General features: G+C 40.1%; 1 protein-coding gene and 1 non-coding gene across 9 annotated transcripts; one reads left to right on the top strand and one right to left on the bottom strand.

Moving 5' to 3' along the window:
- Nucleotides 1–75,294: 75,294 nt before the first annotated feature.
- Nucleotides 75,295–286,510, top strand: TPD52 (tumor protein D52). Of its 8 annotated transcripts, XM_045514146.2 has the most exons (8): nucleotides 75,295–75,440; nucleotides 82,251–82,378; nucleotides 182,935–183,050; nucleotides 189,802–189,950; nucleotides 191,565–191,666; nucleotides 199,509–199,550; nucleotides 201,166–201,214; nucleotides 204,919–206,551. In XM_045514146.2, the coding sequence occupies exons 3-8, from the start codon at nucleotides 182,985–182,987 to the stop codon at nucleotides 205,036–205,038; spliced, it is 528 nt and encodes a 175-aa protein (XP_045370102.1). In that variant the 5' UTR covers nucleotides 75,295–75,440; nucleotides 82,251–82,378; nucleotides 182,935–182,984; the 3' UTR covers nucleotides 205,039–206,551. The 8 variants fall into 8 exon arrangements, with proteins under 8 accessions (XP_045370102.1, XP_074211053.1, XP_045370099.1 ...); XM_074354952.1 differs by lacking the exons at nucleotides 75,295–75,440; nucleotides 82,251–82,378 and adding an exon at nucleotides 127,496–127,725; XM_045514143.2 differs by lacking the exons at nucleotides 75,295–75,440; nucleotides 82,251–82,378 and adding an exon at nucleotides 127,851–128,207.
- Nucleotides 77,274–77,346, bottom strand: TRNAV-AAC (transfer RNA valine (anticodon AAC)). Its single transcript has one exon. It is a non-coding gene; the product is annotated as a tRNA-Val (tRNA).
- Nucleotides 286,511–288,358: the final 1,848 nt, after the last annotated feature.

Below are 288,358 nucleotides of genomic sequence, written 5' to 3'. Positions count from 1 at the left end.
CTAAACCATCATTCCAAGGGAATGAGAAAGGGAAAATTTAGAATTAGAAATTTTGGTATAGCTTTTCCGTCCTTCCCAGGACAGAAGAGCCCAACTCCCACCTCCCCAGAGGAAGTGGAAAGATAGTAACCCGGCTTCCCTCCAGAGGTGTTTGCAGATGAGCTCAGACACTGCTTGACGCCGCTTGGCTGGCCCTGCTCTTCTACCCAAACTTGTCTTCAGCACCTGGCATGGCTCAGCCCTGGAGGATTGTAGATGTTTTCATCACTGAAAAATAGTTGGACTCCAAAGGGTTTAAAGGAACAGATAATGCAACATTCACAACTGCACATACATTTTCTAATACATTCAGTTCCAGGTGTATATTCCAAGGCAAACCTTTTTTTTTTTTTTCATGAGAGCTCATAATCACATCATTGGATGCAATGGGAACAAAGGAATTTTTGAATTTTGACTATACTGAGAAACACATGAATATAGTTATTCTTTTAAACCATATGGATAATTGTCTTATAAAAACTTCAAATGGGGTATAATCTATGAAAATATTGAATCACTATATTGTATGTATAAAACTAATATAATATTGTAAATCAACTATACTTCAATAAAAAGATAAAATAATTCATATAGATAAACAGAGAATTTGGAAGGAAAGAGATCCTTATGTTATGAGTGGTTGTCTCTGACTGTTGAGTTTATGGGTGATTTTTCCTTGAGATTTTGCTTATTTCTGTGATTGTTTTCAATGAATACATAATCAGGAGGAAAAAATTTAAATCATGTTTCTTAATCTGTCAAGAGCATACAGATGTAGAGACAAGAATATAGATGTTCTTTGTGCAGTGTTTATAATTAGGACAAAGACAAAATAAACAAGCAAACTAAATGGTTAAAAAGGGTTGAAGACAATGGAATGGAATACTAATGCCTATTGATAGAGATTAGTTAAAACCAGTGGAAGCCTTTGAGCCTGTGAAAAAGGATATTGTGTATTTGTACATATTTCATGGGGAAATGTGATAAATGTTATATAACTGGATTTATACTATGAACCCATCTATACTAGAAAGCACTGAAAGGATATACAGTTGACCCTTGAACAATGTGGGTGTTAGGGTGCCCACCCGCAACACACAAAAATAACTAATAGTGTAAGTATAACTTATAGTCAGCCCTCTTGCATCCTTGGCTCCTCTGCTTCTGCTGATTCAACCAACCTCCAATCCTGAAGTACTACAGTATTTCCTATTGAAAACAAATCCGTGTATAAGTGGATCCATGCAATGCAAATCCATGCTGTTCGAGAGTCAAGTGTACTAAACTCTTAAAAGTATTGTTTTAGTCCAAGGGAGAGATTATAAGGAAAATATACATTTCTTATGTATATGCTGTATTAGTATTAGCATTGCCATAACAAAAATACCGAAGATTGGGTGGCTTAAACAACAGAATTATATTTCTCACAATTCTGGAGGCTAGAAAGGTGTCAGCAGATTTGGTGTCTTCTGAGTCCTCTCTCCCTGCCTCACAGATGGCTGCCTTCTTCCTCTGGGTCTTCACACAGGAGTCCTTGGTCTGGGTGGTATCTGTGTCCCAGTCTCCTTTCTTATAAAGACACCAGTCCAACTGGACTAGGACCCACCCTGAAGACTTTATTTTAACTTAATCATCTCTTCTTTAAAGATGTTATCTCCAAATACAGTTCCATCCTGAGGTACTAGTGTTAGGTCTTCAATGTATGAATTTGGGGAATTGAGGTAGATAGAGGCAAGGTGCAGTTCAGTTCATAACATATACTTTAGTATTTTCTTAAATTTTTTTCTATAAAAATGTATGAATTTTACAACCAGAAAACAACATTACTCAAAGAAATAAACATTGTATTCCTGCCTTCCAAGAGGAGATGGGATCCGGATGATGGTTCTTACCTGGGCTAATATTTTCTTATGACTGGGCTTGTGATTTTATTATTTACTTAATTTTACAATCGTTATCATTTTACATGTTCTTTAAATATGGGTCCACCAAGATTCTATTTTTTCTAAATATTAAAGTCCTGTGTCACTGTGGAAGGTGAAAGTAGATAAAATGGCATCAGTTGAATGAACTTAGAGAATGTGACTTCTTATCCTTGAGCACATGAGGATGATAAACTCACATGTACTCTGGATTACTTTGAGTGAATCTGTTTTGATGCCACTGAGGAACAGGAGGAAGAGAGGTAAAATATTTGAGTTTGAGTATTAGACCTGTAATTTACAGTCTTCATCAAGTTTTACTATTGATCTGTTCACTGCATAATGTTTATGTATTCTGTTGCATTTGCTGTATTATGTTGCATAAATAGAAAAACTATTTCCATGAGTAGAGAAAGCAAAGAATAATTTCTTTTAAAATCCTAGGAAAAGCTACAGTAATAGAATTTGAACATTAAATTTTGCTATATGCAATCTCTGTCTCCTATTGAATAAATTGAGTATTTATGTATGTATTTATACAAATTTAACCCTAAATACTAGATGAGAAAAGACCCAGCTATAGATTTTATCTTCAATGAGTCTGCAATGAAGTTGAAAAGGAACAGATAAAAATAAAACCGTGACTAATATAAGGTAGTGAGTAAGTAATGGTAAATTATGGCTGGTGTAGTAGGTCTAAGAATACATGAATCAATGTGGACTTCTAGAGGGACATACTGGGAAGGAGCTGCAACTAGGCCCCAGCCTTGGTGGACTGACAAAGCTGTTTAGCATAGGGAACTATATTCAATATCTTACAATAACTTATAATGATAAAGAATATGGAAAAGAATATATGTATATGTATAACTGAATCACTATGGTATACACCAGAAACTAACACAACATTGTAAATCAACTATACTTCAATTTAAAAAAAAAGTTCTTTTAAGATAATAAATAGAAGGAAGAAAGTAGGACATCCCAGACAAGCCCATAATATGGGGATGAGGTAGGGACAATGGTAAGGAGAAAGCTGCACTTTTAGAACAACTGGTACATCAACCTGATTGGAGTGAGAGAGAATGAATATGACATAAAAAAAACAATGCTGAATAAATGGGTTAGTGCTAAGTTACAGAGAACCATGAAAGCAACACACGGAAGTTTGGAACTGACCCAATTTGACAACTGGAGCCATTTTTTATTTCCTCTTAGTGGAAAGATAACATTAAAATAGCAGTTGAAGGAGACTCATCTGGCGGACAGAAGATTCTCAGAGAAGACAACCAGGCTGCTTTAGGTGAGTTGAGAGGAAGGATGGTTTTAAGAGATATTTCAAAGGAAGAAATGCCCATGATATAATAAAAAAAGACACTTGTTTGACCCAACCTGGTTCCTGATCTTTGTAGCCCTCCCCTTCCCCAAAGATGGGGCCATTTAAATCTCAACCTGATCCCAGTTTCCAGAACCTATCCTAAGCTAAGAAATCAAACACTTCTTAGCTTCCAGACCCACACTCAGTGATTCAGGTTCTATTCCTCAGGGTGTCCAAGTTTGATTACTAGGCTTCTTACTTCTTAAAATTGAGCTTTTGACTTGAGCCTTTCTTAGAATTTTTTACCTACTAGGATTGGTTCCTGCCTTATTATTGTCAGTTGTGTTTTTCTTGAAATTAAAAAAAAAAAAAAAAAAAGAAAATCTGAAAAGACATAAGCCAAAATGATAAATACGATTTTCTGAATAGTAAAATTATCCTTTCTTTTTATTTCATTTTGCTTTTCCAAGTTATTCAAATGATGAAGCATGTAGACCTTTTTTAATGCAAAAGTAAATAAAGAAAAGAAAATTAAAATCCATATCTTAAAAAGAAAAATAATTGGCTAATATGAGTTGCCTGTGGTACCAAAGTTGATGTCATTGTCCTGATAAGAAACACATCGTGTCACAGGAAATAAAAAAGAAACTCATTTCCAGCTTATGGGGGGAAAGGGTGTGGTCATTGCTTCATTCTTTCAAATTCGGGGAATCCATCCACATTCTCAGTTCTCACCCTAAAGTGGAAATAATGATTTCTGTGTAAGTGCAGCCACACGGAGCCATAGAATAAGGCTGTGTGCCCTGGGAAGACAGGGTGGCATATAATACTCACTTCTCCACAGGCAGCACAAAACTGTTTGGACCAGATCTGACAACCAACTCCTGATGGTTACATCTAGGCCAGGCACAGAATGGGAACCGGTCCTTAGAAGACTTCTGTTAAGATCTGGCCTAAAAATATTTTTCTTCTCTGGTTTCAGAGGATGTCCAGGTCTCCAATGAGGAGAACTCTGATGACATATACAGGTCTTCACGTTTGAACTCTGACCACTGAGCTGAGGGGAGTCAATGACCTGAGAAGACATGGATTGTACATTATTAGCCCCCATTCCAATTAACCCTACATCCTCCCAGAGAGAATGGCACCCCAGTTCGGCAGTGATGGGATTGGCTCCTGGGTGTAGGAAGGCAATCTCTCATCCCCCAGAAGAAGTCCAGTCAGAGAGGGCTCCTCATCCCCTAAGCTAGCAGTTCTTAACCCAAGGCACAGCTCAAAATCACTTAAGGAGCATGAAAAATATACCCCTGTCTTGGCTTCGCTTGTTTCAATTAAGTCAAAAGTCTCTGATGGGGGAGGGTATAGCTTAGTGGTAGAGCACATGCTTAGCACACACAAGGTCCTGGGTTCAATCCTCAGTTCCTCTATTTAAAAACACAAAAACAAAAACAAAACCCTCTGAGAATCTGGCCCAAGCATCAGTGTTGGTTTTTGTTTGTTTTTAACATCCCATGATCAAGAATCACCAGCGTAAGCAATCAAGATCTTTCAAGGAACAGAATAAAACCAATGTAGTAACTGAGCTAATATTGCATCTAAAAATCTCCAGTGTTCAAGAGAATGCTGCCAGAGTAACAACTCCCTGGAAGCTCTCCTTGGTACCCCATGAGACTTGTTTGCCCTGGGGCCATAACTCCTGCTGACTGCTGTATCCATGAAGGATGCTAGCCCATATGCCCTGAGACCACAGTTCCACCACTCTAACTTGTGCTAATCTGCTCGTCACCATCTGTGACTGGATGTAGTGCACACAGACACACTTCCATCTGAGTTCCTCAGGAAACCTCTGAACTAAATGTTGTTATAGGGGAGGGTACAGCTCAGTGGTACAGTGCATGCCTGGCATGCATGAGGTCCTGGGTTCAATCCCCAGTACCTCCGTTTAAAAAATAAATAAACCTAATTACCCCAAAAAGAGAAAAGAATTTTAATAAAAAGATGTTGGGTTTGTTTTTTTCCCCCAGATACAAACTTTTCCTTTCTACAACCTCATCTTTTCAATCTGATGTTTTCTGTATATAATTATATTTTGTCATGTTTGTTCGGCCCAGAATCATTGCTCCGTGAAGATCTTTGCTCCGCTTTACTGGCTCCAAAATGAATCTAACTTGTCTGGACGCTTAGCCGTTGTCATCACTCTGTCACCTTTAAAATCACCAATATTAATGTCACTGCGACACAACATTGAGGAGTATAAAATAAAATCTTTGTAGAGCTCATTTAAATTCTTTCAAAGCAAATTCTTAGTTATCTTACCCATTGAGATCTCTCGCATCTTCTCTGTAAAGTGTCGGCTAATTCTCTTTATAAAGTTCCAGACAGTGAATACAGGCTTTTCTTTTTTTTCTTTTTTTTGGGGGGGTGGGGGTGGGGGAGGTGATAATTAGGTTTACTTATTTACTTATTTTTAGAGGAGTAACTGGGGATTGAACCCAGGACTTTGTGCATGCTAAGCATGCGCTCTCTCTCTATATCTTAATCTCTGTAGACCTTATTTTCCTCATCTTTAAAATGAGGAGGTTGGACAAGATAATCAAGTCCCATCTAGTTCTTTGACTTTGTGACTCATTTCTACAACTTATTTATTCCCTGATCGATGACTGCCAACCCCAAACAATACACATTTGGTATTGTGTTTAACAAAACATATGTACCCATCAGACATGATACATTCTTTTGAAAACCAAAAGGGGAGGGGCTGCTTCTTTCTAATAAAATTAAAGAGCTTGTTTCAAGTTCTCATTCTATTAATAAGTCATGTAACCTTGGGCAAGGTGCCAGGGTGACTCAGTTTCCATATTTGTCAGTGTTTAAAACCACGACCATTTATCTCAAAAAGTGTTTCAACTTTTGAAGTATCTATGACTGAAATGGTTAAAAAAAAAAAAAGTCTGGGAGTCATTTCAAAATAACGTGGGGGGCTAGAGAGGATAAAAGCAGTTTGAATCTAGAAGGAACAGGACAGTCCATGTGCTGAAATTGCTCACGTTGGTGGTTTATTTTCTATTAAGTGATTATAAAGATAAAATGTTCAAAACCTCTGAAAAGTTAAAAAAGAAAACTTTAAAATCTTTACCAGTGCAAGATCTTTGTACTTATGTGTGAGCTAATCCAGGTATTTTTATCTTCCATGACTTCCTGACATTGGAAACTGGCTAAATAATGTGGGTTTTTTTTTTTTCTAATGCAAACCATTCTAAATTGAAAAACAGACCTTAACTGAAGTGTAACAGTACTTCACTTCTGAAGAATAACATATAGCTTTTAAGTAAACTCACCTAGATCATCTAATTTAATCTTCATAAACAAATCTTTGACAGGAAACGCAGCTCTTGCAATTCCATTTTTAATTCAGTTTTTTTCTTTTTTTTTTTTTGGTGAGGGGGTGATAATGAGGTTGATTTTTTAATTAATTCGTGCTAAGTACTTGAGCTATACCCTCCCCCGGGCGATTCTATTTTTCAGATAAGAAAGCCGATTCAGTTTTTTTTTTTAACTTGTCTTTTGTAACCTAGAAGCTCAGCATCATTAATCTGACTTACATGTGGATAATATTAGGGTATATTTTTTTCCACACCTGTTGTCGTCGTCAGCTGCATCATGAATGTGTTTAAGAAACATGCCCACAGGCTTTCTTGCTGCTGGAGAAGTAGGTCTCAATCCACACCAAACTGGAAAATCATGTTATAACCGTACCAACTTGTGTGCAATCTAACTTGAGAAAAGGCTAATTGTAAATATCTCCAAAGGAATTTGGTTCTGAAAGAATGTGGAAAAATGGACAGGAGCAGCGGACCAGGGCTTCTTTAGGGAGGCATTCTGTGGCTGGTTTCTGTGTGGAGAGACCAGGGAGAGTCGTAAGGCCCCAGGGAGTTTCCAGGGGTGATGACCGACCATCTCCTCCTCCTCTTCCCACAAAATAGAAGTGGGGATTTCTTCCATTGCTGAATAGTCATGAGGACTTCCCCCAGGCTCCTTAAGAGAAGGCACCGAAGTGGGGATCCCCACTCTTGGGGGCTCCTGAAACTTCCTTTAGGCTGAGCTTCTCGACTCAGGCTGCATTTGAAAAACACTGACAGAGTGAATACAATACTGATCTTTGGGACCTATCCCAGGTCAATTAAATCAGCCTGGCTGGAGGTGAGGGTGGGGCCTGGGCTTAGGTAGTTTTTGAGCCTTCTGGGTGATGTTAACACCAGTAGCAGTAGATCAAGTGTCTGCTTGATCACCACAAAGGCCTCTGCACCCCACTTCCATAATTCAGACAAACTGGAAAGTATGAAGATTCGGGGTTTGACAGCTTTTTTCTATCCTATCTTTCAATAGCCCTCCATCCCCTCTCATGTACCCAGTGGTCTGATGTTCTACTTGGTTCTGCCTCCCCCCTGTATCTTCTTTCTTACGGACGTCAGTTCATGAGAACTGACTGGGAACCTGTTCACATTTAAACATATGAAACTGATCATCTAAAATAATTATTCTCTTAGGGGCATCGACAGAACACGTAATGAGACTTATCCACATGGTAGTATAAAGCCAAAGGAATGAAGCTTTAATTCACCAAGGACAACGGGCGTTGGTGGGGGGCCCCCAATGTCACCTCCTCCACTCCTCCCATGCTTAGGAAACATAGCGTCTGTTTGGCCAGAAGAAGCCTGCTTCATTGCCCTGCTGGTCATAAATCCCAGGGCTTCTCTTGACATGACTGTGTCTTGGTTGGGTCCCCGCAGGAGCAGCCTCCTTGTAAAACCTAAAAGAAGTGGAGAAATGAGGGGGAAAGAAGACCGCACAACACATTGACACCCAAAGACATTCTGTACGACTTGCAAGGTGATCAGAAAGCAGAATACTTCTGTTATGACAGGAACCAGCTTTCCTATCCCTGAAAAATAATAATGCACCCTGAGAAAACATGGGGAGATAGACTATAATTCAAGAGTAAGGAAGCAAATAAATGTTTAGCTAAATCCTACTTAACACTGTGATGAACAGTCAAAACCAAACTGTGTGCAGCTTGTGTGGTTTGAATTGAAGCTGATAGATCAGTGAGAGTGTGAAGTATGAGTCATTTCGGGCTCTCAGGATGTTTCACTGCCGAGTGGGCACTGCTGTGCGAGCAATAAAGGTTTAAAGCAACCCAAACAGCAAAAGCCCCTCGGTCATCACAACCTATTTACATCAAAATCAGTTGTACTGTGTTTGTATCCTCCGGGAAAGTCATGGCAGAACAAATAATGAGACTTCTGTGCATATGGCTTAGCAGTTATCAGAAGAAACCCAAAAGTCATCCTTTTTGAGTGGCTGGTTTAAAATATTTATTTATTAAATGCAACCAATGTCTGAGCCCAGATTGCTTATTAAATATTTAGTCCAAGATTTTAAATATTGACAAGGCGACCTAATTATAAATGACATACAAATAATGAGGGAAATCTAGCTACGTTGCCAACTTGCCCGAAATCTGAATCATGTTTCTGTTAACATGTTATCAGAGAAGGTGAGTGGGAAAAAGATATTGCAGGTAAATGATACTCTGTCCTAAGACCTAGCATGTGACCGATGAGTGGTTGTCATGGTAAAGGATGAAAAGAGAACAAACAAGAAATTGCTACAAATACATTAAACTTACAAAAACTTTTCCAGACCTGACTTTATGAAACAGAAGCAGCACCAGCCAAGACATTTTTAGATGGTCCTTTTGTGGTGAAAATAATTTGAGGTTATTCTATTCTTAGAACTTTGGAAAGAATCTGTTGACATATGGCTCTAACAAATTACAAACACCCCCAAATTTTTGTTAGGAAAACATACTGCCAACTGTGAAATGTGTGGCTTATTATACTTGGGAAATGTTCATATAGTAATTTAATAATAATCATAGCAATACTTCTAACTTCTGACTATTCTATAAATACTATTTATCCTAACTTGTTGGATAATTCTCACTGGAGGCTTCAGATTTACTTTAATAATAATGATGATGATGATGGCATCTAAAGTCATACAACTGCATCCATGTGCCCAGGATCATGTGCAGTATCTCATAAAATCATCATTCTTTCCATTTTGCCTTTGAGGAATCAAGAGGCCCTGAGAAGTTAAGTGACTTGCGCAATCAAGGCCACTGTACTCAGGCAGCAGATTTCAGTTCCAGACTGGTCTCTTTTGCATGCCTTTACCCTTAACCACTATGCTCTGTGGTGTCTGCCTACAGAACTTCATCAGCAAAGCAAGACAATACAGACTAGGTAGGCTGTACATTGGAAAGTATAGACGTGAACATTTATGTCAAATGTGCAAATATTTCTCCAGCAGTTTCTACCATTTAGTAGCATTTTTTATTTTGTGGAAGACACATTAAAATGAGCAAAATACACTTTATGTTACAAAAGAAAATCTTTACAACTTCAAGGAGAGCAAAGATGTCTTAGGACACAAAAGGCTCAGATAATAAAAGAAAAAGTTCATAAGTTGGACTTTATCAAAATTTTTAAAGGATTGTATCTTTTCTTCAAAAGACACCATTAAGAAAATGAAAAGTACTCTGTGTGCTGGGAGAAAATACATGTAGTACAAGTAGCTGATAAGGGTCCTGTGTCCAGAACAGGGAACTTTTACAACTCACTAAGAAAACAATAACCCAGTTAGAAACATGAGCAAGTGATTTCCGCAGATACTTTCCCAAAGAAGATATATGGATGGCTGATAAGCAAATGAAAAGACATTTAACACCGTGAGTCATAGAGAAATGCAAATTAAAACCACAAGGAGATACCACCACACACCCACCAGAATAGCTAAAAGTAAAAAGACTGAAAATATCAAGTGTTACCAAGGATGTAGAGTACCTAGAACTCTCATACACTGCTGGTGGAAATGTAAAATGGTACCATAATTTTGGAAAACAATTTAGCAGTTTCTTATAAAGTTAAATAAATAGATACTGATCATAGGATCCAGGAATTCTGAGTATTTACCCAAGGAAACTGAAAATATATCCATGCGCAGTTTTATACACAAATGTTTTATTAGTATTTATTCAACTTTACTCATAAGAGTCCCAACTTGGAAATAATTCAAACAGCTATTAACTAGCGAATTAAGAACAAGTTGTGGTACATCCTTAAAATGAAATACTAATCAAAAATAAAAAGGAATGAATTACTGATACATGCAACAGGATGAATTAATCTCAAAAAATTTATGTTGAGTGAAAGACAACAGATACAAAAGGGTACATACTGTAGCAATTCCATTTACATGAAATTCTAGAAAAGGCAACTACAATCTACGGTGATCTGCATCATCTGTTTTTCTCCTCTACTGGATCTTTCCCATTAGAATTAAACATGTTGTTCTTTCTCTCACTTCCTCCCACCCCGTCTTTAAAAAAAAGCACATCAGCTGTTGCCTGGGGCCAGGATTGGGGAGATAAGTTTACTGCGAAGAAAGGGGAAAAGGAAAATTTTGACCTGATGGAAATGTTTTCCATCTTGATTGTGGTAGTAGTTATATGGGTATAAATTTGTCAGACTCATCAAATGCACAATTAAAATAATGAGTATTTTGAATTATATCATATATACGTTCATATACATATATAAATGTTAGAAAATAGTATAGAGAAAAACAAAGTAATGGAGGATGGAGAGTGCATGAGAATGTAGTGTTGGTGGTATTTTTAAATAAGTAGAAGCAAGAAGACCAATTAGGGGGTTACAGTAATAATCCAGGGGAGAGATGATGGTGATTTAGGTAGACCATAATGTCAGCAATGGGGACAGTGAGAAGTGGTCAGATTTGCATAGATCTTGAAGGCAGAGACAACAGAATTTGTTCATGACTTGTATCGGGGGTATGAGTAAAAGCGGGGAGTCAAACATGTGTCCTAGACCTTAAACTTGAGCAATTCTCAGATAGCACTGAAATGAGAGGGATCTTCATGGAGAGGTTTTCAGGGAAAGACCAGGGATTCACTTGGAGACATGTTAAGTTTGAGATGCATGTTAGACATCCAAGTAGAGATGAATCTAGGGCAGACAGGAGAATTCTAGACTGAAAATATAGCTTTGGAAGTCATTAGCATGTAAATGGTGTTTAAAGCACAAGACTGGATGAACTCTTAATGAAAGTAGAGAGAAAAGAAAAGAGTTCAAAAGACTGAGTATGTAGCATTTCAATGTCAGGAAGCCAAAGAGGTGAAGAGGAATCAGCACAGAGACTGACAAGGAGGGACCAGTGAGCTAGGAGGAAAGCCAGGAGCGTGCGTTTTCCTAGAGGCCCAGGGGAGAAGGGTTTTTGAAGAGGACATGAACGACTGTGCTAAATGCTGCTGAACGGTCAGGTAGGTTGAGGACTGAGAACTGACCATTGGCTTTGACAATGTGATGGTCAACGGTTACCTTGACAAGTGCAGTTTTGGTAAAGTAAGAGGGTGAACGCCTCACTGGAGAGGGTTTAACTGAGAATGTGAGGAAAGTAACTGGAGGCAGTAGTAGAGAAAACTTTCAAAGAACTTCTGTTAGAGTGGGGAGAAGTGAAACAGCACAAGAGCCATTGTGAAAAGGGAGGAAAAAGAACAGATTTGGGAGACATAGAAGAAATAACAGGGTTGATGCTGACGGGAATGGTCCAGGAGAAAGGAAAGACTGATGATGTGGGAAAGAGAAGGGATAACTGCTGGAACGACATCCTTGAACAGGCAAGAGGGGATGGGGGTGTAGCAGGGAAAAACAAATCTGCCTCCATATTAGATCTGTTCCTTTGGCTCTAACCCTGTGCTCTGTTTCCTGTGCTTAATCATGCTAGTTCTGCACCTTTTGTATAAGAATGTTGCCTAGAGCCTGAAATAGACAGGAAAGCCCATTTTCAAAGCTCTGACCTTTAAGGGTATAACACTTTCCCATCCATATAAAGATAAAAAGTTGCAGAATGGAAAATAACCTTTGTCTTGTTAAAGGTTTACAGGGACACCATGACCCGACCAATGTGGACAGCTCCAAGAAAAAAGGATTCTGACACCAAGAATTTTGCAACAACCAACCACACCCCTTCCCCTTTATAGTATAAAAGAGCCTCAATTCTGACTTGGGTAAGATGGTTCTCCAGGGTGTCAGTCCCCCATCTTCTCGGTCTGCTGGCTTTCCAAATGAAGTCTTTATTCCTTGCCCCAATACTTCATCTCCCAATTTATTGGCCTGTCATGCAGCAAGCAGAGTGAGTTTGGACTCGGTAATAAGAGTGAGTGGCAGGTAGACCATAATCTGAGGAACATAAGACAGGAAAGGACCCTGGTCCTCAGACTTTTGATGGCAGAAATGTTGTGACTCTCTGGGTGCCCCAGTGCAGCTCTGGCTCAAGATCTTCCAGATGTGGACCATTTGTAGATTTAAAAAAAAACCTCCCCTTGCCCAAGTGAATGCCTGTGGACCATATTTGCTGTGACCTCTCACCTCACTACGACCCTGGCTCTCAATGCTACAAATCCTCTTGCCAAGTTTCTAAAGGTTGCAAACACTCTTCTCCAGTTTATGGGATGTGACTTTTCCTTAAAAGTAGCAAATACATTTCTTTTTCACCGAATTTTGACATTTGCACATTTGATGGATGTTGCATTATTCTTCCGAATAGTTTCTGGCAGGATGAAACTGAGTGAGCTTATTTTAGCTCTCTCTCTTGTTTTTCCTGTGGCATTTTCACTTATGCCAGCCCCGCTAAGAAATGAGGCATAGTGGTGAGCGGCTGCTGTGGAACTGGTAGGCTGTGTTCCTAATCCAGGAGTGAGGTCAGGGAGCAGTCCTGCAGAGTCCACAAAAACCACAAAGTTAAAAAAAATTTTTTTTGTAAACAAAGCCACTCAAAAAACAACAAGAGTTACATAAAGGCTCAAACCAGTCAGTTATATAATCCGAGATGGAGTAAAACAATTTTGAGCAAAAGAGTCCAAGGTATATATTGTAGGATGAAGCCCTAAGACCTATACCTAATCAGTTTAACCCCTGTAGTTATGCCTTGACTGCCAGAAACATAAATATTTTGAAAGTCTTTGACAGTTTTATTATTCTAAGAGTGTGCTTCTAGTTTCCATGTGATAGAATTGAATTGACACACCTACTGCTATAATTACCTTTCTATCTCTGGTTACTCTGCATGAAAAAATGGTTATGTGAATCCATTCAAAAACTTTGATGACCACCTTCTATGTGTTAGGCATGGCGCTAGCCAGTGGGGATTTTAAAATGGTGAAGGCAAGCTCCCTGCTTTTAAGGATATCGCTGTCAAGTTGGGTAGACAAACAGGAGAGTTGCAACATAGTGTGGTCAATGCCAACACATTTGAAAGTGATTGGATAGGTTGTTAGAAGAGTAGAAAAGCCATCTAGGGGAGATGTGGGAGCTGAGGGGCTGCTGGGAGTTTCCCAGATAATGGGGACACGAGAAACCAAGCAGGCGACAAGGAGATGAATGGGGAAACCAAAGCTGTTCAACACCAGTGCCCCATGCGTTAGGATGCTGGGATAGTGAGACTTGGTCGACCAAGGCCAACAGCAGCCGGCCTTGAATGCCACGTGAAGGCACCAAGCGGGTGACGAGCACCTGCTGAAGCTTTCAGCGGGAGAGTCACTTGGCTGGATCTTTATTTTAGATGAATTTCCCGTGAAGGAATTTTCTCCCAAAAGCTGACTCTAAATCAAGGATTTGAGTTCAAGTGATTTTTTTTTTTAAGGAAACAATTCCAGAAGGAACTAGTAAGAAAGTAGGTGAAACGAGATAAAGAAAAGTAAGAAGTCAAGCCCAGGAGCAGTTTCAAGTCAAGGCCTAGGCCCAGCCTGATTCTACTCAGAGCTCTGGAGTATAAATTGTGCCTCAGCATTCGCCCCACCTCGAGGCAAGAAGCTGGGCTTTTGCACTCCCACCCCCGTGCACTGTCCCCTGGACCACGCTGGGGGAAATGAGGGCTCTTGGGCAGTTCCTGTTCTCGCTGTGGGCTAGGCCGTTCCATTACTAAAGGACAGCCTTCCTTCCTTTACAGTACCAGCAAAACACACAGGACCTGGGGACAAACAAACAGAACTGGTGAAACTGATGAGAGCAATTTGAGCAGGGCACCAGGAGTGTCCACAGGGGATGACACTGGCATAAAGTGGGACTTCAGGGTTTTTTTTTTTTTCTTACTATTTTTAAAATAAGTAATATATTCAATAGCTAGCACTCACCCTTAACCCCATTCCTAAATCTTCCCCCATCCCTGACTGCCATTTGACTTCTCAATGAGTGGTGACATCATTTCCATCCTTGGGCTAACTAAAGGGATAAAGGACAAGGTGATAATCAGGGATGAGGGGAGGCTGACTAGAGTACACATTAACTGGCGATGAAGAACAGTGATTCTTTTAAAATAGAGTCAAACCTCTCCAACTTGCAATATTCCCAAATAAAAGAGTATGTGATAAAAATAACCCTTATCTGGCTTGAGATAGGAAGTCAGGTAGGAGGGTGTTGCAGTTTCCAGCTGAGAGAGGACGAGAGCCTGAACCAGGGTTGAAGAGGAGCCAATGGATTCAGGAAAGATCTAGCCCCTTAAAGAAGCTGAACTGATTAAATGTTAGCCATGAATCAAGGAAGATCCTCTGGTTTTTATCCTGTGTGTCAGGGTGGGTAGAAATGTCATTAAACGAAACAGAAAAACAGAATAAAAAGAACCAGTTTGCGATGAGGAGACGATGATGATCTCACAGCATCTTTTTTTTTCTTTTTTGTTTGTTTTTGTTTTGGGGGATAATTAGGTTTATTTATTTACTTATTTATTTCTAAATTCTTATTATTTTTTAATGAAGGTATTGGAGATTGAATCCAGGACCTCGTGCATACTAAGCAGGCACTCCACCACTGAGCTATACCCTCCCCCTCATCACATCTTATTCTTACACATTTTGGTATTCTCACATTGAGACCCAAGCCATCTATACCCACATAGTTTGCCGTCTCCATTAACATGACACGACTGTTCAACCATCTGCATCAGTAGAACTTGACTATTCCAAGAAACCCTTGCCCATGAAAATGAAGTTCCAAATAGCTTCTTCATTACAGGAATTTCCCTCAAATCTGTCTATCTGAACCATAAACTGCTCAGCTAGTCCTCAGTGGAGTAAATCACCCCTTCTTGGTAAATAGATATTTACAGAGTTTCCTTTTGAAGGGGTGCTAACCTGTTATCCTGTCTCAGTTTGGCCCTAGTGTTTTGTGATGTGTATGTGATGAGATTATCTGCAGTGACATTGAAGGTTTCTTTTCTAAACTATGTTAGGGTTTTGAAGTAATCTCTGACTTTTAAGGGCCGAAGAATATTAACTTATCTTCTTAGTTTTATTGTAACCAGGATCTCAGAAGTGACAAGTTATTTGGTTGACATGGTCAGAACAGAGTTGCCTTTTAAATAACCAGAGCTTTTAAATGATTCTGAACCTCTTAGAATTACAGTGTTTACATATTACAGTACAAGAGGAGTGTGTGGGATATACAAACACACTAGCTTTCTAAAAAAAAGAACAAAACCCACTCTAATTTTGGTGGGGCTTTAGTATAAAATGCATATATTTTATGATGAGTCTGGTGTTGAGAAATTGGAATTAGAATATATATTTTAGTACCTTAGGTCCTCTTCTTACAACATAGTCAAAATAAAATGAAGAGACTCTGAGTTAATAAAGTGTGTGCTATTCATGTTTTTGGTGCTTGAATGGAATTGAGAAAGTTAATGCATATGAGATCTCATCCCCAAAGAACCATTTTATACCCTTTAAAGGACGGAAAATAATTCAAAAGCAAAGCTAAACTTTACTCTAATTTCGCAGCAGAGAAGATGCACGATTCAGTTATATAAAACAACAGAGTTTGAATGCAGGCATTTAAATGTAAGATCAGCTAACATAAATTCAAGCCCTCCTCCTGGTTTCTCTAAGAAAAATCGATTACATCAGGTAGGTAAAGCAATCCAGTGGGGACTAAAAAAGTTCCAAAATATCAGTTTTCTTCCTCCCAATGGCAGTTCCAGGGGTGACCTAGGGCAGGGAAGGGGAGGACTTTAGTTCCTCACGATCTCCCCTTCTCCAAAGTCATTTATCAAAACCAAACAAATCTACAAGCCCAGGCTATGCTTGTTGGGCCACACAGCTTCAAGACAAGCTCTCCAGTCCGTCTTGCCCAGTCCACTGCTGTCCCTAAACCGTGCTTTACAGGAATTCTGGAATCTTCACTGCTTCTCACGCAACTAGCTTTGGTAGGCAGGGCCCTCTGTTCTTGCGGCACCTCATTAACATCTTGTTGTAAAGAGTCATCTCTTTGACCTTGATGTTTTCCCAGAAAAGTGAATTATTTATTTCCCCTTATATCCACATATGCTGCGCAGAAGCCACTCATTTATCTGCCATGTTTTATTAAGGATACCAGATGTTCCTGCAGTAATTTTTAGGTATCACACCATCTGACAACAGAGGAAAAACAGACCTTCAACTAAATGTACACAGAGAATTCATATGTCTTCGTGAATTAGATTTATTTTCTGAGACATTGGCATACAGAGGCTGAGAAGTACCCAATTATACCTCCTAAAATGTAAATAACATTTATTTATTCACATACCTTCCCTCCCCTCCCTGCCCCCCCCAACCCAGCATTCCCCCTTGCCTACTGTTCCCCCGACCCAGGAGTTACTGAAAGCTATTAAAACTTACAGTTTTACTGTCTATGTATCTGTTAAGTCAGGCTTTTGGACAATAGTTTGCTTTGATTCTCCCGATGTCTGCACAGGCCAAGCTAATTAGTCATTAGCATTTATGTGCTGCTAATTACCACCCGTGAGAAGACGCCAGCACCGCGCGCTGTTGCAATTTGTTTTGTGGGTTGGAGAGGTGGTTTGACTCCCTTTCCTATTATATCCTCAGAACAGACTCGTCCAAGTGGCGTCATAGATTTGAAGTGGCATTTCACTTTCAGCAAAGGATATTCTTCCTCCCACTTGGACATTTTCATGCTAAAACAGCCCACTTGTCAAAACGCTTCGCTATTGTGGTGACAGATGTTACGTGATACGCGGCGAGGTAGAAAGCTGGCATCTGACATCTTTTAGCTGCACGGGCACACATGTCAATATGCCGTAAAACGCAGACACTTTCCCATAGACTCTGGATAAACACTTCTTGCTGAGCCTTTGCTGTATCAATTTGGAACAGATGGGTTGCTGTTTTTTCTGATGTATTATGACAAGCAGCAGCAACTACTAATCATAGCACCGAGATCTAATGCTGTTCTTTTTCGATGTCACCAGTTAAGTCACTGTTCTGCTCTTGAACAGAGAGCTAAAAAAAAAAAAAGAAAAAAAAAAAAAAAAAAGAAAGAAGGAAAAAGAAAGAAGAGGAAAAGGAAGATTAGTTGATGGTCCTTGAGGAGAATGAGTCTTTGGCCTTTGGACTTAGGATTTTTTTCTCCTTTTCTCATGCTTTCAGAGCTGGGTCTGCACACTGCCATCTGTAACAGAATTCTGGAAATTTCCTAGGCCCCTACCTTTGAATCCAGGTATCTGGGTAGTGTCTTAAGAGGGCAGGGAGGGTTCAAGACCTGGTTTAGCCACAGCCAAATAGGACCTGATGTTCCCATCAGCACCGTCAGCCTTTAAAATCCTTCACTCTTGGCACAGAAGCTACAGTTGTCCTTTTCTGCCTCCACATGCTGCCATCCAAAGGCCTGTGGATTCGTTTTAACCTGATTTTATTTATACAAAAATGTTGGCGTTGTGGGGAGGGGGATAGACTGAGCTCTCCTGTGTGGGTGAGCCCACAGCTCGACCCCATGTGGCAGGCCTGGGTCACACGTGCCACCTAGGGATCCCTGGCACCTCGGATCAAGCGTATCGAATTTCCAGAGAGTTCCATCATCTGACTGGGTAGTGGAGGGTGGTTTCGGGAACCAGGGTGCCAGAAAAAGGGATCAAAGTTAGCTTAGAATGTCCCCGTGAACTTCCAAAAGCAACACTGCCTGGCCTTCTCACAAAGTCCACTTTCATAGCAAGGGGGCCCCCTTCACCCCCGGGCTCAGTGCGAGGTTCATGGGGATGTCCAGGTTTGTTTGCTTTTGAAAGAGAGTGTAAAATGACTTCATTTCTTTAGTGATAGTCACACCGCTTCCAAGCTGGCTGAGAGATATGGAATTCACGGAGTGTGAAATGGGCCTCTGTGGGTCCAAGGGGGTGAAGGAAAACCACAGAGCCATTCAGTGCCCTGAAGGCTCTATTCACAGATAGTGGAAAGGAAGGAGCGTGTTCCAGACCCAGGAGGGGCGGCCTCTCGCCTCACGACTAAGTCGCAGGAAACAGAAACAGCTAACCTGGGAATTCCACGACCTTAACATTCCTTATTAATATCTAGCATGCAAAAATTCCACTTGGGATTTAGAAATCATGTCCTAGCAGAAAATGTGAAATATAAGTGCAGTGTTCATCGTGTGGCATCTGAAGTCAAACACTCACACTCCAGCTGCCTCTGTCACTTGCTTGCTGTGTGACTTTGGAAAGTTACTTAAATTTGGCTTCCTCATCTATAAAATGAGGATAATGATAGTATCCATGATACAGGGTTATTGTGAGAATCAAATGAAATATGATATGTAAAAAATACTCAGCAGCGTCAGACACAGCACAAATGATGCACAAATATAAATATTATTATTCTTTAGCTCAATAGATCTGGGTATGGGGAAGAAATGGTAAAGACAGAAAGGAGTAGGATTTATGTATGACCATGGTTCCCTTTAAAGACTTTTCCCTAAAGGTATTATCTTGAGGATTCAGAAAATTCAACCTATCCCAAAAGGGTATTGAGAATTTCTTTGCATTCTTTCTGCCCGATGAAATCTGACATTTACTTTTACGTTATCAATTCAAGTTTATAGGGACTTTTATATATCCCTATTCATTTTACCCAGAAGCAGGCTACATTGTCCCCAGATAATGCCTTAGGACAGCGGTCTAGAAGAAGTAATACTGTAGCTGGGAGTACTGACAGAGAGGTTAGTTCTTTTTCTCCTTTAGTTAGTTTTTTTTTTTCTTCAATAAATGGTGTAACTATCTAGTAAAGCAGTCATGTATAAATATTAAGTAATATTGGTAAAGCTGTATGTTTAAATAAATATAGAAAAAAGCCATTCTCAGTTTCTTAAATGTAATAAAATCCAGTTTGATTTAATCTTAGTTTTGTCTCCAGGCTTAGGGAGAACCTTTCTTTCTGCTCACTGTAAATCCTTATCTTTAGATAATAAAGGATCAGCAGTTTTATTCTGATAAATATCCAGTAATAGTAGGTAGCCCAGAAAATAGTCTTACAACAGGTTCCTTAAGCAAGGGGGGAAAGATTTGATAATCAGATATATTTTCTTTTAGAGTCAAATATTCAAATTTTATCCTGAGTACAAATCTTTTCAATTTCAAAAAGAAACAACTTGACACAACATTATAAAATGACTATAACTCAATAAAAAAAAGTTAAAAAAAAGAAGCAAAAATGGGGGAAAAATACAGAAAATTCAGAAGCAACTTAAAAATCCCTTGCCTTTATTTACCATCCTTGTAAAACAATTAGTTATCTGTTCACACTCAACGGAAAAACAAGAAGTAGGCTTACTAATGCTCTTTTTGTTTTTAGAATACCTGGCAGCAGTTTTGTCTTTCCTAGTGTCTCCTCTGCTTTTTCAGTTTTCTAACTCCTCATTCTATTTTAAAAGAGGAGAGATTTTTTTTTTAATTTTCAAATTTTTATCTATAATTTTTAAAATTTTTATTGAAGTATAGCTGATTTACAAAGTTGTGTTAGCTTCAGATGTACAGCAAAGTGATTCAGTTATACATATACATATATATTCTTTTTCAGATTCTTTTCCATTATGGGTAATTACATATTGAATATACTTCCCTGTGCTATTCAGCAGGTCCTTGCTGTTTACCTATTTTATATGTAGTAGTGTGTGTATGTTAACCCCAAACTCCTAATTTATCCTTCTCTTCTCCTTTCCCCTTTGGTAATCGTAGTTTGTTTCCTGTGTCTGTGAATTTGCTTCTGTTTTGTAAATAAGTTTACTTTTAGATACCACATATAAGTAGTGTTATATCAAATTTGTCTTTCTGTCTGACTTACTTCAATTTAATAATCTCCAGGTCCATCTATGTTGCTGCAAATGGTATTATTTCATTCTTTTTTATGGCTGAGTAGTATTCTGGGTGTGTGGGTGTGTGGGTGTGTGTGTGCATATATATATATATACGCACACACACACACATATATTATACATATGTGTATATATATACACCACATCTTCTTTATTCATCTATTGATGGACATTTGGGTGTTTCCATGTCTTGGCTATTGTTTATAGTGCTGCTCTGAACACTGGGGTGCATGTATCTTTTCGAGTTAGAGTTTCCTCTGGATATATGCCCAGGAGTGGGATTGTTGGATCATATGGTAGTTCTGTTTTTAGTTTTTAAGGAACCTGCATACTGTTCACTGTAGTGATTGCACCAACTTATATTCCCACCAACCCAACAAGGAGGGGCCCCTTTTCTCCACACCAAAAAAGAGAGGAGACTTAACAACAAAACAAAACCAAACCAAACCAAGTAGTACCTCTTCATACAATGGTAGAAGAGAGCAGACCATATTTTATTTTCTAATGAAATATCTTTCCACCTCAGTGCATGTAGGCCTCTACTTTTATATCCAGTTCATGTCTGGGCATTTCTGTAAATGTGTTTGAAGATCAGATTGTGAAAATGGAAAATCAGATTCACTTGTTGTGATGTTGAATAGTGGCCCCCAAGGGTGTCCACATCCTAATGTCCAGAACCTGCAAATACGTTACTTAACACGGCAGAAGGAATGTTGTGACTATGATTAAATTAAGGATCTTGAGCTGGGGAGATTATTCTGGATTATCCTGGTGGACCCAATGTAATCATAAGGGTCCTAATGAGAAGGAGGCAGGATATCAGAGAAGAAAGGAGACGCCACTGGCTTTGAAGATGGAAGAAGGGGCCTCTAGAAGCTGAAAAAGTTAAGGAAACCGATTGTCCCCGAGAGCGTCCAGAAAGAACGCAGCCCAGCAAACCCATTAGACTTCTGACCTACAGAACTGTGAGCTAATGTATTTGTCATGTTTAAGTGATTACATGTGTAGTAATTTGTTACAGTAGTAATAGGAAATTAATACACGTGTTATATGGGGGCAGTGGGTTCTAGAGGAATAAAATATGATATGAAATTCCTTAATGATAATTCCCACTTTTGCTGCCACTTTCAGAAACAGAACAGTTCTGGACAGGTAAGAATCTTCACAGGTTCCTCGGTCCCACGATGGGAGGTGGAGGGACATGTGTAATGACAGGGACCCAGTCAGCTGTCCCCTGTCACCCCAGGGCTTCAGGAAGTTAAGGTTACCAAAGCAACCCCCAGTTCTCTCTGCCCTCTCGTGCCCACTGGCTCTCATCCTGCAGTCTTTAGACCACAGGTAATTCTGATTGCTAACCTGCCCCATGCAGATGTCAGGGGGATGGATGTGAAAGGAGTCTGTCTTACTCTGCCACCTCAGCCAAGCAGGGCTCTGGTCCACTGTCCCCCAAGTGCATATAGCTGTCAGCTGACAAACACTTAGCTGATGGTCAAGCAACCCTGCCCCTGCTCCATGCTCACCGTTGAGAACGGTTAGGAGGGAGAGAGGGGCAGGACAAGGGGATGCTACCTGCTACCTGCGTGTGTTCCTTGGTGAGCCAACAAGTGGGAGGACCCAGAGATGCGGGTGGCAAGCAGGGTGGTGGTGAAGGGGAGGGCAGAGGCAAGACCAGAGTCCTGCCCATCAAGGACTTTAAAACAAAGTTACATACTTGTTTCCACACTCACCCTGAATTTCTGCTCAAAGAGTAATAAAAAGTGATCTAAAGAACCAGTTTGGAAAGTCCAGGGAACAAAGGCACGATTCACTTCATGTAGTTTGGAGTTACCCCAATCTGCTTCCTACCTGACGAACTTAATATCTAACATGGACTTCATCACTTTCAATATAGAGATGAACTTGATAACCTTTAATAAAGATAGGGTGTTGGAGTAGATAGGCCAAATGCTTTCTACTGTGAACCAGTTAAAACTGAAGTCAAACCTTCTTTTCCCCTAAATTTAATGATCTAGAAAGTCAGTCTCCCACAAATGAACTTATCTACAAAACAGAGGCAGACTTACAAAGAGAACAAACTTATGGTTACCAGGGGAGGAAGTGGGTGGGAAGGGCTAACTGAGAGTTTGAGATTTGTAGATACTAACAACTATATATATAAAATTTAAAAGTTTCTACTATATAGCACAGGGAATTATATTCTATATTCAATATCTTGTAGCAGTCCATAGTGAAAAGGACTATGAAGGGGAATGTGTGTGTGTGTGTGTGTATATATATATGACTGAAACATTATGCTGTATACCAGAAACTGACACAACATTGTAAAATGACTATACTTTAATTAAAAATACAAAAAAAATTATGAAGGAAGCAGGAAAAGAAAAGTCAGTCTCCAAATCAGACTAATATTCTATTGGCCTAAAATCTTTCTGTGTTTGGGTTGCTGACTTTTGTACTAAATAGTTCACCCTTTCTACTAGGCAGAGAGGTTTTATTATATGTTTTAGACTCCTTAGATTTTATTTTAAGGAGCCCAGATTTTTTCCCCCCAATTAGGCAAAAAGAGGATTCTAAATATTGAGACAAAATTTGGTGTTATGAAAGACGAAAGAAGAAAATGGAAAAATCCCTGATTTTATTATCAGAAGACCTCAGTTCTCTCAGCTCTGCAGCTTCTCAGACAGACACTGACCAAACCATTGAACCTTTCCCAGGCTCCATCCCCACCATAAACTAAAATATTCATAGTACTTACCCCTTGGGGGTACTCCATGGAGTAAATGAGATACTCAACATGAAGTGCTTGGCATAATGCTTGGCACAGAGGATGGCACTCAATAAATGTTAGTGATTCTTGTTACTTTGTTTTTATCATTATTATCTTTATTTGATTGTCTCAAGGAGTTATTTGGAAGCGAAATGAGGTCACTGCCTCCAGACCTTTATTGAGTTTTTTCTATGTACCAAGCTTTACCACGGGTGCAGAATAAAAATGTGAGTACCTTTATACCAGAAAGCACTGATTTGATGAAAACAAAGCTCTGTAGCTCTAAATACAGATCTAAATATAAAATATAATTCTATTGTTATAATAAGGAATGAGAATCAACCTACTATCTGTTTATCAAGCACAAGTCGATGCATGATCGTTGGCATCTTCCCAGGCTGCCTCACAGGGAAATCTCATGGAAATTGGAAACCTATACTGTTGCCACATCACCTACGTAGTCTCAAAGAGTTATTGTGAACTCTCAGCCTTTTTTCTTGACAATCACTGAATATTTTCCTCTATTTCTGTTATAAAATAATTTAAAATTTTTAAAGCTTTTTTTTTTGAGGGGGAGAGGTAATTAGGTTTGATTGATTGATTGATTGATTGATGGAGGTATCAAGGATTGAACCCAGGACCTCAAGCATGCTAAGCACGCACTCTACCACTGAGCTACACCCTCCTCCAAGTACTGGAAAATTTTAAAAATTAAACACAAAGTCAGTTATATCTATTAGGTACCCCAGGAGAATGATCAGAAATATAAGACATGACAAGTTTATAGACAAGTTGATAACCTAGTTAGCGAGATAATATTTAAGCACATGAAACAACTAGACCACAACTCAAGGAAGTGTATAACTGGTGTAGTTGGAGTGGAAAGTCAGAAGAGGGAGGTGTCGATGGGTAGAAATAGTTGTTCACCCTGGGTGCTTGGTTCCAAAATTACAGCAAAACACATAAAGTGAGAACCATGATAATTATGGTTGAAGATGAAACACAGAGACTTATTTATCATGACCTTTTTGGATACCACCAAGCAAGTGGACTTGAAAAGCTTTACTTGATCCTGCTCTTCACCCAAGCATTCTTCCTACTTCTCTTTTTTCACTAACAAACTTTTCTAATAAAATAAACTTATGCTCATCATAGGAAACTCAGGAAACACAGAAAGTATAAGAAAAGAACATCATTTGTAATTCAATACTGCAGAGATAAGCACTAGTAATATTTTGTCTTTTTTCTAGGAATTTCTAAAAAAGGTTAAGATTTCACATATGTTACTGAGATGTCACCTGAAATTACCCTGAACTTTCAGATAATTGAATAGGTTGGCTCAAGGCCCCTCCCACATCTCAACGGAGTTGCAATTCATTGTCTAAGATTGCCTCAAATTCCCAGGGGTTTACATAAATTTACATAATCACTCCTTGTCTTGGTTCCGATTCCACTGAATTTAACCATAAATTCACCTTCTCAAGCTGTTCTTTTTCTCTGCTCCCCATCAGTCTAAAGATGGATCTCCACCTCTTTCGTTTGGATTTTCTCCCCTGCAACAGCCATAAAAGACATTTCTGTATTTAGCAGATTTTACTTAATGTCTAGGAAAATGGAAGGGGGTTATACTGAATATATGAGACAAAATTGAATATTAACATCCCTTATCTAAACTCTTTTGTTACCCCACTAAGAAGAATTTCTTACTGACCACCTCTCTTTGTGGGATCCAGCCTTCTATCCTTAATGGTATTTCGAATTGATTTATCAAGTGACCCCCATGACCGCACTGGAATTTTCAATGGAGTTGTACTAAACACTTAAGTTAACCTGAGGATAATTGACACATATACAATGTTGGATAGCTTAGGTCTTTCTACTGACTGAGTCCTTCTTTTTAGTCACTTTGGGTTCCTCCTATAAACTGGATTTTTTTTTAATTAACCAGTGGCCGTATATTTACTTTGTAATTAGTCACCTTGTGAGCCAATGTATTAGCCTTAATAAGTCCTTTTTAAGTTTACTAGTTTTTTTAATGTGGATCTTTGAGGCACCATAGGTAAAATGTAATACAACCTACAGATAGTGAATGTGTTTTGCTAACTTATTTTCAATTATTATCTCTCTTTCTTTCTCTTGCAATAAATGCATTGGGTTAGAAGTTTCAAATCAATGTGAAATAATAGCAATAACAGCGGGCATCTTTGTCTCGCATCCAAATTTGTAAAAAGCCATTGCACACTAGCTGTCTCCAAGTACTTACCCACAGTCAGTCCGGGACTCCCTGCATTGGATGTCTGCCTCCACCCTCCAGCTAGAAATACACATCTTAAGTTGTTGTCTGTGTTCAGTGATCTCTGTAACAGCTCTAATCCCCTTTGGCCTCTTTGCAGTATTTGGCATGACTGACAACTCCTCCTTCAAATTAAATTCTCTCCTCCCCGAGCTTCCATGATGCACATCGTCCTGATTTTATTCTTTTCTCTCTTTATTCACATACTCATCTCTTTTCTTTTTCCCTTCCCATTTTCCCTTTCTCTTTATTTTTTTCCTTCCTTCCAACAAACATTTCTTTTCTTTTTTCTTCTTCTCTCAGTGCTTTACATCAAGGAACAGTTCTTTCTTGTGTATATATATATATCTCTTTCTTGTGTAGATATATATATATCTTAGCTCTCACCTGAATTTGAATCCTGCCTGTCACCCTGACTATGCTCTGAGCAACTCCGCTTAGATCTTCAACAGGAAGTGCTCATTTGTGTGTCCAGAATGAAACTCCTCCTTGTTCCTCAAGTCAGCTTCATCTTCTCATGTCCCACTTCCCACACGTACAATTCCACGCCTTGGCACATGCTTTTTCTCCACCTAGAATACCTTCCTCTTTTCTCTTTACCCCATTTTTTTTTTCATCCTAAAAGATCTAGGTTCCTTCTCCTTCCCTCATGTGGCCTCCTTTCTGCCTTTCCCTGGCACTGACAGGCTCCTCTTGTGGAAGGAACCGTGGCAGTGGCTGTGGCCGTGGACACCCAACCCATAGGCAGAGATAGGACCTGAATTCAAAGCCAGGTGTGCTTGATTTCAGAGCCAATGCTTCTGACTGCTAGATCTTGTCCATGGATGTGTTTTAACTCCTGACCAGAACAATTTCCTGATAAAGAGAAATAAATCTCAGATGAGACACTAGCCTTTGAGAAAAAGCTTAGTACAGTGGAGGAAATGTATAAGACCTATGAGTCGTGCTTGATAAATTGCTTTGCAGAATAATGATACATTGCAGCCTCAGACACTCCGCTCCATGGCCCTTCCATGGGTTCACGATATTTTACAAGGAAGTAATGGGAGGGGGAGTTTCTAGTGCTGCTTATGGGAATCTGTTTTGGGCAGTACTGGCTCTTGACTCACGTACCTCCCATGGATCATCTTTCTCTGGCCCCTCTCTGCCTGGATACCTCCTGCCCATCCATTAGGTGTCATCCAATACCTCACTTCTTTGAGAGAACCTTTGACACCCCACTTGACCCTTCCCCCGACCATGGTTGATTGGGGTTTCTCAACATTAACACCATTGACATTTTGTACTAGAGAGTTCTTTGTTGTGGAGGGCTGTCCTATACATTGTAGGAAGTTTATCAGCCTCTCAACATCCTATCTGTTTCCACTAGATACCAACAGCATCCTCTCCACCCCACTAGTCATGACAGTGGACTATACCTCTACACGTTGCCTAATATCCCTTCAGGGGCAAAACCACTTACAGTTGAGAGTCCCTGATCTACAGGTAGGCATGTGACCCAAACTGAGTCGATTTGAGTCCTTCTCTAAGGTTTTTTAGAGTATAACTGAAAAACAAGAACCAGTTCCCTATGAGTCAGACCCTGAGTTCATATGAGGCTTAGAATGGATGGAGACCTTGCTTCTTGACCTGTGAGAAGAGCAGGTCTGCAGCAAGAGAAGAAACAGCCTACATGTGGAGCAGGAGGAGCGAGGTTCCCGGGGACGTTCAAGTGCCTGGGTCTAGTTGGATCTGAGCCCTTGCCGCAGCCCTGCCCTTCTCAGAGTTTCATTATTCCAGTGCTTTTCCTTAAACCTATAAATGTTAACACTTCCCCCAATCAATTTTTAAATTGGGTTTATGGCTCTCACCACCACAAGCACTAACCTTACGACACACCTTTATTATGCTCCTTCAATAGTATGTGCTATATTCACGTATCTGTTTTGGCAACTAGATTATAAGCTCCTTGAAGATAGAAATCTCTCCTTCACTGTGACATCCCCAGTACCTAATACGCAACTTGGCACATGGCAGAAAAGCCTTAAATATTTGTGGAACAGATTTAATGACTAAATGGATGGATGGATGAATGAATGAAGTGAGATACGTTACTCTCCAGCTCCCCTTTCACCCTCACTGCTTCCCATCCCTACCTTTCCAGATGACTCTTTGGATAGGAGCCAAGCTGCCCCCCTGTCCCTCCCTCCAGCAGAATTCCCTTTTCTGAACACTGTTTAGGAACCACAGTGTTTAAAAACATCACAAGGGCTAGCTACTGTGGCCTCAAGGGCAATGCATGACTAGATAGATTCCTCTGGCAGTAAGGAGAGAGGATGGAGCCAAATCCACCGGGGAAGAATCTGTGGTGCAAGAGGCAACACATGACAGGGAGGCAGTCCTCTGGCAGCGTGGCCCGCGATCTTTCTGCGGCAGCCAGGAAAGAATCCTGGTCATTATCAGAATCTAGTGTAACTGTAAAATATGACCTAATTAAGAGGAGTGTCAGCAACAGATGGAAAGTGTTCCTTCATGCTTCCCTCTGAGCAATAGACAAAGTGATGCCATCACGCTCCAACGCAAGAGTGAAAATAGTAACCATCTCATCAAGTAGTTTTAAGTTAATTAATACACTCTGCCCTGAGGACCATCCCTGAAAAGCAGCACATATGTGATCAGTGACAGTTACCGGTATTATCAGTTCCATGATGATGCCCAAAGTAGAAGGTTTTCTCATTTTGGAAATGCTTTTCCTTCTTCGCAGATGAAACCTTCTCCACATAAAGATAGAAAGAACTAGGGGAAAAGAATGGATTTTTTTTCTTAAGCCTTCAATTTATTTACACATTGTTTTTCAGAAGTTATTGGTTTAATCTTCATACTTCCAATTATTGCAGTCTGAAGAGTGAAAGAAGTTGCTCAGATCTATTGCTATAAATAAATCTTAAATAAGTCAACAGCAAGAAGTAAAGGATTTCTGAAAAATAAATTATTCCTTCATCAAATATTTCTTTTATAGTTACTATGGGTCAGGCACATTGCAAGTTCACTGCCCTCATGTAAGGTACAGATTAGCAGCTGGAAAGACATGGAAAACTTACGCAAATGTAATTACGACAATGTTGAAAAAGAGGACAAACTTATGTAAGGGTCTGGAGGGTTCACAAAGACTTTTTTGAAGATGGGATATTTATACCAAGACCCAAAGAATAGGATAAGTATATTCAAGTTGGGGTTGGGGGAGTTCTGGAGACTTGTTGTGGGTGACAGAGGAGGGAGAGCAGTAGGGGGCCTGAAAATTAGGCTAATGTATTCCAGGCAAAGTCCCAGGGGAAGAAGTGGTACGGATCCTCATTGCAAAAAAACTCAAGAGGCCAGTTTGGGAATGGAAAGAGTGAGAAACAGAATGACACACGATGAACATCTACAACTAGGTGGAAGGAAGATCACACAGAGTCTTGTAAGCCTTAAGGATTTGGACTTTTATCCTAAAGGCAATAGGAAACCATTAGAGAGTGTCAAGAGAGTGACACAATCACGTGTGCTTTGGGGAAGGTAAGAGATTGTCACAGAATCCAGTTGAAAGATGATGGTCCCTTGGACTTCGTGTGATGACAGTGACAATTTAGGGAGGTAAATGGATTAAAGAAGTGTGTAGGAGAGACAATGGACAAGTCTTGGTGATTAATTGATGGGGAGAAGGGAGCATGGTAAGGAAGAGGTAAATCAAGGATAAATTAACAATGACTCCTAAGTTTCCGGCCTAAGCAACTGAGTGGATGGTGGTGGCTTTTACTAGGTTAGAGAATACAGGGGAAGATAAAAATTTGGCAGTAGAAAGATGAATTCTGTTTTAGAAAATAGTAAGTTTGGCATGGCTATTATGAAACATCTTGTGGACATATCAGTTGACCACTAGAAAGACAGACACGAAATTCTGGGGAAGATCTTACTGGAGAAATGAATTTGAGAATCCCCAGTGTGAAGATGGTAATGGGAGTCTCGAGAGTGAGTGAGATCACCTAGGAGAGTTTGTAGAGTGACAAGAGCAGAGGAACTCAGCAGGGAGCCCTTAGGAGCCCATGGCAGAGTGAACAGTAGAAGAAGCCACCAGGAAAACTGAGAAGGAACAGCCAAGGTGGACAGGTCATCAGGAGGACAGACCATCACACAACCAAGGAAAGAGAAGGTGTCACGAAGGGGTGATCAGCTGCATCGAACACCACTCGGAAGTTGAGATTCAAGTCTAGATTTAAGAGTGCATTGGATTTACACAGGGGACTATATTCACTATCTTGCAATAACCTTTAATGAAAAAGAATATGAAAATGAATATATGTATATGTATGACGGGGACATTGTGCTGTACACCAGAGACTGACACATTGTAACTGACTAGACTTCAATTAAAAAAAAATACATTGGATTTAGCAACACAGAAGTCTTCATCTGTCTTCCTAAGAATATACTCAGATAAGTGAAGGCAATAAACTCTCAGGGAGAAAGTGAAAGGCTTCTGGATCCCAGACCAGTTATTTTTGTAGCCGGCTCTGCTTTATTCCCAGAGTAGATCAAAGAGTCAGTGTGCTGCTATGACAGCAAGAAACCTCCTCATGTGCAAAAAAGGTCACATAAGGGGAGGGGGGAGGGTATAGCTCAGTGGTAGAGTGTGTGCTTAGCCTGCACGAGGTCCTGGGTTCAATCCCTAGTACCTCCATTAAAATAAATAAATAATAAATAACCTCCTTACAAAATAAAAATGAATTAAAATTTTGTTTTAAATTTTAAAAAGTCACACAAGGGGAAATGGGAGCATGTAGACAATCTATGCAGCACTACAATTTATCTGGCACTACAGCAAGATTATATTGATTTATTTTATCACTCTGCTTATATAATAGTATAAAAATTCCTGTGGATTAAACTTTGGGGGAAAAACACTATTCTTAGAGAAAAAGGGACTATGGGGAGGTAAGGAATGCCAAAGGGGACAGTAGGACATGAGGGAGAGAGTTAGCTGTGCACATCTGATGTAAGGGGCAGAGAGTCAAAGCAGAGCTGCGTGGGAACCTGTGGACAGAGGAAGGGCTGAAAGTGTTTAATGCTGTTGAGAAAAAGCTGCAGCGAGGAAGAGGGAAGAGTCACAGAGAGAGCAGAAGGCACAGACAGCACAAGGTTCCTATGAGGAATAGGATGCTTCAGACCCAGAGAGGAAGTTCAGGGAGAACAGGAAGACCGTGTTGCTGTGGAGGTTTGGGGACAGGAAATTGACTGTGGTCCAGTCAGATCCCTCTGGTTTCTTTATGGGGCTGAAGGCAAGGTCACCAGTGAGCAACGGAGGGGACAGCAGGTGGTCAAGGAAGTGAAGAGAGTGGAAAAGGGTTGGAATCCAATTTCGAAGAGCTTTTTATTAAAGTCAGCATGGTTTGAGTCTGGGGAGCTCGTAGTCTTGAAGATTCCTATACTTTGCAATTAAGTAATAAGTATTCAAGAGCCTTGAGATGGTTTACGTTATGCTCTAGAGATCAAGTAAGGAAATTATATTAGTCTTAGAAAGTTAATAATTGCAATGGATTATAGAAAACATTAATTACTGTTAAGATATCTTTTATTCATTATATATATGACTAAGTTTTGACACTTGAAGTTATATTTTTAAAGCTTCACATAAACTTGCCACAATTTCCTGTTAGGCGTGTATTAAGAATCTCTTAATTGTCTCTTGCAGCAACAGATGATCATACTAAGTGAAGTAAGTCAGACAGAGACAAATATCATATGTTGTCACTTATTTGTGGAATCTAAAAAATAATACAAATGAACTTATTTACTAAATAGAAACAAACTCACAGACATAGAAGACACACTTATGGTTACCAAAGGGGAAAGGCAGGGAGGGAGGGATAAATTAGGAATTTGGGGTTAGCAGATACAAATTACTATATATAAGATAGATAAATAATAAGGTCCTACTATATAGCACAAGGAATTATATTCAATAGCTTATAATAACCTATAATGAAAAAGGATATGAAAAATTATATATAAATATACATATATATAACTGAATCACTATGCTGTATACCAGAAACTAACACATTGTAAATCAACTCTACTCCAATTTTTTAAAATTGAGTTATAATATACAGCTAAAAAGTTATTTTTATCAAAGTGAATTTAAGTGGATTTTGCCCCTGTCCTTCTGCAGTATTTTTGTTAACTTTTTTGCCATTTTCAGCCCATCTAATACTACATTGTTCTATAGCCATTCTTTAAAACGTTGATGTTTCATACATCCCCCGACTCTTCTGAATAAATTGTCCACTACTGAAACAGTACCACTTTCTTCTCCCAACACATGAGTTTTCCCTTTAACAATAACTAATAATGGACATTGAGTCAAATTTTTCAAAGTGCTATCACATACCTGATCCTGTTTATCACAACATTGTGAATTATATATCGTGGTTATCATTCCATAAGCAAAGTGAAACCAATTGCTCAAAATTACATGACCAACAAAGAGCAAAGCTAGAATTTGAACCCAAGTCTTCTGATCCTTCAACTCAATGCATCTCACCATAATCAGTGTTGCCTAAGTCATATATGAACAAACCTTTTTATTTAAATATTTTAATATAACTATACATCAGTTATTTAAATTAAAAGTTAGTCAATTTAAATAAAAACAATAAGTAAATAATAATAGAGGTGGTATGTAGATTTGGCAAAATTCATGAAGACCTGTATGCATGGATGAAATGTTCATAATCATTGCAGTCACTGAAAGATGGACAAAAGCCAGGGATAAGTCTCCCATTTTAATATAAAGGGTGAGTTAACAAGTGGCTGAGTCATTCATTAGGGTAATAGAGAAGTGTGCCTTCCTTTAATAAAACCTGATTTTTGAATCCAACTGCCTCTTCCCTAAAAAAAATCAGGACTAAAGGGGAAATCATATTACAAAATGACCTTTCATTGTGAAGATCTTTAAGTAACGGTCATAGGTAACATTTATGTGTCTGGGGCTTTCTGTAAACTCTACAGGCATCTCATGTAGTCCTTCAACCACCTTGTAAGGTAAGTAGGTTTATTCATCTGATTTTTCAGAGGAGGAAGTGAAGTAAAATACAAACCATAATAACCCACATGAATGTAGTTTCATGGAGCGGCAAGTTCCAGTTAATGACAGCCTATAATGAACGCTCTGTAAAGGTTCTGTTTCTCCTTTTTCTCTCTAGAATAAGAGTCAGGAGACCCAGATTACAACCCCAGTTCTACCTATCAATCCCCAGATGAGTCACAATCTGTAGACAGATATCTTAAATCCAAGGCCTCGGTTTTCCACATCTATAAAATAAAAAGTGTGACTTTTGTCATCCCCAATGTCCTCTTTATTTCTAAAACTCTATGCTTTTACCTTTCAAACTGATATATACATATATATAATGTCAGGAATGCATAGTTTGCATACGTTAGATGTATCATTGAGGACCTAATGCCCAAATAAGAATTGTTCTCAACTGTTCTGATAGAGCACAAGCATTGTAATTCTTATCATTTGTCCTAAAAGAAAGAAACTGGGTTAACTGACCTATTTCCAGTAATGGGACTGGTGCAATTATTAATGCACAGCACTTTAAGCAGTAACCCAGAAAATCAAATCAACCATTTCTGGAGCAACTACTCTAGCAGGACATTTTTGGGGATACTGTAAAAAGAGATTGTCTTGTCCTTAAAGAGCTTATAGACGATTGAGGAAACAAGACCAAAGCCTTGACAACTTAAATTGCTGATCAAAGTGTAGACTTGGAAAGGCCCTTTGACCTCATCCAGTCACAGATTCACAGAACATGAGAGCTGAAAAGAACCTTAGAAATGGGTCCATCCCCTTCCCCTCCCTGCACCACCCCTAATTCAGGGAGGAGAAGACCAAGGGCCAGGAGAGTGAGATCACTCGTCTGTAGCCAGACAGTGAGTTAATGAGAGAGCAGGGATTAGAAGTCCATTCAGGAACCACGGGAGATCAGTCTAATTGGAATGGAGAACACAGGTTAAAGAATAGTTGCCAACTGAGATGGTTGTGGAGGCCTTTCTGGGTCACACCTGAGCACTGAGAAGCCACAAAAGGTCTTCATGGTAGAGAAGGGTTCACTGGGCACTCAAAAAATTATTGCATGAAAAAGTTATTAACAGTGAAACTAGGCCCATCTCTATGTATTGACTTGGAGAAATTAGCATATACTATAAAAAGAAGAAAGCAAAATGTACAGCAGTGTGTGTGTGTGTGTATACATGATCAAATGCATAAGACATCTCTGGACAGATAAATAAAAACCTGGTTACTATATTTGTCGGCAGGGAAGCAACTTGGGTGACTGAAGTACAGATGTAGGAGTAGGATTTGTCATTTGAACAAATGTCATTTGTTATTTGAACATTTTGACTTTGAGAACTTTTGCCCATATTACTTACATAAAATCATCATTTTCTAAGAAGCTATTTTTGTCTAACCTGGAGAGCTTTTTTTTTTAATTAAATAAAATGTGTTGATGTTAGAGATAGTATCTTTCACCAAAGTAGTCATCTGACTGCAGAGCAGTAAGATCAAGTATGTAGTTACTGCCTCATTCATATCCAAAAAAATGTTAGAGAAGGTGTGATGTCCTGACATTAAACGTTGATTGATTTCCCTTTGTGCTGACTCTCAAGTAATGACTGCAGCTGTTGAATGGGTGCCAGAGACTGTCACATACGACTTGGATGGGAATCTAAACACAGTCACATCCTCCCACAGCTGGCTGAGGACTCAGTGGGCGCTATAAATAGCACGGACAAACAAATTCAATCCTGCTTTCCAAATGCAATTCACAAGAGAGCTGCAGAAAAGCAGACTTGACAACGCATTGGACTCTTCCTATAATGGAGCTGGAAGAGGAGGGCAATGCTCAGTTTGATGAGGCTTTGCCTTTCCTAGTGGTCTAGTTTCTGGAACAACACGACTGGACTTAGAGCATATCCACATCCACTTAACAGGCTCTGATATAACAGGATTAAGTGGAATCTCCAAACATGAAGGTCAGAGAAACACATTCCCAGCTGAGTTTTTGTTGGGCAGGAACCATCTGCTTCGTCTAAGACAACATTTCAGAGCTTTTGTGAATGCATCCTCAGTCTCAGAATTGCATATTTCAGCTAGGTTTAGGTTTTCTAGAAAGTGAAAAAGCATCTACCCAGTGGATTGTGTGGAACTCACTTTTTAAACCCTTTTGGGGTAGCAGAAGCAACAGTGGTGACCTCCTCTTAAGTCAGCCTAGTGACTTACCACTTTCAGAATTTTCCTGGCCTGCTGTGTAAACCCCAGTCAAACCCTCATGCTAACAGGTACAAACTTATCATGATGCAAGTTTCCAGTTGGCTCCATCTTTAGTCTAGTTGCTTTCAACCACAGTAGTAGTTCAGAACCACCCAAGGAGCTTTGGGGAAATTCAGGTACCTGGATCTTCCCTGTCTCCAAATCTCCTGAGCTGTGAGGAGCCCCGAGGAGGTCAGGGCAGTGGAGAGAATGGGGGAATAGTGAAGTGAGGTACAGGAGGAGACAAGGCTTAGAAAGGGCAGCCCATTCACGGCCTCTAAGCCCTGATGTGGGCTTTGATCATCAATCTAAGAGCAAAAGGGAAGCCCACAGAAACTGTTTGTTTAATTTATTTTTAGAAGAGGAAACTGTTAAGGAAAGAAAGGACCGATGAAGTATAGGCTTGTTTTTTTTAAATCCACCTGGCCATAGTGTAGGGATTTGATTAGAAGGGGACAAAAGGGGATGGATTTAGCCCACTTGGAAAGATTTTGTAATAATCTAGCCAGTTTGGCCAGGAAAGAGGCAGTGGAGTTAAAGAAGAGTGGACAGACTGGAGAGGCATTTAGGAGGTGAAACCAATTGAGAGATGTTGGCAGGTGATTGGATATAGGAGAAAGGAAAACGGGAGGTATCGAGAGTAATTCCCAGACTCCTAGGATTCTGACAGAGGCAGGCATTTATACTTTTGATGAGTCCTTCCTGGCCTGGATGATTCCCTGTGGCTGGCTGAACTTGCCCCAGGGTCTGGAAAAAGGCCATTTCTGGCAGTGTTTCATGAGCCAATGGTTCACCAGCTCGCTGGGTCCTAAAGGGCTGCGTGCCCACATGACCACAACTCAGACCCCAAAGAATTATGCAGTCACCGAATCTTCTGTGCCTCTTCTAGGTAGAAAGTACACCTTAGAAGCATTAGGAAGATACTTAATATTTAGAGACCTAAACACCGAATGATATTTGAATTTTGTACTATGCAGAAATAAAATTGAGAAGAGCTAACATTTATGTATAGAAAATTTTTGCTAATGCTTACGAAAGTAAAAGCTATTTAGAAGTAAACCTTAATTTAGTTATTTCACCTTATGTACGTGTAGGTGTGTGTGTGTCAGGCACTTCTGAGAATCTGACCAATCTTTCATATTTTTCCTTCTGAATTAACCCCTTAAATGTAGCATGATATCACCATGATGTGTATGGTTATGAAAATAACTCCATCTTTACAGAATAAGTTTGATTTTTAATGTGCAAATCAATCAACAGTTGTCTAGACAGATTGGTTCTGGACCTCTGCTCTCTTTTTTTTTTAATTTAATTTTTTAAAATTGAAACATAGTTGACGCACAACATTATGCTAGTTTCAAGTGTAATACATAGTGATTTGACATTTGCATTCATTATGAAATGATCACTGTGGTAAGTCTAATAACCATCTGTCCCCATACAAAGTTATTACAATATTATTGGCCATGTTCCTGATACTGTATATTACATCCCTGTAGTTTATTTATTTTATGACTAGAAATTTGTATCTCTAAATCCCCTTCACCTATTTTACCCCTCTCACCCCCACCCCCTCTTCCCTGGCAACCATTTATTTGTTCTCCATATCTATATGTCTATTTTCATTTTTTGTTTGTTTTTTTACTTTGTTTTTTAGACTCTACAAATAAGTGAGCTCATATGGTATTTGTATTTTTCTGTCTGGCTTATTTCACTTAGCATAATACTGTCTAGGATACGTCCATTTTGTCACAAATTGCAAGATTTCATTTATTTTTATGGCTGAGTGATATTCCATTACACACACACCACACACACACACACACACCCAGAGACACACACACACACCATATCTTCTTTATCCAGTCATCTGTCGGTGGACACTTAGGTTGCTTTTACACCTTGGCTATTGTAAACAGTGCTGCAGTGAACACTGGAGTGCATGTGTGGACTTCTACTTTCTTGATTCCATGGCTTATAAAAAGGTTCTGAGAAGTTGAGCAGCTCAGTGGTGATCATTTGTAGCATGAGGGTGAGAGGGCTCCAAATTCTGGGGACTCCCCTCTGAGTTGCTACTTACTTTCAGTGAGTATTGGACAAATGCACTTACGCCCTCTCAGCCAAGACAGGACCCCTGAAAAAAATGTTCCCTTTGCATAGGAGGCTACTTGAAAGAACTTGACACAGGCCCTTGGAGTTCTCCATCTTAGCTCTCCTTGTGGGAATGGCTTTGCCCATAAATTACTGTTAAATAGGTGGTTTATCTGGTTTTATTGCCCTTAATTTTATTACCTACCCAATATAATCTTGGCCCAAGCTTCCCCTGCTTAGAAATGGTAAAAGCTTTATGTCTAGGCAAACCTCACATTTTGCTTTCTTGGGTGCAGGCTCTGAGCCAGGCCCATAAGCTGAGGCACTGGCCCCTCTAACAGCCTACTTTAGAAGCTCTAAACCTTTCTATACCCTTATTTTCTAGCCCAGGTAGAGGTAGAAATAATTCAGAGAACTGAGATTAAATGAGAAGCAAAAAGAAAGAGATCTATTTCTACATTCCCCCAAGATGATCAGAATTTCTACTGCAGATTTGATTTGATTTAGCATCAAACCACTGAGAAACATTTGTGGTCAGGGGGAGACATCAATCATCCAGAGTCTTGGCTGGGGGTTGAGGCCTAGCAAAGCCCCTCACAGAAGTGAAGTGAAGTAATGGGGCTAAGAGCAGTGAGCAGGGAGAGGGAATAGGCAGGTGGGAAGTGGAAGAAGTGAAGTTGAGTTTTCAGTGAGGAGGGTGGAGAGTTCCCTGTCCTTCGCTGGGCACTGGGCCCAATTTTGCTATCTTGCTGTTTCACTTCTCTGAAGAGATCTCTCTCTCTCTCTCTCTCTCCTACACTTCTAGGGAACTGGTTTGCCCACAGGGACCCCAAGTCCTTTCTCACCACCCCATCACAGATTATGCAGCTGTTGCTACTGTTTTAAGATCCTGGTGTTCATCTATCTACCCATTGAATTTTAAACCCTTCTAGAATATTCTTCATGATACCTTTCTTTAAATACATGTAATGAAACACTTTGGGGTGCTGGTGCCTTAAGACGATTTGATTTTACGTCTGTGCTTTTTCTCGACTACTCATGGAAAATTTGTTTTCTCTTCCTTCTTTGCTACCCGCACCCCCACCCCCACTCTCTGCTGCCAGTTTGACCACAGCCAGCCACAGGCCAAGAAAGTGTGGGTGGGCAGGTGCCAGTCTCTGACTGTGAGAAGCTACTGGGGCTGAGACTGGGGAGTGTGGGGGTGGAGAAGGAAGGGGGTGTAACCCACAGACTTTTTCAGAAAGCTTAAAAGAGCTCTTTTTCTGAAAAATTTTTGTTGAGAATAGTAAGAAATACTCACTCTGAATAAGAACACTATATGCTGCTCCTGGAAAACTCTCCTGGACCCACTATGAAGTAAGAGTGCTTAATGAGAACCAATTGTAGTATCTGATTCCACTTACTGTTTGTTTTCTAAGAATGTGTATATATGTGCTTTTACAGGCATGAGATTTTTCTGGAAGGGGAAACAAAGAATTGTTCACAGTGATTACCTCTGAGGAATGGGTTGTGTGTGTGTGGAAGGGGAGGTTCTGCTTTTCATTGTATACACTTCTACATTATTTGAATGTGTTTTCTACTCTACTGCATGTATTGCCTTTATAACAAATAAGTTCAAATGTTTTCAAAAAGAAATATTAATTTTCTGTCCCTTGATGGTGCATCATCCCATGGTAGGGAGAGCCATTAATAATATACTAAATGGAAGCTGAGACTCAGTAATACAGAATAATTCTGTCCTAACTGATAGGCTGAACAACTGAATTATAAAACTCTCTTGAACACTTGTGGTGTGCCAGAGGAGTTGTTGGGCTTTATAGAGTGACTTAACACTTGTCAAAATCGAATAAGGTAGCTTCTTTACAATCCTTAATTTATAAACGAGGAAACAGGCTCAGAGACATTAACGTGATACTCATATAAGTTCACACGCTAGTTAGTAAGTGCTTGGGAGGTGACCACTTCATAAGGGCAGGTTGAGCACCTGCTTTGTCTACCATGGCATCCCCAAATCCTAGCAGAATGCCTGGTACATGGCCAGGGACACAAATATACTTGTTGAATAAATGAATAATATCCAATATAAAGCTTATGCCTTTAAGGACAACATTAAATGCCCCTCAAAAGCCATACTTGGGGGTGGGGAGAGCAGAAGGCACTTTGTTGGCACATTCACAGCTGTGGGCATGGGTCTGGATCAGAGCAGACTTGAAGGAAACCCAAAACCTAAGGGAAGTCCTCGCCTCCTAGTCCGGTGCTCACTGCCTGCTGGTTCCTGCTCTAGAATCTTCACTCCATACTCCTCCTCCAACTACTGGGGCAATAAAAGTCGTTTTTGTTTTTTCTGACTGATTGACGACCTTAGCCTTTCACTCATTCATTTACTCAGTCATCAGGTATTTATTGAGTACCTAACACTTGCAAGGCATTAACGATATAGCAGTGGAAAACACAGATAAAGCCACTTTTTGTCTCTAGCAATTGTCCTAAAGGAGGAGACAGATAAAAGAGAAATAAAAAATAAATAAATGTGAAAATATCAGGTAGTCTTAAGTATGTTAAAGAAAAAAAGTCACAAATCACAACTATATTATGAAGAAAAATGTAATGTTTATTTTTCTAAATTCTTTTCTTTAAAAGTAATTGGATGCAAAAAGATGAATTTAGGCCCTTACCTCACACCATAACCAAAAAAATTAGCAAATAGAGATTAGAGACCTAAATGTAAGTGTGAAGACTATAAAACTTTTAGAGGAAAACATGAGAAAATATCTTTGTGAACATGGGCGAAGATTTCTTAGATACAACACCAAAAGCCCAGTACATTAAAGAAAACACAGATAAACTGGACTTCATCCAAATTAAAAACTTTGGTGCTTTAAAAGACACTATTAAGAAAATGGAAAGATAAGTGAGAAAATACATGCAATCATATATCTGATAAAGAATCTGCATCAAGCATGTATAAATAACTCTTACAGTTCAATAGTAAGAAGGCAAACAATCCAATTTTAAAATGGGCAAAATACTTGAATATGTTTTACTGAAAAAAGACACATGAATAACTAATAAGTTCATGAAAAAATGCTTAACATCACTAATCATTGGGGTAATGTGAATTAAAACCACATGAAATATCACTTCTCACCCACCAGAAAGGCTGTAATTTAAAAGATAGATAGCCACATTGAGACACATTTTAACTTTTTAAAATGTAATTATAGACAAGGAGAGAATCTTAAAAGCAACAAGATAAAACAACGTTACATACAAGGGAACCCCTATAAAACTACCAGCAGATTTTTCAGCAGAAATTTTGCAGGCAAGAAGCAAGAGACATGACATATTCAAAATAGTGAAAGAAAACACTGCCAGCCAAGAATACTTATCCAACAGTTTTCCTTCAAAGATGAAGGATAAAGGATTTTCCAGACAAGCAAAAGCTGAAGGAGTGGTAAAGGGTTCAATCCAACGGGAGGATATAATATTTGTAAATATTTGTGCACTCAACATAGTAGCACCTAAGTATATAAAGCAAATGCTAACAAACCTAAAGGGAGAAAGACAGCAACATAATAGTAGAGAACTTCAATGCCCCACTTCAACAATGAATAGATCATCCAGATAGAAGATTAAGAAGGGGGAGGGTATAGCTCAGTGGTAGAGTACATGTTTAGCATGCACGGGGGCTTGCTTTCAATCCCCAGTACTTCCATTAAAATAAACAAACAAATAAACCAAATCCCCCCCCCGCCAAAAAAAAAAAACAACAAAAGAAAATTAAAAAGGAAACATTAGGCTTAAACTACATGTGAGGCCAGATGGACTTAATGGAAATTTATAGAACATTCCATCCATCAGCAGCGGAATATACATTCTTCTCAAATTGACATGGAACATTCCCCAGGATAGATCTTATGTTAAGCCACAAAAAAAGTTTTAATAAATTTAAGGTTGAAATTATATCAAGTATCTTTTCTAACCACAATAATATGAAACTAGAACTCAATTACGAGAAGAAAACTAGAAAATTCACAAATACATGGGGATTAAACAACATGCTACTGAACAACCAATGGGTCAGCAAAAAAACCCAAAGAGAAATTAGAAAAATATCTTGAGACAAATGAAAATGGGAATACAAAAATTATTAGATGCAACAAAAGCAGCTCTAAGAGGGATGTTCTTAGCAATAAATGCCTACATTAATTTAAAAAGAAAGAAAGAAAAATCTCAAATAAATAACCTAATTTTATATCTCAAAGAATAGAAAAAGAACTAAGACCAAAATTAATAGAAGAAAGAAAATAGATGAAATAGAGAATAAAAAGACAATAGAAAAGATCAATAAAACTAAGAACTAGTTTTTTGTGAAGTTAAATAAAATAGACAAACCTTTAGCTAAACTTACCAAGAAAAAGAGAGAGGACTCAAATAAATCCACTATGATCAGTGGGATTTATTCCAAGAATACAAGGTTGGTTCAAACACACAAATCAATCAATGTGATATACCACATTAATAAAATGAAGGATAATCAAAAAGATCACACGTTTATTGGAGCACTATTTACAGTATGCCAAGATTTGGAAGCAACCTAAGTGTCCATCAACAGATGAATGGATAAAGATGTGTATACACACACACACACACACACACACACACAAAATGGAATACTACTACTCAGTCATAAAAAATAATGAAATTTTGCCATTTACAACAACATGGATGGACTTGGAGGGTATTATGCTAAGTGAAATAAGTCAGAAAGACAAACACTGTATGATAATCACTTATATGTGAAATCTAAAAAATAAAACAAATGAGTGAAAATAACAAAAAAACAGAATCACAGATATAGAGAACCAACTAGTAGTTACCAATGGGAGGGGAAAGGGCTTCCCTAGGGGATTAAGAAGTATAAATTGTTGTATAAAATAAGTTACAAGGATATATTGTACAACATAGGGAATACAACCAACATTTTATAATAACTATAAATAAAATATAACTTAAAAAAAAAAGCATATGATCACACAAAGACTTGCACAGGATCATGTATGACTAAAGCACTGTGCTGTACACCAGAAATTGACACAACATTGTAGACTGACTATATTTCAATAAAAAAATTTATGTATACAAAAGAAAACAAACAAACAAACAAAAAAAGACTTGCACTGGAATGTTCTCAGCAGCATTATTCATAATGATCAAGAAGTGGAAATAATCCAAATGTCCATCAGCTGGGGAATAAGTGAACAAAATGTGATACAGCCATACAATAAAATACTAGTCAGCAATAAAAAGATGAAATACACAACATGGATGAACCTCAAAAACACTGCAAAGTAAAGAAGCCAGTCACAAAAGACCATATATTGGATAATTCCATTTATATGAAATGTCCAGAATAGACAAATTTATTGAAACATGAAGTAGATCAGTGGTTGTCTGGGACCTGGGGTAGAAATAGAAATTAACTGCCAATGGGGACCTGAGATCTTACTGGTGTGGATGGCCAAGTTCTAAAACCGGATTTTGGTGATGGTTGAACAACCAGGTACATTAATAAAAGATCATTGAATTGTACGTTTAAAACTGGTGAATGTTATAGTATGTTGAAAGTTGTTGAGAAGAAAGTTTTGGGAACACTGGGGCAAGTTATCACAGTGAGTTCACTCTCTCAAAGCCAACCCCCTCACTCAAGAGCAAATTAAAACCAAAAGTTCAAAGTAAAAAGTTATTGAAAAAAGAAGTTTTGGGGGGAAGGTATAGCTCAAGTGGTAGAGTGCATGCTTAGCATACATAAGGTCCTAGGTTCAATCCCCAGTAACTCCTTTAAAAATAAATCAGTAAACTTAATTACCTCCCCTCCAAAAACAATAAAAAAAAATAAAAATTAAAAAAAAATTTAATTCATTACAGAATCCTGTCTTAATTTTAAAGAATTGCCTAAGTAAATCCCAGTAAGAATTTCAAGATTTAGTTTTTAAGTTTCCATTGAATCATCCACTATCCAGATAAATGAAGATGTCTTCCTTTTGCATTTCCAACTATATTTTCTTATAAGAGAGGGAGGGAGGGAGATCCTCACTGAATGAACAATGTTTACCTTCTGAAATGAGTTCCTCCCCCCTGCCTGGGATTCCCAGGCTTTGGCCTTCCTGATGGATCTCGGATCTGCTTTTCTGCCATCCTCCCTGAGTTATGTTAATGGGCCTCACGCTTGGAGATTGTCTCTGTTCTATTCGCCCCTTCCTTCTCCACATTGACCCACTGTCCTCCCCGCTCCCTCCCCGATTAATGTGCCCTTAGCTGTCCAGCCTCATTTCCTTTTCTACTGTGCCTCCTTCCAGTCCTTCCTAGGCCTTTCTAGGAGCAGAAATAAAGATTCTCATCCATTTCCCTCGGATTCCAGTGTGGTTCTCCTGGCTGTGGAAGGTGATGGAATGTGACTTCAGCACATTCCAGTCAACCTGAACCCTGTGAGGGAAGAATGAGGCCTTGCACAATTAGGGGGAGTGTTTTATGGCCTGTTATTGTTACTGTAACATTGTCAGACTTTTTGAAGAAAGAGAGGATTAATTATTGACAAAGTTGCGACGAAACTTTCACTAAAATGCTTTCACACTTAGGGAGGAAAAGGAGGCCTAGAAACCAAGCATTCAAAGGAATTAAAAACAAAAATCTATCTCTCATTTTAATTTTCATTTCTCTCAAACATCCTAAAATTGAAGGAAAAAAGGCTCTGTGTGAGATGGAACAATTTGGAACTTTTTAAAGGGCACTAAATTATTTTTATCATTTTTTTTCTGGTTGCAAATAGAGACATAAATGCGTAATAAATTTATTTTAAAGTCTGATAATTTTTTACAGCCTGTAGAGAGACTTTCATGAATAATCATAAATTCCCTTCACTTCCAGAGTGCCTGTGTGAAAAAGAACATTCCATAAGAGAGAGATTCTAATCATTGGTGGTAATTACACAAAACCTTGAGTCATTAGACACTATTAATTGTCTGAAATATAACCAGAAGAAAAATAAACATTGGGGAAGAAACCTAGCATGACTGTAATTGAGTTTAATTACAATCCCCTCCAGTCTATAGGAAGAATCTCAAAGCTGGTATTTCAAAATTGATTTAATTAACTTCTAAGTAACTTTTTAGCAATGTTTAAGGAGCTATTTAGTTATTTAACCAGCTAGCAATCTTGGTTCCTTATTTAACTGGCTATGACTCCAAAACTCTTTCTATCCAGTGTTTTCTGATACCACTTTTTTTTTTTTTTAAATCAATGGTGTTCATGCAGTTAACGTTTAATAGGAATCCACTCAAGTAGAACACTTCTACAGGAGCCAGGTACTCCAGCCATCACGCCCGGGCAGATGGCGGCTCAGTCTGACCTGGAGGCCAGGACCTCTGATCCCCTCTCAGCAACTTCTGAGTCATCATCTGCTTTATGGGCCTCTCTGTCTCCTCCCTGCACCTTGAGCTCCACACACCCAAACCCCAGGTCCTCAGGTCTCCTTGTGTGAAGTAAACACACCCGCCCCCTGTTTTGAGTCCCAAATTTGAAACAATCTTCTTGATCACACCTTTCCTCTCCTCCAGGCCACTGCCCTGCAACATCGACTCAACTCCTTTGGGCCTCACCCCTGAAATGTCTCTGCTTCTCCTCTCTGCCCATTCTGACTTCATTTCATCTCTCTGCCACCACCCTTTACGTGGCCCTCATTAACCACAGTTGCTTCCTAACTAGTCATCTGGCCTCCAGTCTCTACTGGTTTCATTCCACCACATCATCTGATGCTTGGCCTTCCGATCCCCGTGAGGCTCTTTTGCCCAGTGAGCAGGTTAACTCCTGAGCCTGTCATCCAGAACTTCCAGTTTCTGGACATACTGTATTGTTCTGGGGTTACTTCATAAAACTCCAACAGAGCACTTTCTGCTCCAAAGTAGACCACGTACCACGTCCTGAAGAAATCCCTGTTGTCCCTATGCCCTGTCTTTGCCTTCCCTACTGGGCATAGACTCTGTCAAATATCTCCATCTGCCAACTTTTGGCCACTCTGAATGTCCTTCACCAGGAAGCATGGGATGGCTGTGTTCCAGTGGGTCCTCATTCCCACCCACCTTAGTGATTTTCAAACTCTCTCGGAGTTTCTGATTTACGTGGTCTGGGATGAGGCCAATGAAAAGCTCCCCCAAGAGGACTATTATGTAGCTAAAATGGACCATTACCAGACAACCGCTCAGTTAGATGACTTGAGAAAAAGAATTCTGCCCAGTTTCGGTTTTGGTTTTGGTTTCATTTGGTTCTTTTTTCTCTGTTGCTTTCAGCCTAACCCACCGCAAGGCTCTATGCAGGCCCTGCCCGCGCCTCAGCTGGGGTCTGAGCTCTAGGAGATAATATCATCAGTGAGAAACGTCTATCAAAACCCAGAGGGTATCTATCAATCAGTAAGCAATGTGTTTCTTATTTATTACTGGAATTTTAACCAGCAGGCTTCATAGCCATTGTCTGCAGCCACAGAAGAAACACCCGGCTCTAAACTGACTGCCCTGGATGATTTACCTTGATATGTGTGTCCTTTTCTCTACACTCAGTTTTCCTTTTTTTTGGAAAAAAAAACCTTCTTTATTATTACATTATTTTATTTTGGTAGGGGAAGAGGTAATTAGGTTTATTTATTTTTGCAGGAGGTAGTGGGGATTGAACCCAGGACCTCATACATGCTAAGCATGTGCTCTACCACTTGAGCTACATCCTCCCTACCCAGTTTTCCTTTTGAATCAGATGGGATTTGGAGGGAAAGAAGGGGACCAAGAAAATTATCAGTTAAGCTGCTCTTGAACTTCAGAGTCCAGAAGAATTACCTGGAGCCTTTGCTGATCACACAGAGGACTCAGTATAAACTTTGGAAACACTTGAGTATTAAAATAAAAATAGAACAACAGTTAAAAGTCATAGTTGAAATTATGGGTGGAAAATCTCCAAAGTGATTAAGGAAAATGTAATCAATGAAATATAGAGAAGAGAAAGGATCTATAAAAAGCAGAGGAGGACAGGAAATAAAACAGAGTGGCATCCATGAAGCCACGGACAGGAGTTTCCAGATAAGTGGTCAGCCTTGCTGAACGTGCAAATGCCTGGGCCCCGCCCCCAGAAATTCAAATTCAGTTAACTTGAGTCAAAATCAGTTAATTTGAAATCTATATTTCTCACAATGTACCTGAATTTGGTATAAAGCCTCTTTGAGAAACACTGGTACATCTTTTTTTTTTTTTTTTTTTTTTAATGAAATTATAGTCAACTTACAATGTTGTATTAATAACACTGGGACACCTTGTTTTATAAATAAATGAAACCCTCCAAAAACAAAATGCTTTATCTGAGTTCGTTTGATATCCAATTTCTCTTTTGTATTTCTAATATCAACCTTATCACATAGGAGACAAGACTTAATCTTTGGTTGTCCAAAGACTTGACTAGCACTAGAAGAAACTTGCATTAATTAAATTAAATTCAAGTTAGCCTCAGGAGTAATTTTCTTTGACTGAGTACAAGATTCAGAAGTTTAGCAAACAAAAGCATGGATGTGACACCCATCAAAGTACCAACTACCTTCGCCCTCCTAGAAATCAAGTCTGAGATAGTAAATACCGTAGGAAAGAGGGGATCGGGGAGCTACTTTCATTTATTCATTCACTCATGCCTTCGTTCAACAAATATTTATTCATTACCTACTATGTGACAGGTACGGTTAGACAAGTGAATCAAACAATGTTCTTGCCTCTCATTAGCCCTACAGTGGCAGTCACATAACAAATATATAAAGGTATTAGATTAAACATGCTGTATACCTTAAATTTATACAGGGTTATATGCCAAATATATTTCAATTAAAAATAAATAAAGTTCCTGCTTTCAGGAGGTTTGTGTTCCAAAATCAGCCCACAATTCCTTCAGATCTTTGTTGAAGGCATTCTGCATATCAGACGCTGAGCTAGATGTCCCATTAGGAGGATTAAGTGAGATGCTCCCTTCGGAAGTGACCATAGTCAATTATTCAAAAAACACTCAGTTCTTAGGTACTCTGCTAGGCTGTTCAGTTACACAGATTAGTAAGGGCCAGTCCTGTCACCAGGGTGTTGAGAGTACAGAGAGACAGTTCAACATCTAATTCTAATACAGTGTAGGGATGTACACGGAGTTCTTTTGAATCTCATGCTAGTAAGAGATGACGCAAGAAAAACATGTGAGGGCCAGATTGTGAAGACAGTGAACACCATGGTCGTGGGTTTGGACTTCAAGCTGTAGGCTGTGTGGCCTTGGAAGATCTCAGTGAAAAAGTGACATGATCAGACTTGTATTTTAGAAAATTACCTGGAGACAGACAGGCCAGTTAGGAAGCTATTGTAATATTCTAGGCAACAGATCATGAAAGCCAGAGCTGGACTGTGACAGTGAAAATGAAATGAGAAGTCAAACTGAAGACCTCCAGAATCAGAAATGACAAGGTCTAGAAGAGGAAGGACGTGGGGAAAGAGGGAGGAGGAACCGAAACTCATCAGACTTGGTTTGGGTGACTGTGCATGGAAACCCTGTTAACCAAGCTAGGAAGGAGTGGAGGAGAGGTCAGTTTGAGGCCCGGGAATGAAGGTAGAAATAATAACCTGTTCCACTTAGCCAGCTGTGAAAGGTCCAGTTGGAGTATTTATGAGCAGTTGGAAATACAGGTCAGGAGTTCAGGAGCAAAGTTGAAGCTGGATGTGGAGATCAAAATCAATAAGAGATGGTTGAATTTGTGGGGGGAAAATAGGTGAGTGGGTAAAAGAAACCAAGAAAAGAAACTAGAAAAGGTCTAGCATAAAGTAGCCAAAGAAGTAGAATAGGATGGTAGCCTTGGAGTTGTGGAGAAGAGTTTCCAGAAGGAAAATAAGTGATGTAAAGGGGAGAGAAGGAGTATGAGGAAGGTTCACCTCCGATAATCTCATCTCTCTCCTGATTTACACAAGCGCCCTGTGCTGATGAGCCCTAATCTCTATCTCCCATCCCGATCTCGCCTCCAAATTCCAACTCATTTATTCATCCAGCTAAACAAAATGTATAAACTGTCCTTCGAGGGGCTGGCACTCTGCTTGGAAGACAATGTCCCACAGGATAGTCTGGTCTTGCCTTCTAGGAGCTCCCAGCAACAGACCTTTACAGACACATACCAGTGTGACAAAGGCAGGGAGAAAACATAGGAGGGGCTCCTCACCCAGCCCAGGCTTGGGGAGTTAAGGAAAACTTCCTAGAGGGAGTGACTTTTTAGCTGAGACATGAAGGAGGAACAAAGATGAAACAGAAAAAAAAAAAAAAAAAAAAAAAAAAAGAGGAGAGCGGGGAGAGCAGAATTCTCAAGTCTAGGAGTGAGAGACGGTCAGTGTTTTCAATGAACTGGAGAAAATTTAACGCAAGCAAGAGGAATGCGGATGGGGGAGTCTGGGAAATGAACAGAGGACAGACAGAGGGCTTTGAAAGATGTGTTAGTTATTTATAGAGTCATAATTATAGTAGCAAACACACGGTACTAACTATTTGCACTTACTGTATTTGAAGTGTTTGATGTGCACTGACTAATCTTTACAGTAATCCTAGGAGGTAAGTGGTACTACAGTTCCCGTTCATCCAATAGCAGTGGGGGTTCACTGACAAGTTTTGAGCAGAGAATCAGTGTGCACGAGCGGATGTTCCTACAGGAAATACACACGTCCTCCCCACGTCCAAGCTGGCCTCTCCTTCTGCAGTCTACACCTCAGCCCGGGCAACACCAGCCTCCCAGGCACTAAACTAGAAACTGGATGGGTCCATCTTTGCCACCAACCTCTAACAGCTCACTGAAACCTCCAGTTCTTCCCGCTCGTCACTCCCACCTCTTGGGTTCAGGATTTCCCGTGTCTCACGTAGACTCTACTACTGACTCCTGGCCTCCTCTAGGCTTGTCTCCCTCCTTTCAGTCCGCCTCTAAAATGCAACCACAGGCACAGAAGGCCTCTACCTGAAACACACCGAGGCTTGAGTGTCACCCGGGAGCATGGCTGCCGCTCTCACTGCTGACAGGACTCACTTCCAGGACAGTGACATGCCGTCCGGGTGCCAGGTTAACAGCTAGAGTGGAAGCAGCACTTAACTACATGCCGGCTCTGCTCTCCGCCCTTTCCATGAATTAATTCAATTCTTACAAACACGCATGTGTCACAGTTGGGGAAACTGAGGCACGGGGAAATTAACTTGTCAAAGGACACAGAGTACATGGGCCTGGGATGGGTACCCTGGCTCCATGCCCCTAACCGCCTACTCTAACCAGGGGGACTAGGGAAAAGCAGCCCCAGTGAGGTTTGTGAGAGATAAATAAAATAAAGCCTCACACAGACTCACAGACATAGAAAACAAACTCACAGTTATGGGGGGAGTGGGGAAGGGGTGGGAAGGGATACATTGGGGGACCAATATTTGCAGATACTAATGACTATATATAAAATAGATAAACAACAAGTTTCTACTGTATAGCACAGGGAACTGTATTCAATATCTTGTAGTCACCTATAATGAAAAAGAATATAAAAATGAATACATGTATGTATATGCATGACTGAAACATGATGTACATCAGAAACTGACACAACATCGTAAACTGACTATACTTCAATAAAAAAATTAAAATTAAAAAAGATATACAAGTTTATATTGGATAGCATAGGGAACTATATTCAATGTCTTGTAGTAATCCATAATGAAAATGAATATATGTATGCATGTGTATGTCTGAAACATTATGCTGTACACCAGAAATTAATACATTGTAAACTGGCTATACTTCAAAAAAAAAGTAAATTTCATTAAAGATATAAGTAAAAAAAAAAAATTTAAGATTTGCATATACTGATGATTATATATAAAATAGATAAACAACAAGGACCTACTGTATAGCACAGGGAGCTATATTCAATATGTTGTAGTAACCCATTATGAAAAAGAATATGAAAAGGAATATATGTATGTCTATATATGACTGAAACTTTACGCTGTACACCAGAAATTGACACAACATTGTAAACCAACTATACTTCAATAAAAAAAATTAATTTAATTAAAAAAAGAAGCCTTTCAAAGCTTTGAGATGCTTCTGCTAAGACAGCTGCTACCGTCTACCCTCATGCACTTGGAGAATCAAAAAAGTTCAAAGTCCAGCTCCTCAGCGTGGCCCTGACCCCCCTTTCCAAGTCCTCTCTGCACTCAGCCTGCCATGGGGTCCCTCAGTTTCCCTGTCCTGCCTCCAGCCACCCCCACCTCCACTGCCTTCCCACCTGTGTTGACCTTGGGGTAAGGATGTCCTGTCTCCTGTTCTCCCCCAGGCTCTCAGCCATGTTTCCTCTTCTTCTGCCCAGTATCTAGGACACGATGTCACCCACGAAATAGTGTTGTGTATAGTCCACTTGGTTGGATCTGCTTTTTCTAACCCATCTTAGATTCCGCCCCCCCCATTCAGTTCTACAATATTATATCAATATTGTAACTCAGTTTTTTTTTTTCTTGAAACAGACCGAGGTAGTCTAAATTAGTTCCATTCATTCCACAAGTATGTTTTTCAACTCCTTCTGTTAGCAGGCAGGGTGCTAGGTGCTGAAACAAACACATAGTGTAGACAGCCTCAAAGGATGGCCCTCTTGCTAGTCACACTAAGTCAGACCACAGGGAAATACTGCTGACGTCCCCAACCGGTTCCCACAGCCCCTGTGCACACCCTGTCTATTGTGTAACACACAGAATTAGAAATATCTGTTTCTATGTCTGTCTTCACCTCTAGACCAAGTTCCCTAAAGCCTGGGACGTTTTCTTCCTCCTTACATCCCAAAGCCTAGTGCTGTATCTATGAAATGGAAATGAAATCAAGCACTTTTCAGTAATACCGCATTCATGATACCAAAATTCTAATGCGTGCAAATACTGGGCCAAGTATTCTCCCAAATGCTTTCCACACATTATACCTTACTTAATTCTCACAAGCGAAATGAGGTAGGAACTGTTACCATCTCCACTTTTCAAATGAGGAAACTGAGGCATAGAGACATTAAAGTGACTTTAATATGAAACACGGTATGTTGTTTAGTTTCAACTGTTGGTCTTCTTTTTAGTCTTAATTTAGCTGTCCTCTGAAACTCCCTAAAACCTACTCAACTGTCCAAGTCTGTGTATCTCGGGCATTCAGTGGGATTGTTGGGAAAAAAGGTTCCAAGCATGTTGTCATGAGAGTTCCCACTCCCAACAGAAGTCAGAAATAGAAGAGCATAATCCTATTTCGTGCTCACATATAGTTTTAACGGAGACTCATTTGAGAGGATGTGGTCTAGAGTCACGAAATACTACTCAGACATAATAATGAAATTTTGCCATTTGCAACAATGTGGATGGACCTGGAGGGTTTCATGCTTAGTGAAACAGTCAGAGCAAGACAAATACTGTATGTTATCACTTAGATGTAGAATCTAAAAAATAAAACAAATGAAAAAATTTAACAAAAAAATTTAAAAAATAAAGGAGACCCATTTGTGTGTTTACTATGAATGGGGGTAGTCGGAAAGATGCAGTTTTCAAAGCAAAGGTCTCCCTTACTTTTTGTAGGTAGTGTTTTATTGGGTTTTTTTTTTTTTGAAGTGTTTAAATTCCAGCCATTAAAAAAAAAAAGCTTTTGTTATGTGAGCTGTCCCCTTTGTCCTCCCATTTTAAAGGAAAAAAACCCCACACCCTTCCCCCCAAGACTGGATTTAGATAAGCCTAGAGCCAAAACCGCTCTGTAGATTGCAGAACAATTGGCCTTCAGGTGGGGTTTAATGAAAGACTTGAATTCTTAGGGTCACCTGAGTGCTGGTTTTGCAGAACCTCCCTCTGTTCTCCCTGGGGGAGTTGCTGGCTGTCCCTCTCTCCCCACCCTCATTTATCTATGTAAAGGTACTTCAGAGACCAGCCGACTCCCCGAGGATATCCTGGCCCTCCTCCAGGCCCCACCCCCCACCCCCACCCCCAGCACCCAGGACTAGGCCCCCACTGGGCCTGTTCCCCTCCATTCCACTCCCAGGACCAAGGTCGAACAGGGCCAGGTGACTGCTACCTCCTTCCAGGAAAACCCAGGTGTCCTTCACCATAGAACTGCCTCTCTGTCCCCAGTCTTCTTGCAATAAACAGGCAGCATACCTTTTTCAGCCTTGGACTTTGCTTTCTGATGTCCCGCCCCCAGTTCCTCCCTGTCCCCTAAAAACCCTCCACGCTGGGCCACCAAGTACAAAGTATACCTTATATTCCATGTGCCTGCCTTCCTTTAACAGTCCTCTAGGACATAAAGTTGAAACAAATCTTCATTCACTAAAAATTCTCTATTTCCCAAAGACAATCATCAGTAACTTTATTGGTATTGACCTGAAATGTAATCCATCACGTTTGTTTATATTTGTTCATTCACCTAATATTTTTATTGAGCATCTATTATATGCCTGCCTGATGTGGTGACAAGCACAGAGAAATGTCATAGGACAGGCTTTTTGCTCAAGGAGCAAAAGTCCCTCTGGGGAGATGAACGAATGCCAGCCTGAAAATCCTCAGTGTGACATTAGCGGCACCGTGGGGGACTGGCGCAGAGGGTGAAGGCGGCCTGGGACGGCTGCCCAGGAGCCCTCTCTGGGTTCCTCCCCTTCACTCCTCTCTCCTGAGTGGCTATTAAGACAAAGGATGCAAATCTTGACTTTCCCTGGGGTCCTCAAGTGTTTCTTCCTGAGACATTTTTTTAAATTTAATTTAATTGTTTACAAATTGAAGTACAGTTGATTTACAGTGTTGTGTTATTCCTGGGACATTTCTTATTTCATTGACTCATGCATTCATTCATTCATTCTTTCATTCAACAAATGTTCTCTGAGGCCCGCCTGGGTCAGGCCCAATTCTAGGCACTGGGAAACAGCGTGACAGAATGGCGCTTGCTGGCATGCTGTGGGAGTCAGACAGCAGATATGCAGACAAGCGAACCTAAAGCAAGGTCACAGAGGGATGCGTACTGAGAAGCAAATGTAAAAGGGGCAGGAGCTAGAGAGCTGGAGGGGCTGTGGGGCTGAGCCTGAGTGACAGGGAAATCTCCTGGGTGAAACTCAGGCTGGAAAAACGGGCCAGGATGAAGCCAGAAGATGGGAACCAATCGAGCCTGCTTGCAGGGCAGAAGTTAGGCCAGTGTGGCTGGAGCCCGGCTCCCAGGGAGGATAGAAGTGGGCAGTGGTGAGACTGCAGACAGGACAGGTCAGCTCACGCAGGCCTGGCAGGGATCAGAGACACTGGTTCGATTCTAATGGCAATAACTTTGGGGGAGTGAGCAAAGCTGGACACTTTCAGTTCATTGTTGTGTAAGCAAAATATAAAGCTCACTCTGCCGGGCCCCCATCTAACTACAGGACCCAGGGAGTCAGGTATTATTATCATCCATTTTGGGGGGAAGAAACTGAGGTCTAAACCGGTCAAGTAGCTGCCGCTCCCCCATGACTCAGCGAAGGGTGTAAGGGTTTGAAATGCAGCCTTCTGGCTGAGTCCTCACACTTCCCAGGCCTCAGAGTACCAGGAAGAATTAGATGTTAAATACTGTCTTTAAAAATAGAAGAAGGCAAAAAAAAACAAAAAACAAAAAACAAAAAAAACCCCACTCCTTCCCCTTTTGTTTGTACTCCAACAAGAGTTTTTCAAATTCTCAGGAAGCATTTCTTTGTCCAAAAGCCCGGGCAACTCTTAAAATCATTCACACATTCTTTCAATGGGTTTATCTGCGAGGCAGAGAGGTTTGGAGGCCCGCGGGCCTGCGGCAGGGGCACGTGCTTCTCCAGGAGGGTTGTGTTTTGTTTTAAATACCATCAATTAAAGGCTCTTAAGACCATAAACCCTTCTTTTGTCCTACTTTGGGCTTTGTAGAAATGTAATTCAGTGGCCGGGTATCTCTCTCCTTTGAAATTCTGATCAACCCTACAGCAATTAATCAGTATTCATGGTTTTCCCGCAGAATTTCGGACTGAATCTCCGGTCCGCAGCGGGCTAGCCCTGGGCTCCTCAAACTTTAATGTGCACACAATCACCTGGCGGGGTCTTGTTTAAAATGCAGATTCTGATTCAGAAGGTCTAGGGTGGGGCCCGATTGTCTGCTTCTCTTTTTTCAAAAAAAAAAAAAAAAAAATTTGGGGTGGGTTGTTAATTAGGTTTATTTCTTTTTTTTTTTTTTTTTAATGGAGGTACTGGGGACTGAACCCAGGACCTCTACAGACTAAACATGCACTCTACCACTGAGTTATACCCTCCCCGCTGTCCGCCTTTCTAACCGATTCTGGTTCGGGGGTGGGTACCGCGGGACCACACGAAGAATCGCAAATCTGTACCTTATCACCTGGCAGGCTTTTCTGGGTCGGCAGAAAAATAAACCTAAGGCAGGATTGTACCAAAGTGCAAAGAGCCTCACTTCGTGCTTTTCAACTGAGAGTGGCCCAAACATTAAACAATTTCACCATAAACTCTGAACACACTGGGGAAACTAGATAAGATCACAACATCGGGGCCTGACGCAGTCCTGGCTTACACGTGGTTAGAGGACCGTCTCGGAATCTTTAAACCCTCAGGCCAGAAGCAGGGCTGGGCGAACTGCTCTTAAATTCCTTCCCCCGCAGCACGAACCAGCGATGCCGGCGCATCCAGTGACTGAGGGCTCTAAGGAGCCCCCTTGTGGGTGGAGACGCCGCTTCACCCCCTCCTCCAGCACAGGGGCGGGAGGCAGAGGAATGGGAGGAGGTGGGAGGGTCAGTCCTACCCTCCACTTCCTCTCCGCACACCTGAGACCTAGCTCTTTCCCCTGGAGTAGCAGCTGGCAGGCAGCACGGCCAGCCAGTAATCTCTCCACATCATCTGATGATGACAAGTAGCGTAGGAAATACACGGTATAGAAGCACCACCAAGTGAGCCCGCCCAAAGTTGAATAGAGACTGAATCGAAAATAAAGACTGTCGTTTAGAAGATGTAGGAATTCATTATACCTTAAATACTCAATCGGATGAACTGTCTTACAGGTAAAACATACTGATTGTCGATCTGTCTCATCCTGTTAACTAGTCTATGCTTTTGTCCATATTTGACTTGAATTCTGTCTGTGACAGTAGAATATTAAATATTTTTATTTTACAAGCTACAAAATGTAGCAGCCTAAATTAAGCCTCGGGGTAGATACATGTTCATTTGTTACATCATTCTGTGCACTTCGGAGTTTTTCAAAATAAAGTATGAATTCTTGGGGGTGGGTGGGTATATATAGCTCAGTGGTAGAGCACATACTTAGCATGCACAGAGTCCTGGATTCAATCCCCAGTACCTCCATTAAAAAAAAAGAGAGAGATTCTGCAAGTTCAGTTCAGTTCCAGTACTGCCCTCACTAGCTGTGTGAACCTGGGCACGTGGAATCTGCCCTGCCTTGGAATCCTCATTTGCAAGTTGGGCACAATAATGGTATCTACCCGCCACGTGGTTATCCTTAGAATACAATGAAACATTCCATAGAAAACTGTTAGTACTTGGAAGAAAAAATCAATAAGTATTAGATATATTTTTTAACATATAAATTCTTGTCACTACCTCTTACCCCCTACCCCCTACCCCCATCTCCCAGGGTTTTCCTCACACACAGGTACAGTGTTCCTCACCTCTGGTCTACGCTTGTGCAATAGCTTCCTCACTGATCTCACCAAATCTTTCCTCTCCTACCTCAGATAAAGCCTCAAGCCACGCCCCAGCGCAGAAGCGTTTGCTCACTGTCAACCAAATAAAGCCCGAATTTCCAAGCCTGGCATAGAGGATCTCTTCCTGATCCCTCCTACTTTTCCAGGTTGGTGCAAATTCCTTGACCTCTCTGCACCTCTACTGGTCATTTAAAAACCATGGTTCATAGGATCAACCTCTCAAGGGTGTTTTAAGGACTGCGTACGATATAAGCAAAGACCCCCTCACCAGACAGCCTGGGGACATGGAGAGCTCTCAGAAAATGTGATTTCTGCTTCTGCCTAATGAGCAGATATTGCCCCCAGATTGGATTTTCTGAGCTCTTTCCTGACATTGGGCGTGTGCTGAAGTCCATAGCAGTGCTCAGCATTCTCACCCCACACCTCCTGCATTTCTATTCCTTGCTTCTTCCGTTTATCCGTGTGACTGATGAATGGCCATCTCCCACACTAGACTAGAAATTCCATGTGTGCAGTCGTCACAGTGTCCTTGTCAGCCAGGTGTGTCCCCAGCCTCCAGCACACAGCCTGACACACACACACACACACACACACACCCTCTGACAGTTCAAAAATACTACTCAGAGAACACAAGCCCAGTTGACATATCACTTTTTCCTGCTCTTTTCCATTTTTTCCAACCTACCTCAGCAGCTGGTCTCTTGACACAACTCACTTGGTCTTGTTCTGTGGTTATTTGTGAATAAATATTACTCTCTTAAAATGGCACCACGGAGGAGGGGGGAGGGTATAGCTCAGTGGTAGAGTGCGGGTTTAGCATACCTGAGGTCCTGGGTTCAGTCCCCGATACCTCCACTAAAAATAGTAAGTAAATAAACCTAATTTCTCCCCCTTTCAAAAAATAAAAATAAAATAAATAAATAAAACTAATTTCCTCCCCCCTCAGACAACAACAATAATGGCACCACATATGAGCAGTGTGGACATATGTAGATTATAAGGACCAAAGAAGTAGGAGAGAAAGAATAAAAGAAAAATAACAAGGTAATGAGCGCTGATGCTCCCAGGCAGTGAAGCATCATCCCACAGGAGGCTCTGAATGATGATGAGTGACTTAAAGGCTCACAGAGCCAGGAAGGTGGGGAGTCGTGGCGTCTCCGAGAAGCTAAAGAATTCATTGTGGACCCCAGAAGACCAAGATAAAGTTAGTAAAATTCTACTCTGTCATAAATGCAATTTCAGGGTACACACTGTATTTGGGAGATGATTTAAGTATTTTCAGGGGCCATTGTGACTTGGCACAATTTTTACCTTCAAAGTCTAACCCCATATTGACCTCATAAAATTAAACTCCTCTAAATTATAAGCACTTAAATCGGGGTCTTTTAATCTTGGTGTGGTCATATGTCATAAAGATAGGGAGTAACAGAAATCACTGTATCTTCAGGTAATAATCAGCCAACACTTATCTAAGCAATTCCCTTTGGCTGTATAACAACACTTATCAAATTAACATTCATTTGTCAAAAATCGGTATTTCTTAGCCTCACTAATGAATCTGAAATTTTAAACATGGACTTGCAGAAAAGACTCCATTGTACCCTAAGTATGCTAGATTTTGCCAAGTGCTGATAACGTTTCTGGCAATGTTTCAGTATTAAGTGGAATTATATATTTATTACCTAAATTATACAAGCTATCCATACTTACTGTAAAATAGAAAGTAGATACTTAAGAAAAAGGAGGAAAAAAAATATGATCCAACTATTCAAAATGGCGATTATTAACATTTTGGTTTGTGATTGTCCGTACTTGTTTTCAGTATGTGTATGTGGGTGTGTCAGTGTCCTTTTAAACTTTTTTGGGGGTGGGGAGGGCAGTTGGACGTAATTAGGATTATTTATTTATTTTTAGAGGAGGAACTGGGGATTGAACCCAGGACCTCGTGCATACAAAGCATGAGCTCTACCACTTGAGCAAATACCCTCCCTTTTGTCTGTGTCCTTTTAATGAATACTTTAAAATTACACTGATGGTTATAAAAACGAATCATAGAATGTTAGCACTGAGTGATTGTAGCCTAAGCCTTTCATTTGACAGTTGCAAAAACTGCAAGATTCTTTCCTAAGGGTAGAACGTGGCCGGACTATAATTACAGCGACTTTGAAAATATGAGGCCTTTGGGTCCCAGAATATAATTCATGTTCTTGCTTGTTTGAATCGCAGTGGCAGAAGACTCCAAACACTATGTTCTAGAACCAAACACACACACACACACACACACACCAGGAAAGGAAAGGTGAAATTAGATCTATGAAGGTTCAAAACAGTCCGAAAATGTTCTTATCTGATTGACAATCAAGTCACTTTTTCATGCTAGAAAAGTATTTTTAACTAAGAGGCAGAAAAACTGCACTGTAATTCCCACTCTGCTGTTCACTAACTTGTGACACGGTAAGCTCTCTACCTGTTTCTTCCCCTCTCGAATAGAAATGATCCCATTTTCCACTCCTATTTTTATTAAATGAAATAAAACTCAGAATGTGAAATTACTTTTGACTTTCTGTAAGTGGCAGGTGAGGGGTTGTTGACAGCAAGAGAAGCCCTAGAGGCACAGACCCCTGGTCTAAGAACCAGAAATCCCGTGTCTGCCCTCAGGCTGCAGGGCTCTTCTCAACTTGAATTGATGTTTTGTGTGAGTGTTTCCATATCACTGTGCGCATCGCTCCTTCACACAACTATCACGTGTATGGTCATTCTGCGTTTCTATGTCTGTCTCCCCCATTAGGTAGTAAACTCTCCTTTATTTTTTAAGTTTTCTTTCTTTCTTTCCTTTTTTCTTTCTACCTTCCTTTTTTCTTTTTGGGTTTATTCATTTATTTCTATTTGGAGGAGGTGCTGGGGATTGAATCTGGGACCTCGTGCAAGTCAAGCATGTGCTCTGCCATTTGAGCTATACCCTCCCCCCTCTTTCTTTCTTTCTTCCTTCCTTTCTTTTTTTAAAATTTGATTTTTTTATGGGAGGTGTAATTAGGTGTTTGTATGTATGTATGTATTTATAATGGAGGTACTGGGGATTGAACCCAGGGCTTCATGCATGCTAAGCACGCACTCTCCCGCTGAGCTATACCCTCCCCCTTCTTTAATGATGAGGATTACATCTTTCAGCAGAAGGTTCCCCATTTCCATCAGCCCTCCCCAAGACAAGCTACCTCCCCTGCTTCACTCAGGCTTTGCCAACCAGATTATCACCTTCGACTTGCCCCACCCACCACACAACACCCCTTCTCCCTCAAGAAGTTTTAGAAGCACCATTAACCTTCTTCATTTTGATATCTCCAGTATCTAAAATAATGCCTAGCATCTAACACTGTAGACAGTGAAAGTTGATTGAAGGATGAATGAATGAGATGGCAGAATTACTGTATCCGTCTTTTAGAATGCTCTTTTCCTGTCCTTCAAGACCTCCTCTATTCAAATCTCTGAAATGCACTCCTGGACAATTTTGGCTTGATTATTCAAGAAGGGTCATGACTTGTAACAGCTTGTGATTTCCTGAAGGAAGTATATGAATGAGGTACGGGGCCAGCCAGGGTCAGAATCCATGCTCTTAGCTCATGGGTGAACCTTTCCAACCACCCAACTCCTCTATGTGGCTTTGCTATCACAGACTCTGTCAGGTATTCTGTGTTGTGAGAAACCCATCTCTTTTGACTCTGAAGCTCAAGTTCTTTCTTCTATAGCTCTCACAAAGTTAGCGTTTTCAAAGCATTTTGTATCTCTTTTGACTCCCACAACAACCCAGTGAAAGTAGGTATGACCGTCATCCTCCTTTATAAATTAGGCAAGAGGCTCAGAGAGGTTAAATAAAAGTTGATGGTCACCCAGCTGATAAGTGACAAAGAGGACCTGGAAATCAAGATTGCTGATTCAAATAAATATTCATTTCTCTATACCATAGAAGTACAATCATGTTGGACAAAGAAACCACACAATGCATTTATAAACTCTATGAAGAAGAAATAAAAATTAGTAGAAGGGCAGAGGGAGCATTGGGTCAATTATGTGTGTAAAGTTTGTTCTGTACAGAGACTTTTCAAGATTTAATAATCGTAGTTGATGACAGTATTTATAAGCCCTTGGAGAGCATCCTATTATATCTTATATGTATGTTCTCATAGACTTTAATACAGTGTTCTCATAGAGTTTAATACAAATGTCCATTTGAGTACTGCCTGGAGGAGACCATTGGATGAGTTTACTAGGTGACTCTATGGCCGGGACAGGTGGTTGAGAGTAGGCCTTATTAATGACCTGGCGAGCAGTGCAGAGAGGCTGAAGAATGGGATGCAGTTCTCTGGAAGCACACAGTGCTACATCCTGGGGACCCCAAGATCTGGAGATGCCAAAAGGTGGTGAAGTCCAAACCAAGAAGTCCCCAAGTCCGAGAAGGCAGCGTGGATGAAGGGAAAGTCCTCGGGCTTCCAAGGCTAAGGCCTGGTTCTGCTCCCGGCTTAGTTCTCTTTGGACTTCAGTTTTGTCACTGGGAAAATGCTTTCTAAGATCCCTTACAGCTCCACTTAATAGCAAAATATTAACTTAGAAATAATACAAATTGTGTGTAACTGAAACAGAGCAGGACCCTCTGGGGTCCTCCCTGGTACAAATCCTTCCTGTGTCCCCCATTTCTTGTTTGTAGTGAATAGGCTTCATTTGGCCTCCTTGACTCTCCCTGAGTTCCAAAGGGCAGATTCAAATAGTTGCTAATCAGGGAAGGAAGGGAATGCAGAGACTGGGAGAAACAGGCAAGAAACAATAGTGCAGCCTTGGGGCAGAGTCCTGGTTCCTCCTCAAGAAACATACATAACAATATCTTTTGAGTTCCTCTGGAAGAATTAAAGCCTCCCGCCCAGGTGGAGATGGCAACGTCAGAAGATCCCTTGAACACTGCCCCTGTTGCCTCCTCACCAACAATCAGAAGAAAGCCACACACCCTGCAGCCCTCACCCCAAATTTCACCTTTAAAATGGTTTCCAAAAACCACCAGAGAGTTTGGGGGTTTTGAGCATGAGCCGCCCATTCTTCTTGCTGGGCCTTGCAATAAACCTTTCTCTGATCCAAACTCTGACATTTTGGTTTGTTTGCCCTCAGTGTGTGTTGCACACATGAACTGTTGTTCAGTAACATCGTCTACAAATAAAGTCATTTGGTGGGTAATTCAGCAATTTAGCATTCTGGTGAAGCAGACAGGCTCTGGTGACAGACTGGGTGTGTACCCCAGTTCAACTCCTTACTGTGTGTAAGAACAAACTTGGGCAAACCACATAGCCCCTCAGGGTTTCAGATTCCTCTTCTGTAAATAGGGATAAGAATTTATACTTCATAAGGTTGTTGGGACAATTAAATAACTTTTGAAGTGGTTAGATCAGTGACAAGACATGACAGAAGCGTTAGCTATTGTTACTAACATTGAAGCCTGTGGACTTTTCATTATCTGTTAAGGATTAGAAAAGTATGGAAGTGAGAACCTCGGGTAAGTTGATTTTTTAATTATTTTAAAGCCATAGAAGCTGACATGGATGTCTGAAGTGTTGAGAGGACAAGAGAAAGAAAGCAGAGACAGGAGAGAAGATCAAATGCCTGACCCTTCCTATTGCCATAGATGGTGACCAGGATGAGGAAATATTTATCAGAGATGCAAGAATAAATATGAACAAATGACCTATAATGAAAAATAATATATATGAAACTGAATCACTATGCTCTACACCAGAAACTAACATTGTAAATCAACTTTTCAGTTAAAAAAAAAAAGAATAAATATGAACAGATAGTTCTTTAAGTTGTATAATTTCAAAATGCTGGCAAGAAAAAGAATCTGTATTTGGAACAGAATATAGTTTCAAAAAATAGACCCAATATGATCAATTAATTTTCAATGAAGGTGCCAAGTTAGAGAATTCAATAGGGAAAACAGAGTCAATAGGAGGTACTGGCAACACTGGACATTCTATATGGAAAAAAAAATTAACCTTGACCCTCACTTCAAAATATCCAAAAGTTAACTCCAAATGGATCATAGACCTAAATGTAAGGGCTAAAACTAATTAAACTTTTAGAAGAAAACAGAAGAAAATCGTTGTGACATTACTTTAGACAAAGGCTACTTAAGCAGGACACAAGAGCACAAAATGTAAAATTTAAAAAATGATGAATGGGCTTCATCAAGATTAAAAATTATTGCTCTTAAAGATAAGCCACAAGACTGGAAATATTTTAGTAAAACATATACTTGGCCCAATTTATAAAGAACACTTATGACTTAAGAATAAGATGAACAATGCCACTTAAAAAATAAACAATAAATTTTACAAATATTTCCAAAAAAAGATATGAGAATAACAAATAAATACATGAAAAGATGTTCAACATCTAGTTATCAGAGACAACAAATTAAAACCATAATGAGATTTTGAAGCTACATTCTTAGATACATAAGAGTTTAGAACTGTTATAAAGATTTATTTAATGACACCATTCTTTAAATTTGCTTTGTTGCATACCAAACGTGAGTATACTTTTAGGATAATACTTATTAGATTTTCTTGAATGCCTTTCCTCTAAATATATATAAACATATTTCAAATATATTTGCTATATATAATCTTGCTTGTGTTTTTAAAGTTTGTTTTAGCTGATACGCTATTAGTGAAAAAAATCAATGTGATACGCACCCACAAGAATGACTAAAAATTCAAAAGACTGACAATAGTAAATGTTGACAGGAATGTAAAGCCATTGGAACTCATTCACTGCTAGTCAGAATGCAAAAGGATACAGCCACTTTAGAAAACAGTATGGTAGTGCCCTATACAGTTAAATATACATTTAACATGTGACCTGCATTCCTACTCCTGCGTAACTACCCAAGCAAACTGAAAACATACTTATATAGCATTATTCATAACAGCCAAAAATGAGAAACAAGCCAGGTGTCTATAAGTAGGAAAATGGATAAATAAATTGTGGTATATTCATAAAATGAAACATTATGCAGCAATAAAAAGGAATGAACTATGTCCATGCAACAGTGCGAGTGCTTCTCAAAAACCTTATGCTGAATGAAAAAAGCATAACACAAAAGAGCACATACCATATGATTCTATTTTCATGAAGCTCTAGAACAGGCAAATTTAACCAAGGGTGGAAATATTTGAAATATTGGTTGCTTCAGCAGGGCTGAGGAAGAGAAAAAAAAAAAACTCCAGGAGACTGAGATCAAAAATGGTATGAAGAAGTTCACTGTCCTCCCCCCTCTTTTTAATTTATACTTAAAGGGCTTAGTTTCCTCTTTAGCTGGTTTCTTTAAGTAGCTCTTGTTCCTTGTCTTAGCAAGTTTTACCTTCTGGACTGGCATTTTGGTCTCAGGAAGTTGACAGTTTGATGAATAAGATGAAGAATCTGTCAGAGAGACACAATCTGGGATAGTCCATCTTGTTATCCTTCCAAATGCATCCAGGGGTCAGAGATCCAACTGGTCACTCTTTTGGGAAGAGTCCTAGTAAACTAGATCTATAGCTAATAACATTGACAGACCTCAAAGAAATTGTGAAAACTAGGATAAAATATAATGCTATGTAATACCATTTTTGCAAAATTTAAAAACATATGTACAATGTTGTACTTCAGTTGTAGAATCAAAGTATAAATGCATAGACAGGAAGTATATGTAGCAACTTTAGTATGATGGTTACTTCTGGGGAGAGAGAAGAATGGGGCTGGGGAACAGTATCAAGGGGTCATCAATTTCATCTAAATCTATTTACTATCTATCCATATTAAATAGATGCAAATAAGGAAAATTGTTGAAATCTGTTGTTCCGGTGGGGTGGGTATTTGTAACATTACTCTCTGTGCTTCTCTGTGTGTTTGACACATTTCATAGTTAAACACAACAAGAAGACTGAAACAGACGTCAGGCCTGGTCCTGGTAGCTTCGCTCCCTGCATCTTCCTGCCTTGGGATGTTTAACAGAAAAAAATAAAAACTATGTCTCACCAAGAATATCCTTAGTAGCATCTTGGGGAGGGAAAATCTTTCCATCTTAGCAAGTGCTCTCAAGAAAATCTATTGATAAGCATATCTTCCCTTTTCTCAATATCTACTTCTATCAACCTGTAATTAAGGAAATGGAGCACCAGTCCAATACAAATCAAGTTAATCCAGTCCTATCTGAGCCACATCAGGGGAATTTGAGCATAACCCCAAAGGTCCCTTCCAACCTGAAATTTCTATGGTTGATTTTTTTCCCCAGAACGTTTTTCAAGTTGCGAGATGCTTTTCTCCACAACCATCAATAGAAAAATACCATCAGTTACACCTGTAGCTTCGAATATTTGTTTTTGTTTTTTAGTAATGCAGACAGCAACTTGCCATTGGATACCACTCTTGTTGTAAACAAAACAACAATTGAAAATAAACCATTTATCTGGAAACACCATCTAGAATTTTCAAGGGAGTCTGTTAACTCTCAGTGGGAGAGGAAACTGCTTTATCTGGGACACTGACATGACTAGAAAAAACACAATATACTGTTACCATAAAAAAAAAAAAAAAAAAAGGAAATTAGGCTCCAGCATTAGTTTTCAGCCCATCGACTCCCAGCGTTAGCACTCACTGATGGTGGTTCAGATTAGATGAGTCTCAGTGTATGACTTGGATGGTCATCTAAACTCTGATTTCTATTTTTCCCAGAACCCGTATCACATTTCGGTATATCGTGTCACTTACTTCCTGGCTTGGCTTCCTGCCTGTCCCCCTACTCCAGACCACAGCTCCAGGACAGCAGGCAGCTCAGCCGTTGCCTGAATGAAGGCATTTCTGCATTTCATAACTCGTATCTGCCAAATGATGATCTTAACGCTAAAACAAATATGGCTCCCCTTTAGTGAGGGCTTACTACATGCCAGGCCCTGGGCTAAATGCTTTACACACACTTCACTGAATGCTTTAACAGCCCAGGAAAGACTTCTCTGTGCTCCAGTTCCCAGCGTCCAGCAACGCCGTTGCCCTTTACCAGTGCCTGCCTTTGTTACACGGCATGCTCACAGGAAGAAAAACTGGGGTCCCGCACCCCACCAGCCTTGTCCTCATCCCCACCCCCCAACACAGGACCTTGCCACAACTTGTCATGCTTGTTAATAATGATGCTGGCTTGTCAGGTGCAGTCACTTCTTGAAGTCGAGAGGCAATCATGATGTTCTCAGAAGTGCACTTTAGGGAAAAGAGCTTGAGCTTTGGAATCATACAGTCCTGGGTTGAAATCGTCTTTCTCTATTTGTCACCCGGGTGACAGTTGAGAGTTATTGGATGCTTCGGGGATTGGTTTTCTCCCACTGGTAAAGTGGGAATGCTGACATTGACCTCTCAAAGTTGTTGAGAAGTGAAAAGAAGATTCTTGTAATAAATATTAAGGCCCTTTCTCTTTCACACGGAGACAGCGGGACAAATCCTCTGCCCCCAGCATGTGAGCTTCTGTTGTGAGTGGTAGAGATGGATAAGGAGTGAGGAGAGGGCGCAGGAAGGGGAAAGCTGGCGAGGATTTGTCCAGATCTGTAGTTGGCACAGAACAACCAGAATGGGGAATCTTTTTTCCCCATTGATTTCTTGAGTTATTTACATATTCTGAATGCTAATTCTTTTATCTGCTATAAGCATGCAAATAGACTTTACAGTTTATGGCTATCTTTTTCTTGTTTTCCTGGTGTTACTTGTTGTTTAGTTGTATGAGTATTTATTGCTTTAAAAGTTTAAAATGGTAGATAAAGAACCATGTTACATTAAAAAAAAAAAGCCTAAGGTAAATGCATATTTAACTGGTAAATGTGTGTGTGGTAGGCTACTAGTTACAGTATACTATACGCTCTATACTTTGTGCCATCTCATAAAACAAAAATAAAAACCAAACACCAAAGAACATTTGGACCCTTGTCCCCCTCACTTTAAGCCCTCAAAGAGCTAAGTACACAAACCCTTTTCTTTCCCCCGATCTTAAACATATTTTATGGAAGGTTATTGAACACAGGATAAGAAAACTGCATCTAAAAATGACTTGGAATTCTGGGGACATTCTTGGCTGAGACAACCAATCGCAGGAACAGCCCCAGGCCAAGTTGTGAAAGAGTTACGTGTCTCTGGGCGCCTCCATTCCTGAACCCCCACCCTGTCCTTTCAACATCTTCTCCTCCCCCTAGGCACTTGGAAGTCTCCTTGGAGTCCCAAAGTCACCTCTCCCAACACCAGACACACACAGTCACACAAAAGTAAGAGACTGACTAAAAGTGCTCTCAACTTCAGAAGCATTTACATTTTGAAAGTCTTTAGAGAGTGGCAAAGACAGACGAATGAAGCAGTCAGAATTCCTCAGTGGGGTTTCTCAAAAGCAGGCACAAAACACCCAGGAGACCTCAGAAGTCCTAACACTTCCACACCAGCTACTGCTGGAGTGTGGAGGCGCCATCTGGTTCCACGTCAGGGCCCAGTGGCCACCCAGCACCCAGAGCTTCTCCTGTCTTGCCGTGCCCAGCTCCGTGGGAGACACGCGGGATTTGTCTGTGGAAAGAACACAAAAATCCTCTCCTCGGGAAGCTTTCAGTCTATGTATGTGGTGGGGAGGGGAGAGGGCTGGAGTCTTAAGAAGGTCTATAAATAAAATAAATAAATTTATATTATTTTTGACAACAAGTACTTTGGAGAAAAACCAAACAGGAAAGGGGACCAGCCATCCAGGGGGAGGGGCTGGTGCACTTTGACCTAGGAAGGTCGGGGTGTCATTTGAGCAATGACTTAAAGAAGGGGAAGGGTGAGTCACGAGGCTCTGTAGGGAAAAGAGGGCAGTCGGTGAGGGAGGCGCCCCACCCCCAGCTCTCCAACATTCTCTGTCCTTTAAGACTGAAACCTCTCAAGTTCTAAGAAGACATTATGTGATGTCTTGCTTCACTGGTTTGTATACACTGTTCCCTTTGCCTGAGATCCACCCGCCTGTCTTTTCTGCCTGGCCGATTCCTGCTTGTCCTTGAAGACCCAGATCAGATGCCACCTGCCCGCGAAACCTTCCTCAGTGCCTGTGGGCAGATGCAACTGTGACTTCATTTGCACTCTCACATTACTGTGTCCCTTCTTACCAGAAGCTCTTAGAACGTTTCCTGGGGTGAGTTTTGCAGAATTCTCACCACAAGGGGTAAGCTATTACTACCATCATCCCTGTTAGACCTACGAGAAAACAGGTTCTAACAGGTTGAGTAACTTGTCCCGGGTCATCAGCTAGATTTGGAAGGCGGGACGTTAAAGTCAACAACCCATGCTCCAAAACAAGGCTCTTCCTGCAAATCTAGGCGCCTCACCTGGCACTGGGTAAATTATATTTGCTTCAGAATTTTCTGCTACTTCTTGATCAACTTGAGGACAGACACCGTTTCTGTTTGACTGGGGGAGGGGTTGTCTGGGGAGGACCAGGTAAATATTTGTTCAGTGAATAAAGGGATGAATTAATCACCAACAGTGCAGGCATTCATGTGGAATTTATTTTTGAGCAGGGGCCTTCCGGTGCTACCTAATTCATACCTCAGGGGTGACTATTCACTCCATCTGACCTCACCAGAATCAGGTAATGCTAGGCAAAGAGATTCTTTTGGTGTTTGACTAGGGTCTTTCCACTTTGGGCACCCGAAATCAATGGGTTTGCAACAGCTAGGGGAGGTAACAGGTCGGCAGTGGATCCACAGGGCATATGAGTGGCGAGGCAGCCGCAGCTGGGATCAGAGGTCACTGAGCAGCTAGACCTGGGGACTAAGCCATTCTCTCCTCTGCATCCTAACTGTCTCTGTGTTTCTCTCCCAAACTCCTAGGCAAACTTCAGACAGGGGTCTCCAAGCAGGACGTGAAGAGACTGTAGTTTCCCCAGTCTTTCTGAAAAAGTGGAGAGTAGAGTTTTCCATTGACTGGTCCCCTAAGTTAATAAATGAGATGCTGTGTTCATACTCTGATAGGAGAGAAAAGGAAAGGAAGAAGGTCTAAGAGTGATTAAGAACGAGGGGAGAGATGGTCTTGTTGGTGACTTGCTAATGAAGGCTTACTTCCTGTGCCAGGTAGGCACCCCTGAAATTTTTACTGAATAAATTAGTTGGAATCGAGGGTGGGGGGTATAATTCAGTAGTAGAGTGCAAGCTTAGCATGCACAAGGTCCTGGGTTCCATCCCCCGTACCTCCTTAAAACACACACACACACACACACACACACACACACACACACACACACACACAAATCTAGGGGAGGAAAACATTTTTGCTTCTGGTAATTGGAGACGGCATTTTTCTTCCAAATCAGGGTGAGGAAACATTTACGTCACCGATTTCAGTTTCTTAAGAGTTTTCCGCACGCAGCATCTCAATATGGAACTCAGGGTTGTTAATTGCTTCTCCTCCATCCAACAGTGTTCATCCAGCATGTGGATACACCAGGGATGTGCAGTGAGCCTCAGAGACCTAGAAACCATGGCCTGTCTACAAAGAGCCCCTGTCCTGACGGGGAGGCTCGTAGGTGAGCGGGGAAGCAGGCACGGGAGTCGTGAGAGTTCTCTGCTAGGTCACTGCATCTGCCCAGAACAGGGGAGAAAGCTTCCAATGACGAATGCTCCGTGAGCAAAGTCTAGGAAATCTGTTTAGTTGTTTTTCTTTGGGGATGGGTGGATGGGAGAAGAATCATCATTCTCTTTTAACTGAATTATCTTATTGTTCAAACCTGAAAGCCACTCCTGATGTTTCTACAGGGGATGGAAGGACTGAGACAAAAGCTCTGAAGAGTCCCACTTGCATGGAGCCTCCCCTCCCCTCCTGGGGTGGCTGGGGAGGTGGGAAGAAGAGGACCCCCTCCACAACCTCTCTCCAGCCTAGAACACCAAAATCTAAACTCTACTCTTATCTAAATTCTTTGTTGTCTGTTAAAAACGTAAAACAGTGGTGGAAGCAATGCATGACCCTGGGTGCCTCTCTGCAAGACAGAGGTTGTCTCCAAGGCTGGGTCCAGGGCTCTCCTCTTTCAGCTCCCAGCCCTATCAACTATTTTCATCTCACATGCTTTTATGGTATGTTATCTTGAGAACTGAGGGTTTGTGATCGGAGAGCAGGGAGTCAGGGTGGGGTAGGGAAGAGTTTGGGAGGCCAAGAATGAGGGAGCAGCCTGGGTGGGGCAGGAAAAACGTTCTAAAAGGTGGGGGGGGGGACTCCTCCCCATCCTTATCCTTCCCTCTATGGAGGGCATTTTCTTTTCTTTGTTGGAGTCCAGCGTTCCTTCACTGGAGATGATAAATTATCTTCCCTGGAGATAATGATAAATAATCAGCATCCCCGAGGTCTCCGTTTCATGCTTTGGCCCCAGTAGGAGTCACAGTCTTGATTTATTAAGCCCACTCTGGGCTGGGCACTGCATGCTTTCAAACATGATGCTTGGAGGGTGTTTCTTGTTTTTTTGCTTGTAATTTTTTTAAAGAAATAGGTACTGGGGATTGAACCTGGGACCTTGTGCACTGTAAGCATGCGTGAGCTGTGCCACTGAGCTATACCATCCTCCCCAACCCCAGGGTGTTTTGAAGCAGAAGCCTTCAAAAAAGAATAAACAAATAAAGTAAAAACAGTGAACATTTTCTTTGGGGGGGGATTAGGTTTATATATTTAATGATTTATTTGAATTGAAGTGTAGTTGATTTACAATGTTAGTTTCAGGTGTACAGCACAGTGATTCAGTTATATACATATATACATACATATATATTTTCTTTTCAGATTCTTTTCCATTACAGATTATTACAAGAAATTGAATATAGTTCCCTGTGCTATACAGTAAGTCCCTGTTGTTTATCTCTTTTAAGTATAGTAATGTGTGTCTATTAATCTCCAGCCCTTAATTTATTCTTCCCCACTCTTTCCCCTTTGGTAACCATAGTTTGTTTTCTATGCTGTGAATTTGTTTTTGGTTTGTAAGGAAGTTCTGTGTCATCTTTTTTAGATTCCACATGTAAGCGATACCATGTGACATTTGTCTTTCCCTGTCTGACTTAGGTCACTCAAGATGGTAACAGAGAGCAGCTTCCCTGCCCCACCCCCTTGTGGGGGGTGGGTTGTGACTCAACAGACACCTGGGGGGTGTGGAGAGCCCCACCGTGTGGCCAGGGTTAGTTTGAGGTCCCAGGTCCCCTCCATGCGGAGCAGTGGACCGAGGCTTCAGCTGTGGCCTCGTGTCCTTTCCCGGCTCCAAAGGGGCTTCTATAAAGACCTCAGGCTTGGACAGAACCCTAACTATAAAAATATAACAATTAAAAATAGAAAAACAAATATAAATGCAACTGCCCCTCTCATAAGAACAGTAGCACGTTATATAGGGTCCCTACTCTAATTTCTTGCTCAAAGATTTTTTTTGGTATTAACATCTTCCCAAGTCTACTGCAAGGTGAATTCCCAGAGCCTAGAGAGGTGCCTGCTGTTCAGTAAGTATTTACTGACTCAATGACCCTCCGAACCCCCACCCAGACACACCTAGGGCAAAAAAGATGTGTCGAGAGATGGAGCAAGCCCTAGGGTCTGCCATGGAGGGCTAAGGTCTTCTCTGGTCTGTGTAAGTGAGGGTTTTAAAGTTTAACGAAGGCTGCTTCGGTTTGGGGTTGATCAGGACCCACGCTGCAGCTTTATGTTAGACTGAAACTTCAGAGAGAAAGGACGAGGTGAGAAGGAGGTGCCTGGAAACCGAGGGCAGGCTCCTGGAGGGCGGGCATCACCATCTAGCTTACCTTTTGTCAATCAAGGGATCTCCTGGCTTGGCCATTGCCTTGGAGGAAGGCTTTTAACCCCTCCTCTCCTCAGTTCTACATCTGTGAACTATGAATAGGAGATGCCCTTCTCAGTGGCTGCTTAGAGGCTTAGATCACACAATGTGTGTGAAGGGCTCCTGGGAGCTGGTAGGAGACTAACTGAACATCCCCAGAGCAGGGACTGGTCTTATTCAGTTTGTGTGCCCAGCATTGAGCAGAGGGACTTCATAAGCACTGTGAAACAGAATAAAGGAAACCTCAGTTCAAGTGGAGTTTGGAGACCAGAAGGGGGAGCCCTTAAGCACTACCCATTGAAGTCAATTACAAATCCCAACAGAAACAAGGCGATTACAATTCTGGACCCCAAAGGAAGACTGTCACTTACAGACTTCCACAGGAAGGTTTCTCTTTGCCCAGCAACAAGGCCAGCCGATGGGAAACACCTGATGTCCTGAACACTTGCTTTCAGCCAACAGACTTTCATCCGAAACAACCCCTCCCGACTTCTTCCTTTTTCTCTATAAAGTAACATTTCTCTCCTTTGCTGTTGGACTAAGCCTATGTTTTTGCTATTACTTGCTTGTCCCAAACTGCAATTCCTCTGCTATTTCCAAATCAGCACATTAGGCTGGTAAAATAATTGGCTTTTTTATTTTTTAGGACAATACACTCAATGAAGGAATAACTAAAAGATGGTGAAGCTCTGTTTGCCGATTCTGGGTGGGCAGAACTTTGGGAGAGTATTTAGGGGTAAAAATGGGGTTGACTAGGAGGAGGTGCTTAAATGAATGGGTAGAGGGGTGTGAGAAGTACCACAGGCCCACGTGGGATGTCTTAGGAGCACTGGAAGTCAAAGAAGAGGGATCATCTGGGTGTCTTGAAGTGCCTGTAAGCATCTGCGAATAGAGTCAAATGAAAGGGAGAGCCAGGGGAACTTTATGGGGGAGGCGTGGCTTTGTGTAAGATGGATAGATTCCACAGAATAAAGAATTTAAGTTGAAGGCAGAAAAAAATCACCCAAAATACTGAAATGCTGCATCCATCCAGCACTCCCTGTGAGCTGATGACCACATGGAACTCGAGAATGCTATTTGCAGAGAGACCTCTTCCAGGCGATAACTTTGGCCAGTTCTGTTGGTGCCAGGCCCAAGTCTCTCTGATTGTGACTTTCAGCCCAAGACTTGAGAAGACTCTTTCCTGGAAGGCCATTCTGCTTTCAATCCAAGCCCAGGCTTTTCCAGGACACAATCACGGGATTAACCCCAAGCTTCATTTTATTTTTTTTAATTTTTAAAAATTAATTTGTTTTATTTTCAGGATTTTGGAGGGGGGAGGTAATTAGATTTATTTATTCATTTTTAATGGAGATACTGGGGATTGAACCCAGGACCTCATGCATGCTAAGTTTACACTCTACCACTGAGCTATACCCACCCCCACCAAGCTTCATTTTAGAAGGCTCCTTCCTTCCCTCATGTCCTCACTGGTGAGGCTCTCAGTGAGGGAGTATGTGCCATTTCTAGGTGAGACAGGGATGGAAACAGACTGAGACCCACTCTCCTGAGGCCTTCAAGCTCTACTCAAACCCTCTAGGGGGACCTTGTCCCCTTTTTCCATCCCAGGCTGGGCTCTGCATAGGTGCAAGCGATGCTTTAAGAAGAGAGAGAAGAGAGGCAGGGCCAGAAACTCTTCTTTTTCTTTCTTTTTTAATTGGGAAAATTCAAGCACATGTGCAACCTGAGTGGAAGGGACCAGCCAAAAGGGAGAGATGCTGTTTATAATTGCCATAGTCCATCAAACCCAACATGCTATCAATTTTTAAATTAATTAACTATTTTGTATATCTCTAAGAAGAAAAAAAATGTTTCCAAATTATGACATCCCATCCTGGTTTCTGAGATTTTTAAATGGAGGAAAATATGCACTATATTTCATATTTTAAAAAAGCATTACTGTGTCCATTTGAGAAAGTTAAGCAAGTCACTAGCCAAGTAATTGCTACTATTTATTGAACAAACCCTTATTTAATGTCCCTGTGTTCCAGGCACTGTTCTTAGGACTTTATAAATGATACTTAATTTAATCATTGGAATAATGCTATAAGTATTATTGTCACCCCCATTTTACAGATCAGAAAACTGAGGCATTGAGAGGTTAATAAATTCTCCCAAAGTCAGTGAGTAGCAGATGCAAACTTCAAATCCAGGTCATTGCCCTCAGAGTCTATTCTTCTTACCACCAAGATATGTGTCGGCTCACAGTAAAAGTCTGGTGAGTAGATGGATGATTGAATGAAAGAATGAAAAAAAAATCATCAAAACTGGACCTCAAGCCCAGAACTTAGCATAAATATCTTCTTTTTATTCCCTACTCCTCTTAGGAAAAGAGCCAGCATGTCTTCCCTAAGGTCAAGGCCATAGAACACTAGGTAAAAGTACTAAAGGAACAGAGAAAACACGACCAGGGGGTGGGATGTGGTGAGTGGAAAGAAAAGTTGCAAAGCAATTGGCATGACAATTCTGTGGCCGTGACTCTGCTATCCGTCCACCCTCACCCTAGTCTAATGATTTATCAGTCATCGCATCTGGGCTGTGAAGGACAGTGTCTGGGAGAGAGTGCCACCTACTGAATGAGCACCACCGCACCCGGAGCATTTCCTCCAGGACAGCCCAGACAACACCTGGAGAGGGGACAAAACAGCTTCAGAAAAGGGCTTAGGATGAGAAAGCCAATTTACCAGCAAATGACCTTGAACCCACAGCTAAATTCTTCTCCTGGCCACGCAGATGGCAATAGCTCAGAAAGTCTTCTCTGTAAGAACTTAAAGAATCCAGAAACAATCTGCTTGGCCTGAACAGTGAGGACTTGGATGAATTCCACGGCCTGTACTCCAGCTTGTATCCGCGCTACACACAGCTACAATGAACGCAGAGGGAAACCTAAACTCTTAAGGAGGAAAAAAAACACAACAACAAAAAAACCCTAACAATTATTCAGTCTCTATTATGTACTTGACAAATGCAATCATTTCACCTTCGTTCATTCAGTAAATATTTATTGAGCAGTTACTATGTGCCGAGCACCGTCCCCAGACAATGGGAAAACAGCCCTGAACAAAGGCAGTGGTCCAGAATCCTGCTCTTCAGGAAGGTGCTTGGGGGAGGAGGAGCAGTGGACAGAAAAGAAACAGGTATTCTGGTAATTTCCGACAATGAGATTCGCTGTCAAGAAAATAAAACCAGAAAATGGGGTAAGAGTGATCACACCATTTAAAACTACCAATCATCTTGTGAGATAATATTATTACTCCCATCCTACAGGCTCTGAGAGGTAAAGTATTTAGCTCGAGGTCAGTTGAATTCATCTATTAGGGAGGGAGTGAGACATCCTGCTAGGTGGTGAGACAGGCTTGGACCTGGGCTGCAATGCATGCACTGAGACCCCCCAACAGAATACAAAGAAACTATAAGGGACTAAAAATAACTGCGTGTCTGCAACAGCTGGAGTGAGTTAGAAACAAAAAGATACAAAAAGACCAAATACCCAACTGCCACTTCTGAAGTGTCAGGAGCAAAGGCGCTGTGCCTGGCCCCTGCACACAGCACCACCAAGGACCACTTAAACCACCCCCCCCGGCCACACCCCTGAATCTGCCTATTCTTACCCCATTTAAGGGACCAGGTCCCCCTACCCCCTCAGGGAGCAAGTAAAGGAACATGTTGTTTTTGCTCCCTTGTGCTGCAGCATGAGTCCCAGTAAAGCCTTGCCTGAATTTCTCCTCTGGCCTCTTATCAATTTCTATTCATTAAGGGGGCCAAGAAGCCAGGTCGGTAACAGTGGGATTTAATTCTCTGCCTTTCTGAATCCGAAGCCTGTCTCTCAGCACTCATGAGGCTGCCCAGGAAAAGAGGCAAGATGGACAATCAGCACAGGATGTCCTGGTTAGCAGGTTATGTCAATCAGCAGCTCTGGTTCATCACAAGAGTTGTTTACAATACCCAAGTTGCTCTAGCAGGGCCACAGGTAAAGAGGTGACAGTGTGTGGGTATTCACCTGGCTTCCCAGAACCTGATGGTCCTTGATCTTTAAGAGTAAGTACCCTTAAGAGGGACAAAGCAAGCAAAGACCCTTCAGTTCTTACCCTGTGAGGCGTATTTGCCTGTGAGGCTTATACTGCTTCTGTACATTCAAGAAGTTTTTATAGTTTGTTTTATTATATGGATCTCATCACGTTGGAGGATGTGTGGACTTCCTTGTGCTTTCACAGTAAATCGTCATTTCCAAGAAGATGGGAAGAGAAACTCGGGAGAGAGTTCTGTGCTGTGGGTCTTGCCAAGTCATCGTAGGACGAGGATATTGGATTACCTCCCTAGAGGAAGAGGCTGCCCTTTGTGTTTGAGGTCGGAAGGATGTTGCCGTCTCCTCTGCATGTCCAAGGCACGGTTGTCACATTGTTAGAGCCCTCCTCGGACAGCTTGTCACTTCCTCACTCCCCTCGGAAGCCGGAAAGGACATGTGTTTCCTCGCTCCTGCTGCTTTCCTCCTCCAAAGGCAGGGGCGGTGAGCCCCAGTGGCTGAAACCACTTCAATTCCCATTACATCTTGAAGAATTTATGGTAGTTTCCAACCACCAAAGATGACTGCATCCTACAATTGGGCTTCATCAGAAAGGAGCTGCTCAGTTTGACGAGCCCAGCTGCCAGCTGTCTTAAAAATCTTGCACTCCCAGGGCTCACAGATAACAGGTAGGAACTGCATGGTTAATACGCAGGCTCAGGGGCACCGGTGTCATTAGGGACAGCAGTGACCAGTGCAGACCTGACCACTGCCTCTGTCCTCCCAGCCTCCCCCTCATTATCCCCGCAGGCTGCCTTCCTTCCCCAAAGCATGATGTGATTTAATGTGCTTTTATTGAATTTGAAAATGGCTGCAAGCATTTTGAAGATACAACCCATCAGGAAAGATAAAATAACCAGAGCCGACTCTAAAGTGCTTTTAAAAAATGACATGGGCTGGTAATGCCAACACTTCCCTGTCTTAGCCTTCCCCGGATCATTCAGGGTTATCTGTTTGGGTCCTGCTATTACCCTTAAGGAAACAGGTTCATAAAGTGTCACTGGGACAAAACCCAGTCACAGCCTGACTACTCACGGGGCTCCCCTGATAAGATCTTTCCTGCGCAAAGCTTGGCGATTTCCTCGATTTCCCCCTCTCGCTATGACTCCTCAACCCCAGGACTGAGAATTCCCTCCTGTTTTCAAGTAATTTATTTCATTTATTTTTAATGTTTTATTTTATTGAAGTATAGTCAGTTACAATGTGTCAATTTCTGGTGTACAGCTCAATGTCCCAGTCATGCATATATATACATATATTCATTTTTATATTCTTTTTCATTGAAGGCTATTACAAGATTTTGAATATAGTTCCTTGTGTTTAAGTAACTTCTTTATTACTGGGTTTTGCACTGGATACAGTAAGCAGTCTAGGGTATTCATGAATGTAACCCCTGGGAAATGTCACTTTCCCTTTTCTCGTAAGGTCCTCCCAGTGTCCTGACAGTGTTTCCAAATGACTGTAGCTTTGTTTTTCTTCTGTCATTTTATCATCATGAGTCTTTTAATGTAAGTCTCTAAGGAACTTAGCACCTTGTTAGCTCAGTGTCCTGATCGACAGAAATGTATCGCTAATGTCAATGCCAATGCCAATAGGTCTTCCCTGAGACATTTCATTTATTCAGCCAGTGTTTTGGGGGAGGACTGGCAGCCCTAAGCCGGTGGCAGTTCAGAAACCCATGGTAAGTAGGCCAGGTGAATACGATTGAGGGAAAGGACAGTTTGAGAAAGTCTGGGAGGCGTGCCCAGTTTGGAGTCACGAAAGTACTATTTTGCATTTTGAACAGAGGGAGCAGTTAAAGACAGGTCTTGGAGGCCTATCAAGTTTGGAGAAATGTAAGCAATGTAAGTCAGTAAGGCAGGGGTGGGAGGTGCACCAGAGGGATGGTAAAAAGTGAGGTGAGGGGATCCAGGACATTGGTAAACTTGCTTTAATACACCAGGAAGTCAACATAATGCCTCATCCATTTGATTACTAACCACAAGTCCTGTTAGACCGTTTGGAATTTTAGACACACATACATACAACACACGTCTTTTTATTTTGGGGGGGCTGGAGTAGGGGTTAAAAAAAGTTTTTTTAATTTTTAAAAATTTTACTTTTATTTAATTTCTTGACATACAAAAAGCTGTATATAATTAATGTATGCAACTTGATGCACTTGGAAATAAGTATACACCTGTGAGACCATCACTATAATCTATGTCATAAGCTTTTCCATCACCTCCAAAGGTTTCCTCCTGCCCTCTTTGTATGTAGGCAAGTATGTGTGTATTTGGAGAACGAGGAATCTCTTTATTTTATTTTATTATTTTTTTCAAAACAAACAACTTTTTATTGAAGTATAGTTGATATCCTACTGCCTTCTTCTTTATTATTATTAGTTTTACTTTTTATTCCTGACTTTTTTTGGGGGGTAATTATATTTTTTTAAATTTGTTTAAATTTTTATTTTTTTTAAATGGAGGTACTGGGAATTGAACCTAGGACCTCGTGCATGTTAAGCACACGCTCTACCACTGAGCTATACCCTCCCCCCATTTTTCATTTTTAATTTAAAAATAATATGCCCTGTCATTACTAGGAATGTGATTGTGGGACAGGAGATTTATATTATAATTGGTGCTTCTTCTATTGCCTCCGTATATCCATGAATTCATTACCTGTGCATTTTCATACACTTTGTTTACATGTTCCTTTTCAAAATCATCTTTCCACCCTAAACAGAAGAACATATAAAGCATAGGAATATATACGTATAATCTGAGTTGATATTTAAGTTTATTCGGTATAAGCAGCTACGTGGATTTTAGGATATTCTGAGGAAATTGAAAAATTAGATGTACAATGAAACAGACATTTAATTCACTGTTAATTAGAGAAACCAAAATACAATAGTCTGTAAAAATTGTTCACTGTTTAAATCCCCAGTGTGGAAGGCTGCGTTTGCATGCCAGCCCCTCGCACAGCAGTGGTTTTGAACAATTCTCCTCTCACTGATGCCCGTGGCTCTCCATCTGTCGATACATTACTGTCTGAATTTTCTACAGCAAAGGCATATTTTTAAAATCCCTTTTGCACTTCACTCTGGTTTTCTACTGAAGTGATGTTAATTTCAGCTCAGGCAAATAGTTGTCCCCAGCCCCGCGTTAGGAATTGGGACACTTCTGCAGGTCTTTTTTTATTTTTCCCCTGATTATCATAAATTATGAGGTGACATGGACTGGGGTGAAGTCAGATCAGTGTGATCCAAGAGAGTCAGGGAGAGAATCAAATGGTTTTTAAATGGAAGGAAAAGCTGGCATCTTGGGTTTCCAAGTTTTAAGGGTAAAAAATGTCGTGAAAACAATTTAGATCACACACATTATTTTCTCAATGAGCTTATCCCATAATGACCAACATTTTGTTGGAAATTCAGAGATAAGCAAAGCTGATGAAGAGTTTGGGGTACTGATTTGCAAATACAGATGAGACGGAACAAATCCAAAGATGAAGAACACAACTAAGTGAAGGAAAAATGGAAAGAGGTCAAAATATAATTTGAAGAACCTCTAGGTTCTAGGCGAGAGAGGTATTCTTTAACAAGGAAATAGAAATCGCAGTAAGCACGGAAAAGTAGAAAATGAAAAAAAAATCTGTAATTGAAAAAGGGAAAAGTTCTTGGGGAAAATATAATCATGAAAGAATAGTAATTTTTGTACATCCATATGCAAACTTACAGTATGATTTTCAATCTAAGCCCAGTCAGGTGTTTCATGGTTTTTGGACAGGATGGACAGACATAAAACAATCCTATATGCAAAGAATTGGTATTTAATCCTCACGCAATTTCCCTCTTTGATTCCCCCCATCTGTCCAACTCCCATTACTGCCCCTAGCCTTGCTTTGCAACAAGCACGAGCCTTCGAAGGAATCGTTACCATCTCATGAAGAGGTGCTGTTTAATGTTGATTTTTAATGGCAGATGGTTCTTTTCCTGCCCCTCTGCGTTTTGCTTTATTTTCTCCCTATCCCTGTCTGCAGCGTCTTTGACTGGACTTAGTAAGGTCATTAAGACTCACTCCCACCTAAAAGTCTTGATGGAGGTAAAAGGGACGAGAACCAGAAGGCATCTGAGACCACAGCTCAGCACTACAGGTCTCCGCAAAGAGCAAAGCTGGAGAAGCTCCAGATTGCCTGACTCCACGCCACGGCCGGGGCAGAGCGCAGCCCGGAGCGCGATGGAGCAGAAGGGCCGGGCGGGCGGGCGGGCGGGCGGCGGGAGGTGGGACGCGCGGGCGGAGACCCCAAGGCCACCGCGGGCGAGCGGCCGGGAGCGCGGGCGGCTTCGGCGGCTGTGCGGCCCGGCCTTCCGCCGAGGGCCACAGGGGGGCGCTGCGGGGCCGCCGCCTTTCCCGACATGCGCCCCTTGGTGCCTGGAACCCAGAAGCGCCTAAGGGCGTCCAGCCCCGCGGTGGCCGAGGACTGGAAGCTGGAGGCCAGGTACCGAGAGGAACGAGACTGTTCGGCTGAATGGAGACCTGGGCACAGGGCAGATTCATCATTAGGCCCCTGACACTGGCGCTGGGTGATGGGAGGAACCGAGAAGGCGCCTTCCTGGGGGCAGGGACCAGACTCTCCTTTGAAGGCAAACTTTCATAATCCTCCCAGGAAAACAGCAGTCTGGTGGTCCTTTGTCGTTTCTTAAACTTGTTCCAAGAGGGTCTCACTCCCACACCCGCCCCACCCCAAGCAGCTTATCAAAGAATCCCTTCCAACACGCCCAGAATTCTCTCCGAAGGCAGTTCTGGTAAATATGATTTCTATTTTCTAATTCTATTTGCATGGATATTTTTGTGTCCCGCATAGTAACCGAGCTCCGAGGAAGAGGAATGAGGCACATGAACTCAGGGCTGCCTCTTAGGATCCAGCAGACTGTACGCAGCTTCTCCTGCCTCCGCCCCTCCCCCTCCCTTCTTCTTCCCCTCCCCCTTCCCTCCTTTTCTTCCCCCTCCCCATCCCCTCTCTGTATCTGGCTACTGCAGAACTGGGGGAGGGGCCTGTTATTTTGTCATCTGTCCCTGCAGCGGATTTCTATTGTGAACCTTATGCCCCGGTTCAGTCCAGAGTGGTTTCAGTTCATCCTGTTCCTTCAGTACCATGCTTTTGTTTTTAGCTTAAAGATTCTGAGCCGCACAGAACTAAGGACGAAAGCAATAGGTAATAGAGAGCAGACTGAATGACAGTGTGGTGGCATCGCAGTGAGCCCCCTTCTGGGCCGGCTTGCCTTCATCCATGCTTTTCCAGACCAGGGTGCCTGAGGGTGCTCCATATACCCAGTGGGAAGCAGTGTGTCTGTCCTGAAGGAGCTGGCCTAGGCTCCCGCTGGGTCAACCACAACTACGTGTCTGACAGTTTAATAGTAACTATGAGGCAATGTATTGTCACGAGTCTACAAGTCAAACATGTCGATCAAATTCTAAGAGACCTGGGCAGCCCAGAAAGAAACAAACCCTGTGGGCTGGAGGTGTCGGGAAGATCTCTCAAAGGACATGGAAGGGATGCGGAAGGCTGGAGTGGTTGGCATGAATTATGCGGGGCTGAGAGCCAGACAGCCAATCAAGAAATATCTACCAAGGGCTCATTTTGGGGAAGAACACGTTCTGGGGAGGTTCCCAGGGTGCTCTGAAGACAGTAAGCTAACCACATTGGTAGATTCAGTGCTCTTAGAAGTGGTTGGCAAGGTGGATTAAGGCCAGTTTGCCAAGGACCTTGAAAATACCAAACCAAGAAAGTTTGAAACGTATTTTGCGGGCCATGGGTGCACTGGTGTGCACCCATGGGTTAGAAGTAAGTGGAGCTTGTGACCCACTTCAAGGAGGCTGGGGGCGGGGGCTGGATGTCCCAGGCCAGGGGCTTCCACTTAGCAGGCTCCTTTGCTGACCTCACTGGCCATGGAAATATCATCAGAGCCTGTATTTGCCGCCACTTGAAAATGTTTGACTCTCACTGCTCAGTAGACATGAGTTGCTAAAGATATTTGGGCACTTGGGTGACATTTTGAGTTGCAATTTTATTTTCCTCTCCAACTGGGTTATAAACTCCTCCAGGACTAGAATGCCATCATTTCTCTTCTGTTGTCCCCGCTTTGCCACTTGGGGAGTAAATGCTCAAGAGATACTTGATAATCTGAGTAACTGGATATCATGACCTTAAAAAACTAAACTTCACAAATCATCTGGGAGGGTTGACCTCTCTGCCTGCTTCTAAGAAAGCTTAGAAATCATATCATTCCGTATGAGAGCGACTCTAAGTAAGGGGTCAGAAAAATGTGCTTCAAAGGAAGGTGAGAAAATTTCTGCTGGGGGTCATGTTTAGAACTGTCAAGAAAGAAAAGATCAGAGTCTTGAGAGAGGAAAAGTATAAAGGAGTAACTCCCTGGGTCAAGACCTGGGCTTGTGGTCTAGAAGAATCAAGGCTGACTCCTCCGCATGTTAAAAACCTCTTGATCGTAATTCTACTAACATTCTGTTTAGCAGTCATCAGAATAACAGTATTTCCCTCCTTATTAGTCTTTCTTTATTCTTAGGTGGGGCCGGTTATGAAGTTCCACTTAAAGGTAAAGGGATGTGAACAGTCTGGAAGTCCCTCAAGGTGTTAAGCATAGAATTAGCATAAGACCCAGCAATTCCAGTCGCAGGTATCTGCCCAGGGGAAATGAAAATATACGTCCACACAAAACTTGTATATGCATAGCAGCATGAGGAGAGCCAAAAAGTGGAAATAACCCAAAAGTCCGTAAACTGGTGAACGGACAAGTAAAATATGGTACATCCAGGCAATGGAAGATAATTCAGCAATGAAAAGAAATTGAGTTCTGATATGTGTTACAACCTGAAGACATGTTAGCGAGACAAGTCATTCATACGAGATCACATGTTGTATGATTCCATTTCTGTGAAATGTCTAAAATAGTCAATTTTATAGACAGCAAATTGATTAATGATTGCTGGAGGTGGGGTTAGGGAAACAGAGAATAACTGCTAATGGGTACAGGATTTCTTTTTGAGATGATGAGAATGTTCTAAAATTAGACTGTGGGGATGGTTGCACAGCTCTGTGAAGATACTTTTTAGTATATTGAAGAAAGTTGCGGTGATGCTGCAAGGTAGAGGGTCTAATCCCAGTGGCAGGGGAGCTGCTGGGGCTTCGCTCGCATTGGGCTTTAACCTGAGGACTTGTTTTCCCAGATTTCTCCGAAGGAGAATCAAGGTTTGGCAGGAGGAATAAAGGGCAGGTGGGAAGCGCTGACCATGCAACTAACCTTAAGGAAGAGGAGGACGAAGGGTGATGATCAGGTTATTGTGGGAAAAAGGAGGTTAATAGCGTTAAGTCAGTGCTGGCGAGGGAAGAAAAGGGGGTCTGGCAACAAACTATAACTGGCTTTTCTCTCCTCTCAGGGCATCCTGGTCGACTTTACCTGGGAGCCATCCGGCAGCCGACCCAGATACCCTCTCCTCCCAGCGTGAACACCTCCTGGATAGCTGCCTTCTCTCCTTTACAGGCAGATACAAACTACCTTCCTGGGGTAAGTGTCTGAATTCTGATTTGTTAGTTCTAGGGGTTGGATTTGGGAGCACAGACTTGTTTCTGAACAGTAGAGGGCGCTGTTAGCATGTAAAGTTTGGGCTGCAGGGCACAGGAAGAAGGAAGTAGTTGGGTGAGAGTCTGCATTGTTTTGGAATCTAACGCCATCGGACTGGAAAAACATACTTTGGTTTTTGGAACGCAACTGCCACATTCTTAAAATGACGATTTGGCAGACATGCCATTGTATTAAAATAAAAACAAACTCCAACAGCACTATTAATTCCTAGAGGAATGATTTATTTAGACCCTGCACATTTCTTTCATCCAGTAAGTATTTCTTGAATGCCTACTATGTGCAAAGTATTGAGTATTTTAATACAGCCTAAAACCATAAATCTGAAGAGAGTCCCGGGTGCTGCTATTGATGGATTTTAAAAATGGAAAGCTTATTACCCATACGCACATTCATCACGTGAACTCGGAACGCAATAGAATTCTATTCAAAGATGCAGTATTGTCAGGAAACAGCTGATAGAGAAAGAGAGAAAATTGTTGGCTTTTTAATCTAGTTTCCCTGCCAACTCAACTGTGTGAAAGCATAATAATAGCTAAATTTATTCAGTGCACACTGTGTGCGAGGCGCTGTTCTAAATGCTTTACAACCTTGATGGAAGAGCCTGGTCTGTGGACCAGTGGCATCACCAGGAGCGTTGATAGACATACAGAATCTCAGGGGCACCCCAGCCCTACTGATTCGGAACCTGCATTTTAAAGAGGTTTGTATGCATGTTAAAGTTTCAGAGGCACTCCTCCACTGTATGTTAGCCTTTTTTTTTTTTTTTTTTGCACCTGATTTTTTTTTAATTGAAGTATAGTCTGTTTACAATGTTGTGTGAATTTCTCTTGTATTGTATATTATCTTACTTAATCTCCATAACCATCCTGTGTGCAGAGGTATATTATTGTCTCCATTTTAAAGTGGGAAACTGAGGGAAAAAGAAGTTAAGTAATTTGCCGAGCATAAAGTTGGGATTTTTAACTCAAGCAAAACAGCTTCCATGCTCATGTTCTTATTCATGTTATCATTCATTCTTATCTTCTTTCCTCCAAGTGCATAAAGTGGAGGTAATAAACATATCTACTTATTATCATATTGGTTAAGTAGTCACTGTTTACAAATCCAGTTGAGATCCTTAAAGTAAAAGTAGTTTTTAATGGGTTACTTATACAAAGTAAAATATAAGGATTCCTTTCTTAGAAGTACTTTTTAACTTCAAGTACTGTTTACTGCACTGTGTTTTTATGTTTGCCTCACGTGCCTTTAACACACGGGAGTGCCTGCACACTCCTACCCCAGAGCCTTTGCACTTGACCCATATATCTGCATGCCTAGCTCTCTCACTTCCTTCAAGTCTTTTTTAAATAGTACATTCTCTGGAAGACTTCCTTGATTACCCTACTTCTCAAGGTGCTGGACGATGTTTTATTCAGTCTCTTTTCTCAAAATTCTAGCAGTTCAACTGGCAAAATAAATGTTTATTGAAATGGAGTCGTATTGAGAGCATGGTTATAGAAGTTTAAATTGGGCATTTATGTCACCAGTATACTTTTTTCTGTTGTTCAGAAAAGATTGGATCAAAAATCTGGATATTGTACCACAATTTATAAGAAAAGCCCACTCAGCTGTAAAAAAGGGTGATAATATGTTGTGCATTTCATGTATACAGTTTTGAGAGTTTCATACTTGATAGGCAGTTTTTATTTGATATATAAAAATTTTAGTAGCTTGTAAATGTATCAGTTTTTACTTAATGCTATTGAATTACTTTAAGAAGCTTCTCTGTACGTCAAAGTTGTAAAAACTATTATTTGATGTAGCAGTTGCCAAGGTAACCATCTTAATGAGCAATTAAGTGTGTAAAGTCAATGGAACTCATCCATGTGTAAAATTTCAACTCCAGTAGTTCAGAAATAGACACATCATTATTTTCATGTTTTAAAATGAAATTAAAATTTTAGCCATGTGGAGGGGTCCAAGACATCAGTTCTCACTTTTTTACTGAAATGTCTGATTTGCATTTTAGGTCTAGTTGAGGTTTTCAGGGTGTTCTAAATAATAGTTTTCTCTTCATCCCATAAATCTCAAACCAGTAAAGAGCAAACCATGAAAGTCTGGTAGATAGAGATAAAATTATCCATCCTATGATGGGTAAAACTGAATAAGGCTAATAGTTTGACTTTGGTTACAAGTCAGTCTGCTCCAAGTCTAGATCACAGGGTGACTTAACTGGGGGAGATTCCGAAAACTCATTTACTCAGAATCACTCCTTTGAGTGCGTTGATGTGCGTGGAGCTCCAATAATGGAGGCAAACTAAGCCTGATGTGTGTATGGTTTTGTTGTTGTTGGTGGTGGTGGTGGCGGTGGGTTTTTTTTGGAGGTGGGGAGAGGTAATTAAGCTTATTTATTTTTTAGAAGAAGTACTGGGGATCGAACCCGGGACCTCATGCATGCTAAGCATGCGCTCTACCACTTGAGCTATCCCCTCCCCCCTTGAAGTGTGAATGTTTACCAGATGAAAGCGGGAGAAGAGTGGACCGAAACAGAACCATTCTACAGCCATCAGATCACAAGGAAATTTTAATTAAAAAATTATCTGGAAAATCCCCCAAATATTTGGAAAATAAGCAACATCTTTCTAAGTAACTCAAGAAGAGAACACAAGGGAAATTGAGAAATTGTTTAAACTGAAAGAAAGTGAAAACACAATATATCAAAATTTGTGGGGAAAAGGAAGTACCGTCATTAGAGGTAAGTTAATGGCATTAAATGTGTTGGAAAGGAAGAAAGTCTAAAGTTAATGATTTAAGCTTCTACCCTAAGAAATAGGTGGTGGGGGAAGGCGGGTGGAGGAGCAAATTAACCAAAAAAAGCAGATGAAAGGAAATAGAGATACGAATTTAAATCAATAAATAGAAAACAGACTCAAGAAGAACACAAAACCAAAAGTTGATTCTCTGCAAATATGAGTGAAATTCATAACCCTCTATCAGACTGATCAGGAGAAAAAGGAAGAAAAGGTACAGATTACCAATATCAAGGAAGAAAAGAGATATCAACAAAAATCTTATAGGTATTAAAATAATAATGGAATATTATGAGCAACTTAATGCCAACAAATTAAACAATTTAGATTGAATGGTCAAATTCCCTGAAAGATACAAACTATCACAGCTCAATCCAGATGTAAATCACCTGCAATTACGTGTAAAATCCATACAATGAATATTATAAGGTTCTGTCGAAAAAAAATTAAAGGAGACCTAAATAAATGAAGAGGTTTATCAGGTTTATGAATCAGAAAAGCCAATTGTTTTTGAGGGGGGAGGTAATTAGGTTCACTTATTTATTTTTAGAGGAATAACTGGGGATTGAACCCAGGACTTTGCAGCATTGCTAAGCATGCACTCTACCACTTGGGCTACACCCTCCCCCTGAGAAGAGCCAATATTTTTAAGATGCAGGTTACCCCCCAAAGGATCTGTAGATTCTGCAATTATATGCAAAGTTCAGAAGGCAATTTTATAGAAACTGACAAGCAAATTCTAAAATTGATATGAAAATGCAAAAATCCCAGAATTGCCAAATCAATTTGAATTTAAAAAAAAAGGAAAAGAGCAAAGTTGGAGGAAAATAGTTACACGATTTTCTTAAAACAGTGGTTCTCAAGCCAGGATGCCATTGCCCCCTCACGACTTCCAGCAATGTCTGGCAACATTTTTTTTATTTTCATGACTTGGGCAGGAGGGGCTACTGGCATCTAGTAGTTAGAAGCCAGGGATGCTGCTAAACATAAATGATAGTGTTTTCAGTAAATGGTGCTGGAAAAACTGGATATCCATATGAGAAAAAATGAACCTCCATCTATTTCATACTATATACTAACAACTAACCTGAAATGGGTCATAGACCTCAATGTAAAGCAAAAATTCTAAAACTTCTAGAAAAAAAGTATAGGAGAAAATGTCTTCAACATTGGATAAGGCAAGAATTTCTTCAATAAGAAAAGCAAAAAGGAAAAGTTGATCATAAGGATTTCATCAGAATAAGAACTTTTGCTCTTCAGAAGTCACTGTTGAAAAATTAAAAGGCAAGCCACAGCTGAGAGAAAATCTTTGCAAAACATACATATATATAATGAAAAATTTGAATGCAGAATCTAAAGAACTCTTACAGCTCAAGAAAAACAAACAAAAAACCTTGATAATAAATAGGCAGCTTTGAACAGAGGCTCCACCAAAGACAATATATGGATAACAGTTAAGTCAATATGTATATGAAAAGGTGTATAGCATAGGTAGTGTTTGCATATTTGGGAAATGTAAATTAAAACTGCATTGAGATGCTGTTGCACATGCACTAGTGTAGCTGACAAGGTCAAGTTGGGTTGAGGGTGTGGAGCAGCTGGAACTCTCATGCATCAAATAACACAGACATTGGAAAACACGTTGGAAGTTTCTAATAAAGCGAAACACACACTTCCACAACCCAGCAACCTTGCTGGTGTGTATTTATCCACAAGAAATGAAAAAACAGTCTTCACAAGGACTTGTATATGAATGTTAGCAGTTTTTTTCACAATAGCCTCAAACTTTAAATAATCAAAATGTTCATCAATTGGTAAATTATAAAAAGAGTGTAGAATATTCATTCATGTCTTCTAAAGAAAGTAAGAGGGAAATATATGTGTACGGGTGTATGTGTATATGCCCGTATGAAAGGGTCAATAAATAAGTGGGCGCGTTTGCCCACATACTAATACTTCCCCGTTCTCTTCAGTCTTTCCTTCCTTCTTGTAGGTGGAATTTATGTATGATGTCAGTTCCCTTTGGCCTAAAGAACTTCTTTTCTTTCACCATTTCTTTTGGTGTGGATTGGCTGACGATAAACTCCATCAGTTTGAGTCTCTCTGTAAATGTATTCATTTCAATTTCTTTTTTCTTAACAGCTCTATAGCTTACATACCACACAATTCAGTAGCTTTTAGTACATTCACAAAGTTGTGCATCCCTATCCATCCATTTCAGAGTGTTTTCGTTACCCTCAGAGAAATCCTGCATCTCCTGGCCGTGACCCCTAGCGCTACCATTCCTTCCAGCCCTAGGCAAGCACTCATCTGCTTTCTGTCTCTATAGATTTGCCTCTTCTGGGTATTTCTTAGAAATGGAATCATACTATATGTAGTCAGTTTCTTCCGAGCGTCCCGATTCTGGTACCACCTGTTGCAGGCTGGATTCCCAGAAAGCAGACACTGAGATGAAGCCCAGCATGCAGGTATTTATTAGAGAGTGGACTTGGGATCCACACCTGGGAGGACAGGGAAGGCAGCAGACTTGGGCTGAGGGAGGAGCTGGGCTGCGGGCTGTCACCCGAGGCCTCAGTCAAGTACACGGGGCGCTCTGAAGCTGGCATGGCCTTTTGAGTTGTCTGGAACTGGGCCGATGGGGTCAGGCCTTTATATACCCACATTAACCAGGCACTGGATGAAGACTTCCACTTGGAAGGGGTTGTGACGTAGGAAGAGGGGACAGTCTTCAGCAAGGACAATTTCCAGAGCAAGGATGACAGCTCAGAGCAGCCAGTCAGTCGATACAGCCCCAACAATGGAGAGTTGAGTTCTTCCATCTGGAAGGGGTACCTGGGCGGTATATCACCGCATCCATTACATAAGCTGCGTTAGGAATGACGGTAGGGGAAAGAGTGTCTCCCCCAAAGGGTCTCATCAAGACAGGGCTTCTCTCTCTCTCTCTCTCTCTTTTTAATTCTTTTTTTTTTTTTTTATTGAACTATAGTTAATTTACAATGTTAGATTCAGGTGCACTGCAAAGCAATTCACTTACACATACACATACAAATATGTATATTTTCAGAGTCTTTTCCATTACAGGGCTCCCTTAAGTATTTTTGCTTGGAGGAAAATCTATTTTTGGTGATGTCTTGAGTAGGGGGAGAAGAGGCCAAGAGCCCAGTTGAGGTATTGCCAACTAATTGAAGGTTTCTTAAGTCAGCACTATCTTGGAAAGGTATCTAAACACAGCCAGGGAGACATCACTAGCCCTTTGCAAATGCCCTGTAAAGCGGTATTACTCCGGCTATGGAAGCTGAAGGCCAGAAAAACATTTTCCACTGTGGGCATCTATGACCCCTTCTCCTTCAGAGTAAGGCAACCAACCAGTGAAGAGTGGTTATTAACAGCTAGTAAGTTTAGAGGGGAGGGTATAGCTCAGTGGTAGAGTGCCTGCTTAGCATGCACAAGGTCCTGGGTTCAATCCCCACTACCTCGTTTAAAAATACATAAATAAATAAACCTAATTACCACCCCCCCAACCAAAAAAGTATTGAAAAAAAAAAAAAACCCAGCTAATAAGTTTAAAAGGACAGTGGTAAAAAGAGGTCACTTGAATAGCCTTTAAAAGCTAAATTAATTTCTCTCCCTTCTGTTTAAATATCTTCCTCCAGGTACTTTCCTGCACTCTTTTTTCCAGGAGAGAAAATTTCCTGTTCTTTTTTTCTCCCCTACTTTCCTGTTCTCTTTTTTCCAATGGTGCCTGTTGTTTTTTTCTCGTCTACTCCTGACCTTTCATTTCTTGCATTTTTCTTCCTCTTCCTTCTTTTTGTCTCTTTTTCCCCTTTTCCCCTCTGGCCTTTTTCAACTTCCTGTCTCTAAGTTATTTTCATTTCCCCACTTATAATTCATTTTTTGGTACCAGCTTGATTGAGATATAATTCACACACTATACAATTCACACATTCAAAGTGAACATTTCAGTGGTTTTTACTATATTCATGAAATTGTGCAACCATCACCACGGTCAATTTTAGAATATTTTCTTTCTTTTTTTTCCCTCCTTTTTCAGTTTTATTAAGTAGAATTATTACAGTTCGACTGCACATACACATTATATTGCATGTAAATACATATATACAGAATACTGCACATTTTTAAAGTTTACATATATGTACTAATTATTGTTTCTAAGAACAGGTTAGATCTTTAGCTTTTTAAACTTACATAGTTTTCAAAGGAATAAAGCCAACCTCAAAATAAGAATCAACAGAATGTGGTAATCCAGTCATAAAGGACAGTCAAATGTACTTACACATATTCAAGAAATCAAAATAGTAATTAGTTTATTTGTGTCATTATTATTGTTATTATTTTTTAGATTCCTCATATAAATGATGTCATATGGCATTTTTCTTTCTCTTTCTGGCCCACTTCGCCTAGAATGACAATCTTCAGGTCTATCCATATTGCTGCAAATGGCATTATTCTTTCTTTTTTTTTAATGGAGGTACTGGGGATTGTACCCAGGACCTCGTGCATGCTAACCATGTGCTCTACCACCGAGCTATACTCACCCCCCAATTTTAGAATAGTTTTATCATCCCCTAAGAAACCGTCTACCCTTTAACTATCACTGCCCGATCCTCCCATTTCTCCCCGTCCCAGGCAAATACTAACCTACTTTCTGTCCCTACAGATTTGCTTATAATGGAACATTTCATATAAATGGAATCATGTAATATGTGATCTTTTGTGACTGGCTTCTTTCACTTAGCACTTAGCACAATGTTCTCAAGGCTCATTCACACTGTAGTTTTTATCAAAGCGTCGTTTCTTTTTACGGTCAAGTAATATTTCATCATATGGATATACCACATGTTGTTTTTTCATTTATCAGTTAATGGATATTTGGGTTGTTCCTTGGCTATTAGGAATAATGCTGCTATGAGCACTGGTGCTCCAGTTTCTGCATGGTTGTGTTACTTTCATTTCTCTCGGAGTGGAACTGCTGGATCACATGATAACGCTCTGTTAAACTTTTTGAGGAACTGCCGGATTGTTTTGCAAAGTCTCTCCACAACTTTATATTCCCACCAGCAATGTCTGAGGGTGTGGATTTCTCCACATTCACACCAAACATTTATTATCTGTCTTTTTGATTGTGGTCATCCTAGTGGGTATGAAATGGTACTTCATTATGGTTTTGATTTGCATTTCTCAGACACTAATGTCGGTGAGCATCTTTTCATGTGCTTATGAGCCATTTTTATATCTTCTTTGGGGAAATGTGTTTTCGGATACTCTGCTCAGTTTTCAATTGGGTTGTCTTTGTATTACAGAGTTATGAAGTTTTTAGGAATATATATTCTAGATACAACTCCCTTATCAGAAATACAGTTTGCAAAAATCTTCTTCCATTTTGTGGCTTATCTTTTCACTTTCTTGATGGTGTCCTTTGAAGCACAAAAGTGTTTAATTTTTAAGAAGCCCTGATTGTTTTTTTTTTTTTCTTTTCTTGCTTGCTTTTGGTGTCGTATGTAGGAAACCATTGCCAAATCTAATAGTTTTGCCCACTGAATAGTCTTAGCACTCTCATCAAAAAAAAGAATTCGTGAGTCTATTTCTGGACTCTCAATCGTCTATCCCTATGTCACTGCCACACTATCTTGATTTTACTGTGTAGTAAGTTTTGAGATTAGGAAGTGTGTATTCTCCAATTTTGTTCTTTTTCAGGATTTTTTTCATAATTCATTTTTAATTTGAAACATTTTTTTTAGGGGGAGAGGTAATTAGATTTGTTTGTTTATTTATTTATTTATTTATTTTTAATGGAGGTGTTGGAGTTTGAACCCAGGCCCTCCTGCATGCTAAGCAGGCACTCTGCCACTGAGCTAGGCTCTCCCCACCTGAAGCACATTTTTTATCTTCTAGATACTAGGAAATATGCAAAGGGAACAAGACAGGAATGCTCAGCCAGAAGATAGATGCATTTAAAAGAATTAACAATGTATAATGGAGATTATGATAAAATTATACTTATAAAAACATAACTATTATGTCTTAGCTAAATCTGGCAATTGTGAAAGACTGTCTGGGGAGACAAGGTTCAGACTGAGAGCTGGGGAAGGAATAGGAGATAACCAGAGAAGAGAGAATATACCACATTCTAAGCCATTCCAGGGAACAGCATTTGTGAATCCCAGGGTTGAGGTACAGCTGTAAAAAGACAGAACAAAGTTCAGAAGTTTTAGTAGGGACTGTAAGAGGAGAGTGGTAAAATTTCAGTCTAGAGAAAAAGGCAAGCTAGGGCTTGCTTTTTATCTTATGGGCAATGAGGAGCCATCGTGGGCACTGGAAGAATGATGAGAGTGATGGCGTGATCATTTTACATGCAGAAGGATCACTCCAGCTATAGAATAGGAAACAGACAGGTGGGTGCAACACCAAAGGAAGGAAAACCAGTTAGGGGGCTTTTGGAAGGAAAGATGCCGTGCTCTAGAGTATGATGGTGGTGAGGGTGAAAAAAAGAGATGGAAAGACTGTGAGAAACTTCCAAGGCAGATTCTAATAGGACTTGGTAATTCCTTAGATGTGAAGGATAAAAGAGAGACAGGAATCAAAGATGGCTCCTGATCTGTCAGAACATAGAACTTGTGTATATTTCAAGTATGTTGTAGATATTAAATAAAGCTGAGCCAATTAAAAAAAAATAAAATGAGAGAGTAGAATGTTTTATATTTCTCCAAAATCTCCCAGCCAACAAAATTAAGTTGCCTGTAACTTGTGTGGTCTCTGTTGTGCTTTGCTGTTGTTTTAAGACCACCCTCTGAGTGATCGTTATTTTAAAAAAAAGCAGGTGCAACCAGGGAATATGAAAACCAAGTGAGACGTTGTGACTTGAGGAGTTCCAAGGCGCCCCAGATGACATGCCCGCCAACAGACAGACACTTTCTCTCTGTGTACTGTCATCTCCTACCAGGACAGCCCCCAAGTGGTCTTCCAGCTCCCTGTCTTGTCTTTTGATATTTTCCCTCTAGCACTGCAGTGCAACCAAAATGATTTTTCAAAAAGGTACATCTCAGCTTGTCATCTCCCTGACATCAGCCTTTTCAGTGGCTTCCTGTTACTGTGAGGACAAAATTCAAACCTTTCACCCAGTTTTCTCGTCTCTGCACAATCTGGCTCCTGCCTGCCTGCTTGACCTCTTGCCACTTCCTCCCTGACTCCCTGTGCTCCAGGCACACTGAACCGTCGCCCTCAGTTCCTTCAACATTCTGTGCACTCTCTCTTACCTCTTGGCTCTCTTTTACATCATCTTTCTTTGCCTGCTATTATGGCTACTTAGCCTCAGGTCTTGCCTTAGACATCACTTCCTCTGGAAAGCCCCCGACATCTCAGATCTGGGTCTGGGATCTCCTTCTGTGTAGCAACCTTGTATGCCCCAGGTCAGTGGACCTGACGGGGCTCAGCTCTCTTCTGGTCTGGCTTGGTCCAGGATCTATTTTAGACTCTGATAAAGAGTGAATGGACCTTGTTTGCTTCAAATATCCCTACAAGAATATTGATTCTCTCAACCGTTGGGTGATAATGAGCTCATACTTGTTCTACAGATACCAGCAAGTATCTGCTTGGCTGTGACTGGGTTTTGCCAGGAGACGGTCTGAAGATAGAGTTGTGTCCTCTTGTGAAGGCTGAGGAGGTGAATACGGAATCAGGTCTTAGAAGGGCAACCCACATCCACTTCACAAAAGAATAAGCAGCCAGTCCCCAGAGTTCTACTCCGTAGTTTTAGCCTGGGCAATTTTTAAAGCAGCTGTATCCAAACCTCTTTGTCAACAGCTATGACAGGTCGCTCTCAGTAAACCACGCGTACAGTGCCCTGCACCGAGTAAGGCTGCTTCCTGATGTTTCTTTCGCCATAAACTCCAAGCAAAATGGACTCCAAGATAAATAAGTGAGGAAACTTGTTACATGAAGTTGTTATTTATAAACCAGTTAAAGGTGAAGCAAGTCCTTATCAGAAGCAATAAAAACTGAGAAAACTGAGAGCAAGAGCAATTAAACTTGAATGTTCCTCTCTGGTAATAATTACCCAGCCGGCCACTTAACTATCCAGGCTGCCCCTACTCTGATACAGTACTTGTCATGAAAGATCACCCGTCTTTCTGGTCTCTTTTGGGGCCATGCATCCACCTTGTCCGAAACTTCTATCAGTCAATTCACAACTGGGTTTAAAAATAAGGAGTTAGGAGAAAGGGAAGGACAGAGAAAACACATTTCTTCATTAAGTCTTCGGGAATCTTGGGACCTTGTCAGGAAGCTCACTTATTTGATCCCAAGTCTTACCATGATAGCACAGTTCCTTTAGATGAGCATTAACGAGTGATTCTTGAAGCATATGCTGTTTAGCCTAAACAGATTCCCAAACCCAAACATCCAGGTCAAGAAAATTCAAAACTCAAATAATCTAATAATATCTTTCTCCAGGTGATGGCAGATGGTATAACCATATTCGTGATAGAAGACCCGCATTTGAGAAAGTCCTACTGCTCCCTTGTAAACACACACACACACAGACACACACACACACACACACACAATCTTTGAGGGCCAAAGTTTTGGAAAGAAACCTGGACCAGGCTAAGCAGAGAGCTGGAAAGAATGATAAAACCCTGGAGGGATAACTGACCATTGGGATGGGAGGAGACAGGACAGGTGGGTTGGTTCCTGTACTGTGGTCTGGAGGGGCAAAGGGGTTATTACTGGTTCAGGGTCTGAGAGGGGCCACCTGTGGAACAAACTTGGTTTGGGATGAACAAGCGGCCATCTTGAGCCCTAAGGAAAAGATTCTTCAAGTGCATCTTTTATTCCCACCTCTCTCTTGGAAATTGTATTGGTCCTGGGGAAACGGAAGCAGGCAGCTCCCTGCCTCCTGCAGTGAGTGCCACAAGGTCTCCCTGTTTCCCACTGATGGGGCAGTTTACGTGCTGAGCTTGGTGGGGAGGGTCAAGTGAAGGCAGTTAGGGGCCAGGACCTGGTGAATTGGCAGCCAGTCCAGCATCCTATAGTCTGAGAAGGAGATCTGGTTGCCACAATGAGGTCTGGTCCCTCTGGTTCTGGGACAGCAGAGCTCAAAAAGCTTCAGGTGCACCGGGCAGTGCCTTCACATCATCCTCCTTGCCCGCCTTGGGGTTGGTGGAATTGAGGGTGGTGGATTGACAGCCTCCACGCCATCATCCCCCACTTCCACCAGGGCCACCTCCCACTGGTCCTTCTCACACAGCCTAGGGGAGCGACCTGGGTGTTGCAGGATAACATTGGACTGGTCCAGGGTGAGGTCTCTGTCCTGGAACTTGGGGAGCTGCCTGTACAGAGAGTGGATGCTGCAGCCAGGTCTCCTTGGTCACCACCTCCTCCTTCTGACTGTGGTCCTGGCCGCAGCAGCATGTGCACGGCCGGGCAGGCCCTCCAACAGGGAAAGAGATAACGTGTAGGGTGGCAGGGTGGTGGCAGAGCTCAGGCCAATGTGGATGATCTTTTACAGAAACTGACATGGAGGGAAGGGACCACTGCCCTGCAAAGGAATTAGCATAAACAGCAACCAGAGCAGGACAGAGGTCTGAGCCACATCCCTCTAAACAGTTGGTTTAAAAGTGGTACCAATAACTTGGCTGCTAAACTTTTGTGCCACCTCCTTTCAGAGCCTCTGAGGTTTACCACTACCTACTTTTGGACCCAATCCAGGACCTTAACTGAACAGTCCCTCCCCCGTGGCATCACCACCTTCTCTCTTGTGGCTTAATGTTGGCTGTTTGCCTATAATCCAATGGGAGTCCATGGGTTTTACTGCAAGCAATTTTTTACATAAATACCAAATCGTATAACTTGTCAATAAGGAACACTTTTTAAGCAAACCAGACATGATGTCCTCACTATGAAATGTATGGTCCTGGAGAGACTTAGCTGTTGAATTTGCAAAGTCTCCTCAGAGGAACTTTTTTGGAGAGAGACTTGCTCACTGCCTTGGGAATTTCCTTTCACAGGAGGCCAAGGGAGCAGGTGCCTGGGCAGCTGCGAGAAAGTGTCTTGTTTACAATGTAAACCCTCCATGGTTCACACTCCCCCAGGCCCAGATTCTGGCCAAATAGTACAAAGATAAGTCATCACAAAGGAATATAGGAAAAACAAAGGGGAAGTCAAACTGTAAAAGAGGCAAAAATTAAACCGATAAAGCCAATAATATCTAAACTGGAATCTGTAAGTGACTGAAAAGGACAATAGTAGGATAGATCATTAGAGCTAGTATTTCCAAGTTCAGGAAATTAAAAGCTTGCATTTTCCTTCAGTTAAATGTTTACCTTGAAAAACATTCCAGCATTTATCCATTCATTCAAAAAATACTAGGAATTAAAAAAACAATATTTTGAAAGGCAATTTTCCAACATCTAATAAAATTTAAACTAGTCTTTTGACTAAGAAAAATACTTCTCAGAATTTATCCCTCAGTAAGACACATAAATATATAAAGATAAACATAGAAGGATATCCAAAGCAGCTTTAGGTTTAAAAATGAAAAATCAGGGGGGTCGGGGTAGAGCTCAGTGGTAGAGTGCAGTGCTTAGCAAGCATGAGGTCCTGGGTTCAATCCCCAGTACCGCCATTTAAAAAAAAAAAAGAGGAAAAAGCAAACACAACCTAAGTTCCTTCAGCAAAGATTCAGGGAGCACCAATTAGATCTGCTCACTAAACCTGACATCTTCACCCACGCTGGCCATCCTAGCCCTTCTCATGTTTTCAAGGACTTCACTCCTGCCGCCAGCCCTTCATAAATCACCATTTTTAAATCTCAACCAGAACATTCCCATTAGTGTAAAACATGATGTCATCATCGTCATTTCAAACAAACACGAGAACAAGCAATACTCTTCTTCAACTTAGTCCATTTCCCATCGCTCCATCCTCTGCTCAGCTTTAGAGAAAATTCTTTCAAAGTGTTTTCTCTCCCAGATGTGACTATTTCCTCACCTTCCATTTTCTCTCTAATATCCGAGTCAAGTTTCTATCCCCATCGCTCTCCAGAACTACTTCATCAAGGTCCCTGTTGACCTCCATCTTGCCAAGTCCTATAATAATTCTTGGTCCTCATCTTGCTTTCTTGGTCAAAGGTGTTTGACTGAGTAGACCTTTATAAGGCACATTCCCATTACTTCTGAGGATTGCTTCTTCTTCACCTATTTCCTACTCTTTCCCATTTTTCAAGGTTGAAAGCCCCAGGGCTCTAGGCCCCCTCCACTTCAGTACCCAGATTCTTTTCCAGAATGACCTCATTCACTCCCATGGCTTCAGATAGCATCCATGTGTTGATGACTTTTAAATCAATATCTCCAAACCTGATAATCCTCTCATTTTGCCTGGGAGAACTCAAACACCTACTTAACATCTCTACTTTGATGTCTAATACATCATTTAATCTTAACATAGCCACATCAGAGTACTTCGTTTTCTCCACTTCTTCTCTCAAACCCGGAGCTCCCTCGGCTCTCGCATCTCAGCTGATGTAGCCACCAATCATCCAAATGCTAGGGATGACTCCTGCCAAAAGTCTAGAGTTATTCTTGGTTTCTCTCTGCTCACCATCATTCTTCTCCCCGATTCAGTCCATCAGCATAGCCTATGGATTCTACATGTAATATACACCCTGAAACTGACCACTCCTCACTGTATTCCTGGAAGCTCCATGAGTCACAGCTTTTCTCAGACATAGGATTCCTACCTGGCCATTCTGCTTTTGTTCTTGCTCCCCAAACAGCCCATTAGCTACTTAGCTGCCAGAGTGGTCTTGTAAAATCCTAGGTAAGTTCACATCACATCCCTGCTTAAATCTTTCATGGCTTTCTGCTGCACCCAGAGTAAATTACAAACCTCTTACCATGACCCTAGTGACCTCAAATACCAACCACCATTCTCCCTTCCTGCAAGCTCCATCCCACCCCCACTAGTCTTTTCTGGGTTACTTGAACAAGCCAAGCTTGCTCCCATTCCTGGGACACAGCACCAGCTCTGTCCTCTGCCTGGAAGGTCCTTCCCAGATATCTTGAGGTCCAACTTCCTTGTTTAGTTACCTACTCTAGTTTGTCATCTTGAAAAGACTCCTTCATGACCAATGAAGAACGAAGACTTCCCCTATTATCTCTACTCCCTTACTGGGTACCCCAATTCTTACTGCTTATTTAATTGTTTGTTTTCCTTATTCCCCTTTTCATCATGTACGTTGAGGTTAGGGACATTATCTTTTTCACTGCTGCCTGTCAGGCACCTAGAAAAAGCCTGCTACATAATAGATGTTTAGTGTTTTTGTGAATGAATGAATAAATGCTGGAAAGTCTTTCAAGATATACATATTTAACTGAAGGAAAAAGCAAGCTTCAAAATATGTCCAGTCAAGTCCCATTAATATTAATACTAACAGATATCTTAGTACATGTTTATATTTGTATTGGATATAATATTTGAATAAATGCATAGGAAAATTTTCAAGATTATTTTTTAAACACTGCAAATTTTATTCAGAAACCCAACTTTCTGTTGTTATTTTTTCAAGATCTATTTTTACTGAGATATAATTAACATATCACATTGTGGAAGTTTAAGGTATATAATTTATTGATTTGATACTTTTATATATTGCAATTTGATGACCACCATAGCTTTAACTAACACCTCTACCACATCACATCACTTTTTTTTTTTTTTTTTTTGCAGTGAGAACATTTAAGGTCTAGTGTCTTAGCAACTTTGAAGTGTATCACAGTATTGTTGACTATAATCACAATGCTGGGCATTGGATCTCCAGAACTTACTCATCTTTTAATTGCAGGTTTATACCCTTTGACCAGTATCTCTCCAATTCCTCCACCCCCATCCCCTATAACCACCATTCTACTCTCCATACAAAGACAGCTTTTTTAGAACCCACATATAAGTGAGCTTATACATTATTTATCTTTCTCTGTCTGACTTATTTCACTTAGCATAATCCCCTCAAAATCTGTCCATATTGTTGCAAATGGCAGGGTTTTCTCTCTTTTCATGGCTGAATAATATTCCATTCCATTGTATATATCACAATTTCTTTATCCATTCACCTGTTGAGAGGCATTTAGGTTGTTTTCATGTCTTGGTTATTGTAAATAATGCTGGAGTAAACATGGGTGTACAGATATTTTTTCAGTATCCTGTTTCATTTCCCAAGACAGATTATTAACTGAAAAAAGGAAAAGTTTTCAAATGTTATGTAAAGTCAAGTACCATTTCTCTCACTACTGTCAATAAAATATCTTTATATATATGTATATATACATTCAAATCTAGATGAATATACATAATTATTAACAATGATTATCCCTGTTGATGAGATTAGGGGAAGTTTGCTTTCTGTATTATACATTTCAGCAAAATTGTAATTTTTACATTAACCACAAATTTGTAATCTGAAAAAAAAAACATTAAAAATAAAATCAAGTAAAGTAGAAACATTTAGAATGAGAAAGATGCTGGAAGCCAATTAGGTAAAAGATTAAAATGTGGACGTGATATAAAATTATGATTACATAGCTTTATGTGATTATATAAACTGTTGATTAAATTACAATGCCTGGGGAAAAAGTTGAATTAAAGTGCATGTCCCACTCTGCTCTGCCCAGGAGCCTGTATGGTATGGACTCCAATGATCTACCTAGTCTCACGTCGTCTGTTACTCTGGTTGGGTTCAGCCAGTGAGGAGTCCCAGTGAGAAAAAGGAAGGAGGAGGAAAGCAAAGCCAGAGTATGTATCCCCCTTCCTCCCTCCCGAGAGGTCTCCTGAAGTTGGCTGTGTCCCTGGGGGGAAGTCCCCCTGTTTCTCAGGGCCACTAACTCTGCAGAATCCTCTTCTCCCAGATCCTGGCGACTGCTCCCTCCCCTCCCCCCTTCCATCGGTTTCGGTTTCCAGTTGGGACTCTTGACAGCCCCCTTGTGGGTAAAAATATGAATGTTTCTAAAATGTTCTTCCTGTTTCCCAAAGATCCAGAAAAACAAGATTCCTGGTGAAGCTACATCTCTGGTATTAAAGCCTTCCTTCTGCAGGGCAGGGCTTGACAGACTTTCTCCGTAAAGGCCAGACAGTCAGTACTTTAGGCTTGGAGAGACCCTACGTCTCTGATGCCCCTACTCTCTCTCCGCAGTGGCTCCAAGGCAGCCACGGACGGACGGGAGGGAGCTGCTGCAGACGTTCAGGGAAGCGCCTAAGGCACTGCCGTTCAGTAACACGTTTGCTGCGTGGTTTTGTTAGACACTCTTCATAAAATCTAGGCGCACATTATTTGTAAGCTCCATTTTACAGATTGGGAAACTGAAAATCATTGAGGTTAATAGCTGGCCGTAAGTCTCATAATTATGCAGAGTAGCAGCCATAATCCGCGGATACCAAATTCTTTGCTCACGTTACTGTGCAGAATTTCTTTCAACAAGGTGTGAAGGCAGCATTACTGTAAAGAATGATAGGTTAGTGAGTGAGATTTTTGAGGCTAACGGGGTTTGGGTTCTTTTTTTTTTTTTTTTGAAATCACACCATCTGTTGGTAGGCTCAATCCTGGATAGATGTATCACTGCAAGATTGTATATATGATGACAGTAAGATTCTAGAACAGAAAAGAGTATATAGGGGAATAGTGTGACATTTTGATTATCTCCGTAACTGGGTTCTTCCTCTCCGTCTTCTTTTTTTTTTTTTTTTTTGCCTTTTAATTTTTTTTTAATTAAAGTTTAGTTGGTTTACAATGTTCTGTGAATTTCTGGTGTACAGCATAGTGATTTAGTTATATATATATATATATATTCTTTTTCATTATAGGCTATCACAAGATATTCTATATAGTCCCCTGTGCTATACAGTAGGACCTTGCTGTTTATCTATTTCATATATAGTAGTCAGTATCTGCAAATCCCAAACTCCCAATTTATCCCTCCCCTCCCCTTCCCCGCTAGTAACCAAAAGTTTTTCTATGTCTGTGAGTCTGTTTCTGTTTTGTAAATAAGTTCATTTGTCTCATTTTTTTAGATTCCACATCTAAGTGACATCACATGGTCTTTTTCTTTCTCTTTCTGGCTTACTTCACTTAGTATGACAATCTCCAGGTCCATCCATGTTGCTGCAAATGGCATTATTTTATTCTTTTGTATAGCTGAGTAGTATTCCTGTACACACACACACACACACACACACACACACACACACACACACACACACACACACACACACCACATCCTCACTATCCAGTCACCTGTCTAACTGGATTCTTCTAATATCACAGAGCTGTTAAATTCAGGCCACCCTACTTTTAAATTAGTTATTGTTATTGTTAACCAGTTCTGGTTATTGTTAACCAGTTTGAGTTGGGCTTTCTGTCTTGTAACTGAAAATGTGCTAAGAGAAGCCAGAACTTCCTGCTGTTTATTAATTGATTATTAGCAACCCCGAAGCTACTGAATTTATAATACCCCAGGTAGATGTCTATTTTCTCCTGATTTGCTTTCTGTAACACTGTAAGCTTTTCAGAAATAGATGAAAGTGTTTGTGTTGCATATTCAAGAAAACTTAAGTATATTTAAGTTACCCAGATATTACTTTACTTAAAATATACTTGATTACATACGTTGTTTGAAAACTATTCATAAAGTAGTGTGAAAGCAGTTTATCATTACATTTCCTCTTTTTTAAAAAAATTGCAGTTATTGTTTAAATGGTGAAATGCTAACTTTGTTATTTATAAAATGAAGTTGGGAAGGGGAGGTTGACAAGATCTTTATTAGTTTGTTTGCAAGTGAAGCAATGGCAGTCCTGCTGTGAGAATGCTGTTAACTGTTGCTATTCCAAGAAGAAAAAAGTGGGCACTCTGGGGGAAATAAAAGTGTCCCAAGTGTTTGTAATGCTTTGTCTAGTGCCTGCAGTTGCCTTTGTTCTGTTGGAATGCCCAAGTCAATGAATTCAGTATTGATTTATTTCAAAAGCCCCAATGCTTGAAGCTTTGAGAGAGAATGAAAAGAACGAAATAACAATTTTTCAGAGACTGTATGAAGCCTCCAGGCATAGAAAATATACAAGTGAAAAGTGTATCAGAGGCATTTTTGTTCCTGGCTAAAACCTGTGAGAAATAACTCTATGGCCAGTGTGGAAAGGTACATTACTGATTACTGAAAAGATTTATAATTGAACCAGGATTTCTTAATTCCACCAAAGTAAACAGGCTGTCACGTCACGACCTTTGTGGTGCTCCTGCGTCACCTATGTGCGGGTCACACGCTTTGCCACGTCCAAGGGCACAGGGCCTGGCTTGCATGCACTGGGCATTCAGTAAATAGTCCGTGACTGGCCGGCTGGCTGCATGAGTTAATGGGAGACTGTAAAATTATTTGAACTGTCTTTTTGACACAAGTTTTACTCCAGCACTGCCCACGTGGGCACGTTAAATATTTTTATTATCTGTTTTCAATTACAAAAAATTAGCAGGGTACTAAAAGGTCATGAGTTCCCAGAGTGCTTTGTTGCTGCCATCACTTAACGCTTTATTTGATGTAACACATCACCTCTCCGTAAAGAAAAACACTGGCAATAGCTAATAGAAATAGTGACATTTATTGAGCTCTCACTGTATGCCAGGCAATGAGCTATCTTCTTCACATGAAATTTAAAACTTTACCTTCACAACAACTTTCTAGGTAAGTAGTAGCATTTTTCTTGTTTGACAGATGAGAAAAGTGTGTAAACGATACGTGTTGCCCCTTGGGCTATTTGAAATATATATGTTTTCACAGAAGGAAATAAGGACATTTAACATCCTTTTACAAAGAGATTCTTTACTGAGTGATAGAATTACCTCTTGTCTTTTAATGTAACAAGTACTCCTAATTCATTCAAAAATCTTTCAAGTATAATACTTCAATTTGCACATTTTTCAGTTACAGTAACTCTTCAAGAACACACTTTTGTACAGGAGAAGAGAACTGTAAGTTATTGCCTCATTAATGATGTTTTTATATTTGAATGAGAGACAGTTGCTTGAACAAAAATAAATTAGCACTCCATGTTTGTTTAAACCATAACTAGAAAAAACTTTTCTACAAATATGTATATTTAAGATTTCCTATGGAAATTTAACCCCTGTGTACACCTATCACCCAGCTTCAAAAACTGTCAAAACTTTCCAAGCTACAAATATATATATATATTTATTTATTCATTATCATGTGTGTAATATGTATTATATATCTATATATTTTTTTTTTAGCTTTTTGGGGGGGAGGGTAATTAGGTTTATTTCTGGAGGTGGTAATGAGGATTGAACCTGGCACCTTGTGCATACTAAGCATGTACTCTACCACTGGAGCTATACCTTCCCCCCTACAAATATATTTTTGAAGTGTTGGTAATAAGAGAGGTGACCATGTAATTTATTACCCAAACTAGGACACTTCTGAGAGTAAAAGGAGGTGTTACTAATAATTTCACCAGGACAACAGGCATAAACCCAGACTGTTCTGGGGAGACCATGGCATGTGATCACCTGAGAAAAAATTCACTTTTGAAATATTTCAGGTACTTAATAACAAACCCATATGTAAAAACATGTAGGACAAATAGTTCTGATATGAAAGAAGACATACACATCTCTTGTTAAATGGGTTTCTATATTTCACATTGTTATGGACTGTATGTGCCTGCCCAAAATTCATATATTAGAAGCCCTAACCCCCAAGGTACTGGTGTTTGGAAGTGGGGCCTTTGGGAGGTCATTGGGTCACGAGAGTGAAGCCCTCATGATGAGATTAGTGTCCTTAAGAGACAGAGCTCTCTCTCTCTTTCTGCCATATGAGGACACAGCGAGGACACAGCCATCTATGAACCAGGAAGTAGGCCCTCAGGAAGGACCAAATGGGCCAGCACCTTGATCTTGGACTTCCCAGCCTCCAGAACTATGAGAAGTAAATGTCTGTTGTTTAAGCCACCCAGGCTGTGACATTTTGTGACAGCAGCCTGAGGAGACTTAGCCAGTCATGTATGTATGGGCGTTTACTATTCTGTAGCAGAATTAAGTAAAACCTATATTTATTCTGAAGAGCACGGATTTGTCGATAAATTTATTACCATAATCTAGCGGCAGCATGGTAATGGTAGCTCCAACACTGCCATTAGAGTGCTTGGGGGGACAGACCTACACGTGTGACAGCTGCCTGCCACCAGACCTGTTTCTTAGCCTCTCAGAGGCCCCTTTTCTTCCTTCACTGCATAAAATGGGGATCATAATTGGATTTATTTCATAGGGTTACTGTGAGGACAAATGGGCAATGCAGGCAAAGCACACAGCATGTGGCCTGACACACACGACTGCTCAGGAAAGGGGACCCTCTCTTTCCTCTGCCTTCTATCTCCTGCCCGCTCAGCCCCTCTCCCCCCGGCCCCGGGCAGCAGCCCCAGAGGCCTGGGTTGGTGGCTTCCCAGGGGAGCAGAAGTGGAAGAGCGGGAGCTGCTCCAGGGCCAAGATGCTCACCCGACATGCTCGCTAGACACCAGGATGGGCCATGTCTTGTCCCCGGTCAGGGGGAGCTCAAAGTGTCCTAACTCGAGGCCTTAAAACAACAACCCTATTTACAAGCAAAGACCGGTGAGGCCTGCATGTATCACTTCAAAGGAAAATTGGGTTATTACTCACCTCAGAAAATTGCTGTGAGGAGTAGATCAAAAAACTTACGTACAGGGTCTAGTTTGGCTCGTGGCCTCAAAATGATGGCTGCTTTACCAGTTTACTTCTAGAAAATCCCTGAAGGAGACAGAATGAATGGAAAAGAGTCATGCTGAAAGTACTTTCTGCCACAGGGGAGGAGGCAAATCCCCAACGCCTTCGTCAGCCCATGGAGGACTCCTTCTGAACGCCAGCCCTTTTGTGGGTCAGCTCAGAGGACCAGGTCAATATTCACATTGAAAAGATCTCGCTCCTGACCAAACGTCAACAAACATAATAGCAAAAAAAAAATTTTTTTTAATTCTTCTAGAAAGGGAACCCTCCTACACTATTGGTGGAAATGTAACTTGGTGCAGCCACTATGGAAAACAGTATGGAGGTTCCTTAAAAACCTGAAAAGAGACTTACCACATGATCCAGCAATCCCACTCCCAGGCATATATCTGGAGGAAACTCTAATTCAAAGATACATGCACTCCAATGTTCTTAGCAGCAATATTTCCAGTAGCCAAGACATGGTAGCAGTCTAAACATCTGTCAACAGATAATTGGATAAAGAAGATGTGGTGTATATATATGTGATGGAATATTACTTAGTCATTAAAAAAGAACTAATGCCATTTGCAGAAACATGGATGGACCTAGAGATTATCATACTATGATATCACTTATAAAAGGAATCCAAAATATGATACAAATAAACTTATATACAAAAGAGAAACAAACTCAGACATAGAAAACAAATTTATGACTACCAAAGGGGAAGAGGGGAGGGGTATATTAGCAATTTGGGATTAACATGCACACTACTATATATGTAAAATAGATAAACAATAAGGATCTACTATATAGCACAGGGAACTATACTCAATATCTTGTACAAACCTATAATGGAAAAGGATATGAAAAAGAATGTATATATACATATGTATGAATAACTGAATCACTTTGCTGTACACCTGAAACTAACACAACACTGTAGATCAACTCTACGTCAATAAAAAAATTCTCCTGCAAGCATTGTATTCATGATTAAATTTCCATAGCTTATGATTTGTGTCTGTAAAAAAAAAAAGTCTTCAGAAAATACCTAATGAATATTTCATTCTTGGCATTGATGCATGTGAGAAAAGTTGATAGCGTTTTGTCCTTCATTCACGGTGTTTATGGGACTAAACAGAAGAGTGCGTCATGCGCCGTAAGTGTGCTGCTGCCCACCTGCGGGTACTGACCCAGATAAAGATAAATCTTCTCAGTGGAAATTAAGTGAGGCTGGTGGGCCATTAGCTTAATGCTCCCGGAACTCTTTATCCTAGTCATAGAGAGAAGGGACTGAAACACAGACCTTTAAGATCAGGCAAGATACAGGAGGGGATCATCCAAAGTAAAACTCATATCATGTCTATTTTTCAATAGATAATATTTTGCTACTGAATTCTGTGAAGAGCTGAGCAAAAATTTTACCTGGTGGAAATACCTTAATTGGATTGTGTGTATAGAGTTACAGTGTGACATGTCTATACACAAAAGTATCATGTTGGGGTTGGAATCAGGGCATTACTTATTTTCAAAGCCATAAATGTGGTCTAACTGGAGAGGGAAAGCCACAGAGTGAAGCTTCACATTGGACCAGATGAAAACATAATGACCTTCATTCTTTGTACTGCATGCGATGGAATACCTTTTCTTTTTCACATGTGCCTTTCCCTGACCTCTCCCATCTCTGAGACGGGGTGTTTTTCCAAACTCCCCCAAAGTGGCGCTGCCAGCAAAAACGGGGCAGCCTGATGACATGGATGGGAACCCACGGGGCTTTGGGGAGCTCAGTTTCTCTCTCTGGTCTGAGGTTCATTTTCCTGCTTCCCTGAGTGACACATGGTTTCGGAACCGCAGGTCAAAGGCACATTTTCACCCGCATCTGCACAGATGGCATGCACTTTCAGATTTGCATATGCAATCTGAACAGTCCAGAAAATGGCATGGGAGCGATGATTTGAGTTGTTCTCTAAAGGTCAAAGTCTGCTCAGACAGCTCAGCACTGGGCCAGCAACCCCAGCAAGACAGGGTCCTTTCCTTCCTCTCTCCCCCTCTTCTCTCCCTCTTCCTTCCTGCCTTCTTTCCTGCCCTCCTTTCAAAACCACTCTCATCCTAACATTTGGAGCCAGAGACCAGCCTGAGAGGATGCAGAACCCTGTATGAGCAATGACAAATAGGTGTCTGGTATCTGGGATAACAGTCCCAGGATGTGAGCACCTAAAAGTGTCTCATTCTAGCTTCTCGCAAATTAAAAAAAAAAAAATCACAAGTGCTCAAAAGAGGAGTGACATTGTGCTCTCTTCATCCTCACTAATAGACGCGGCGGTGATCGCTGTTCTGTTTCCTTCTCCTCCTTTCCCCACATCGTCCCTTCTCCCTACTTCCTGCTTCCTTTTCTCTCTCCTCTCTTCTCCAGTTACCCCCTTCCCCTGAGGCCCCACAGTTGCTGAAACCTCAAATCCCTGTATATCCTTTTCTTTTGTCCATCCAGGTTTCCTTCTCCCAGCATGTAAACAGCGTCAACATTTTGCCAAAAAGAAAGCGCTTTACTATCTGGCAAAAACAAGCAAGGGAAAGAATTAATGTTAGCCAACTCATTATTGGGAGACAGGTTTTATGTCCCTCTAAACGCCAATCCCATGAAATGTTTTTGCCAGTTTCTAGTGAGGAAAGCTTGAGTTATTTTCTTGAGCAAATATCTGAGTTCTATCCATGGCACTCATTACTGCTTGAATTCCTACAAGTAGGGTTAAACTCCACATGTAAAAATGTAAACCAAATGTTTAACCTCAATCTATTCTTTCACTCAAGCCATTGTAATTAAGAGAATAACTGAGGCAAGTCATCAACTCCCTTACAAAGTCCCACAAAACAATTCCAAATTAATGAACGTGCCCATTGTCCCCGGTTAGTGTAGTGATTCCCACTGGTTTTCATCCTGTTTGTCTTGGAAATTCCCTCAGGGACATTGTTTAATTCTGTCTACCAATTGGTACGATGCCAACTAGGTACTAAATTTATCTTTTACGTGTTCGATTTGATGGTAGATAATAAATATGGCTGCTGGACCCCAAGACAATGCACAAAATAAATTCCTGTCTGATCCTTATTGATCAGGTGTTGTCACCACAATCAATGTAATAAGCACGTCCCCGATGAAACACATCTGTTTACATCAAATATAAACATCGCTTCTGAGTACACAGTAGCGGGTAGAGGTTGCCGTCTAGGCTCAGAACTTAGGCTCGGATTTATAAAGGGCATCACCCGAGAAGCCTCGACTCCCTAATTTGTTAAGTAGACGTGTGGTGGGCAGAATGGTGACTTCTCAGAGATGTCCACGTCCTCATCCCCGAAACCTGTAAAGAAGTTACCTTGTGTGGCAAACAGGAGTTAACAGTTGTGATTAAGGATCTTGAGATGGGGAAAGAAGCTTGGATTATCCAAGTAGGTGGAATGCAGTAACCACAGAGGTCCTTACGCAGACAGGAGGGAGGCAGGAAAGTGAGGGGTGATGTGACAACAGAAGCAGAGGGCAGAGTGATGCATGAGCCAAGGAAGGTGAGTGTTCTCTGGAAGCTGGAAAAGACAAGGAAATGGATCTCCCCGAGTCTTCAGAAGGAATGCCACCCTGCAGCCCCATTTTAGGTTTCTAATTTCCAGAACTGGGAGAGAACAGGTTTGTGTTGCTTTAAGCTACTGAATTTGTGTGTATTTGCTACAGCAGCACTAAGATACTAACACAGGTTATGTAAGGATTAAATGAAAATGGTTATCAAAAGACTTAACACAGTGCCTGGTACACAGAGTGGAATAAATGCTGTTGATCTATAAAGCATCACCTGTAACCCCATTGAGCTCTTCCAAAGCTCCGTACAAACACATAAAGGAAAATAAGATAATGTATTTAAGTGCAGAGGGAGGAAGCTAGAATTATTGAACTAGGCACTTTACATGATGGAATGCCCACAACAAACTTGGGAGGTGAGGCTTCCTAAACTCAGAGAGGTTAAGTAACCTGCTCACCATCACACAGCTTTGAGATAGTAAATCCAGATACAAATTCCTGTCTGTCTGAATTAAGAGCTCTAGCATTCCTTCAGATTTCAGAATAGAATGCAGTAAAATTTCTATCTCGAAACACTTGATTGGTTTTTTAAGAAGACATCTCCATATATCTTTACTATCAAATAATCATTTTGTACAGAATTTGGTCCCAAGTTCATTAGACTGTGATATGGTGACAGCCACTTTGCCGGCTCTGCAGTGATGTTATAAGTAGTAATAAAAGTAGTAGTAGGAGCATTAATAATAAGTCATTTCATTACATTTCTAAAGCAATTTTATAGTTTAAAAAATATATGAAACACTTCGAAAATATGTCTTGACCCTTTCAGAAGCCTCATGACTGACTCCTGGTGGGCTCAATGTAGTCACTGGGTCCTTATCTGGGATAAAAGATTCTCATGACCCCTGGAAGGCAAGTTGCCCCCATTCCCTTCTGCTGATAAGAACTCACAAGAGAGGATCACAGGCTGCTTTGCCCAAGGCACGTGTCAACATGACATACCAGAAACGTGTCTCCTGAGTCAAAGTTTCACACCACGTCCTTTCCATTGATCTTTAGGACCATCTTTCCCATCATGGTCAGAAAAGTGATTTTGCAAAGTCGTTCCTGCAGAGCGCCTCAGCTGTGGTCAGCTGGCAAGTGTGCATTTAGGCAAATGTGCCGAGCTGTGGAGTTCTTTTGAGGTCAAAAGCCAGCTCTTCTTCTTATGCTAAACATCAGATTTTCACAGAGAGAATTGGAGATTGCTTCTGAGGGGGCTTGGGGTAAAGTTTTGCTGAAGGTCACTGTTTTCTACAGCCTGCTGAAAACTTTGTCTTCTTCTGTGTGACAGCTGTAAACTCTTCACACAGTTTGATAGACTCTTATTTTTAGCTGCAGTGGTGTAAAAAAGAAAATAAACTGTATTTTTCTTTGAAGTTCTTTTGTACAAACACAGTAGTTTCTCTCCTCTCTCCAAGTTTGGTAGCCTGTGTGCACTTGCTTCCAGGAATTTTACTTGATACAATATAAATTCATTCCCACAGCCTTGAGATAATTACACCTCGGCCTGTTCCCTTCCTTTGTAATTATTCTCCAGTTCCCTATCTTTTTCTGAGGACAGAAATATACTTAGTACTCCCCTCACTTTTCATCTAAGTTTGCACAGTTTTCTAAAATGTGGATGAATTGTTCAGAGAAGTCCTAGTTTTCTGTTCACTTGTTTATGATTGCAAGTGTACTGTGTGGTCCCACTGATGTTTCTGGTATATTTAGCTCTTCAGGGTTTTTTTTTTTTTTTTTTTAATATACAAAACACTGTTTTGAAATTCAAAACAAATTGAATTTTGTGTTGGTTTTATCTTGAAAAAATAGTCATCCTCTCCTATTTATATGCTGTGCATTCATTCATACAAACTATCTAATTCCTCAGCATTTTTATTGCTAGAAATTGGAATAAATTGATGATGAAAATGGCAGAATGGGACAAATGAGTTTTTAATTCCACATACACACATTTGAGCTAGTCACAGTGATGATATACTATTAGTGAAGCATGTTACAAGCATGTCACTGTGCTCATTCATTCAAAGAGAGACATTTTTCACATTTTACCATCTCCGAAATTGATGTGTCTTGCAAGCATTGTGGTAATAAATCATCATTTAATTAAGAGTGGGTCTTTTTTTTTTTTTCCTTGGCAGTGCAGTGTAAAATGAGGCTGTCTCTTCCATTTGGTAGCATTTTAGGTTTGATTAAATACAGTATGTACCTAGGCTATTCTGTATGTTTTACGGACCCTCTAATTTAATCCTTGAAGCAATCTCCTGATAAAGGCACACTTGTTCTCCACATTTCACAGAAGAATAAAATAGATTAAGGAACCCACCTTCCTTGCTTACCCGCTACACGGTCTGTGGCGTGCTGGTGACAAGTAACTCTCACAGAAGTAGAGTAGGCGGAACTTTGGTTTGTAGCATTTGCTCTTCTCCTGGATATTAACACTCAGTATGGCCTACTTAGCTACTAGCATGAAGTCACTGAACATAGAATGGGGATTATATGCACAAAATTGACCCTTACGAGCACGTGTGAGCTGGCTCCAATGCACCATTTATGGTATGTGTTCCAGCAGGAACACATGTCTTTTCTAAATCCATGTCTTTAATACCACTCGTAGGCCAAATAGCACAAGAGCCCACTCTGTTTTGGTCATTTCCACCTCCTACTTAGCTTCTCCAATTCAATGGATAAATAGAACCTTTTCTTACCACTGACAATCTCTGTAAGAATTATTGTTGAATACAGGAGAAGGAATTCTAGAATTCTGATAACACGATGGTTAAGAACTATGGTGAGTGCGAGACTTCATCCTACTTGCAAGCTGACAAATAAGCCCGCCACAGTTTCATGGACATTGTCATAACATTCCTGGGTCAGAGACAGAGGGCTTTATTACTCAGAGTGAAAGCAGTACCCATAGTATTGATGTTTTCTTGCAGCAGCATTCTGAATTCCAGTTCCCACTCGATGATGTAGACAGCAGATGGCATTACAGGAGAAGGCACCTGAGTTTGGGGCAGCCAAATATTTTATAATGGGCCTTAATGTCGCCTGACTTTTACCTTGGAGGGAAACACTGTTTGTCTTACAAGGCTGTCAGCAAACTTGCCCTTTGCTCCAGATGAAACACTATCTCTGTCTTCCAAGAGTGTTCGCTGTACAACAACCATCCCTGAAAGGATAGTTTTGAGTAAACACTATCCGGGGCTCTGCTCCCAAGATATGAGGAAACAAGAAAGACCCATGGGCAGATTTCCCATGAGTACACCACTGTTGGCCACTCCCACTCATCTGATTTACAGAGGCTGGGACTGAATCTGTTCCATCTGTCTCATGCAACATTTAATTAAGGCTACAATCAGTAGCACTCTCCACGCAGCAGGATGAGGCCAACCTGGAGTACTGACCACAGCCATCCCCTCCGGGACCCTGAACACGCCTTGCTGGACACATTCCAGGAGCCATCAGAGCAGAGTGTCTGCCAGACAGCCAGATGCCTTTCTCCCTTAGTTTCCCTATTGACTTTTCCACTTGGCCTGTGGTATTAATGCACGTACAGTGGGATGCGTCAGAGATTGAACAGACTCTGCCCTGGCCTACAAGGAAGACATCCAGGGCAAGTCCATCACCCATGACACCTCAGGGAACTGAAGATGATCTGAATGCCTTCCAGGACCAAGGCGTTATCACTGATCACCTCAGCTAAAGCCAGGGACAAATTTTAAATCATCTTTCCTCACTGGATGAGCTGCATCACAGGGAAAACCACCCACAGGGTGCCCATTGACAGTAAGTCAGTTATCTTTCTGAAAATCTTCCCAGAGTAACCAAGCCTCATTTTGGAGAGATCTCTGTTCTGGTCTCAGGGCTCTGTGATCTACTAGTGATGTTTCCTTAAATACTTGAAGGTCTCTTACGACCATGTGTGAAGTCAACATGTTTTGGGGAGAGAGTTAATGCCCAGTTTCCACACAGGACGTACACATGGTGCCCCTGGAAAGAAAGTATTGTTTGTAATTATTGAGGTCCCCAAGTGGGACTATCAGTCAGGGAGCACAGTTCTTTCTTTCTTTTTTTTTTTTTTTTTGATATATATCTTTTTTAATTGAAGTGCAGTCAGTTTACAATGTTGTGTCAATTTCTGGTGTACAGCATCATGCTTCAGTCATACATGCACATACATATACTCATTTTCATATTCTTTTTCACCATAAGTTACTACAAGATATTGAATATAGTTCCCTGTGCCATACAGTATAAACTTGTTGTTTATCTATTTTATATATATATTAGTTAGTGTCTGCAAATCTTGAACTCCCAATTTATCTCTTCCCATCCCTTCTCCGCCCTGGTAACCATAAGTTTGTTTTCTATGTCTGTGAGTCTGTTTATGTTTTGTAAATAAGTTCGTTTGTCTTTTTTTTTTTTTTTTAAGATTCCACATATAAGTGATACCATATGGTATTTTTCTTTCTCTTTCTGGTGAGACTCGCTTATTTGATGTAAAACTTGGTGCACCCCAGGCTGGAAACACAAACTCAGGCAGCTTTTTAGCAACCATAAGGACTGTAGCTTTTCAGCAAGGAAATGCTTCAACTCATCTAGAAAATAAGCATAGAAAAACAGAAACAAATTCAGATCCCACAGAGAGGATGAACAAATGCAGGGGAAAAATTCACCTAACAGTGTTCATAGGCCTGTGAGGCTTTAGATCGCAGCTGTCCCCCATCTTTCTCTTTTTTCCAGGATTACGTTGTCGACAGGCCACATATGACCTGAGAATAACTCCGGCTGTCTTTTAAAAGTTTTCCCACTAATGTTGATGATTTAAGTTGGTAGCCAATTTTTCTGCACCATCATGCAGATTTTCATGGAGCAATTTAACTAATATCCCTTTGAAATCATCTGATGCCACATAGCCACGCTCTTAGGTGCATCCAAGATTATCTGTGTGAAGCGTACAGCCAGATTTGTTCCATCCCTCCTTTTCAAAACCAGGGACTACAAACTGACATTTTGCAATGGCCTGATGGAACCTCTCCAAAGGTTCATCTTCTGAGGGTAGACTTAAGATCATAATCTTGGTTAAGGCTTCTTATTTGGAAATGATGCTAGAGCATTTCTTTCATTTCTATATTATCTCTCCTTGCTCGGGACTCAACCTTCATAATAGCCGCTGCTCCAAGAATGCGTCTAAAGCTTCCTTAACTTGTTGTCCATTTTAGGTGGGTGTTCCTGCAGAGGTGAGAGGCCCCTTTGGTTTCAAAGCATGTCAAAACACGTCCTAGTCCAAAAACACACCTGCTCTCTCTCTACATGTTGACTCTCTGTTGACGAATTCTACTAAGTGTAAAAATTCTGACATCTGTGCTGATTTTACCTCAGGGAGAGGACTATCTTCTAAGGAAAAGCTTAAATTAGTGGGTGTATAGCTTGGCTTCCAGTTTCAATTCTGAGTTTATAATTCATTCACAAATAATGTTCGGGCAGAGTTCTCAATAGGAGTTTCTAATAAATCTGCGTAAGGTAAGGAGAGTTCCCTAACTGAGGTAAGTCAACCATGAAGTTCCCCTTTTGGTAGAGTCAGGGAGTGGCCAGGGTGTTGTGATGGTGAACAGTGATGTGACAGGAAGAAAGTAACAGAATATTCTAGGAGGTTAATTGGTTGGGTGTACTCAGACCTAAAAAAGAATGAAATAATGCCATTTGCAGTAACGTGGATGGACCTAGAGATGATCATACTAAGTGAAGTAAGTCAGACAGAGAAAGACAAATATCATATGGTATCACTTATATGTGAAATCCACCCCCCCCCAAAAAAAAGACACGAACTTATTTACAAAACAGAAAGACTCAGAGATATAGACAAAAACTTCCGGTTACCAAAGGGGAAAGGGGGGGAGGGATAAATTAGGAGTCTGGCATTGACAGATACAAACTACTGTACACAGAACAGATAAACAACAGGTCCTACTGTACAGCACAGGGAACTATATTCAGTATCTTATAATAACCTGTGATAAAAATGAATATGAAAAAGAATATATATATATATATATATAATATATAAATAACTGAATCACTATGCTGTACGCCAGAGATGAATACAGCGTTGTAAATCAACTATACTTCAATTAAAAAAATTGGCTGGGTGAAAGGTTGTATATTCTTAGTAAGTAATGTCTGTATTGTGAGAGGAAACGCCAGGTCAAGTAGGGAGCCTAGAACTAGTTCAGAAAGAGCATTGACATTTTGCACTGGAAGCTACTGCCCTAGAATAAGGAGAACAAGCCTTTGCAATCAGGTCAAAGGTGTGGCTATAATAAGCAATGGGGTTTTGATGATTCCCATGAAGTTGAGTTAAAACTCTAAGGGTTTGTCTACATCACTCATGCCACTGTTATGCAGCCACCTTCTTAAACTTCCAAGTGTTGTTCCAAGTTATTTTCTAGATTATCCCCAGATCACCTGTAGTTTTACCTTTTATATGTTTGCATGCTTGAGTTACGGTCCCATTGATTTTAATGAGAAGTACGGCTGTTAGGGGGCTTTGCCCTACTCTGGGGGCCGTTTTTTGACCCCCAGGTTTCTTGTGGAAAGAGGAATCCTCTGGATCGCTTTCTGGGTCAGACTAGTCAGCTTTTGCCATCCAGAATTTAGTATCTGAGGTTCTGACCAACACGTGGACAAGTTGATGTAGGTCAGGGAACCTGGGGTTATATGCATCCATGTCATATGCAGAATAATTCTAAGTTCTTCTGTGGATAGTTGCTGGTATTGTTTGGGTTTAGGGAAATCCTTAATTACAGCCCTTGATTCAGCTCGGGTCCAAGGTTCACATTTTACAGTTGCTCACATACTGGTTGATGGGCAGGTTGCTCTTTAGTGGCAACTAGCATTTTCAGGTTTTAGTCGAGTCATTGAGAAAAGGCAGGGGTCTGGGCACGGGGAAGCGGAGGGTGGAGTCTATAGGTGCAAGAGGGAGATCAGAAGGGGAAAGGAGAGGAGGGGGAGCTGGAAGTGGACAGGCATCTGAGAACAGGGCAGGAGGAGGCTTATGAGGGAAATGAGCCTCGCTTGTTGGTGTCTAAGTTTGCCAGATTGCTTATTAGCTTCGGCCAAATAATTTTTTAGTGAGGCACTTATATTGAATCAGAATTTCATTTGGAGGCCTCTGCATCCCAATCGAAACACACTGCCCACTGGGAAAACTTCTTCCCTTTCTTTACTAAGGTACCTCTCAAGTGAATAATACTGTGTTTCCTCAGAGTGGCCAGCGGAGACCTAAGCCATCCATGATGAATTCACTCCACCGCTGGAAGAGAGCACCAGGGGATGTGACCTCTGGTTAACCTGCAAACTGGACCCAGACAGTCAGAGTCTCCTCCCTCCCTCCCTCCCCTGTCCTTGGAATGTACTTTCTGCCCACCATTCCTGCACTAGGAGCCATTTCAAGGATACAGCCTTGAGAGAGTAGGTGTTCTTGAGACTATCTGGACCGTGTGTATGACTAAAACCTTTTAAGGCCTCTGTAAGACTTAAGACTTCGGTGGGAGGGTGTGGAGATCTCCTTGTCCTGTACCTGCTCAACCCAAATCTCAAATGTAAGTTCTCTTGCTTATTAAACCAGCCACCCACCCATCTGGAGGAGTCTGCCTCTTTCTTGGGTCCCTCCCTGACCTCTCTGTACGGGGACCAGTCTCAAATTTCACCTGGGGGAACTCTTGAGGTTTTGTTTTTGTTTTTTTTTTGTGGGGGGTAAATTAGGTTTATTTATTTAATTTTTTTTAATGGAGATACTGTGGATTGAACCCAGGACCTAGTGCATGCTAAGCATACACTCCACCACTGAGCTATTCCCTCCTTCTGGGAATTCTTGAGGTTTTGAACTAACAGCCATTTGCAAAGAAGTCATAAGAATTAAGATTGTAATGTAACCTATTAGAAGCAGGAGTTTTCTCTGGAGGAGAAGATTTGGACTTAGGTGACCTCCTGAGGGTCGGCAACAATCAGCTGAAACTTAGTCCTTCAAGACCCACCCTGACAATTGGCTGAGGCACCCAGACAATGTGTGCCCCCTGGTAGGGGGGAAACCAAAGAAAACATCCTCTCAGGTTCAGAGTCAAGGTCTCAGGACAAAAAAACATCAAGGCAGACAAGACAGAAGAACCTTATCCAGTTTTGTTAGCAACCCACAACAAACTTTGTCTGAATGACTCCTGGTCTGGTAAAACCACAAACTCACCCATCTGTGAGGCTGATTTGAAAAACAGGCTAATAGGCTCGGTGTCTTTTCCACCTTGTGATCCTTCTCTGATGGCCAACAAGACAAACAAGAGTGCAGCATACTTTGGAAGTACAAAAGAGAGCAAAAAGAATGAAAAGAAATGGCTGGATCTACTAAGGATGTTAAAAAAAAAAAAAGGAACCAATGTATAACCTGGGTACCAAACTGAGAATAAATAGCCAAGGGACTCAATGTCAAGAGAATGGAGTTTAGATGTGGTGCTGACTTCCTATGTCAACTTGGAGTCAAAAGCCACAAGCGGCAGAAGGGGTCTCCATAGGATGGCACCCGGTAGGCGGGTGGGGGTTCTGCAGCAATGAGCAGGGCAGATCATGTCTTGCAGCCTCTGGGGAAATTGTGGAAATAAAGACCACCCAGTGAGAACAGACAGAAGCTATTTACTCAGAGCTTGCAAAGGAGTTAGCCACTATCGTTTGTGTTTGGTAGAGACTCAAAGGCAGACAGGAGAGTGGGAAGATTTATACGGTCAGCCTTCCATGTCTGTGGGTTTTGCATTTGCAGATTCAATGAACTGTGGGTCAAAAATATTTGAAAAAAATTCCAGAAAGTTTCAAAAGCAAAACTTGAATTTGTCACGCACTGGTAACCATTTACGTAGCATTTACACTGTATTAGGTATTATAAGTAATCTAGAACTGAATTAAAGTATCCGGGAGGATGTGCGTAGGTTATATGCAAATACTGTGCCATTTTATACAAGGGACTTGAGCTTCTTTGGATTTTGGATCTTGGTCCTGGAACCAATACCCCCATGGATACTGAGGGATGACTGTAATGGAAAAAAAGGAGAGGCTTCAGGTATGTTCTTGTTGGAAGTTGTTGGCTTGGGGGAGCTGCAGGTGGGCCGACTAACAGTGAGCATCTTATATGATTGGTTTGGGGAACATATTTGGCTTTCTTTGGTTGGCCCTGCGTTGAAAGTGTGGGCAAAAAATTGGGAAGCTGGCAGTCAGTGATCAAGTCCTGACTGTGCTGGGCTGATCACTGCAGGGGTTGTGGTTTGGCTTCCTGGACTGGTTTCTGCAGGATGTGGGTGAGAGTTCTATTGTCATATCTGGTTTGGCCATTGTCTGTTCGTATATTCAGTCTCTCAGTAGTAATCAGAGACTCCTTAAACAACATTGTGTAGACAGATGGCCACTCTATCTATTGGGGGGCTGTCCCTTCCCGGGTTGCCCAAAACATAACAAATGTCAGTTTAAAATAGCCTGATTGTTGCCTGTACCACAATGTGGTTGTGAGGACTCAACCTGCAGGTCTAGGTCACCTCAGGAAATGGTGGAAAGTTGAGTTCTGGTTGTCCCTTCACTAATGGCTATACATCCTGGGCACTTACTCATCCTCTTTGGAACTCAACTGCCATTCCAATAAAATGGGCATAACGTTAAATTTATTTCCCTGAAAGCAAAGGACCAAGTCAGATGTTTGCCTGAAGTAGTTTCCAGCCCTGAGTCACATGATTATTCTATAATTTTTTGATCCTAGATCTGTCCATTGAGATGGCACCAGGCTGGTGGGTCAGATAGGAAAAGCTCACTTGTGTGTATTTTTTTTTCTTCCCTGAATGAAGCTGTATCAATGCATGAATTCATCCTCAGAGCCATTTTGCTGTCTTGGTGTGGTGGAAATTTCTTTAAACGGAAAGGGAGATCTGTGGTGAGTTACGGCTCTGACGTTTAAGAGGTATGAGATTCTGAGTAAGTTTCTTAACATCTTTGTGTCTCAGTGTCCTCGTTTGCAAGATGTCATTCTGTCACCTCAAGGTTGTTGGGAAAATCAGCGTATTCGTGTGTACCCTCATGTGGATCTTTGGTTACATTTAAATTTTAATATTGAACATCATGAAATGTGAATTGGAGAAAATAGCTCAATTTGTTTTTCAACACAGAATTTAAAACTTAGAAAATGTTGAGAATCACAGGAAATACTTTTCAGACAGTTCATCCACAGGCCAGCAAGTGGGATTTCATAAGCCCCTTGACTAATGGGAACCCTCAGATGGTTTATTAGTGGAGACTGAAGAGAGAGTATTTTTCTTTCCGGGGTCAGAAACAGTAGCTCTCTGGTAGGTAATTTCATATCTGCATCTAATGGTTTACTTTAGAAGCCTCCTGCTTCTTTGGCATTTTTCCCTGGGGAGGAAGCAAGAGAGACAATTAGTGAGGGGAAGAGGGACTCTCTTCAGTGATCTGTCATTTTAACTTTGGTACATTTGTGGAGGAAGGGGGCTTACTCTCCTGTGTACCTTGGGTTTTAGGACAGTCCATGAAATGGCTTAAAATTCTCCTCTTCCTTCTTTCCTTTTTTCCTTCCTTCCTTCCTTCCTTCCTCTCATAATGGGTTTAAAATACACCATGAGTGAAGCTTTCCTTGGAGCTTTTTGAAAATACTTTACTAATAATGTCATAGCACATCACTACAGTGTCACTGGGAGTACAATTTTGACCCTTTGAGGAAGGGGGAGGTTCTGGGTCAAGGGCCTATCATCCGGGCAGTGGGACATTTTTCTTAAATTCCACTTTCCTTAGAAGGTAGGTTTAGTTTTTATTTCCCGGTTTGACCCTTCTTAGTTCTATTCTGATTCATTTAGTAATGCATAAATTATTAAGGAATACCAGGTATAATACCTTTTCCTATCTGACCTTATACCTTTGTGCAAATATATAGATCCCCAGAGGACTCACCAGTAAGCTTCCTGCATCTCCATCGCCCCATCTGTTTCCTGGGGGAATCTGTAACAATGGCCAAAACATTCTGCATAGGGCAGTCATATTACTCTATTTTCCTCATTCCCTCTTCAGAATCAAACATCTCTTAATTTCCCTAATGGAAGAACAACAAAAAAAAACTTATTTCATCATAGAAACTTTGGTGTGACATCACATCAAGGACTGCCTTCAGAAAACAGGGATTGGTTAAGAGACTTTACAGCACGTAGCATCTCTCACAAACTTATTCAACATTTTTTCTATTCCTCCCAAATAATCAGCTATTATTGATAATGATTAATTTGAATTGAATAAAGGGAAAGTGTTGGATAATTCTTTTTTTAATTGTGGAAAAATATGCTGAACATAAAATTTACCATTTGAACCATTTTTAAGTGCACATTTCAGTGACATTAGTACGTTCACATTGTTGGGCAACCATCACCCCATCCATCTTCAGAACGTCTTCATCCTCCCAAACTGAAGCTCTGTATCTATTAGATAACAAGGATGACTCTTGACGTGATACTGTAGTTTTTGTTCCTCTTCATTCTAAAAAGCTCTCCGCACAGAATAAATATAGACATCTCACTGGCTATATCAAGGCCAATTCAAGGGAAGCACATAATAGCTCTCTTTAAAAAATGTTTCAACTACTGAATGTGTTCATGCTACTTTATTTACTTAAACTTATTTTAATTTTTTATTCTTATTTTTTATTTAAATGTAGTCAGTTTACAGTGTTAGTTTCATGTGTACAGTAAAGCAGTTGTTATACATATACATACATACACATATATATTTTTGTTTCTTTTCCATTACAGCTCATTACAAGAATTGAATATAGTTCCCTGTGCTATACAGTAGGTCCTTGTTGTTTATCTATTTTATATATAGTAGTGTGTATCTGTTAATCCCAAATTCCTAATCTATCCTTCTCCCTCCTATCCCCCCTGGTAACTACAGTTTGTTTTCTATGTCTGTGAGTCTGTTTCTGGAACTTAAATTTTAATTGATTTTGTTTTCTTCAGCTTATTTTTACTTCCCTGGTTTCAGGTTTTATTAAATTATATTCATATATATTTTACAGTGGAAAACAAGGGTTGTTGCAAAAAACTCCAGAAGTCCACCCCTTCACCCTTTGTGTGTGCCTCCCTGAAGGCAACCACTTTAAAATCATTAAAAAAAAATTTTCCTATCATTAAATAACATGCATATGTGAGTACTTCTTCAGTTTTAGGCATTATCCACCAACTTTCCACTATGACTGGTGGGGCTTTTCCGTGGTAAATTAAGGATAGAGCTCCATTGTCCTCTAGTCTTGTTCAAAAGTTAAAAATCATTCTTATCCTTTTACTTTGAATGGGACCGTATTTTTTTCCCCATCTCTGGATCTCCATCTTCAGTGTTCTGAATTTCATAGATACATGCCATGCTCTTGGCCCTTACTGAGCCCTTTCAATCTGGAAATTGTGTCCTTCCATTTGAAGGAAATTCCTTCAATTATTTCATTGATGATTTTCTTCTGTCTGTTTCCTCTATCTCTCTCTTGAGCTCTTTTTTGAATATTGGATCTCGGGAATCAGTCTTCTAATTTTCTTCTGTTTTCTCCTCTTTTTGACAGGTCATAGCTTTTTTGTTCTACTTTCTAGGAAATTTACTTGACTTGTTACTCCATGAAGTGACTTAAAGTAACACAAATGTATCACCTTACAGTTCTGAGGGTCAGAAGTCTACCATGAGTCTTGAGAATGAGTCAAGGTGTCTGGAGGGTTATGTTCCTTTCTGGAGACTCTTGGCAAGAATTTCTCTTTGCATATTCAGGTTGTTGGCAGAATTCAGTTTCATACAACTACAGCCTGCATTTTCCTGATGGCTGTCAGCTAAAGTCTCATCTGCTTTCTAGAGGCCGCCCACATTCCTTGGCTCATAGCCCGGTTCCTTCATCTTCAAAGCCAGCAACAGTGAGTGGAATCCCTCTCGTGCTTCCAATCTCTCCTCACCTTCTATTGTGGCATCTCTCAGCCTCCAGCCAGAAAAGTTCTCAGCTTTAAGGGCTCATTTAACTAGACTGGGCCCACCTGATAATCCAGGACAATCCCCCCATTTCAGGCTCGCAATCACATCTATAAAGTCCATTTTGCCATGGGTTTCAGAGTTTCGGATGTAGACATCTTTAGGGACCTGTAGTCTACCTACTGCAGGGGTTTTAATGTCTACTATATTTAATTTCCAAGAACTCTTTATTCTCTGAATGTTTTCTTTTTTGTATTGCAAATACTTGTTTCATGTTTGGGATATCTTTACTTCTCTCTCTGACTATAATAATGATAGTTTAAAAAAACTTGTTTGTTTTCTTTTCCCTGTATAGTCTGTTTCCTGTAAGTTGCCTTTCTGTTGTGTTTACTTTGGTCTCAGTCTTCCATTGTGGAGCTCTGTGGGTTCATGGCTGCCTCTCATGGACATTAAGCAGCTGACTGGCCTCTCTGGGCACCTGGGCAAAACTTGTGGACTATAGGTTTGATGGTAAGGTGATCTGGCTTCCCCAATGTCAACATTTTAGGGTTTTTTTTTTTTCTCTTGGGTTAGTCAAACTCCTGAGAGGTGGATTTTTCTATCTCCTACTTACTGTGCTCTCGCCAAGAGATTAGCCAGTTTCCTTCTCCAGAGAAATCACCTCAGTCTTCTGAGCAGAACTGGGGAGGGAATTAAAACCTTCTTAAGTAGACTTTCAACCAGTCCTCCTGTTTTGAGCTCCCACTTTCTGCATCCACGGATTCCTGGTGCCAAGTCCCGAGGCGGTTGGAAGTTCTGCCGTGTAAGTTAAGTTCTTGCTTTCCCACTGCCAGCTTAGCAATCGGCTTTCTCAGATCTGCAAGGTCAACTGTGATTATGCAACCTCTTGCATTCTCTTTGTCCTTGTGGGTTTTTCCCTTTTCTGTAATTTTAGTTGCATTGGGAGGAAGTAAGAATGAATGAATGTTTATTCAGACCACTGAACTGTATACTTTAAAAGGATGAATTTTATAGCGTGTGAATTATATCTCAATGCAATAAATTAAAAAAAAAGAATGAATGTGTGCAATACACCATCTTTATCCCAACATATGCCTCCTAATTTCAGAGGACAGTGAGCCAGAGAAGCTTAAGTGAGAAACCAAGGATTGCAATGGTTTTAAGTGATTTCAAAGTTCACTTAAGTCAACTTTTAAGTGACTGTTCAGCTAAATCTACTCAGGTGTCCTGAGTTGTATCTGGCCTTGCAGAGTTGCACTTTGTGACAGTGACACAGACTCTGGCTCCTCAAGCCCTGACCTTGGGCACTTGCCATTCTAGCCTGCATCATTTCTGGAAGAGGAACACTGGTGCTCCGGCAAAGAGCAGGGATGAAATGGCCTGCAAGTCATTGAGTCAAATGCCAGTTAAAAAATGTACAAATATTGTTAATCACTTAATTATTGAATCTACATATAATTAATGGAATTTATATCATACAGTCATACAGTAATCTTAAGGATAGATGAAAATATTGAGAAGAGTGATGGTTGAGGCTCCAGGAGGAAAGGGAGCGTGGCTCACTCCCTGTGCTCCCTTCCCCACCCAGCTCCAGTGACGCAATTTGATAAACACACAAAATTCAAAGTGGCTTAAAAAAATACAAGGAAGATTAAGAGGTCTCTGGCTTTTCTTAACATAGCCAAAATCAATAACGTGAGATCGCTTCCTGTTAATGTTTAGGGACTTACATGTCTAACTTCCATTAGTATTAAGTACTCTTTCCTGCCAGTACCCATTTTTATGCATTTTAAAGTTGTTTATATCATATTCACAGTATTTTTCCACATAGCTGAGAGAATGCAAGATGGCTGTAATAGTTACTAAAGCAATTAAATGTTAATTATCTGTCTTTAAATCAATATTTCTTCAATCCCTTGGCCTCCCTAACCTTCCCCTAGTACATATCCCTAGTGTACTTCCACGGTTCAAACCTCAAGAATCTGTTTTTCTGCTGGAATATGATCACTTCTTTAAAGTTGCAGGATTGTATATCTTTAGTGGTTTGACCAAGCAGAGAGCCAGAACTGCCCTTAGACACAGTTTGGGTTGACAGAGTTAACAAAGAAAAATATAGGACCCTGCTGTAAAGAATTTCAGATAAACAATGAGTAACTTTTTTAGCACGAGTGTCACAAATATTGTGGGGGATATACTCATACTAAAAAAAATTATTTGTTTTTTATCTGAAATTCACGTTGAACTGGGTGGCCTGTATCTCATCTGGCAACCCTAGACCCAGGCTACAGGGGACTGCCCACCGGTGCCTTTGCCCAGGTGAGGAATCCTTGGTGCCAAATGGACGTACCCACACATTCCTGCACCCGCTTTATACACCGGGTGCTGGGTACCTGCAGATCTGAACTCTGCCCCCAAACCACCTCCCAAGACAGTCCTTCTGAGCGCAGTCCTAGTCTGAGCGAGGGGTGGCTGATCGGGAAGGGCGGAGAGAGATGTGCTATCTGGCCAAGGTGCCCATGCACAGGAAAATGCCAGGCCTATACCGCGGGAGGGCAGAGGCCTGGGTGAAAGGGCACAGCCAGAAGGAAGAGTGCCCTTACTCCGGCCCACAGATGTGAGGGCTGGGCCTGCACAGAGCCCCTGACCATGTACACATTGTGTGTGCTTTCTGCTGGCTCTCAGATGGGGAACGGCTTCAATGAGGGCAGAGTGTAGAAGTTTCCACTTACAATGTACAGCTTCCGTTTCCATCCTCTTCAATATTTTCATTTGTTTCAATTCATCTGCTTGGGGGGACATTTTCTGCCAGAAATTTCACCAATGGATGAGTATTTGAAAAAAGAAACTTAAAAAAATAACCTACTATTTGCATTACCCGCCACGCCCTCCCCCAACAAAATCCGTGTCACCATAACAACAACATTGCAAAGTAACTCTAATGTCTTCTCTACTGAGCCTTTTAAAGGATGGTTCGGTTAAATGCACCCAGGTGCTGTTTAAGTGCTAGCCGTTCCCCAGAGATTTGTCAGTGCACTAAAACACAAGCTCTGTTCATTTTAGAAGTAACTCAGCAGGAGTTGTAAGTGCAGATTCTGTTTCTCAAGAAAAAAAATAAGTAGAAGGAAGACACAAGAGGAAAGTAGGCTTTTGTGGAAATATGTGCTAGGTTGTTTATAATATAAACAGTGCTTATTTAATCTTGTTTAGAGAAAATTAAATTAATAATTGCCTAAGGCTCAGGACTGCATGAACCCACCTGTGCTGGTCCATGCTGGAAGGGGAATTTTAAAAAGGCATGTTGTAGAACCCTCCTCCACTGTTGGGAATGTAAATTGGTGCAGCCACTATGGAGAACAGTATGGAGGTTCCTTAAAAAACTAAAAACAGTTACCATGTGATCCAGCAATCCCACTCCTGGGCATATATCGGGAGAAAACTCTAATTTGAAAAGATGCATGCATGCCAGTGTTCATAGCAGCACTATTTACAATAGCCAAGACATGGAAGCAACCTAAATGTCCATCAACAGATGAATGGATAAAACATTTATGGTATATATACATAATAGAATATTTCTCGACCATAAAAGTTATGAAATAATGCCATTTGCAGCAACATGGATGGACCTAGAGATTATCATTCTAAGTGAAGAAAGCCAGAGAAAGACAAATATTGTATGATATCCCTGTGGAATCTAAAAAAAATTACAAATGAACTTATTTACAAAACAGAAATAGACTCATAGACATGGAAGACAAACCGTGGTTACCAAAGGGGAAGGGGATTAGGAGGAAGGATAAATTAGGAGTTTGGGATTAAGATAGGCACACTATATATAAAATAGATAACCAACAGGGATCTACTGTATAGCACAGGGAATTATACTCATACCTTGTAATAACCTATAATGGAAAAGAATCTGAAAAAGAATATATATATATATATTTACACACGCACACACAACTGAATCACTTTGCTATACACCTGAAACTAACACAACATTGCTACAGTTGTATTGCTATAGGCAAGTCTTTTTTTTTTTTTTTTAAATGATTTCTTGGAGGTTCCAACTGGCAACTGTACGTCAATTAAAAAACATTAAAAAGGCATGTTGTATCAGTTAGGACTTCTTTTGGCTCAGCGTAACAGGAAGCCAACTGCAGGGGCTGTAAAAAGTCAGGCATTTATTTTTCTCCCATAAACAGCAGCTTCATGATGCTACTGAAGACCCAAGTTCTTTCTGCCTGTCTGCTCTGCCAAACTTGGCTATGGCTTTCTTCCTCATGATCTCAAGGTGGCTGCTGCCCTGCTAGGCTGGAAGGGGAGGGCTGAAGACCAAGTAATGTTGCCAAGTCTTTTTTAAAATTGATGTATAGTTGACTTACAATATTATGTTAGTTTCTGGTGTACTGCAAAGTGATTCAGTTATATATATATAGGAATATATATATATATATATATATATATATATATATATATAGGTGTATATATATATATATATATATATATATATATATATATATATATATTCAGATTATTTTCCATTACAGGTTATTATAAGATATTGAATATAGACCCCTGTGCTATACAGTAAATCCTTGTTGTTTATCTATTTTACATATAGTGCTGTGTATCTGTTAATCCCAAACTCCTAATTTATCCCTTCCCCTCTTTCCCCTTTGGTAGCCATGAGTTTGTTTTCTAAGTCTGTGAGTCTGTTTCTGTTTTGTAAATAAGTTCATTTGTATTTATTTTTTTAGATTCCACATATAAGTGATATCATGTAATATTTGTCCTTCTCTGTCTGACTTAGTTCACTTAGTATGATAATCTCTAGGTCCAGCCAAGTCTTTCTTTTAAAATGATTTCTTGGAGGTTCCAACTCATCTCTCATTGGTCATTAATGTATCAGAGAGCCACCCCCAGCTGTAAGGAAGGCTGCAGTGGCCAGTGTTTCAGCTGGACACACTGCTACCCCAAACAAGATTTGGGCCCTTTAGGAAGGAAAATGGGAAAGCTGGATATAGAGTAGGCTATTAGCCATCCCTGCCACAGAGGTGAACAAGCATATAAATTCTTCAAGACATAAGGCATTTTTTTCTTCTAGTGTACATAAGTCAAATTCATCACTATATGGCAAGTTAAATAGATACGTATAGAATAAATATTTTTAACCAACACAATTTTCAAGTTCTATTTATTTGTCCACAGGTTAGTCCGTAGTTTGAGAGACCGTCTTTCCAGCTATTTATCTGAGCAGCTGCTAGTCAAAAATTCTTGACCACATCATAGAATTTCCTGCTAATGCCAACATTCACCTCACTGTTACATTCAGAAGGCCATCTTGTGGGGAGGGTATAGCTCAGTGGTAGAGTGCATACTTAGTATGTACAAGGTCCTGGGTTCAATCCCATTAAAAAAAACAAGCAGATAAACCGAATTACCTCCCCCCACCAAAAAAAAAAAAAAAAGCTTAAAAAAAATAACAAAAGGCATATCATTGCACCTTTTTTTTTTAAACGAACAATGGATTATTGGTAGATACAATACACCTCATTTTAAAATTTAAACATGAAAGCTAAACTTACAATATGGATTAAATGCATGGTATAATAAATCAGTGAAAAGATGATCCAAACGATCCTTGGCCTCCTGGAGCTCATTAGCAGCTAGGTTATAATCAAGCAGGTCTGTGGAGCAGATAGAGCTAGCGCTGCATCTCGCTGGCCTGAGAGATGAGTGTCAGAGGTGAGTGCCACCGGACAGACGCCAGTGGGAGTAGGAGGGATCACAGAGGACAGGCCTCATCTGGTTGAGGTAATAGGAATGAACTTCAGGAGAAGACGCTGGCAATGCAGGTGGGAAAGGGCCCCACTGGACACAGAGCGCAGTGCAGAGGAAACACGGAGTCGCTTCAGGTAACTACGGGTAATTTAAAACATATCAGAAAAAGCGTAGGGCGTGTGGAGTACTGGCCAGTTCTGCGGGCTGCAGGTCAAGCCAGGGTCCCCACGGAGCACAAGAAGCAGCTGGCTTTACCTGCAGACGCAGATGGCTTAGGAAACTGAGGTACCACTTTAGAAAAATATAATCAAAGTGACTTCACGGAGGATGAGTAACTGCAGAACACTTTGGAAGTAGAGTGCTAATGCTGATAATAAAATTGTTATTACAGGAACTTCAAACTGTCCTTTGAGCAATGGACACGAAGGTCCCTGTTGATAATATATATATATATCCAAATATATTTTCCAAAGGTCCCTGTTGATAATTCTACCCTTTGGTTTCCAGTATTTCATTTACTTCATTTCAGAGCGTCGTCCTTAACTCTGCACTCAAAACAGCTATTACTACATGAAAATCTTACTAATTTGTCACCAAAAACCCCACTTTCTGTGAAGACAGGACTACATCATTTTTCGAGAGATGTTTTCTTTGCAATTTTTGCCTCTTTGCTTGTTTTGGACCTAGTCTTGCAGACAACCTAGGGTATTATTTCAGTGGTAGGAGAACAGGAAAAGAGACATGAAGAGAAAAGAGCCACTGGCATTTCGAAATAACCTTCCTGTGTTTTCCACTCAGTGAGTACATAAGAGCGAGTGCTCGCGGAGGCAGAGAAAGGACATCTCCAGTGCCCCCGAGGAAACTTTGGCTGTGATAAATAACTTGAGGGTGGAACGCCCCCGCCATCCCGGTCCCCAAGCAGCCTCCAGGGTGATGCGAAGTCCCGCCGTCCCCTCTGCCCTCCTCCGGGGCGAGTTCCTGCCTGAGCTCGGCCGGCCCGGCCCGGCCCTCCCAGCGCCGCCCGCCCACTCGTCCTCCCGCCGGTCCTCCCGCACCGGCCGGCGGGGTCAGGTGGTTGGGTGACGCCCCGAGAAAGCGCTCCCCACGGCGCGCGGGCGGCGCCGCCGCGCCCGACGCCTCCGGGGGAGGGGACTTCCAGGGAGCCGCCGGCGGAGGCCAGGAGGAGCGCAGCGCGCGGGCGGGCTGAGCCGAGCGGGGACGGGCGGCCGGAGGGCGGCAGACATGGACCGCGGCGAGCAAGGTGAGGGTGCGGGGTCCCGCGCGGGGCCGGGGCGCGGTCGGGCGCGGCGCGGGGCGGCGTGCGGCCTGGCGCCCGAGCAGGTGCAGAGCCTTCTGTGCCCGCGCCGCAAGTTGCGTCTCCCGGATCCGAATCCGGATCCGGGGTCCTGGTGGGGCCCGAGCTGCAGGGAGCTGCTCCCGCGGCCGGAGAGGGCGGATGGGGCCGCGCGCGCGTGCGAGTGGGTGAGAGAGAGACACAGCAGAAGAAAAAGAAAGAGAGAGAAGGTTCTGGGAGGCGGCGGAGGGCTGGCGCCAGGCTCGCGGAGCCGGGGCTGCGGATCGCGATGCGCTTTGGGAGGAAGCCGCGTGAAGGGGGTCCTGTTCAGCTGGCCCTTGTAACCCGTGGAAACTGAGGAACCGAGGGGTCATCTCACCCCTGAAGATGGGAACGTGAAATCCTCCCCACCCGCGTATTAAGACTTTTGCCCTCTTCTGGTTAACGTGGTAAGGAATATTGGTGGCGTTTGAACCCGTGGCGATGGTTTTGCATGCAAGCATTTAACATCCCCCGATTGTGGAGTAGTGCCTATGGGTTTATTTGGAGGGGAGGGGGCGGCTTTTCATAGTAAGGATCCTCTTTTACCTATCAAGGTGGCATCCGCCGACACAAAACCCTTAGTCTGATTACTCTGGCTTTGAATACAGTTGTTTCTGAAAATAGTATCTCAAGTAGAATTGCCCCCAGTACACTCATTGTTTAAAAGCGATGTGGCAGTGGTAGGGCAAGGTTTTCAGATTCAGATTATTGCTACATCCTAGAGCTCTTTGCTGATAATAACCCAGTAACTGTCAGATTCATGGCACCCTTTTTAAAAGCTATGTAAACGCTAAAAAGGTAACAATACTGAGGTAAAAATACTAAGGTAAATTTTAGAAAGTGGGGATGGGAATTATTCTTATTTTGAATCGTAACACAAAAGGTTTTTTTTTCTTTTTGCTTATTATCCTACAATATTTACCTTCATACTTACGAGTTTTCATTTAAATGAAACCATAGTCCATATGTACTATTTTGTATTTTACTTTTGATGAGTTATAAGATAGAATCTTTGGAGCCTTCCAACCCTTCCTTATCACCTTTCAAATTAATCTCAAGCCTAACATATGAACGCTTATATTATAAACATTTTATACAATATGTAATATGTAGTATGTGTATAATACGTCATGTATGTATCTTTACACTTGCACACACACTGTCTGGATTTTATACTTCTTTATGGGAGAGGCATATACTTCATTTTTGTTCACAGTTGGGTAACCTGGTGATTTGCACGTGGTAGACATTTAAATGTTTGAGTCAGAAACCTCCTCACAGGTCTTTATACATATTGTTAGGAGAAGGCCTAGGGGCCACCAAGTAGGCCAGCATTATTCTGTCTGGATTTTAATGGGGGCAGTGAGGGTGGGAAACATGTGAACATGCATATTTGTATATGACTTACTTTGTCATATTTCATGTAGTGATGTTTTTAGCATACATAGCTGTGGTACCTGTCAAAGTAGATGAAATAGCTGTGTTTGAATCAGGTGAATGGAGTGACTGATTGCATTAGATTTTGTATTCTAGCTTAGCTGGTAAGAATCGCAAGTCATTCGTACTTCTGTGATATTCCAGTTTCCTGATGTCCTTTATGTGGTTCTTGTAGGACTGCTTTTTGTGTATGTATGTCGAAGATAATATTTGATAAATTCTTTGGTTTACAAGAGGAGTCTTTTTCTTTTTTTTAAAGCATTTTTGTTTTTGGGGGAGAAGGTAATTAGATTAACTTATTTTAATTTATTTTTTAAATGGAGGTACTGAGGATTGAACCCAGGACCTTGTGCATGCTAGGCATGTGCTCTACCACTGAGCTGTACCCTCCCCTGAGGAGTCTTTTTCTGTCTCTAGTTTTCAGATGTTTTCTTTGGTCAGGATATTTGTTGGTCATGTTAGTCCTTGCCTTTAGTTGTTATTCCAGAAGGTTGAGGGAAATTCATCCTCTTAAAAGTGGGGAGTTTGGAGACTGGGCTCTGAACGAAAGACGAGCCTCCTGCCTGGAGCAAGGTCAGCTGGCTGCTGGCGCAGCTTTGCTGTGTTACAACCACGTGGCCTTTCCTTGTCCTTTTGGTTCCTTCGGCCTGTCTCTTTTGCCTTTTCATCTTTCTGTTCCTACCGCACATAGTAGGTGTTCAGAAATGTGTGCTGACTGCCTCCGAGGAAAGGGCAAAGTGCCCAAGGGCAAGTGCCTTCCAGCTCCTGGAACCTCTGATGTCCCTCTAAGTTGGTAACTGCTTCCCACTTCCTCCTCTTCTTTTTCTCTGTGTTTTAAGGAAGCAGAACTCTGGTTGGGAGGAGAAGGTTGCTAAGAAGGCTGTGCTGGGCTTAGAGGGTAAGTTTACCTGTTAGGTCTTTGAACGAGTAGAGTGGATGGCTCAGTGTTCAGTGAGTCCATAGTGAGACTATGTGAGTCCGACGTGGAACCTGGGACTGTAAACCTGCAGGTTCACGAGCAAAGCATACTGGCTGAGATAAGGTTAATAAAAACTCTGTAATTGTCGCTTGAATTGTGATTTTTCCAAAGTATCTAAAACCAAATGAGAACATTTAGGATTTGTTTAACTTACTTTTTAAAAAATATTCATGGAGTTTGTTGTGTTTGTCCCTTAAACAAATTGAATTTAATTTAAATGCAAAATTAAATGCCCTGTGTCTTGTCTTAAATGCGTGTCTCTATTAAATTGTCTCCTTATACATTCCTAATTATGTGAAGTTGTCAAAATCTATCGTTTGCTACCAATTTTGTTTAACAGAGCTATAAAGATTTAAAATGAACAATTTTCCTGTGTTTTCAGCCATGCATTATGAATGCTTTTCAGTAGGGGGCTGAGATTCTACTGTTTTCCCATGCTCTCCTATGCTCAGGCATTGTATACACTACTCTGCTCGTATTGAGAGCAGTCAACATCAGATGATTTAAAATATACCTTAAACTGCGAAGCGCCTCTCAGGAGTGTCTGCGGTTCAGCCCAGCACAGCACACTTCACGTGTGCTGTATTTTCCACTTTGAAAGTGCAGTGTGACCTGCTACCTAGAGAAAACATTGTGTCAAAAACCTCCTGTCTGCCTCTTATGGGGCTGACTAGATAATTATACCCGAGTACTCTCTTATGTGAGTTTAGCATCATTATATTGAAGTGACAGTCACCTAGCCACTAAGCATTTTACCTTTGTTTGAGTTAAACCACCACCACCACCACCAACAGCAACACTGAAGCTTTATTTTAAGGGGGTGAGGGAAGGCTGCTGGAGCCAGAAAAACTGGGGAGTGGGGAAAGCTGCAAGAAAAGAGTGTCACTATACTTTAGTCTAATTTCAGCATGGTAATTATGCTATTGACATAAACAAAAGGTGAGCTGTTGCTGATTTACAGGTAAAACAAATGTAGAGATGAATGGATGACAATTTTGAGGGTCGGCTTCCACCCGCCCCAGGTCCTTGGTTTCTCTGGTCAAGTCTAGCTTGCTGTATGGTGCTAATGTCTTTGTTAGTTCACGAGCACTTCCTTCATTTATTTTTATGCAGCAGTCCGCCTGGTCCCTGGGGGAAGAGCTGAGTGGTAGGAGTGGTTATGATCTTTCAGCCAGATATCAAAACAGAATAATCTATGTACACAATAAAAACAAATTACACTCATGGTTCCAAACCGAAAAGAACACCCAAATCCCCTGGACTTCTGTGCTAGTGGCCCTCTTGTTATAGGCTAACGTTACTTTATTTTCCTTGTGGGATTAATTATCTCTGTTTTCATTGTTGACTGTTGTAAATCTCTCTTCTGAGACTCTCCCGAATTTCATTTAAACCGGTTGGGTACCAGCTGTACAGAAACCATAATCTTAGCGGTGTATTTTTATTAGAAAAGTGTCCAAGGGATCAAGGGATTTAATGGTTAGTGGAAGTTAAAAAACGTTTGAATTAAAAATACTTCCTGGTAGCTGAGAATAGTTGTTCATTTTAGGAAACTCAGAGAAAATAGATGGAGAAAAAGAACACAATCACCTATAAATCCTACCCTATAATCCTACCCTAGAAAATCACTGTTAACACACTGGCTTATACCCATCCATGGATCCATCCTTTGAAACAAGTCACAGAATAATCTCTTATGGAATATTTCATTTTATATCTTGCCTCCCACCCCCACCCCCTATTTAAACTCAGTATATTTTAAAAATACCCTTCTCCAACATCATTTTGACTAGTGTGACCATGCACACCATACAGCATTCAAAATGACTAAAAGGTTGCAGAATGTCAACCAATCTCCTTCTCATTCTTGTCTCCTAGGCTATTTCCCTTGGATAGCAGTGTCACCACTGTTAACAGTTTCTTCTCCATCCATCCAGAGAGATTCTACTTATGTACTTATCTATGTACACTTAGATTTAAATACTATATATATGCATGTATATATGTGTGGATATATTGTTTAAACTGTAGCCCACAAATTGTTTAGTACCTAACTTCCTTCACTTAAGTAGAGTTTGTTTGAGAGATCATTCCACATAATGTTATATGTTATTTTTAATAGCTGTTTGTAGATGTCTATTTGTAGATTTACCATGTTATGTAGCATAAGAGCTGTTATTTAACTTGTTCCCTATGGATGGACATTTAGGTTTCCCCTGATATTTTGCTATTAAAACAAAGCTTCAGCAAATAAATTTGTATGCAGGTTATTTGATCAATCTGCCAGTATGTGTGTAGGAAGAATTCTTAGAAGAATGTGACTGTTCAGTTTTGATAGCGCTAAATTCTGCTCCATAGAAGTCGTGCCAGTTACACTCCACCAGCAATGTGGGAGCACCTGCTTCCCTCCATCAGGCGGCCAGGGTGTTGTCGCACTTACTCGTCTGCTTATCTTGCAGGGGAGAAAAGGGCTTCTCAGTGTATGTTTTATTATATATTTTTCTTTATATGAAGGTGATTGTCCTTCTTTTGATAGTTTAAGATCTAGATTGCATTTTCTGTGATGTGTCTGATCATATACTTTGCCAAATGTTCTATTGTTTCATCTGTCTTTTTTCTTCTTGATTTGTGGAATGTAGGCCTCTGTCCATGACATGAATTGCTAATGTATCTTTTCCCTAGTTTGTTGTTCCTTTTTTTGACTTTCTAGTGATTTTTTTCCAAGCAGAAATATTAATCGATGGCTGTTTTCATGTATAGCTTCTGGCTTTTCAATCTGTCCTAGAAATGCTGTTCTCACTTGGAGTTTATGTTTTTATTTTTTACATTCAAATCTTTCATCCATGTGAAGTTTATTTTGATAAAAAATGTGAGTTATGAATCTTAAACTGCCCCCTGCCAACCCCTCAGTTGGTTACTCAGTTGTCCAACACTGTTCCTGATGGATGGCTCTTTCCTTTACTGATTTGAAATACTACTGTTGTCAGTACAAAATTTCTGGTTTCCTTTCTTTCCCATTTATCTATCTGTTCATCCATAGCAACCAAACTGTTTAAATTATTGTTGCTTCATAATATGTAAAATTATCTGGAAGGGCTAGTCTCCCCTGATCACTCTATTTTTGTTTTTATTGCTAGATTTTTTTTTTCTAGCTACTCTTGCTGGATTTTATTTTCAAATGAACATTAGAATCAACTTGTCTGAATGAAACTTTAACAGAAATTCAGTTGGTATACCTTTCTTCCCTCCCCTGTGCTCCACCTCCCTTCCCCCTTCCCTTTTCTCTTTCTTTTATTAAAGCTTGTTTTTTTTTTTTCCTTTATTGGATGTCCCAGTATATGTTCATCATGGTCATACTGTACATACTATATATACGGTTTTGTATTCTGTTTTGGATACTATTAGATGAAAAAATTTTTGACATATCATTTAGAAAAAAGTATCTCTAAACTATATTTTTTGATGACTGTATCCTTTCACCATTTGATGTTTATATAACTGCTTCTTTGCTGGGATCTGGATTGACTTCCATTTTAGATATTGTAATTCTTAAATGATAAATTGTTTTAGGATAAATTTCCTGAGACAGGACAAAGGGTGTGAATATGTTTAGGCTTTTGATGCCTGTTGCTAAATAACAGGAAAACATAATTCTCATTTCTTACAAACTATAGTAAAAAACACATAACATAAAATTGACCATCTTAGTCATATTTCAGTGTACAAGATAGTATTATTAATTCTACATACCTTATTGTATAACACATCTCTCCAGCTTTTTCATTTTAATGACTGAAACCCTAGACCCACTGAGCAACACACATTTTTCTGTCCCCACAGCCCCTGGCAGCCACCATTCTGTTTTCTGTATCTATGAGTTTGATTACTTTAGATACATTATTAAAGTGGAATAAATGCAGTATTTATCTTTTTGTGACTGGTGTATTTCACTTAGCACAGTATCTTCCAGGTTCATCCATGTTGGTGCATGTTGTAGGATTTCCTTCCTTTTTTAAGGCTGTATAGCATTCCATTGTTTATATATACCACCTTTTATTTATCATCCTTTGTTTTCTTTATTCATCCTTCAGTGGGCATTTAGGTTGCTTCCACCTCTTGTCTGCTGTGAGCATGGGTGTGCAAATACTCTTTTGAGTCCTGTTTTCCATCCTTTTGAGTAGGGGAGGAAAAATTTTTCCTCTACCCTTCTTGGTTATTTGGCTGGTCTAATAATCAAATTAACATAGGACATATTAACAGGAGGAAAACAAATTTAGTTAGGTTCATACAGGAGTCCTACAGGAATATGAGACCCACAGGCTGTCAGGCAGCTGAGGCTTTTATGACATTCTGAGCTAAGGAGAATGGGGAGGGGTCTGGGGCTTCAAAAGGGAGGAAGACAAGTCACAGGAAGATGGGAAGAGCAAATGTTTGGTAAACATGTTTGCCATGTCACGCAGGACATGGGACCCAGAGAGGACTTTGATCTCTAGGCCCAGTCGGTCTGCCCCCCAGCCCACCACACCCAGCCTGTATTCTTGGTAGCTGTATCTCGTGTTAGTTCCCTTCGTGGACCAGACCCTCTATCTAAATGCTTTTAGGCAGTGGAAGGAGAGGTAAAAGTTTTTCTTGAATCTGCTGGGTCTTGATTGAGCCTTCAGCTCAAAATAGCCCACAGGCCACAGTGGCTCATTTGGGAGAGACTTGTTCTGAACCCCTTCAGTACCCAGAAATAAAGTTGCTGGTTCATATACTAGTCCTTTTTTTTTTTTTTTTTTTTTTTTTTGTGAACTTCTCTCCTGTTTTCCAGAGTGGCTGAGTGGCTGTACCATTTTACATTCTATTTTAAAGGGAAGAGGGAAGGTTGTGGGGGCCAAAAAACTGAAGAGGTGGGTAGGCTGCCTGGGTTCTGATTTCTCCACATCCTCAGCTCCACTTTCTGTCTTCTGTCTTTTACAGGGCCCTTACTAACGGGTCCGAGATACTCTCTCACTGTGGTTAGGATTTGCGTTTTCCTGATGATTAATGCTGCCGAGCATCTTTTCATGTGCTTTTTGGCCATTGGTATGTCTTCTTTGGAGAAATGTCTGTTCAGGTCTTTGCCCATTTTATGACTGCATTATTATTATTATTATTATTACTAATTTTTTTGGTCAAGTTGTAGGAGTTGTTTATGTGTTCTGGATACTAAGCCCTTATGAGATACATGGTTTGCAAATATTTTCTCCCTTTCTCTAAATTGCCTTTCACTCTTGGTCGTTTCCTTTTCTGCACAGATGTCATTGCCCTGAGCGGAGGAAAAGAATGATAAAACTTATCAGTTAAAAAAAAATGCCATCTCTTTTCCTGTAAAATTCCTCCATTTACTAGAGAGGCTGTAGATGATATTAGCCATTTGCTTTTATTTGTTACTTACTTCTTACAGTTGGGATCTCAGTGTGTCTTTGCCTTCTCCTCCCCTCTCCCCACCCTCCTGTCCATATTAAATCTGTGTGTTTAGTGGCAAGGATTTATTTTTTCTATTTTTATTTTCATTGGTTATGTTGGATCGTTTTATGTTATTTTTACTAATAAAGATTAATTTTCTTGTGACAGTTTTTAGAGTAACTTACATGGCTCTGAGTAGCTTTCAGTACTTGCTTCTCTGTGTCTGTGTGTCTTCTCTTTAGATGCTTTTGTAATTAATGCTAAAAGTAGTGGTTTTAGGCAAGGGTATTAATTTACATGCTTTGGCTTATAGGCACGGTGAGTGCATCTCATGTTACAGCTATTCAAATGTAAAACTCAGTTTTAAAATTATATAAAACCGGACCTTGTAAAGTTTTGGATTGAGAATTTACTTAATAGGATTAAACTTCACCTATTGTATTCTGAGATCTGTTGGCGGCATTGTGATGTGGAAAAGGAGCTTCCAGTGCAGTCAGTAGGGCCGTAGGACTGAAGATTATAGTTTATACAACCCACTAGGGTGTGTACTTGGCTAGAAGTAAAGTGTCACTAGGAGACCGCCCTGACATTTGTGTTCCCAGCTCTTAGCGGATGTGTATGTTGTGTGTTCTCCATAAATATTTATCCTGTTGTGCATACATTAATTAGAAAGATTTCCTTAGATGGAGCACAAGGGATTTTTAGGGCAATGAAATTATTCTGTATACTTATAGCGGTGGCTGCATGTCATTATGCATTTGTCAAAACCCATAGAATGTACAGCATCAAGAATGAACCCTAATGTACACTGTGGACTTTGGTTGATAATAATGTGTCCATGTTGGTTCATCGATTGTACCAAATATGCCACACTGCTGAGGGGTGTTGAGGGTAGGGGTGTATGTGTGTGTGGGTGGGGAGGGCTATGGGCAAAACTCTATTTTCTGCTCAGTTCTGCTGTGAACCTGAAACTGCTCTAAAAAATAAAGTCTATTAATAAAAAAAAAGATAGGAAAGTGAAAGTACAATAAACTTTGACTTTGACACACTTAAAAAAATTAGAAAGATTTCTAGCATCCTTAGAGTCAGAAGGGATTAGATACAAAAAGTTAAGAATTAAGAAAAGATAGTGATTTGGCAAGGAGACAAGAATATATATTCCAAATGTGCTTAGAGTTTTATCTATAATCACTGAAAATCTGGTCTGTAAATAGAAGCCAAATTGGTACTTCACTTCCAAAGTAGGTGTAAGTGTGTGTGTATACACTTAACAGACAGAAGAATACACAGTGTTGGTTATGTTTTTATTCTCCAAAAGGGTGGTGGATGTGGTGCTCAATAAATAACTTTCATAAATACGTTTTCTATGCTGTGTTATCAAAGTTAGTTTTTTGTTTTTTGGTTCTAGTGTATCCTGAACTTAGGAGGGATGTCAATATGTTTTAGAAGTTTTCATTGAATGCAATTGAGAAGGGCAAGGGGGATGTTGACAGTGGTGGAAAGGATTTGCTACTAGTTAACCAGAACGAAAATTACGTAAAGAGGGAAAATCGCAAGCATTTTGGCCGCTGGAGCATTTAGCAAAGTGGTGACCAACTGTCCGTTTTGGTGTATACTGAGTGTACCACTTTTGGTATGTGACTTTATTAGCAGTCAGAATGGTGATGATGGTGTTGATGGTAATGATGATTCCATCTGGCTTTTGCAGAACTCTTACTAATTTGTCTTCATATTGTTTCATTTTAGTCTTTCAATGCTGCGGGGTGGTAGGACTGCTATCATTTTCATTTTAAACTTCAGGAAACAGAAGCTGAGTGATCAAGATCTCCCCATACTCTGCTAGATGCGGAGAGCATGGCAAAAACTGCTTCCCACACCTGTTGTCTCTAAGAAAGTAACCTGGCGTCCAAGAACAAATTCAACTATGTTTGCAAAACAGTTTAAAGGGCTGGGGACACTTCATACATGTTAGAAATGTTTTCCTTCCAACTAGTTAAAACAAAATTAGAATCGAAACTGCCTCAAGCCCTGCATTATAATGACTTAAGTTTTCCAGCTGGGGTTTCACTGGGTCACTTCAAAATGCAACTGTTACCACTAATATCAGCAGCAACCACCTTTGCTGGGTGCTTTCTGTAGACTGGGTTCTATTTTCAATGCTTTTCATGTTTCATTTTGAAAACTTTTATGACAAACCTGTGAGCCACACTCACAATGTTTTTTTACGCTTTACAACTGAAGAAGCAAGGTATGAAGGAATAGGGTAGTAACTTCTCCAGGGGCACACAGCTTGACACAGACAGAGCTGGGTTTTAAGCCTGGGATATTTGGCTGCAGAGTTCTTGCCCTTGTGCAACATATTATACTATGTAAAAGTTTTATATCATCTCCCTTTTCCTTTCAAAGCTGTTGTTCAGAAGGGCGCCATGCTGTGGTAGCTACCACGTGAGAGTGCTAGGCAGGGCGTGTGTGTACACAAGAATTTGGCCATGTGTCTGTCCTTGTGCACCAGAGCTAATTGTAAATGTTCAGGGCAAAGAATGCGGGACCTGACATTATGTCTGGGTTCAAAATTTGGCTTCCTTATTTTCTAGTTGTAAGACGCTGGATAAATCACTCAACCTCTTGGAGGCTGTTACACCTCAGCCTACTTAATCTGAGAAAATTAAGTAAAAATCTGACTAGCACTGGGGCTCAATAGGTGCTGATTCTTAAACTGAATATTTGCATTTCTGTAAAATGCTAAATCAGTGGCTCCCAATTCAAATGAAACATTTCCTTTATTTAGAGACAAGTATAATGTGATGCCTGCCCTCGGGCTCTCAGGCCAGGCTGGAGAAGCACGTGTCCAGCTTGGCCACTGCAGTGGCTGTCAGGGCTGCACACCTGGCAGAGGAGGAAGCCAGCAGCGTCGGCTGGTCATCCAGGGAGGATTCTCATAGCAGGTGGCCTTTGAACTTGGACTTGAAGGCTACGTAGGGGTCTTGGTAAGAGGTGAGAGAGGGAAGGATGAAGAAGGGAATTTGGGAAGGAGTTTCAGCCTGTGCAAAGGTGCAGAGGCATGAAAGGTCACAAAGTTGCTTGAGCCGTAGAAGTCCCCTGTGGCTGGAGTTCAAGGTGGTCACTAGGGGTGTAGGAGCAGCCTCGTGTGCTAGGGTCAGGAATCAGGACTGTGTTCTACAGGTGATAGGCAGGTGGTAGGCGGCTGAGAGTTTAGTTTCAGAATAACATTCTGGCAACTGAGTAGAAGGTACTAGCAAACCACATAGCAGGTATCGCAGTGTTCCACACCAGGGGCAGGGGTGCTGGATTCCCGAGAGAGGTCTGGGTGCAATCGGTCAGATGTTGGGGGAGAGGATCTGGGGATAAAGAAGAGCACACAGGGGCTTTTGTGTCATTTCTAATAGAAAAGAGCAGGGAGGAGAGAATTTCATCTGGGGTATGTCATATTTGAGGTCTGTTCCATTTGTCCAAAGCTGCATCAAAACCACCCAGAAAGCTAATGGTTTAAAGCAACAGCATCTCTTGTGGTCACAGATCTGTAATTTGGGGGGAGCTTGGTGGGGGGTGCAGCTTGTCTCTGCTCTACTCAGCTCAGCTGGGGGCTTGAAGCACGAGGCTCAGCTCCCCCAAAGGCTCACTCACTCTCATGAGGGGCAGCCGTGCTGGGAAGACGCCGGCAGCTGGGGCTCCTCGGGCACCTGCCTCGGGCGCCTGACTCGATCGGCATGCTCTCCGGTGAAAACAGCATGGCCTGTTTGAGGATGGTTATTTGCTTGCCTGCGTTGAGTACTGTGTTTTGCTGGAGACCTTGCCGTTGATCCAACAGCGTACAGCCCCAGGATGCCCGGGCTTCTTACCTGTTACCCCAGGGCTCCTAACCAGTGGGTCCTAAGGGAGAGGCAGTCAGAAGCTGTGTGGCTTTTTATGACCTAGCCTCGAAGTCACGTGGCATCACTTCCCCCTCATGTGTTAGAAGTGTGTCATGAAGGCGAGCCCACGTGCAAGGAGAGGAGAATTGGACTCTACTTTTTGTGGGAAGAGTGTCAGTGAATGTACACACGTTTTAAAGCCACCACCTGGTCCTTGTGGGACATACTTGTGGACGGGCCCACAAGTACGGGTGACTGTGGATCTGTGAGAAGGAGCGGGGCAGGACAGCAAGGTTTGGGAAACGTGATAATTTGAAGCTACTAAGGATTAGCTTATTACTTACATATTAGCACATGTGATATTTGAAGCTATTAAACTGCTGAGATGGCCCAGAAGAAAGAGGACAGACAGAGCATGGAGTAGGGACATTTCAGGGCTGGGAGGGGAAGGGGCAAGTTAAGAAAAAGGGCATTTGACTTTCAAAGGCTCTGAAGAGGCCGAGTGCATTGAGGGGAAGAAGTGGATCCTGGCTTTGGTGATGAGGACCGGTCATGGACAGTGCTGAGAGACTGGAGCTCTGCGGGTTGGGATGAGGTGGAGGAGGAGGGGGAGGGCAGGCGCCATGGACGCGGGGCCTGTGAGGGTGGTCAAACGTGGGATGAAAACCCAAAATGAGAGACCGCTCTTTTGAGAAGCCAGGGCGGGTTTTAAAGGGAAGTTCAGATTAAGTTGATGATTTGCTTGCCTGTCTCGAGTACTGTTTTTTGTTTCTGAGCGCAGAGAGGCTGCTGGTTTGACCTTTGTGCATGCTTGTAAAATGAGAAAAGAAAGCGAGGCAAGGGAGAGTCACTGGTTTTGCCATTCCTGTATATGTCAGTGGTTTTAGTTAAGATGCTTTTAATGCGAAATGTATTTTAATAGTGCTAGCCTAGAGTCTGACCTTCAAGGAGCTCAAGTCTGTCAGCAATAATTCACTTTAATGGGGAAGAGCCTTGCGGAGAATAAGTACTTATTAAATATCTGCGAAATGAAAGCATGAGGCAGTCTCTGGGTGGTGTGAGGGCCAGGGAAGCAATTTAGCCTCGAGGTGACATTAGAGCCAAATCACAGTAAAGCTGTGATGTCCTTTTTAACCAGCGGTTTCTCAGGGTGAACCTGCTGGTGTGAGCGCTCGCTTTCGCGGTGGAGCACCCTGGCTGTGGGGTTGATTCAAGCAGCGTCTGGATTTGTCAAATATTCCCTTGAGAAAGGATTTTCCCTCCAGAGTGGCAACCCCTTCCCCCCATTTCCCCCACGAGTGAGGTCTGTTGACCTTACAGTCGACTTTCTGGGTGATTTTTTAATGGGTGGCTACTGCTCATCACATCAGGGATTCAGTGAAGATTCTGACTAATAGTAAAGATAACATGACAGATTTCTCTTGGTTTAGAGGTTTTTATTTTTTCCCCAGCATTACAATTCCTTCCCAAACTGACCTCCTCTTTTTAGCCCCTGGAAGGGCTTCCATTCCTGGGAGTCTTGCTGTCCTGCGGGTGGCCTCTGGCTGGGGCTGTGGTCACTGCCGATAAAGGGCTGATGACGTTTTCCTGGTCTGATTATTCTATTCACAATGGCAACTGTAGCTGTTAAACTTGAAAAGCAGGGAACTCGGATGGAACGAGCAACTTTCCAAAGTGCCCTAGGTCCTCAGGGTTCATGGCAGCATTATTTACAGTTGCCAAGGTAGGGGAGCAACTGCGGTGTCCATCAACAGATGAATGGATAAAGAGAAAGTGGTATAGATATACAATGGAACACTACTCAGCCATAAAAAAGGATGAAGTCTTGCCTTCTGCAGCAACATGGATGGACTTGGAAGGCATTATGCTAAGTGAAATAAGTCAGACAGAGAGAGACAAATACTGTATGATTTCACTTATATATGGAATCTAAAAATTACAACAAACTAGGGAATAAAACGACAAAAACAGACTCACAGATACAGAGGACAGACTAGTGATTACCAGTGGGGAGAGGGAAGTGGGGAGGGGCAGTATAGGAGCAGTATGAAAAAGGTTATTATCTGAAAGGATTATATGAAACCATGTGTGAAACTTTTTGAAAATTGTAAAGCACTGTAGAATTTCAAGAATCTTTCAATATATTAAAAAAAAACCCAAAAGCAACAACAAGAGCACTTTGAAAATTCCCTAAAATCCAAAGTGAAGCAGAAACGTTGAGTCCCACATCAGTCTGTCTGCTCCCCTCAGTTTGCGTGCAGGCATGCTCATTTCTCTCCTTTTTCTGTTGCCCATCTTTGCTTTTCTTTTTCTCTTCTCTCTCTCTCTTTTTTTTCTTTAACTCCACCTAATTTCCATTTTCTTCTTTCTCTTTTTAATCTTTCCCCATTTGGGGCCATAAAATGAAACTCAGTGGTTTTGTTGCCCTTGTTCTTTTTGCTTTGCTTTTACTTAAGGGATTTTATGAATTTATTCAATATATTTTATGTTTCATATTAGTATTAATTTTTTTCTGTAGAAATAAAAAAAAAACCCTGAAAACATATTTCCTTCTTTGTTTATCTATTATTCATTTCATTGCTGTTGCAAAGCAAATTTAAGTGTCTCCCTCTCTTTTTTGGTGTGTGTATAATGATTCAAAGCTTAGAAAAAAATATTTCAAGTTATTGGTTTTTTTTAATTTTATTTTTAATTAGAGTGGAGTTGATTTACAATGTTAGTTTCAGGTGTACAGCAAAGCAATTCAGTTTTATATATATATACATATGTATACTCATATATTTTCAGATTCTTTTCCATTACAGCTTATTACAAGAAATTGAGTATAGTTCCCTGGGCTATACAGTAAGTCCTTGTTGTTTATTTTATATATAGTAGTGTGTATCTGTTATATTTCAAATTATTAAATTGGGAATTTTCAAAAGTCATACTTTAGTAGTTGAGCAATTTGGATTTCTCTGTATGAATTCTAGGCAAAGTTAGAAACACTTGGAGGCCATATAATTTTTAAAACTTACTAGAAGATGAGGAGGAAACTTTGGTTTTTCTTTCTCAATTAAAGGAATAAAGGGAAATGATTAATTAGTTGCAGTTCTAATCTGGTGCCATCCCAGGATGTGGACCTTTGTCGCATAGTCACTTCCACCTTGGACTCGGGACACAGCCACCAGCAGGTGCTCAGCTCCGTGAGCTGAGGAATGTCCCTTGTGTCTGGGCTCTGGGTGCTGTCACCAACACTTGCCCACGGAGAGCAGCAGGTACCCCGCACTCTCTGACTCTCCTGCTTCTCTTGAGGATGCCTGTCCACCCAGTCACCCTTTTGCTGTTGACAATGACATGCAATTTATGTGTGTTCATTTTCCCATTAATATCAGTACCCCACATCCATGGCTTCTGCACCGAACAAAAGAGAACTGTTACTGTGTCCTCACAGTGCGTCCTGCCGTGCCGCAGAGAACGTGGCTGACTGCACGTCTTTTCTGTTAGAGTTTGGAAACAGTGGGTGGAAGACTGCCGAGGGCAAGATGAGTATGGTTTGGGGCTTTCAGCTTTGGAAGAATTTGGAATTCTTAGTTCTTTTCAACCAGTACTGTGGGCAAAAAAGAAAGAAAGAAATTTTATTTGGTGATGATGCTAAAACATTTATTGGGTGCATCTTTGGTCCTGGCTTCAGCCAAGCAGCCATGGGCAGCGAATACCTTATTTGATTCTCGCAAGAGCTCCGTGCAGTTGGACTCTTTCTTTCCCACTTACTGATGAGGGAGTGTGATGGGTAGGGGCCTTAAAGAGCTCCCCAGGATCTTGTAGTTAATCTGCAATATTTTACCTCCTCTCAATCAGGTAGAGGGATCTTATTTTAAATGAATTTGTTACAGACATAAATTTGTCTAAATGGAGCTGATTTATTTAATGTTACCGAGTCTCAAGTGGAATTTTGCCTGTGAATCGTTGCGTGAACCACAGATGAGTGAAATGTTTTGATGGCAGGATCCTTGGGTTTGCAAATCCAGTCTTAATTGAGATGGCTGTTCTGGGGAGAAGGCAATGGTGGGAGGTGGGAGAGCTGGAAAGGAAGTGGTCTCCTTTCCGCCAAGCCCAGTTGCTTGGGAGAGCTTTAGGTCCCTTTTAGGAATTCGTTTTTCCTACTAAGACAGCACCCCTCTGCTTATCCCAGTGGAAGCCTGTGGGCAGTCCCCTGTGCAGCCCCATACTTTTCTTTTTTCTCTTTTTGGAAGCAACTATGGTTAACTTCCTTCAGTTACTGGGCATTGTGTTGTTAAAGCAGCTGGATTTAATGAATTTATTTTATTATTTAAAAAAAGTTTTTTGGGGGAGAGGGTTTACTTATTTATTTAGAGGAGGTACTGGGGATTGACCCCAGGACCTTTGTGCATGCTAAGCATGTGCTCTACCACTTTAGCTGTATCCTCCCCTGCCCCAACTTAATGTATATAGTATTTTTCTATGCTTTGCAGTAATTCTTTATCCTTTTTTTTTTTTGCATAAGTTAAACATATCCTTAGTGGAGAAACATGTAGAAAAGCAAAGCAATAAAACGTTTCTTTTTGTCAAAGATATTACATGATTATAGACTGTAATAAAACATTTCCTAAAAAAAAACCTGGTGACCTTCTGTAACCTTAGCAAGCACTCTTCTCCCACGTTGATTTGTTAGTGTGTAAGCATCATTCTGTCTTTGAATGTACATGTTCATTAAGGGACAGATATCCTAGTGGAAACATAACCACATTGTAACTAAAGTACCAACCTAGGTGCAGGCCTTATGCTCTTTACTCACTGATGTTTTCCACCCGCCCTCCTCCCTCTACCCTGCACACACCCTGTCAAGTGGGGATTCAGGTTCTTACTCACAAGTGTTTCCCTGAAACGCCGGCAGCTTTGGCAGGCCTGCAGGAGCTCAGGTTTCCTCTGTTCAAAGAGAGCCCAAGGCCTGCTTGTCCCTGACTTCTTTTCACTCAAGAGATTCGCTTGAAAGCTGGATTTGCAAGTCATAGTTTCGGATGTTAAATGCAGTGGGCATTTTGGTGGAGTATGGGTGTTTTCACGGCAGCATTTCGTACCTCATCTGGGAGCTGTCTTGGGTCCCCCGTCCCCAGCCCAGGTGTCGGTGGGTGTGTCCACGTGGTTCTGTCGGTGACTGTGGCGGGCTGGCCTGGCTCCTCCAGCCTCCCTTGGGGGTGTGGCCGGCCCCTCCTCTCAGGATCAGCTCTCTACCTCTGGGTGGGGATGTGGTGGGGGAGGAAAAAGATGTTTGGAATTGATCTGCTCCCGAGGTGGGGGGCGGGGGCGGGGAGGTGGAGGCGGGGCTTGCTTTCTTCCTCCCCCGGCTGGGAGGAAATGTGGTGCCTTTGGAGTACGCGCCCCCCCCTCCATCCCGCACCCCAGAAGGTACAGCTTCCCCGAGTTGCAGGACTCTGGTTGAAGTAGCAGAAAGGTGCCAGGCTCTTGTTTATACTGAAAGCTGCTTATCAGTGACTGCTGAGGCCGTCTCTGACAAATATTGACCTAAAGGCAATTATAGCCTGTGTCTTGCTTTTACCTTAAATTGCTCCCTAACTCATGTAGGGATAGATACACTAGACAGATGGCAACATGCCCTTGTAATATATCTTCCTCACAGTTAGGCTTTTTCTCAAGTTTTCTCAAGTTTTAAGTCTGTTCTCTTTAGAGGTAAAGTGTTTTCTCTTTTTCAGTGCTGTTGATCTAATGGCAAATCTCTTTTTTTCCTTTCAATTGGCTGTTTCTATTATACAAGGCTCTCAGGACACTTTTTGCTTCATCTTCTCTGGGTAAAGAACCCACACTTCCTACATGGGTCTAAGCTAAACATTTGGCCTTGTTAAAAAAAAGAAAAAACGATTGGCCAAATGGTGGGAGATGAGGAGGAGAACTGTGTGCTTGCTATTAGGCTAAAAAAAGAAATTATTTTTCTCTATACCATGGAGGAACATGGCCCAGAAAATTGCATGGCATACAGCTGTTTCTTTGTAGTTCGGCAGTCACTTTGAGCATGGGGCTTTGCTTGTATCAAAGAACAAGTGGGTTGTGATGACCTCGCGATATCCAAGAGAATAAAGCTTGAAACTGGAGTAGCTGACGTTCCTAAAAGCCCAGAGTGAGAGTGTACTTTTATTCAGCTTTTCCCCTTCAGCGAAATTTGAAGTGTACTTGTTACAGAGAGCGAATCAGTTAACTTGATCTTTTGTGGCAAAGTTAAGGTAAGAAAATCTAGCCTATTTTAGATGTTGGGTTGACACCATGCACTTTTGATAGCGGATCAGCTAAGCTCTCACTTTTAAAAACATTTAAAAGTCGGAAATTCATAAGTCTTTATAAAATACCACTTATCTTTATCCCTGGGTTACAGCATGGCTTGTAGCAACAGCATGGAGATGAATGGGTTCCATCTTAGTGTCATCTCTTCACTGAAAATTAAGCCTAGTTAATCCTAGTTTTAGATATGTAGGTTTCTGTAAGCCTTATTTGAAAGAGGATTCCTGACTGCACTTGTGTGTTTATAAATATTGGCAATAATAGTTCATTTTACTTCTGACTATCAAGTTAAGAAATAAAGAACGTGTGTGTGTGTGTGTTTCCAGGCCCCACTACCTTGAAGGGGGATGATCAAGGCTTAGAGTGATGGTGGCTAGATGTGTACACTTAGATTTCTTTTTTTTTAAATTTTTTAAATTTATTTTTTAAAACTTTTTTTATTGAGTTATAGTCATTTTACAATGTTGTGTCAAATTCCAGTGTAGAGTGTGCACTTAGGTTTCAAAGCTCCCTTTCTTGTCACCTGCAGAACAGTCCCAGCAGATGTAAGGATGACAGTGGGGGCTATGAGGGGCATTGGCAGGTGCAGTGCACAGTGCTAAAGAATCAACAAAACAGAACAACAGAAGACTTGATAATAAAGTTTGGCTTTTCCCAAACAACGTCTGCATTGTTCTTTCTTTTTTATCCTTTGGTAGCTGGCTGTCCTTCCTACCAGAGTTGACTCTGTCCTGTACTCTCTCCGCGAGAGATACCAGGAAGACCAGCTGAACTCTGTTGAGGGTTCTGTAGTAAAATTCCTTCTGGGCTTGTTTTCCATGATGTTTGTGACCTCCAACATTTCAGCAGCTCTTAGGGAACCTCCGTTCTCCCATCCCATCAGCTTTTCCTCCTCCACAGCTGCACGGTTAACCATTCCCCCGTCTCCACCTGCGGCAAAAAGTTACTTTTAACTCATGGAGCCATGTATGAATACAATCTCCTTGTTTAAAAAAGGGGTGGGGGAAGGATGTGAATAGAGATGGCTGCGCAGAGACCTCAGCTGGTGAGTCCTGTCAGACCCTTTCTTGGGGACGTGTAGACAGACCCTTGTAGACCAGCAGCCCTCAAGCTTTTCCTTGCATCGAGGGCTTGCACAAACACACACTGCCAGACCCAGATCGCTGATTCAGTCATTTAGGGGGAAGGCCTGAGAATTTGCATTTTGGGCAAGTTCCCAGGTGATGCTGATGTTTCTAGTCCAGGGACCACACTTTGGGAACACTCATGGAATTGATTTGTGTGTATGCGCCTTTTAAAATAAATGCTGTCAGTGGGGAGGGTATAGCTCAATGGTAGAGTGCCTGCTTAGCATGCACGAGGTCCTGGGTTCAATCCCCAGTACTTCCATAAAAAAATAATAAATAAATAAGTGTAATTACCTCCCCACCAAACAAACAGAACAGATTTAAAAAAATAAAACAAATGCTTCTGTATTTGTCACCAGCTCTGTGTCGTGGAGAGCTTTCGGTGCTGGTGCGGGTCGATTGTTTCATCCTTCTTAACTGCTGCATAGTGTTCCAGGGTATAAATAGGCCTTAGTTTGACCTCCTTTAGTGGACGTTTTGGTTTATTATAATATTTTTAAAAACTGTTATAAACAAATATTGCACTGGAGCATCTTTTTTTATTCCTGCTTTATGCACGTGGGTTTGTCTAGGGTAATATGGAGAAGGGAAATTGCTGCATGTGTGTATTTTTAAGTTCATGTTTGTTCTAATAGATGATGTCACCCTGACTCTCTGTGATGTTCGCCACATTAATGCCCAACCCTGGGTAACTTGTTTCATTCTCCCCCTAATCGGGTTCTAAAGCCAGAGTTGCTAGGAAAATTATAAAAATGTGCAGACTGGGCTCTTTTCAGATTCAACCTGAAATGAGCTTCGGGCTGCTGGCTGTTTTTTCATTTTTTGTGGACTTCCTAAAATAGTGATATTCAACTGTTTTTTTCCCCCCTCAATACGCTTGATGGATGAGAATTGCCCTCAGTAACAATGGCTCATATCGTTTCTAGAGGGTTTAGGTCCACATGTGTCTTTAAAGTGAAGTCATTGGTGGACTTCTCAAGTGAAGTCATTGGTGGACTTCTCCAGTCGGATGTTCTTTGCCCGCATCAGACTCTCTATTTATAGCCAAACGGCGTTCCTCGTGCCCTCCGCCTTCTAAACCAGTTATTCCCCTTTTTCTGTTCTGTCCTGGGCAGTGATGTGTGTTCGGTGAGTCAGCAGGTATCAGTGGGGCTGCACTCACAGGTGAGTTATGGTGGTAAGTGGGTGTTACACCCTAGCACTACTGTTCCTACTGCTTCGGCTTTCACAGATGGTAGAATTAGATCTGGGGACAGGGAGCTCCTGCTGGGTTGTCAGAGCCTTATTTTGCCAAGTCATTGAAAGCAACCAACAAAAAGCTGCCGTTTCTAAAATTAAATATATTTTCCATCACCCCTCCAGCCCCTCCAAAATCAGGAAGAATACCCAGAATAAAGGTTGTGACTTTTAAGTTCAGCCTCAAGAAAATCGTGTCTGTTTTCTCCTTTGCTTCAGACAAGTGAAAATGTTGATTTCGTCTGGGGTTGTAGGAAGTGGAGGAACTGGTCAGTTTCTTGAACGAAAGATTCGGTGTCTGTATTAGTCTTTCCTAGTGTGTCAGACCCTCCGTGGTGCTGCCATCTAACCTGCCTGCTGTGGTCGGGGTGGTCCTGGAATGTGTCGCTCTCCTGATGGAGAAGAATTCTCGAGACTCTTAGAGTCACTCATTCCCCTCTTTGAGCACCTGCCACATGCCAGGCACTCTGAGCGAGGTCCCAGATGAAAAGAAGCCAAGAAGGAGTTCTTGCATCTCAGCAGCTCCCTGATGGTCCAGCTTCTTCTGCTTTCCCTTGAAAATGTGTGCAGATTTTTATGGAGACAGCTGCCACGCCTGCTCGGAGATCACTTGCCAGCAAAATCTTTACTCATATCTTACTTCTGGCCCCAAGCTGGGCTGAAACAAGATCACCATTGTGTTTCTGAACTTCTTGGGAGAATCTGCTCTTAAAGCAAAGGCAGGCCTTTCTATCATTCAGGAAACCTGCATCTCTGTTACCTACTTTTGCACTTTTGCTTTGGTATGTGAACATACTTTAATGAGTGATAAAATGTGTGCTGGTTTTAACATGAGGACTTCCCAGATGAAGGGCAGCCTCCTCCGGGAGTCCTTCGGCTGAGCCTGTGACAGCTGTGCATTGTCAACCTCCTGGGGGTGGAAACAGATTAAAAAATAACCCACAGAGTAACTCATTACAATGCTAATTCTTTCCAAACAACCAAGACCTAAGGGGTTATTAGATTTAAAGTAGATACAGTGCTTTATTAAAAATTGTTTTTTCTGCTACAACTTATTGGATGAGGTGCTTGAGGGAATTGAGATGACCTAAAAAAATCTGAAAACCACTAGGTTTGGTGAGAATGGGCACCGGATGCCATGTAAAGAAATAGACACAAATTCCATGTAAAAGGGACTTTCCAACACCTGCCTGTCCCAGGGAACCAGTTGTGGACACTTTCTTTCTGTTTTATTCCAGTGAATCTGTTAGGAAGGGTGTGCTTTATTTTTATTTTTTCAAATTGAAGTGTAGTTGATTTACAATATTGTGTAGAAAGGATGTCTTTGAAGGAAGAGTGGTGGGCTCCGAGTCGGGTGTGCATCCCGTGAACAACCTAATCAATATTTCACATGAGGGAGGCATCTGATACCCTTTCTAGCCCGGAAGGGCTTGCTGCAGTTGCCATGGAGAGGTGGGTGCTGGTCTCAGCTGTGCGACAAGACACTCAGGCCCTTCAGGAAGAGAGGGCGGGAGCTCAAGGTCATTTAACCTCAGCTTGAAGAGCCCTGTTGGTTGTGAAGAGTATTGATCAGTTTCTTTATGGTTTCCCGTATTGTAGTATGTCTACCGTTTTAAACTGTTCCGTATTCTTTTAAGTACTGTGTTATTTCAGTCTGAATTGGCTTCCTGTTGCAAAATCCTTGTTTTGTATGTTGGTAAAATTAAGATGTAATTTACTGACTAATTGTAATATTATCATGAGATTCTTCATAGTAGGTAAAAGATCAAAATACTACAATATACGTTTGCCTGACAGGGGCTGCTTTCATTTGACAAAGCTTGATGGCCCTGGTTTGGTTTCGACAACATCTTGAATTTTTTTTTAAAAGCTAATTACAAAATGTGTCACATGTAATTTAAATTTTGCAATCTTTTACATGGATTTCACCTTACAGATTAACCCACAAATGAACTTTTGAGATTGTTTAAAAATTTAATCTTTATATTTCATAAATGTTATGAGAGCACAAATAACATGGGTTTTTTTTTTTTGCTTTTCATACTTTATTTATTTGTTTGTTTATTTTGCTACAAATAACATGTTTTTGAAAAGCGTTTTGCTCCTTTTTGTCTGCTTTGGTGCCTAATACAGTGGGATGTACTAGAATCCTAATAAACACTTAACAAATGTGCTTTATGTTGAAAATTGAACTATCCAGTCCTTAGGAGTTTTTTTAATGTTTATAGTTTCTTAGTCCCCAGAGTAGGGTTATGTGATACCTGTAAGTTCTAGAAATGATAAGTTTGGTTGATGTATCAATTGGTTGCTTTTAAAGTGGTGGACGTTGTGCTAACTATGAAGCTTAACACACACACACACACACACACACACACACACACACACACGAAATGAATCCGTGGCTCTGGCACCTAAGGCAGGTAAGTCGGGTGAGGTATGCTAGCGTATGAATTAGGTCCAATAAGTTTTATGGTATGATGCTGCATGTAGCTAGCCTAGACTATGCTTACAGGTGCCCTTTTGCTAAGTTTTAGTGAGTTCTAGTCAAAGAGAAAATATATGTTCAAAAGGAGCCAGATGCTAAATTGGGGCTGTATGTAAGTATACATGTGAATTTGGGGGTTGTCTCCCCAGCCTGAGAGCCTCTTTTGGGATTCTAGCATCAAAGGCAAGCAGAGATGACTTGACTTGGGGTCCTCATGTTAGGGCTTAGACCCTCCCATCTGGGGTTCAGCTTCCCTGGAGGCTGGCTTCAGTGAGGGGAAGGGGAGTGGGTGAGGGGACCACCCCTCTTCTGGGTGTTGCACATCGACTTGTAGATTGAGCTCATTTAGTCTTGTCGACAGCTGCCTGAGTAATCTGTAGTAATTTACAGGCAGGAGATCTGAAAGTCCAAGAATTGGATGCTTTTTCCCTAGGTCTTATGGTCCCTAAATGTGGGATCAAGGTGCAAACCCCGATCAGTCTGATGCCCAAGGTCACACTGTGTGACGGTGACCACCAGCTGCTGGAAGCTGACACAGCTGACTTGGAGGGTGTTGTTCTGCTGACTCCTAAACAGCCTGCTCTCCATCACTTCCCTGCATTGTGAGTGTGCAGACACCATGTTTCTATCAGTGATTCCTCCTTCCTCATTCCTTTTTGATGGGGTTGCCAGGGAAAGCATAGGGATAGGGAAGGGAAGGGAAGGTTGACTTCTGCCCAGGCCCAATCTGATTGTGTTTTTTTCCCTCTCTCTGACACTCCCCATTTTCAAATTGTGGTCCCTGACCAGACCAGGCTTCTCTGGGGATAATCAAGTCTTTATCACTGGGGACCAGCCCAACCCTGACTAAAGTCCAGTAGAATTACTTCCTCATGTTTTCTGTACACAGGCATGGGATGGGTGAGAATCCCTGATTTGATGAGGCCAAACTGATCTCCGTGAAATGATGGAGACCCGATCTGTGCCACAGAGAGCTTGTGGGATGTAGACCTGTGAGCCTTCGTTGCAGCACAGGACGGGATAGCCTCAGTGTTAAAGAGTGACCTGCGCAATTTGAATTGAGAGGAAGGAGTAAGTGATTCTGGTGAGGGGAGAGTCCAGAGCGTTTTCATAAGAGCTAAGCCACATTCACTGGATCTCCTCTTTGGAAATTTTGATCGTTGGGGCCTCAGGAAGAGCATTCCCATAAAGACGACATGGAGATTGCCTTAGTATTTATTGCTCCCTAACATATTACCCCAAAATTTAGCAGCTTAAAAAAAATCCCGAACATTCGTTCTCTCTCACAGTTTCTGCAGGCCAGGAATCTGAGACTGGCTAGCTACGTGGTTCTGGCTCATGGCTTCCCACGATGTTGCAGTAAAATTGTTGGCTGGGGCTTTAGCCGTTCTGAAGCTTGACTTGGGTCGTCTTTGGCAGGAGGTGTCCTCACTCCATGGGCCTCACAGGCTGCCAGGGACATGGGTTCCCTCAGAGCAAATGATCCCAGAGAGAACCCAGGAGCTGTGTTCTATAGTTCAGGCAGACCGTCCCTGGTACCATGTGGGAGGGGACGACTCAAGGTGTGGCTACCACCCATCGCTGGCCGCCATCTTGGGAACCATCCTGTGATTCCCCTAGAGATGGCCTGGGAAGTAGTGTGTGTTGAGAAAATGCAGAGCCTCTGGGAACAGAGAGAGGTGTCTGGGAGGTGAAGTTGATGATGTGTGAGTTCAGATGGGTAGGAGTGGGATGTGGAGCTAACCTTCAAACAGCTTAGTCTAGTTGGGGAATTTCATTTTATACATAACTATGACCCCAGGTGGAAAGCACTATGCATACAAAGGTACAGATGACAAATATGGGAGTTCAGAGGTTACCACCAGCTGCGGAGCTAAGTCACATTTGTAGGTATAGAGGTGGGGTTCGTGTCTGAAGGAAATGGTCCAGGTGTTGTTCACAGTGGGGTGGTGTGGCTCATCCACACTGTGTAGCGCTGTGGACTGCTGTGGGCCTTCCTCTACACACACACAAACGTGTTGTCCTTGACAGTGTCTTTCTTGGCTTATTCTTCCTGCCAGGATGACAGAATTTGTTATGAATACTGGATTTGAAGGTAGAAGTTGAGGTGGCCTCACCAGTTGGTATGGTAGGGTTGACCCCACCAGCTTTTTTTCGGTTTTTTGAGTGGTGCAGGAACAGAGGATGGTAAAAGTGTCTGATTTCCTAGAGTGTGGTGACTCTAACCATCTTATTTATGTGGTAGTGTGTAGAATCTGTTACCGTTTGTAGCCAAGCCACAGAGTAAGTGTGGAATTGTGTGTGTGTGTGGTGTGTATCCAAGTGTGTGGCGGTGTTAGGTGTCCTGCACTGTGGGTGTTTTCTGAAGCCCCAGCCATTGTTACTTACAATGGATTACTTCTCAGAGATTCGTTAATCTCTTTCAGGCTACTTAAGGCTTAGTGACTAATGAGCAAACCCACTAAATACTACTCTGTTCCTGAAAAATGAGTTAACGTTCCTGGAAAAAATGAGCTGTTTTCTCCAGTTAACCAGGTGGAGCCGGGTGTTCCCAGTGGTTCAGGTTATATTAAGCACTTGGTGAGTAAGAAATGATGTGATTCTGGAGACAATTAGACGTTTAAGTAATTAGAATTTATATCGCATTTTAATTAAATGTGTCTGACTCTCGCCTGTCTTCCCAGCCATTTGGGCAAGGCCCAGGTCCTTCTCCTTGTCAGTCAGGCTCCCCTGCTGCTGTTGGGGTGACCGCAGGACAACCTGGGATGCGAGCTTTGGAGAGGGTTCACGTTCCTGACGCCAGACAAAGAAAAGCCTTTGCATCGGCCGTCTGTGGACCACAGCTGGACCAGTGCTGACACCATCTCCGGGGCCTCGGCATAAAACAAAGGCATTTTGTTGTGTCCAGAGTATGAATAGGTTTCTTTTCTTCTTTTCCAGGCAGATATGAAATTGGAGTTGCTTAACGGTCACGCAGGGGCTTCTCACTGCGCTGGCGGTGCACTGCTCCCTGGAGGAACAGGGATAGAGGGTCAGTCCAGGAAAAAGACTGAGTCAGAAGAGCTGGGCTGGGGACCCGCCTGGGTGACTGTGTGGGGCAGGTGTACACCCCTGAACTTCACTTGTACACGCCCTCTATACCCATCCAGATGCTGGGGAGGATAGAAAAAAGCTGTGTATTTGTAAGCCATGAGGCACTATCCAAACACAAACTGCTGTTATTTTAATAGTTGTACTGAATTTTTCCCCCAAAGGAAAATTTTACCTCCACCCTTTAAGTTACATATGCCCAACACTGGGTGATTATTAACCGTATTAATCTCGATCACATACTGTACAGTTTTTGGATAACATGAGTGCTTTATAATTTTAAATGTTCTAAAGTTTGCAAGTCTGAAACTCTGAGAAAAAGTTTTTTTTCATAAAAGCACTATCCTAGATCCAAATGGGTACAGGGTTTCCTTCTGGGGAGGTGAAATGTTCTAAAATTAGATCCTGGCGATAGTTTCACAATTCTGTGCCTACTAAAAACTACTGAATTGTACCCTTTCTAAAGGGTGGATTTTGTGGTTTGTGAATTATGTCTCAATAAACTGCTATTAAAAGCAAAGCAAAACAAAACACTGTCCTAAGTGTTAGCTCCCCAAATCCCATCATTGCCCTTCCTCCCCGGTGTCTTGGACATAGTAGCTGTTCAGTGCATACAGGTGACTCACGGTATTTGAGATCATCCACGTTGCACGGATGGTTGAGTGTGGAAGTAGGGGCTGCAGTGGCGGAAGTAAAACTCCAGGGGGCGGTATCAGGACAGGATGGGCTCCTGCCCCTATAACAGGTCCCCTGTCTCCCGGGGAGGGGCTGGTGCAGGTGCAGAGGCAGGCTTTGTAGGGAGGGGGTCCTGTGGCAACAGATGGCAGTGATGGTGGACCTTTGTCAGGGTGGCATGGGAGAAAGAAGAGGTACCACAAGCGGGTGAGGATCTGGGTGGGAGGGGCTGCAGGTGATCTTGGCTGTAGGTTAGACATGAGTCTCATGTTTGAAAGTCTGGGGTGCTAGTATTTTATGGTCCAGATTCTGGTTACATTGGCCTTCTAAATCAGGAAGCCATGTAATGACAGAGTGGGCTGACGGCCAGAAGAGGCCGGATTTGGGGAAGCTGGGGAGGGGGGATGCGGTGAGCCACAAGTTCTTAATTTTCAGAGTGTCCTTGAGTTGCCAGTTGAAGAGGCAAGAAATTAGGTGAGGCCGGAAGGCAGAACCCAGGCCTAGATCTGGCAGCTGCCAAGATCTGCTAATGAGCTCTGGGACTGTGGTGTTTGGTGGCCTTTTGGGGTTCATTTATAGTTTTTTCATTTGTGTATTCTTCTTATTCTGATAAATCTTCACGAGGAGTGTATTTTCAATTCCCTAGATGCGTAGGGTCCTGTACTCACACAGAACATATCCAGTGCCTTTTCAGATTGGTGATTGCAAAGCATAAACCACTCTGAGTTTTGCTCCAGCATCTGTAAAAGCTGCACCTGCAGAAACTGACTACTAAATCTTATGAAACCACATTTTCCTCTTCAAAGGGCATTCAGAGTCTCTTCCTGTTGGGTTTTATGCAGTAAGGATTCAGACAAGATTTTATCACTGTTGGTATCTTATTGTCAAAGACAGTCACCTGTTTAACATAGTCTTCTACTGAGAAATACTTAATTCTGAAGGGCCAAACTAGCCTGTCCCTCAGAGGACAGCAGTAACCAGGACCATATTCACCCGGGACTACTGGGGAGTCCTGCTTCTGAGGCTTCTAACCAACTCATTTTCATACTTACGAAAAATGATACATGCTCAAGGTGAAAGATTTCAAACAGTACAAAGGGATATGCAGTTAAAATCAAATGCTGTCATCCTCAACCCATTTCCCAGAGACAGCTGTCTTGACCACACTCTTTGTATGCCCTTCCGGAAATTTCCATGCAGGTAATGTGTATAACCATTAAAAAAATCCAAATGGGAACACGTCATGCACATTACTCTACACTTTGATTTTTTTTTTTTATTGAAGTATAGTCAGTTTACAATGTTGTGTAAATTTCTGGTATACAGCATCATGTTTCAGTCATACATATGCATACATATATTCCTTTTCATATTTTTCTTTTTTTCTTTCTATTTTTTGCATTCTTTTTTTTATTGATGTATAGTCAGTTTACAATGTTGTGTCGCTTTCTGGTGTACAGCATAATGTTTCAGTCATATACATACATGTATTCATTTTCATATTTTTCATTATAGGTTACTGTAAGATACTGAATATAGTTCCCTGTGCTATACAGTATTAACTTGCTGTTTATATGTTTTATATATAGTAGTTAGTATCTGCAAATCCAGAACTCCCAGTTTATCCCTTCCCACCCCCTTTCCCTCCTGGTAATCATAAGTTTGTTCTATGTCTGTGAGTCTGTTTCTGTTTCGTAAATAAATTCATATGTAGTTTTTTTTTTCCCGATTCCACAGATGAGTGATATCGTATGGTATTTTTCTTTCCTTTTCTGACTTACTTCACTTAGAATGACGATCCAGGTCCATCCATGTTGCTGCAATGATTAATTTAACCAATATGGATTTTCTTGGATGTTTTCCCTTGTCTAACACAGATGGATTTTTTTAAACAGCATTATTGAGGTATAATTTGCAGTAAATAATTACTATAGTTTACCTTAAAAGTTATTAGTTTTAAGTGTACAGTTCAGTGACTTTTAGTAAACTTAGAGTCGTGCAGCTCTCACCACAACCCAGTTTTAGAACGTTTCCATCAGCCCAGTGCCTATTTGCAGTCACTCCGCATTCCCACCCCCGGGCAACCACTAATCTACTTTCTGTCTCTGTGGATTGATTTTACTCTTTTTAACTCCAACTGGTGGTCCATTTCGTGGAAGTACAGAAACGTGTTTCACTGTCCTCTATCCTAGCATGTTCCATTTTTTGCTGATGTTTTATTTTGCTGCCTTCCTACTTTTAAAAAACTTGACACGATTGAAAATTTGCCTTTGAGCCAGACTTGGTAAGAGTGATACGGGGATTTTAGCGAGGGCTGTGTGTGGATTTTCCAGTGGTATGACTGGAAGAAGAATTTTAGGGCCTGGTAATTAGCTGCATTTGAATAGAAGCTACCTTGGGGTTGTCCTTGATTAGAGAGAAGCCTAGGCATTAATGTGTCGTTTATGACCGTGGGGAAGTAAAACTAAGACCACACGTGATTGGGGCTGAGGGAAATGTATTATTTTCGGTTCTTCCTTTTTCACTTTGTCTCTAACTAGGAGGATTTCAGGAGGAGTTGCTGAGTGTTAGGAGTACGTCTTAGGGTGCACTTTTTACACTGCGTGTTGGAACCCGTTACTGGGTGTGCATTCTGACTGGCTGGTGTTTTGTTTTGCTTTGTTTTGTTTTAAGCAGGAGAACAGAATTATACTAAAATGCCTTGCACGTTGTAATGGTGAGCATTACTTTCTGAAAATTCAGTTTTAACTGTCAGTTGTGTGTGTCTGTGTTTCTGATGTAAACAGCAATGTTGAAGAGTCAATACCTTGCAGCATTGTGCTGCACACCAGAAACTGACACAACATTGTATACTGGCTATGCTTCAATAAAAATACATTAAAAAATAAAGTCAGTGCCTTAGGCGTTAGAGGTTCTCAAGTCAGTCAAGGAAACAATCGTTCTATTCAGGCTTCCTCTCCCTCTGAGCTGCGCGAAGAGTTCTCCCTAGGGACAGGTAGGGTGAGAAGACTAGGATAGGGTAGTTCACTGAGGGAAAACGTGTTGGTTTTTGGCTGGGAAAATGAGCCAACGTGTCTTATGCCATTTGGTGTAGATGATCACTACATAGAGCAGCTGTAAGGAGATGGATGGCTGTGAGTGGCCACTGAGCACCGTGTCTTTAAGAGTTAAGTCTTCTTATAGGGGTCCCTGCAGGGTACCGAATCCCAAGGAAGACTGAATGTGGCCAAATCCCAACACTGTTGAGTTGGAGTTGGAGGAAATGCACTGTTTAGCATTGGCCCATCGACTCTTGCTACGAAACCTTTATCCACCCACAGGTTAAAGGCTCAGTGCCATGAGACTCTCCCCCACCTGCTACTTAAGTTGCCAATCGCAATTCAGGCTTTCTGTACTTCTGACCAGTCAGCTGTAAATTGGGGGTTCCCACAACCCCCTTCTCAAGTTCCGTAATTTGCTAGAATGGCTCACAGAACTTAGGGAAACACATGCATACATTTACTGGTTTCTTGTAAAGGATATAATAAAGGATAGAGATGAACAGGCAGATGAAGAAGGATGTGGGACAAGGTATGAGGAAGGAGCGTGGAGTTTCCATGCTTCCTCTGGAAATACCACCCTCCCAGCACCTCAGTGCGCTCACTAACCTGGAAGCCTCCTGAACGCTTTAGTTTATGGATGGTGCCTCCATCATGTAGGCATGAGTAAATATTAGTGAATATTAATTTAGTCTTCAGTCCCTCTCCCCTCCCTGAGGTATTGAGGGTGGGTCTGAAAGTTCTAAGCTTCTGATCATGGCTTGGTCTTTCTGGTGACCAGCCTCCATCCTGAAGCCATCCAGGAGCCCACTAAGAGTTGCCTGGAACATGCTTAGCATATGCACCCAGTATGCATGTTAGGGCTCTAGTTCTAGGCTGTTTGCAACAACTCTATAGGAGTAGGTAGATATTAGCCCAGTTTTACAGATGAGAAAACTGAGGCTTATGCTGGTGAAGAAACTGGTCAAAGGGGAGCCAGCCAGTGAGCCGTGGGGCTATCACTGATACCCAGCTTGGCCTGACTCCAGGCACTCGCTCCTTCCTTGAAATCAGCATTCAGAAGGGAGTGGCACGGTATAAAATGTTGAAAGGGACACTCTACATGGCCAGGCTTTCATTCTGTTCTGATGGAGAGGTCAAAAGCTTTATAGACAAGCAAAAGATAAAAGAGTTCAGCACCACCAAACCAGCTTTACAAGATTTTTTTTTTTAATGGAAATACAAGGGATTGAACCCAGGACCTCATGCATGCTAAGTGCGAGCTCTACCACTGAGCTATGTTCCCCCAGCCCCCACCAAGAAATGTTAAGGGGATTTCTCTAAGCAGAAAAGGCCACAACTAGAAACATGAAAATTACAAAAGGGAAAACCTCATTGGTAAAGGCAAATATACAGTGAAGGTTGGAAATCCTCCTCGCACAAAGCTAGTAGGAAGGTTAAAAGACATAAAAAAGAAAATCATCTATATCCATAGTAAATAGTTAAGCGCTACACAAACAAAAAGATGTAAAGTATGTTGTCCAAACCAGTAGAGGTTGGAGGGGGTAGTAAAAATGCAGGGTTGTGAAAATGTGTTTGAACTTAAGCGATCAGTAGCTTAAACAAATGATGATTGAAATTCACGGACAAATGTTAATTTTACATAAGTGCCTACAGTTCTCCAGCTACACTCATTCCCTTAAGGAAGAGTGTTCCCTGTGAGCCTCTAGTTGCTGAGAATAGCTGTGTGAGCATTGTGAAAATTTTTCCAAATTAAAATTTGGTCCTTCGGTTCGTTAATTCCTTTCAGGGTTCTGACAGTCAGGTGCATTTCTTCCCTCCTGCAGAGCTCTCTTTAAGCTCAGTCAGCAAATTGGAAACATTTAGCTGGGGCGAAACCTCTCTGTCTTCCAGTGACCTCAGCGTAGAGACCACTGTGCCCTTAATACATTGTTAATACTTGTAGACGGCATGGCCTGGTTTCACTTCCTTATTACTGAGCAGTTGCTCTAGACTCTGTTTATATGATTGTAATTCCAGACTCTAAGTGATTATCACATTGGAAAGGACGGGCAGGTGTACACCTGTCGTGACACAGCCAGTTCTGTCTCCCGTCTAAACTTGCTTTGTGAATGGCTAGGAATAGCAGGAAGACAAAAACAGACACCGAAGAAGCAAAACCCTTTGGCTACAGAATCTGTCTCTTATTTTCCAAAATTGATATTCAGAAGGTGCTAAGGTCATGTACAATGACGAGTATTCGACTTTGCTTAACCCTTCATCCTAAGGCAAGCATCGGGCATCATCTGGGGCTTGTCCAGGCCCCACCCCAGATCTGTTAAGTCAGAATCTGTAGTTTTATATGATCCCAGGTGGTTTGTGAACATTAAAGTTGGAGCAGGACTGGTTGGAGAACCTCAGCCTGAGCCTGTAATTATAGAAACCGCCCGCCTCTGTGAGGAGGGACCATAAAACTTAAACTCTACTCATAAAATGACAGATTTGTTTATTGTTGTTAATTATCTGGATACGTGGCAAATACTGACCTATTCTATTATTTTCTGGTGCTCTGGTGGAACCTCTTCGGTCTGAGGACAGGAGTGGCAGGAACACGTCCCAAATGGAACAGAGATGACATCACTGAAATAGACCTTTTGACACGTTTTAGTATCCATTCCCTGCCCTCGCCCCCTCCCTGGGATAGAGAATTCAGGCATTCTTGAGATTTCTTGACAGGTTCTGGCTTTCCCAGTTCAAGGCTTAACCAGGAAATATTTGGAGATAGGTTGAGGGGAGGGGATGAAGCATCATTCTCATTCTAATTCTCATTCTTGCTCTTTAATATTTCAAAAAACATTTCTCAGAGGAAAAAACAGGCCCCTGGCCTGTTTACTGGACAGGAACTCAATTTCAGTTATTTTGAGAGAGCAGAAAAACACTCCACCCAAAATGTTTGGAGCTCCTGCCAAGTGAGAATTTCTTTGCAAGTCAACAGGTCAAGTAACGAAGCCGGCTGGAACTCATTTATCACTTAAAAGAGTATTTGCATTTAGGTCGGAATAATTTGAGTAGGTTTCCTAGTTTATGCATGTTTGTTTTGGAGAAGGGGTTTCCAAAGAGGGTAGTTTTCCTTACCATCCTTATCACACAGTGCCACGTGGGCTTTTCCCCTTGGGTAGGGGGTAGAAAATAAAGGGAGAAAGTAATGGCATTCCATAGGGAGTATTTCCTAAAATCCTAATGTAGATTTATAATTTGAAGGCTGACATATTTTTAAAAGAAAGTCAAAATTATTCAGTGTAGAAATTGAAGTCTACTCCTGAGTCAGGGATGTGGTCCCCGAACTGCCTCCTTTATCTCATCCATCACACACACTACAAACGCCCATACAGACCAGCCCACCCCACCTCATGCTCACTCACTTCTAGCCTCTCTTCCTTCCACTGGCCTCTGCTCCCGCTGTCGGTCTTCCACCATTGCTCTGACCGAAATTTCTCTGCAGGATCACCAGGACACCAAGTCCAGTGGCCTGTTTGTAAATCTCTGTAGCATTTGGTCATGTCCACTTTCTCTCCTCCCATTATTCCTGGGATATTGGCCACTGAAGGTTTTCTTCCATGCTTTTGCTTCTTGGGAGCACTTGAACCAGACTACCTGAGTTTGAGTCCTAGCTTCACCGCTTATGTGTTTGGGGCAAGTTACCTAACTTCTGGGTGCCTCAGTTTTCTCACCTGTAAAATAGGGGTAGTAAAAAAACCTACCCCACAGAGTTGGTGTGAAATGCATAGGAGAATGTCTGGCACATAGTAAGGGTTCCTTAGGGGTGAATCGTCATCGTCATCATCTTCACCACCATCATCACCATCATCACTGGCACCATCACCATCATCACCACCATCACCATCATCACTGGCACCATCAGCACCATCACCACCATCACCATCACCATCATCACTGGCACCATCACCATCTTCACCTCCATCATCACCATCATCACTGGCACCATCACCATCATCACTGGCACCATCAGCACCATCACCACCATCACCATCATCACTGGCACCATCACCATCTTCACCACCATCATCACCATCATCACTGGCACCATCAGCACCATCAGCACCATCACCATCGCCATCATCACTGGCACCATCACCACCACCATCAGCACCATCAGCACCATCAGCACCATCACCATCGCCATCATCACTGGCACCATCACCATCTTCACCACCATCATCACCATCATCACTGGCACCATCAGCACCATCACCATCATCACTGGCACCATCAGCACCATCACCACCATCACCATCACCATCATCACTGGCACCATCAGCACCATCACTTCTTGCCCTTTGCAGGCTCTTTGGCCTGCTTCCTAATTGCAGGTGTTCACTGCCTTTTTTCTTTCTTTCTTTCATAGGACCTCTCTTCTCTTTGGGCTTTCCCTTGACAGTCTTGGGGTTTCCCACACTGATATCTTTGGCCCTAACCTTTTTCTAAGCCCCAGAGTTTAATTTTTAACCACTGGCTAACTGTTTACATTCAGAAATTTTCTGAGCATATAAACCAAACCTGCCCCTGTGAAATGCATTCTCTGGTCATTTAAAGTCTCCCCACTCCCTCCTTCCATCTTAATGAGTGCCATCATGGATTTTCCCAGCTCCTGCTGGGGAATCACAGTTAATACTTGGTCTTTTTTTCCCCTACACCCTAGTCATCCACTTGGACTCCAGAACCTATGGATGGCCCGCCGTGGCATTTGGCAATATGTCTTTGCTTTTCTCTTCTCACTGTTGTTCCCTGGAACACACCCTCTGTGTTAGTTTGCTCCGGCTGCCATAACAGAATATTGCAGACTGGGTGGCTGAAGCAACAAAAGGTTATTTTCTCACAGTCCTAGAGGCTGGAAGTCCAAGATCAAGGTGCGGGCAGGGTTGGTTTCTGGTGAAGACTCCCCCCTGGGCTTGCTGTGCCACCTCCTCCTTGTGTCCTCCCAGAGCCTTTCCTCTGTGCACCTGCTTCCCTGGTGCCTTGTCCTTTCTTAAAAGGACACCATTTCTGTTGGATTAGGGCCCCGCCCTACAACCTTATTTAACCTGAATTACCTCCTTAAAGCCCTGTATCCAAAATACAGTCCCACTGGGGATTAGGGAGTTTTGTGGGGGACACAGTTCTGTGCACAGCACCCTGGGTGCTGCTGGTGGCTTCACTGATTTCCTCCCTCCCCCCTGTAATCCGTGTTCAGAACGATCTTTTGAAAGCACAGCTCTGACCCTCTCTGGCCCATTTCTAGTCTACTTGACACAGTGCCCCTGGCTCAGATGCCATGTGAGGACTCCTGCTGTGAGACTCCTGGGCTCTGTCCTTCAGGGCTCAGTTCCTTACATTTGTTCTTCTGGAAGCTGGAGATAATGTTGCTAACCCCATGTTGCTTAGAGCTAAGGATGAAATAAATGCTAACAAGTAACTGTTGTTTTGTTGTTGTCAAAGTCCTGGTCACTCTCCTTAGCTGGCCGTTCCAAGTCCTCCATCACTTTGTTACTCCGTGTGGTCCCCCGCCTGCAGCCTCCCCTCACCTGGGTCTTGTGGGTGATGCAGCCCCTGCAAGTGGTTAGATCCTCAGGTGATTTGCATGTGACATCCGGGCTCCTCACCTGGTTCTTAACTACAGTCCAGCTTTCTCCTGCTTCACAATGGACGCCACAATGGAGCACCTAGTTTCAAAATCCAGCTCCTTTACCTGCTGGCTTCATGTGGGTGTGGAGGTTTACAGACACCATCTCTACTTTGTTTCCACCTGAAAAATGGGGACAATCATAGCACTTGAAGATTAATTGAGATATGTAAATAGTGGAACTTCTACCTTTGTGATTTTTAATGGGATTTCATGTTTAAAACTAAGTACATTATTGTGTTCTTGGTTCATGGTACTTGTTTATTTTGTTTTTGAGTCAAGGTGTACTTCTGTGGCGCTGGCGGGGAAATGATGGTGGTGGTAGCAACCCCGCAGCCTCCGTGCTCTCTCGGCCTGACCATGGAACAGGGTCCTCCTGGCCTTCCTCAGGGAGGATGTGAGCAGTAAAGGGTGGGACGGTGAATCTCCTTTTACTGCGGAGGGTCAGTTCGTTACTTCTCCAGTGGCAGGTGCAGAGAGTCCTTCCAGGTCTCAGAAGTGGCCAGGAACCAGAATGGGCCTGTGTGTCTGATCTGTGACAGGAACTCAGTCCCTTGGTGCCACTTCAGCCTGTTACGGCTGTGAGAGAGGCCCTGCATCTTTCTGCTTAACCCCAAAAAGTGGAGTTCTCCGTCGGTTTTTTAAAAAAACCTTTCCAAATTGACAGAAAGACTTCAAGAATAAACAGCATAACAACAGGTGAATACTCTGCGAGATCACTCACCCACTGCTCATGTTGTAGCCCTCTTCTTCATTGTTCTCACACGCGTAGTGTTGTATTTTCGGAACCGCTGGAGGGGAAGCTGCCTGCATCACAGCCCTTTGTCCCCGAATCCTGCCATTCGTATTTCCTAAGGAGAGGGTTGTTCTCGTCCACAACCCCAATACGGTTTCAACTTCACCAAATTCAGTATTGATACAACACTTTAATCTAATGTGCCATTGTATTCTGGTTTTTGAGAACTGACCCAGTCATATCCTTTACAGAATTTCGTTTTTCTCTTTGGTTCAGGACCTGATCTAGGATCAGGTATGACTTCTGGTTGTCATGTCTTTTTAGATTCCTTGAATAGGGATCCTTTTCACAGCCTTCGTGGCAGCGACATTTTGGAGGAATGCAGCCTTCTCCTCTTAAAAAAAAAAAGAACGTTTCTCATTTGGGGGCCTGTCTGATGTTTCTGTATGATGATTCAGGGTCTGCGTTCTTCATCTGAATACCTCGCAGTGTTCTGGGTGTCACATTCAGAGACTCGTGTCTGCCAGCCTCCTGGGTGATGGCGATGCTGATCATCCAGTAAAGGTGTTGTTCAGTTTCTCCTCTGTGTGGTGACTGCACTTTTCCATTCCAATACCTAATTAATCTGAGGAGGCTCTACAAGTAAATTTTTGTGTATGTTAAATAGCTTTTACGTTAGATTATCTCTTAAAGTCTTTCAAAATTAGGGAGACCCTACCCGGGCATATTTGAGCGCTGTGTCAATAGGCAGGCAGAAACTTCATACTCTTTACAGTCATTTGCACTTACACCATTTCCATCTGCAATAACGTGAGTCATCCCGTGGGCTATTGCTGTGAGTGTGCACTTTACTGGTTGGCTGTTAACTTTTGAGCTGCCCATGGGTGCCCTCTGCTGGCACTGTGGTGCATACGCACCTTTCTGGAATTTCTCCTGCCGGCTTTCTCTTTTGGTGGGTTGGTCTCTCCAATCATTGCACAGTTACGGATTGTGTAGTACAAACAGTTTTGGAACCTGATTTGTTTATTGACTGTATCAAGAATATCTTTCCCTGTAAAATACGTACACTTCTACATCATGACGTTAATGTTTGCATAATTTTCTGTTACATGAATGTTCTATTTAGTATTTAAATAATCCACTTTTGCTAGGCATTTGTATATTTGATTTTTTCCATTTCATGTAGCACTAAAATGAACATTCCTTGTAGATATACCATTCATATGTGACTAATTAAATTGAACTTGATAAGTAGATAGGAATTTGATAGGTAAAAATATGGGGCAAAGAGATTCTAATTTGAGAAAATTGCCTTGGCCAAGTTTAGGATGTATTCAAGAAATAGGAAAATCAAGTTTGGCTGAAACCTGGTGGGGTAATAGTGCGAAGTGGTTGGGAAATATGTACTGTAGGGCTCTTTCTATTGAAATGATAGACTCCAACTCCAACCGTAAGTGAAGCAGAATAGAAACTGATTTGTTTAATAAGTGGGAACCCCAGGGTGGCCGGATCTAGGGGCTCAGAGGCTGTTGCTTCACCCCTCTGCTGTCTCCAGTTCTGCCTCAGTCCCCTCCTGGCTTCCGCACTGGTTCTCCTGCCTGCTGGCTGGGGAAAGAAAAAGCCCCTCCAAATGGACATCCAGCAGTTATAGGAAGTGTCACTTTCTCCCATTACTCACTGAGTAAACATCAGGGAAGACCTGTAGTTGGTGCTTTTGGGGTCAGATGTCTACCCTTAGACCAGTCCGTCTGCACAAGGGATTGTGGTGGCTGCCTGGGCCAGATAAGCACCAGTGCACGCCTGTGCCCAGGGCATAGGCAGGAAGTATACGGTGGACTCCCCCCAGGATCCCCATGGAGCAGGTGAGGTGGGATTCCTTAAGGAAAAGATGGTGCTAAACAGACAAGCAGGAGATGTCTGCCACTATGGTTGGGCTGCTCTCTACCAGAACATTTCAGGTAGGTCCGAAGTTGGTGTGGTCAGTGATGAACGAAAAGAGGGAAAGGATGAGAAAGGCATATCGTGCAAGTTGGATGAACAGCTCTTGGTAGTGTTTCCTTATGGAGCAGGAATATGTGGAAATGATTCCTCGTGCTTGGACCTTGTGCTTGTGGCCTTCCGCAGTGGTAAAAAGAGGCTAAAAGAGGTGCATCGTGTACACCATTTCCAGAGTCATCTTTCTAAAACTTTTTATCCTGTCTCTCCCTGGCTCAAACACCTTCTGTGGGGTTTTTTTGCACATTGTATTAAGTATACAAGTTTGTCACTCAGGATCTTTCATGGTCTGTCGCTGAGTTACATTTCCATTTTGTTTAGCTTACAGCTTCCTTCTACTTAATATAAGAATCTTCAGTCAACTGAATTTTTTTGCCGTTCAATTAACATATTCCATGCTTTCCCCACCGCTGGTTCTCTGTTCTTACTTTTCTCACATGCTAGAATGTCTTGTCTGGGTCTGACTGGAGAATGACAGCTGGTTCAAAGAGATGGATTTTACATAGCAGTCCTAAGATTGTACCTGAGCAGGGAGAGCAGACATTTCAGAGGTCATGGAAATTCTGAATCCTCATGTGTATACATAAGGCATATAATACCTGCATGAGCCATTACTTGCTTTCTTTATTCCATGTGGATTGGAGCCGGAAGCCCAGGGTAGGCGCCGCAGTACAGAATGCAGCCCCTGCCCTGGAGGGGAGTCCCTAGAGGCACAGAGGGACTGGCAGATGGGCATGTCATATCTGTGCTGATGCTGAAGAGAAAGCTGGGAGGAAGGAGGGCTTCTGAGAAGAGGTGGCATTTTGGCCCGAGTCTTAAAAGATGAATGAGTTTAGCAGGCAGAAAAAAGGTGGCATTTCGGGCAGAGGGTGTCAACACCAAAGGTCAAGGACATGGGGATTTTGAGGACTCTGAGGAGCATGCAGGTGGTTGTGACTTGCATTGTTACGTGTGTCGATGTTAGTATCTTTTGCCTTAGTTCGGGCTGCTCTAGTAAGTTACCATAAAGTAAGGGGCTTATAATAGCAGACATGTATTTCTCACAGTTCTGGAGCTGGGAAGTTCAAGATAACGTTGTTGGTTGATTTGATACTGGCGAGAGCCCTTTTCCTGGTCGGCAGATGGCTGTCATCTTGTGTCCCCATGTGGTGGAGAGAGAGCTCGAGCTCCCTCTCCCCCTCTTCCTACAAAGAGGGCACTAATCCCGTTGTGGGCTTTATCCTCATGCCCTCATCTAAACCGAATCACCCCCTAATACCACCACATTGAGGGGGAGGGAGTCAACATGTGAATTTTAAAGGGACACAGACCTTCAGCCCATAACACTTTCTAATACTTGTGGCTTTAGGAGGAAGTTTTTTCTACTAGTGATTTTGTGACCAAATGTAGCATATCGTGAGGGCCAGGGACTCCCATTAAGCACATTCTAGTCCAAGAACATGGCTTTGATGCCTGTCTCCGTAAGTGATATCATGGATTTCAAGAAACCAGAAAATTTATTCTTTCAAATAATAATTAAAAAACCCATTTATCCTATTTCTAGATATAGCATGAATAACACTTATAGTTGTCCAAATTTTGGTATCTTTTAGGAGAAAAATACAGATTGATTTTTTGTTGTTGTTAAAAATAAACTTAAGACTTAAGGATAAAGACTTGCCAAAAATAGAGTGTATGACACTAATATAAAAAAATAAAAGATTAATTATAAGATGAATATAGACTATCTTGGTGCGTGTATATTTTATACACTAGACACAGATTTTTTTTATTGAAGTGTAGTTGATGTACAGCAGAGCAATTCAGTCATACATATACATACATATGTATTTTTCTTTTCAGATTCATTGCCATTATAGCTTATTACAAGAAATTGATACAGTTCCCTGTGCTATACAGGAGGTCCTTGTTGTTCATCTCAGATTGTTTTTTTAATGCTTGACATTTTAGGTTTCATATTTGCTTCTAATCCAAGGAGACTATACTGATATCCCTTTTTGTCATGTATATTTCAAAAGGTAGAATTTGGCCTTTTTTTTTTTGTTTGCTTGTTATGTAGAAACAGACCATCACCCACCTAAGGGAGGGGCTGCCTTTATTTTTGCCTCCTGACTCTCAGGAGCTGCCAGCTAACCCAAAGGTCAAGGTTAGAGCAGAAAGGGTCTGCGGAGAGGCTGGGGTCCAAGGAAGCGGATCTGGTGACTTAGGAGTTCTTTTGTCAGCCGACCAGGGCGGTCACTGCGCAGGGCAGGCTGCACAAAGGGAAGCGGGTTTCCCATGTGTTTGCACACGGGCATGGGCGCACCTGCACCTGCTTTAGTGAACACGGAAGGGGCGGGAGGACCTGGCGCTTCACCTGCAGAGGTTTCTTCTCTTCTCAGTGCATGTGGCTGAAACACCCTCTTTCCAGGAAGGGGAAGGAAAGGAAAGGAAAATCAGACTGCCGTTTTTTGTTACACTGAAGCCAGATGCTGCTTTAGATAAAGTCATAATGGAAACAGAGCTTTATTTCTCCACCAAGTCACGCAGAAAGCTCGCCCGGGAAGCTTGGCTCGCAGGGCACCACTGTAATCCAGGGTGGAAAAAAGCATCCCCCAGATGGCCTTTACGGGAGATTACTGGCTGGTAATCCTTCCTTGTCCTAGAAGATTAAGTCTGCCCTGGTGTAGCTGTGGTCAGCTGAGCGGTATAAAAATTTAATAAATTGTAGTTTCTTATGAATCTGCCAGTGTTCGGCGTTTGCCTGAACTGTTTGTACATCCGGGCGATGTTGCGGCACCGGGCCCGCCTTTGTTTACCGAAGCAAGCGCGGCTCGCTGCCCAGGTTGTCCGTTGTTGGCCCGAATGAACAGCAGGTGGTGAACAGAGCCTTTCCTCGGGTTGCTGGGGATAAGTCATTTATTAAACAGCTTGCTTGTCCGGAGGGTGTGACGGCGGCACCTGGGCCAGGAAGCCAGGCTCTCCGAACCCTGGGCTTGATTCCTTCCACGAGGTTGCACGGGGCAGCCCTCCAAGGGAGTACAGGCAGAGCGGCGCGCAACTGAGGAGTATCAGGCACTTGTAAGAAACACCATGCGTTCTGCATCCGTCTGGAATAGCCTGTAGAGAGATGGAGTTTTACGAGGACTACCAGTCCCCGTTTGACTTTAATACAGGAGTGAACAAAAACTATCTCTACCTGTCTCCTAGTGGAAATGCATCTCCACCAGGATCACCTGCTCTTCAGAAATTTGGTAACTAACTACTAGCTTTCTAAAGTTAAGTTTGCTGTAATGAAACTTGGCCACAACTTGGGATTTGCCTAGCTTTAAAGTTAGTAGTGTAAAAAGATATCAGGGTGTTGCAGCCTTGCATCTAGTTAATAAAGCTGTTATGGATTCCAAGCAGAGAGCTAGATGGCTCATTAAACATTTAGAATATATATATATTTAGAATATATGTATACATGTATATAAATTTAGATAACTTTTTGTATGGGTGTTAGAGGTCTTATGATCACCTTGAGTTCACTGAGCTGATAAATAACAAAATGGGAGAATCTAACGGCCTCTGCATCTGGTCATCTGTGTAGTTAATGAAGGTCCTCCCCCTCCCCGGATTTTGTCTTTGCTAAAATAAGGCTTAAGCATCTGTAGTACTGACTAAATTCAAGTACCTTCTGCTAATGGAGGTCCTGGATTTTGTTCTGGAATACTGTGAGTGTCATGTTGAAAAGGTTACCTAGGGGAGAGATTTTTTTTTAAGAGAAAAACTCAAAGTTGCTCTACCTTTGGACGCAGTCATTCCCTCATACATGCTAGTATGAGACTGTTCTGAAGGCCAGGAGCCACCACCAGGGAAGTGCTCAGTTTATCAGCCCAGGCAGCACGAAGCTGGAAGCGGCCTTAGCCACGTCCAGGCCAAGCCCCTCGTTGTACGGCTGACGCTTGGAGACGGTGAAACGGACTCTGTGACTTACCAGGGGAGTAAGCAGATTTTCCTCGAAGTTAACGTTTTCCTTAGTGAAGAATAGGTCATATTTTGCTCTTCTTAAGCTTAAAAAGTGGGTAATTGAGGGGGGAAAAAAAACGGTAAAGGCTACAGCCTGGAACCTAGTTATAAGTATTTCGGGGAGCATTTTAAAGCAGTGTTCCTCTAACCACTGGTTGCAATCTGTGGCCACGTTTGGCGTGTAGTTTGGATTTCCAAGAAGGGAAAAATGTTCACAGTAACAGGGTAGAGCTGGTCGCCAGAAGTTGGGGACTGGTAAGCAACAGCCAGACATCTGCTGGGGAAGGCGGGGTCACCAGGAAGCCCTGTCCTCTGCTGTCCTTCCCCTGGCCCTGTGGCCCTCCGTAGCACCCTGCAGGAAAGTGGTTCCTCCGCTCTGCCTGCCCCAAAAAGGATGACATCATCCACCTGAATTTCTGGGTCCTACGTGTAAGAAGTGCTTTGAGAGCAACACATAGGGCATTAGAGCTCAAGGACAGAGCAAAGCGGAGTGATGAGGGGCCGTTGAAAGCTGGGATCATATTTACCTGGCCTCTGGGAGAGCTAGGTGATCAGCCTGCGGGGGTTCCAGATTCCCAGGGATTCCGCTGCCCGTTTTAGTTCTCCCTCTCACTCTCCTGCGTCTCTGTTCCCCCGCCTTTCACTTTTCCCTGGTGCTGTAAATTGCTGTGCTGCCTTTGGGTGTTTTCCGTGAAAACAAAAACAGTTGGTTCGGCTGAGCTGGTTTCTAGGAAAATTTCGAACACGTACCTCCCCGATTCCTGGTAGCAATCAGTAGGAGCCTGAGCACGTGGGATTAGACACAAAATGATGAAAAAGCAAGTGAACAATGAAAACGGAACACAAACTCATGTACCCACTAATGCTAGGATGTATGTTTGCTTTGATTAAAAAAAAAAAAAAAAAGAAGGGGGAGAGAGAGCAGTGAAACGAACAGAAATCACCATAAGTAGTCATCTAGTAAGAACACGGAGAGGCTAAAATAAACAAATAAAAGTGGAGATTGAGAACAGCCGTAACTAGCACAAAAAGCCTGTGAATCTGTTTGAACATCAAGCATGAGGCGTAGGTGGAATAAATACAGTCTTCTGTGTGTTTGTGGCCTTTGTATTTCTAGATAGGAGCTCTTAGGATGGATACGTCCATTACAAGTCCATGTAGAAGCTCACGTGGCTATTGACCACGATGCATTCTCCTGATCAGCAGACAAGCCGTGCACAAAGAGGACTGATGTTAAAAGGAATCAGAAAGGCTGGGAACACTGATCGGAAAAGCATATTCTTTGATATTTATTCAGAATGCCATCATGGGGCAAATGAGAAAGTAATGAGATTTAATCTGTAGGCGGAACGTTCCTCAGAAGCAGTCTGAGTGAAGGACAGGATGCGGGCCAGTGGCTGGAACAAAAAGAGGTCTTTATCCGGGACTTTTAAACTCTCTTGGTCCAACCAGCTCATGTTCAGAAATGCCTTATACTTCTTGATCCAGACCCTTCATAAACACAGATATCAGTGGCTGAAGCAGAATTCAGTGAAGGAGAACTTATCCTCACTATGGCGTGAAGTTCTCTGATATTTTATATTATTCCATTTCTTCTTTTAAAAATGCTCGTTCGGTACTGCTGAGTGGATTTCACAGCCCACAGTTTGAAAAACATTGATTTCAGAATCTAGAATATGAGCTTCATGAGGGATGTCAGTCTTTGTTCACTGCATTTCCCCAGAACCTGGAATAGTGCCTGACAGCTATGGCTCTACAAATACTTGGTTGAATGAATGAATGAAATGAAACTGGCAAAGACTAAATCACACTGCAGTTCATTTTACAGTTGTGAGCACTGAGGCCACGAGAAGTGTTGTCAAGTCCCCAAATCACAAAGCTTCCTTAGTGTAAGATGGGACTCACACTCACCCCTCAATTCTCAAGCCAGTGGGGTTTTTTTTTGGTTAGTTTGTTTGTTGATCACACAGTCTCCACCTGTCTGGTAACAGGTATCATAGAACAGGTTAATCATTCAAGGCATAACCTTTCCTTTGGTCAAGGGTCTTACCACAGGGTAGTTAGTTAATTCTTTATGTGCTGCTTAGACCTGGACATCCCATGTTGGCTGCATTTTATCTCCCATTCTGTGAACACCTTCAAGGATAATTTCCCAAATGTTATTTATGTAGAGTCACTCTTCCTCTTAAGATTTTTTTTTTTAATAGACATACTAGGGATTGAACTCAGGACCTCGTGCATGCTAAGCATGCGCTCTGCCACTGAGTTGTACCCTCCCCCAGATGAATTTTTTAATATACACAGAGATGCAGCCCTGGTATATAAAAAAATCATTGGTTATTTCTAATGACTTCAGGAAACAGGAGCCGTTTAAAAATCCAACATTTTAGTTTTATGCTATCATGTTTGAAACTCTAAAAATCCTGAAAAAAAATCAAACAAATTCCTTAGCTCGGAGTCCTTTTCATCCTCTTTTATGACCCTTCTTGATTTCTACTGTGTGTCATTCTCCCTTCTTTTAGGGAAATAGTTACCACTTCTTGAAAGTTTTTCATGACCGTAAAGATCTTAAATGGCAAATGTATGGTAAAAATCCAAGCAGAATTGAAGAGGTGTAGAATTTTCCCCTTTTTATTCAGGGGAAGATTTAAGGATGGAGTGACTTCCCCTCTGGGGATCCCCAAATTCCTCTGTGGCTGACCTCTTTCCCCTCTTCCATGGAGTGTCCTGGTTACTTGTTTTACACTTGATTAGGGTTGAGGGGATGGATGGCTCTGAAGTAATTGACTAAAGAGTTCTCTTTCTCTCTTTTTCTCTTTCTTTCTTTTCTTTTCTTTTCTTTTTTTTTTTTTTAAGATGAAAGAGATTTAACAGTTAATTTAGGAGTATTTGGAGGGAGCACAAGAAACATTTGAAAATACTAAGGTGATCTCCCTTTGCGTGATCTTTTCTTCCTCCTCCAGTCTTCCTGTGAAGTGAAGTTTGGGGAGGGTGACCTTTTTTCTTGGGCAGGAAGTTGACCACTGTTCAGAGCCCCACTTTCAGAGTTGAGTCCCAGCAGCACAGTCGCCCGATCTGGCTTGCAAGCGGGTGCTTTCTGCCTCCTTCCTCGACCTGGAGGACTTTCCTCTTTAATGACCCTGTTGCTGCTCTGTTCATCTCCCGGGTTCCTGGGCCTTTCCCCCCATGGAGTGACTCGGGTTTCCTCAGCTTTCTTGTTCCTTGCTTCCTCAATGATAATTACTTGACTCATTTTTCTCCCCTGAAATTTTACTATTCTTACCGTGAGCAAATGTGGGAAAATTACAGCCTGCAGGAATATCAGGTGTTCATAGCCCGTGCTCCTGAATCTCTTCCAAAGGTAATCAGTGTCAAATAGCAGGTATTAGCGGCTCCCTTGCCCTAAGTCAGTGGGGCTTTTGCTCCCCTGTGGGCATTTGGCCACATCTGGAGAAGATTTCAAGATGATTTCGGCTGTCACCACGTGGGGTGCGGAAGGGCTGTTCAGACATTGAGTGGGCAGCTGCCCGGGATGCCGGCTCCGACGATGCATGGGAGACCCTGCCCCCCGCCTCCAGAATTGTCTGGCTCAAAATGTTCATCATGTCCGGTTGTGAAGCCCTGTCTTAAGTGGATCCTTTGCTTTTAGGATCCCTTACGGAGAACTACTTTGATGTGGGGACCTCCAAATATTCCTCCCCCTCTTCTGGATTTTGTTACATCCGGAAACAAAGAATGAGGCATAGAAAAGCTGGAGCTCCAAAGCACAGATATTTAAGGGGAAAAATATCTTTATCTTGTGATCTTTGTGGATGCGACCACTGAAGATATTTTGAACTGTATGTTGTATTTTGTGTGTGTGTGTGTGTATGTGTCTTGGTTAAAAAAGGGATGCACATTTCTTCTTATATATGCTTAAAGAAAACGATCCTAGAGACTGAAGTTTCTTGTTCCTAGTCGTGTTTTAAAGCCATCTTCACCTCTTTGAAGACTGTGTAAGAGAAGTGTATATGGTTTTATTTTCCAGTGAAGCTCCTAGGGCTTCATTATACTTTTAGAAATTCTCTCTTGAGTAGACAGTGTTAACATTCAGACGCCAATAGCAGATATCTCAGACGCCTCTTCTGGCAACTTCTTCCCTCCTACCTGAATTTTCTTGGGGGTGGCAGATGTTAGATTCTTCCTGCTAGAATATTATCTGCGCCCCACCTAGCCAACCCCGGTGCGTTTTCTGTGTACACACTTTCTCTGTCACATGGAGGTAGGTGCCCTGCTCCAAATGGTAACAGTCTTTGGATAGATTATGTATGAGACAGGGTTGTATTTCTTTAGCAAAGTGACATTTTATGTCTGTTTTAAAATAGAAAAACCTTTGTAGGTGAAAGCAGTGAAGTGAGATGGAAATAAAATAAAAAGACAGGCAAGGTAGGCAGTGAAGGGAGACGGGTTCTTATCGTTCCCTCTTAACTCCACAGGGTGACGTCCTGCAGGGCTTTTGTTCAGAGAGCGTTGCTGAGCAACAGTTTTGTGCCAGACCCTGTGTACCAGAGACTGTTGGGTTAAACCCACAGGACTGGAGCACAGCACTAAGGTCAAATGTTGCCCAGCCTAGTGGGCTGTGTTCTAAGCACCGAAGGCATTGTACGAGAGGGTGTTTTGCCCAGGGTGGGCCCAGGTCACCAAGTCCAGAGAATTCCTCCAAGAACAGGAGACTTTTCATGCTGATTTATTAAAATGAATAGGACTTGGAAACAAGGAGATGGTTTCAGGAAGAGAAAATAACATGTACAACGACATAAAAAAGGAAAGCATGATTTGGAAAGAGATGGTGAAGGTAGTTTGCTGTCTATAATGTATTTGTGGATTAGGATTAAAATGGATTCAATCCATTTTTAAAGCTGTGTAATTTTTTTCTAAACAGGAGCAACTGTTTGCCATATGGGTTTTCATTAAACCAATTATAACTTTAGTTATTAGCAGTTGGGAACACATGTGCATATAGCACTGTAAAAATATATTAATGAGTCTTTGTTAAATTCCAACAGGCTTTTACTATTAGCGTAATTTTTGTTGTACAGTTAAGTTACAGTTCCATCTGTAATTTTGAATAACATTCATTGGTTAACAATAAATGACAAAAGCTCAAACAAAACAACCAAAAAAAAAAAAACCTGTTGTGAATGTAATTAATGCCACTGACTTGTATGCTTAAAAACGGTTAAGATGGCAAATTTTATATTATATATTTTACCATTATAAAAAATTAAATGGGAAAAAGAAGTAAGGGAGGCAGTTAATTTTATTTTGCTTTTTGAGTTAATACATTCCTTAAAAAAAAAAACCCTCAAAGGTGTGGAGGTAAAGGAACCCTCCTATACTTTTGGTAGGAATGTAACTTGGTGCAGCCACTATGAAGAACAGTATGGAGGTTCCTTAAAAAAACTAAACATAGAGTTACCATATGACCCAGCAATTCCACTCCTGGGCATATGCCCCCCAAAAAACTCTAATTTGAAAAGGTAGATGCACCCTAATGTTTGTAGCAGCACTATTTACAATATCCAAGACATGGAAGCAACCTAAATGTCCATTGACAGATGAATGGATAAAGAAGATGTGTATGTGTGTGTATATATATATATATATATAAATATGTGTGTGTATATATATATATATATATATATAAATGGAATATTACTCAGCCATAAAAAGAGTGAAATGAATGCCTTTTGCAGCAACATGGATAGACTTAGAGATCATCATATTAAGTGAACTAAGTCAGACAGAGAAAGACAAATATCATATGATATCACTTATTTGTGGAGTCTAAAGAAAAGATACAACTGAACTTATTTATAAAACAGAAACAGACTCACAGACATGGAAAACAAACTTATGATTACCAAAGGGTGAAGAGGGTGAAGGATAAATTAGGAATTTGGGGTTAACATGTACACACTACTGTATATGCATAAAATAGATAAACAACAAGGACCTACTGTATAGCACAGGGAACTATATTCAATATCTTGTAATAACCTATAATGGAAAAGAATACATATATATAACTGACTCACTTTGCTGTACACCTGAAACTAATACAACATTGTAAATCAACTATACTTCAATAAAAAATTTTTAAAAATCTACATATACATTTAACAAAGCAATAAAGTTATTATAAAATTGAAAAAAAAAACCCTCAAAAAACATATTTCCCTAGAGGACCTGCAGGTTGGAAGATGCAGGGAGAGCACTGTTGGGGAGGGAGGAGGGCAGGTGAAGACAGCAGCAGGAGATGGACAAGGTAGGTTCTGGATTGTCAAGAGCAGTGAGCTTTACTAGCAGATGGAAGCTGTACAAGGATTTACTGCAAGGAGTGCTGTGCTCAGAGTTACAGTTTAGAAGGCTCACTCTGGTGGCAGGGGGGTGAATGGATTGGAGGGGACAGAGACCATCAAGGAGCTCTGGGGGCCAGAATCTAAGCAAAAAATGGTGAGGGCCAGAACTAAGGCAGGAGTGATGGGATTGGAGGTGCGGTGGTAAATGGACTCCTGGGAGGGAAAGATGGAACCACATCTCAGAGAGGTAAGAAAAAAACCCAGGGAGGGTGGTGGGCGGTATCAGAGGATGGGAGACTTCAGACTGAGGTTCAGTGCTGCATGCCTTGGGGATGTCAGATGAGATCATGACCGAGAACTGTCCGTGGTTGAAGGGGCAGAGGAGGGGCTGGTGACGACTGCTGGGGGTTGGAGACTAATGGGAAGTGAGGAAGTGACAGCTGTGAGCCAAGCTTCGTGCGGGACAAGAGGAGAGAAGAAACAGCCAGGATGACTTGTAGTACATGGGAAAGCGAGGCAACAATAAATCCTTATCGGTCATTGAATATGTGCTCACTCTTTATTTCATTACCCTTTAAAATATTCTTATAAAAAACCAGAGAGCCAGGCAGTATTATTGCCTTCTTACTTTTTTTAAAACAGCTAATGAATGGGTTTGGGGCTCAGTTTCCTGGGGCTCAGTTCCTTAGGGCTAACCTAACAAAGTGCCCCAGACCGAGTGGCTTAAAACAACAGGAATTCGGTATCTCTATGGTTTTGGAGGCTGGAAGTCCAAAATCAAGGTCTGAGCAGGGCCAACCTTCTGACATCTGCAGGGAAGTCCTTCCTTGTCTCTTCCTAGCTTCTGCTGCTTGCTGGTGATCCTTGGCTTGCCTTGGCTGGAGCTGCATCTCTCTGATCCCTGCCCTCCGTCGCCACACAGCATTCTCCCCCATGTCTCTGTGTGCTCTGGATCTTTCCATGATGTTCTTTCTGGGTCTGTGTGTCCAAACTTCCTTTTACTTATAAGGACACCAGTCATTGGGTTAGAGCCCACCCGCATCCAGTATGATCACATCTTAGCTTGATCACATTTGCGAAGACCCCGTTTCCAAATAGACACATTTACGGGTCCTGGGAGTTGGAAGTAGAACATATCTTTTTCAGGGGACACAAATCAAACCGCAACATCATCTACTTTAAAAAAAATCTCTGACCTGTGTTTCCTATCTTTATGCAATGAAGTGTTTGAATTTAAATGGTCCAAAATTCTTTTCAGACCTAATATTGTATGAAAATGGTTAAAAAGGTTTTCATTGATAATCATACAAAGTCTTGAAAGGAAACATTTGGCCTTAATTGTGAAGAAAAAAAAAAAAGATCAAAGACAAAGAACTGGAGGGAAGAGAGAGCTGTTTAGGTGGGGTGCTCCGATGTGGAGTGACTGGGCTGCACCCATCGCACCTGGGCATCAGGGTCCTCACCAAGCTCTCAGTTGTGCCTTAATTTTGTTATTTTATTTTAATGGAGGTACTGGGGATCAAACCCAGGACCTCGTGCATGCTAAGTACACACTCTACCACTGCGCTGTACCCTATCCCCTCCCCACTGTGGCTTAATTTTAATTGTAGGTTCTAAATTTGCATTAAAAAAGGCTTTGCTGCTTTCCCTGTTTGACTGTTTTGGGACTGTGTGGCGAGTGGGTGGCTGTGCATTAGGTAAAGAGAAGAGAAGCTTCATTTGATTAAATCTCTGTTCAATAAATTAGCTCTAATGAAATTTCTATGAACATTTGCTTTGTTCCGGGCACTGTGAGGACTGAGGTGAAAGATGAGGCTGTGACATGAGGACCTTGTTGTCTGGAATTGAGGACTGTCCAGACTGAAGGCTTTTCCGCACCCTTCCTCGTCTTCCCCACTGTTCTCACTCGTTACACTTTTCCACCGAAGCCAAAACCCTAAGAACTTCATTTTTCTCAAATTACTAGCCAGTTCTCTGACGTCTGAAGGATCGCGTTTCATCACATCAAAGGCACCCCAGATTTTAGGATGTACCATTATTTTATATTTCATTGAGGGGAAAAAAATTGCTGCAAGTTGCACTAAAAAAAAATGCCTTAATTTCACTTAAAGTTTTAATTTTAATGCATATTAACACTCTTTCAGATTTATTCAGACATACACATTGACCATAACCCTCCTCTGCTTACTTTTTAAAGTTAACTACGTTAGTTTTCCTGAAACATCTTCACATGCATTGACTAACTTACCTGAATTCCTTTCAACCAGGAATAATCCATGTCCATTTTATTTATTTATTTTGCTGTCATAAGAAGTCTGTGATATGGGCTTTCTTAAAAGAAAGGTCGGCGATTTTTCTAGGCCACCGACACCTGTTCTGCAGATTTCGAGGCACAGTTACAGGTGATAAACAACTTTGCCGCCGGGACTGCTTAGCCGGCTGGCTGTAGGATGCATCTCGAGTTCAAAGATGTAAAATAGAGAAGGAAAAATGGTGTCTCAGGATTGGGGGGCAGCGTCCTCCTGGTCCCTGTCCTTCTCCTTCTCTCCCTTGGCAGGCGGCCTCCCGCCTGGCCTGTCGGTGGGTGCCAAGCTCTGCCCCTCAGATGAGACCCTTAATCCCATGCGTGCCATTGAAGACAGATTGTCACTCTGTTTGCACAACTAGACGAAGAATTAAGCAAGTGGCTAAAATGTTGATAACCTGGTGGGACAAATTATCACCAGTTTGCAGTCCCTGGGGCTGGATAATGGTATCCGTGCCTTTTAAGCCAGGTGCTCACACTCTCAGTGAAGTAGGAAGCCTCGGCTCTCTGATTCCAGCTCCCCTTCTGACTTGCTCTTTGGAATTTCTCTAAGAAAAGCATGTGTGAAGGAGCATGAGTTTAGAGTCAGAAAGACCTGTGTATTCATCTCTGTGGCTCTGGGCAAATTACCAAACCTCAGAGGGCCTCAATTTCCTAATGGAAAGCAACACTACAAATACTACTTTTCTTGTTGGGGGTTGGTTATAAGGTTCTATTTTTTTCTGTTTTCTTTTTTTTTTTAGGTAACGTGTAAATGTGTAAATCTTCCCTTACAGTGGCTGGTGTATTAGATCCCAATAAATAGATCGTTTTTTTTCTCACCCTTCTCTGTCCTTTAACAACTGATTTCTGTCAGACTCTGAGGAGGAACATAAAAATGAATTTTTTTGCATTATTTATAGTTTTTAATAATCTGCACTTTAAAACATTTCCATTTCCCAACTATCATGTTATGAATGAGAAATGAATGTCTTTTCTCCCAAATGCCAGATTCTACCTCTGCAATCAATACTGTACTTTTACTGGACTTATGAGAAGTGAGATAAAACCTAGAAAAACATATAAGGCAAAATTTGGATTCCCCGGTTTGGGGAAACTATACAGTTGGAAATGATGAAAAGACTGCTTTTGATCTAGTCTACCGTTTTTATAGTCTTACTTATTATTGTTTTTGGATACCTCCCAGGTCTAATCTTTAGACCTCTACTCTTGTCTTTTTTTGTGCTTTCTAAAATCAATAATTTGAAGCATATACATTCAGATAAAAAATATTCAGGTTTAAAACCCTAACGCTAACACTTTTTCAGGTATGGTACCATGGGCAAGTTGCTTAACTTCTGTAAGCGTCAGTTTCCTCATCTGTAAATGGTGATGGTGGTCCCCATCTCCCAAAAGTGTTGCCTCTAAATGATGTAATGTATTTGGACCACTCAGCTCAGATTTGGATATAAATAGAATGCACTTTGTGGTGGTGGCTGTGATTATTAATAATTTTCCAAAGTCATGACTATTACGTTTTGTAGGTGATTTTGATTTCTGTCATTCTGTTCTTCCTCCATGTCCTTTATTTTCCATTTTTTCCCCCAGTTGATTATCCTAAAACAAACCTCACCTTTGAATTTAATATTGATAATTTGCTGCCATCTACAGGCTCCTAAAAAAAAAGCAGAACATGTAATTACTAACTTTATTAGCTTCTGAATATAAAAATCTCAAGGTCATCTTGGATGTCCCAAAGCTAACTGTGGACAACTCCATAACCCCCTTTTCTGGGACAGTTTATTTTTCCTGGTAGCTCAACTAAATTCTTGATTAGTATCAGAATCCTCTTAGAATCTTTTTGGAATTGGGCAGTTATGCATCAAGCATTATCAGTAATCAGATACTGCATTTTCGTCCATAAGTAGATTTTCAAAATAGTGTTTATTAAAAAGTGTGAAAGACTCTTTGCTATTTAAGGCATGGTTTAGCACGCGAGTTTTATTGGGTTTTGTTGGGTCCTGTTGCTGTTGGAGATCTTGAGAGGTCTGAGCAAAGCATTAAAAATAAAGAATGTTTATAATGAACTCTGTTGTAGTTCCATCTTGCCTTATACAATTGCTGCCTATGGGCTTGTCTCCCATCCTCAGTTTCACGCTGCTCATCACATAATCTGGTGTGGGGCAAACCTTTGTGAACGCAGGTGGACCCTCCTCAGCGGTTTCTGACTGTACATAGTACAGCACCTTGTCCACAGTTTGATTTAGCTTGAGCTGGAGTAAGAGGTTCCAGTGCCAGGTAGCAGGGGATGGGTCCAATAAGATCTATGTGCTAAACTGGAGGGGGTTGAATTATGTCTTGAAAACAACAAGGAACCGAGATCAAGAGTGACGAGATCAGATGTCTGTCATTACTTGGGCAGTCTGTTTGAAGATACTTTGAAGTAGACCAATAGGAGCAGTTAATTCACTGAGCTTTTCCACCCATGGATTTTACTTGTGATGTATTGTCTCAGCATGAGAGGGCTTAATCATATTCTTTTTTCTTTTTTCAATTGAAGTATAGTTGATTTACAATGCTGTGTTAGTTTCAGGTGTACAGCAAAGTGATTCAGTTATACAGGTTCTTTTCCATTGTAGGTTATTACAGGCTTAATCATATTCCGTTTGCCACTCCAATTTGTGGTTTTTGAATTGTTTTATTTGTATTACTTTTATGCCTTTAACAATTCTGTAAACACCTTTCAGGTAGGCGCTGTTTTGGCACTGTTAGGCTTCTGGTTATTGTTGTCATAATTATCAACTACTGTTAGGCCGTTAATATACAATAGACCATGAACAAGTGTCTTTGTACCTTTGTACCTTTTACACAATGTACGTCCGTACACTTTGTCCCTGATATGAATCTACTTCTCCTGGACCTGCCAGGCGTTGGTTGCTTGTTGAACAGAGTACTTACCCTCCCTCCTTCTTCCTCTCTGCCTGCCTGTTTGGTCTGAAATCGGCTGCCTGGCATCTCGCTTTGGGCGAGATGCCACATTGCCACCATGGCTGAACGGGCCCTTCCCAGAAATGGCCGTGGGGGTTGGTGGGGAGCCGTGTGATTGCTGCAATGCTCAGTGGCAGGAAGAGAACAGGACGAGGAGGTGGCTGTTCCTAGGTTCCCTATGCAAAAAAACTGTTCCCAGAAGAGACCGTGAGAACCCAAAGCCAGGGCATGGGGACAGATGGCAGAACTGAGACTAGGGTGAGGAGGGTGAGGCTTTGCCTCGGGTATAAAATTTAGAGGGGCACCAAAATGCCCTTCAGTCAAGGTAAATGTTATGGGGGGGAGGGTCTAGCTCAGTGGTAGAACACATGCTTAGCATGCACGAGGTCCTGGGTTCAATCCCCAGTATATCCATTAAAAATTTTTTTAAAAAGATAAATATGTCAATGCAGTATTTTAGGAAAATTAAAAAAGAAATCCATGATGAACATAATACCAGTATTTTAAATGAAGACAAGGTCAGGAGCAGAGCTGTGCAGAGCCATTTTTCCTATTTAAAAATTCGGTATTTTGTTCATCATGGATTCTTTGGATTAACTTTGATTTAAAAATTACATTAAAATATTACAATTGTTTGTATTGAGTTTTTTTGGTGCCCTCTTAAATTTTGCACCCAAGGTTCGGGGGCCTCACTGGCCTTGCCTTTAGCCTTGTACTTGGTTGGCAGAAAAGAGGGGAGAGTTGCTCAGAGGCAGGTGCCTCCCCAGCCACCCTCTGGAAATACCGAGTTCTTCCTGATGGACCAGTAGACATTGGCTCTGTTCCAGGAGAATGGGTGCGACAGGATTGGTCTTAAATAAAGTAGAAAGCTTCTGTATGGGTGTTGGTCATTTCTCTGAATACATGCATTAGGACTTTTTAAAGAGTATTTGGATGAAATACATATTTTTAAACAGCTACAAGAGGGTGTCTCCTTCCTCCACTAACTAATGGCAAGAAATGGAATAAAATTTCTTTGGGCGTTGAGTTTGGTCAGCATTTCTTCACTGATGTTGTGAAGAGTTGGATCTGGTTAGCAGAAGGTGCTAAAGACATTTACAGACTCCTTCTTCTGGTTGTTGTTGTTGTTGTTGTTATTATTATTATTATTATTATTATTAAGCATCTGAAGTCTTGGCAAGATCCCATTCTTGGCCTATTCATTCTCCTGCTTTGTGACTGCGGAAGTGAACTGAGGCTGAGAGAATGGTGTATTTTCTAAATTCATATTTTGGCAGAGTGTAATTTGGTGGTTTTTAGTGGTGAGCTCAGACTTTTCTTTTGTCCTTTCCTGGGCGGGTCAGGTCATTTGAAGGTGTAGAAAGATGACATGTGACTCTAACCTAATTGACTTTATTCTGGCTGGGGCAGGGGAGGAGCCCAAAGGAGAATTTTACTCAGCTTTCATACCTTACAGAACTTTTTTCTTTTCACTCTCCAACAAGGTCTGCTGAGAACAGACCCAGTGCCCGAGGAAGGAGAAGATGCTGCTGCCATGATCGGTACCACTGAGTCTCTATCAGAGGAGGAGCAAGAAGAGCTAAGAAAAGAACTTGCGAAGGTAAAGCAGCATTCCTCTGGAACGTCATGTTTTGCACTTCAAATATATTGTCGTTTGTTTTTCTAAAGCACGTGGTAGTGGCTTAGAGTCAGTTTCAGGGGAGAGAAAGCACCATGTGTCCACTTGTCCTAGAGGCCTTGAGCTGGGAGAGGAGATGGGAGAGTGTGAGGTCAGTTGGTTTTTGTGTGGGGGAAGGCGTGTGCAGGTGAAGTGCACCTGAGAAGTAGGGGTGAAGTGGAAAACGGGTATGAGGGGTATCAGTGAGTGTCTTCTAAGGGACCTCACTAACCTGAGGCACGTGGCTTTTCACCTGTTTCAGTGACCTTGTTCTATCCTTGGCAGTGTTGTGGCTAGAGGCACTCTGAACCTTCTTTCTTTCCCTCCCTCTCTCTCTCTTTCTTAAAATTAACCATTTTAAAGCGTACAATTTAGTGGCATTTAGCATATTCACAGTGTTGTGAAACTATCATCTCTGTGTAGCTCCAAGACATCCTCCTCATGTCCAAAACAGACCCCATCCTCACTAAACTGGCATCCCCGGTCTTCCCTCCCTCAGCCCCTGGCAACAACTTATCTGCTTTCTGTCTTATTGGTTTTACCTATTCCAAATATTTCACTTAAATGGAATCACATAATAAATGACTTTTGGTGCCTGGCTTCTTTCATTTAGCATAACGTCTTGGAGGTTCATCCCTGTTATATTGGTACTTCACTGCTTTTTACGGCCGAATGATACTCCATTCATTGTATGTATCTACTGTATTTTGTTTATCCATTCATCTGTTGATGGACATTGGGAGATGTCCACCTTTTGACTGTTGTAGATACTGAACTAACGAGTATGTGTGTACTTGTTTGATTACCTATTTCCAGTTCCTTTGGGATAAACCCAGAAGTGGAATTGCTTGCCATGTGATACTTCCATGTATAACTTTTTGGGGGGAACCTGCCAAACTGTTTTCACAGCAGGGCCACCATTTTACATCTCCATCAGCAATTTCTCTGCATTCTTGCCAATGTTTAGAATTTTCTGTTTTTGACTATAGCCGTCCTGGTGAGTGTAGAGTGGTATCTCACTGTGGCTTTGATCTGTATTTCACTAACGACTAGTGACGTTGAGCATCTTTCATGTGCTTATATCTTCTTTGGGAAACATCTATTCAGATCCTTTGGCACATTTAAAAAAAAATTATTTGTCTTTTTGTTGTTGAGATTTAAGAGCTCTTTATATATCCTGGACACTAGACCCTCATCAGATATATAATTTTCAGATATTTTCTCTCATTCCATACATTGTCTTTTCACTTTCACAAAAGTTTTAAATTTTAACGAAGTCCAGTTTATTTTTTCTTTGGTTGCTTGTGCTTTTGGCATTATATCTAAGGATCCATTTCCAAACTCAGATCATGAAGATTTACACTATGGTTTCGTCTAAAACTTGCCTCTTATAGTTAATGTGATTCATTTTGAGTTAATTTTTGTATATGGTTTGTGCTAAGGTTCACTTCATGCTTTTGCGTGTGGATATTTAGTTTTCGTAGCATCGTTTGTTGAAGAGCCCATCCTCAGTGAGTGCTCTTAGCATCCTTGTCAAAAACTAGTTGACATAGATGTAAAGGTTTATTTCTGGACTCTCAATTCTGATACATTCATCTGTATGTTTGTCCTTCTGAGAGTACCACACTGTTTTGATTACTATAGCTTTGTAGTAAGTTTTGAAACCAGGACGTACTTTCACCTCTTCTTTTTCAAAACTATTCTTTAAGGTCTCTTGCAAGTTTCATATGAATTTTAGAATCTAACCCCACCCAATAAAATGTCATTGGGATTTTTTGTCTGGCTTTTCTTTACTCTGAGGATTGATTTGGGAGAGTACTGCCATCTTAACAATATTAAGTCTTACAATCCATAAACATGGAGTGTCTTTCCATTTATTTAGGTCTTCTTTCATTTCTTTTAGCAATGTTTTGTAGTTTTCAGTGCACAAGTCTTGTACTTCCTTAGTTACCTTAATTCTGAAGTATTTTATTTTTTTGATGTGATTATAAATGGAATTTTCTTAACTTACTTTTCAGATTTTTTGTTGCTATTGTATAGACATAACCTACAGTGTAAAAGTTTTAGATGATGTTTCCAGACTTTTTTCTATGTATGTATTGCTATAAATTTCTGTATTTTAAGAAGGCATCAGAATACACACGTGTACATTTCCTTCACTTAACTGAACTTCAAACAGAATTTTATGCCAGTAAATAATCTTCCACAGCTTTATTTTAAAAGTTGCTACAGGTTCACTTTTAATTAATGGACATATTATTTATAAATGTTTAGGTTGTTGCCCGTTTTGCTATTATGAACAATATTTTGATAGAAATTCTTAACATATAATCCTTTGTGCACCTCTTTAATTCGTTCTTTAGGATAAATTCCTAGAAGTAGAATCCCTCGGTCGACTGGGTTTTAAGGACACAAGAGTCATTCCCATGTGCACCAACAAGGTCAAAATGCCGCCCAGAAGGTTTCTCATAGTACGTGAGAAAGCAGGTTTTCCAAATTCTTGCCAGCTCTCAGTATCATTTTTTCCTTACCAATAATACTAACATAACAGTAATAGCACCTAGTATCTGCAGACTGTGCGGGCAGCTGAGTTTTTCTGCAATCATTATCTCATTAATCCTCACTATAGTGTTATGAGGCAGGTGCTACTGTGATGATGTGATGCAGGAGGAAATGTAGGTCTAAAGCTGCCAATAGATTATGTAATGTTATTTAGCAAATGAAGTCATCAGGCATATGAAATGTACACATTTTCTCCCATTTTCATTTTCTTGATAGTTCCCTTTGAAGCACAGAAGTTTTTAATTTTTGTCTTTTCTTTGGTGACTTGTGCTTCGTTGGCACATGGCAGAAACTATTGCCTAATTCAAGATTCTGAAGGTTAAGGTCACAAGGTAATGCATCGCAGCACTGAGTCTTGTACCCAAGTTGTCATGAATTCTGATGATTGTGCGTTTACCCTTTTATTTGTATGGTATTCACGTGTTACCAGAAATTTATTCAATTTTTCTAAACATTTCATGACATGTGGCAGATATGCTATTACTTTACCTCAAATTATATCATCATCATCATCATCACAATATTAATAATAATTAGATCTAATAAAAACCATTTATATTTAAACGAAATGTTAGTTTTCAGTTTTTTACATCAGAATCACTGCTTGAAATACCTGTAGAAACTTAAATAAAATGGAGATAAAAAATTATCCTTCACTTGTTATTTTTTCACTCCTTTTTGAAATATTGTTTATATATTCTAGGCATTTCCTATAAATGGAATCAAACAATATGTGGTCTTTTGTGAGTGGCGTCTTTCACTTAGTATAATGTTTCCAAGGTTCATCCCTGTTGTAACAACATATCAGTCCCTCAGTCCTTTTCATGGCTGCATGACAGTCCATTGTATAGGTCTACTACCACCTTTTATTTATCCTTTAGTCAGTTGTTGGACATCCAGATTGTTTCTACTTTTTGGCCGTTATGAATAATGCTGCTATGAACATTCGTGTGCAGGTCTTTGTGTAGACATGTGCTTTCAATTCTCTTGTTACACACCTAGGAATGGAATTGCTGGGTCATATGGTAACTCCATGTTTAACTTTTTGAGAAACTGTCAAACTGTTTTGCTGCCAAACTGCACAGTTGTTCATTTCCACCAGAGATGTGTGAGGGTTCCATTTTCTCTCCATCCTTTCAGCACTTGTCATCATTTGTCCTTTTGAGTACAGCCATCCTAGTAGGGCTGAAGTAGTATCTCATTTGCACTTCTTTGATTACTAATGAATGATACTGGCCATCTTTTCATATGATTATTGGTCATTTTTATATCTTCTTTTGTGGAATGTGTTTAAATCCATTGTCCATTTTAATTGGATTATTTGTCTTTCTATTGAATTGTAAGTGTTCCTTATGTATTTTGTATACTAGATCCTTATCTGATATTTAATTTGCATGGGTTTTTCCCATTCTGACAGTTGTCTTTTTACTTCCGTGATGGTATGCTTTGAAGCACAGCAGTTTTAAATTTTGATGATGTCAGCTTATCTATTTTTTTCTTTGGTTTCTCGTGCTTGAGATCTCATATCTAAAAGCAAGGTCATGAAGCTTTACTTCTGTGTTTTCTTCTAAGAGTTTTATAATTTAGCTTTTACATTTAGATTTCTGATCCATCTTAATTTTTGTGTATGGTCTGACTTAGGAGTCCAACTTCATTCTTTTGCATATGGAAATATGGATATCTAGTTTTCCCGGCACCACTTGTGTGCATGGGAAACTATTCTTTTCCACTCAATTGTCTTAGCATCTTTGTTGAAAATCAGTTGATCATAAATGTATGGGTTTATTTCTGGACTCTCAGTTCTAGAATGCAGTCTTGATTATCGTAACTTTGTAGTAACTTTTCCAGTCGTTATTTTTTTTAAAACATTTCATTTTTCTTAAAAAAATTTTTTTTGTTTTTTTGGGGGGAGTAAATTAGGTTTATTTATGCATTTTTTAATTAATTTTTTTAAGTAGAGGTACTGGGCATAAAACCCAGGACCTTGTGCCATTCTTGATTTATGTCAGGGATTTATATATGCGTATAAATGTTGAATTAAGGAATTGTTGTGGTGTGCTGAGCTAGGTATGTTAGCAGCATAACCTAACCAACAAGAGCAGGGAATATATTGGGTTATGTGTTGTTCAGAAAGATGGTTGTCTTTCTTCCCAACTTTCATTAGGGGAAGAGAGTACTTCAGAGATGTGTCAAGAGGTAGAAAACTTAGCTTTTATGCCTACTCTTTGAAGTATCTGAAGATTTGGAGTTCAGGTAAAGAGAAGTATTATAAAGCTAACAATGTCAATGAGAATTAGCCAGTAAACTGAGAAGTGGAGTCAGAAAACCTGGGTTGAAATTCTGGCCTTTACAGTATTAGTTTGATGACTTAGGGCAAGTCATCAAACTTGATTTTGAATCTTACTCATTCACTGACTCATTCATTCATTTATGTATTCATTGTTCCCTTTTTCTTCTCATATCCCACTTTGTGAAAATACTTCTCAAAGTGTGACTTCCAAAACGGGTATAATATGTGAGGTCCTGTCTCACAAGCAAGAGGATTATTTTTGTTCTGGACCTGGATTCTGATTAATGCTATCTTAGAGTATGTTACTCTTTTTTTGGCAGCTGTGGCCACATCACATCTGATTTATCCTCCTTTCCTTTTGTTGACTGCTACCAGTTTGTCTAACAATACTCTATGTTGTTTCTAAAGGCCATGTTGTCTTTGAAATCATGGAACTGTTGTGCAGGTCAAGGCTGAGAAAATAACTTTGCTATAAGCCAAGAGAAGCAGCCTTCTAAGGTTCTCCCTCCATATCTGCAGGGGATTGGTTCCAGGACCCCTGTGGATACCAAAATCCACAGATCCTCAAATCCCTTATATAAATGGCATAGTATTTGCATATAACCTACGCACATCCTTCCATATGCTTTAAATCATCTCTAGATTACTTATAATATCTAATGCAATGTAAATCCTATGTAAATGCTATGTAAATAGTTGCCTGCACATGGTAAATTCAAGTTTTACTTTTTGGAACTTTCTGGAACTCGTTTTTTCCGAATATTTTCAATCTGTAGTTGGTTGTATCTGTGGATGTGGAACATGTGGATAAGGAGGGCCAACTGTACTGTAGGGACCCAGGTTTTCAGCTTTTGGATGCAGGAGTCTCTTCCACATGGTATCTATTTCTCTCCATGAATCTGCCCTTTCCCTCTGTTTTCTTGGCTCTTCCTCTAGTCTGTAAGTCTTTTTTCCCCCAATAGCTTCTGTTTATAGTTTTGGCCTCCTCAGGTATGTTTAAGGTTCCCTAACACCTCACAGTCTCACTGTGCCCTACCTGTTCTTCAGGGCTTCTTCATCCAAGTCCTTCCAGCTTCTCCTCCCAATGTGATCTCAGTTTCTCAGATTCCTGAACGAGAAAGACTGATTAGTTGAGCATCTCTTTTCACACCAGGGGCATCACTGGTTGGTAGCCACTCGATGAGTTGGCTGCCCTTGGGTCAGGGACCTGTTTCCAACCACCAGGCAGAGGCAGCACCAAGGGGTCCACACGGGACTTCTGCAGAACTCTCTAGGGGAGACACTTTTTCTCTGCGCCTGTGACTTTGGCAGACACTGAGGCTGACAGTATAAACTCTGGTTTGTACTGGAGTATAAACTCATGAAATATGCAAGAAGGCTGGCTTTTGATTTGGCTTGGTTGTGTGTGTTTTGTTGCAGGATGGAGATTAGTTTGGCATAATACACGCATACGAGTTTTTATGGGCATTCAAGCAGAAATATTCAGCTGGAAACACGAACCCAGAGGTCAGAAATAGTGGATGTTAGAGTAATTCGAATATTATCTGTGTAGAGGTTTTAAAGCCTCTATCAGATAACTGAGTAAGGAAGTGTAGGGAGAGGGAAGCAGGCTGAGGACGACTCAAGATAAAAATAGGAAGGAGAGAAAAAAGCAGCTCCCTGGGAGAGATCAACATGTAACCAGTTCACTTAATGCCATGGTATATGTTGATTTTAAAGAGGCAGATAGATGAATCAAAAATGTTTTCAAATGACTGGAATTTTGAGTATAGTTTTGCACTAACTGCCTTAACTTTCTGAACGACTCTTGCTGTATTCCTACCCCAACCCCCTTCCTTGCAGGTGGAAGAGGAAATCCAGACTCTGTCTCAAGTGTTGGCAGCCAAAGAGAAGCATCTAGCAGAGATCAAGCGGAAACTTGGGATCAATTCTCTGCAGGAACTAAAACAGAACATTGCCAAAGGGTGGCAGGATGTGACAGCCACATCTGCGTATGTTCCCTTGATCCTACATTTTTCTTGAGAATGTAAAGGACACTGTGCTCTCTTGGTCTGGGGCGGGGAAGTGGGGAATGAGAATGTTTCTGCTGCTTTTCTTTGTGCTGCGCAGGGCACTTTCCCCTAGTTCTCAAGTGTATCTGATTCTCTTCTCTGACTTCAGCCTTTCAAACTGTTTCAGGAAATAGAAAGCAAGCCAGCCTTATATGTGAGTTGAAGAAATAAAATTTGGGGGTGAGGGTGTAGCTCAGTGGGAGACCTGTGCTGAGCATGCATGAGGTCCTGGGTTCAATCCTCAGTACCTCCATAAAAAAAAAGAAAAGAAAGATAATTTAAGTCCCAAACATGTTATATATTGACTTGCCAGAAATATGCATGAGTCCCTGAGTCCTCAGAATAAGCCAATAGAGCAGGTGGTGAAACAGGGCAGACAAGTTTTGAGGTCACACCCCTCTCAAAATGTGGAGGCGGGATTTGAACTTAGGTCTGACCTAGTACAGAGACAGTCTTTTTTTGACCCCACTTTGTACGTAGCATAAGACTCTCAGGTCGCTGTCTCTGATATGTGCTGGTGGCAGAGGCTCACCCCTTAATCTTCTGGCCCTTTTGATCACAGGTGTGGATAAGGCATTATCACGATGCAGTTTTGTTTCTGGGCACAAGGAGGAGCAGGCTTCTAGTAACAGGCTCCCAACTGTGTTCTCCAGTCAGTCCCGCCTGCTGATCCGGTGACCAGCCCAGCCAGGCCAACAGCACCCTGACCTGCCCGCACTAGGTGCCCACCCCCTTCTGTCCATTTTCTGACCATAGAAGTAGGCAGTGGGAAAACAAGCAGAATGCTAATCTTTGTATCATCATAAGCTGTGTGGTTTTTTTTTTTTGTATTGATCTTGAGTGAGTAAGTAAAAATGCCTGAGCATTCCTTTCCTTAGTGTGGGGATATTAACCGTATTCTTTGTTTTTGTTTTTCTTTCCGCAAATCCCTGCAGAGATGGGAAGAGGGAGGTGATAAATCATACCTTTGTGCTCTAGCAAATATCCCACTCGAGTCATTCTCCTATTCTGTCGGGAATCCATCAGTCCTTATTTGATAGCTCTACAGATAAGCAAAACTGAAAAAAAGTCTTTATGCACCCCAAACTGACTTGGATAATAAAAAGTACCCATGGGCCCTACCTTGCTTCTGGCCATTTTGTAGGAGATAACGTTGTGAAAGGCACATAAGAAATTTGATTTCATTTTGTTCAGATTTGTTTGGCTTAAGTGGAAAAGGAAAAAAATAAGAGGTGTGGTTTCATTCAATTCTGACTCCTTTGGTCTTTGCTCCGTGACTATTTCTAGCCCCTACACTGATTTCTTTGGCGCTGCCTTTGGGGGCCTCTGTCTTTCTGGCTGTCCTAGGGCCCTGCAGAAGATGGTGTCTGAAGTGACGCTTGAGAAGATGATGTGATGATACTGACCTGGTGGTTGTGAAGAATTTTGGATGCTCTAAAAGAAACTTTTTTTGTTTTTGAAGAGTTCACCAAGAGGTGGTGATCACTGAACTCTGACTAATTGGTACTCGAAAGCGTAGCTTACTTTTCTTTGTTCTTTTATAATTTAATATAGATACAAGAAGACATCTGAAACCTTATCTCAGGCTGGACAGAAGGCTTCAGCTGCTTTCTCATCGGTTGGGTCAGTCATCACCAAAAAGCTGGAAGACGTGAAGTACGTCCTCGTTTTTCCTTGCTTAAGTAAACTGAGGCAAATGAAAGCAGGTTATCGTGGTTGAGTTTCCTGACGGGTTCCCTTCCTTTTGAGTGAGAGAGGGCACTCCTTCAAGCCAGGACCTGAAATGCTTCCCTAAATTCTTACAGGCATAGCCTTCCAAACAATCATCTTATGAGTACATTTAAGGTTGTTGAAAAATTCTGGTTGTGAACTTTTGTCCTTTTAGCCCTTCTGGATCATGCAGGGTAAGTATGTCTTCCGTGGTTGCAAACTTGTGGTTGTGAGCCGAGCCTGTGTTGATGGGGCCGAGTCCAGGAGCCCTGAAGCGCACGCTTGGACCGAGTCCCGCCTTCGCTGCTGGATGGTACACCTTTATACCATGGTGTGGTTACAACATGCTCATTTGTGAACTGACTTGTTCCATCTCTTCATGCTGAGGCCCCAGTCTTGTTTTGAGCTGTTGCTTTTTATTTTGCATTTACATTTAGATGAGTCTGCAGGCTTTTCCTGGCCATTTTGATAAAACCACTTCACGGTGCTTTTGTGTTTACCCGTGCCCCGCGCCACCCGCCACGTGGATTAAAACAGCGCTGAAAATGACAAACGTGGATTAAATCGGCTGTGCTTCCGTTGGCATGCAAGATTTGTGTGTGTGTGTGTGTGTGTGTGTGTGTTTTCTTTAAACCTTTCAGATTGCATGCCTTTGTGGTTTTTGTTTGTGGGGAAAGTAGATTTTACAACCAGAATTTTGTTGGTTAAATAAGTTTGGTTAACTGATGTATGCTACTGTGTACCAAAAAAAGCTAAATGACTTGCTCATTGTATTTGGACTATTATCATTTTAAACATAATGTGATAAACATAGCTTTCTTAAACCCTTTTGACAGTTATGTAACTTCCCTTAGGGGTTCTCTTTTCTTCCTCTGCTGACTTGACTGTATACCCCTTTAGATTTTAGTTAAAACCTTATGTGACTTTTTAAATGTAGGTTATTTAATTGTTTTAGATTTACTGGAACTTCCTTTCTTTTTTAATGCTTACTCTGGCTTCTTGCAGATTGCAAGCCTTTTCACATTCCTTTAGGTAAGGAGAGTTTGAACCATCGCTGCAGCCGGGCAGTGGTCTAAGACAAGTGTGCTTATTAGATTATTATGCCACATTGGATGGTCGTGTTTGTCCAGTACATAATTTCCTTGCATTTTGGAATACCTTTTCTCTGGTGCATTCCTGTTTTCAAGGGAGGGTTTCTTGTATACCATGAGTAATGGAGAAATTAAAAGAAGCATAATTTGACGCTGTGGTTCAAGTGACATGGAAACAATTTTGACATTTCTTTTTACTTTTTTTTTTTTGGTAAAAAGAAGCAGCTTTACCATGGCATGCAGAATTCCTCCCTTTTAATGTCTGACTTTGTTTGTTTCTGATGCTTTAATTTCTTTGGTGCCTTTGTAAAGATGTTGGAATTCTCCTTCACCTGGGTTCCATTATGCAGTTTGTAATAGGCAGCATATGGACTGTCTCACAATGTTAGTCTTCCGTCTTGTACAGGTTACTCTGAAAAATATTTTTTAAATTGTGGTAAAGTATGTCTAAGATAAAATATACCATTACTTTGCACTTTTTAGTGCTTATCTTATTAGCTTATAGTGTTTATTATTTTATTACTTTTTATACTAGTTGCATTCTTTATGCACACAAAGAAATTGCATGGTTGCAAAAGGAAAGATATAGTATATTAGTCTGAAAAGGAAAGCACATTAAAAAGATGTCAGCCCAAAGCATGCCTTGTAAGAAGGAATCTTTGTGATATCGCGCAAACCTCTCCTCTCTCTCCTATTACAGACTCTCTGATTATCCAGTTAGTAGTCAGAGAAAACTAAAGGAGGGGAAAGGACTTTAGAGTGTAAGCAGGAGGGCAATACGGTTGTCTCCATCTGTGTTCCTATTAATGCAAATGGTCTTCTCGAGCGGTCACTTGCTGTATAGCCTGGTTCTTTGCCTTCTTAAGTAATCAAATAGGTACTCACAGCTGAGGCCCTTTCTTAGTGACACTTGGCCCTGGAAGGCAGAGAAAATCATAGAGGTGAGCAAACTCTAAGTGTTGAACTCTTTAAAGTTAAAGTTGTGCTAAAAAAGCTCAAGAAATAGTGATGGGATTGATTCCGTATCTTTGGTGTTCAATTAAAAATGGCTTAAGTGCTTTAGGTAACTGTTAAGGTGGTTTTATCTGAATTTAGTTGAGTTGTGTGAGGACGTATTTGCTCACATAATCCATCCCGCTAGCATTAAAGTGCCTACTGTGGACAGGTCCAAAGGGTATAACCTAGACCAGGATTCTCGTTCAGAAAGAGCTTAAAATCTTTGAGTGGATGGAGTGCAGGAAGGAAGTGGGGTCTGGGGGCGAGTTAAGAATGGAATATCCCTGTTAATACCTGATTATACAACGTTAGATGTAATAGAAACAGAAATGTAAAAATGTGTCAGTGCTGTTGAGGAATGTGCTTCATTAGTATGTATAACTGTTCTTTCTTTATACCTTTAAAAACATTAAGCAAAGGTGCGTAAGTATGGCCCAGAATGTGCTCTTCGTAATTCACCAGACACAAATTGAGCTGCTCTTTTTCAGCTCCTTACATAGTCACTTTCTTCATTGTATTTAAAAATATGCATAATTATGATTATACGCTACCATTTTCAGTCCAGCTTTGAGTGAATAGTATATTGTGCATCAGTACATGCAGGTTAAAGTAATGCTTTACGTTATAACGTGGAAATGGGAGACAGAAGATTACCACGTTGTAATCGACTGTACTTCAATTAAAAAAATAAGTTAAATAAAATACATTTTAAAAAACAGTTAAAAAGAAAAGATTATCTTTTGAAAGCTAAATTTTGGAATTTTTTCTCGCAGATTCAATGTTGGGTAAAGTCACTTAAAAAAATCATTTCTAGGCCAAGGTGTCCTAACTATAATCTGATTTAATGTGTTCATATATAACAAAATATATGAAAACACATAATAGAAGCATAGAATATGTAACAGAACATATGTAGTAGAACACACACATGAAGAAAACCTGCATCTTTTAGATGAGTCAGTCGCAGAGGCAGATACTGGCCACAGGCCCCCAAGCTGTTGGGGGAGAGGAGCTGGGGCAGCAGATCTGAGTGTTTCTTTTCCTCCCAGGAGGTGGACACAGGAGCCCCTTTCTTCCAGGGCTTGAAATAGTCGGGTAATCTTAACTCCCCTATGTCCTGAGTCCAGGCGAACCTGGCAGACCTGTGGGCTGATTTCACTGTCTGATGGAATCATGGACATTCTGCTGACTTGAATTGTTAGAGTCAGCAACAGTTTTTATTGTACTGCATTATCAGTTAATAAATTTGCAGTCGGGATGCAGACATTTGTCGTATGCCTTGGGTGGGTGAGGAAGGAGGAGGAGAGGAGAGAGAGAGAGATCTGTTTTTGACGCCCTGACAGTTAGGTGTCTGCTGCTGCCAGGAGATCGAGGACCAGCCCTAGGACCGGGTGATGCGCGCCCTCCTGAGAGGCCCTCTGGGGACAGACCACTTTTCTCCCCGTAGTGTGTTCCCATTCACTCCTCTCCCGTTTGCTTTTTCTTTACACATCGTCATGGTTAAACATTGACTCATGCCTTTTTTTTGAGAGAAACTTTAAAAGAGCCTTCTCCTGTCTCTTGGTGGCAGTGTTAAACATCAATGTTAGCGTTAATAGCATGTGCTCGTAATTCAGTAGCCTCGTTAGTCAAATATTTCTGATACATTTAAGAGGAAATGCTAATTAACATTGCCTTTCTCTTCAAAGGCAATTTCTCCTTTTTATGTGTGTGTTGCCTCTTGTAAATCTCTAGATTTTTTGTGTGTTTGTTTTGGGCTTATTAAAGTCATTCCAGACAATTCCATTTTGCTGAAAATTTCTGCCACTTAATAGGAAAAGAAATGATCTCATTTCTCTTGTTAACATAGAGTACCTTTGGATTCAAATTTGAAAAGCTTTCATGAACTTTTCTGTCACACCCATATTTCCTAATTTTTGTTACTGTAATTATTTATTCATTCATTCTTTTATTCGGAAGTGTTTACTGAATGACAGCTTTGTGCCAGGAGCTGTTCTAGACTGTAGGGTTCAAATTACCAATCAAAGCATTAGCTGGGTGAAATTTGAAAGCTCTAAAGAAAATAATATGAAATAAATATTAATGTGTGTTTCAGTTACGAGTCATCTGTAATAATAATAATAATGGTGGACAGTTATGTTCCAGGCATGACCATATATAGTAGGTGCTATTATTTTTCTGATTTTACAGATGAGGAAAACTGAGCCACAGAGAGAGTAAGGGGCTTGCCCCAGGTCACACAGCCACGTGGCTGAAGGCCAGGATTTGAACCCAGCACACCCGGGTTCAGGGGCCTGCACTCCCCCCTGCATTGTTCTGACTCCCCACGATCAGTTAAGACTATGGCCCTCCAGGCACTCAGGTTCATCGCCTACAATCAGGAGATTAATTTGAGGGCAAAATGGAATGACAATACCTGGATGGCTCTCACAGGCAGGCCGGGCACACAGTGAGCGGTCAGCCACGTTCACCACGACCTCTCCTTTCTCTGTCCACTGCTTCCCTCCCCTCCTCCCCCTTTATTATTATTAGGGATGAAAGGATCAAATAAACAGGTAAGAAACAAGGAAAAATTTAAAAATCATTTCAGCTTTAAAAAAAAAAATACCTCTCCAAGGTAAGAGTAATGTTAGATTGTGAAGTACTTAGTGAGTCTGAGTGAGAATCAGGTTGCCCTCTTTAATTTTTTCCCCCAGTGTTCTGAGGAGCCCAAACTTACATTCCTACTTTGATTATTGGTTACTAGGTTTGAGGGTTAAGATCAAGCTGGAAAACGTTTTAACAAAATTTGCTTTATGGCTTCTAACTAACCCTCACAATATATCTGTTAGAGGTAGTTCTGGCTCAGCAGCAACATGGCTTTTTGCTTTTTAAAGTTTTCCATATTATATTTAAACCAGTGAAATTGGAGATGCGAGTTGAAGCTTTGTGTAACCTTCCACAGAGAAGCTGGAAATGGCCAGACAGCGGCCCGACTGTTAGATTGCAGACGAGCCACCAACAAAAGAACATTTCATTTAAACGTGACCTGTAGAGAAGTTCAGATAACTTGGGGGGGTGGGGGAGGGAGCTTGACATGGTTCTTCCTGCTGTAATGGTGCTTCCAAGGTGGGGAGACCTTGGCTTTGTAGTGATTTAATTGATTTCATTCTCTGTTCAGTGGGTGCATTTTTAATCTTTTCTTATTGTGAAATGTAAAACATACAGAAATCCAACTCAGTGATTTATCACAAAATAAACACCTTATTGTAATCACTTCCTTGCTTTTTCTTACACATTCCCACTTAAACCTGTTTCGTGGGTATATTCTTCCTGGCACTCAAATGTTTAAATTCTTTGGCTGCTAATTGAAACTCAGCACCAGCAAGTATGATTTTGTCATGATCCTATAAAGGATCCTAAAGTCCTTTATAAGAGATGCTGTGCTATTTCTTAGAATTCTCAAAGTGATCATCTTTAACATTCTTCAAGTCGTATCACAGACATCATTGGCACCTGCTACATACTTAATAACTTAAATGCCCCAAATTATCATTCCTACTTTGGTTTTATTGGAAGCGTATTGGTAGTCCTTCCTCATGGTAATACTGTAAAAATGAAATACTTAAAAAATTGTGTGTATTTCCAACATTATTGAGTGTCTTCTCCTGACTGTGTACCTACTCATCAGTTTCCCCTGCCCTCCTGCTATCGCCCTGCATTGATGCTCCACCACCATCCGTTTCTTACTGAATCCACAGCAGATCCCTTGATGAGTCATACATGGCTCCCCACTGCCTTCTTGTTTCAGTTTACCTGAAAAGGGGATGTGTTGTATAGAAAGACAGTTCTTTTGGAATCCAAGGAGAGGAAAGGAAGTAAGCCCATGCCCCACCCAGATGGTCCTTGCTGTTTGGAAAGCTGTTAGAAATCACGGTAGCTTCTAGAAAGCAAAGAAACCGAGACACCCACTCCTCTCCCACTGAGCCCTCTTCCCCGCATGGTCATCGCTCCCTCACTTCTCTGCCTTTCTCTGTGCTTATGTTCAGTCCTTTCTTGGGGAACTGACTTCCTCTGCATTCTTGCAGCTTCTACCTGGTCCCCAAAATGGTTTTCCTCAACATCGAAGCCTACATGACTTTCTAGCTCAAGTACCTACTATTAACTGACCAGTGTCATAGTGTCCTCTAATTACAGAATCCCATGTTAAGAATCATAATTGTCTTAAACCTTTTTTTTTTTTAATTCGGTCTAAACAATTTGTAGCTTGCCCAGGGGTTAACTGTGGTGGGTGAAGCTCTACTGATCCACTTATTCTGTTGGTGATGGTGGAGGTGGCTTTGGCAATGTGGCTACATAGGCGGCTTCTTTAGAAGGCTGCAAGGAAGGGCAGGTAACTTCGGGGTTCTGGTGTAAGCTAGGAAAGATGATCTTCGTTAATCCCCATCTTTCCCATATGGTCCCAGCACACTGCAGTAGATACAGCAGGAAAAAAATTCTTACATTCCTCCCAGAATATAGTCTTATACCCAAGGTATCTACCGCTGTTGTAGGATGGAGAGGATGCTGAGCGACAGTGGGTCTTTTCCTGTGTTATGTGCAACATTAAGTACAAAGCTGTCTGAACATTTTACTCATCATCTTGACTGTCTGAACTGCCAGCTTCTTTTTGATTCATATCAGGATCATGCTCCATATTTTTACATACTAATGCGAATCTAGATTTGAGGAGCTACATTTGAAACACAGAGTTATTTGTAACAACCAAGTCTTGGAGAAAACTAAATCATAAACAGGCACAACAACATTTAAATATAGTTGAGAATTGATACCTTGGACTGTCCAGCTTCCCCCAAAATGCTTGTCAGTGATCAGAATGTTATTAGGATATTAACAGCATTGGCAAAGTGCATACAGTGACTTTGTGAGCCTGAGAATTGAGGCACTTTGACCTTGTGAGTTGGTCTCTATGGGAGATGGCTGGAGAGTAGTTAACTTTGAACCTGGAATGGACAGGGAACTGTTTCGCCCGTGAGTAAAAAGTTAGTCCTGGTAAAACAGGGGGGCAAACATTATTTTTATGACCTTCAAAAGAACGTTTAGTTTAATTGGAATGAAGTACAGGTTATCTCTTATTAGAAAACTGATACCGCTGCTCCTAAGGAGTGATACGTGATTTTGAAGTTACTTGACGATGTCGAGTAGTGACTTACTTTGAAACCTTCCTATTCTGGTAACAAGTATGTGAGAAAAAGGCGGCTGCAGGAGCCCCTCCGTGGCCTCGTGTGTGTGTGTGTGTGTGTGCACGCGCCTGAATGTGTGTGCTTCATTTTTTGAGGGGAGGCGGTGAACATTGGCTTAGGAGTCTCCAAGACCCAAGTTCCATTCATGATTCTGCTGTGACCTTGGGTAAATTATTTAACCTTTAAGTCTCGATGCTAGACGCCTGACAGAGAGGTGAAAGCTCTTGTCAGTTTTCAGAGTGCTATAAAAATGCAAAGTTGAATTGTTAGCACTATTAACTGCTGGGATTAAATTGGCTCATGAATAAAAAGTAAATTATGTTGGAATAATTTTGATCCCCTCCACCTCAAAAAGTAGGTAATTCTTCATGGTGTTACAAGAACAAGCTTCTAGGAAGCTAAGTTTTGTTTGCTTTGTACAGTGTCTAATCACCACTTTACTAACTCCATTTCTATCTCTTTTTAATGCTGCCTCTTAGTATACGCTCCATTCAACATTCAATTAGCATGCCTGCAATGAGGTAAAGTATATTTTTACAAAATGTAGTTTGTCTGATGCTTCCTTTTTGGAGGGAGGGGAGGCCATTAGGTCTGTTTACGTATCTGTTATTAGCTTTTTTTTTAATGGAGGTACTGGGGATTGAACCCAGGACCTCGTGCATGCTAAGCATGTGCTCTACCATTTAAGCTACACCCTCCCCCAGTTTGATGCTTTCTTATTCTTTATTTAGATGTTTAACTTGAACTGTTCTGAAGTAGGAGTTAGAATCTGCTCTAAACAAGCTGCGTGGAAACTCTTACCAGTTTGCCGTTGCTGTTCCCCCAGTGTTAGGCTGGGCACAAGAAGTCCATTAAAAAAAGATTTTAAGAAAAAAATTATGACTTCTGCTTTATTTTGTAACCCTGTGAAGTTGTTTCATATCTGGAATCTGTTTAATTGAAAAAGTGAACGCTGCTCCTCTAATCAACCTCCTCTTTTCACGGATGTACGTGTCACACCACCTCTGTCTTCATCAGCTTTGGTTACAGTCCCCTTTCCTTTCACCCTCTTCATTTCTACTTCCCTTGTCCCACTGTGACATTTGGTGATTTGATTCTGCTGTCCTCTTTCATCCATAAGCACCTGCAAGTGTCACTCGTCGCTCCCTCAGCTGACCTCTCTGTAGGGGTGGAGGATTTTTAACACTACAATGCTAGGTTTAAACTTCCGTGTGCATCAGAACTGCCTGGACTGCTTGCTGGACCCCACCTCTGGTTTCTGATTCTGTAGGCCTGGGGTGGGATCTGAGAATGTGCATTGCAGACAACTTCCCAAGAGCCACTGATGCAGCTGGTCTGGGGACCACGCTTTGGGACCAGCTGCCCACAGCCGCGGTGGGAAGGAGGAAACCCCTCCCTCCCCCCCTCACCTTTGTCATCTTGGTGGTAGGAAGGATCTTGGAGGGCAGGTGAACAGTAGAAAAGCTTCAGAAACCCAGGTGGGAGTGACGCAGGCGCTGAGATCCTCCTTAATTCATATGGACGGACGGATGCGAAGGTGCAGGCGAGGCCTCCTGTGGGCTCAGGGTGCTTCTGTCATTTGGGGCAGCTCCGTGAAGTGGGTACAGCCTTCCTTTTGGTCCCTCGTCTGTTAGCTGCTCCTGGGAGCCAGGATCCCTGTTGTGGAACCTACTAGGGTCTGCTTGTCCTGCTTAGGTGATGGGGGTTTGTATAGAAATCTTGCCAGGCGATATGTGACTTTACACACGAGTTCTGGAGCATCAGACTGATCGAACAGTGGCATTTTCTTGTACCGTGACAGGTTGGTTGGGGAAGTGACAGAATCGCTGTTTTACCTGACCTTGTTCCCTCTCCTCACACATGGACTTGACTGTGTCTGTATGTCTGACTGGCTCTTTCCATGGAATCAAAAGGGCATCACTGCAGAAACCTTGAACAGAAGTCGATAATCTTACATAGTAAGACGTAGTTGGATGTATGCTTGCACGCCTGTGGTACAGGTGTTCCTTATGCTCTATGTGTTCTTTTGCTGATTGAGAATAATGGCAAAGAGGAATACCATAATAATATTTTCAAAATTGTTGGATTTTTTGGTTCAGTGTTTGTAATTTTACTGTTTTTCTTTTCTCTCCATAGAAACTCCCCAACTTTCAAATCATTTGAAGAAAAGGTGGAAAACTTAAAGGCAAGTAGAGAGATGATGGATAGGGTCGTTGCATTATCTCGTTTGGTGCCTTAACTTTCTTTGGTGTGGGTAAATTATGCAAATTAGTATTTCTCCCTAAAAAATATTTAACTAAATTTAATAACTGTTCTTTACATTATCAATGGGTCTTTAAGGTGATATGTACTCTTTTAATCATTTTTTTTGAGTGTTTGTTCTAGCATGGAGCATAAGTACTGAAAAGAAATGTGTAATTTAAAAAACAAGGGTACTTTAGAAGTCTGTGCTGCTTTTCGCATTGTTCACGTCAAATACTTTTGTACTTGGACCAAATTTAATATAATCTTACTGTAGAAAATGAAAAACAATCTAGAAAAGCAAAAAGAATAAAACACACAAAAAATTGCTCCCACAACCTGGACAGTGATACGTAATAGGACTATGCTGTCATGCTTTGAAGAAGAATTAAGACCATAAATCATAAACATTTTTCTGTATCATTAAATATTGTTTTTCAGTATTATGTTTAATGGCTGCCTGCATAGCCTTATGATGGAGATTGTTTGTTTAATCCTTAATTATTGGGAATTTTTATTATGATGCTGATGCCATGGTCACCATCATTGATGATTCATTGTTTTACTTTTTGCTTTGATTCTGGTAAAGGTGGACATTTTCCTATAACAATTAGCTTTATTAATTTGTCAGTTGTACTATCTTCAAGACTATATTCAAAACAATAAGGTCTTCAAGGATCACAAGGGACCAGAAATGTTGTTCTGTTCCCATCCACTGCCCAGTCTTCTCTGCAGACTTTGTCCAAAGCCAGTATGTTCATTTCTTCCAAAACAAATTCTGATAATTATGGTGGATATTTTTAAGGACTAAAGCTAGTATCTTAATTGTTTTATATAAATCAGCTTAAAAATAAGTATTCAGATTTGGTCTTTCAGAATTGTAATTGAGTCACTTGTTTTTAAATGCAGCTTTTTAAAATTACAGAATCAGGGTATGCTTATGGAAGGAAAACCAAACAGTGTACCACGATCTGGATCTTTTTTCCTTGCACATAGAAACACTACTACCCACCCATTCTGTTTCTACATACAGGTATAAATGTTTTTTCAAAAAGGAATCACACTGTACACACAGTCCTACAACTTGTTCATTCACACTAGCAGGTGTGAACCCACAAACGCAGGCACCTGCTCATTTTGCTCTCTGTGCTTCTCAGTGGCCTAGAGTCCTTAGCACATTACAGCTACTTAATGCGTGCTTGATGAGCAAAAATATATCATAGTCATTCTTCTAGGCCAGTACCAGAGGCCTGCTTTATTCTTATTAATGCCTAGTCATATATTTGAAATCAAACTGTACATTGCAAGGAATTCAGTTCTCAGTGTTTCAGGCATTTCACAGCCTCTTCTTAAACTCTACCCCTCAGTGTCAGTTTTTGAAACGACTACCTGGAAAACCAGGGGACCTGTGTTCTTTGACACTGACGATGAGGAGAGACTTCCAGTCATTTATTATGTTCTTTCCTCCTGATTATATTTAGACTCTATAAATTGTGGTGAAATGTGCTTTTAAAATATGCCTAGAAATTATTCAGATAAAAACATATAATATTTATTTATTTAAATTTTATTTTTTACTGAAGTGTTGATTTACAATGTTAGTTTCAGGTGTACAGCAAAGCAATTCAGTTATACATATACATATGAAATATATATATATATGTATTTCAGATTCTTTTCCATATAGGTTATTACAAGATATTGAATATAGTTCCCTGTGCTATACAGGAGGTCCTTGTGGAAAAATATGTGATTTTTAAAAGGATAGTACATTAAACACGTATCAGTCACCAAGGAAGCTGTAAACTATAGCTTGGGATGCAGTTTTTCTAACTTACACTTGTATTCAGTTAAGCATCCGGTCTGCAGATACTTACATTTAGATTTTGGATTGAGTCATTAATGGTGATCATTGAGCATTTGCCATGTGTCAGGAGATGAGTGTTGGACACTGGAAAAACCTCAGTGAGGAAGATAAACACAGATCTTTCTGCAAGGTGTTTAGACAATTAGATGGCCAGTCAAAATAAAGTGAGGTAAGGTGCTATGACAGTGACAGGAGAGGCTTCAGTCAGGGTCACTGGCAGGAACTGCGTAATGCTTGGCAGGAAGGAAGGTCAGAGAGGGCTTCTCAGTGGATGCAGTCCTGTAAATGGAGGCCTCTTGGTTAAAGGGAACATTTGAAGCTTTGGGTCCCCATTCCTGGAACACCAGGAACTTTGCTGTGCTCTAAGGTGTTAAGGAGGAGACGAAGTGGATGGGCCATGTTAAAGAAAAAGTGGGAAGCCGTTGAGAGATTTTTCTGCGCGTTTTAGAAAGATCTCTGGCTGCCCTGCCGATGTAAGGGGAGAAAGACTGGAGAAGGAGACCAGTTGGGAGAAAGGTGTTGGAACCCAGGCCAAAGATGACGGTGCAGTGAGTTAAGCCATCTCCAGTGGGACGTCTCTCGATATTTAGAATTTAGAAATGACAGACAAAAAGTTAGCGATTGGATGTGGAATGAGACAGGGAAGGACCAAAGATGACTCTAGGAGTCTGACTGGGAGGTGGGACTGCCATTCAAAGTCTTAGAATAGAATAGAGATGGGACCAGCCATGGGAGGAGTTCAGTTTTAGACATGTTGAATTGCAAGGGATCTTAACATTTTCTTATGATTAAGGAATGTTTTCGTAAATTTCATAAATATACAGTGAATATAAGTCATGCAAATTTTTTCAGATATTTCAAAGATTTTAGATGGGAGACCAAAAATAATGAGAAAATTTCAGCTAGATTCCAATTAGTTAGAGTCTGGCCAGTTAAGACTGAGCTAAGAGCAAGGGCAGATTCAAACCCACTATGAACTGCGTCCTTGATCACTGATTGGTTTCTTAATGTTAGCTGTCCTGCTGGCCAGTTAGGGGATGGAAGCAGGAGGTGTGGAGGGAGGAAGGGAGGGGTAGAGAGAACACTTGCACAAGCACAAAGTATATACATCAGCGTTAAGGATAAGTGACATCTCTAAGGGTTCTGAAAAGCATACAGTATTGTACAAGTGTAAGGCAGATATATTCATTCAAACCAATGTTTATTGATAAATGTTCAGGCCAGGTAAGTTGTAGTAGTGCTTCACAAACTATTATGTGTAGGAAGCATCCAGAGATCTTGTTGAAGTGCAGATTTCAGTTCTGCAGACGGAGGTGGGGAGGCCAGTCTGAGGTTCCAGTTTTCTAACAAGCTCCCAGGTGATGCTGGGTCTCAAGGTCCTTGCACACTTTAAATAGCAAAAGGTTAGAAAGTTTATGCTGTAACTGGGAAGCATACACGTTATTTCTTTTCTTCATTGTACTCAGTTCACGGAAGTGTTACTCAACTATAAACAGAAATCAATAGCTATTTTAGAATAATGGGTCTTAAAAAATTCGTTACATTTTGCTGTGAAGAATAAGCTGGGGAAAAGAATTTGCCAATTTGAATATTTCAGCAGGGAAGTCTGTGTAAGTTTCTTTTTTTAATTAAACCACACTGAGCACCACAACAGCACTACATTCTATACATATATAATCACTGAGCTATCAGGTTCCTGATTTTTTGTTCTTTAAAGTTACTTTATGTAGAGTCAGCAAAGTTTGTTTCATAACGTCTTTTCCTTTTTGAACTTTTAAAAGTCTAAAGTAGGGGGAACCAAGCCTGCTGGCGGTGATTTTGGAGAAGTCTTGAATTCGACTGCAAATGCCAGTGCCACCACCACGGAGCCTCTTCCAGAACAGACACAGGAAAGCCTGTGAGATCCTCCTTTTGTTCTGCTACTCACTGCCAGATGCTGCAAGCGAGATCTAAGCACATCTTGTCAACAGTCATTGCCATGAATTTCCACCAGATGTGCTTTCATTTAGCTTTACATGTTCTTTTGACCAAATAGTTTGTGGGTTGAACGACATAAAAACATCTTCACCTCTGTTCCTGGGAAACACCCTTTCATGTGCATTCAAGGCCCTTTATTTAGGAAACATCAGTATAGAAACACGCATAGTACGTGGGATCCTCACTAGAATGATCATTGTTTTCCTCTTTTACAAAATTGCTCTGGATCTGGGATAGTAGTTTGACCTTTGTCTTCTATATGATTTTCTTTTTCTCTTTGAATCTCTGTATATTTGATTCCTAACTAGTATTGTTCTTTAAAATTTGCTGTATCCTGGTTATTAAAAGTTTTGGCATAATTTTCTTTACTTCCAAGGGAAGAACTACTGGCCACAAGAAAATGTTTTCAAATAAAAACACAGTTTTGGTGTAAGGTATCTTATATCTTGGGTCTCTGAAGACATCAAACTAAAATCAGCTCTATATTCAGTTTGTTATAATTTTATAAATGACAAGATGTACAGTGATTCAAAATCCTAGGCGGCTTGAGAGTGGAACCCTCCACATCCTTGTTTAGCACCATCTGTGACAGTCACCATTTCAGTGTGCTGCTTATTAAACTACTTACATCAACTTACTGTTCACCAGATTGAAACTTTAGTTTTGGAGGAAATTGTAAAATAACGTTCTGAATCACGCATATAGGTTGAAATATGAACACTCTCCTCAAAACATTCAGTTCTAAAGCCTGAAAGTTTTTTAGATCTAGGTAGCCGAAAAGCTAAAATCAATCACATTAGGTTTAACGTTGTTGTCTTCATTTAATTCATTTAGCACCATTTAAAATAAGCACACGAAGTTATATGACTAATAGAACTTGAAACATTTTTCTACTAAGGGGTTGGTGATAACTCCTGAGGATTTAATGCATTAATAAGAATCAACTCATCATTTTCTACTTATTTGTTTTCAGTGTGTTAGAAATTATAAAGTGATACTGCAGACATTGCCCCCAGCTTTGAAAACTTGAGTGTCAGGGCTGAATGAACCAAAGCCTCCGGGAGTATCTGCATGGAGGCCAAGGTACTCTGGTAACTGTAATAGCTACTCACGACCACTGTCTTTTCCTTGTGCTGTATATGGTTACACTGTTGTATTTGTTATTTATCAAGTAGTGATTGTTCTGTTATTGTTTATGCCAAATGTTAATTGCCAAGCTTGGAGTGACCTAAAGCATTTTTTAAAAAGCATGACTAGATTTACTTTGGGATAATACTATATATTATGAAAACCAAATCTGAAAAGCCACAAGTGTTGATTGTTATAAAATAACACGCTGCCATTCTTGATTGTTACAGCTTCTTGTTAGCACTTCAGATGCAATTAAAACTATGCTCTATTACATGTGAAAAGCTTAATAAATTCTGTGTATCAGTAGTCTAGGTCTCGAGATTTATTACGAGACCAGTGGTCTGGAAACAGCTTATTGAATAATCAACTGGTATCCATACTTTTTTAAAAAAGGCAGTTTTTTTTTTTTTAACCATCTGCTTTAAATCACTGCTTCATGGTGTCAGACTGACATACATTATTTACTTGAAGGGGCTTTAAGGCAAAGGTTGTTGAAGCATTGTCCCAGAGGGGTGAATCTGTAGAAATCTGTCTTTTTATAGAAATATTGTGGTTATTCAACATAGGTGTTAAATTATTTTTTTTCAACCAACTAGTCTTTCAGTTGTTTTTATCATAACATCTCTTCATCACATTGTTTCTTGGGTGTCCTGCCCTATTACTGTCTTTTTAACAAGGCAAAATGGAGAGGATGGCAATTTCTTTAGTTGAGTAAAATATCCTCAAATCTCTTTATTGGGGGGAAATGATAGAAATAGGGCTGGAAGGTGGCATGGATGTATGTGGCTGCTGGTGATGGTTGTGAAAGAAGAAACTGGAGAATCACTTTTCTAGACATCCACCTCCACTTAGTCTAGAGATGATTTAATGTATTGCAAAGTACTCTGCCTCTTAAAAGTAGCAAAAAGTAGAGGGGGGATAAATTTAGAAAAATAAACATCAACTTAGAAGTATTACTCAAATAGTCTTTGTGGAAGATTCAGTATTATGAATTCAAGGGCATTTAAGCAATTCAGAACATAGTAATTACTAAGAACACCAGAGAGGGGCCCTGGTCACTCCACTATGTTTTCTGTTTGACACTCTTAAGAACGTAGCAACTCGAGAGTAAAATCGCAGATTGTTAGCGATTCAAGCAGTGTGACAGAAGAAAAGTAATTCCTGGAATTATCCCCTTATTACAAAGGAACGTCCTTAATGTATGGAGTCTCTGGGAAATAAAGCAAGAATTCTTATGCCTGTTGAGGCCAAAGTAATCAATGGAAGAGAGTAGTACTCACTGAATTATCCTAATAGTAATGCAAATAAACTACTGAAATAGAGGAAAAAAACATGTTTAATTTGGACTATTTCTGGATCTGTTAATCAAGAAATACACACTGTCTATTATTTTTGTATAGTGCTTGAAAACAATAAAAATTCTAGTTTGGGTATGGGTTCTTTTGTACGTATTACCTGCCTGTTGAGGATAACATTGATGATACAACTTCTCTCCTGACCCTTGCTATCCTGGGTAGAGAAAGAACCATGAGCAGCTATGGCATCAGTGTATCAAACAATAAGCTACAGGAAAGCTATTCAGAAGTGACTTTGCCGTCTATGTGCCAGAGGAGATGCTGCGTGAGGCCCTACATCAGGATCACGTTTCTTCACAGCTCTTGAGACTCAGATGAAAACTCAGATCTTTGTCCATAATGCAGAGACATTTGGTCATTAAATTAGTGACTGTCCCATTGCAACTGGGTTAATTATGGAGGCCAGACTGGGTTAGAGTTAACAGTAAGGCATTATCCCTTTTAAATAAACCTGAAAACCTTAGATTTCAATTTCCATGTTCCGATTCTGAAATCAAGAAGAACCCAAATCAAAATGAGCCCCAAAGAACTCACTTTTAGTTTGTGAGCCCCCAGAGGGCAGGGCCTGCACACGTCCATCACCTGCCAGGGTTTCATACTGAAATAAATGCTACTTGATGACTTTAACACTCCATCCCAACGTGATTTCAGTTTTCCCCTTGGCTTTTAGAATGAATTCTGTTCTTACAATCCAGTTTGACTGTTTTCTGGTATTCTTCCAAGTCCTTAAGTGTTATTGCCTATATCTGGTCATCTTCTACGTGATATTCTTAATGATCTTAATTCATCTCTGTGGTTGACGTGGCTATGTTTAGCGTGATGCTGATACCTCCCAGTGTATCACTAGCACTGTCTTTTTTTCCAGGTGTTCATGCATTTTGAGAGGCATGGATTTCTAAATCACCTTCTGGTCACCTCCACCTCGCCACTAATAGCCCCTGTTTATTGAGTGTTCAGTAAGTGCGTTGGGCATTTCACACCCATTTCCTTTAATTCTTTACTCAAGGATGTGAGGCTGTCACTGTTTCATAGATGAGACCATGGCCAGCAGACGTGGAGCCAGGACTTCGAACTGTTTTTTATTCACTTATTATCTGCCATTAATAGTATTTTTGCAAAGCATACAAACAATTTGCAGGCTAGATGGGAAAAAAGAAGCTTGTATTTTTAATAAATCAAGAAGGAAGGTGTGGTTCAAGGAGTAGAGCAGGGTCAGAAGGTGCCAAGGAGACGTTAAAGCATTGCCTTGAGAGTTGATGTTACGTTTGGCACTGGTGCTGGCAAGGACAGTGTGCAGACCTGCTCAGTCCTTTACACTCCTTCTCATTTGCTGTTTCTGCTGCTCTGCCAAAGGCAGAGAACTAGGCATACCTGAAGTCAGTTGATACAAACTTACTCTTATCCATTAAAAACATCAGGATTTGTCCCAAAATGCCTGTTGTCACAATCCCCAGGGAATTTATCGTCTGGCTGAGGTAGGACATGAAGATAACACATCTATTGAATTTTAGAGCTGGGATATTAGTAATACCATTTATTTTGCAGATACTAATTTAGTTCGGTTTATAAAAGCACTTCCTTAAATTCAAGACAGAGGCTAATAACTTGGTTTTACGTGAGGGAACCAAATCAGAAACATATTGGCTTGCCTGTGATCAGGACTGGAGTCAGGACTAGAACTGAGAGCAATGACCAATGCTGTTCACAATTTACCACATTTTCCTGAAGGGAAACAGAATGAGCAACAGTAATGCAAAAATACCTTAGGCAAGGCTTCATAAATAGTCAAAGGAAATAAAGTTTATGAACCAAAAGAAAGAATCCACCTGGCATAGAATTTATCTTAAGCCTACTACGGAATTTTAAGGATTACCCTATCGGTGGCTAGAAATAAGCCGTGTGTGACTCATACAGTTACACACCACTCCAAGGTTGCTGCACTAGAAGTGTTCTGTCTACTGTGTGCAATTGATGAGAACATCAGGAAGATTCAAAATCCATAATCAAAGGCATTATTAAAACAGGGGTTGTCATACATATAAATGCATTCTGTCAAAGTACTTCCAAATGAGAGGGGAAAGTGCTTGCTGCTTCCCCCCAAACAATAATTACGGATTAATATAAAACTGCTGGGTAGAAGATGGATGGACAGCTTAATTCATAAACGCTCCAAGTACGGTGTTTGGGTTCCGTTTTGAAGAGGGTGGGTAAATTCAGGCAATTAACATCGTGGAGTGGTACACAGTTAGACATTACTAAATTTCTTAATTCCCTAGAGGTAATTGTAGCTAGCTACAGGTGACCAGAAAGTTCTCAGATTAGTATTTTTGCAACGTGAGTGAACTGACCGCAATATAGGCGAAGAAAGACAAACTTGGATCCAGGCTTTCACAAACGTTTAAGCCCAATTTATGCCCGCTGTCAGGAATCCAACTGCAAAATTCCTGCCTCCATAAGTAAACTTACTGGCATACTAAGTGCTAAACGATATAAAGAAAACTGTGGGAGCCCAACACTGCCTGGGGTTCCAGTTCTAAATGAGATAATCGAGGAGAACTTCGCATTTGAGCAAAGACCTGAAGAGCGGCGGGGGAATGAGCCTTGGGGCCCACATGAGCAGACAAGCGGGCGGCGGGGGCAGCAAGCGTCGCATTGTTAAGAATTTACATCAGAACAAGGTCCAAGGGGTGTCTGGGACGGCGAAACGGCTGCAACTCAAAACTCTTATCATGCAAAACTCAGCGGGTCGCTGCCAACAGAGGACCTCCAGCCACCAAGAATTAGCCCAGTGAGTTAAGCTTAAACCCTCTCTAACCCCACACTCCTCCCGTGCGACCAGGCCACGCCCACCGGCCCATAGTGCTCTGCAAGGGGGAGGGCCTCTTGTTGCTCCGCCCCGTGACCTGCGCGCTTGCGGAGAAGCCAAAGGTCAGAGGTTGTGGAGCCGTCATGGCGGCGCTGTGTCGAACCCGTGCCGTGTCTGCCGAGAGTCATTTTCTGCGAGTATTTCTGTTCTCTCGGCCCTGTCGAGGCGCAGGCACTGAAAGTGGCTCCGGAGGCGAGAGTTCTGACTCCACGGAGCCTAGAACGCGTCCAGGCGGCTTCGCGAGCGCTTTGGAGCGGCACTCGGAGCTGCAGCGGAAGGCGGAGCTCGGGCGGCTGAGAGTGAGTCGCGGGGCTAAGCCAGCGACGCGGCGGCGGGTGGGGCGGAGGGTTGGGGCGGAGCCTAGAGTGGGGGCTGGAGGCGGGAGTCAGGGCGGAGCCCGCTGTTGGGGTGGAGCCGGGAGCCGAGACGGAGCCGGACGTAGTGGGGAGTGGAGCTGGGATCAGGGCGGAGCCTGGCGTAGAGGGTGGGGCAGGAGTCGGGGCGGAGCCCGCCTCTCGGTGAGTGGGACCGGGAGACCGGGGTGGAGCCCTGTGTTGGGAGTGGAGCGGGGAACCGGGGTGTGAGCTGGCCCAGCTGCTGGCTACTGGGAATAGCAGGTGGTGGTGGTTTCCTGTTTGTTGTACTTTTTGTGGTATTTACATGCTGGACCTGCGCTGTCCACGCTCTTTGGCGCGTGTCTTCCTGAAGCGAGTGCTGCCAGTGAGGCGTCTAGAGCGACTCTGGGAACTCGGAGTAGAACTGGACTCTCACCGGGAGAGGCAGGGCTCTCCGCTGGTCTTGTTCTTCACAGTAGCCGCAGCATGGAGCTTATTGTCTGGCGTACCAGGCTCTTCATAAACATTTCTTAATTCATGGTTAGGTGAATGAGAGAATTATTGTCTCAATGAACTTGAGCAAGTAGTTTAACCTGTCGGTGCTTCACTTTCCTCTTCTGTAAATTAACTTTTTAAAAAATCCATCTGTCTCAGGCAATAATTTTGTAAAATACAATTATTCGATAAATGAAATGGGAGAAGAAGACATAAATACAAGTCATTTTTAAATTAAAGTATAGTCAGTATACAATGTGTCAATTTCTGGTGTACAGAATAATGTTTTAATTACACATATACATACATATATTACTTTTCATATTCTTTTTAGTTATACATTACTGTAAGATACTGAATATAGTTCCTTGTGTTATCCAATATAAACTTTTGTTTATTTAAAAAATTTATTTTTTTATTGATGTAGAGTCAGTTTACAATGTGTTAATTTCTGGTGTGCAGCATATTTCAGTCATACATACATGTATTCGTTTTCATATTCTTTTTCATTATAGGTTACTACAAGATATTGAATATAGTTCCTTGTGCTGTATAGAAGAAACTTATCTATTTTATATATAGTAGTATCGCTAAATCTCGACCTCCTAGTTTATCCCTTCCAACTTCATTTCCCCCTGGTTTGTTCTTTATGTCTGTGAGTCTGTTTCAGTTTTGTAAATAAATTCATTTGTGTCTTTTTTTTAGATTCCACATATAAGTTATATGGTATTTTTCTTTCTCTTACTGACTGACTTCAACAAGTCATATTTTTTGAATATTAAGAGTCAGGAGACAAATTGGATGTCTGGCAATATTCAATTACATAAAAATAAACTCTCTCAATTTCTGTACTTATCTCCTTGGGAACAAGTACCAAACAGCTCACAGATGGGTAGTGTCTTGGGTTCTGGAAAATTGCCTGGCATCTAGTACAGTGCTTGACTCTTACTGGGATTTTGTAATTGTCTGCCAAATGGGTGAATGAATGAATAGTACACATAGTGCACATTTGAACTTCAGTTATGCCTGGGCTGTCTTTGAATTGAGATCTCTGTGTGACTGCTCACAAACCGATGTACAAGTGAGAATAGTACAGGCTTGAACATGTGAGTTAAAGGCCCGAGTCCAGAATAGTGATTGAGCTGAAACAATCATAAGAGTAATAAGAAAACTGAAAATACCAAATTAGTTTTATTTTAGTGTGTATTGGAAGTTTTCAGTACTTTTCTGACATGAGGAATATGAGCAGTTGTTAGGTAATGATGTAAAGAATCAACTTTGTGGAAAAAAACCTTTTACTTCACTCTTTGAAGTTTCTGTATCTATTTAATTGAAGAGCATCCTGAGATTATAAGATGAGTAAAGTTCATCTTTATTGTGTGATCAGAATTTTTGAAAAAAATTGTTTGCAAAGTATAGAAGTAATATGTGCTTACTTTAAAAAAAAAATGTAAATAGCAGTGAAGGTTATTGTGTAAAATGTAAAAGCCCCCTTTCCCTTTTCCTCACTTTCTCAAAGCTGGAAGGTGTGTATTTTACATGTGTAACTACTAGAGATTTTGTATATGAATAGAAGCTAATTATATATATTTTAAAACATTATTAATGTTTAAGAATGTAAGCTCTGGATTCAGACAGTCTTGGTTTGATCCTGATTCTTCTATCATTTACTGGCTTTGTTTCCTTGAGAAATTACTTAATATCTGTGTGTCTTTTACTTTTTTTATAAAAGGAAACCTTGTCGTGGGATTATTATGAGATTAGGTGAATTCATTATTTAAACACTTAGCACAAGTACCTGATAATAAGCACCATATATTTTCATTACTGCTGCTGAAAATTGCTATTCTCACTTAACTATAACTTTGAATATTTTTCTTTATCACTTCATACGTGTAGTATATTTTCCATTGTTCCTAGGTTCACAGGGGATTGATTCTAGGATGCTCTGTGATACCAAAATCCCTGGATGCTCAAGTCCCTTTTATAAATGGTACAGTTGACCCTCTGCAGTTCCCACATCTGCAAATACAGAGGGCTGACTGTATACCTCATTGAAAAAATGTTTGTTTGGTATTCCATGGTGCAGATATAGCATAATGTATTTAACCAGGCCTTCACTCATGAGCTTCTAGGTTGTTTCTGGGTTTTTTTGTTTTTTGTTTTTTGTTTTCCTTAATACAGACAATGCTACAGTGAGTATTTACATATTTTTGGATATTTGTGGTATATATGCTGGGTCAGAATATACATATAATTTGAGTTTTGATTGATACAGACTGTTTGCACCACACTTCCACCTACAGTGCAAGACAGTGCCTATTTCCTTGCCCACTTGTGCATGCAGGGTATTGTAAGTGGGTTTTCTTGGTACTGAGCAGTCCAAACAAAATGCGGAAGTTGGGAACTGGAGTTGTTTATTCCTCACCTCTGATATCAGTTTGTGACTTTTATCAAGATAACTGCATGTTCACATTTTTTGTCTTAATAATAGGTAAATTGCTATCAATTTAAACTCATAAAATACATTATACCAACAAGATACCACATTTATGTTATATATATTGGATCTTTATATTGGGATTTGAAAATATGTATATGTAGGGATGAAAGTTAACATTGTACCCATTGACTTAATTCTTATCCTTCAAGTGTAGACTTATGTATCTATATGTGCATCTCAGAAATAAGTGATATTCAATAAGAGTCAAGGAAGTTATTCTTAAAAGGAACTTTCCCCTGCAGGTAAATTTAATCAAGGGTGGTTTGTTGTGAATTCTCTACCTTAAAATTTCTGTGAGGTTACCAGTTAAAGGGATCTCTCATTTAAATGATCTGAAGGGCCATTTTTCTTTTCCTTGGTTTATTACCTTTTGGATTTTTTATGCATCTGTCTCTTAAAGTGGTTTTTCGTTTGTTTATTTTTTTAGGATGGGGACCAACTCCTTTTCATTTTTGTAACCAATATAACACATACTTATGTATAGAGGGCCTGTTAAATAGTTGCTAAATACATTTTTTTGTCAGATACCTTTTTCCTTTTTTATTTTTTAAAAATATTTAAAAAGCTTTAACCCTCTTATGTCACTTAGACAGTAAAGATTTGTAGAACCTGTTGAGCCAATCAGGAGCTGTGGAATTGCAGAAGACTAATCTGATAGCCACAAGGTGGCAATAGTTGAGCAAATAATTGGTTTTCTGCTTTATGAATATTAGTTTCTTAACAGTAGAGGGTGGCATATTTCAGCATATTGAAAAATGGTTTGCAAGAGGTTTTGAGGCCACACAGTAGAACATTTTATTGTTTTAAGATGGAGAATAACATTTTACTATTTTAGCTTATTTATGTAGAAGACTGATGTTATAATACACTTTATAGTTTCATTTTAGCAGTATATTAGGTTTTATATAAATATTTTTAAAAGTTATTTTCACTTTTTCATGAATATTTCTTATTGATAATTTTAATTTCAAAATGCTGAAATATTCCTGAAGGCCAATATTTAGATCAGATTTTTTTCCTTTCAGAATACTAGAAAAATCCAAAAAATAGCTTATTTGAAGGATTTGTTTCAATTCTCTTACTTTTAGTACAAGTTTTAAGTCTACTAAATTCATGTAATAGTAGTAGTATACAGTGTTATTTAACCCTTTATTTTCTTACTAGTTTTATGTTGACAACTTAAAAAAATTACAGCAGTGATTTAAAAACTAATATGTAAAGGAATAATGAAAAATATTTCTGGTTTTAACCATAGTGTTCCGTGGTTTTTACACTGTAGAATTCTAGGTGACTTATTTCTGCATTGGTAATGAAAGTCTTTTGAAATGTTTAGTTTCATGGTGGAGTCAAACATTTTCAAAGCAGGTTTAGAGGAAATGACCAGCTAATTTAAAGACAATGGAGTTCATTGAGGTAGATATAAATCTCTAAAGAAAGTTGGTTTTTATCAACAGCTATAATATAGCTATAAATAATACCATACATTTCCTAAATGAAAAGATGAATATATTTTGTATGTATTTTGTTTCGTGGGTGGTCATATGCTCTGATCACACATAATCAGACTCTTTTATGGCTTCCCAAGTCAGCATTAGCTTTCACTAGTTGTATATCTTTCTTAACTCTTATTTTTGCTCGAAACCTCACTCCCTTCTTTTAATGTTTCTGGATTTTGCTTTATTTTGTTTTTTTCTTTTAAAGGTTATGTTACAACTTTCTCTTTTGACTATCTTAATTTTTTTAATGTGATTATGACCCTTAAGTTTGCTTTTATCTATTCGCATTAAATAACAGAGGAAACCTGGTTTGTAGGGATTTGGGAATAAAATTAAACAGTGATGATTCAGTGTGGATTTTCCCTCTCTTTGTAAAGCTTTGGGCACTCTGCTGTTAGGAACTGGCAGATTTGGAATGATAGACTCCTAGTCCAGGAGACAGCAACTCAACAAGTCCCCTGGTCTCTAGCCACCGACCCAGTTGAGACAGTCAGGTCCTCCCAAAGGAGATAAGTGTATATGGAGCAGAGAATGTTTATCCCAGAGAAATGAAAACTTATTTTCATATTAAAAACTTGTGCACAAATGTTCATAGCAGCTTTATTTGTAGTAGCCAAAAGCTGTAAACAGCCCAGAGGTCCTTCAACTGGTCGATGGTTAAACAAACTGTAGTGTGGAATACTACTCAGCAATAGAAAGGAACAAGTGGTTGATAGCACACAGCAACCTGAATGACTGAAGGGAATTATGCTGAATGAAAAAAGCCAATCCCGAAGGATTACATACCGTGTGATTCCATTTATGTGACATTCTTGAAATGTCAAAATTGCAGAGATGAGGAACAGATCAGTGGTTGCTAAAAGTTAGGATAGGGCAGAAGGGAGATGGGGAGTTATAAAAGGACAACACAAGGGATCCTTGTGGTGTTAGAACTGTCCTGTAACTTGACTGTGGTGGCGAATACATGAACCTTCACATGTGATAAAATTGTATAGAACTAAATACACACTCACACAAATGAGTATCTAAAACTGGTGAAATCTGAATATCATAGGTAGATTTTATCAGTGCCACTTTCTTTGTTGTAATATTATATTGTGGTTTTACAAGCTGTTACCATTGGGAGAACTGAGTAAAGGGTGCAAGAGATCTCCGTGTATTATTTCTTATAATTGTATGTGAATTTACAATGGTCTCAAAATAGAAAGTTTAATTAAAAAAAAAAGGATCATTTCACTAATCTGTCAGGCACAGCACTAGTAAGGCCTGTGAATCCCAGAAGCATGAGCCCATTATCCCACATAATTTCCTGTGAAATGATTTCTTTGGTTAGAAGCAATGCTTTTTGGAATATCGTAACAATGAATATGAGATTCTGTAAGTTCATGGATGGTGATTTTGGTAGAAGCTTTGCAGGCAGGGAAGGCAAATCTATATTCAGAGTAAGTGTATATTCCTGTAATAATATATCACTATCTTCTCCATTTAGAATGGTCCAATGTAATCAACCTACGACCAGGTGGTCAGCTGATCCTTGCAAGGAATGATGCTATATTGGAAGCTTAGTGCTGGTTTCTGCCATGGCAGATTGGTCATTCAGCAGTGGCTGTAGCCAAATACTACTCACAGAGTGAGTGGAAGTTAGTATTCCTGAATCCATGAATCATCTCCATCCCACAAAAATTCAGGGTCCTACCACCTGATAAAATTTCTAGTTGGCCAGTGGTCTGGGACATATTGAGATGCCCTCCCCACCCGTAAGACAGAAGTACATCTCTGCTGTCATTGCAACTTTGTTCTTGAACCCACTGGAGAGGTGGGCAGGAGTGGTTGGAGAAAGAGGTTGACTGACATCGACAAGACTGGTTATCTTGTCCCTTGATTATTGAGATTCTTCTCTGCTGAAGAAATTATTCACTTTCATTTAATTATTCAAATTCATTTATTTTCTTACTCTGTGCCAGTTCAGAGAGGTCTACCTTCCTCTTTCCCAGACATTCTTGTCATCTGTTTCTCAATCATGTTCTTATTAAATCCCTGACCATCCAGCAGAATTATTAGTCACTTCTCACAAATTGATATAGATCCCAGCATTGACTAAGAAAAGTAAAGATGACTTAAAGAAATGGAAAGATATCCCATGTTCTTGGATTGGAAGAATTAAAATTGTTAAAATGGCCATACTACCCAAAGCAATCTACAGATTTAATGTGATCTCTATCAAATTACCCAGGACATTTTTCACAGAACTAGAACAGATACTCCTAAAATTTATATGGCATCACGAAAGACCCAGAATTGCCAAAGCAATACTGAAGAAAAAGAATGAAGCTGGAGGAATATCCCTCCCAGACATCAGACAATACTGCAAAGCTATGTAATCAAAACAGCATGGTATTAGTACAAAAACAGACATATGGATCAATGGAACAGAATAGAGAGCCCAGAAGTAATCCCACAAACTTTTAGTCAATTAATCTTTGACAAAGGAGGTAAGAACATACAATGGAGTAAAGACAGTCTCTTTAGCAAATGGTGTTGGGATAACTGGGCAGCTGCATGTAAAGTTAGGATACTCATTCACACCATACACAAAAATAAACTCAAAATGGCTTAAAGACTTAAATATAAGACAAGATGCTATAAACCTCTTAGAAGAAAACATAGGCAAAACATTATCTGACATAAATCATAAGTGTTCTCCTAAGACAATCTACCCAGGCAATAGAAATAAAAACAAAAATAAGCAAATGAGGGACCTAATTAAACTTATAAATCTTTTACATAACAAAGGAAACCATAAGCAAGACAAAAAGACAACCTACAGAATGGGAGAAAATATTTGCAAAAGATGAGACTGACAAAGGTTTAATTTCCAGAGTATATAAACAGCTCATAAAACTTGATGAGAAAAAAACAAACAACCCAGTCCAAAAATGGTCTGGAGACCTAAACAAGCAATTCTCCAATGAAGACATACAAATGGCCAATAGGCACATGAAAAAATGCTCAATATTGCTAATTATCAAAGAAATGCAGATCAAAACTGCCATGAAGTATCACCTCATACCAGTCAGAATGGCCATCATTCAAAAGTCCACAAATGATAAATGCTAGAGAGGCTGTGGAGAAAAGGGAACCCTCCTACACTGTTGGTGGGAATGTAGTTTCGTGCAGCCATTATGTAAAACAGTATGGAGATTTCTCGAAAGACTAAAAATAGACATACTGTATGATCCAGCAGACCCACTCCTGGGCATATATCCAGAGGGAACCTTGATTCAAAAAGATAACTTGCACCCCAGTGTTCATAGCAGCACTATATACAATAGCCAAGACATGGAAACAACCCAAATGTCCATCAACAGATGACTGGATAAAGAAGTTGTGGTATATTTATATAGTGGAATACTACTCAGCCATAAAAAATAATAAGTTAATGCCATTTGCAGCAATATGGATGGACCTGGAGAATGTCATTCTAAGTGAAGTAAGCCGGAAAAAGAAAGAAAAATACCATATGATATCACTTATATGTGGAATCTAAAAAAAAAAAAAAAAAGACATAAATGCATTTATTTACAAAACAGAAACATTCATAGACATAGAAAACAAATTTACGGTTATCAGTGGGGAAAAGGGATCGAAAGAGATAAATTGGGAGGTCAAGATATGCAGATACTAAGAAACATATATAAAATAGATAAATAACAAGTTTATTATACTATATAGCACAGGGAACTATATTCAATATCCTGTAGTAACTTATGATGAAAAGGAAAATGAAAATGAATACATGTATGTGCATGTATGACTGAAGCATTATGCTGTACACCAGAAATTGACACAACGTTGTAAACTGACTATACTTCAGTAAAAAAATACATATACAAAAAAAAATCAATATAGATCCCTTAGGCCATCTCTCTTTCCAGGCAAAATCATCATTTAAGTAAGTGCCCTGCTCAGTGTCATTCAGGGCTACTCTAGCTCTGCACTGCTCTGCACTGCTCTGCACCTGGACAAGTCTGTCAGCATCTCCAGTCTGCATCTGTCCCTGTCACAGAGTCTTCTGAGCACCACCACATGTGCTGGGTTGTAAAATCCAAGTATCAGAGGAGCTTGCCTGGTTGCCTAGACCTGATGCAGAGTCTGATCTTTTCTGGGCCCCACTCAAAACTGGCAGCTTTTTGGGTTACTTGGTAAAAGCGTTGAAGAAGCACATCCAAATGAGGTGTTTGTTGCCTGCAAAATTCGAAGGACTGCTAGGCATTAATTGAGATTCTTGCTTAGTGGTAAGAAAGAGCATCTTGACATAGCCCAGAACACTGGCTCCCTAGGAATTTCACCAAGACTCAGCATTCTTGTGGGATTGATTTCCCACCCTCTGACATACGTGTGTCTAGATAGTTGCAGCTTTCTGCTTCCAGGTCCAGTCAGCGCGTGTACTGGAGCAGCATGCTGTCCAGTGGGATGGAGTGACAATCAAAGTCTTTGCAGACTAGATTATGACATAGAGCTAGAGAATTAATGTAACCCTGAGGTATATAGTCTTTACTAGCAGGTCTAGAAAAAGAAAGCATTTGTTCGATAATTATTGCATACCAGGTGCTGGGAGATACTTGATTTGCTCCAGCCATGAAATCACATCTGGAACAACAGCTGGAGTTACCACTTGATTAAATTTATGGTAATAAGTTGTCATTCTCTAAGACCCATCTGTTTTCTGCAGGCCTCCTAGGCAGGTTGAATGGGCATGTGGTAGGGATCACCACTCTGCATCTTCCAGGCCCTTGATCGTGGCACTAATTGCTGCCATGCCTCTAGCAAGCAGTGTTGCCTTTGCTTTACTTGTCTGGTAGGTAGGGGAAGTTCTAGTGTCTTCCACTTGGCCTTCCCTACCTCAGTAGCCCTTACTCCACAGATCAAGGAACCGATGTGGGGATCCTGCCGATTGCTGCGTATGCCTGTTCCAACTGTGCAGTCTAGAACAAAGGAGATAACAACAGAGCAGGTTCATGGGGTGGGTCTGAGCTGACATTCCATTCATCACGTGATCTCCTTAAGCCCCTGTTCTTCTGACTGGTATTGAATTGGTAGTGTCAGAGTTAGTGTAAGTTCAGATGATCCATGAAAAGTCTCATTACTTCTCCTTCCCCAGTGGACAGTCATTCTTGATAAATAGTCACAGCTCCCTTTGGGAAAGCTTGAAGGAAGACTGGTGGTGCAAATTTTCGGTTATGTAGCAGGATCCTTCCTCAAGGGTATATGACCTCCTCTTCATTCAGAAGACTTGAGGTCTAGAAATTGGTTCATGTTTGGGAATAGATTGAGGGGCCGTAACGTTCATATGTGGTGACTCAAGTCAGACTTCAGTTCTCTAGAACTAGAGTTTTCCATCTGTTTTATTTCTAAAGACACCATAATCAACCAGCCAACACCAAAGAGCTCTGCAGGTCAGACTATGCTGATGACTGCTCAGGCTGCTGCCCACCGCGTTGGCGGCTAGTAAGTGCTGACTTGACTCCTGCCAGTGAAGGATCTCATTTTCTCCTCTGAGTTCAGGGAGCTCTTTTTGGCAGTTCTCTGTCAGTCCCGGCCTACAGAGAATAGCCACCACCCAGCTCATCAGGAATGCTGGTGCTCCCTTCACGAGGTATTCTCTTAGCCTTGGTAAAGTGAGTATCTGATAGAGCCTTCTAGGGGCTATAGTAAGGGATGGTGACATCATAAATCATAAATGCACTCCAATATTCCATTCTCCTCAAGCCTTTGGATACCTTCCTCTGTGGTATACTAAGGAAGTTCTGGTATTTCAACTTCATCTAGTGTAATGTATCTTTGGGTTCAGGTTTCATTCAACCAACCAAGCAAACTATTAAAAGCCACTCCAGCCACTTAAGCTAATAAATTGTATCTGAATCTCTGCTTAGTGAGCCCATATTAGTAATTTGGCCCTCTCACCCTGATTTAGTATCCTTAGGATCCATTCCCTTATATATCCCCAGTTTCTGTTGATATAAATTGGCAAAATCATGCAGTTCTGATTATCCAACCTCCTCTCATAACTATTTCGCCCTATCCAGCATAATTACTCTCCTGCTGCTATGATATACCTCTATTATAAAGATTTCTAAACATTTTTGGTAATGCCTCTTTAGTAAGAAATTTTTGAGCACATGTTCTAATATTTACTTTAAACAGATTTATATATACTATAGTACTATTTATTATAGACACTTTAAAGCACTTACAGAAAAACAAAGCATTTTAAAGGGTGACGTAACAAACCATGACTAAAAGTTTCAGCTGAGGCTTTGTGTAAGGACATTCCTCACCTGCTTCCATTCCAGATTCCTCTCTGGGCCACCACATCTGCACCATCCCCCACCAAGCGCTGATGCCTCCTTTCTCTGGCTCCTCTTCAAGAAGAAAAGGAAGGGAGAGGAAGTTAAAGAGTATATCTGGCTTCTTAAAGAAAAATTTCATTTCAGTATTTTTTATTATTGCTGAAAAGTGAAAATATACAGCAAACTGACTTTTAAAAATTTCCTTTGTAAAGCATTATTATTCCTACCATATTATGCCTTTGTATTGAATTGTATGCATGTAAGTATCTCTTTTCATGTTTAGGGCTCTCCAAAAAATGTGGAATCCTTCGCGTCCATGCTGAGACATTCTCCTCTTACACAGATGGGACCTGCCAAGGACAAACTAGTCATTGGACGCATCTTTCATATTGTGGAGAATGATCTCTATATCGATTTTGGCGGCAAGTTTCATTGTGTATGTAAAAGACCAGAAGTGGATGGAGAGTAAGTAGAATCACTTCCAAGTGCTTAATAAGAGTGTGCATAATAGTTGAGATGCCTCAAAATTTATTGGCGATTTTTGAAAAGACAGAAAATATGCTTATTTCTCTTCATAGTGCTAGTTAGTCAAGTTGGGCCAGATTCATGTCTTCTCAAAGCAGTAGGAGCAAGTTTGGGGGAAGATTGGAATGTTCATCCTGATAATAAACCATTCCACACTGTAAAATTAAAAGCAGCTATATGTGCTGCTCAGGCCATTTTACATGTAACTTCCTGCCTCTTCCTCTGTCCACAGTCTCTTTCTGCTTCCCAGGGAAGCATCTGCTTTCTACTTCTTTGTGCTCCTTTTTCTTACTCTACCAGAATCTGATGCTTCAGCATTTTCTTTTACTTACTATTGTACATCTGTTCTCAGGATTATGATTTTTCCCATTGTATGAACAGAATTCATTCTGTTTATAATCTGTGTCAAGATATTTGTGAATATGAATACACATTGTGTAAACCACTAAGATGGGAGACCTGGGAGGAGGATGTAGAGTGAAAAGAGACGTGGAACTAAGATTCTGAGATCGGAAAACAACAGTAAGCAAGATAGAAATGAATTTTTTCCATCAATTTTTAATGTACTTTTTTTTTAATTTTACCATTTCTGACAACCAGGATACATCTTGTAGTTGATACAATTTAATTGGCATTTAAAAATTCTTAATAGTACTTATGATGACTCTGGTAATCAGTGGCATCTTAGGATGAATTACAGTGATCAAGAAGTTTGTGATGTTTCAGAATGAGTCAGACTGTAAAAATGAATAGAGTTTACTCTAACTCTAAGGGAGCAGTTATGAGAATGGGTTGCCTCTGTCCTGAGAGCTCTGAATATCTTAAGGTCTGTTTGATACCAGGGCTCACTCAGTCAGGAGACAGGAGCTTCTACCTGAATCTGAATAGAATCTGACAAAATTAACAGAATACACATTTCCTTAGATCTGTGATGTTTGAGTAGATATTGAACAGCTGGCTCTCCAATAAATAAAAGGCCCCGATTTGATGTAAAATACTCCCGCCATGGCCACTTTTACGTTACCAGTGTGATGTCACTGAATGTGGAGTTGGGAATACGTGTGCACAGTCACTCTCACAGGCTGGTGCAGTCCTGCTCCAGCACACCTCTCTTCAGATAATCAGAAACTACACAGTGTCTTCGCAAGGTGAGTGGTGTAAACTGGGTGATACCTGTAATAGAAACTGGGTTCTGTGCTATGTGGCATGAGAGGTAGTGGCTCAGTCTTGACTTGCTCTGGTATGTCAAGTAACACACAGGTTTAGTCAAAAATGGTAAGACCTAAAGAAATTTCTAAGTAACTTGTGTCCGTTCATCCAGATTTTAATACTATAATCTGTATCTATTGTGTAATGGGTTATTGAAAGGGTTGAGTTAGACAATGTCTGTAAAGATGGACAGTGATTAGTATATAGTTAAACAGATGTTACTATACTGTTATTATTCCTTAAATCCTGGTGGTTTAGGGGTTTTGTGACCTCATGATGACACCCATCAAGAATTCCTACTGAGGAGGGTTTATAGAACATGCAGGTATGGAGATATGTGCTGCAGTAACATGACTGTAATTAACAAGGCAGGGATTCAAACCTAGGGCTGTGTGTATCCATCACCCAGGGACGTTCTTTCACTCTACTGTGCTTCTCTCTAAATCCTACAACATGCAGCTACTAAAGTGTCACATAAACCTCCTAAAATAGTCTCACACATAAACCAGGTTTAAAATAGGGACCCTGAAAGCAGCGTGGTAGTGAAGCTCTGTAAAGCTCTGTTAAAGCCTGGTAGGTAGCCTGTTCTAGTATCCTGGGTTATGGTGTCGATGGTACAGTGTGTTTGGATACCGTTACCATCAGTAAGCTGATGACCAGTGGGTCTGGGCTTTGTTTCAGAATGGATGTGAATCATAATTGTGGTGAGACCTGAAGTCCCAGGAACTGGTTAACGTCTGACGATGGTTAGTAGCTTAGAGTCAGCATGCCTTCTGTTATTTGGGAATGATATATTTCAAAAACATTTATTTAGCAAATAATGGAAAGTTGACTCTTTACAGATGTGACATTTAATTTTTAATTGATTCTTTTTATAGACATGTCATCTACTTTCTCGAACCATGTTAGACCTTAAGTTGTTTAACCTGTTTTTTGCCTTTGTTTTGATGACCCAGTGTCATAATTATACACATTAATTCCTGTATTGTGTCACAACGCAAATATACAGACGTATTGTTCCTCAGCCACATAACCTTCCAGTTCTGTCATTTTCTGTGTCTTACTTTGTGGTGTCATCTTTTTCTACTGCTGTATCTGTGACTGCATTTTTAGCTTTTTTAGACTTCCCAGTTTTCTTCTTCTAATATTCTGATGCCTGGGAAATTGGTCACCAAATTTGTTGTGCTTAAAGCAAGAACAGTTAGAGTTTGAGTCAGGACCTCGCAGCCTCTTCTGTAAGTAAAGTGTATGTACTTCAGTACATGAACTTCAACATGCATTTTGACAGCAACTCCCCTGCTTAATTTTAATTCTCTTTGGGTTCTGTGGAGACTTGATGTCACCAGATAACTAACTTCCTGATAAGTGAAGTGTAACCAGCTCGAGGTCTTGCCCGTGCTGACTGCCTTCACTGATGCCCTTGATAGGGATTGTCACAGATCAGAAAAGTGTGTGTTGAACCAGTCAAGGTGCTGAGTGTCTTGGACAAGAACAGTTGTTGTGGGTGAGACTTCAACACCTCCAGTAGGAACAGTAGCGAAAACAAGGTGGGATTATTGAGTCTCAAGTACTATTTGAGATTCTACAGTGAATTTGTAAGTAAATGAGTAAATTTCTTAAGAACATTGTTAAGCCCAAAGTCTTGCTTTATGCATTGATTAGGTTGGTTGGCTTGGAGTGTACCTATAGTGACATTTTCTCGATTTCAAGAACTAAGCTGCTGATGTTATTTAATTTTATTTTTAAATAAACTGGGCCATGGTACTCAGTTTTTCACTGAGTCAGCAGGCATTTAACGAGCAGCTATTATTTACTGTTTACTGTGTTCTGCAGGAATGGAGGAGAAGAGGGGATTGATGATGGAGTCAGCTTGTGTCAGAGACGGTTACCCAGAGGAACTAATGAGTGAACTGAGTTGTAAAGGAAGGGTAGGAGATACCAAGTGCAAAAGATGAGAGGGAGCCAAACTTATAAAAGTTTTCAGTGAGAGAGAGCCTGGCCCTTCCAGGAATTCAAGTGGCTTAGTTCACTTAAGTTTAGGAGAAGTTGGAGGGGAGAGTAGAGGGATGGGCAGGACCCGGGTCTTCAAGGGATTTATACACCATTCTAAAAAATTGGGGCTTTGTTCTGAAAGTGGTAAAGACACATTAAAATATTTTAATAGGTAACATGGACCTCACTTGTGTTTCATTGAGATCATTCTGGCAATAGTGTAGTGTAGTGTATAACAGAAGAATGTAACTAGAGCTAGGGAGGCCAGTAAGGAAGCTTCTGGAAAGAAATTATAAGAATGTGAATTAAGTCTGAGGGTCAGGAAAGGAGAATTTCATTAGTAATTTAGGAGATAGAAGAAACAGGTCTTGGTGACTGAGTAATTGAGCGTTGTGTGTCAGAGGGAAAAGTTTCTGATGATGTTTGATTTCAGACCTGAATGACTAGGTAGATAATAAGTTGGGTTGGGGAAGTGGAGAAAGGGAATGTATTATGTTGATATTTTTGCCTGCTTCAAAAATAAAAATTAAAATGCCCAGATTTAGATCTGTTTGATTCTCCCATTTTCACTCCTGGTTATACTACTTCTTGTTAGTATCAATTAAGGAACATTTTTCTTTTTACTGAAATATAAAATCCTTGTGGTTAAACCATGTTTATCTTTTTGGTTAAAGAGCCTTATTCTCTAACTTTTTATTTCATTAAGTTATATTTTAATTTTGATTTTTTGAGAGTTGTATACCTTTCTGTAAAATCCTAAAGTTCAGTTTTACAAGTAACATCCATTGATTTGCTAATGTTTTGTGAAGATTGTGTCTCTTAAAGCAGTATTTCTACACTCACATCTCTCTCACAGCACACATGATTGACAGCTCTGAAAAATCAAAACAAGCATGATTGGCAGTTCTAAGGTAACTAGCACGTACACTGAATATTATTTGTACTTTTGTTTGACACTGGGGTGGAATAAACAAGCGAATTGCCCAGTCTTTGTTTCTATTTCAGGTTGTGGGATATATAGGGTCACATAAAGGGTGGGATGGATACTGAATGTTTCAAAAAAAAACTGAAGTTTTCAAGGTATATTGGTGGAGGAAAAGAGAAAATGAGAATTTGAATTAAGTAGTTCTTTTTATTCCAGAGGACATGGTTCACAATTTAAAAGTATGCATATTTTTAAATAGATTGGTGGTTGAAAATCATTCTATTAGATTTTCCTTATCAAATCTCTGATTATTTTTTAGGATAAAAGAGTATCTGCTATATATAATTTTTAAATAATAAAAACCTTAAGAATACATATAAATTATAAAATATCTCAGAAATGATCTGAGTTCATGAAACACATATAATTCAGACTTTGAATAACATCAGACTTAAAAAAAAGTTCATAGATACAGAGAACAGATTGGTGATTGCCAAAGGTGAGGGTGGGGGTGTGGTGAAATGGGTAAAGGTGGTCAAAAGGTACACATTTCCAGTTATAATGTTAATCAGTCATGGAGATATACTGTATAGCATGGTTACTATAGTTAATAATACTGTGTTGCATATTTGAAAGTTGCTAAGAGTAGATATTAAACATTCTCATCACAGGAAAAAAAATTCCTTTTGTACCTATTTATGGTGATGGATGTTAACTGGACTTACAGAAATCATTTCACGATATATACAAATATTGAATCATTATATTGTCCCCCTGAAACTAATATAATGTCATATGTCAATTATACCTTAATAAAATTTTTTTTAAATGAACAGCGTTAAAAGTTTCCTCCCTTAAATATATTGCATAGCAATATTCTTTTGGATTGATTTTTTTCCTATTGGATTCTATTTTGATTGATGTACAAAATTGATTTGCTTCGTGTAGCATATTCACATATGTCTATTTATATGTCCAATAAGTTTGCCTTATATGCCTTCCCAGGATTGTAGAGGTTAAAAGTGAATCTGGAAACTACTATGGTGGCTGCTTGTTAAGGAATGCTAGCAATTAAGTATTCCCATGAAAGCTTTGAAGTTAATATCTTAATAGGGCAACAAGGAGAAAAAGTCGAGGCTACATTCCTACAATTGCTTCCGGCTGTAGTTCTATTGACTTAAAAGTAGATTTTAGAAAAATTAAAAGTTATCTTAATAGAAGGTGTGAGTTCTATTTTAGTTTGTAGAATTTCATATTAATTTAGATTGCCACTTGATAACATCTAGAGACTTTCAGGGACCCAGAATTTCAACATATATTTTGTCATTTGTGGTTAAATAAGAACAGTAATAGCTAACATTTGTTGAACACTCTGTGCTAGGCACTTTGCTAAGAGATTTGCATGTGTGTGGTTTTTTTTTTTAAAATCTTTTCATTAACCTAAGGTGGATACTGTTAACATCTTCATTAAAAAGCATTGTAGAAGCAAAGGCTTACAAAGTGACTTACCCAAGGACAGCCACTAGTAAGAAAGCAGACCTGAGAGAATGTTACCTCTAAGTCTATATTGTTACCACTGCTTTATAGATACTAATCAAATACACTTCTAGGGTATGTGTGTACGTGTAACTTGTTAAGTTTCTCAGCATATTGAGTATCTTAATTACAGTGTGCTGAATGCAGTTTAGAGGAGCTGTGTGACATCTTTAGGAAGAAAGATGCACAGAGCCCAGTAACACAGGGGCTATATGAATAAATGCCTAAATGAATGATGTGGTTAAGCATAGAAGTGTTCAAAGGAGAACTGGAGGAGTGAGACTGAATGGTTTCATGAACCAAAAAAGAGGCTCCTCAAAGAGATGGAACTTTGGCTAGATACTGAAGGATAGGGGAAGGGGTGCTGGGAGATGGATAGTGAGAGGACAGTGGTGGGGCAGACGGCATGAGCAATGGGCCAGAACTGAGAATGAGCTTGGTGGGGTTGTATTAGTTATCCAGATCTGTGTAACATACTACTCCAAAACTTAGTGGATTAAAACAAACCGTTTATTGTCTCACACAATTGCTGTGAGTCAGGTATCCAGGAGTGCCTTTGCTGCACAGTTGTGCCTCAAGGTATCTTACAAGCTTCAGTTAAGATACTGGTCAGACTGCAGTCATTTGAAGGCTTGACTTGGGCTGGAGGATTTGCTTCTAAGGTAGCTCCCTCACATGCCTGGTGAGTTAGTGCTATTTGTGGGCAGGAGGCCTCAGGCCTTGTCACATGAGCCTCTCCACTGGGCTGTTTGAGTATCCTCATGACACGGCAGGTGGCTTCCCCCTGAGTGAGTAATATCTAAGAGAGAACTTGAGGTGGTTGTGATGTCTTTTATGACCTAGTCACACAGTGTCCTTCCTGCCATATTCTATTCATTAGAAGCAAGTCACTAAGTCACTCAATGGGAGGGGAATTAGTCCCTAACTTTTGTCAGGAGGTACGTACAAAGTATGTGTACATATTTTAAAACCACCATGGGTCAAGAGCCCATGACTTGGCTGAAACTTTAAGGACTAATGAAATATTTGCTTTGCTAGGCAGGAAAGGATGCTTATAGAAAACTCTGAATTTTAAGTTGAAAAGTTCTGACAGTGGAGATACAAAGGAGTCACATTTGGGGATTGGTGTTTTTGGACGATGACACCGGCAGTGATGTGTGAGACGGAATGGACAGGCAAGGCCAGTTCTGAGACTGTTATAATAATGCCGGCAGGCGCTGACTAGGGGCTGGACGAGAGTGAGAAGAGATGGGACAGGAAAGCTAGGAGAGACCATTCAAAGAAATGACTAATAGGCTTTGGTGACTAATGCTTGAGGTTTCCTGCCCAGGTGACTAGAAAAATGGAGGTAACAGCAAAGGGGAAGTTGGGTAGAGTTGCTGTTCATAGGGCAGGCTGTGGAGCTCAGTTTTAGACATGTGGTTGTTCTGTAGATGTTTGGCCATATGAAATTGGCTCTATGAGAAATTAGGCTGTAGACCTGGAATGAGCAACTTCATATCTGGCTCTAAGATTCTATGTCTTCTGCCTTTATCAGCAAGAACAAGACAAAGCAAAAAATCAAAGACAGTAGCATCATTGCAGATTTCTGTTTGCTCCATATTAAGCGAGAGTGATTTTTTTCCCCCAAAAAGAAGTCTTGCAGTGTTCAGGTTCAGACATCCTGTTAGAGCTGAGTAGCTTTGTTTCTAGAAGTGAAGTGCAAATGTAAAAATAGCAGATGGGACCCTTCTGGAGAAGTAATATAACCTTCCTTGCCAGGTGTATTCAGTATTGGTTCATATTCTACATTTTCAACCAGAGTTCTGGAAATTATTTCATTCATTTATTTGTAGATTTCTTATTACTTTACCTTTTTCACTCGCAGGCCTCTTGTTCCTCTCTTCCACCTCCTTAGGAGATTACCTTATCTCCTTCTTTATTGAAATTAAGTTCATTCGTTAGTTTACTCTCTATGAAATTTCTGGATGTTTTAAGTAAAACATTGAATATCTGAAGTTTCATATGATTCAGCCTAATACTCTCTGGCTTTCCTATTCTTTACCTTAAATTTTCTGTATATCATCTTTTCTAGACAATTTGAGAAAATTGAAAACATTTCACCTTTCGAACTATTTTTCTGTTTCTCCCTGACCCCCTAAACTGCTCTTATTTCCTAAATTTCTATTTCTTCCTCAGCTCAGCCCACCTGACTCTGCCCTCACTATTGTACTAATTGAAAGCACCCTCTTAAATTCATCAGTGACCTCTGGTCACCTGCCCAGTCATTTTTGCTCAAGTTCTCTGTAGCATTCAACACTGCTGGCTGTTCCCTTTCCTGAAATTGTCATCTACATCCACTTTCCTGGTTCTCTTACTTCCTTGTTCTTTTTCTACATTCCTATAAAAGTGCTTTTTTAAAGTAGTAGGAAGGGATACAGTGGTCTTTGGAATGTGCAGGGAAGTTGGACTGGGCAAATATCAGGAAGAACATGGGCATGGAGGGCAAGAGGCCTAGGTTCTAACCCAGCATCAGTCAGTATGTACATCAAAAGTCCATTTACCTAAGAGTCTAAGCCTAGGCTAATTTAATTGTTTAAAAAGGAGTGTTTTGGAACACCCTTATTTAAAAAAATCCAGAATTATAATAATTGAAAAATACTTTATAAGCCTATAAATGACACTTACAACTATCTCCATTTATATGAAGCCCTTCTTTTATTTGGTAAATTCAGGTTCAACAGATAGTTCTGTACTTGAAAATTTGATGCTTTGCTTTAGCTTGTTTTAATTTTTAAGAAAAGATTTTTCCATAAATATACTACAGTTAGATTTCTTTTAAAGTTTTAGTTCACAACCTTAATTTTGGACCTAAAATAGAATACTTTGTGTTGCTTTAAAAAATGCAAATTAGCTATTAAATAGGTATAATTAGATCCTTAATTAATACTGATTGAGCATAATATGATGTTCATGTGGATTTTATGCTATTGCCTGTGTCGTTTTTGGATTTATTAAGCAAATTATTCCTTTCTTGATATATTTTCCTTGAAAGCATTTTCTTTTATATATAGTACGTTTTTGAAAATGAGGTTATTAGTTATTTATTTTATATATACCTATCGTAGTGTGGAATATATGATTTGAAGTTATTTGGCTTCTAAAATACATTGCTGTGAACATACTTATTTTGAGACTTAGCATTTTTACTTGAATTAACCTTACCTCTAAACTTCTATTTTACTCACCATCCATTTTTTTTTGGCCTTGACATTACATTTATTTTTTATTTATTAGAAAAACATATGCCAAATTATCTTTGAAAGTTAACAGCTAAACATAAATGCTTTAAACCTCAAAATCTATTCTAGAAACTAAATATCTTTCCCTAATTGCAATTGCAAATATTTTAGCCTTCCTGTTTCCTGAATGTAATTTATTTAGAAACTTTAATTTTGAATTTTACTTGTTTTTTCCCCAAATACTGTGCCTTCAGCATGAATTTTTAAAACTTGTTTCATTTATTTCACTGATGGAAACATTCTGAAGTTTGAAGGAAAAATGTTCCAAAACTGGTACATAAAGTTTAGTATATGCTGTGATAAAAATTCTACATGTGTTAGTAAGAGTGATGTGATGGTGATGTTGGTGACTGACAGCAGCCACTTCCTAATTTTTCTAGCACTCTTATGAAGTTCTCCCTCCAAAGGAATCTTAAGAAAATAAGCATATGTTGTAAGTTCACCATAAATATTCATTGCTTGCTTTTTTGATAGACAGGAATCACAAAAGCATTCAGCCAACAGTAGGTGTTGCAATTACTGGTTGACATATACTGGCTATTAGTTGTCCTTAAGGAACAGAATTGCCTTCAGTGAAGAGTGTTGAGTATTCCTGTTTCAGTAAAGAAATGAGATCATCCTAATTTTAAGAAGAAAAATGAAATTACTGTTGAATTAAATGAGAATTCATTATTTTCCATAATGAAATTAGGATTTACCCATTCTCGTCTTCATAGTTGTCTAACATTATCATAATTATTATAGGCGACATACCAGCTTTAGCTTTATAGCCAGCAGTTTGTAACTTTAGCTCTTACTATGTTGACTCACTTTTCTAAGTGAATCATCATATGTGGTTTAAGCTTATTGATTCTAAAATGAGAATTCCTGAATTTGAATCTTGGCTCTACTAGGTATCACTTGTGTCATCTTGAGCAAGTTGCTTAACTTCATGGGGCGTCATTTTTCTTGTCTTTAAAATGGATGAATGAAATGACTACCCCAGATGGTGTGTGTGAGTTGCATGAGGCCATCATCGTCATCATCATCACGACAGCTGACATTACGGAACCTTGGCTACATGTCAAATAGCTAATGATACTTTACATACGTATCTTACTATCATTATATCTACTTTACAGAGGAAGAAAGTGAGCCTCAGAAAACTTAAGTGACTTTCCAAATCACTTAGACTTGCATCAGTTGCACGTAGCAGAAAATTTGAAGACTTGTGGCCTAAACATATAGAGACTTATTTTTCTTGCATAAGAATTCTCCATGCTGATGGCTTCTGGGTTTGCCTCAGCCTCTTGACAGCATTAGCGCTGTCTTATGCCTGCATCATGGATACAATAAGGCGGCTTGATTCTCCTGGGCTACATATCTGTGTTCAAGAGAGGAAGAGAGCAGGGGACGGCATGATCAGCTTCTCTGTCCCTTTTATCAGGAAAACAAAAACTTTTTTAGAAACTTCTTCCAGACTTCAGCCTACCTTTCCTTGATCAGACCTGTAAAGGATGCTCCTCCCTAACTGCAGAGAAGGCTCTGAAAACAAGCCTTTAATCTTTTCTTTGTGGAGTGCTGCAGGGGAGAAGCGGGGCAGCATATTATTTTCCTGTTACTTAGCCAGAGGGCCCCACTGCTTTGCTTAAACTGCAACAACTATTCCGTGGCAGAGCTGGGATTCTAACCCAGGTGTATCTTGCTCTAAAGACCTATTTCTCTGATTCTGCCTCTCAAAACATCCAGACACCATCACAAGCATTTTAAATAACCACTTTCCAACATTTGTACATAGGTACAGTTTTTCTTCTTGAAATTTTGTATTTTTCAGAATAAATATTATTTACCTTTTTAGGTTGGCTGAATTTTGAAGTTATAGGTTATGTGTCCCTATCTTCAAATAAAAATATGAAACAAATTAGTGACTGAATGCTTTTTCTATTAGAAATGATTGCCAAGATATGTTTGTTTCAGGGAATTTCTGGTAACATTTTCAACTTTATATAGTAAAGAAAAAAAAACCAATACGTAATTAAGGTAATGAGTTTTTGCCTCTTTCCGTTCTAATTATTATGTTTTAAGTCATGGTAAATGAGTTTGTTCTATGCTCATTTCCTAGGGGGTAGTTATCCACTAATTCCATTTTCTGGAAAATAAAATTATGTCACAGTTCTTGGAAACTGCATATTTATTTATTGTTTGGTTTTTTTTCAGAGATGGGGTGGGATGAAGAGTGGGTGAAATGAAGGTCATAATCCAAATTTTCTATTCTGTCCTCAAATACATACCATAGCTTATTACTCTTATTTTTTCTTTTTAATATTTGAGGTAAATTACATTGAATTTTGTAGAGAAAAAAGGGATAAGATACAGTACCATTCTGAGCTAGGCAGCATTACCCACATTTTGCAGCCAAGGAGGTGAGACCTAGAGAAGCTGGAAATGTGTGCATTCAGTGAACTGGTGCTCAGTACAGTTTGGATTGGGGCCCAACTTGTTGCATGATGTATTGGGAGGATACAATCCCCAACAGCCTGTCCACTTGGGACAGATTATTCTGTTTCTTTTAAAATATTTAAGTAACATGTTTATTAAATAAAACATACCTCTAGGTATCACTTTTTACATTTGAACAACTTTTTGTTGGAATAATCTTTTGTAAAATAATTAAGAAACATTATTAAGTATAAGTTGTAGTTTATCTTAAGCCACACCTATTGACTTCTGTTTTACCAAGTGACTTTATCAGAGATGTTACCAAGTAATGTTTATCTCATGGAAGCTAAATTCAGCCACAGTGTGAACGATAAACTGTCACTAACAAATAAGCAAGTGGGCTGTTCCCAGTTGACCTTTCTAGTCTGCATTTCAAGGTATGTCTTTTTAAGTCATGACCTTATGATGTGGGCTGTCTACATTTCTGTATTTTCAGGTTCATTTTTTTGAATTGGATAATTAACCAAGCATAATATTTTAAGTTGCATTTTTATTATAAGAAAAAGGAAAGTTAAAAAAAAGTATACATCTATCATTGCAAATATCATCAAATACTATATTCTTTTACGTTACAATTTTATGGCTTACTGAAAATGCATAAATTTCAATTTATGCAAATATTCTTTCCCATTTTTCTATATACTGTTTTGTTTATTATTTTAAAAAAGCACTACTGAACAAAGCAAACCCAATTAATTCTGTTGGTTTCTTCATTTTAGACTAAAACTTTAATTGATTTATTTATATACTGATCACTACAATGTCAAAGCTAATATTATTCAGTGATCAAGCCAAATTATTAAAATTATAATTATGTTGGTACTTTTGTTACTGTTTTCTTTGGTTTTGTTTCAACTTGTAAAAGTAATGCAGTCTCGTAAAAAAGCTATGGGAAATTCCCGAAGTAGCAAAATTTTAAAACTTCGTAGGTCCAATTTTGTAACCACGTATGGTGATGAGTATTAACTAGACTTGTGGTGAACATTTCACAGTATATACAAATATTGAGTTGTTATGTTGTATACCTGAAACTAAAATATAGTCGTTTTTATGTGTGTATATATATATATATATATAGTTATACGTCAGTTATATCTCAGTTTAAAAAATAGTGCTAACACTCTAAAAACAAAACAAACAGATAAACAACAACAACAAAAAAACCTTTAAAGGTCTACCAATCATTTTGGTGAATATCCTTTCAGTCTTTTCATCTAGACACAGAGTTTCGTTTTGTTTGTATATAGTTTTTATCATTTTCTCTATATAATTTTGAATCACAAGTTCCTCACTTAGTCTCATAGCATAACATTTCTTGTTATGAAGGATGCTTTATATATCACTGAATATAACACAATTTCTTTAAGCATTCCTATTTATTAGACATCTATGTTGTTTCTGTTTTAACCATTACAAGTGACACAGTTGTGAACATCTTCAAGGGTAAGACATCTAGACTCTTTCCTGAGGAAAGATTAAGTGGAATAACGAGGCTTAAAGGTTATTGATATTTTTCAGGCTTATGCAAACAGATTGAACATTTCATGTTTATTTATTAATATTTCCTTTTTTGTAAATTATCAGTTGATTTGCTTAGCTTATTTATCTTTTGGGATGATTATAGTATCTTCCTGATCTATGTACATGAGCTCTTCATATAATTAAGATTGTTCATCTTTTTATTTTAAAATTATTATTTTATTACAAAAGTAATTCAAGCTTATTTCAGAATACAAATTCAAATAAAGTAATGGAAAAAACAGATCATCTAGTTGAAAGCATTTTAATGTATAATGTAAAAAAATTTCTTATAAATCATATTTTTGAATACTGTTTTATTTATTTTATAATCATATTTTTGAATATTATTTTAGGTTTTCCCTCCAAATAGATATCTAAATATGTCATGAACAAAATTGTTAAAGACTATATAGCATTCCACTACTATAATTTAACTAGTCCCCTATTGGTATACATTGACACTGTTTCCAGTTTTCACTATTTTTATTAACAACCCTTCAGTGACAAATGCTGTGCATAAATCTTGGTATGATTATCTGATTATTTCCTTGAAATAAATTCTTTGGAGTGGGAAGGCTGGAAAGGGTATACATTCCTTAAAAGTTTGTACATGTTTCCCATTTACCACAGAGGAACTGTTTTACTATAACACTAGTTGTTACCATTTTATTTTTCATGTTTGCCAGTCTAATAGACAGAAGTACTGTCATTGTTTTAATTTGCTTTTTTGATGACTAGCAATGTGAACATCTTGCATTGACTTAATTCTGAAATGACTGTTGTATTTCCATTTCATTGGCTGATTCCAGCTGCTCATTAGTCTTTTGGATTTATCACTTTCCTATTAATTTTTACTCTTTGTTATAACTGTTAAAACTATTTGCTACCAGTTTATTGTTGGTTACCATTGCCATATAAACTTTCTCTATTATTATATAATTGATTTAATATATTTTTTCTTTTATAGTTTCTTGTTTGGTTATCATACTTAGAAAGACCATTGCCTCCATGGAAATACTGGCATGTTTCCTTGTAGTATTTTATAGTTTTATAGTTCAGTCTTATTTTAAACTATTTAAAATTTATTTTGGAGTAAGTCAGGACTCCTATTCTCCCCCGCCCACCACAATGATAATTGCTAATATCATTGAGGTCATATTACCTCCTATTATTTTTCCTAAGACACATTTATTTGCATCTTAACCTCTCTTATGTCCTTGAAATCACCATTGTCCAAGTGACACTTCTGACAGTTGTCATTGCCTGCCCATATGCAAAATTATTTATATTAACTTATTTTTTGAGCTATGTCCTTGATGAACTGTAAACTACAATGTATTGGGTCATTCTCAGCAGTTTTTTCTTTGGTAAAATAGAATAGGAGATATTAGAATGTACTGCACATAGCAAGACTAATTCTTGCTTTTAGGAAACTTATTTCAGTTGTGTGTTAATGTGTATGTTGAAGGAGATCTCTTTGAGGGTGCTGGATCATGATGTAAACTATGATTCTTACTCTGTCAGCCGTCATTGTCCAGAGAGTATAATGGTGAGGCTAAAGGCAGTTATGGAGGACTATAACCACTGCTGACCAGAGAAGGCAAAGTGGCTGGTGCTGGAATGTGGTAAAAGTCCAGATTTCTGTGAACCACTTACCTGTATCTTCTGAGTGTCTTCACCGTCTCTTTCTGCTCCTAATCACACTTTCCCCTTGGCCACTTTTCTACCTGCTGCTATTTCCATTGTTCTTTGGACTCTCTCTTTGGCAGAAAGACCCGTGAGAGTTAGTGGTGCTTGGCCAAATTTTCCTTTAATCTCTGCTTCACACTTAGTAGTCATAGATACTAGCTTCCTATATAGGAAGCACACCCAATGTATAGAAGCAAAGCCCCTCACTGTTTAGAATATACAGAATATACGGTTTACTGCATAAAGTTGTTCCCAAATTGTTTACCACAAACTCTTTGGGCAATAACTCTCTATTGTCTTTACTATATAGTTGTAGCAAGTAGCTTTCAATTTCTTTTCCACTTATCAGACTGAAAGTATGATATATCACCTGATTAGGTAAATTCTAATTTAGTTTTTGAGAAAATTGAATTTGTCCTTTTTTATTCACGTTTAAGAATTCCCATTATTTTAGAGTATTTGACTGTAGCCCGTGTATAATATTTTCACTTGGTTTAACTAATGCAGGAAATATTTATTACATGGTAACTCTTTTAAAAATAGCAATTTAAAGCTGTCTTTCTGTGTTGTGAACTATGCATCTGAATTTCATATGCTAATAGTATGTGGTTTTTAAAAAACATATCAATACTTGGGTTTTTTCTTCAGTTACCTACTAGTAGAAAACAAGGGGTTTATAGTCATGATCTGTTTAATTGTTATGATTTTTTTAAAGTAAGAACTTTCTGATGGGTGGGAATGTAAAATGGTGTAGCCAAATTGGAAAATAGTGGTAGCTCCTTAAACACTTGAACAGAGTTACCACATGACCCAGCAATTCCATTCCCAGGTATATAACTGAAAGAAATGAAAACATATGTCTACTCAAAAAGTTGTAAACAAATGACCAAAGCAGTATTATTTGTAATAGCCAAAAGATGGAAAGAACCCAAATACTCAACTGATGAACTGATAAACAAAATGTGTGTGTATTTGTATGTGTGTGTGTTTATACGTATATGAATATTAATTCAGCCATAAAAAGTAATGAAGATACAATTTGGCTGAACTTTGAAAACATTATGCTAAGTGAAAGGAGAATTACAAAGGACTACATATTGTATGATTTTATGTACATGAAATGTCCAGAATCGGCAAATATTTAGAGGTAGAAAGTAGATTAGTGGTTGCCTAGGAATGGGAAGATGAAGGGAGGGGGTTAAGGGATTGATGGCTAAGGGGTATAGATTTTCTTTTCGGAGTGGTGAAAATATTTAAGAATAGATTGTGATAACGGGTGCACAACTCTTTTTAGTGAGTATACTTAAAGCCATTGGAGTGCATACTTTAAATGGGTCAATTGTATGGTATGTGAGTTACATTTTAACTTTTTTTATATAGTCCCCTTCATTATAATTCATGAATACATTAGAAACTGACATAGATCTCTTTAATAATTAAAAGCATCTAGGTTTTCACGGGCATCTGCTTTCTGTTCATTCAGTTATGTAGTTAGAAAATCCACCATTTACTTGAGAATGGTGAAAAAGACCAAGTAATATTTTAGTGGCATTATGACAAGTTTTCACCTCATAAATACTCGGAAAGGGTCTCTGGGACCCCCAGGTCAAAAGACCACACTGTCTTAAGAGAACTACCCATGCTCAGTGTCTTCTGGAATTCCTTGTAAATTTCAAAGGGCACCTGGCCAACAACATTCTGTTGCTCAGCTGGCTTTCAAGTTGTGGTTCTGGGGCTACACATTAGAATTTGCATTTCTAACCTCCCCTTTGATGTACTCTAAAGGGTAGTCTTAAAAGGAGTCAAATATTGCCCAGACTTAAGATTTTCAAACTGTCCATGCTTATTTTATAAAAATAGTATATTACTCACTTGACCAACTCTCTCTGCCAAATAAAGGACCCAAGAACATTGTCAGTTGCAAAAAAGTTAGGTGAGGCTCCTCTTCTCTCCCCAGATCAAGTTATTTGGAATCCTGTGCAAATGCAAATGCAGAGCAATAGTCTTTCCTGGAAAAGAAAATTTTAATTAAAAAAAAATGAACTTTTCTGTTTAAGAATGGCAACATTGGGAGGCAGGACACTCAATTTCTTTCTGTTCTGTTTTGTGAACTTGAGCAAGTCACTCATTGTCTTTGGTCCTCAGCCTCTTGTTGATCTTTTTAGAGCCTTCCCAACTCTGAAATCTATGATTTTAATTCTGGGGGAAATGATCTGATTATAGCTGTCAACAAATACGTATTTAGACACACTGGCTGCTCTTATTCATGGTTTCCCAAATTGCAGGCATGCTGATTTAGTAGGGTTAATCCTGCTACCCTCCTCTCCCTTATCATGGCTTCTGAAGGAAAGTCCATTGTTTGTTTATATTAAAGGCAGCATTTTCCCAAAGTTACTATACAGTGCAGTTCACCTCGTTTCTCAGCCCAAACAATACATGTGGTGCCACAGAGTCTACCATCAAATAGCTTCAGTTACTCCTTTATAAACCAAGCTAAGAGTAGCCCTTGTCACTGCAGGGTTAGAGTATCTCAGCAAATAACCACAGACGTTATTTATAGCAATGTGTGCTTTGCATTTATACCATTTTATCTGTTACAGACATAGTATATTATTTGCTTGGTTACTTTATAATTGTGATAGTTTCATGCCACCCACTGTAGGTTGTTCTGCAGTGGTTACTCGAACCACAAATTAAGGAGTTATTTTTCTGTGGTTCAGTTATACACAAGAATTATATTGCAAGAGTTGCTGGAGCCCAAGTTCTATAAACAGTTTTTTTGGAAGAAGTCTTGTCTAACAGACTGACTAGATTGCTGGTACTCAGAACATGAGAGGACAGAACTTAGATGAGTGAAACATAACTTGTTGATAAAACTGTTGAAAATTGTGCTATAAAATAAGAATTTGCCAACTGCTGTCCGTGTTGGTGTGGCAGCAGTCATAGGTATAGGATGGAACTGGAGGAATTCTCCCGCCTAGAGCAGTGATTGTTTATACTTTGGGGGGTCATAGGCCCTCCATTTCACTTGAGAATATAGTGAAAGGGCATTGTCTAGGAAAATTTACACATGTATGTACATACACACATTTTGCACATAATATAGGGTTCACAGATTTCCCCCAACACATTCATTAACCTTTAGGGACTCATGAACCTAGGTTGATAAATTGGGCTGTGATGAGGAGAAGATTTTGCTTTAAAATGGAAGTTGTTGAAGCTAGTACAAAAGATATTGGACATTTGGGGATGGGAAGATCAATTAGGAGGCTATTGTAAAAATTCAGAAAGGAGGTAATAAGATCTTGAGTTAAAACTATGGCATGATTGATGGAATGGAGGGGACTGATTAAAAAGATATTGCAGAGTAAGAATCAACAGATAAATAAGCAAAAAGGAGATAGAGAAGAGATAGAGGATTATGTTAGGGTTTATAGGCTGAGGAAATGGGTGGATTATTATGCTTTACCTGAGATATGAGCAAGATCATTTTGCTATACTGACTTTTACTTATTTAAATATCTATACAGTCAAGATAATACAAATAGTGTGGATCAAATTACATGAATTGAGACCAGGCAGAATGTCTAGTATAGGAAACAGAAACTCAAGATATGTAGTGAAGCCTGCAGGGAGAAAGGGCTTAGCAGTTCTGTCAGAAGACTCTCTGTCCTCGCCAAATGGAGAGAAACTGGAGGGACTTGGCAGTTTCTGTTCAAATACGATCTGTCCGCTTCCTGGCGCAGTGCTGACCACACTTCTCTCTGCTGTACACTCTTTTGCTGCTTAAGGAAATCTGCCCTCCACCTCTTATGCCTGAGGCCAACTGGTATCCTATCATCTTCCCCAAGGCCTCAGGTGAATGCCTTCAGCCTTGGTTATCCAACTTGACACCCTCCTTTTGGGCACAGGGTGATACGAAGTGCCATTAGAATGCAGGTTGCTCATGCATGTGCAAGAAACACTTGTTTCTTATTTCTGCTGAGTGACTTTTGGAGTTTCCAGTATACAATTGCACCGTTAGCTACCCCGACCACTCACATAGTGGTCTGTGGGCAGCCATGTTGAAGCCAAGTGGCCTTCTCCGCCTGATTAGACCAGCGTATGCACCTGTACCAAGCTGGAACCAAACCAAGTTCCATCCCTTGGATTTTGGAATTGTGAACAAGAGAAAGGTAATTAGTCTCTTCACCTGTCTGGGAGTTCAACTTGTAAATGCAAGGGCTTTGAGCAGCCATATTGTATGCCAGGCAGACTGGAAAACAGAGAAAGCTGGTTTAAAGGAAGAGAGCAGAATTCTGCAGACGTGTGAGGGGAAGAGAGGTGAGAATCATGAGAGAGAGTTCACCAGCTGAGGCTCTTATGGCTTCTCAGTTTCTGGATTTAGCCTTTCTTGAAGTCTGCTCTAGGATTTCTGAAGGCACTCATATATCCTTTTAATGAATTCATTTTTTCTCTCTCTTTCTTCTTAATATAGTTTAATTTCTATTTTGTGGAGCCAAGAGCCAAGTGTCTACACACCAGTGCTTCTTATTCTCATTCTCTTTCTTGGCTGTTGTCAAAAGATATGCTACCAGGATGTGCTATCAGGCACACCAGGCTACCGTTTTTGAAAAGTATTTGGCCTTCAGACAACATCCTTGGATACAGTGATTCAAACTACAGGTCAGGGCTTCATATTTTCAATCCAGCTTAGGCATTTGGACTGAACATTACCAGAACTAGCCATTTAGAGTGGGAAACACAGTGGTATGCATTCCAACACAGATTTTTCAATCTAATTACATATCCACTATATCTCTAAACACTTAATTCAGGGTTCTGGTTTTTACTGTTCTTTTCCTAACTTTTCTGAAATAATTCTTTGATTCTTGCCAAGTTTTCAAGCCAGTTTTTGAATATAGGGAAAATGGAACTTATTCAGTGTCTCAGTCTGTTTGGGCTGCTATAACAAAAATACCACATATGGGGTGGCTTAAACAGCAAATGTTCATTTCTCACAGTCCTGGAGGCTGGGAAGTCCCACAGCCTAGGCACTAGCAGATTTGGTGTTTTGTGAGGATCCACTTCCTGGTTCATAGCAGTGGTCTTCAGGTTGTGTTTTCACATGGCAGAAGGTGCAAGGGAGCTCTCTGAGGTCTCTTTTATAAGGTTGCTAATCCCATTTCATGAGCGCTCCATCCTTGTGACCTAATTACCTCCCAAAGGCCCCATCTCCAAATATCATCTCCTCGGGTATTAGGATTTAACATGAATTTTGGGGTGACATACACATCATTCTATAGCATTCAGCAATCAAGTTTGCTTTAAATGCATTTAAAGCGGTTGCTCAGAAATTTTAAAAAGGATATGTACATTGGAGTCAAAGAGTCATAAATGCATACCTTCAATATGGAAAATTTTACAGTGCATACTAACTCAAACAAATCATACCTTGAGATAGCTTAGTCAAGGAAGGTTCCTAACAAAGTAAGATAGAACAGAATTTATTATAATAAAAAATATTGGTCACATTTTTATATATAGCATACATGATATACTGTGTTAATCAAGTATTCTTATAAATGGTAAAAGAACTAAAGCCAAACAAACCACAGGCTGTTAAATAAATTAGTTTATAAGAATGAAAGTGCTTTATTAGTAGTATTTTATATTAGTATATATTAGTTGTTATATAGTACATTTGAACAACTTGGCTAATTTATATAATTTCATGTTATTTTCTAAGTTCCATTATTTCTACTTTAAGTCATGAGTTGGATAGAAGTGTATTTTAAATCTCCAAACAAGTGAAAATTTTTAATTACTGATTTCTAACATAATTGTATTGTGATCAGAGGAAATGACACCAAATTTGTGAACTTTGTTGAAGCTTTCTTTTTAGCCCAGTTTTGGTCAATTTTTGTAAATGTTCCATTTTAAAACAACTTTGATGGTAGATTTGTCTTTTCTGTTAGTAATCCTTTTAATTTTTACTGTATACAACTTGAGGCTCTTTTACCTCTTTCATTCAAATTAGAATTTTCCTATCTTCTAGGTAATCTTTTCCCTTTCTTCCATTATGTAGTGAGCCTTTATATCTGTAGAAATGTTAAAAGAAGCTCAGGTTCTGCAAAACCCAGCTTCAGTGCTATTTATTCTTTGAGTTCCAGCTCTCTCTCTCTCTTTTTTTTCTGCCTTTCTATAATCAATTCTAAATTGCCGACTCAATGATACAGTTAAAGAAAATATTTTTGGTGTCTTAACAACTGTGTTTATTTCTTTTTAGCAGGATCTTTGGTCAGTTTACTTATCCTAACGTACTGCTGGATATGGAAGTCTGTTACCTTTATTTTTAATTTAATTTTAATCAGGATTATTCATGAATATTTGTATATGTTTATATAAGTTTAGAGTTTTGAAGAATAAATTAAATCAGAGCCATATGGAATGAACCTTTAAATAAGTGCAAAATTTTACTTAAACTTCTGACATGCTTCTCACTTGGTACTAATATTCCATTGACCAATACCATGAGAGATTTAAATTTGGGAGGCATTCTGAATGTTATTGAAAATGGGAACATTTTTGTTCTTTTTGTAATCATTTATGTGCTCAAAGCTTGTATCCTCAAGGCAGTTATTTTTCATTAGTTAACTTCTTTGCATTCTCAGAATCATTGCAGATATAATTAACATGTAAGATTAAATTCATAAGCATGAAACTAATTATGATTGTATGCTGATGAAAGCAATTAGACAAAGCATTTTACTTTTTGACTCCTAGTAGGTAGATGTGGCCAGCAACTGCCTGTCCTCCAAAAAGAATAAAAGGATATACCTTAAGTGTATTTTAATTCGTAATATATTAACATTTATGAGGCTCCTGTGGGTATATGGTTTGATTCTATGCCAGAATCTTTTAAGGAAATGACTTATTTCCTTTGCTAAGCATAAGACTAAAGATAGTACTACTTGGCAAATTGCTATAGATGCTTTCATGGGAATATTAATGAAACAATATAGTATAATGTTTATGAGCACAGGATGGGAAGTCATTATCTGGGTTTACTTGTTTAATGGTGCAATCTTAAGCAAGTTACTTAATGCTCTGTCCATTAATTTCTTCCCTGTAAAAATAATACTACCTTAGATAAATCACTGAGAAGAATATCTGGATCCTAGAATAGCAAGCACTTAATTAAATTTGCTATTGTTTTCCCCCTTAGGAATAATTATTAGACTGTATATTGATGTAAACTTGGGGAAAATTCCAATCTATACATTTCTTAGTTTTAATATTAATAGGCTTATGTGTGTTATATGTAGCTTATGTCACATATATAACTTCCATGAAGCCTGAATTTATTTACTAGTGACCACTAAAAACCGTCTCTGGGTAAGTGAGAGAGCCTCTTGGACTCAAGGATCGGTGATCTCAGTCGTCTGGTAAACATCGTCTGTAGAATCCTGACCACGTAAGTTCCCTCTGCAGGAGTGATGATGGTGTTGTGACGTTAATACTAGTCAGAGAATTACAGCAGTGGTTCTAACAACAGTAGCAGTAGGGGCTAGTACCTAGTACAGGCGGTGTTTATTGAATACTTACATGGTACCAGGTCCTCTTCTAGGTCCTTTACATGTATTTTATCTTCATAGCAACCAATGAAGTAGATACTATTACTATCTCAGTAACAATTTTTTGAATAAAGAAATAGAGGGACATCTCATTTTATAGATGCAGAAATGATGATACGAAAGAGTTGTACAGAGTCACACTTACCTGCACATGAAATTCTGCCAGATGTTTTTGGCTTGGGGCAAGGGCATTTCATTCAGCTCTGGCACTTGTCCCTTTCTGTAGCTAGGTTTCACGGCCACTGTCAAGCAAACCAATCTTAAGCCTATGGAAACTATCTGTTTATAATCTCCATTGAATTGTTTCAGAATTCCATTTTACCCCTGGGTTCAATTCTTTATTGTTACACTCCCATTACTTTGGGAAGGAGGTATAAAGAGAGATGTGTATATACTTGGGACAATATGCTATTAACATACAAGCAAAGAAATGCCACTGCCAGTCTTGCTAATGCCTCAGGCCTCTTCACCTGCTTGCTGGCCCTATTCCTGTGGTCTGTCTTGAGTCCTGGCCTACATTACCTTAGTTCCCCACTTTGAGCCAGTCTCGATTTCTCTTTGCATCTAACATAAGCTTCTGAAACAGAAATACGAGAAATGTGGTAGAAAACAAAATGCCAGGAGACCTACTGATAGTTCACTCAGTGACCGTGTTAATATCGCACCCCTGGTGGCTCCTACTCTTTTTCAGGCACTCTAAATAATGCCTTCTTGATATGTTAACTCAGAAGCCACTCTGCTTGTGGAAGCTGGGCTAGGAGGAGTTTTATGGAGTGACTTTCCAGTTCTCACTTGACCTGTTCTGTGTACATGGATACAAGTGCTGGCCACAGGGGAAAGTGTGGAGCATTCTTCCGCCTTCACTTCCTCGGCTCTTTAGCCCCCACTGAGCTGTGAACAGTGGCTGAGGACAAAAGCTGTACACACTGTACAAACAGAGCACCAAAGCAGCAGCACACTGAGTCATTCTTCGCTCTGTGTGAGAACTGAGGGGGACTCTGTTCATTTCCTTTGTGCTGGTGTCTGTCAACAGCGCTGTTTGAGGCAAGGCCTATTGTGCTGGCCAGTGTTTCTTATTGACCTAAGTCTGTGCCTGCTATGTTCCCAGGGTCGAAGTTGCGAGTGAGAGAATGTTTGAAAAGGGGTAATCATAGGCTAAATGCATTTTGCTGCATTGTCATCTGACCTATTAAATCTAAACTGTGGTCTCCGTTAATGCAAACAGGTAATTATATAGTCACAGCTGCAGCTATTGACATCTGGTTACCACCCCCATAGAAAAAAATACGTGTTTTTTGTCTGTGTCTAGGTTCTTATATGCCGGACATTCATGATTTTTAACTGAAAATAGATAATGGGTTAGGAGTACTGAAAGAGCCACAAGGTGGATACTTTAAAATAGCCCCTGCCACAGCTGTTGGCATATGTTGTCCTTCAGTAACGCAGTGTTTTCCCAGGACTCCAGACTGAGTAATCTTGGTGCAATTTTAGTTTCTAAGGTGTGTGAGGTAAAGATAATTTGTATGTTTCCATGCCATACGATCCCATCATACTAAGTCACTTCGAAAGGTCTCCCTCTCATGACCTGGTTTCGCTTGCTTGCCTGCTGGTTTTATCTATCGTTTTTTATTGCCTCAATTCCCCCGGTGTAGGGTGGTATTTGCAAGAAGTCCACATTTCCAGATCATGAAAGTACATTGGAGTGAATTGAGGCTTTATGGCTATTAATTATGTTAATAAATGCTGTCCTTTCTGGTTTCTTTCAGTATTCTAAGGAGCAAAAGTTATGAATAAATCAGTCCTGGTACATCACATCCTCGATGTCCTTTGGAGACAAAAATACGTTTATATTAGTAGAAGAAAAAATGTTTAGAAATGTGTTCCGCCCAACCATGAAAATCCATTTACCACTAGAGTACTCCACCAGTATTTTCATTCACTTCCATAATTCATTATTTAACAATATTTATTAAAAAGCCTAGGAGGTGATAGACTGGTAGGTGGTAGGTGTTGGGTTACAATTTAAAATTAAAAATCTGTCCTGTTAGTTTTTCTAAGTCACACCGTCACTAGTAGCGTTACGAAGTGTATCGGGAGTGGAACCGATGTAGGAGACAGAGGAAAACAGTTTTAAGACCTTGTAACTTCGAGGTTTTTCTAATGTTTTGACACTTTGTCTCTGAAATGTTTGGATGCTATATCTCTCTAAGTGGATAGTTACAAATCCCATTGAAACCTTGAGGAGCAAGCACTGAGGAGGCCAAAGCGCATGGTTTAATGCTGTCTTTTGAGCCAGGGTCCTGTAAACCGGGCTCAGCTCATGCCTTCTTGCCACATGTGTCTCCGATTGTGCTTGGGCCGGGTGCATTGGGTGCTTTGAGGCTATGGTGGCTATTCTGAGGATGGCAATTCATCATTACCTCCTGTATCCTAGGTACTGAAGACATAATGATGAGTAATATAAAACTCTTACCTGCAGGAGCCTCAGATTAAATGCCTACTTTTCTTTTACCGTAATATTTGCTGTTAGTGTTCTTAAGTAAAGTTGGCACATTCTACATGGAACACTATGTGAAATTAAAGTATTTACTAAAATGAATGCTGGTCACTATCTCAATGCTTAGAAATTAAAATTGTTTTCAAATTCTTATAATGAAATCTTTTTTTTAACAAATAATACATTTGTCATTTCTTAGTACTATTTCATATATAAAATTACTTTGACAGATACCAAGTATAATCACTTCAAAAGGCTTTTCATATTTGTAAGAAATAACAAACCATATGCTGTCTTGCAGAAGCCTTGATTTGGAAAGAACATGGCTCTTAGCCAGCAATTAATTAAGCCACTCTTTTATTTTGGCCATATTGTGGTGTTGTATAGGTGTGAAATTTGCTGTCTTCACCAAATTAGAATATTCCTGTGTATCCATGATAGTTATTAGGGAAAGCAGTCAACTTTGGTGTTATTTTCCTACAAACTAGTGGGAATTGTAAGTGCAAGTGATCGAAGCACAAGAAGAATGGGGAAAAACTACTGGGGTAAAATGGGAATATGGACTTGGGACTGGATAGCTGAAGAGTGACTCCTGTTACTGTGGTCCATTTAAAGTTGCCTCATTGTTATTAGGAAGATGGAAGTGGAACATCTGTAGGTGTCTTGCTAGAGAATATAGAATAAGGAAAGATTACTTAATTATCGGTTGTGTCTAGTGGGAGACCCTGTTGTCCGAAAGAGAATATAATTAGCCTGACTAATCGATTTCCTGCATTTCTCTGGAATCCAATTTGGATATTCTTAAATTATCTTCAAATACAGGTCTTCTCTGGTAGCAGATTGTTTGGGCTCAATAAGGTTACTTCTTCCTCTCCTCATGCAACCTCACTTGCTTCTCATTAGAGCAGAATTAACTTTGTATTCAGGATATAGTAGTTAAACAGAGTTATGGGCTTGGGTCTAAAGATCGCAATCAGCCTCGACAGAGAGCTTCCTTTCACCCATTTCTCCCATTGTCGCCGCTTCCCCCCATTCATCCTCCTCGCTGTTGATCTTAGCAAGAGACCCAGGGACACTATCGCTTTGCTTACAAATAAGGTTTTATGTTTGATCTTTTCATTTTGTAAAAGATAAAGCACCTAAGTCTTAAAAGGGTGCTTTCTTTTTTTAATGAACAGCCGTGGCTCTGGGCATTTCAAAAGCTCTGTAATGTTTTGTTCATACGGTAAAAAGGATCCACAACAGACATTGTGATTCGAATACTTGTTTTCTTTCTCTTAGTGGAAAATTATTTCTCTGAGATTAAACATGATTAAACTGTAAGATTTCTTTAGCACTTTACTCCAAACCCTAACAAATAAAACCAAACTCCACGTCTACTGTGGAGTGGCTCCCTGAGCCCAAGCCTTAGCTATTAAATTTCTCCTTCTTTACGGTAAGTACTGGTACCAAGTACTGGACTGCGGGTACCTGCGTGCCCCCACCCCCACCCCCTGCTGCACACTGATACAGTCTGGTACACATCTTTATCTTTGGGAAGAGTGAAGTGTATTGAAGAGCTTCACAAATAATTGTAGGTGGGTGCAGTGCAGAGAGGGTTAACCATCTGGCATTTTCAGTGGCTTAATTAAGCTCTGGCCAAGAGCCAGGATCAGTAGAAAATGGGACAACCGCAGAAACCAGTGGGTTTCAGCATCTTGGCAAGGTCTGGAGCATTCAGCAGCAGCCTGTGCTTGTGCCTACCTGTTGTGGGAAAGTGAGAGGCTGTCCAGACAAGGGACAAAGCAGCCAGGCATTTTCCCATCCAGCTTTCCTATTGTTTTTGTCTCTTTAAAAAGGAGGCAAGAGTACCTGTCACTGAGCACGACTGTAGTGATTCACTGCAGTGTGCTTTGCGCCCTGCAAGGAGGGGCTGGTTTAAACCCACCCACCAAGGAAAGCCCTGTCATCTCTGAGGCTGCACCGTGTAGAAAGCAGCCTTGCCTGTAAAACAGGATGTTGTCAGGCTTTGAGGTTTGGGAATGATCCACGGGGAGATTTGGCCATGTTGAGAAGTTTCAATCAGTCAGTGTTTATTTAGCCTCAGTGCTTTTTCAAGAAAAGAAAGTACTGGAGTTTTATTGTTGTTATTGATAAAGTTAATATTGGTCATAAGATTACGAGCCTTTGAAATAAAATACTATCAACGTATTATTTTTAAAAACATTCAACTAGTTTTTTGAAGTATACAAATCTAAAAGATCAAGGATTATAATTAAATATTTTCTACTTCTCCTTGTAGCTAAAATAAATTGATTTGCTATTTGAATGTTTTGTAACTCAAGTTTTTAGGATGAAAGCTTCTACAGTAATCTTTCTTTTATACCAAAAACTCATTTTGTAAATGTGCTTGAATTTTGTTCTGCCAAGAACTTTTTTTGAGTAAAATTATTTCAGATAGAGGAAATCACTTTGCATTAGAAACCTCTTTCTGACCCATTTATTTAGAGTTGTACTGTTTTAATCTTTCAGGATGAAATACAACTTTAAAAAACTGTAACTGCAGCAAAAATATAACTTAAAATCTTATACATCTTAGAAAAAGCTACATTATATCTTTTTATTTAGCAAAGCCAAATAGGTAGAATACCTCCTGGGAATAACAATTCTTTCTTTCTTCCTTTTTTTTTAATGTTTGTATAACAAAGATCTCCAGTTCTCAGCCTGTGACCTGCTCTTTGAAGCGTTACTTAATACAGTACTATTTACCACCATAAGAAAATTAGTAACAGTATTTTGGAGCTGATTTAGTCTTACAATTAAAGTCAGATTAACAATAGAATGTCATTAGTTCACTAATCTTTGCTGCAGTTAAAATAACATAATCCTGTACACTCTAAAGTTTTATAAGCTCACATGTGAAAACAGGAAGGAATTTCGTTTCAAAGTCTGTTGTGTAGCTCCAGCTGTTAAAGGGCCACTGCCGTTGTCCGCACCACACATTGAGTTTGGTACTAATTCTAGATGGGCTTATGTTGTTCAACTCCCCAAACTAGATTGTAACCCTGGATCTATCCTTAAGGCAGTGGTGTACAAAGACTCACAGGAAGCCCTTATTAACTTCAGTTGTATAATTTGCTTGAGTCAAGTGAAGTGAGTTGAGCAAATCCAAACTAGTTTTGGTATACTTGGGTTAAATTTGAAACGTTTCTCCCAAGATCTAAGAAGAATTCACCCTGACTCTATAGCAGCACAGTCCAGTGTCTCGTTTTGAGCACATGTCACATTTGTGAGTGTTTAGCTGTATGGACCGAGTGGAGCAACAGGACAGCTGTCATTCTCTAAATCACTTTGTGTTGATTTTGTACACACATCTCAGCAGAATCTTTGAACTCCCATTTGCACTAAGGAAAAACCCAGCAAAATCAATTAGTGACTTTTTTTTTTAAAGTAAATGTCTTTAAAAAATTGTTGGTGTACCAAGTAAAATTAGTTAGAAATAAAAATTATTTTTTAAAAAGCCTTTGAGTTCTTCAGAATCTCAACATTTTCTCCTTCACTCAGGGGTCTTTCTTCATATTATGAGGAGATTTTCAAAAGTGGTGATAACGTGTTTCTCTTCTAGCCTTTGCTTTGAAAACATGGCAAAGGATAAAGAAGTTGTAACACAACATGGGTGAACCCTAAAAACATTATCCTAAATGAAAGAAGCCAGTCACAAAGGGCCACCTATTATATAATTTTATTTATATGAAATGTCCAGAATAGGCAAATTCATAGAGACCGGAAGTAGATTTGTCATTGCCATGGAGCCAGGAGAGAGGGAAATGGGGGGTGACTGCTAATGAGCACAAGGTTTCTCTTTGGGGTGATGAAAGTGTTCTGAAATTAGATTGTGGCACAACTCTGTGAATATACTAAAAATCACTGAATTTTATACTTTAAATGGGTAAACTTTATGATATGTGAAGTATAGCTCAATAAAACTACTTTAAAAAGCTATAGTAATGGGAAATATTATAGATAAAAATTATTAATATTTTATGCTTATAGTTAACCTGTCCCAAAGTACTCCACTTTGATATTAAATATAAGTTGTATGTGAATAAAACCATTAGCATAGCTTGATTTTAATAGCTTATAATAATAATAATACCCACAGTATAGCAGTGTTCATCTGTACAGTCCTAAAAATTGACTGTTTAAAAGACTTTTTATTTTCTCGGACCACATTTTAGCAGAGTTAAAAATACATTCATTCAGCAACTATTTGTTGATTTTCTAGTGTATTCCAGGTACTGTCCTACTAGTTAAAAACACAGAGAGCACCAGGATATAGTTTCTGCCCTCCAGAGGGAGTCTCGCCATTAGTAGGGTGGACAGACAGAAGTACAAGCATGCCCGAGGTGTGGCAGTGTCATACTCTAGTGTCCTAGACTAGATTCTGGGGATGCTGTGCCCTATCTCAAGGTGTTAGGGAAGTTTCTTTGAGAACAGGAGTTTGGTCTGAGTTGGAAGAAAAAGATAATGGGCCAGAGAGATGAAGGCTTCTAGGCAGAGTGAATGAATAGCTTATGCCAAGAGCCGGGGCGAGGGGAAAACAAATAGAGCAAGCCCGGACCATTCAAGAACTGCAGGCGGCCCAGTTCTCCTCTGCGGTCAGGGTTCACATGGCGGGAGCTGTCACGCGAGGCCAGCGGTGCCAGGAAAGCAGGCACAGGTCTGACTACCAAGGCCTCATGCGCTTTGCTAAAGTCGTGAAAGAACGGCTCTAAGAACTATTGATTTATTGTTTAATCTAATTAGTTTATATTCACTCAATTTAAGTGCAGGAAGGAAGTATTCAGTTCAGCCTTTCATTTTTAGGCAAAGAAACCAAGGACCAGAGAACTTGGTCCAAAGTCAGAGGTAAAACCAGGACTGGCACCTAGAATTCTTTGAGTCCCATTCCAGCAGCTTTGGTCCTATATCACTTGCCTTTGGAAAATCAGAGGCTGAAAGGTTTAGTAGCACTCAGTAAATGTTAGCTATTCTTAATTTTCAGAAACATTTCTAATACGGTCCAGTGATAACTAGGAAGTACTAAAAAATTGTCATCCTTGCATTTAGAATGTCAGCTTTACCCATAAGACAAATGTTTCAACCAAAACCTTTGTTTTGAAATTTGATAAGAATCATAGATTTATAAAGTATACGGCTGTTTTTGTTTTAAGCCACTAAGTTTTGGAGCGGTGCCTTACAGAGCCAAAGATAAGCTGGCATAGATTTCCGTACCTGAAAGTGGAACGCTGATACGAAAATAACCTAAAAATGTGGCTTGGGCTTTGGGACCAGGCAGTGGATGGAAGCTGTATGGACCTTGATAAGTTGGCAGAAGCCTAAAGGGCATCAAGGAGGCTGTCGGCGAGGGCTTAGATGTTATTGGAAGTTGAAGGAAAGGGTATCTTTGTTATAAAGTGGAGGAAGTTTGGCAACATAAGTACAATAATATGGGAAATTGAAAATGTACCGAGTGAACTTGGTGATCTAGTTAAAGAGCTTTCCAGGCAGAAGTTAAAGGTGCCACCTGGCTTCTTCTACCCTCTATCATAAAATGAGGAGAGAGGAGAGATAAGCTAAAATACAAGATGTTAAGTGTAAATCAGCCAGGACTTGGGTTCAAAAATAAATGTATTTTTTCATTTTCAGCTTCTCCAGATAGTAGATGGTCCTAACTAAGAAATAACTTGTGAGCAGAGGTGAAATCCAAGGTTGCTGTCAGGAGAACACGGTCTAAAGAGGAAGTCAAGGATGTCACTGCAGAACCCTTTGTCAAGACCTAAGAATGATTTCACGTGGTGTCTTATAGACCCTTTCAAACAGACAGAAGCTCCTCTTAAGATCTTGAGGGTGATCTTCTTTCATTAAATAGATTAAATAGAGCTTCTAATATTCTTAAGGACATTATTCTGTAGTAGTTTTAAAGTTAGAGGAGGGCTTATCTCAACAAGATTTCTGTGTGTAACTTTGCTTTGGTCTAATGGAGTGTATTTCAGTATGACCCATAGAAGACCCACAGAATTTTTAAAAGAATTGTATTTGAATTTAAGAGAATTGCTTTGACTAAAAGAGACAGGGACAGTGTAAAATGGAGGTATTTGGTCTCCTAGATTTCTAAGGGGATGGAGCAGGCTGAGAAAACTGCTATTCCACTGCAAATGCGGGCTACATTTTATGAAAAAGGAAGGCTAGTTAGGAGGATGGAACTAAGAACAGAGAGGGCAGAGGCAAGCCCTGGGGAGTCATCCCCACATAGTGGGACTGAGCCCTAATCAAGCAACTGGCAACGTTGCTGGATTTCAGAGATGTTATGGGCCAGAATCTGCTGTACGCCTCCTGTTTCCCCCTTTTTAGAACAGGGGGTCTAGAGCAGTTGTCTGATGCCTGTCCCACCATCGTGTGTTGGGTATTTATGTGTGGAGATGTGGGATTTGTTTTTTAGTTTTGGGTCTTCATATCAAGAAGAACGGTAATAAAGGATTTGTTCCTATAAAACCACACGGAGGGGCTCTTATCTCTACCTGGACTTGATTAGATTATGCGATCTTTAATCTTGAAACTTAGCCTTATGCCACCTTGATAAATGAGACTTCGTTAAAATTTGTAGCGGTCTTAGGAGGAGGGAGTAAGTGTATTTTGCTTGTGAGAAGAATGTAAATAATTCGTGGGCAGCATCAGGCTGTGGTGACTTTAAAACTGTCCACAAATTTCTCGATGCCCCTCCCATCTAATTCCCTTCTCTTTGAGCACAGGCTGCCTTACAGCACTCGCTTTTCACAAGTAGAATGCAGTGGAAGTGACTAAGGCTAGGTCATAAGGTTGGTTGGTTCTTACGTCACTTTCTCTTTTGGAATTTAGCCACCATGCTGTGAGAAGTCCCAGACCACACGGAGAGGACAACGGTAGGTGTTCTGGATGACAGTCCCCTCTGAGGTCCCAGCCAGCATCCAGCATCACAGGCCATGCCTGTGTTTGAGGAAGCCACGGGAAACCCTGGGCGAGAACTGCTTGCTAGTTTGGGGTTGACAAGTTGCTTGGTCAGAGTAGTTATGAGTTTTGTTTGGCAGTTAATCTTTTTTGTTTCTTTCTTTCAATCTTTTGATTGAAAAATACCACTCATAAAGAAAAGTGTACCAATCCTAAGTATACAACTTAATAAATTATCCCAAAGTGAGCACAGCCAGTAACCACCATCCAGTTTAAGAAATAGGAAATAACCAGTACCTCAGCGCCTCACAAGAGCCTCTCCCAGTCACTGCCTCCGCTCTCCTTGGCAACCATCGTCTCTGACATCTAGCACGGTAGATAAATTTGGCCGATTTTAAACTTTTCTTTTCTTTTTTTTAATAGAGGTACTGGGGATTGAACCCAGGACCTCATGCCTGCTAAGCATGAGCTCTACCACTGAGCTATTTCCCTCCCCCCTTTAACTTTATTTGAATGGAACCATAGAGTAGGTGGTTTTGGGGTCTGGCTTCTTTTGTTAGACTATTGAGATGACCACATTCCTGTGTGTGACAGCAGTATATTCATTTTGTCGCTGGACAGCAGTGTACTAACGGAATTGAAACCTCACTGTCCTCTGCGGTGGCAGGAGAATTATGGACACCCGTGGTATCATGAAATATGCAACCAGAGTGGCATTGTATTTTTGTAAAGCGAGAGAAAACGGCTGCAGCCTGCTGAGTGCCAGCAGCTGCTGCTTGATGTCTTCCACTGTGAGAGCACCTTTCTGACAGGTTCTCAGGCTCAAGTCTGAGGTCAGAACAGGATTAGGACAGGAACCCACTTTGCACTGACAGCTGCTCCGTTAGTCAGTGCACTGACTTCAGCTCCATGGCTTCCAAAGAATGTTTAATTAATTTTCTCACTACCAAAATTTATCTCTAAGAAAGCTGTAATCATGTGTTTTAAGGCTTTGTCTTTTGCAGGGGATTTATGATTTTTTCCCCTTCAATTCCAATGAAATTTTTGTCCCTGGCCTGGTCTTGGATGCTTTACCTAATACAAATTTATCAGATTTATCTAATTGTGAATGTTACTATCCAGTCTTCACTTTATTATTATCCAGGAATAGATCATTTGCTTTGCGGACCTTGGCAGCTCTCAAGAGACACCCAGTCATCCACTGTATGGAACAGCTGGTTCCCTGCAGCAGAGAAACTGCTCATGGGAAATAAGGAACTCTTTTGAGGGTGTGGGATCTTCCCCTGTGTGGAGGACTGGATGCAAGGGGGTGGGAAGAGCTCAGCTAGTGAGAACAGGGATGCTTCTGCTGGTGCGCTTTCTGTGATGGTGTTTCTGCCATGTGGAGGTGAGGTTCCAGACCATTTGGATCTTGGCCACAGAATGCTCCTTAGAAAGAACATTTCTACCTCTACATGAAAGCTAATGTCATTCTCCTGCCAGATAGAGTACGGGACATTTCTGTTCCCCGTGGAAATATGTTTTTTGCTATTCTCTGTTTATTTGGTACATAGCTCATTGATGATGAGCTTGATTTTGGAAGGCTAGGGGAGGAAGAGAAAGAAAATAAGCTTACTAGAAAGTTAGTTTCTTTCTAAGATATTGTGTTAATAAGTCCATGATAATGCATCTCAGTCTAAATGAATAAAATTGTTTCTATGATTATAGAAACCACTGACGATATTCTAACAAGTTTTGAAAGGGTGTGTTTTTGAATAGTTTGATTTAAAATATGGGGAAAATTCACTTGGGGGAATGGGCAGTTCTTTTCCACAATTGATAAAATAGGTTCTGTGAAACTGTATTGCTATTAAAACTATAATATCTTATGTATCAAGATGTTCTCAGCACCTAGAATGCTTCAGCTGCAATTAACAGAAAATCTTACCTTAAGTGTCTTAAACAATAAGGAAATTGAATTAACTAACATAACAAGAAATTCAGAAGTAGGGCAGTTGTAGTTTAATTGTGGTAAAAACCCTGGCTCCTCCTCTTTGTAATTCTCTAGTCTAGACTAGCCCTCCTCCTCATAGGTTTGTACTCAGGCTGCTCTCTGGTTGCAAAATAGTGGTGACAATTCAGGTATCACATCCGGAATTGATGACTTACAGATGTAGAAAAGGGGGCATCTCTTTCTTTGAAGAGTAAGAAACCTTTCCCAGAAGTTCCCCTGTAGAAATTCTTTCATGGATTATTGGCTGGAATTTCATCACATGCCAAGAAATATAGAGCAATTACCAACTGTGGAGAGACCTCCATGACTGATTCAGACTTGACAAGATCTGCTAGGGTGGGCTGCAGAATTTGCATGATTCAGTACAAACTGAAAATGTGATGTCCAAGTTAGGGGCAGGGAAATTAATCTTCCCTTCCCATCGTCCCGCAACTGTAACCTACTGTGAATGCCCGGAGGAACCCAGATTATGGATAGATGAGAGGACCCTGCCAACTCACTCACGGTCCTGTGCCTGTGCCCAGGCCCCCACTGTGGCAGAGGGTGACAGTGGAGTGTGGACTTTTCCCCACTGATCATGGCACGGAGGAGAGTAGCTGAGAACCTGTCCTAAGGAGGCAGGACCACACATGAGCCAAGGCTTGAAGCCTTGAATGCATCACTTAAAAAAATACAAAAAAAAAAAAAAATTTCAGGTCAGAGACCACAGAGTATTAAACCCCAAACACAGGGTCCTTCTGTGTGTGAGGCCCTGAGTGACTGCTCTGGTCACACACTCATGAAACTAGCCCTGAGATCTCCCTGGGATGAGGGTACAGTCTGAAATATACCAGGGTGGCTGCCTGAACAAAATGGGATTTTGTCAGGAAGCAGGATGTGGAGGTGAGAGAGAAAAGTGGGTATTAGGTTGGAAATCAATGTCTACTGGAGATGCTGTGACTAGAGAAGATACAGGGGTGTGGAATATGAGTCCCAAATTGAGACTCACAAGGATGTGTGCTCTGAATTCACACTGGGAACTCCAGGATGGTGAGCCTCAGAGACTTACTCACTGAACATTCGTTAACACCTGTCCTGAATAATACCCGAGAGATCAGCTAGTATGATATAAAGAAAAGCCCATAAACTCATAATTTTACTTCAGATGGCAAAAAGCATTTATTCACTAAGATAACTATATTGGTAAAGATGCTCTTAGGTATTTTTATGAAATTATTTTTATTTCTAATCATATATTTGAGACATTTAATAATTGTGTTACATATAATACAGTTTACAGATAAATCTTACCATTGTGTTACCTGCATCTTTTTGAAAGGTTTATCATGTCACCTTTTAACAAAAGTTCTGCCAGAGAATTATGCCTTAATGGCCTAAGGCACATTATATATTATAAAGAATTAACTTCTTAATGATCCTTGGGAGAATTGAGAAAATAGTCATCCAGGCCATTTCTGTAGGACTTGTGTGTCTGGCTGAACCAAATGAGAAAAGCTTCTTGAGAGTCCATTGAAGATCAAGGGCTTTGTTAGTATTTCAAAGATCAACACCAAAATATTAGGTCAGCAAATGTCTTACTAGTAATATAAGAGTATTATATGAAAATTGTGTGAAATATGAAAACCCTTTCAATTGTACCCTCAGGATGAAATAGTGAGATGTAGAAGATGAAATATGGAAACATTAGTCAAATTTTACAATCACATCTAGTATTTTATTTCTTAGCTGGTGAGTCTGTTAAGCCAGCCTTCTCCCATCCTGCAGACTTGGTGTTTATTGTCAAATCATTTTCCCATCAAAAGTAGTCAAAGAAATGATTTTTTGTCATGTGAAGGGAACAGCAATTATCATGAACCAACCCTCATGTAGGTATATGATGCCAAGAACTGTAAAATACATATTAATTATACTATATAATATCTGATCATAAGAGATACCTGGGAAGGTTCAAGGAACCTAGAATACTAGAATTCAAGGTAGTATTTAGTGAAATATAATCACGGTGACAGGATCAGTCCCTTTTAGTATTAAAATTTAGAGCCCCATTTTTTGCTACCAGGGTTCAGGCAAACCACTACTTTATACTGAATCATTGATGTAATTATTTTTACTCCACTAATAATTGTCAAGCACACACAAACATCCCAGCCTACTTGCTTTCCCACTCTCTACCAACTCATAATGATCTCAGAAAATAAATGTTAGGTACTACAGCTAGACTGAAGTGTCACACAAAAAAGAGAGCTATAGACCAATATCTCATGAACTTGAATGTAAAAATCCTTAAAATACTAGCAATCCAAAAATAATTTTTTAAAGGAATAATACATCCTGACCCAAGCAGTGTTTATCCTGAGAATGTAAGTTTTGTCCAATCAGTGTAATTTATCATATTAATAGAATAAAGGAGAAAACCCATATGATCAGACACAGAAAGAGCATTTGACAAAATTCAACACACATTCAATAGTAAACATTTCAACAAACTAGGAATATAAGGGAGCTTCTTCAACCTTATAAGGCATCTATAAAACAATCTATAACTAGAATCAAACTTAATGGGTGGAAGGCTCAATGTTTTCTAAGATCAGAAATAAGACATGGATGTCCATCTTCACCACTTCTGTTCAACATTATACTGGAGGTCCTAGCCAGAGTAGTAAGGCACGACATACAGGTTGGAAAGGAAGACGTGAAACTATTTATCTGCAGACATCATGATTGTGTATGTAGAAAACCCAAAGGAATCTGCAAAAAGGCTGCTAGTACTAAAAGTAAACTTAGCAAAGTTGCAGAATACAAGCTCAGTATACAAAAATCAATGTATTTCTGTATACTAAGAATAAATAGTAATTGAAATTTTGAAAACTATTTGCAATAACAGAAAAATGTTTAGGGATAAATTTAATGAAAGATGGATGTGTAAAACTCTACACCAAAAACCACAACAGATTACAACAGGAAATTAAAGAAGATCTAAATAAATGGAGACATCAATATTGCAAATTAATCTATAGGTTCAGTATAATCTCAATCAAAGTCTTAGCAGACTTTTTTGAAGAAATTAATGAGTTGAATTGTAACTTTATATGAAAAGGCAAAAGAACTAAAATAGCCAAAACAATCTTCATTGCTTCTTACCTGATTTTACTGTTTATTGTTAAGTTACAGTATTCAACATTGTATGATAGTGACATAAGAGGAGACCAGGGTTTAAAAGGGTTTGTTGGTTGGTTTTCATGGAGATCTTGCACACGTTTTATGTTTATTCCTAGGTATTTTATCTTTTTGTTGTTGTTCTTATTGCTAGTAGTGTCTTTTAGTCTATATCTTCATACTAATTTTTCTGCGTATATGAAGACGACTTGATTTTTGTATGTTAATTTTACTTCTGGTGATTTTACTAAATGTATTGTTTGTAATACTTATTTCTCAAATTATTTTGGATTTTCCAAAGGCAAAACCATCACTGTGAACAATGAAAAATGTACCTCCCCATTCCAATTTTTATGTTTTTTTTATTTCTGTTTTCTAAATACATTGGCTACATTGGCATTTCTTGTTATTAAAGCACAAGAGTGCCAAGTTATAGGCTTTTCTTTTTTGTCTATTTACTTAAGCTGATTTTTTAATACTGTGGAAACATTCTGAAATTTTAAATTGAATTGATGCCTTCTAAGAAAAGCTTGTCATTTTAATTGGAAAGTAATCCTGTAGATCTATAATTAGTGACTTGCTGATGAATTTTTTTCTTTACTGTAAAAGTAACTGGAAGATTTAGAAATTATACAAGAACAAAGAAAGAAGAAAATGAATCCCACCACTTGCAAGTGACACTGGAAATATAGTGGTGTGCTTCCTTCTAGGCACTTGTTTCCCCCACGCAGGCTATCTTGAACAGAGAAGATGTGTTTTAATATGCAGTGGGTGATATTTTTAAAGGCTAGCTACAATTTTGGCGAATTGGTTCTCTTTCTGTAAGATTTGGAACCCGGAGTGAATATTAAATTGGATTTCAGTTTAAAAAGTAAGACTCTTTTAGCTAGGAGGATTGTTCATATTTTATTAGTAGGAAAGAGCATATGTTCTGACTTCTATTTCTTCACTTCAAGCAAACTCATAATAAGAGAATAGTCCAAGAACGCCACAGGGTAGTGTACCAAAACATGACTAACGTGGGTTTTCTAAGTGGTGTTGGGGTTTTCCGCCTAGTGCCTAGGATCACTATACTACTTGAATAAGCGACTGCAGTGGATTTTTATAGTAAAGCTGACAGTTCATAGTGAAAAGCATTCTTTGGTTTGTAGGTCTATACATCAGAGATACGGAAGTGTGTGTTTTAAAAGTTTACCTTTCAGAGCTTATTATAAAAAAGATTCTTGTGTTGCTAACTTTGAAAAGAAATGTAGTATTTTTAAAAAATGTAATTACCTCCTTAACTTTCATTACAGTGAAATTTATATTTGGAGTTTTAATTCGGGAAAAAGTATTTACGAAGCAGTGTTGTTATAATAGAAGTATATAGGTTTTGGAGCCAGACAAAGCTGGGTTCAAACCTGGTTCTGCCACTCACCAAGTTATTTTGGTTAAATTATTTAACTTCTCTGAGATTGCACAGCTCCTCTGTAAAACGGGGTTGATAAATCTTGCTTTTCAAGGGCATTACTAACATTTCTTGCATTTCTGCAATATGCCAAGCACTCTGCTACCTGCTTTAAGTAGATTTGGTCCTCAGAACAAGCCTGAGAAGTAAGGGAATGTAATACAGTTAGGTCCCACTTGATAAGCGTTTTAAATAGGTTATTCAAGTAACACATAGTTGATGATTTTCAGGTGGAGGGAAGGGTGAAATGAGCTTAGAAGAGAGGTAACAGATTATTGCCATAGTCAAGGTGCGATTTAACTTTGCACAGTGGTCCTGGAGATGTAAAGGAAAGAATGGGTTCATGAAATATTCAGAAAATAGTAAGCAATGGAATTGGTATTTAAAATGGAGCATTGGAGTCAAAAGGGGGTTATAGATTTCCATTTAAGAACCTTGGCTAAGCAAAGTTTGGTCTTGAAATTGTCTTAGACCTTTTTGGATTGATCCCTAACATAAATTAGATTTAGTAGTTTTAAGAAGATTTCTCACCAGTCTTTTTCACTCTCATTGTAATGTGGGGCTTTGCAATATGTACCTTATAGTGTTGTTTTAAGGACTGATGAGTTGATGTTAAGAATATCGACTTATTAAGAATATTGTACTTGGCTCATGTTAAGTGCTCAGGGAATGTCAGCTATTTTTCTTCTGATTTGCACAGCATTACTTTTATGGACTTATTTTTTCTTTGATACTCTCACATCTTTTTAGACTGTATAGTTTCTTCCTATATAGTTTGGAAAGATTTGAAGTCATTCATTATATTAACAATTAATGAGGTTTTACATTTATTCAGCTAAACACTGAAGGAAAGCTCTGAAGCTGCATACGTGCACTGAGTTGAATCCTTTACATGAAACCCTGTACCCATTATACAGCTTATTTTTATGTATGGTTTGATATGGAGACCTACATAATTTCTTTTTTCCAGATGTAAAGCCAGTTTTCCCAGTACAATTTACTGAATGGCCTTTCCTTTTTCCTACAAGATTAAAATATTATATGCTATTATATACTAAATTCCCTGTGTATACTTAGGTTTGTTTTAGGGCCATATATTCTTCTCAGTTCTCTTGCCCAGGGATTTTAGAACAGTAAGTTTATATTTATAAACACACTGCCTTTTGGTTAGGCTTCTTTCCAACATCCCTTTTAGCTGTTCTCTCTATATAGTTATATATGTATATTTTTCTCTAACACTGTAACAGATCTCTGGATGGCTATCCATGTGACCAGGATGCTAGGACTTTCCAAAATCACATACAGGCTTTGTTGAAACTTAGTTTTATAAAAATTATATATTCCTATGGAGATCAACGCCCCTTGATGGTAATAGTTCGTTGACTTGAAATTTTGTATTTGATAAGATTGTAGCTTTAAATAGGATTATTCATATCTTTATACATATCTTACTACTTGTTCCACATTGATCTAAGCCAGTGTGGTCATGCCCTGTTCTTGGGTTCCTTTTGTAGATAATGGTAACCTCCAAAGAAATTTGAAGTAGGTAAGGACTAGCTACTTTTTATAACCTCATTATCAAGTTTTAATGAAAGCAAATCTCAGACCTGATTCTTTTTTTATTTAATTTAATTTTTTGGAGGGAAGATAACTAGGTTTTTATTTGTTTTGATGGCGGTACTAGGGATTGAACCCAGGGATTGTGCAAGCTAGACACACACTCTACCACTGAGCTATACCCTTCCTCCCTCAGACCCGATTCTGCCGCACATAAAGACACACGTAGAGATTTGTTAACTAAATACTAACACGTAGGCACAAGACGGTTCTTGGAACAGGAGGAAGCCCCTGTTCTCAGTCCTCAGAGAGGCTCTGACCAACACCTTGCAGAAAAGGGGTCACTTAAAGGGGAATTTTGCTACTATCAACAGGCAACAGAAACATCCGCATTTCAGTCTGATAGAGGAGTGTTTAACTTAAAGTAAGGCCTCATCCGTAAGGGAGAAGCATCCATGCCCAGTTGGTTCCTAGGCTTTATTCATGAAAGGATAGGACCAATTGTTAAAATGCTATTTAGCCAGCCCATATTTCTTAAATGCTCTTTATTTCACAAGTGGGGCACCATTTTTAATATTCGTCATGCTAGTTATAGGCCAGTGTATTCACCAGTGAAACCTTTTCTGACATTGAGTATGGCCATTAGCAAAAGGTCAGTTGTCCACTGAAATACGGATAGTAGAGGCACTTATAGTAGCTACCTTAAGAATATGGATTTTTATTATGACTTCAATTGACCATCCCCTGAAATGTATGTAAATGTATTTTAAATATTTCAAAGTAAATTGCAGACATCATGATCAAATATGGTATACAATATTTTTTATTAAAGTAAAAATGTTTTGTAAAAGAAAAAAATAAATACGAGTTCTGTTTATAAATTCTAACTAGACTTTGAATCCATATTAGATGTATGCATAGAGGGCCATTTTAATGAAACAGAAACATTTTCTTACAAATGTTACTTCCCGTCAAATTAGTGTCAGCCTCAAATTCAGCTGTACCCTGGGATGATTCTTAGATTATTTTGAAGCTTTATAACATTGCTAATGTTAGAAAAAAATCAATTGTTTTGTAACTCTTAAATTTTGGGGCACAAATCTTTAAGATTCTTTATTGCTTAACTTATTAAAATTAAAGTAGTCGGGGAGGGTATAGCTCAGCAGTAGAGTGCATGCCTAGCATGCATGAGGTCCTGGGTTCAATCCCCAGTTCCTCCATTAAAATAAATAAATAAAAACCTAATTACCCCCCCCAAAAGTGTAAAAAGAATGCATTTAAGATTAAAGTAGAATCAGTACTGTTTATGTAATAGTGAGGTTTTGCTTCTGTGCATAGAATGCTGAGGAATCTAAAATTTAAAATATCAAAAACAATGCAATATCCCATAAAGAAGACAATTTGGAAATAGAATGTTTTATCGGTAGAAATGAGTTCTATTCATCCTTTCCTTGGTCTCTTGTAGCTGTTGTCACATAGCACATTCTACGGCAGTGACAGGCCAGCAGCTGCCGTCACAGCCATCGCCAGTACTAGAGAATCTAGCCCTTTAGCACTCTTCTTTCATCTGTAAGGACAGGCGAGGCAGCTGTCTTTATGTATTGCTGTAGCGCTGGTTGGCATGGTTTGTTTGCTAAGGCAGCTGCTAGCTTGACTTCACAGCTGGGGAAATCGCACTTGGTATTAACAACAAAATTTAGCAGAAGTACGAAAAAGCCTATTGGTAGGGTGGGGTGGGGGTCCTTTTAGTCTTAGATCTTGGCCTATGGGATAGGGGTATTGATTCCTCCTAAAAATATAGATAATTAATAGAAAGATATTAAAGACTTTTAATTGAGTTTCCTGCTAGACTCCACCCCCTGCTGCTCCCAAGAATCTCCCCTTCCTGAGTTACTTAGGACAACTGAGTTTTTGCCATTCAACTGTGAGTTTTTGTTTTATTCAAAAGTAGGCTACATATTCAAAATTCCTTTTATTTGTAGACAGCACATGGGGTTTTATCTTATATTAACCATAATTATAACAACTTGTTAGACATTTTTAAAATATTTATTAATTTTTTAAGTATTTTGTAAAGCAATCTCAAAACTCTAGGTGATTAAAGTACACAAATAGTGGTGTAGTGTTGCCCAGAGATGAGCTGTGATGAAGTCAGTGAACATGCTGGTATTCTTGAGAACTGTTGGGTAAATTCACATTGACCCCTAACAATTCTGACTCCAGGCTTCTGGTACTGGTCCTCTCAGCTTTGTTTACAGAAATTTCATGAAAGAAACTAGTGTCACAGAACCAGATGGATACAAACATTGCCTGGAATAGGTTATTTAGCCAGAAATTTGGGGGCGGATCTGGGATTTTGAGGCTCATCTTCAAAATCCCAGAGATGTCATGCGTTCACTTTGAGCAGAGTAAGTTCTTGAAACTGAGCGATGCTGAGGTAGCTGTAAGGCATAGTTCACAGTAGTGACAATTTGTGACTCTCTTGAAATTGTGACTTTATTTTCACCTGTCTTCCAAATCTGTGGCTTCCTTGAATCAGCCTGGCCAGGCCAGGAATAGGCAGTGCAGTCCCTGTCACTGCTCTTAACCGCTTTCCTACGGGATTAAAATGCAGTCCCCGAACCTCCTCAAGCAAGTCAGAAATATGCTCGTTTTCACTCTGTAATTTTTAAGTGCTCAGGCATCTTGTCACCTCAGTGAGAAACTCTGTGCACTAGTGGGTCTAAGTTGAGTCTCAGACCTGCAGGTGCTTTTTCTGATGTAGCTTATTACCAACCTCTTCAACAAATTACCCTGCCCACATTAAATAAATAAGTTTATTAAAATAAACTTATTTTAAAATAAGTTAAGTGTACATACTACGCTTTACTTTCTTCCATAGCAAGGGTCAAAATAATGAGCATAAGCGTGAACATGAAAAACATTTGTTATCTTAACCCCTTTCTCCCTTACTGTACAATATTCAAGTTATAAATTCTTATGATAGAAGATGCAGAAGAAGATATAGATCTTCTTTAGATCTGAATAAATTGTTGAAATAGTTTTCTCTTTCATTTATTTGCGAGTAACAGTGAAGTTAACTTTTCAGCATTTAAACCAAACTTCTCAAGTTCATTTCCAGCTCATTAGTTCATGCTAACCAATATGACTTTTTTTTTTAACATTTTTTATTGAGTTACAGTTTTTACAATGTTGTGTCAAATTCCAGTGTAGAGCACGATTTTTAAGTTATACATGAACATACGTATATTCATTGTCATGTTTTTTTTTTACTGTGAGCTACCACAAGATCTTGTATATATTTCCCTGTGCTATACAGTATACTCTTGTTTATCTATTCTGCATATGCCTATCAGTATCTACAGATTTTGAAATCCCAGTCTGTCCCTTCCCACCCCCCTCTCCCTCGGCAACCACAAGTTTGTATTCTATGTCTATGAGTCTGTTTCTGTTTTGTATTTATGTTTGTTTTTTTTTTAAAGATTCCACATATGAGCAATCTCATATGGTATTTTTCCTTCTCTTCCTGGCTTACTTCACTTAGAATGATACTCTCCAGGGACATCCATGTTGCTGCAAATGGTGTTGTCATTTTTATGGCTGAATAGTATTCCATTGTATAAATATACCACATCTTCTTTATCCAGTTATCTGTCGATGGACATTTAGGCTGTTTCTATGTCTTGGCTATTGTAAATAGTGCTGCTATGGGGTGCAGGTGTCTTTTTGAAGTAGGGTTCCTTCTGGATATATGCCCAGGAGTGGGATTCCTGGGTCATATGGTAAGTCTATTCCTAGTCTTTTGAGGAATCTCCATACTGTTTTCCACAGTGGCTGCACCAAACTGCATTCCCACCAGTAGTGTAGGAGGGTTCCCTTTTCTCCACAGCCTCTCCAGCATTTGTTATTTGTGGGCTTTTGAATGATGGCCATTCTGACTGGTGTAAGGTGATATCTCATCGTAGTTTTGATTTGCATTTCTCTGATAATTAGTGATATTGAGCATTTTTTCATGTGCCTATTGATCGTTTGTATTTCTTCCTTGGAGAATTGCTTGTTTTGGTCTTCTTCCCATTTTTAGATTGGGTTGTTTGTTTTTTTTATTATTAAGTCATGTGAGCTGCTTATATATTCTGGAGATCAAGCCTTTGTCGGTTTTATCATTTGCAAAAATTTTCTCCCATTCCATAGGTTGTCTTTTTGTTTTACTTATGGTTTCCTTTGCTGTGCAGAAGCTTGTAAGTTTAATTAGGTCCCATTTGTTTATTCTTGCTTTTATTTCTATTGCTTGGGTAGAGTGCCCTAGGAGAACATTTTTGAGATGTATGTCAGATAATGTTTTGCCTATATTTTCTTCTATGAGGTTTATTGTATCTTGTCTTATGTTTTAAGTCTTTGATCCATTTTGAGTTTATTTTTGTGTATGGTGTAAGGGAGTGTTCTAGCTTCATTGATTTACATGCTGCTGTCCAGTTTTGTCAACACCATTTGCTGAAGAGACGGTCTTTATTCCATTGTATACTCTTGCCTCCTTTGTTGAAGATTAGTTGACCAAAAGTTTGTGGGTTCATTTCTGGGCTCTCTATTCTGTTCCATTGATCCATATGTCTGTTTTTGTACCAATACCATGCTGTCTTGATTACTGTAGCTCTATAGTATTGTCTGAAGTCTGGGAGAGTTATTCCTCCATTCTAGCCAATATGACTTTAAAAAAAAAAATTGAGCTGAAAATCTTGGAAGAGCTGTATTTCAAGCTCCTGTTGAGTTAGGAGGGCTATATGCAGCCTGTTGATTTAGGACTAGGGGCCAGGAGGTTTGACACTTCTCAGAGAGCCTCAGGATGTAAATTTTATATTATATTTAGTTTGTTTTGTTCTGCAGATATCTTAATCAATAATGGCTTAATGTTGGGAAGTGAGCATTGAAGATCTCTGGCTTCAAGACTGCAGTAACGCAGTATGTTATATGCAGAGAAGAATAGAGAATAATAGTTACATATGTACGCTGTTTGGAGTATCTTTCTTCAGTTGGTGATCTGGGCTAGAAGAACAGTGGGAGCAATGGATCAAGATACTGTGCTACCACATTTAGAATCGAGGAAGGGCTGGGATAGTTGAGAATTTTATTATGTTTTCCCAAATGATTAAATCATAAAATGACAACCAAAGATTATATATCTCACTTTTTCTAAAGACACATATTTTTCTAGTGTCCTACTATCTGGTTTAACATTTTAATTTTATATTTAAGCATACATAGCATTATATCACTGACTTACCTTATTAGTAAGGAGAAAGGGATTATATCTATTCACAAATAATGGTTTATTTTCATGTATTTCAATACCTAGTTCCAAAAAATAATGAAATATAATCAATGTTATATGCTTCATTGCTTTTTCATGTGTGAGAAAACTTTCAACAATTCTTTCTACCCCAGGGGTACTATAGATTGCTTGTACTGTCAATACGTTTCTCCATTTCTTTTGTCCAGCACAATGTACCTCCTTGTCCCTGTCTTTGAGAGTGGTGGTAGAATTTCACCTACCATTTAAAATGTAGATGATGCATTGTTTGGAAAAGTTGGCTTTGAAAAAAGTAGTTTAAATCTAAGTGAATTATCACCTAGGTTGTGTGTGTACCTAGACCAGCAATCTGATACCGTGGGAAAGCTGCACACCACCTTTGGAGATGATGGAAAAAGAAAAAAGAAAAAAAAAAAAAGAGATTCTGCTGTATAGTTTCTTTTGCTGTGACATAAAGGTAGGGCTTCTTAGTCACTTGCCTGTTGCTCTTTCCAAATTTATAGTATATACCCCATTCTGCAAGACTGATGTCAGAAGCAAAATTTATAAATGAAAGTTTAAAAATCGTTTGTCTAGAATAAGACTCCTACAATGACAGCCCTTCGCAACAGAGCAGAGAACCTGAAAATAATGTGGAATTCTAAACACAGTGGCCACAAATCCTCTGTGTTAAAACCTGGTATCTTCTTACTAAACGTTTCTGCTCAATGTGTAATCCCTTAATTTCACCCCAAATGTAAAGAATCAGAATTTCTGGGGAAGAGGCCCAAGCACTTACAAAAACTGAATGTTTTTTTTGCTTCCAGTCCTCATAAAGAGCTTCATCAACCCTCACTAACATATATTTCTTAATAGGGTTTTTTGGTTTTCTCAGCTAAGAGGAGATCAGAAGTGGTTTACTTCTAAAAAACCATGTGAGAAATTGAGACCAGTACCAGGACAAGGACCAAGTCATCTTAATGATGACAGACCAGGCTGGGGTTTTTTTTGTTTGTTTTATTTCATCTTACAACATTGCTTGTGCAATAAATTTTAAAATGCAGTTGTATTCTCAGTGACCTAAAAAAGGCAAGAAATTATGTATATTATAGGCAGCTCTGACTAGGTATACTTTCTGCTTTAAAATCACCATGCAGGCAAAGTAGTAAAAAAAAATAATGGGCCAATTGATGACACAGAAACTGTTTGGTTGCATGACTGCATCACGATGAGACTTTAGGAATCAGCATGCCCCTTGGCAAGCAATGACTTTGTCAAAGGAGTGTTGACCCGCTTTCAAATGTGTAAGAACGTGGTGTGACCACAGAAATCTTTTTTTTTCTTCAGTGTGAGCAAAATCATTTTGAAGGGAAAGGTGAAAATCATTCATGAAATCGGGTAACTGAATTCAGTCCTAAGGAATTTGCAAAGAAACTGCCCTGATCGTACAATAAGTATCTCTGACACTGTGATTACTGGTGCGTGTGGATAGAAAATGGAAGTGCAGTCAGCCAGAGGTCCCCATGGACGTCCCGCTGCCCTCCTCCCTCCCCACAGGCAGCCAGCTCAGCCAGAGAATCCTCACTCATAGATTTTATGTCAAATGTCCAGTTTCACTTACTTAATATTTGTGATGTATATAAAGATAAATTTTGTTTCTTTTTCGTTTATTTATGTGATCAAATCAAAGTTCCCTCAACAGAAGACTCATTCATATCACTGAACTTTTCAACTTCTCCAGAAATCATGACTTGACAGTCTAACGGGCCTTTTTGACAAATTTGCAAAAAAAAAAAAAAGTCCAGTAATCTGTAACTTGTCTTATTTCAAACACATGGTTTGGATCTAACTTGTGTTAACAAGTAGACTTTGCCAGTGTCTTGAGGAGAGGGGGCTAATCACTGGCAACAAGCAAGGTATTTTTGATCTGATGGTGTCACTGCTAAAACTTCAGCCATAACGTGTCCCACAGTTTTAGCATTCAGTCAGTTTACTTCTCTTGACCCTATAACATAGTAAAAAGAGCACAGACTGGAATCAGAGATCAGGATCTGAAGCCCAGCTCTACTATTTACTCGCTGTGACTTTGGGCAAGGTTTTTTTCACTTGGAAGATGATAGTAACATCTACCTCTAGAGTTGTTTATGTGAGAATAAATGAAATAACGTGTAAAGTGCAAAGCGCAATGTGTGCCGAATAGTAAGGGTTAATTGAACTCCATTTTTTAAAAAGTCCAGTGTTCCGCACATGCACGTGTTTCTCTGGCACAGCCCCCACCTGTGTCTTGGTCACCTGAAAGACAAGCACCGCCCCCTCCCCCACCCCCGCCGTACTTTTATTCAGTAATTAAATCAGAAGGAATCTACACATCCTTTAAAAGTTGTATTGTTTGCTGACAGGTCTTCATACAGCTAGTTTGCTACTCTGCCTTTAAGTTTATTTATGAACATTATTTGGTCATATACCAGTGAACACAGAGAATGTGAATTAGTTACCTCTAGAATAATAATACTTTAATGATGTGACATGAACTCTTGCTTATTTACAGTGAGGAGAAATCCAGATCACAAACCAAGACATTTTTTATTACTTTTCCAGTGATGGTTTCTAACTACCAATGGTAAACTGGTCTCAATGAATAAATAGAGTATAGCCCCGTCTCTCTCATTTATTTAACAGCTACTTTGCAAACACTATATAAGCAATTTTTTTTCAAAAGAAATACATGGACAGGTTACTGTAACAGAATCACAAACAAGCTATGTGATTTAAAACTAGTTTACAGAATGCGTCCTGGAGAAAGAGTGATATAACTCAAGGGATGAAGCCCACACTGCCTGCTTTCAGAGCTCACAGACCTTCTGTTCGTAGCTTCCTGGCTCCTATGCACGATGTCAGAGGAGAGAAAACATAGTAGATGTAAAGTAGTAGAGAATTATTTTTATCTTTTTAGAATAAAACTGGAAAGTGATTTCCAGAAGAATCTAGTTTTGTAGTATAAGGTAAGACAGGTAAAAATGCACTCTGTATTGTCTTTGATTTAGAGAAGAAAAGTCTTCATTATTTTCTGTTTATTCCATTTCTACTAATAATTACATACACACACACTTTTGTAAATTATCATTTGTTGTTTATATTGTTTCATTGTTTCAGAGTACTAAAAATTAGAGATACATTTCATATGGACTGGACTTTCAGGCTATGAAATCAGTTTATAGTCAGCTCTATCTTCATTAAACTTTTTGAGCTATAATTTTTTGATTGCCAACCACCACTACTTAAAGGGATAAGTCTGAGAGATTTTTGTTTCCAGCCTTGAATTATCGTACTGATTCCCTTTTTCTGTTTGTCTCTTGCTACAGCTTTCATGTGAAATTTTACATGATGTTCAATGGAACAGTTTTTGAAAGCCCAGGAAAATGTTAATGTATCTTTGAGAATAAATGAATTACCCCTCTATTTCTTTCATGATAATAAAGTAAATATTGCCATCAATTCTAAGGAAATAGTCAGGGACTTTTTTCTGGTTCTAAAACTAAGGGCATGTTTATTATAAAATAGAAATATTTATTATCATACCACCATGAGAGAATACTGTTGTAACATTTTTTATTTTTCCTAAGCAAGCATACTTTTTTAAAAGGTGGTTTGCTGTTATATATAATATTTTATATATAACTGCTATTTTCACTTAACTATGCAGTGAATATTTTTAATATATATTCCTATAAATTTTATTTTTCTTGGTTGTATAGTACTCCTTAAAGAGGTGTAGCATAACTTATATAGCAGAACCTCTATAATTAGATATTTATCTGTTTCTAAATTGTTTCTATTTTAAATAAAGCTACAGTGAACATCTGTATGCCCATCTCTCATACTTGTTTTGGATAAAATCCTAAAAGTGAAATTGCTGGGCCAATTGGTATAACACTTATACTGCCAAATTGCTCTCTAGAAAGGTATTACTAATTTCAAATGCCAACTATTCCATTCCTTTGCAAACATGGGTACTCTGTTTTAAAATTTTAACCACTGATAACAAAAGTATCTAGATTTAATTTCTATCTTTTTGATCATTAATGAAATTGAGCATTTTTTTTCTTTCATTGGGGGAGCAGAGAGGAGTTTGTAGGCCTGTAATACGTAATTTTTCTCTGGTGAATTCCTAGTCATATTCTTTGTGCATTTGTCTCTTGGTGCACCTTAATTTCTTCTACTTCTTTAAGCCCAAATATTGATTTGAGGTGAAGATAAACATAACAGAAAAGTCTGTCTTTGACATAAAACACCAAAATGTAATATTCTTATGGAAATAATAGCTTATGTTGTAAACTTTCTACTGGGAACATATAGTTTACGAGTTTTTTTTATTCTTGAGAGTATATTACTACTTTTTATTGTTTTATTTGGATTTTTCACTCTAGAAATATAAATGACATTCTAGAACATTCTCAGAATTGGTTAGGGTCTTTTTACTAATATACCTTTAAGGATCTTCATCTTAAAAGTCAGCAGTCTTCAAATGATCACAAGTCCAGGCTCACATGGAATCAGGATTTGGGCTTAAGGTGATGTGTTCTCAGGATTTGGACTTAAAGTGACAGTAAATGGCAGATGTAGTTTTTTTGTCACGTTAAACAAACAAACAAATAAGTAAAAGGGAAGAGGAAGGGAATGAAAGACCATTTCCTTACCAGTCACACAGTTTATTGTCTGGGAAATAAAAAAGAAGAAAACAGAAAGTAAAAGAAAGCAAGAAGAAAGAAAAGAGCCAGTTTTGTGTACTGTTGAGTGCACAGATGTTCCTCTTGGCAGCCGCACAGTACTAGTCAGGGTTGGGGTTTGTGCAGACGTAGAATCTGAGGCTTCTTTGTCGGAGACAAAGTGTTGCCTGTGGTGGGAATTGCTGCAGGGATGGGAAAGTATCGTAGTGTATTGTTGGATGACTGTGATTCTCAATAGAGACAGTACATTAAAGTAGCTTTGTGGGCAGTGGATTGTTTCAGCCAAGCCCCTGGCTAATAACACACTCATCTTGGCAAACACTGTTTAAAAGGTAGAGCTGGCATAGTTTTGTGGTCATGGAGCCTGTCCCATACTTGGGCATCAGAATTACATTTGCAGGCACTAGTTTTTAACAACCAGTTTATTTAATGTGATTTGACAAAAGAGTTTGTGAGTGCAAAGTCACAATTGTAACCAACTTTTCAAATGGAACTATTTCTTTTTTGATAATTACTAAACTAGTCTATGTCAGAATTGTTATAGAAGATACCTTTTTGAGTTGTTCCTTCTTAACCTACTGGCTCCTTCAGGATGAGATTTTGTGACAAAATAGAAGGTGCGTGATTTACCTGTTTCACATTTTAGCAAATCTCTTCGTGTATAGCTGGAATGTTTTTTGTTTGTTTGTTTAAATGCTTAAACCATATTAAATCTAATCACTAGAAAGCAAAGGTGAGTATTTAATTTGCTTGCCAGTATTATCTGTCCTGGTTTTCTGTACAGCTTCCTTGAAGTAGAACAGCTGCCCTAGATGTTAACTGTATTTTAAAGTTAAAATTTAAACTTTAAGGACTGATAATTGAATTTTTGTATTGTTGTCCCTTCCCTCGTCTCTTTTATGTTAAACATAATATTGAATGAATTTTTGTGGCCTTTTAATTCCTCATATAAAATCTGAACAAGAAGGGAAAGGAGATTTTAAAAAGTAGTAAAGATTGGTGCCTTTAAGATCACCCCTGATTAGATGGGGTTGTTGAATGCGAGCCTGAACTCATATGTTCATGGAGGTTCATGAAGATTGAACTAGTATGTCCACACAGCTTGTCGGAACCATCGATATCTAGTCAGTTCTCTCTTTTGACAGAAAAAAATGAGACCCAGAGAAATTAACCAGGAATATTCTCTTCGTTAATAAGGTATCAGAATCTGATTATAACACTTCCAGTTCTCACATCTAAGTTCTCTCTTGTACATTCTTTATTCTCATCAAATCAAAGCAAACGTCCATTTACTAAGCTCCTACTTTGTTGAAGGATTCGTCAGATGTGTTCCTTACCTTGAAGAAACTCCAGCAAGAAAACAAGGCATGCAGTCATGAAAAGTTATTGATAATGAAAGATTTAAATAGTAGTTGAAGACAACAGTAGAAGCTATATCTCAGAGCACTACTTTAATGGCCAACAGAACTGTGCAAAAAATAATTATTCTTGAAACTCCGTGAAAGGATGTATGTCTTCAGGCTGAGGTAGTGAGAAGACCTTTTCCATCAAGGTTGTGTTTTGAGGTAGGTCTGGATTTTCTTCTCTGACTCACTGGTGAATTCCCCCTCCTTCTATAAAATTTAGCATAACTGTCAGCTCTTCTCCCTGTGGTTGCGACTTTTTTTTCCTAATAGAATTCTTTGCATTTACAAATACTACATCTAGTGTAGTATTCCACATTTCGTTGTAATTGTTTATCTCCCTGCTAGACTCCAAACTCCTTGAGATCACAGACTTATTCTTCATATCCTGACTATCTCCTTGGTATTTAATGGTAATAAATAGGTATTTCAAAAAAATTAACATCTATATGTACTCACACAAATAGAAATTCACAATAATGCATTTTTATGGACTGAATTGTGTTCTCCCACAGTTTGTATGTCGAAGCACTAACCCCCAGTATGACTATATTGGAGATAGGCCTATGAGGCAGAAATAAAGGTGAAGTGAGGTCTTCAGAGTGGGGGTCATAATCTAGTGGGATTGGTGTCCTTATAAAAGGAGGGGGATACATGAGAGTACTCCCTTGCTCTGTGTGCGCTGAGGAAGGGCCATGTGAGGACATAGGGAGAGGGCAGCAGTCTGCAAGCTGGGAGAGTCTCTTCCAGAAGTCTAATCAACCAGAACCTTGATCTTGGACTTCTAGCCTCCACTACTATGAGAAAATGAATTTCTGAAATTTAAGACACCCAGTCCCATGGTCTTTTGTTATAGCAGCCCAAGCACACTAATGCACACTTACATCAACAAGCAAATGTAGGATTAGCCATTGCTTTAGAAAATTTTCGAAGTCCTGCCTCCTCAGATCCCACCACACATCTTTGAAAACTTTGTCAACTGCTATCTGTCCATAAGCATCCAACTCTATTTCCAAGTCAGTTTGCCACCAGAGGACCAAAAAGCCAGGCTGTGCCAGTTAGGACAGGAAGCAGGGGGTTCTACACTTACCTTGTTTATTAAAACAAGAATGCAAGCAGCATATTAAGGGGTTCAGCCCAGCTCTACTGTGATCCTGAATGAATTATAACCAGGACACACGGTATTACGGGTAGGGTTAGACCTGGCTGCTGTGAGCCTGGAATTTGATGTGCCAGCACAGCTAAGTCTCACTGCAGTGCCTTTGCCCATGGATAAGTTTCTGATCAGCACTTCTATCCTCCCTACCCAGCGTCTTTCCATCCGTGTTGCCTACAATTCATTTTCCAAAGAGTAGCCAGAGTGATCTTAAAAACAGAAATTTGATCATGCATTTCCCTAAAATAATCCCCAAATCTTTCACAATGGCATATGAAGGACCATGTATGGCCTGCCTTCTCTGACCTCCGATTCCTACCAGTGTCCCTTCACCACATGCTCTCTGACCACACTGGCCTTCTCTTGTTTCTTTAATCATACCAACTCTTTCCTACCTTAGAGACTTTGAACTAACTGCCTCTGCCTGAAATGCTCTGCCCCCATCTTTACACAGCTGGCACCTTTTTTGTCATCCAGGGCTCCACTTAAATGTCACTTCTTCAGAGATGCCTTCTCTCACCACCCAGTCTAATGGCATCCCTTATTTTAATTTTCTGCACAGCACTCACTCCTATCTGATTTGTTTGTTTGTTTATTGACTTTTTCCCCCAACTGTAGTGTAAGCTCTGTGAGTACTGGAATCCTGTCTTTCTTATACATTGGTTACTCCACAACCTAGAACAGTACCTGCCCCAGATGGGCCTTTCAGAAATATTTGTTTAATGAATGAATGAATGAACCAGTGAACCAATGAACAAATTGACAGATTGGAGCCCCAGACACAGGACAAGCACTTATGCTGGGCCCACTTTCTCAGGGCTTTTATTCTGTTCCCATATCCTTAGTCACATGGGGGATCTGATTCTTTAATGAAAGGTTTTTCTCTCTCTGACCCTTGCCAGCCCATGTAGGCTACCGTGATAATAACCTCTTAAGTGTTTGGCTTTCCAAAAAGCATCTAATAGCCTCATCTCTTGTTGAAAAGGGCCCAGAAATCAGGACTGACCTGCTAAAATAGTTCTACCTCCCACTGAGGGAACTGGTAGAAAATGGCTTTTCACTCCATCTGTGCCTCCACGGATTGGGAGGGGGGGCGGGATAGTTCCTCTCTTCCTTGTTGGTATCCCCTGACCCCAGTTGAATAGGTGTTTGTTGAAAATTCAGTAATCCTTATTTGATAAGTAACTAATTCCGAGAGACAGAAACAAGACTAAAAGAAAAAAGGAAACTCTGAAAATGGGTTGGTACAATGAATTTAGAAGTCTTCTGTTCTCTTAATGTGGTTGAAAGTGCAGGAATTAGGAATCTGGAGACAGAGGTTCTGCCATTGAAGGACATTATTAAGGACATTTTAGGGATGCAATAATCAGGAGATAACATCTGCCATAAGATAATTTTCAAGCTAAATTTGTTGTTACGTGTGCTAGCAAGTGTTAGGTTTTCAAGCGCTGGGGAAGTGATGATGAAAATCTTCTGGTCATGGAAATATATCCTCAACTGCAGTAATCTTTATCTAGCCACCCTGAAATGACCCAGCCCTTTGTTTTGATGGAAATCCATATTAATCTTTTCAGTTTTCATAATGGAGAAACAACTTTGCTCATCTCATATTCAATATTCAAAACGTGCAGTTCTAACTTTGACCTTCTGCATGATGTCTGTACTGCACGCACTTATTAGGGAAATTAAAGCTTAAACTGAGCAAGATTCAGCTTGGCCCCAAAACTGCCGTGAGCCATTCATTTGGAATTTGATTGAGACAGACTCAGAGAATGTAACTTCTAAACACTGTAACCAATGCTTTTTGAACCAGACCCATTTGAGGAGTTTTTCCCAAATGTGCATGAATCTCCAGCTCTACCCTATTGATTTTGATGGAGTAGGTCTGGGTTGGACCTCGGGCATCAATATTTTTTAAAAAAGAAAAGAAAAAATTGTCAGAAGCTTCCACAGGTGGTTGATTGTGTTTTGCCTCTCAGCTCTGACTCCCTGTAGAGTCAACGAGTGTGTCCCTATAAATTATAAAGTAATCCCTGGATTTTACTATCCTCCTGCCTCAGCCCCAAATTCAGACTCAAAGAATGCCTTCGATGAGTTTTGTTTTCCTTTCGCTTCTTTTATATATATTGACAGTTGCTGTCAGACTTGTCCATTTGAGCAGTATTTTAGTTATCTTTAATAAAATTATATTTGCAGTTATTATCCTTTCAGTTTTCTATTCTAGTTTATAAAGTATCAATGTAGTGAATTGAGTTTTATTTATTGAGTTTGTATTATGTGCCAGACACTTTCCATACCTTGTAATGCGTTAAGCGGCACATCGACCTTGCCAGGTGTTATGTATTGAACCCTCACTTCACAGATAGTAAATAGTCCATACGAGGTAAGTTTCTTGTACTCAGTCACAGTCAGATGTAGACCTTTCTATAACTTTTTAAAGCTCATATTCCTTCCTCTGTTCTACACTGACAAAACTTATCTCTGGCAATAAATGTATATATTTTCTTCTTATAAAACAAAAATTATACACCACAGAATGTATCCCTTTTTGCTTAGATGTTGTAATTCTAGCTCCAGCTTTGATCTCATGTTAGTCATCAGCGTATCTCAGCTGCCTGAAACCATTTACTCCTTCTGTTCCCTTTGGGTTTTTTTGTCCCCCTCATACATATGTATATATATATGCATGTTCTGACCAGCACAAAGTGTTTTTTTAATAAAAATAGGCTTGATATGGTTATTAGGTTATGGGGTTTTCTTTTTCCTAATTTCTTGCCACATCTTATTTTGTTAACTCTGAAAAAAGATTGTAATTGTCATTTTTGATGCTATATGTAATGTATTCTGACATATTCCACATTATTAAAAAGTGAAGTTGTTTATAGGACATTTGTAAATATTCCATTTTCACATTTCATAAAATAAATCAATACTTGAGACAAAAATTCTGTTTGTGGCACAAAATACTCATTGGCAGGGCAGGGTTAAAAAGAACTTGGTTTAAGGGAAAAACAAAATTGTATATTTATATTAGAATTGCAGAAAAAGATTTTAGATCCTTATCCAGGATGATTGCAACTTGAGGAAATGCACTTTAGTATTATGAATAAATATTTATTGCTTAGTACCATGAAGGCGTGTAGACTTCCAGTCCCAGTTGGTATGCATTGTTTATGTTGGCCCAGTACATAACACACACTCTATGTAGTATTTTTTAAGGGATAATCATTTATTTTTACAAAGGGCTGATTCAGGTAGCAGAAGTTATGATCATAATAATTTGTGTTTTCCATCTACATCTTCTAATGGCCTGGGATAATAAACTAGGACTTAAGGTTATGCTATACTTTAAATCTGAATGAGCTGAAACATCAGAGAGCTATGGAACTTCATGAGCACTCCCTACCTTTGTTTTTATTAACTGTGGCTGCTGAGCTCAATAAAGCAGTATTGATAGTACGGTGGTGAGGCAGACCTGATAGGCAGCTTCACAGCAAGAAGCAGTAGGCTGGATAGATCAAGGAAGCCTTTGGAAAAGGGAGATAAACCTGAAATATACCAGAGTCTGTGTATAAAAGTTCATTTGTTAACTGACTATTTAAGACTATAATAATATTTTATATAGATAATAAAAAGTCTGAAAATTTTGCATTTTGTGTATATATTTAATCAGTTTTGCAGCTAATTGCTCTTTATCTCTGTTTTCAAACACTTAAAATTGTATAAAAGTAGAATAAAATTATAAAACTGCAGGAAACCTTAGATCTGTTTTAACATTGTGCTTTTCAAAGGTGAGGAAATTGATACCCAGACAGTTCATTTAAAGAAGAACAAAGTGCACAAATTCCTTCATGCACACGTGTAACCTCTCTCCCTCTACACACACACACACACACACACACACACACACACACACACCATGGACAGACAGACGAGGTGCTGGCTTCACATAGAGATCAACATTATGCTAACATTTGTATGAATTAAAAAAAACAAATAGGTGTTTATCGAACCATTAGAAATATTTTAGCGTTTTCTTTTCAAAATAGAAAAGAAAAAATTTCTTCTGAAGTCTTATAATTTTAAGAAATGATTTGTAAGAAAATGAGAAAAAGTTCTAAACTATTTTAACTTATTGGGATGAAAACATAGGTGGTTAATGATTTCAAAAGAGCTATTTTGAAAACCTCTGAGAATTATGATTACAGCAAAACAGCTAAATTGACTAGTAAAGTCAGAATTCCTCACAATATCCTCTTTGGATACTAAGGTTCAGTCCAAGCCTTGTATTTGTCAGCTTTGTATTATTTAATACATGTAATATCAAAGAACTAGTCGGAGAGATTCTGTCTATTCTGTCTACGAGAACCATCACCAGCGTGTACTGACAGATGTTAAAGAGTATCTGTGGAAAGAATGTCAAAAACCTCTCCAAAGGAAAGTCTTTAAACCATGTTCTTAATACAGAAATGCAAAACCAGATTTAATTGCCCTTTTCCTAAACAGCTCAGACATGCAGGCGCACTGACTGCAGCATATGGTCTGCGAAAGTGCACAGTGGAGGAGAGCGGTCATGGTGAAGGCTGGGATTGAATCCATGTAGGCTGGAGTTCACAGAGATCAGTCAGAGGCAAGCACTTGAAGTTAAAAGAAGGAAACACACCCAGCAGTGAAAACACAGGCTACTTTCATTTTGAATGTGCTCACTGGAGACATCCTCTGTGCTTTCAACACAACAGTATTCAATGGTTTTAATATGAATACAACATTTCTGAAACACTAGTATCTAAGGTATTTTTCTAATTAAAAAAAGGTCTGAAAAATAGGCAACATTGCGTGAAGGATGGAGATTTCTTTCTGATAATATAATTCATTATTGTTACCACTGAAAGTCACCATTTTGCTAGTGGGGAACAATTGAAATAATGAATTGGAGGGCAGCAACATGACTCACAGCTTATTTCAAAGGGAAGACACCGTATGAAAAGGTGACTCCTTATCACCCCTAAAGTGACTAGGTTTGCAGTTCTTGGAAGAAGCCACATGTAATTGAGAACTTAAGAAAAGTCAGAGGAAAAAAAAAATCTGTGAATCCTCTTAAAAACTTTGTGTTAGGCAAGTGACTTCCATGTATCTCAATTTTCTATCTGTAACATGGCGGAAGCTATCTTTAACGGAGAATTTTGTTGTAACCTCTAAGTAATAAGACAGTACAGTTGCTATGTATCTAGTACAATGTCACACAGATTTGAGGAAAAATACATAAAAGTAACAGAAAGGAAAGAAACATTCGAGGGTTAGGAATGGCAGCCATGGATCCGATGGTTTATTATTGCTGGATCTAACAATTATTATAACAAACTATTTCAAAGTGCTATTTGTCCTGTAAAACTAGCTTTTCTGCCACCGTGTATATCTGTATGTTGCAGGGCAAGTATGCTTACTATTTTTATTGTTAATTTGAAATGGTCTACAGCTGCACTGTCAAGTGCCTATTTAAATTTAATTCAAATTAAATAAAATTTGAAAATTCGGTGCTTCAGTCACATTAGCCATATTTCAAGTTGTCAATTACTACATTTTATAGAATGTTTCTGTCATCACAGAAAGTTATGTTGGGGAGCAGTGCTTTGGTATTGATATTTTAATTAAGTTTTTATCAATGCATTTTAATGAAAGGTGAGGAGATAAATCATATATTTTCAGACGGCAGGTGTAAAGGAGACGATCTCCTCCCAGGGCAAAGGTGAAGCCAAAGTTTAACCTGTAAAGAAGGTACATATAACCCACGCAGCAAGATACAAAGATGAAATGGTGGTGTTACTTACAGCAGTGTGATTTTCTGAAATAGTGAACAACTTTTGCTAATGTTCTGGACAAAGTCAGTCTTCCATTAATTTACACAGTAATCACATTCTTGGAAATTTAGTGTATACTAAACTATTATTTAAAAAAACAACGTTTTATATTTAGCAGACAGAGTTCTAGGCTTAGAAAATTATAAGCAGGTTTTACACCCACATCAATGTCTAGCACAGACGCAGGACAACTCTGCTGTACAGAAGAGTCCTGTGCATTACAGAATGTCTCCATCCTGTCTATCCCTGCTGATGTAAACCTGATCGTTGTGACAACCAGCAGTACCTCTGAACATTTCAGACACATTTTGGTATAAGTATTTGGTGTAAATAAACATTTATTGTATAAACATTCAAGGTGGGGGCCAATCCAGCTTCTTAAGATTGTCATCTTAAGCCTGTTCCTTTGCTGGATACATTTTATTTATTTACCTTTTTGTTCCATGTTTTTTAAATTGAAAATATTATGCCGCTGTGGATCTGATTCTCTTTTAACACCTGTCCGTATCCATTCCTAATAGGTTTAGACTTAAGGAAGTAACCAGGGGTGATGAAAGAAAAATTTCTTCTTTACATATGTCATAGACTTCAGCCTCATACCCTTTAGAAAGTAGGGCTGTGGTAGACGTTGGTTCTACCATTAACCAGCTGTGTGGCTGTGAGCAGTGGCCCAGTGAGCTTGTTCACTGAAGTCCTAGCTTTCCTCAAGGAACACATTGGAAATAAAACAACAGAAATATCACAAGGCCCTGATGTTGTGTAAATGGAATGAGAACCTATTTCTTTTACCTCAAAAAATTTAAACAGACTTAAAATCTAGAGCAGAACTTCTTAATCTTAGAGGTCCATAGATGACCCTCAGGTAATCTGTGAAGCTCTTGAAATTGTAGCAAAATTATGTTTATGAGCATTTGTACATTTTTTAGTAGAAAGAGTTCATTGGTATAATCAAAGGAATAAGGAAGAAAGAACTAATTAAATAAAAGAATGACAAAACTTCATTATAGAAAGAAGACATAAAGGAGATCGTGTCAGGTCTATCAAGAAAGGGGATGGTTGCAGGTTAAGTCTACTATTGAAATGGTGAATATAAAAAGAAGCTAAAAAATGCTTCCGAGAAGAACAAATAATGAACCTATTGAAATAATCATCTTCCCCTTCCAAGAAATAATATGTGCTAAAAATAAAGTAGCTTCATTAAAGTCTTAATCCATCAAGAATTAAAGAAGGAGGAGTGCTAGGAGGTGGGTAAAATTAGTCTGCCTGCCCCTCAGGGTTCCCCGAGCCACGGTGGGAAAGATGCTAGAGTGGATGAATCACTGGGACCCTTTTGTGGCTGACCATAGATGCTGCTTTCTTGTTTTTAGTTACAGTGTGGTTAATGCTGGGAAATGTGGACTGGTAAATGTGTAGTTCTCTGAATTTTACTTCCTTTTGTTCAGTGCTATTTTGCCTCACATCCTCAAAGGAAATTCAAGAAGAAGAAGTTGCTTTCATTTGGTAGAACATTTATAATTTTAAGAGAGGAATGCTTATACCATTAAAATAAGTAAGATTTGAATCAGAGCAAATTATTGAAAGAAAACCCACCCCCCAAAACTTAACCTTCTACAGAAATCCTTCATTGGTTTCATTATAACTGCATTATATCTGGGTGTGCTCTCATACTCTCCATCACTGAGGTGCTGGAACAGCAGGTGCCACTGGGTTTGTTTTGATGGTGGTGGTGGTGATGGTGGTGGTGGAGGTGGTGATGATGAGGATGGTAGTAGCTAACATGTCTCGAACATTTATAAGGACTTGGCATATGTTAACTCATTTCATGCTCACAAGAACCTAGAAGACAAACATAATTATTATTCCCATTTTACAACTGAGGAAACAGAAGCAGAGAGAGAAAGTAGCTATCTCAGGGTTGCATATTTCTGGGATAGAGCTGGGCACACATCTCGTCATCTGGCTCCAGAGTCCACACTCTCAATCACTACGTTGCCTCTTCTGGATTTTTATACTTAGGCTAAATCTTTGAATAAAACGAACATTTAAGAACTGCATGAACTATCTGGGGAAAGAGTTTACTGGTGTATTCATTTTAAGTCTTGTTATGTGGGACACTGGAAACCCACAACGGGAAGACTCAGTAGTATAAGCGATTATCAAAGACTGCAGTGCTGAAGGTTCACCCCGAATTACACTGGCAGAAATGGCGTTCTCAGAAATACATTCTGATTTCCTTATTTTCCTCCAATAAAGTGTTTCAAAGTTAAAGCAAGGATAAACTCCACATTAATGTGTGGCTGCTGTTCCTGTTGAGTGGGGAATGCGCTAACCTTTCCATGTCCTGGGTTTCCCAGAAAGGACAGTGTGTGTGGGAGAGGCAGCCCCACCCCAGCTGTCAGTGGGCTTTGTTCAAAGGACTCTTTTTAGGTGCATTTTTCCAGTATATATTGTCATTGCCTGACTTTTTTTTTTTCTTTTAGTCTATCTAAATTACTCAAAAGTCTTTTGACTTTGTCATCACTTATAGAAAACATCTGTTACTCTTGAAAACTGTTAATGGTGGACACAAAGTTCTGTCAGAGGTCCTCATTCTTCTGGCCCTTTGTATGTGTGTAGGACATTCTGGCCCATACACAGTAAAGGTAATTCTAGGTCAGATCTTTCTCAAGTGGTGATCAGAGACTACTACATCAGAATCACCCAGGGAGCTTTTAACAAAAAAGGCGAATTTCCAAGTCCCACCCCAGATTTGCCAGCTCAACTCTCTGGGGTTGCTTCTTTCATTGCATTTTTAACCAGCGCTCCAGGAGCTTCTGAAGTACTGGAAAGTGTGAAAAGCACTGTTCAGAGGGCTACATTAAGTGAAATGTATATGCATCACGGTATTGTGGTACTGTAAGAGGCACAGATGCGATTAAAGCCCTGCCCTTAATGAGTAACAAGCTGATAGGGAGCGTAACACCTAGAAATAATTAAGTACCAAAGACATAGAAGCAGCTGCTTCCACATAGCAGAAGTCAGAGAATTTTCTAGAGGGGTTTTGCTTTGTTTAGTGCACAGTATGTACATATGGATGATTCTTCATTCATTCAGCACATGTAAATGCCTGCACTTTGCTTTCCATCTCCTTTACCAACTCACTGGATGACTTCTAGAACTTCCAAAATTTTTAGAGATGAAGGCAAAACTTTCATATTATTAAAGTTTACTGTTAAAGGTACCTAAAAATAGGGACAGTTTTGCTTTCCATAAATTACCAAGCATAGTGGGCACTCAGGAGAGCGCTAGCATTTCTATGACACAGAACCCTGTACACTGAGAGCTTCCCCTCAGTGTGACTGTGCCCAGAACTTTTGTCTGAAGTGTTAGTGAATGTTCAACTCTTTTTATAAAAAGTCAATGTTCCCCTTCATTATGGTTAGTTTATAGTCTACCTATGAGTAATACTCCTAAAAATAAGTTTAAAAAAACAAAAAGGGCCAACTGTGAACAATGGAAGGAGAACTAGCATTATTAAGCACTGGGCACCAGGCACCGTGCCAAGCAGACGTCAGAGAGGTTAAGTAAATGAGCCTGTCCACACAGCTGCTAAGGCCAAGTGAATGGAGAGTTTGGATAATCAGAGAAGTGGTGGCTTTTGTCAGCAAGCGTTGTCTTAATTTATTGACAGACATTTGAGTACCTGCTGCATTGGGACTGGAAGGATACAGAGATAAACAGTGCCAGGGCTTGGGGAGCACACAATCTAATGAGAAATCAGACTGACACAGATAACCAACACGAGTGAGTGAAGGGCACTGACGTGACACTTCCCGTGCTCTGTGTTTTCAATATGTTACCCCATTTAACCTTTCCAACAAACTGCGAAGTAGTTAAAACCTGTTATATATATGAGGAAATTATTCAGAGAAAGAAAGTTACCCAAGGTCACCTAAGTAGTACTCAACGGGACTCAGTTTTGCATCCAGATCTGTGACCTCGAAACCTCTGTCTTCCTTGGGAATTCCAATGAGGGCGTCTGCATTCTGATCAAGGGAGTGTGGAGGCCCTCAGGGTCCGTGTTGGGTGCATTCTACCTGGATACTCAGGAGTCAACAGGATTTATTTAGAAGGAAAGTTCAAGCAGTGCTTGCAACAGAAACAGAGGTGCAGTGGAGTAGAAGCGTGCGGGAATGGACATGAGGTCATTTCCACTTCAGCAGGACAGATATGGAACCCATGGTGAGAGATGGACTGGAAAGGTAGGCTCTGGGAGGATCATGTCATACCTCAAGCTTTAGCTAAGGCTGATGAGACTTGAAAGGCTAAGCTCAAGAAATATCCGTGTTAAAAAATGAACAGAACTTAATAACTAACTGGATGTTGCAGCAGAGAAACTTGGAAAGGGGAGTCAACATGAATCAAAGCCGATGAAATGAATCACTCAGGTAGGGCTGTGAGGACAACTGAGAGTCCATCAGAACACAGGTTACAGCTCCAAGTAATATAGGAGACAGTGTTCAGCTTCACCTTGTCTGGGAACCAACTGTATTTTCCCAGTGGTTAATTCATATGGAATATGTTCTATAATTGCTGTTTTCTAAGACTATAAAGCTGCTCCTTAATTAATATTCTAGGAGATCTCTTTAATTTTTCTAAACAAAGTATGATCTATGCTGTCAGATACACACACCCATATATGTATATATAAATACATACAGAAGGACTAGGAAATGTGACTGATATTGTGATTTTCCTTATTTTACAAAGGGACATTTATTTCTGTAATGAGAAAGAAAAATAGCTTTAAAAAATAAAAAAGCCAAATAGCCTAACTGTTTACTTGATGGACCACTTATGAATTCCTCCAGAATACCTAATCAAACATTATGTGAACACTGTTCATTATATGGTCTACCAAAATCATTTTCCAGTGACTTTGGGGAGAACTTTGTTTCTTCATTTTCTGTTGATATAAAATTATTTTAATTTTAAAATTAGAGTACTTGAGGTAAATATTTAGATTTGTAAAGAATTGTCGTTTTCATTCAGTAGCTATATTTTCACTCTCCTGAACCTTTTCATAATGTTGATGTTAAACCCTTAAAATAATTAATCAGGAAGAAAGACGAATGAGTATCAGTTTTCATTTGATATAGTAAGATACTTGATTATTTTATTGACGAGATTTAGCCATCATGCCTGTTATGGCCATCGTTACACTTTAATTACAGTGCAGTCAATCCCCAATATGAAGTAGTATGCACTTACACTTTTTTCCATTTTGTTTTGTAAAATTTTGCTTACTTTAAAAAGATTTTAATTTTAGAAGACAAAATGTTTCTGAAAACATTTTTTTCCCCTTGATATTCTTTGACTTTAAAAATGAATGACATTAAAATAAATGTCAGTTTCAAGAACCGACTTGTTTGAATTTCAGTTTGGAATACACTTCTGGTTATAAAATCTTTAAAGGCAATTTTAAGATGAAAATTCTGATACAACTAAATTACTTTTCTGTCAAAACCAACAATTTCTCAGATATTAATGTTAATTTCTTAACCTTGAACCAACACAAATTAAGATTAGAATTTGGATTTTACTTGAAACCAGTTGTTTATTTTATGATACGCAGAATTAATGGGTTTTTTTCTTACTGTTTAGGAAATACCAGATAGGAACCAGAGTCCGGCTGCGGCTGTTAGATCTTGAACTTACATCTAGGTTCCTGGGAGCGACAACAGATACAACAATCCTAGAGGCTGATGCAGTTCTTTTAGGACTCCAAGAGAGTAAAGACTCAAAATCAAAAGAGGAACATGGTGAAAAATAAATGAATTTCATTTGGTGTGTTCACTCTTTTTTTGTTGAACCCAGATATTCATCAAGAATGCAATTAGACAAATTATGGATAAATGTTTGAAAGAAGACATACTATTTCTGAAAGCTGTAATTATAGCTCTTAGTTGTTAGAATTTTCTTTAGCTGTATCTCCCCTCCCCGTGTTTTTATATTCATTCTTTCCTTTGGTTGGGATAGTGTAAACTGTACTGAGAACTTCTTTCAATAAATACGTTTTAAGTGCTCTCTATGTGCATGGTACTGTTTTAAATACCGAAGAAATAGCAGTAAACAAATTAGACAAAATTGTTTGCCTGGTGGAGCTTACCTTTGGCCTGGGGGAAATAGAAAATAAATAAGTAAAATATATAGTATGTTCAACAGTGATATGTGCTAAGGACAAAAATAGAGCAGGAAGGGCAGAGGATCTGAATAGACAGTTTTCCAAAGAAGGCATACAGATGGCCAAGAGGTATATGAAAAGGCGCTCAACATCAGAGTGATGTGTCAAAACCACAATATCACCTCACACCTGCTAGAATGGCTGTTATAAAAAAAGACAGGAAATAACAAGTGTTGGTGAGGATGTGGAATTTTTAAAAGGGAACTGTTGTGCACTGTTGGTGGGAATGTCTGTTAGTGTAGCCACTATGGAAAACAGTATGGAGCTTCCTCAAAAATTAAAAATAGAACTTCCACGTGATCCAGCAATTCTTATGGACATATCCAAAGAAAATGAAAACATTAACTCAAAAAGATATATGTACCCCCATGTTCATTGCAGCATTATTTATAATAGCCAAGATATAGAAGCAACCTAAGTGTCCATCAACAGATGAATGGACAAATATATATACACACATACCCATACACACACACACATACACATATTTAATGGAATATTATTTACCCATAAAAATAAGGAAATCTTGCCATTTTTGACATGGATAGACCTTGAAGGCATTGTGTAGTGTGAAATAAGACAGAGAAAGATAAATACCATGTGATCTCACTTAAATATGGAATCTAAGAAAAAGAACTCATGGATACTGGGAACAGGTTGGTGGTTGCAGGGCAGGGGTTGGGGGTAGGCTGAGTGGGCAAACTTGGTGGAGGGGGTTAAAAAGTACAACCTCCAGCCATAAGATAAGTAAGTCATGGGGATGTAATGTATAGCATGGTGACTATAGTTAGTAATCCTGTATTGTTTATTTGAAAGTTGCTAAGAGAGTAGATCTTAAAAGTTATTACAAGGAAAAAAATACACAACTGTGTATAGTGGTGGATGTTGACTTATTGTGGTGATCACTTCTCAATATATACAAATATCAAGTCATTATATTGTATACCTGACACTGATGTATGTCAATTATATCTCAATAAAAAAATAAAGCAAGGAATGGGGTTATGAGACATCAGAGTGACAGACTGTAATTTAGGTTGTACTGTCAATAGAAGACCTCAGAAGGATTTACTTTTTTTATGTAAAAGATGTTATTTTTTTCACTGATACAGTATTTAGAAAAAGCTTTTTAAGAGCTTTTTTTTAAAAAAAAAATTGAAGTATAATTTACATATTATATTAGTTTCAGGTATATACCATAATGACTCGATATTTATATATATTGCAAAATGGTCATGACAATAAGTCTAGTTAACATCCATCACCATACAGAGTTACCAGAATTCACTGTTGAATAATATCTGAAGGAGCTAATCACATGAGTCCCTGGGAAAGAGTATTCTAACAGAGGGAGTGGCTGGGACAAAGGACAGGATTGTGCCTGTCCCGTTTAAGGAAATGGGAGGAAGCCATGAAGCTGAGCATAAGAGGAAGAGGGGGTGAGCCTGAAGAAGTTGGGAGGCATTGAAAGTCCTAGTATGAATTTTGGCATTTATTTCCACTGGTTGGGGTGGAGGTCTTTGCAGGATCCTAAGCAGAAGAGAGAGAATCTGACTGACAGTTTAGCTGGATCCCTTACTAGCTGAGCAGGGCAGCAGCAGCAAGACTTGTAGGAGACTGGCAGCAGTCCGGGGGGGAGGTGATGGCAGCTTGGACCAGCGTCGTAGCAGTGGAGGTGGTGGGAAGTGGGCGCAA

Source organism: Camelus bactrianus, chromosome 29 (genome assembly GCF_048773025.1).
Source record: "Camelus bactrianus isolate YW-2024 breed Bactrian camel chromosome 29, ASM4877302v1, whole genome shotgun sequence".
In the NCBI taxonomy this organism is placed as follows: Eukaryota; Metazoa; Chordata; class Mammalia; order Artiodactyla; family Camelidae; genus Camelus; species Camelus bactrianus.
Note: the sequence above shows the minus strand (reverse complement) of the source record. Positions and strands in the feature narration are given on the sequence as shown.

What these genes read in the sequence shown, in the direction of transcription:
- TPD52 (XM_045514152.2), top strand. Translation starts at nt 168,957, where the DNA reads ATGGAGTTTTACGAGGACTACCAGTCCCCGTTTGACTTTAATACAGGA. An exon ending in TAAGAAAAGAACTTGCGAAG is followed by an intron (nt 183,051 to 189,801) that starts GTAAAGCAGCAT and finishes CCTTCCTTGCAG; the next exon opens with GTGGAAGAGGAAATCCAGAC. An exon ending in AAAAAGCTGGAAGACGTGAA is followed by an intron (nt 191,667 to 201,165) that starts GTACGTCCTCGT and finishes TTCTCTCCATAG; the next exon opens with AAACTCCCCAACTTTCAAAT.